General features: G+C 38.0%; 13 protein-coding genes across 20 annotated transcripts in view; 6 read left to right on the forward strand and 7 right to left on the reverse strand.

Moving 5' to 3' along the window:
- The first annotated feature begins 67,222 nt into the window (after positions 1–67,222).
- Positions 67,223–78,365, forward strand: frg1 (FSHD region gene 1). Its single transcript, XM_079265198.1, has 9 exons — positions 67,223–67,323; positions 68,109–68,176; positions 68,865–68,987; positions 72,425–72,482; positions 72,716–72,830; positions 74,040–74,144; positions 74,336–74,427; positions 76,657–76,767; positions 78,223–78,365. The coding sequence occupies exons 1-9, from the start codon at positions 67,265–67,267 to the stop codon at positions 78,257–78,259; spliced, it is 768 nt and encodes a 255-aa protein (XP_079121324.1). The 5' UTR covers positions 67,223–67,264; the 3' UTR covers positions 78,260–78,365.
- A 1,953-nt stretch (positions 78,366–80,318) lies between these two features.
- Positions 80,319–85,275, forward strand: asah1b (N-acylsphingosine amidohydrolase (acid ceramidase) 1b). Its single transcript, XM_079238397.1, has 14 exons — positions 80,319–80,458; positions 80,591–80,637; positions 82,361–82,451; positions 82,533–82,619; positions 82,707–82,785; positions 82,922–82,996; positions 83,093–83,138; positions 83,220–83,364; positions 83,497–83,551; positions 83,643–83,724; positions 83,944–84,075; positions 84,383–84,506; positions 84,658–84,714; positions 84,801–85,275. Exons 1-14 carry the CDS (start codon positions 80,390–80,392, stop codon positions 84,888–84,890), a joined length of 1,179 nt encoding a protein of 392 aa, XP_079094523.1. The 5' UTR covers positions 80,319–80,389; the 3' UTR covers positions 84,891–85,275.
- Positions 85,276–85,516: 241 nt separating this feature from the next.
- Positions 85,517–105,430, reverse strand: LOC306774971 (pericentriolar material 1 protein-like). Of its 3 annotated transcripts, none has more exons than XM_079265170.1 (40): positions 105,265–105,430; positions 104,084–104,195; positions 103,623–103,871; positions 102,544–102,870; positions 101,365–101,535; positions 100,517–100,636; positions 100,024–100,210; positions 99,590–99,699; positions 99,056–99,329; positions 98,807–98,957; positions 98,291–98,506; positions 97,932–98,098; positions 96,974–97,200; positions 95,647–95,789; positions 95,358–95,487; positions 94,899–95,069; positions 94,598–94,776; positions 94,194–94,415; positions 93,835–94,099; positions 93,273–93,418; positions 92,987–93,183; positions 92,602–92,782; positions 92,212–92,516; positions 91,896–92,033; positions 91,606–91,662; positions 91,240–91,412; positions 90,609–90,740; positions 89,837–89,966; positions 89,271–89,438; positions 89,058–89,152; positions 88,593–88,727; positions 88,286–88,498; positions 88,114–88,173; positions 87,880–88,024; positions 87,223–87,371; positions 87,015–87,078; positions 86,698–86,903; positions 86,486–86,578; positions 86,214–86,337; positions 85,517–86,090 (listed from the first exon to the last, which is right to left on the reverse strand). In XM_079265170.1, the coding sequence occupies exons 2-40, from the start codon at positions 104,177–104,179 to the stop codon at positions 86,065–86,067; spliced, it is 6,342 nt and encodes a 2,113-aa protein (XP_079121296.1). In that variant the 5' UTR covers positions 104,180–104,195; positions 105,265–105,430; the 3' UTR covers positions 85,517–86,064. The 3 variants fall into 3 exon arrangements, with proteins under 3 accessions (XP_079121296.1, XP_079121295.1, XP_079121297.1); XM_079265169.1 differs by having other exon boundaries at positions 89,058–89,155; XM_079265171.1 differs by lacking the exon at positions 91,606–91,662 and having other exon boundaries at positions 89,058–89,155.
- Positions 105,431–105,530: 100 nt separating this feature from the next.
- sart1 (spliceosome associated factor 1, recruiter of U4/U6.U5 tri-snRNP) lies at positions 105,531–108,436 on the forward strand. The gene has a single exon (XM_079265144.1). It carries the CDS (start codon positions 105,843–105,845, stop codon positions 108,156–108,158), a length of 2,316 nt encoding a protein of 771 aa, XP_079121270.1. The 5' UTR covers positions 105,531–105,842; the 3' UTR covers positions 108,159–108,436.
- Positions 108,437–109,394: 958 nt separating this feature from the next.
- Positions 109,395–119,586, forward strand: osbp (oxysterol binding protein). Of its 4 annotated transcripts, XM_079238132.1 has the most exons (19): positions 109,641–109,739; positions 110,263–110,445; positions 111,260–111,468; positions 111,614–111,776; positions 111,898–112,009; positions 112,088–112,286; positions 112,412–112,526; positions 112,640–112,697; positions 112,799–112,966; positions 113,118–113,363; positions 113,779–113,899; positions 114,089–114,192; positions 114,347–114,442; positions 115,174–115,358; positions 115,459–115,688; positions 115,830–115,868; positions 116,033–116,080; positions 117,442–117,624; positions 117,718–119,586. In XM_079238132.1, the coding sequence occupies exons 2-18, from the start codon at positions 110,300–110,302 to the stop codon at positions 117,582–117,584; spliced, it is 2,382 nt and encodes a 793-aa protein (XP_079094258.1). In that variant the 5' UTR covers positions 109,641–109,739; positions 110,263–110,299; the 3' UTR covers positions 117,585–117,624; positions 117,718–119,586. The 4 variants fall into 4 exon arrangements, with proteins under 4 accessions (XP_079094257.1, XP_079094258.1, XP_079094256.1 ...); XM_079238131.1 differs by lacking the exon at positions 109,641–109,739 and adding an exon at positions 109,395–109,473 and having other exon boundaries at positions 117,442–119,586; XM_079238130.1 differs by having other exon boundaries at positions 117,442–119,586.
- Positions 119,587–120,057: 471 nt separating this feature from the next.
- casp3a (caspase 3, apoptosis-related cysteine peptidase a) lies at positions 120,058–126,066 on the forward strand. The gene is made up of 6 exons (XM_079264328.1): positions 120,058–120,230; positions 120,497–120,636; positions 123,404–123,532; positions 123,665–123,840; positions 123,926–124,037; positions 124,134–126,066. Exons 1-6 carry the CDS (start codon positions 120,172–120,174, stop codon positions 124,361–124,363), a joined length of 846 nt encoding a protein of 281 aa, XP_079120454.1. The 5' UTR covers positions 120,058–120,171; the 3' UTR covers positions 124,364–126,066.
- Positions 126,067–128,996: 2,930 nt separating this feature from the next.
- stox2a (storkhead box 2a) lies at positions 128,997–149,459 on the forward strand (the record flags this gene model as incomplete). 2 transcript variants are annotated; one of them, XM_079264787.1, is made up of 4 exons in its annotated part: positions 128,997–129,345; positions 140,324–140,476; positions 143,541–146,058; positions 148,946–149,459. In XM_079264787.1, the coding sequence occupies 4 exons, from the start codon at positions 129,003–129,005 to the stop codon at positions 149,145–149,147; spliced, it is 3,216 nt and encodes a 1,071-aa protein (XP_079120913.1). In that variant the 3' UTR covers positions 149,148–149,459. The 2 variants fall into 2 exon arrangements, with proteins under 2 accessions (XP_079120913.1, XP_079120912.1); XM_079264786.1 differs by lacking the exon at positions 128,997–129,345 and adding an exon at positions 138,572–138,746.
- A 7,458-nt stretch (positions 149,460–156,917) lies between these two features.
- tll1 (tolloid-like 1) lies at positions 156,918–216,405 on the reverse strand (the record flags this gene model as incomplete). The annotated part of the gene is made up of 21 exons (XM_079264384.1): positions 156,918–157,052; positions 157,592–157,842; positions 158,136–158,349; positions 163,608–163,735; positions 167,528–167,653; positions 171,725–171,905; positions 172,204–172,364; positions 174,887–175,012; positions 175,147–175,342; positions 176,714–176,859; positions 177,122–177,238; positions 178,072–178,174; positions 178,404–178,519; positions 180,257–180,381; positions 181,433–181,538; positions 181,980–182,158; positions 184,981–185,098; positions 185,200–185,373; positions 185,754–185,831; positions 185,998–186,120; positions 216,225–216,405. The coding sequence occupies 21 exons, from the start codon at positions 216,403–216,405 to the stop codon at positions 156,918–156,920; spliced, it is 3,084 nt and encodes a 1,027-aa protein (XP_079120510.1).
- Positions 216,406–235,234: 18,829 nt separating this feature from the next.
- On the reverse strand, positions 235,235–253,595 carry cpe (carboxypeptidase E). Of its 2 annotated transcripts, none has more exons than XM_079238238.1 (9): positions 253,228–253,595; positions 243,073–243,269; positions 242,815–242,982; positions 242,144–242,261; positions 241,603–241,785; positions 240,422–240,561; positions 238,260–238,359; positions 237,867–237,985; positions 235,235–236,364 (listed from the first exon to the last, which is right to left on the reverse strand). In XM_079238238.1, exons 1-9 carry the CDS (start codon positions 253,466–253,468, stop codon positions 236,266–236,268), a joined length of 1,365 nt encoding a protein of 454 aa, XP_079094364.1. In that variant the 5' UTR covers positions 253,469–253,595; the 3' UTR covers positions 235,235–236,265. The 2 variants fall into 2 exon arrangements, with proteins under 2 accessions (XP_079094364.1, XP_079094363.1); XM_079238237.1 differs by having other exon boundaries at positions 242,132–242,261.
- A 2,186-nt stretch (positions 253,596–255,781) lies between these two features.
- On the reverse strand, positions 255,782–262,003 carry msmo1 (methylsterol monooxygenase 1; the record flags this gene model as incomplete). Its single annotated transcript, XM_079261896.1, has 5 exons — positions 261,743–262,003; positions 261,515–261,663; positions 258,665–258,791; positions 258,364–258,518; positions 255,782–255,971 (listed from the first exon to the last, which is right to left on the reverse strand). The coding sequence occupies exons 1-5, from the start codon at positions 261,995–261,997 to the stop codon at positions 255,782–255,784; spliced, it is 876 nt and encodes a 291-aa protein (XP_079118022.1). The 5' UTR covers positions 261,998–262,003.
- A 3,070-nt stretch (positions 262,004–265,073) lies between these two features.
- On the reverse strand, positions 265,074–274,566 carry klhl2 (kelch-like family member 2). Its single transcript, XM_079238267.1, has 13 exons — positions 274,460–274,566; positions 274,219–274,340; positions 273,765–273,927; positions 273,472–273,581; positions 273,265–273,381; positions 270,824–270,973; positions 270,588–270,705; positions 268,758–268,955; positions 268,540–268,641; positions 268,262–268,390; positions 268,035–268,175; positions 267,815–267,958; positions 265,074–266,278 (listed from the first exon to the last, which is right to left on the reverse strand). Exons 1-13 carry the CDS (start codon positions 274,467–274,469, stop codon positions 266,250–266,252), a joined length of 1,533 nt encoding a protein of 510 aa, XP_079094393.1. The 5' UTR covers positions 274,470–274,566; the 3' UTR covers positions 265,074–266,249.
- A 7,390-nt stretch (positions 274,567–281,956) lies between these two features.
- On the reverse strand, positions 281,957–285,068 carry med28 (mediator complex subunit 28; the record flags this gene model as incomplete). The annotated part of the gene is made up of 4 exons (XM_079264480.1): positions 281,957–282,557; positions 282,664–282,776; positions 282,859–282,925; positions 284,910–285,068. The coding sequence occupies 4 exons, from the start codon at positions 285,066–285,068 to the stop codon at positions 282,354–282,356; spliced, it is 543 nt and encodes a 180-aa protein (XP_079120606.1). The 3' UTR covers positions 281,957–282,353.
- A 400-nt stretch (positions 285,069–285,468) lies between these two features.
- lap3 (leucine aminopeptidase 3) overlaps positions 285,469–288,358 on the reverse strand; it is a 4,580-nt gene continuing 1,690 nt past the window's right edge. The window contains exons 7-13 of the mRNA XM_079264345.1: positions 288,148–288,306; positions 287,906–288,030; positions 287,397–287,485; positions 287,199–287,301; positions 286,902–286,981; positions 286,708–286,820; positions 285,469–286,578 (exon numbers count right to left, since the gene is read on the reverse strand). Coding sequence (XP_079120471.1) covers positions 286,392–286,578; positions 286,708–286,820; positions 286,902–286,981; positions 287,199–287,301; positions 287,397–287,485; positions 287,906–288,030; positions 288,148–288,306 — 856 coding nt within the window. The 3' untranslated portion in view covers positions 285,469–286,391. The remainder of the gene's footprint in view (positions 286,579–286,707; positions 286,821–286,901; positions 286,982–287,198; positions 287,302–287,396; positions 287,486–287,905; positions 288,031–288,147; positions 288,307–288,358) is intronic.

Genomic DNA, 288,358 nt, shown 5'->3' on the forward strand with positions numbered 1-288,358 from the left:
GGGGTGGGGGGTGTGAGTGAGTGTGTGCATGAAAATAAATATGAGGGCTACATATCAGAGATTAGTTTTGTTGAGTGAGAATGCAAATGCAACCATACCCACTCTGAGAGTGAGAAGCAGACAGTGAGACCCCCAAACACTGAACAACAATCAGCCCACCACAGAGAGGACCACGCACCCACCCAGAAGGAGGCAGAGGAAGCCTGCAGTCAGAGCACACACAGCAATGGAGTATAGGCCCCAGAGGACAAGTGACAGAAGCCCTCTTTGTCCGTTTAGGGACAAACCTGTGGATGGTCACTGACAGTGATAAGATGGATATGAGCTTCTAATAAACTGCTCATCCTTGATCTGCTAACTAAGAAGTGATCTGTTTTAAAGTATGAATGGTGTGCTGATGAGGAAAAAGTTGCATTCTTCAAGAGTGGAATAGGAGCATTTCAAAGACCAATATCTATATCTATACATTTTTTAACAACTTCTGAACTGCCAGTTATTTACTGTTGTACTTGGCCTGTCCATTCCTGAATCTAGTGCCATGTACAGGAACAAAATTCTATGTCACTCCAGGATCCACTTTGGGAAATCGGTCATCGACACTGAAATCTGTCCCTCCCAGCTCACTCTCTTGGCTTTTCACCTGCTCCTTTTGCTTGAAACTGATACATTTTGATATAGTCTCAGTCAAGTCTTTTTACCCCCAAGTAGACGACTCCGCAAAAGGAGATGTGTTAGGTGACTATGAATGAAGACCTTGTGTCCTCACAGGATCCTCTTCAGCTTATTCTGGAATCCCGACAAGCAGCAAGTTTTCTCACATCCTATATGCCTGGAGATCACTAATTCTTTGATCTTTTTATTTTGTTAAGAGTTGAGTCAGCCCCTCGAGGGATTTGACCAACTCTCTGAGGCCTGCATTTTCTACCACCAGAATTTTCCCTAGTTTCTGGCTAAATTGCTGCCGTATTGTCTTTAACTGGAGATAGGCGATACCAGCATTTTTCCTGTCGATGCGATGTCATGAGTTACTGGTTTGATGAGTCAAGAAGATACATCTTACCCCTTAAGGGGAAATGACTCTCAAGAGCATAAATGCTTGAAATAAATTATTTAAATGACATTAAATGATATGGATGAGTAAATAAAACAAAAATAAGATCAAATAAAACCTATTAAAAGAATAAAGTAATTGAAACTTGGATTTATATAAGATTATTCTTAATTATTCAATGAAAGTGACAAATATGATATGAAATAGTAATATGATAAATATAATAAAACATAATGTATAACATCTTGCATTAAACTAGTACAACATCTAAACACAACCTTATCATCACAAGCATCATATTCATGGCATTAGGACATCTGACAGGCTACCATAATCATGTGACACAGACGAAACACACTGTTACTGTGCTTCACACATAATTATATTGCCTAAACTCTTTAGAAGTGAAAACATTTTTTATATCCTCAGAGTGGTATCTCCATATTTTGAATGGCAGATATTGAAGAATCTACTCCAAAGTGTTGATATGCCCATCCCTACCTTAAACTCTGTATGGACAACATCTAGCAGACAAAAGGGCATCGAGGCGCCTTAATTTCATATCTATAGATATAAGAATGTCTGGTGAGTTATTTTCATAGCTTATAAAACCCTGTAAACTACTACCCCTTAAATGTGAGACCTGTGAATACTTAATTAGATATTGCTCTTAAAACCATCAAAGTCAAGCATGGCAGACTTTCTCAGTTGAGGTACTGTACTCCCTAATAACAGCCGATGTGGCATCAACCATTCTGTCTCTCCACCGACCTCTTCAGCCAGCACAGGTCAGTCCAGTAGTAACTCCCTTCTCTCTCCCATTTCAGAATCAGAATCAGTTTTATTTGTCTTTGAGCCAGCATCCCTGCTCAACTAAATTATTCCAGTTCAACCCGTCCAAGATTTAGACAAAAACAATATACATGTGACATAAACAGGATCAGGCAGACTGAGGCAGCAGTCACGAAAGCTCCACACCTTTTTATGCAGAAGAAGGAAAAAATTACATGAGGGAGGATGGTTGGGTGTTAAAAAGAAGAAGTATCTCTACACTTTGCCTAAAAGGGGGGAAAATAAAGATGTGACCGAGAAAACACACCTCTAAACAAAAAAAAGCACATATTCAGACAGTTAGAAGAAAGGGAACAAATTGGGGGGACTAGGGTGGGATCTCTCAGCAGCCAACCAGCGTGTCCCTGCAACTCGCCATCCGTGCATGGAGGGAGGGGCAAGGTCGGGAGAAGGCGGTGAAGACAGGAGAGTGTGTCTGTAACAGTGAGTGTGAGTGTGCGTGAGTATGTGCGTTCAGTGAGTGAGTTCCTCCCTTCCTCTGATAATGTCCTCTTCCTGTTTTGTTTTGGGGGTTTTTTGCCTGTTTTTTTAATGAATCAACCATGGTGCTTGCTCAAAGTGGACAGTGTGTTCAACACAAGTTAAGCAGCAACCTGGGGAAAAAAAAAAAGCTTCGTACTGGAGTTTTCTAAGCTTCAGAACACTGCTGGGCAACGGCAGCTCCCGGAACAGGCATTAAAAATGTCACTGTGCCATAAACACAAGTCACAAACCCACATTTCTAAGGTCAAAGAGGTACTTTAAGTAGTACTACTTTAAGAAAATAAAATCCTCCTAAAAAGGTTGGCAATGAGGATTAGATCAAAAGAGGTTATTCACGTTCATTCCGTTAACACAGCAACATTTCACTAAATCTATTCTTGGTATCGCCCTGGTGATGAAGGTGTAAGAACAAACAAGAAAACAACAATCCCAACATGATTTGGGAGAAACTACATTCTTTTTTACTATGACTGTCACCCTTATGGATGCCATTTGGCTAGTTTCCTTGGTCACATGTAAACATAACACATTATATCAAAACATCAAACATTTGTAGTTGTTCACAAGCTCCCGATATTACTATGACAGCTTGTGTGTTCTTTGAACACAATTAAGGCCATTTTGGCCCAAATGATAAAATGGCACAGGGAGTCATGTGTAACAGGAAAAACATTTCCACCTCCACATCAGAGAAATCATATGTCTTACTCTACTTTTTTTTTTTTTTTTAAATGATAAAAGAGGTAATGCAAATAAACACATGCAGGAAAGAAATTAATGAAAATCAGTCAGTGGATGTCGTGTTTACCCTCAAGTTGGTTTGGCTTTGTTACAAGCTCTGCCCCTGTTCAGAGCCTCCAGCTGGAAAGTGCTGTGATGTCTGCAGTAAAAGCTGAAGTTAGTGGTTCTAAATGGGCCCCACTGCAGGCCATGAAGCACAGACCTGTGACCATGTTAGTCAATAGCTGCTTGTCTTCTGATGTCTACGTAATGTTTCCCCACAAGGTTCTACATTTGGGACTTCCAGTGAAAGAAAGGAAATGTCTGACTGAAAATTTGAAGAAAAACAAAGGACACTCTTGATGTCTGTATCCTTCTGTGCAGTGAAATGGATGTAGCCCATTAAATTCAGGCACATCTGGAAGGTGATTGTAAGCAGGAAATTAGACATTTAATGTGTTTTCAGATACTGAGCTCTTGCTGCATCTGCTACTCAACATAGTTGTTCTTTATTTTGAATACAGCAACGGAAGTTTACTGGCCATTGAAACCAGTCGTATCAGATACAGCTGATCATGGGAGATTTTTTTTTTTTTTTTATCACTAAACAAAGGGGTATTTTGTTTTCAAAGCTGGTTGTTAGCACACAAAATAACCAGTCTGCATTTTTGACAACTTCTACATAATTGACAACAATCTGCGCATTGTTCATAACCTCCACTGACTGTGTTTGTTGACTTGCCATTTGAACTCATAAGTCTGCTTGTTGTCAAATGGACCTTTGGACACATTGAGAATTTGCTGTTCTATTGTATCTTAATGAAGTTACATGCAAGTACAAGACAGGTCATAATACTTTACATAAAAATTCCATTAAAAAGGTATTACAAAGTACCAACAAAACAGGAGCTTTGCAAAGAGAGATATTACTTGGAAAATAAAACAAAATAACAACACTTTCTTTTTCTGCTTCAAGTAACATTTAGTTTACCATTATCTTTCAATCTCTGCTCTGAGCAGAGCAAGGATGCTTCCTTATACAATTCATCGTGTTGTCACAGGTGTACTTTGATACTTACATGCACTATACATTATTTGTAGTGATCGGAACTGCTTAAAAATATATTTTCTAGATCAAATACAGTGTCTTTGCATCAATATTTCAGACAACTGGCAACATGGCATGCTGCCAACTGATGAGTTTTATGACACCCCTCCATCATTTTAATTATGAACAGAAGATAATTACTGCCAGCCATTCAGCAGAACTATAAACCAAAAGGGGGGGAGGCATGTTACCTCTTTCACCTTATCTGATGGTGTGGCTGCTGTGTGATGCTATGCATAATAATGCCAGTAGGTGTTGTTATCCAAGTCATCATGAACCCAGTCAGTCTTTGCCATGTCAGAGTAAACATACATAATCAGCAGACAACACAACAAAATCTATTAAAATTTAGCAGAAAAACTTTGCCAAGACAAAATCCCAACAGAGTGCAGCACAAAGAGAAATCCTGCTGCCAAACATTTGCTGTTGCTGTGATTGCTTGGACTAGCTCCTTACACAATGCAGTCCCCTTTTTTTCTATTTGTAATAAACAGCTGCTGTAAAACTACCAATGTGGAGAAGAAAACTCAGGGATTTGCCAGCTTAGTCTGGTGGGTGGTGCATTACACAGTCCACAGTGACTGAAGGCTAATGATGCAAGTAGCAGCATTATTGACCCATGATTATGCCTCAAATCTTGGGCAGACTAAGCATGCCAAGTGGTTTAGAGGTTTATGAGTGAATGCAGAGACATAAAACAAATGAATGTTGGTTAGCTTTGAGGCTTTGTCAAGCTTTGTCAGACTATATTAGCACTGGCTATCATCCTTAATTATCAGCAGCAGTGGTAAAAGCCTTATTGGTTGAAGAAAAAACACTAGTACTCAGTGGAAAAGTTAGAACTCAGTATTCAGTCCCACACCAAATAACTGTGCAGTTATTACAGCTGTTGAGTGGCTCCAACTCCATTGTTCATTGTTGTCCATTTGTTCGTTTTTTCGTTTTTTTGTTCATTCGTTCATTATACATGCTTAACCAGGTTCAGGATTGTGAATTGCTGGATCCCATGCAAACAGGTCTTTGTCATTGTAAAATAAAAGCATCAAAACAGAGGATCTGGGATTGGACAATGCTCAGAGATTCTCCACTTATCGCTGTAAAGATAAGAGGAATCTTTTGTTCAAAGCTTCGAAAGTCATGGCGTGTTCACTCAAGATGAGTGCTTTGCCAAAGATGTTAACAAAACAGAAGTTTTTCCCACCAAACTTAACGTACAACTTGTTTAATGTCTATCAATCTGTGACAGCTGTCATGCAGACTGTTCTCTCACTTGTCATAAAAATAGAAGTATCTTCTGGTGATACAACCTTTTTTCTCATCTAGTTGTGAAAAGCATACCAGTGTCATTGCTTCTTTCTCTTAAACCTGTTATATCATAAAACATGACTGGCTTCCCCAGCATACAACATCATTTTCTTGACTTTTCTATGTCCACTGTGATTTTTTCACCATGCCCTTTATCATGCTGTTGTTTTGGTTGTTGTTTTTGCTTTTTCTGACCATTGTAACATCCAACACTTAACACTACACACACACTACAATGGTCAGTGTGAGCAACTTTAAATATGTGGTGGGTTTTTGTCTTGGCTTATTTTGACATTTTGCAGACTAAACAATTTATACAAAACTATTTGATCAATTAGCAATTTAAAAAAATCATTACTTGCTGCAAAGTGGTGCACTAAACCAACAGAAACTACCTTGAAGCTGAGTTAAAAAAAAAAAAAAAAAAATCGGAGAAAACCCTTGTTTTAAGAAAAGTGCCTCTGAGAAAACTGTTTAGCAGTCATGAACTGGCGCACAAAGCTGACAGCAGAGAAAGGGCAGGGATGAGAGCCTTGGCAGGGCACAACCTGTGTCGTAATAATTTGAATAGAGCACTGACCCAGTGTACTTCCATGGGGCTTGGACATTATGACCTTACTTATAAACTGACTCAAATGTGAAATAGAGAAACTTTGAAACAGAAAAGCTGCTTTGAAAGGATATTTCCCCATAGAACAACCTCGAGTCCAATGAAGTTGGGATGTGTGTAAAATATAAATACAAACAAAATACAATGATTTGCAAATATTAATACATCTATAATCAATTGAATACAGTACAAAGACAAGATGTTTAATGTTTAAACTGATACTCATTGAGGCGTTTTTTGCAAATATCTTATTTTGATTTTGGTGCAGCACATTCAAAAAAGCTGGCACAGGGTAAACAAAAGACTGGGAAAGTTGATGAATAAACAGGTTAACTGGAAACAGGTAAGTGTCATGATTGGGTATAAAATGGGACATTCCAGAAAGGTTCTGTTGTTCACAAGCAAGAATGGGGAAGGTTCATCACTTTGTGAACAACTGTATGAGTGAAAAGTCTGACAGTTAAGATCAAAGTATATAAATGTACAATTTAGGGATTTCATCAGCTAGTCCATAATATCATCATAAGATTTAGAGATTCCAGGGAAATATTTGTCTCAGCGGCAAGGCCAAAAGCCAACACTGAATGCCCATGACCTTCAATCCCTCAGTGTGTTAAAAACTGACATCATTGTGTCAAAAGGTATTTCCAAGTGGGTTCAGGAACATTTCAGAACACCTTTCGGTTTACAGTTTGTTGCTACATCAACAAGTGCAAGTTAAAACTCTACTATGCAAAGCCAAAGGCATATATCAACAGCACACAGAAACACTGCAAGCTTGCCAGCTTGCCAGCATCTGTGGGCCTGAGCTCATCTGGGATGGACTGACACAAAGCAGAAAAGTGTGCTGTGGTCTGATGAGTCCACATTTAAAATTGTTGTTGGAAATCATAGATGTCACGCTCTGTAGCGCATAAAGTAAAAGTCAAATTCCAATTGTTATCAGTGCAAAGTACAAAAGCCAGCATCTGTTATGACATGGGGTTGTATTAGAGCTAAAGCATGGATAATTTGTGCATTAATGCTAAAAGGCACATATAGGATTTGGAGTAACACATACTGCATAAAAGCAACATCTTTTTCAGGGGCATCCCTGCTTATTTTAGCAAGACAATGCCAAGTCACATTTTGCACGTGTTACAACAGTGTGGTTTTGCAGTACAAGAGTGCAGGTACTTGACTGGCCTTCCTGCAGTCCAGACCTGTCTCCCACTGAGAATATATACATCGCCTAACAATGGGAAAGAATTCCACCTATAAACAATTTAACATTTAGTGTCCTCGGTTCCCACTTATTAAATGTTGTTAACACTCTGGGGACACCGGCATCGTCAGCGATGCCAGGGACCATGTTGTGTTTAATTGAGCATAGCTTTCGAACTATAAAAGATAGAAACTTACTTTTTTCTCCTCTTAATCGGGAGACTCCAGGCTTTCAGACGGTAGTTTCGGCATCACTGTAGCCCATTCATAGTTGTTTTGTCAAAATAGGTGTTCCAATCAGAGCCTTTGTCTTTGGCGCATGACACGTGTTTTTGTCCAATCAGAGCCAATGATGCCTCAGGAAACGCCTCCAAACAGTGTCAATCACTATGCTTCCGTGTCATTAGCAGTCGGATAGCTGCCTTCTGTATTTACAAGGCCAATAAATTATGAAAACAACAGCTTTTACGCACGCATACCATGTGTAATTGCTCAAACAAACATTTGCATTACCAAGTAGTTTATTTCAACATAAACGACACAACGGCGTTGTAACAGATGTATAACTTGGTAACAGATACAGTGTGTACAGCTGACAGTGATTTCAGTAAGCTGTGGTGCTTCAGTCCCCTTCAGTACTTTTAGTCATGCTTCAAAATTATGATACTCTTTATTTCAAGCAAAGGAGCCTCATTTACATAGCAGTTTATGATATTTCAATTAAAGAAAAAAACAAAAACAATTTTTAAAAAAAATAACAAGGTATAGGACATTATGGGGCATTGAAAGGTGGTGTTTATTAGCATTTAAACTAAAAAAAAAAAAGTCAGGCGAGGTTTATTTCTCTAAAAAACCCTTGGTCCCAAGAGGGTTAAAAGGAAAGGTGATGTAAGACAGTGGTAAACATATACCTGTCCCAGCTTTTATTAGAATGAGTTACAGGCATCAAATTCAAATTGAGTGAATATACTGTGTTCAGAATTTCCTCTTTTTCATTCACAAACACACTCACTACAGTTTAAAGTATTTACTATGTCTGCTGTCAGTAGTGGCTTGGACTGAAGAGCTGATAATGCATTTTAAATTCTTCTTAAAGGAGGACTTCATGTGCTGTATAAGCACAGTTGCGTGTCATTAAGAGCAAACACTGACAAGATATGTGCATACCAAATCAGAAGGAACAGACAGCACAATGTGGGTTTTTTTGCATGAGAACATGTTGTAATTTACACATGTCAATCCCAAGCTGACGAAATGCACTATGACACTGATAAACTGACTGCTTTTAATTGCACTGTATTCACCCACTGAAGCATTCCCATTATTATTAGTCTGTGTGTGTTTGGCCGAAAGCCATAAAAAACAACTAAATATGTAAAACTATATTAGTATAAAAGTTTAGTGCGTATAATAGATATAATGTCCTCTGTATTGTAGCTCACATGCACATATTCAAATATAATGAAGTCCTGCATCTCAGGCAGTAAACGAAAAAGGCCAATAGATGGTTGAGAGATGTGATAAGTACTATTTTCTAACAAGGCACTCTTAATAGACATAAAAACAGCTGCCACCAGCCAATTCTGTTCTGTCTCTAGCATCACAGGGTAATGCATGATGGTCCACATCATTTGAACTTTTTTGTGCATCACATTACAGAAACATAATGCAGTCAACAGCAATAGCAGGTGATGGGTGTTTAAGCATTGCTAAAACTCTTCAATCTAATATTACAGCATCTCAGCATTTGCATTAGCAACTGGCAAAAAACTCAATTTTAAGGGACTAAATGAACCTAGTAGGTAATTGGACAAAAACAGATATTTTTTATGGGTTTTGCAGGTTGTGTTTATGGCAAAAGGGATAGCTTAATGGTGCACCTTACAAAATGGTAAAAAGTTGCCATGGCTTTGCTTTTAATGCATATGTTTTAAACTCAGTAGTCACATTTGTAACATCCCACATGCAACTCCATTAGGAAGTCAGAAGGGCCTAATCTGCTGTATGCAGTTATTATTTTATCTGATTCAAGGCTCCAAACCACTTTTATTGAGTTTCCTAATTTTTCTTTGTAGTATTCAATAAATGCGAAGATGGGGAACATGTTTTCCAGGTTCCCAGTACTTGGTGTACAAAGTGAAGGAATATAATGATATTTCTGAGAGCCTCCAGTCACATAAAGCAAGTTGTTTTCTGTTCTGTTGGCTATGCTCTGCAGCACATAGAATCTAAAATTAAATTAGGGCTATGAGCATGAGTGCTGACTTTCAAGTTTAATCTGAAGGATTTTGAAGGACTTCGCATTTATGTGAAAATTTGTCACTGCCCTGCAAATAATTGAGGGTGGTGGGTAAATGGCACTTTGTTATATGGTAGTGGAAGAACAAAAACACTCACTGCATTATAGATGATGATGTATAAAGTATAGTTAATTTTTTTTTTCTTCACATCTTGCAATTGCAGTGAAATCTCGCTCCAGCACAGGTTTGGACAAGGGCATCTCCTAATCTTTTTCTCTTTTTTTCCCAACCTTTTTCTCCCTATGTGGAACAAATGTACTAAATTCAACCAATTTTCCCTCAATAAACTGTATAAGACAGATGGAGTGCTTTCACCCAGTCAGCAAATCATGTTGGGCAAGATTGATGTTCTCTCGCTTTTTCTCTCTCACACAAACACTCGCTGCCTCTCCCCTGTCGAATCATTTTGTGTACGTATGTGTTCATATGGTCAGCAGCTGCTGTTCTAAATTGGCAATCCTGTGAGAGCTCCTCCACTCCTCTCCATTCCCCTAATCATTACTTTAAGACACAAAAAACAAATATTGATAAAATAAACTTCTAGATTCTGTTGCGTTGTCGGCTTTTCTTTGTGTGCCTTCTGACATTCCTTATCTTATTTTAGCTGTAAATATTACTGTCAGTGCTGATTATTGTTTTGAAAAAATAGAAAAAAAACACTTGATCTTTTAAAGTGTGAGTTACATTAGCTTTTGATTTGATCAGTGTTTAGATATTGCAGGATTGATATGATACTTAAATTGATTAAATTTTTACATAACTAAAATAAAACTTCCTGCACTGTATAGTACACAAGAAATTGGTGTAAAATCCCTCCATTGTATTTTGATGACAGCTTGTTAATGACCCCCAAATTTTCATACTTTAGCAGTACATATTTACAAGATACACTGGTGTTTTGCAATGCAAGTTAAACTGAAAAAATTCTGCTGAAGCAAAAAGAAAAAGGTACAAATAAAATAAAACCTCGCTCAGAATTGTACTGCTTTCTGTTGAATACAATCATGGCTAAAAGTAAATGTAAATATTTGCCTTGGTTGGATTAACCCAGATTTATGAATAAATATACTGTCAGGTGTAGAATATGAGAAACCACATGAAATATGTTGAACTGTATTATGTCATGAAAGTCACCATGGCAACGTATGATATCTACAAAATAAGCATCAAAGACATGAGAATACTACAATCTGAAACTGAAAAAAGAAACTTGGCTCGCTCCCTGAGGGAGGCAATTAGCAGAAGCCTGATCCTCCGCTTTATCTCAGATGAATCTTTACTTAATCTCAGTTCTCTCACCTTGTTCCTCTGTGGTGGCTTAATTCAGATTCTGAGCACTGACGATTTATCACTGTCTGACTTTCTTTTAAAATTCAGTATGAATTTGAGTTTTTTAGTTTCTGCACTTTGTCATCTAAGGTCATCTGGAGGTTGGATCACAAGGTATTGATATATATATATATACATATATATATATATATATATATATATATATACACATATACGTATATATATATATATATATATATATATATATATATATATATATATATACATATACGTATATGTATATATATATATACATATACGTATATATAAATATATATATATATATATATATATATATATATATATATATATATATATATATATATATATATATATATATAAATATATATATATATATATATATATATATATATATATATAAATACACACACACACATACGGCTAAGCGCAAACATAAAGCAAGTGGAGGTCTGCCTTGATAACCTCATATAATCCAATGCAGTATCATTACTAACACTTTATTTTCTCCAAATTTATCTGACCCATCAAGGCTTTGCATAGAATTGGGTCTTGATTTAGACTAATCCCTGGACAGAAAAACCAATACTTATTTGATCTGAAGTCCTAAAAAGAAAGATTGCCAATAGTCTCTGGAGAGGCTTGCAAGCATAGCACAAAACCTAAACTTAAAAAAGGACTATGAAAGAGTGCAAATGACGCTAGTGTCATGCTGCAAAAAGCACTAGTGCTCCATTCCCCCAAGCTTAGCAGAAACAGATAAAACCAGTGAAAAGGCTTTATGTCAAGCTCTATTAATCCATGGCTATGCTTAAGAGCTGGCTGTTAAATCATCTGTGAGTGTGCAGTAAGGTAGCTTAGTGCTGATGTTGCACCTCATTCCACATATGGGAAAACACACTGAAACCCCAGAAGTGAGGTTTTACTTCCCAACTGAAGTCTCAGAGACTCTGGTTTTCTTTTTTCCCTGTTTTTTCATACTCTGACTTCAGTAACTAAATCTCAGCCAGTTTCTTCCAGTTTCCAAAAATGCCGACTCCCTACTAATTCTGTCATGTTTGATCAGTGTGCCATCAAAGTGAAAACAAGGATGAAGAGGATACTAGAGCTTTCAGTGTCTTCATGTAAACAAGGATATATACAAAGACAAAACCTTACTGATTAACCATTTGAATTTAATGTTGAACACAACTCCCCCTGTAGTATACCATGAGGTCTCTGTCCCACTTTCAACCACATACTGTTGCATGCACAATGCCAGAAGAAACACTACAAGTGGTCCTTCAGGTCTTAATTGTTGAGTTTTATTAATATCAGCATTACATAAGCAAACCATTTTCTACATTCCTTTTCACAACAATTATTTTGCAGCACATCCTGGTGTGCCTCACTAGGTTTTACATAGTTTTTCTTTTCACCTCACTATTTATCAACTTGGTATTTATTTTATTGTAATTTGGATTTTCGCTTGGTGTAAATGTATTTGTTTAGATACTTCCTTATTTAAAATGTATTTACTTTCGTATATTTTTACACTGTTGATTTGTGTATTATCTATCTATCTAGCTAGCAATCTATCTATAACAAAGGACATGCATTTCTTTGCAAAGTATATTTCACCTGGCCAGTTTTCTTCATAAAATTGTGCTCTCAAAATTGCACAAAACCATCCCAGCGTGCGCACTACAGCTCATTCCATGTTTACTCTGATATATTTTAACCCTGAACAGAAAAAAGGAAGTATGTCTAATGGATGGGTGGATCAAGTCCATGGGCACTAAATGACAGAAGATGACATGCAAAAAGCTTAAAATGTGTGGCATGACAAGCAAATTGCCTTTAAGGTGGTGTGCTATTTATATATAATTGCATAGACTGTGCCTGGGCACCATCTCAGCGAGCAGCTAACGTAACCATTTGGTCTTGTGCCAGTAGTCGTCAAACAAAGTGTAAAAACCAAAAGCAATCAAGAATTGCTGTTAATGACAGTTTGTCTGTAGCTAAAACCTTTCACTTCATCACAGTCCTATTGTGGTCTCAAAACTGTTGAAACACACATTTGAAAACACCCATGTTGCTGTTGGGTAACAAGTTTCTGCGTAATGTGAGCAGTGTTTGCTTATTAAAAGCAATGAGGGTAAACTTTTCAATGCCTCACAATATCCAAGATTCAATGTAGAAAAGAGCAAATGAGTAAAGCAGCTGACTCTCCAATAAGTACATCTTCCTTTAGGAGCATTCAGGGCAGTTAAATCACTTCTGTCACACATTTACTTTTTTAAAAATATTGCATGAATGATTGTTAAAAGACAAAAGTGCTTCCAAACCCAACAGTGAGCCTCTGTGCAAAGATGGAGTGGATAGAATTAGAATTTATAACCACTTTTCACTTCGATCCTCTCATTTGAATAAAGATAAATGTATTTCAAAATCAATGCAGTGCAAATCTCTCTAAAAAGGTATCTTTTCTGGCCCCCAGAATCTATGAATATGTCACTGGAAACGAACTTGCTCCGAATTTCGAAGATGAATGAGTTGTGTTCTACATTATGTGTGTGGTTTGAGAAAAGAATCTGTCCATATTAGTGTGTCTCTATTTTAAACTTGGTATGAAAGTATGAATTATTCATGACTTAAACAATAAAATATTGCTCCACGAGGATTCATTTTTTGCTGCAGTTATCTCACGCAGCTTAATAATAGGCAAATAAATTAAAATATAATTCTGCTAAATATAATACATGAATGCATTTTATATGAATACACACAAAAAAAAGTTTATGTAACACAATCCAGATTCTATTCAACTGAAATAGCTGCAAACCAGTTTGCCTGTCACTTCTTATGCTCCGCATTTCTGTTTTTCCTGCAACAGCAAAAATACAGTATATTACTACCTGGATTTTTAATGTGATGTGCAGAAGTTAAGTCAAATATGACATTGGATAAAAGAAAAAGTGAAAGAAAGAAAAAAAAAGGGGGTTCCATTTAAGCAGACCAGTGCATCCAGAAATAAGCCTGTGTTGCAGGCAGAGCAAAGCAAAAATTAAACTTAAATAAACATTTAAAGCAGCATAAAATAATTTCCAAAAAGCATCATCACAGCAAAGAAACAATCCAGATTCACAACTGTCCTCACTTTATGTGTAAAGTTTATATTTATCTGTAAAGTTAAGACATTACTATTACTAAAAGGTATTGCATTGCTCCTGATAATGGTGAAAAGCAGTTTGGACGGCAAAGTAAATGTTAAAACATGCCAACACACAACAGACTCATGAATTGCTTAGTGCTGTATGTTAAATTAGCCTTTTTTGACTACATCAATGTCACTGTATTTGTCCCTCTGGCAGAGCTACTCAATTCGGTCTGCAGTCCAGACGGTTTTTGATGTTTCGCTGCTCCAACAGACCTGACTCATGCAGGTGGCTGAAAAATATTTTTAAAGAACATTTCATAGATAATGTGACAGCCTAGTGTGAGAATGATGTCTAATTGTTATAGTGGTTGCAGAGCTTGACTGTTTTTATTGGCTAATTGGCACTTTTCAATCTGATCTGGAACATCTGGACTTATGTGGTATAAAGGCTCAAGCAGGGTAAGCTGCTCTCCTTTTACCATCAATTTTACAGGCAAGTTCAGTTTGTGTCGCACAGCATTCTGTTTAAAACAGTAAGTGGATGTAAACTGTAATTTCCTTTCACCCCCATGTGGGCTGTTTTGTGAATAATTTTCCATTTCCAATAATCAGCTGTACAACATCTGTCATTAAAACATTGCAAATTAGAAATACAATTTTTGAATATATTTACAGAGAATAAAAACTGAATAAATTCCTTAAATAAAAGTCTATTCCTTTGAATTTTCAGAGGCATTTCTTCCTTGAACCCACAGGGGTTCACTGCTGCCAAGATGTACCCCACCTCCTAATGACCAATTCTGGTTTATATCCAGCCAGAGGGAGTGTCTGACTTCATCAGTTTAGACATTTACTGCCTGCTGTTAGCATCCTGGATTCAGTCCTCGGCAAGCATCTGAGCAGCTGAGGGCAGACCACCTTTGCACTGACTCAATACTTATCAAGTATTCACGAGAGTGTAGATGAAACATGTCTTGTGCAGTATCAATCAAAGTCGCTGCTGATGTTGAGATCCTAGTTGCAGAGTATTCTTGGTGACACATGAAAGCACACAATTATTTCCGTGAACGACCCACAGGTCACAGCAAGGTAAACACATTAATACCGATGAGCTAACACTTATTTTAAGCTGCTAACCTCTTGACTGCCAATACACGTGTGCTCCACGTACTGTATCATCCAAAGCATGACTGATTAGCTAATTACAGCCTCATGTTTCACACTCTTATTGATTGCTTGCCTTCTGTCATTCATCAGACATTCACCTGTAGTTTGTCTTGTACGTCGAAGCTCGGGCTTATGAAAGAAGACACGCAGTAAGCCAAGGGCAGGTCATATCATTTAATGTTTATGTTGTGTGTCCCGGGAGTATGCTCAGAAAAGGTAAGTAAAACACACAAATCTGAGGCAGCTGATGTTTTGATGGTGTGACAAAAAAATGTATGAATGGCAGTACTGTTCAGAACTTTTTTTTTTGTCATTATTATTGATATTATTTGTACCATTGACCGAATGATCAAAAGCTGTATAAGCTAGTTATTTATAGTTCCATGTTAGGAATTTTTTGAACTATAAGTGAAGGCATAAAATTAGAACCACTAAATGTAGAATTCATATGAAGATGAACAATACATGACCGTTTCCTCTCACTGTGTAAAAGCAATTCCAAAAATACCCCACCTTCCCCAACCACCTTTTTGTGAGATCGGGAATAAGACTTATAAATATTATATCATGCATTTCCCATGTCTACAACCACAAGCAACATCAAATTAACAATTGTATTTGGTTTACAGCCAAAACATCTACTTTTAGCTCATGCAGTCTGTATATGTACAATGTGATGGCAGCTAGCTGCAAAGACTACTTCTGTATTACTAGTGCACAGACTGTGTTTGAATGGACAGCTGCAGCCTTTCCTTCTAACTGCGCAGTGCTTTTGTGAACTGCCTTATGTGATAACATCTAAATAGAAAGTTAAAAACTAAACGGAAATCATTTTCACCAAATGGATACTACTAGTCTGAGTGAAATTTGGGCAAAGTAGAATTACAACCATATTGCTGTATGCTTCCCAAACCATGAAAGCTATTTTTTAAAGGAAAAATAATTATAGTTTTTACCTGCAGGTTTTATATACTTTCTAGGAAAAAAAACCAAGTAAATAGGCTCAAATATACCATAAAAGTTTGAAGGAATCTTCCATTACATGTGTTCACAGTAGTACTTGTATTGATTGATTGATTGATTGATTGATTGATTGATTGATTGATTGATTGATTGATTGATTGACAATTGCAGTTGGAAACAAGAACCTCTTATCAAACTTGTACATACCAAAAGTCATGTGTTCTGGAGTTTGAGATTAGTTTTCCACTTTCAAACATGGCATGTTCAGTTTGGTTTGAATGTCAAATTTGGTACCATGAGTGAAGTGGATGTACACCCACTTCCTCTAATGCATCACTGGGAAAAATAATTCAGTTACAGATTTTATAACTTTTAACATTTATAACTAATTCAAGCAAATACATTAATTTGGTTCCTCTTTTCAGTGTGGTAGAACTCTATCAGTATAACGGGGCTATAAAAAGATAGAATTTTCTGTTGTTAGATTAATAGACATGTTTGTGAATACAACAGGGCATATACCGGGGAAGTATAAAAATGTTGGGAAAGATAACGATGAAATGTCTAAGTAATATTCTGTCAGGACATGCTCTGTTATTTTTACAGACATTTTTCTTAGAGTACATGACATGCCAGAAATTTATCATTTTATCCCTCGTCTCATCTTGTCTTCGTGCCGCTTATCCGGGGTCGGGTCGCGGGGGCAGCAGCCTAAGCAGGGAAGCCCAGACTTCCCTCTCCCCAGCCACATTTGCCAACTCTGCAGGGGGGATCCCGAGGCGTTCCCAGGCCAGCCAAGAGATATAATCCCTCCAGCGTGTCCTGGGTCTTCCCCGGGGTCTCCTCCCAGAGGGATGTGCCTGGAACACCTCACCAGGGAGGTGTCCAGGAGGCATCCTAACCAGATGCCCGAGCCACCTCAACTGGTTCCTCTCGATGCGGTGGAGCAGCAGCTCTACTCTGAGCCCCGCCCGGATGACCGAGCTCCTCACCCTATCTGTAAGGGAGAGCCCAGCCACCCTGCGGAGGAAACTAATTTCAGCCGCCTGTATACGAGATCTCGTTCTTTCGGTCATGACCCACAGCTCATGACCATAGGTGAGGGTAGGAATGTAGATCGACTGGTAAATCGAGAGCTTCGTCTTCTGGCTCAGCTCCCTCTTCACCACGACAGACTGGCGCAGAATCCGCATCACTGCAGATGCTGCACCGATCCGTCTGTCGATCTCACGCTCCATCCTTCCCTCACTCGTGAACAAGACCCTGAGATATTTAAACTCCTCCACTTGAGGCAGGTCCTGACTCCCGACCCAGAGAGGGAAAACCACCCTATTCCGGCTGAGGACCATGGCCTCAGATTTGGAGGTGCTGATTCCCATCCCAGCCGCTATACACTCGGCAGCGAATCGCTCAAGTGAGAGCTGGAGATCACGACCAGATGAAGCCAACAAGACCACGTCATCTGCAGAAAGCAGGGACCCAATCCTGAGGCCACCAAGCCGGATCCCCTCAACACCTCGGCTGCGCCTGGAAATTCTGTCCATATAAGTTATGAACAGAATCGGTTATAAAGGGCAGCCTTGGCGGAGTCCAACCCTCACCGGAAACGAATCCGACTTACTACCAGCAATGCAGACCAAGCTCTGACACCTGTCGTACAGGGATCGGACAGCTCGCACATGGGGGTCCGGTACCCCATACTCCCGGAGTACCCCCACAGGAGCCCCCGGGGGACACGGTTGAACGCCTTCTCCAGGTCCACAAAGCACATGTAGACTGGTTGGGCAAACTCCCATGCCCCCTCCAGGACCCCAAAGAGGGTATAGAGCTGGTCCACTGCTCCGCGACCAGGACTCCGCAAAACCGCACTGCTCCTCCTCAATCCGAGATTCGATTATCTGGTGGACCCTACTCTCCAGGACCCCTGAATAGACCTTACCAGGGAGGCTGAGGAGTGTGATTCCCCTGTAAGTGGAACACACCCTCCGGTCCCCCTTCTTAAAAAGGGGGACCACCACCCCAGTCTGCCAATCCAGTGGCACTGCCCCCGATGTCCACGCGATGCTGTAAGCCAGAACAGCCCCACAGCATCCAGATCCGCCCGGAGCCTTAAGGAACTCCAGGCGGATCTCGTCCACCCCTAGGGCCTTGCCGCCAAGGAGCTTTTGACCACCTCAGCGACTTCAGCCCCAGAGATAGGAGAGTCCACCCCTGAGTCCCCCAGCTCTGCTTCCTCATCGGAAGACGTGTTGGTAGGATTGAGGAAGACTTCGAAGTACTCCCTCCACCGACCCACAACATCCCGAGTTGAGGTCAGCAGCTCCCCACCTCCACTGTACACAGTGTTGATGGAGCACTGCTTCCCTCCTCCCGAGCCGCTGGATGGTGGACCAGAATCGCCTCGAAGCCGTCCGGAAGTCTTTCTCCATGGCCTCGCCAAACTCCTCCCATGCCCAAGTTTTTGCCTTGGCGACTGCCGAAGCCGCATTCCACTTAGCCTGTCGGTACCTATCAACTGCCTCCAGAGTCCCACAGGCCAAAAAGGCCCAATAGGACTCCTTCTTCAGCTTGACGGCATCCCTCACTGCTGGTGTCCACCAACGAGTCCTGGGATTACCGCCACGACAGGCACCAACAACCTAACGGCCACAGCTCCAGCTGGCCGCCTCATCAATAGAGGCACAGAACACAGCCCATTCGGAATCAATGTCCCCCGCCTCACTCGGGACATGGTTGAAGCTCTGCTGAAAGTGGGAGTTGAAGCTTGCTCTGACAGGGGACTCAGCCAGACATTCCCAGCAGACCTTCATAACCTAGACACCTGTTTGCCATGGGTGACCCTACCAGGGGCATAACGCCCCCAACAACATAGCGGCTAGGATCTTCGGGACGTACAAACCCCTCCACCACGATAAGGTGACGGCTCAGGGAGGATTTGGATGAAATTGTCTGCAATATTTTGCTAACAACATGACAGCAGAATATTACATTTTCCTATAATTGTAAAATATGTCAGTTTTAAATTACTTGCTACACTGGTCCTTTTGTAATAGTTATTGTCCAGAATAAACAATTACGACTCACTCTGAGTTATATTCTGTTTATTTGGACTTTAATAACTAATAAAATCAAATTACACTGGACAAAAGGCAGAAAAAAGAGGTTTGAAATGACCTTTTTTTAATATATATATATATATATGTATATATATATATATATATATATATATATATATATATATATATATATATATATATATATATATATATATATATATATATATATATGTGTGTGTGTGTGTGTGTGTGTGTGTGTGTGTGTGTGTCAATTTAGATCTAAACCTTTAAAAAAAAAAAAAAAAAAAAAACTCACAAAATTGCCTCAAACGTTCTCAAGTCAAGAAAGATGGCATGCACACATTTTTGGTCTAAGTACAATGGAACGATGCAAAAATGTAACTCAGTCTTGAAAGTATGTCATAATTTTACAAAGGGTTGTTACACTGCTATCATGACAACAATAGGTGGTCATTTTCTAATTAGCCAATTGAGGAAAATTACTTCCATTAATGTCACTTGAGTGGTATGGAAATGTATAATTGCATAGAAAATAAAAAATGTGAGGCTTTTTGTCAGGAGAATGATCTGTAACTATAACTTTGTGGTATCTTTTTAAGGCCCTTTAAAACTAAATCATTGTTACTGTCATTTCTGAAGCTTGGACTGAAAATGCTGGCACAGTTATTGTAAGTCGCATACACACCCCTCCCATTTCCAAATGAGATTGCACTTGCTCGCTCACTTCCTGTTGTGATTATTCAGAATAGCGTGAGTAAGGGGATAGCCATGATGACCTAATTAACAGAATGAATAAACAGATGGCACAAAAGTTGACATTCAGAGTTTATACAGTGGCAGATATGATTCCCAGGTGTTACTAAAAGAAAAAAAAAAAAAAGACCTTCACTGACTGCAGGAGTTTACTCTATTTAGAGTAAAACAGCAATAACAACCTGGAGATGAGCTCCTATGATTGAGGAGAAGGAAGCAGCAAGCAGTTTCTACACAGATAATTCAAGTTTAATCTGAGCTGTGCAGGTGTACACACCACTGCAGATTTACTCCCAGTAGTCTAATGTTATCAAGTCATTGCAAACAAACACACACAGGTCTGAGAATTCCGTATGTTACCTGAATTACACTGATTGCTGAAGACACAATCTCTGATAAGGAAGGCATTGCAGGAGAATTGTGCTTACATGCTGCAGGCTGATATAATAATCACCAAAGCATGATAATCACTTTATAATCACCAAAGCATGATATGAATCATACTGAGCTGCTACTTTTGAAAAAAGTTCTCAGAGTTTAGGAAAGTGAAAAATGGCAACATTTATTCACAAAAGAATTAAGTGATTGTTACCATGGAGACAATGATCTATGTGACACATAACTCAGTGATTAAGTATCAAATCTATGCACATGTTTGTAATTGATATATACAGTGCATCCAGAAGGTATTCACAGCGCTACTCTTTTTCCCTATTTTGTGATGTTACAGCCTTATTCCATATTGTATTAAATTAATCTCGTTCCTCAAAATTTTACACACAATACCCCAATTTGACAAAGTGAAAAAGTCATATTTTCAGATTTGCACAAATCTTTTTTTTTTTTTTTTTAAAGAAACTAAGAAATCACATGTACATAAATATTCACAACCTTTGCCATAACACTCACAACTGAGCTCAAGTGCATCCTGTTTTCACTGTTCATTCTTGAGATGTTTCTACAACTTAATTGGAGTCCATCTGTGGTGAATTCAGTTGATTGGATATCATTTGGAAAGGCACACACCTGTCTATATAAAGGCTCACAGTAGACAGTGGATGTCAGAGCAGAGACACACACCATGAAGTCAAAGGAATTGCCTGTAGACCTCCAAGACATGATCGTCTCGAGGCACGAATCTGGAGAAGGTTACCGGAAACTTTCTGCTGCTTTGAAGTTCCAATGAGCACAGTGTCCTCTGTCATTTGTAAATGAAAGAAGTTTGTAACCACCAGAACTCTTCCTAGAGCTGGTCGGTCATCTAAACTGAGTCATCAGGGGAGGCACGCCTTAGTGAGGGAGGTGACCAAGACCCCAATGGTCACTCTGTCAGAGCTCCAGCATTCCTCTGTGGAGAGACAAGAAGCTTGTAGAAGGACAACCATCTCTGCAGCAATCCACCAATCAGGCCTGTATGGTAGAGTGGCCAGATGAAACCCCTTCCTTCGTAAAAGGCGCATGGTATCCTGTATGGACTTTGCCAAAAGGCGCCTGAAGGGTTCTCAAGCCATGGGAAACAAAATTTACTGGTCTGAGACAAAGATCAAGCTCTTCAGTTTGAGTGTAAGGCATCATGTTTGGAGGTAACCAGGTATCGCTCATCACCAGGTCAATACCATCCCTACAGTGAAGCATGGTGTTGGCAGCATTATGCTATGAGGATGTTTTTTAGCAGCATAAACTGGCATACAAGTCTGCATAAAAGGAAAGATGAATGGAGACATGAATGCAAACTGCCTAAAAATAGGTGTGCCAAGCTTGTGTCATCTTATTCAAAAAAGGCTTGAGGCAGTAATTGCTGCAAAAGGTGGATCAACAAAGTATTGAGTAACGGCTGTGAAAACTTATGGATATGTGGTTTCTTCAAATTAGTATTTAATAAATTTGTGCAAATCTCAAAGGTTTTTCACTTTGTCATATTGGGGTATTGTGTGTAGAATTGTGAGGAACAAGATTAATTTAATAATAAGGTTGGCTGTAACATCACATAATTGTCAATTGTAGACGAAGTAAAATTGCAGGACTTACAATAAATATGAAAAACATAAGTCAATTAAAAAAACAGCTTGTTATTCCCAAGGGGTAATATGCTGCAGATTAAATTCTGTATCCATCCATTAATCCATCCATCCATTCATCCTTTTCTACTGCTCATCCAGGGCCAGGTCACAGGGGCAGTTGCCTAAGTAGGAAAGTCAAGACTTTCCTCTTCCAAGCTACATTCGCTAGCTCATCTTGGGGGATCCCAAGGTGTCCCCAGGCGAGCTGAGAGATGTGATCTATCCAGCATGTCCTGGAACCTCCCCAGGGTCTCCTCTAGGATGGACTTGCTCAAAATGCCTTATCGGGGAGGAATCTGGGAGGTATCCTGACACCACCTATTGGTCCTCTTGAGGAACAGAGATTCTGCTTCAGTCTTCCAATCCCCTCAATGTCCCCCACCTCAATTGGGACATGGTGAAGGCTTTCTCTGACAGGGGCAGTTCACCAAACATTCCCAATAGACCTTTACAACACATTTGGGCCTGCCAGATAAGGTGTTGGCTCAGGGAAGGGTGAAGTCTGTATTTTTCTTTCGTCTTTGAAAATGCTTTGTTTTCTTTTCTTATTGATGTTAGATCTCATCAGCAGCTACAATACTTGATGCCATGAGCAAAAGTAGCTTTATTAACAGTGACAAAAAATCCCATAGGAGAACTGAGTGATAGTGGTGGAGCAAGTTGCAAGATTTTTAGTCTGAGACCCAGGAGAGTTTCCATAAAGGACTGGTGTTTTTCCAAAATAGCATTGCCAAGGATAAGGGTGCCCAATTATGGTCCTGAGTCATTTGTTTTAGATGTGTTGGAGGAAAGATGCATCCCTTCTCTGGGGACTTGAGACTTTAAAGAATGTCCTGAGCAACGCAGGAGAGACTTTTCTCAACACTCGAAATACAGTAGACATGATCGTATGGCATTTGTGATTATGTGCTCTTAAACCTAAACGTTCTGGCCATTTTTAATGTGCTACTTCAAACTTGCAAATGTTTATCAAAGTTATACCAGTGTTTACATATTCTTCTTTTCTATTTTTTCTCTGATTACCACCAGAGACATCTGTCCACTTTTCACCAACATTCACTGGCTTGTTTTGGCCATAGGGGAGTAATACCTCACCAAGGTGCTTTGACTGATATGTATGTTCACCACTGAAATGAGCAGCAACCTTTAAATGTCAGTGTGTCTCTCAGAATGAAGACTCTGAACTACACTGTATCCCCAGATTCCTTTCAGCTATCATGTGTTAATTGTTGGATGCTCTTCCAGCCGATGTTAGCTTGTTTGCCCTTGGGTAAAGGAAAGTTTTTTATCAATGGCTGCTGATGTACCTTGAGTTATGCCCTGGTGAGCTGATGTGTCACATTTGGCAAGATGAATGATCACAGCAATATATTCAGCCTTACTGTTGCCATCCATCAACATTGCCATGAGAGCGATGCTCGCTGCATGGGCTGCAGCTTGCCTCTTGCAAGTTCTTTGAAGAAATTTTGAAAAAGATGAAATCAGAACGTTGTACACGTTTACGTAGTGCAGTGCAAATAAGCTGTAAACAACACGACAGCTGACTGGCACAGAGCACCCATTGGATTCAGTCAAGCAAAAGTTTGAATTCAAAGGTAAAGTGAATTGATGCACAGAAAAAAAACAGCCTGTCATGCCATGGATTACCATACTCGTGGCCATCTGCTCGGAACCTATTAAATACCTTAAAAGATACGTTTTAAATAATCTGTTTCTGTGTCTTCCCACGACAAATCTAAGGGTGCAGCATTTCAATCAGCCATGTTGTGTTGAAACTCCCAACAAACCACTCTAGTCTCCACTCAGCTGCTACTTCACATTCTTTCACTTTTGCTGCCATTTGTTCCTGAAAATTGGCTTCAGGCAGCGTAAAGTGGTGGGAGAGTATTGAAACAAACAGCAAGGGGCATATTTCCTTAGTTAAAAGAGTGAGAAGCAGTGCAATCTTTTACAGGAAATAAGCACAAAACTTTAAAGTCAAGCATTGTGGAAGAGTCACTGTTTACAGCATTTGATGTGAAGTAGGCTGACCATATCACTGCAAAGAAGCTGATCTGTATGGAGTCATCCAGAAAAAAGTCACATAATACACTAAGTGAATTGGAGCTCATTTAGCTTGTGGTAAGAAAGTCATTTCTTATTGTGATGGGAAAAGTTAATAAGGTAAAATAAATGATGCACTGCATTTTGCTGCATTGAACGATATACCAGAGGGATGAAATAATAGCAGATTATTTCAAGTCATTTATAGACACTGAATTATTCAAGTGTGATGTTGAGCTGTGATAATGGGTGTTTCGCACCACATTCAATACAGAGCCTTTCTGTGCTGGCTGTATTTATATTTCCTAAAGCAATGCAAATGTTTAAGAGTCCAATTTCTCCCAACAGTAAAATGATATAGCCATCAGCAACATTTCAGATCTGAGTTAAGTTGAGTAGCCTCTGTTACACCTCAGTGATGAATTTGAGTGCAGGACTAATAGCTGCATAAAATTTCCTTTTCATAATGAGAAGTTATGAACTAAACTGCCTTGAAGTTTGCAAGTTATATGATTAGATTAATTCTCCATTTTTACTCCTGACTAAGCAAGAATAAATTCCCATTTTTAATATAGGTGAAAACATCAAATAGGGAAGAAAAAGAGCTTCATGACATAATTAGATATTGCCTTAAATGGATAACTTATGAGCAGCTGATGTAGGGCCAAAAAGCTTTTTTAGCACAATATCATTCAAAGTTTACCTGGTAACTCTGTGACTTTTATTCTTTGTGTAAAATATGTATTGAATATTTATCCACCTACTATCAGAGTCCAATTCGTTGAGTGGTTCTTGCAGTAGCTTTGCTGTTTGGCTCTGCAGTGAACACCTGTACATGATTGTGCATTGTTGTTTACATTCATAGTATTTGAACTTTCAGATTGTAATGACAATAAAACAAAGACAGAAGAAAGACACAGTCATTTATGTTTTAGATCTTAGTATGGTTTTAGCTTAAATTTGGTTATTATTTTTGTGTAGCAGGGAGACTGTATAAGGTTGTAACATAGGTTGGCAAAATGTGATGCATTTTTCTGTTTCTGATGTCAAACCACCATGTCATAGTGCATCACGTGAGGACCCAATTACAGAACAACAAGACAGGAGGCAGGCAGAATGTCAAAAGACAGTCTTAATAACAAGAACAGACCTTATTTAGACAAACGCTGGGTAAACACAACAGATGATCTGACAAAGACTGACTGACAACAAGGGTATGTAAATGGAGGGTTAACTAATAGGAAGAAAGTTAACAATCAGAAGCAGTTGAGGTAATGGACAAGAAATAACAAGTAAAACATAAGGGAAGAAATACAACCTAAAACTAGAAAGGGAACTCAAAATGACAAGACTAACAAACCCAACCAAATCCTTATAGAACATGATACTGATTTAACTAGCTTAACAGGAGTGTTATAACTATCACCTCACATGAAACTAATAATCAGTTCTTGATTTTCTTTTGTTACTTACCAAGAAGGTCTAAGCAATGAGGAAAAACAGAGAAAAATCTGCCTGTGGAAAATCTTAGAAACCAAAATGTTCTCCGTTGTTTTAGATAGTTGTTTTATTACAGTACACATGATGTTTAAGCCTATTCTAAGCTGTAGCCTTTTTTTTCTGCTTTTTCATCTGTTACAACTCTCCCCTATTATATGTTACATCCAACCCAGTAGTAGGGTCGGTTGTAACAAAAGACCCTTTTTGTATTGATCATTACCGCTTGAAATCTGTGATATAGTTGCAGTCTTGAATTGGTTCCATTTTTAGCCAACAAATGTGGTTATCTTATATAAACATTTGAGAACTGTAACAGTAATGTTTAGCGGGTTACAGGTGCTGAAGCAAAGAGTGTTACAACCATAACCGTCTTCTATTTTTATTGTGTCATCTCTTTAAACTGAGAACAATAGGAATCAATTAGTTTTCTCTTTGACAGGCAAGTTTTACAGTCAGGCAACAACATTTTCAAGGCAATACTCATTCTTGCAACAAGGAGCTTTATGAATCTAAACGGAGCAAAGAGGAGGTCCTGATCAACAACAGTGTGCAAAAAGAAGATGCAGGTTTAATTCTAAAGAGATCTGAGTGTTTGCCAAGTGGTATTTAAGAGTATCAAAAATCTTTGTGGAACGTTGAAAATGTATTATTTGTATTAGTTTAAAATGTCTTAAATCCAATGACAGGAGGCTCAGAGAGCACTGTCAGGAGGTTTATTTCTTCCAAGTGCAGATGATCACTTCATGGCTCATAGTGTGAAACTGCAGTGTTAGTTCTCCTTGGTATGACTTAAAGAAACAAATAGAAAATGTCTCAAATACACATTTTACTTCTACAGAAAAACAAAAATTATGTCCTTGGAAGTTTTTCCTTGTCTGCAAGAAAGATCAACTGAATAATTTACCATCATATATCGAAGGATATCAATTTTTAGACTTTTTGAGAATGTAATAACGATAGGTATGCATTCTTTTATTCATTCCTAAATCTGTTCAATTAAACGAAGGCATAAATAAAAAAGGATAGGAAAATAATAACATTAATAAACTATTAACATTACATATATGAATATAAAAATCAGTGTATAAGGACAGCGTTTACTCTCCTTTTCATCTAACTGAAATATGAAGTAGCAAATGTTAAACAAAGAAACACTGCCGTGTTTTGGATATATTTATTCCCATCCTGTCAGCTTATCTTTTGTTTTGTTTTGTTTTTAAGCTTTTAAGAGATCAGCACAGAAAGTGCACAACATTTATTTCAGTTAAAAAGATATAAATGAAACACGGCTAAAGCTGAAAAGACCCTAATGCTCTGTTGGAAAATGTGATTATACAACTTGCAGATAAAGACACTGATATAGACAGCTGAATCACAAACAAAGAAGTCTGGATTCATCTTTCAGTGGCAGCCCCCAGTTCTTAGAGAGAATTTTGTTGTGGTTTGCAAAGATTATCGGTCCCTGTGAGTCTGTGCATGTCTGATATTTTGCAATTTACTGTGTCCTTTGCTGCACCAAAGTCATAGAAAGAGTGTCACGTTGGCTCTGTCAGGAACAAAAAGTGCTGCTCTTTTAAACAGAAGGATTATCATTGTCTGATCTTATTCCACCACCTGCACAGACCGGGTCGAGGATGCATTAAGGTGGCATATTTTCATGAATTTAAATGATGTAGTTCTGAACTGAACCTTCACAAAATATTTATAAAACAGTTGTTCATATTTTTTTTTACGTTTTCTTTGGTTTACAATAAACAAACACAACATTTTCATTTTGATTTTCATTTATTTGCCATTAACAATTGCTACTCAAAGCTCAAAGCAAATGAACACACCACTCTGACTGACAATATTCTCTTTAGGTAACTCAACTGTTCCAAATTTTTCTTACAGTTACTTGAGCCATATTTAATCAGAAAATATTTAATAGATTTGTTCACAGCAATATCTAATATATAGGGTGTTTCTCAATTCAGGGTCTGCACACTTCTAAGTGTGAATTTGTCAGCTGCATATGTCATAGTGGCGTGCCAAGTGCTGTCCCAATTCAAAGGCTCTTTCGAGTCGACCCTTCAAATCCGCCCTTTGTTTGGCTCCAGATTAGCTTAAAACGAAGGGTATAAGAGATGTCTCCTAAGCGCCCTCTCCTAACCCAGAATTAATTTAGCTCCTGATAGAAAAGAATGAGCAGTAGAGCGCCAGTGTACACCAGCTAGATCGTTTATTTGTTTACTTATTTTTAAGTATATATACACACACATATTTGTCCCAGCAGACAAGCTTGGAGGACAGCGGTATTGTGTCCAATAACCACAAATGAATTTCATTACAGTCGTCCTCAGATGTCTTCGTCCCTTTTTATTAAAGAAAAGGCTGAATTTATTATAGTCACTCAGATAACTGGAGACTGAAATAAGGAACAATAATTAAAAATGTGCTAAATTATAATTTAGTGATATAAGATATTGTCATTTAATTGAGTTAAAGAAAAAACAAACACAAATGGGTCCTGGTCAAATTAGAGCATTTTTCTGATGAACAGCGGGACAAAATACCTGTCAACAGGTGCAGAAGTCTGACTGGAAAGAAAAGAAAACATCTGACTGGAGTGGAAACAGCAAAGGATTTTTTTTCAAATATTAGTTTATGAGTGATGTAACATATGTTATTTTATCATAATGGTTTGCTTTTTAAAAAAATCTTTCCTTTGAACCAAAATTTGAAAAAGAATTTTATGAGTTTCATTAAACTTTTATTTATTTAAACTTTTGTCAATTTCAGCTTATTTCCCAGGCAACTGTTTTTCTCCTTCCCTAATGGGAGAGTATGAATACATATTAGGATGACTGTATATGTGTCTAACAAGGATTATTTTTTACTGAAATTATCATCAGCTTGACAGGATGAGCTGTCAGCCAGAGGAGAGCTCATCTAAACCGCCTCCTCCACGTTTGTAATTTAATCACAAAGGAAAATTCGATAAATCAAAGTTAAATTACTGGCACCATTTTCTGTCATTTTAAAAATATGTTTGTGTTTTTTGTGGAAGAATGGGATCAGTAATTAGATAAACTTGGCACATGTAGTTGCTAGGCAACAGAGGACTGGAGCACTATGGGTAATTCTCGTACATTAGATAGGCAGTCTCATTTTACTGAAAGTTGGCGCACTTCATTGTGTGCAGATGATGTAGAACACTTCATTGCCCACCCAGTCTGCACACTTCAGTCTGCCATGCTATTATAATCCATGAGTCACAGTTGTTAGATAGGTTCACATCCCAAGTTGTGTAGATGACATAATGGAAGCCACAATCTACCAAAAGTAATATGTTTAAACTTAAATCGCATAGATTAAACTAACCTAAATTATGTTTGTAATTCCTGACACTTAGTGCTGGTAATTGAGATCAAGTTATTAAAGAGAAAGAACTGAAAAATAAAAGATCTGTTCACCAAATCCACTGTATCAAATGTCTTCGTCATGTTACATCTGACTAAAAATGCGCAAAACGTTATTGTGACACTGCAAAAATTCAGAATCCAATCTTACAACACTCTCAATGGGCATGGGCGAAAGCCCATAAAATGTTAGGACTCTCTCCATATAAACAGACTTACTCTTCTGTCTGGAATAACCCTCTAGTGCGTATTGGAAAGTCTCCTATTTTGTGGCGGAAATGGCTTGAACTAGGGGTGCATAAAATAGGTCATCTGTATAGAGATAATGACTTTATGTCATTTAGTATGTTAAAAGAAACGTTTAATTTGACTGACAAGGGAGACTTTTGGAAATACTTGCAGGTTAGAAGTAGTGTGGGCTCAGTTGTTAGCCTAAATCAATTACGGACAGAGAGTACATTACAAGAATGGTTGAATAAGCCAGGTAATGTTCAGTCGGCATCAGTGTTTTATAAAAATCTTTTGAGTAGTAAAGCCACAATATGTGATGGTCTAAGATTAACATGGCAAAAAGATTTACATACTGAAATTAGTGAAGAGGTGTGGAGCAACATTATTTCAAATTTGGGTTGGGCAACTAGAGACGCTAGAAGCAGATTTATTCACTACAAAACTATTCATCGCTATTATTTTACTCCATCAAAGCTTTTTAAAATGGGACTAGTACAGAGTGATACATGTTGGAAATGTGGAACTGATGTTGGGACATACCTTCATTGTTTCTGGGAATGTCCTCTGGTCTTTCCATTTTGGATGGAAGTTATCAGCAATTTGAAAAAATGGACTGGCTTGCCTATCCCAGCAGTGCCACAGTTGTGCTTGCTGGGAGACAAGACAATTATGCCATCTACATTTACAAAGGAAATGTTTGGATTTGTGGTGGCTGCATTTGTAGTGGCGCTCAGATTGATTCTACGGATTTGGAAGAGTCCTCATAGACCAAAAATTGAGGGTTGGATCAAACTGATGACTGAGACTGCTGCATATGAGATCTTTATTTCTAAGGTACATAACATCCAGGACAAAGCTAACAAAACATGGACTTTTTTCATGTCATTCCTTAAAAATCAAGACTTTGCTGTGATTACAATACCATGATTGTGCCATTACTTTTATTTTATTTCATTTTATTTTTTATTATTTACTGTTGTTATCATTGTTTGGTTTGTTGATTGAGAAATTGAAAACACTTAATAAAAACCTAAATAACAAGACACTGCAAAAATTAACATGATGCCCACTATTACATGGCCTGTCTTAAGTTTGTGCTGGTGATCAGTGTTTTTGATCTTAGAGCAACTGCAACACACATTTCCTTTGGACAGTTCTTTATATCCCCCATGAAGGCAATTTATCTTTCAGTGGAGGTTTTTTATATTTAGTCACTTCAAGAATGTTCTTATTATCACAAAATATGTGTTATTTCACAATGTATAAGTCAGTGTTTTGTTTGGCAAACAAGTCTTCTAACCACTTATAGAATAAAAACAATGTTGACTAACAAGGAGCCAGTTGAGCAATTATATGCTTCCCTAAATCCTGTTCAAGAGTGTGTCCAGTAATGAAAGTCAAACAATATCTTGCACATTTATATTATGTTTTTGAGAGTTGCCTCTATGCTTTGTACTTTGCCTCATTTAATATTTTCCAGGGAAAAAAAGAGACTATTTCTCTACTCCATACAAATATTCTTATGAATCTATCGAGTATGTTTTTTCGCTGTCTGCACACACTGTTGTGCAATAAACACATACATTTCCATGTCTTTTATCATTTTGTTTGTGGCTAATCCATTCTTCCATGTTGCAACACTACAGCTAACTGTGTAACATTTGTATCATCTGACAAATGGTTTTAAAATACAATTTATTGCCTTGAGATTTCCAGCCTCTTTATCATTAATCAACAAGTTGTGACCAAAGCAAGCTGAGAAAGAAATTTTTATTTTCTCACAAAACCACATTTTTGTTGTTCCTTTTAACCACTCAGAATTAGCTTATAAATGAGTTTGGTAAATGTTTGTATAATTACATGCATAATATTCCCAGTGTGATCATCACAGTGGACAAAATATATGAACTATATTAACTGTTCAAAGCCACCTGGTTGCCATATGTAGTGTCTGAAAACAGAAGATTATATTTAAATATAACCAACGCTAATAGAGCTAAGACATTGTTTTTACCATTGTCTCTGGAGGTAACTAATTCCAGTTTGGAGTTATTAAGGAAATATGGAACATTTAACTGCCTATAAGATAAATCTCCCTGAAGTAAAGCCCATTCTTCACATCCCATGGTGACTGGTATTGGACATCAAAGCAAAATCCAATTAAGAACTGCCGCCTGAATCAAATACCAACGCTCTCATTCCCCTGCCCCCCCCCCGTTAATTCATACCTCTTCAGGCCTGTTTTTGAAGCCGCTCTCTTTTGCTATGCTTAACTTCCAGATTAGCTTAAGTTGAACAGCAGGCTGAAGTTTTGCAAGTTGTTCTTTGATGCATGTGACTTTGAGAGGACTTTGGTATTGCTAAAGTTCACTTGGTAACTTCTTAAAAAACTTTAACCAGCAGTGCCACAAGGTGCAAAATGGTTCATGGTTTGTTATACCTTCCAAGTATTTTGCAATGTTGTATACCTGGCAAAAACATCTAAATGAGGTCATTATGCAAACTCAACAAGCAACTCAAAAATGTAAGAACACAGCGTTTCGAAGTTGGTGGTTTTTGAATAGATAAACTGTTTGGTTATCATCTTGAAGAACATGCCAAACCCCAGTCCAATCCATTCATATATCCATCCGAATTTCTGTTTTAATTTGTCTATTGTTTAAAGCTAATGTAGTGTGTTCCTAAATATTTACAAAGCAGAATCCAAATATTTATTTTGAGTTTACTCCTTATTATCAAATAAAAATATTAAATTTAGATCACGATGTTAGCATTGGATGCCATCGTCACAAGAAAAACATCAGAATATATTCAACCATGTGTCCAAGATTTTTGGAATCAATATCATTATGGCTATCACAACAATTTGACCAAGGAAAACTTTTTAATTCAAGATATTTTAAATCCAAAACATTATATAAAACCTGTTTTTCAATTTTAAGTTGTCCAGATGAAGGTTATAAATATCTTCCAAGTCGTTATGAATAGTCATTATGCATGACATATCATATGCTGGAGTTCCCACTGATGAACAGAAAAGCATTTTCACAATGTAATGCCTCATCAACAACACATTCAATTCTCAATTTTCTGTTTGAAACCCACATTAAGGCAGAGTGCATCAGTTAACACTGAATATGCGGATCACCTCATAATGGTTAAGGAAAAATATGTACGGAAAGGCAGGAGCAGCACATCCTCTCTTTCATCCACCATATGGGAGGACTTGATTCAGTTAATGGGGAACAAGTGAAAGCTACAACAGCTACAAAGAGAAGAAGAGATGACTAGATGGGAAGTCAAGTGACAGATGAGAGAAAGATGATAACAGGTGTGTGTTAAAGAAAGGACACAGGTAAAGGGAAGAGAATAATAAATAGATATTCATAGACATGGAGACAGACAATGAAGAGTGGAAAATAAAAGAATAAAAAACAGAAGGAAACACGAGATAGATAGATAGATAGATAGATGGATGGATGGATGGATGGATGGATGGATGGATGGATGGATGGATGGATGGATGGATAGATAGATAGATAGATAGATAGATAGATAGATAGATAGATAGATAGATAGATAGATAGATTCAGTCCTGTTAATCTTATTTGACAAACTGTTCTTGTTTTTAATGCATAATTCCATATGAAATATTTATTACCATACCTGTAATGAAATTATCTGAGCACTTTTTCGTGTTTAATTGGCTCGAAATCTTTGCAGTTGGCATTCAGTCTGCTCAGCTCTACAGCCCACCTACTTGTGGTCAAGCTTATAACTGGAACTGACAGGAATTTTTGGTGTATATCAACGGTGGAACAACTGCTTCATCTATTTATCTGTGAACCATTGTTTATGTTAAGCACAAACTGACTACAACAATGTGCTATCCACTTGCCATCACTGTCATGGACTATCAACAAAAAAACAACAGGCACTGTGATGACATCATGTGACATCAATCTATTCAGATATGTCCCAGATCGGGTTCAGTGGTAAGTGCGAGTGTCATTTCCTCTGTCCTATGGCTCTGCTCTTCCTGTTTTCCTTCTCCTTCTCCCTAGTGTAGAGTTATACAGTTTAATGGCATGGAGGGACAAAGGAGCTTTTCGGTCTCTTTGTGTTACTCTTGGGGAGCAACAGCCAACCACTGAACAGGCTATTCTGGTTGCTGATTACAGAGTGCAGAGGATGGCTGAGAGTCAAGCATCATGCTGATCACAAAGCCAACCCGCCTGGTCTTCTGAAGCCAGGAAGAGTCTCTCTTTGACATGCTGCTTCCCCAGCATACTATGGTGTAATAATAATAATAATGCATTTAATTATTTAAACAAATTGTAAAACAATCTCAAAGTGCTACAAGAAAATCAGATAAAATGATTATATAAACAAATAAAATTACATTAATACACAGGCAATAAAACAATTTAAGAATTAAATTTGGTCTTGGAAAGGAAGGTTCTGAGTCCCTTCACATTCCAGAGTCTGTGGACCCCTCAGGTTGTCAGGGAGACTGTTCCACAAGTGAGGAGCAGCAGAGCAAAAAAGCCAGTCTTCGATAATATGAATCTTCGCCCTGGAGGGGAGGAGATAGGGTGTGTTTGAACAGTGGAGGGATTGCACTGTGGTGTATAGGGTGAGGAATTCTGCCAGATATTGAGGGACATTGCCACAGATGCAGTCTAAGGTGGGGAGGCAGATCTTAAATTCAATCCGAGTGGAGATGGAGGGCCAGTGTAGTAGGTGGAGGATGGCTGTGACATGCTCACAGTTTAGCATACGCATCAGGATCCAAGCAGCACTTTTATTGTACTTTATGAGGATCTCAACTGTTAGTGCATGACTATAGTCCAGCCCTGAGGAGACAAAAGCGTGGACAAGTCCCACTGCATCAGGGAGGGTAAGAGTAGGGCAGAGTCTGGAGATGTTTCATAGGTGTTAAAAAGGGAATGTCTTCATTTTGTGGCTATGTGGCTATAATAACTTTGGCTGCATGTGGGCAGAGTTGCAGCCATTGCAAGGCATCATCCAACAAGAGACACAAACCTTTGGTACCTGTCTTTGAGTTTCCATCTCTTTAGACGACAAACTTTATAAAATCTGGAAACCTGAACACTCCAATAACATTCAGATAAAAAATTCCAGTTGAACTCTTTGCAGAGAGTTAAAGACCTCAACATCCAATGGACAGGTGACAAAAAGACCAAACAAGGCATAACCAAACAGCCCTGGGGACTGTTTCATCTGGACAGCCTCCAGTTGGAGAACCTGATCATGATTCATTTGTGACTGCAGTTGGCAGTACTGACAATATGTCTGTTGCAGTCCAGATTCTCCAGCAATGCTTTGTGGACAACCAGTTACAGAGCAGTCTGTACAAACTGCAACCAAACCGAATCAGAGAGTCAAAACATCTGTTTCACAAGAAGTTAATCGAGGAGCGTAGTCTAACATAACCACAAAGTTGTTGGTTTTTTTTTGTTTGTTTTTTTTTTAAAAAAACAGCGCAAGAAATGCAAGAAAAGTCAACCAGAGCCTGTCCAAGATTGGCAATTAGAATCCATTCACAAAAACTGTGAGGACTACATTGAGGAATTTCCCCAGTTACCAAAGTTGGTTGAAGAGCCATCAAATGTGCCGGACAAAGGCAAGTCATGCTCTGGTACATTGTTGAACACTCTGCAGTCACCATCTAAAGATCAGAGCAACAAAACCATCCCTGATGTTTGCAAGAGTTTTTTAATGAGTATGGGAGCTCAAGGAGGAGATTGGTGCATTTTTGAAGTGACTGGAGAAGGCCGACGAATTTCCTGAGCTGAGCAACAAGAACTGGCTTTGTGACTTTGCCTTTGCTGTGAAAATATTTTCACACATGAATGAGCTGAACGTGAAGCTACATGGGAAGGATCAGTTTGTGCAGGACATGTACATAAATGTGAAAGCCTTCAAGTCCAAACTGGTTTTATTCTCCAGGTAAATTTCAAATTAGTCGTTCCCTCATTTTCCCACACTTCGCCACACTAAAAGAGGAAATGTGAAGAAATACAGCGAGTCACTGGTATTACGGCCGGTGGCCTGAAATCTCATCAACTCCATCACCACCATCAGGATTGGCTACACCTGGATTCCCTCTTGACGCCGCCCTCAGAGTAAATTGCTGGTTGGTGATTGGTTGTCCCCCCCCTCATGCCACAGCTTGCCACTCTGGCTCTGCCTGTGACAGAGTTTTGACGTTTGGAGTGTTGTGACCTACTGTGTTCAGTAACTGTTGTTGGGTTTTGCTTCCTTTGGTGAATTCTCTGGTTTATGTTTTTATTGGTTGTTTGTTAAAACACCAAGAGTGCCTGGCCTTACTCTTGGTTGCTTGTTGTGACCTGTGGGTCTAAAAATAAATCTTCTTTTGTTTGCTAACTGAGTTTCTTCTTAATGAAATGCACTGCACGGAGAATTCTGCCGTTGCTTTTCTGATTTTGAAAAAATTGACAAGTTGCTCAAGTTGTTGGCCTGTCCCCTGTCACAAGACCCTGAAACAGCACTGGAGGAGCGGCAGCTGGAACTAATCAACCCTCAGTCTGACTCCATCTTAAAAGAGAAGTTCAACTCTTGTAAACTGAATGACTTTTATGCTTCACTTAATGAAGCTGTGTTTCCAAACCTCCGGAGGACGGCACAGAAGATGCTTGCATTGTTCGGCTCGACCTACGTGTGTGAACAGGCGTTCAGTATCATGAACATCAACAAAGGCAGTCACAGATCCAAGTTAACTGACCAACACTTCAGATCGATCCTGAGAATTGCCACAACAAAACTAACTCCAGACTTTGGCGCACTGGTTAAAAAGCTAGACCAACAACACTGACATTAAGAGTGAGGTTCCCTGTTGTGTTGTGTAAAAAATGCATTTGAAAGTAAGTTGTTCAGTGAGCCCATGCTATAATTTCTGTTAAGCAGTGCACATAAGTGGTGCGCAGGTGCACCTTCATTCTCAAAATAAACAATATGCACACTGGTGCGCTAACACTGCTCTGTGACTGTGCTGGTCTTGGAGTTTTGGCTCTGGGGACATTTGGCACGTTGAATAGAAGGAGCAGTACAAGTAGAGATGATTCTCCTTTCGTTTCTAAAATAAAGGGTTAGGAGGAGAGTGATGATGTTAATAGCCTGAAGGATAGCAGGACTATCAGTGCTTTAAAATAGTAAGTTTGAGAAATAGGAAAAGCTGCATTTTGTTCATTTAATTTCTGTGTTTTCAGAGTCATTTCAATAAATGGCTAAATACATGGGACTTGAAAGACATTTTGTTGTTGTGCTTTTGTTAATTTTCAGTTCAGATTTAATTTCTACATATCCCATGTTATTTTTTCTCTTATGAGGTGGATTATCAAAACACTACATCCATCTGCTCCTGGTCTCTGTCAAATTTTAGAACCCTTTGTGCCCGCGAGTCAAAAAGTTTGCCCACCCCTGGTCTATTGTATTAGAGATGATGACAAGTCTGTGCTAACATTCAGAGTGCAAATCAGTTTATTTTCTACTAAAAATCTATGTCTAATGCTCAGTGGGTCTTTCTTCTTCCTTCACTCATAACCCTTTGCCCTCACCTCTTGTCTCTCTTTCCTCATTTCCTGTCCCTTCTAAATGAAAAGAAATATATAAAATTATAGTAATAATAAAAAAATAATCCAAAACAAGTATATGGTTTATGTTCTTTTTTTTTTACTTATTTTTTTTAGTCTTTAAATGTATAACATGACATGAAAACACTGAAACAGCATGAACAAAATTAAAAATAAACTTAAAAATGAATTATTATTATAATAATGAGAATAAAAAATCATGAATAAAATAAAATTAGTGCATTGTTAAGAAGGTAAAGGCATGGTCTGTTTAACAGGCTAACCAAATTACTAAAATGACCAAATAGGCTAACCAAAAACGTGATTTACTCACACATTGTTGCTAAAAGTGGTGCAGGTTAGAGATTTAGTAACTTGACTCCAGTGTGTATCGGTGTATAGATGTCTGTATATATAAGTGGGTGTGTATGTAGGTCGTTCTCTTTCTCATTATTTCTATCTCTCCTTCTCTCTTTCTCTCTCTCTTTTTCTCTCTAAGAGGTGTATTTCTGTTTTCTCTTCTTTCCGATTCTCTTTCTGTCCCTCTTCTGTCCTCTCCTGTCCGATCCAGCAGTACAAACCTTGTAATGCAAACAATCATGCAAAATAAATAGAAAAATAAAATAAGAATCCAGAATATCAGGGGGAGCATTATATCTATGATGCTTCCCTTGGCAAAGTAAATTTGCCCAGCAGAACACAGCATCCAGAAAATCATTTTGCCTGCTTAAAAGCTGGACAAGACAAAAAGAAAAGAAAAGAAAAGAGATTTAATAACTTTAATGAAAGGAATGAAAGATGAGCCTTCATCAGCACAACATTAAAACAATCATTATCTGATACTGTTATCTTTACATATTAAAAAAGCTAAACACAAAACAATTACATAACAAAAGATAAATAAAAATAAACAAAATAACAAAGCATCATCCGAGAAGTAAAGTTTACCTATCTGTTGCCTGTTACCATGGTAACTGACTCAGTTAGGTCGGCATGCTTGAACTTCTCTAGTCATACACATCAAGTTCTGTCCTTTGCTTTGTCATACTTGAAAAAAAATGACAATTTGACCTTTCTTTATAACACTGGCACCACAGAACATTCTGGAAGTACAGAAAAAGAAGCTTCCATTTGCAAGTGTGTATAAATATTGGATTCTGTAGCAATGGAAGGTCATATGATCTGGGTCCAGCATCAGGCAAGAAGCGAGGCAGATGGAGTAATGCAGCCATCATGCCCGATCTCCTCCATTTGCACACCCCTTTGCATCCCAGTTTCTACCTTGTCCTGCCAGTTTGTCTGCTGGTTCTTCAGGACTAATCTACGATGACCTTCTTCTGATGGGTGAAGCATCAGATTTAAATGAGTTCTCACCGCTGATGCCTATGGAGATGGCATGTAAGGCAGCTGCCACTTCTGATCTGTCGATAGCGGATGTTAGACTCTGCAGGGACTAAGAGTAGCAGAAAATCCAAGCATGACCAGAATCTTTCCTCCAGAAAAACAAAGAGAAGCAAAGAATCAGACATAATCTAGGTAGGCTATTTGTACTCAGATACCTCTGAGTTTCTCTGCTTACATCATTATATTCTGTTTGTGAGCTGTAGCAAGAACAAAACAATTCAGAAAACTTATCTCACTAAGGCTCCATCACATTATGGAAACAGAACAGACTGGAAATCTATACTCTTACTAACGTCAGCTGGGATGCATTTCGTTCCAGTTTACATATGAACATGTCATCATACTGGAGCTGCAGCTTATATGAGACTTCCAATCCCCTTTATCTTGGGACACAAAACACTCTTTATGCCTCTAACCTAAAGGCATAAAGAGACAAAAGGACCCAATCACACCCATAGTGGAGGGGTATTCGTTACTTTAAAAAAAAAAAAAACACGTGTAATTTAAAGCTGTTGCAGTGCATTTGCAGTAATGAAAATGTGTTCTTCCGGGATGCAGAAATTGGAAAAGTGAAAAAAAATTTCTTGGCAAGCTTCAGTTGTGTAAAGAGCTGCATATATTTTATCAAAGGAGAATCTACAGTCTACAGTCCAGTCAGGCACATGGACTCCATCTTTCAGTTTCTGCATGATGCTCAGTTTAAAACAAATCAAAAGGCTGCGTGATGTAGTCAAATAATGTCCAGATAAACAAAGCAGAAAACTAGTGACTTTTCCGATGCCCTTCTTCTGACATGTTTGAGATGAGTTTATGGTAACGTTCTGTGTTGAGGATGCCTGAATTACAGCTCATCTGGTCTGGTGAACTTTTTACCCATATAGGTTACGTCAGAGCTGTTAGAGACAAGGCTCTATAAGCTAAAGTTAGAATGCGAAGGCATTTGGAAACATGCTCACTGTTTCAGTCTCAGACTTTGGCCTCTTGTTTGTATTTGGTAACAAACCTGAGCAGATGTCCTCAGGAAGTCCAGCCAGTAGTGTGTTTGTGTATATCTGAATTACTTGAGACCAAATATACCAACACCATGGCTTTTGGTTGGAGATTGAATTCCTAATGTTTAATTTGTGAAAATAACTACAGTGGATTTTTGCAAGCATTTTTACTTGTGCTATCAGGGGTTTCAATTCTGACAGGTCTGCACAATTCCCCTGAGAATCTCATGAATATATTAGAACTATTAAACCATTTTTGAAAAGCTATTTTGCATGCATACAATCTAATCATTACAATGCAAATGAGACCGGTGGGATGGTAAATAAGGTGTGAGTGAGAAAATGGAAAGTGGATAAGGAAAGCCACTTGGATGCACATCTCTTGGGGCAGCCATGTTAGTTTCAATACCCATTTGTGTCAATCTTTATTTGTGGTTTTGGTATTTTAGGTATGAAACCACATATAGTTTAGAAGCTCTCACTTTAATTTTCCATAATTATAATACAATTTTCCTGAATATGAATTGGTTATACACACTGAAAACAGCTGTCTGCAGTTCCTGGAAAGATGTCTCTAATAGCTTTATTTGAATCAGTTACTTAGATGTATCCCACTGGTTTCATTTACAAAACCAACTGTGGAAATGAATAACATCCTGTGAGACATCCGAGGCACCAGTTTTCACTGCAGTAGCCTCTGATAGCAATCTGCTAGGAGGTAAGATGGGTTTGTGAAGCGAAACCTTAGCCCTTCATCCTTATAAACCTTCAGGGGTCTTGGCACACAACCTACACACTCAGCCAAAGACAAACAGTTGTGAGCAAATCTTGTCACCCTGTGGATTTTACAACATGCACGTGGGGGGAGCAGAGCGAATATTAAGTGCAGTTTAAAAGTTATCCTGTTCATGTTTTATGTGTGCATATAAAAATAGATTAAAATTATAGACCAATAAAACTTACAAGAAAACATTATGCAAAACACGTCGACAATAAAGACCAGAGGGCTTTAAGTTATTTCTGCATCCTCTTGTCGGAGGTGACTAAGATGCACAATGTGGAGCTGAAATGCATTTGGCTCAAATCCAAACTGAGCTATAGTTACTATGAAAGCAATGAGGATTCGCCTGGGAGTTAGGTGGCTTTAGCAACCTAAGGGAAAGTCGAGACTGCAAAAATTTGGTGAATATTTGACACTGCACGTCTGGAGAACTGAGACACCCATGACCAACTGTATTACATGCTTGATACGTTAGTGTTTACTAGAAATGATCAGTTCCTAAAGAATCTAAAGAAAGTCAATATAAATACAAGATAAAACAATGGAACTTCTTCATCACTGCTGTCCTTCAGCTTCCATCAACAAAGACCCTGTATTAAAGTAGTGTTTCAGGTCATCACGGACCACTGCCCAGTTTTTTTTAGTCTTCTCCAACTCCAGCACACCTGATTCAGATCAACTCAAATGCTCATCAAGTTCTTTGCAAGCCTGCTAATAAGCCATTCATTCGAGCCAGGTGTGGTAAAATATGGAAATCTCTAAAAAGAAAAAGGGAAGTGCTCCCCAGGATTGAGAAACACTGGGTCGGAGGAATCTCCTTCATGCTAGTAGCCATAGCAACTGCACAAATGGTAGTGATTGCCATTAATTAGAGACTCCTTGCACTGATTTATTCTCACTTAGTCTCTGTGGATAATAGCAAATCTCATTAGAAGTACTGAAAAGTCCAAGGAACCTTTTTTTTTCACTCATTGTCTTCATCACAATGAGTAGCAGCTTCACAGTGACAAAGTGACAGCTTCACTAAATACTACAAAGGTGTGGAGTTCTTATTTAATTTAATACCTGTCCCCTTGTCAGCAGTTGAAATCATGTTATGTTAAATCAAACCCAGGTGCTTGGATAATATCTTCCCTTATTAATAGAAATTATAGACAGTTCCTCCATTTGCTTGAAAGTTTTCTTCTTTTTGAAATACACATACAATCTTTGTTCTGATCCTGCAAGCTTTATCAATTATTTTTGTTTCTTTTTAAAGTTTATTTTAGTGACTACAAAGACTCCACTAGTAGCCTTCACAACCTTCCAAACAAAGTTCAGGTTTGTGGGGTGGATCCGAAGGAGCCTTCTAAATGGGACAATCCTTGGCACGCAATTATGATATGCAGCCACCGAATCTGCACTTCAAAGTATGTAGACCCTGAATTGGGACACAGCTGTGGTCTTCACTTGAGTTATTAACAATTTTCCTAATGTTAGTTCATCTATCCATCCATTCATTCATTCATTCATTCATTCATCCATTTTCTTAACAGCTTAGTCCAATTAAAGTGGCTCTAATATGCACATTTCAGTCTAATTTTAATATGCAAGTCCAGAAGGGCAAAGAATATTCAAGCATTTTTCCACAAACCCCTTTATTCATTTTGTACTGATCCTCTAAGATCAGCCTCTGCCAGAAACAGGCTCCACCCTATATCCTGCCTGTGGGCTGTGTTGGTCAGTTGCTAGGAGTAGTTTTACTGAGCAGTGAAGGTGGGTGTGGTTTTCTTTTCGTAAACGTGCACAACCTAGAGAAGATGACCAATCCTTCCCCCTCCTCCGGGACGTCAATAAAATTTTGAAGTAACGGAAAGCTGGACAAACCTATGTCGAGTTTGTGCGTGATTTGTCGTCGCATTTCAAACGCTGGTTATCAGCATCTGACGTAACCACTTTTGACAGTTTATGCGACTTAATTGTGATGGAGCAGTTTCAGAGCGTTCTGCCTGAGCGTGTAGCTACATATATTAAAGAGAATAAACCCGTCACTGTTGAAAATGCGGCGGTTTCCGCAGATGAGTTCACGCTCATCCATAAGACCAGGTTTGGGAGGCGGGGGTCTCCGCCTATGCGCCGTGTTTTAACGAGTTGTGACAGACCCGCGAGAGTGGAGACATTTTTCCCCGGTACACCACATTCTACTGTAACAGGTGTAAATCGGAGCAGCAAATGTCATTATTGTCATGGGATGGGTCACTGGAAAGGTGAGTGTCCTGTGTTAAAAGCGAGACGTAAGACCGAACAGACTAATGTTAAGCCGGCTGCGCTAGCAGCGTCTGTTTCGGATGAGCGTGTCACCATTATGGGGGAACCCTCAGTGTGCGGTTCTGATGTGTCTGCTGCTTATGCTCCCTTCATCAGGAACGGATTTGTGTCGCTGGTGGGTAATGACACCAAAGTTCCCATTAAGATCTTGAGGGATACTGGTGCGTTTGATTCGTATCTGTTGGACTCGGTATTACGGTTGAATGCGGATTCTGATACCGGGGAGCGCATTTTGTGTCGGGGCATGGGTTTAACAATTTTACCTATTCCCGTGCACAAAGTCTGTTTAGATTGTGACCTTGTTCGGGGTAATGTCTCTGTCGGGGTTCGTCCCGGGTTACCTGTGGACGGCATACATCTTATTCTGGGCAACGGATTGGCGGGTGGCCGTGTCTGGACTGATGTATCTTCAGAAGTGCGCGATGGGACTAAGACGGACGTCGATGTGTCTGTCAGCTGGGCGTCCTGTGCACCTGTTGTTTCCATTTTTCCATCCAATCAGGATACTAGCTCTCCTGCTTGTGCAGTCACCCGAGCAGCCAGCAGGGCTGCAAAGATGTCTGCTTTAACTTCCCAGGGTGATGCGTGTGAGACCAGTTTAAACTTGTCCGATTTCCCCATATCTGTGTCTGGGGATGATTTGCGACGTGAGCAGAGCAATGATGTGACGTTAAAAGGTTTCTTTGCCAGCGCAATGTCACCATCTGAGATAAGAAGTGCCGCATGTGGTTATTTTGTGCGTGACAATCTGTTGTTTAGGAAGTGGGTTCCTTTAGGCGACAAGGCTGTGGGGACCCCGGTTTTTCAGTTGCTGGTCCCCAGGGTATTTCGCCCTTTGGTGATGAAAACTGCGCATGATGAAAGTGGTCATTTTGGTGTAAGAAAGACGCATCACAGCATTCTTAGGCACTATTTTTGGCCTCGCATGAAGCATGATATATCTGAATATATTAGAACATGCCACGTGTGTCAGATGACTGGTAAACCTAGCCAAAATGAACATGTTGCCCCTTTACGTCCTATCCCTGCTGTAAGCAACCCTTTTGAACACCTCATGGTTGATTGTGTTGGTCCGTTGCCAAGCTCTAAGTCTGGGTGTAAGTATCTGCTAACGGTGATGTGCCTCAGCACGCGTTATCCTGCCGCATATCCCTTGCGGTCAATAACCACTAAGTCCGTGGTTAAGGCTTTAACCCAGTTCATCTCTATCTTTGGTATTCCTCAAATCATTCAGACCGATCAAGGAACTAATTTCTCTGCTCACATGTTCGCACAGGTGTTGAAGCTGCTGCGTGTTGATCACCGCAGGTCGGCTGCCTACCACCCTCAAAGCCAGGGGGCCCTAGAGCGGTTCCATCAGACGTTGAAGTCTCTTCTGCGTGCATATTGCACTGAGTTGGACGGTGACTGGGAGGAAGGACTGCCATGGCTACTGTTGGCTGCAAGGGGGGTGGTGCAGGAAAGCACAGGTTTCAGTCCTAATGACCTTGTGTTTGGGCATTCTGTTCGAGGTCCCTTAGGTGTTTTGAAAGACACCTGGGTGCCGGGGGATCCTCCGAAGAACTTGGTGGATTATGTGAACGGGTTTAAACAAAGGCTGATTGTGGCGTGCAATTTAGCAAAAGAGCGATTGGACATGGCTCAGGATATAATGAAACGCCTGTATGACCGTAAAGCTGAGCATCGGGAGTTTGAGCCAGGTGATCAGGTGCTGGCTTTGCTGCCTGTTGTTGGTTCCCCTTTTCAGGCGAGGTACACAGGTCCTTTTGTGGTGGCAGAAAAAGTGTCAGACTTGAATTACGTGATTGAGACTCGTGGGCGCAGAAAATCCAGGAAGTTGTGTCACATTAATTTTTTGAAGCCTTATTATCAACGTGAGACTGGGTTTCACCCGAATGGATTTAGTCCTGCTGTTGCTATTTGTCGAGACACCGAGGATGACGGGGTGCCTGAACCTGAGGATGGATTACTTGTTGGTCGCCTGAGGAACTCTGCGGCACTTCAGAATCAAATCTGCCAGGCAGAGAGAAGATGCTGAGGCACAGGGGGAGGAAGGTCAGCTTTAGCACTCAACAGTTGTGACTTGGGTTACATCATAAATGGAAATTTCATAATATTGCACATTAAAGTTTTTAATTGGTGCTGCACAGTGGTGTGGAGGCATCATGGCCTCACAGCAAGAAGGTCACCGGTTTGAGCCATAGCTGGGGAGGGAGGTTTGAACACTGGCTTTTCTAAATGGAGTTTGCATGTTCTCCCTGTGCATGGATTCTCTCCAGGTACTCCTGCTTCCTCCAGCCTTCCAAAGACATACATGATGCTGATTGATCACTCTGAAGTCTCCCTAGGAACGAGAGAGTATGAATGGTTGTTTGTCTTTCTCCTAACTGCTGGGATAGACTCCAGCTTCCCAGCGACAGTTAATTGGATTAAGCATTTCAGAAAATGGATGGAAGTTTTTAGAGACAATATTAATGTGAAACAAATATGCCTACAGATGTCTTCAACGCACAAAATTACAGCAAACATTACATAAAATAAGCCTCAACTAAGAGAAAAGCAAAGCAAGTCTTATTGTCATTCCCAGAATATTTTTCATTAGATCCTTCTGCTTGCCCAGATGTTCCATCAACTGAGTTACACAATACTGCAAATAAACATTTATTCTAAGTGCAATGAATTCTTGTTTTCCAGGGGTCCCTTGGGCTGCTTTTATGTTCTTATCAATGTCAAAATCAAACCTACGCCCTTGGCGACAGACTAAGCTACACACTTCTTGATGCAAAAACAGCAATTCTGGTACATCAACAGCGCTCCTGCAGTGTTTTTGCTCAGTGCTATAGCATTTCCAGAAAGTGACTTCAAACAGACTCAAGCACAGGATACATCATTTCAAAAAACAATTTCCTTGTCAGCTCTTCTGTAATTTAGTAATATCTTAAACTTATATTTGTCTCCTCGTAAACTTATATTTGTCTACTCTAACATGAAACAGAGCTTTTTTAATTGGAAAGTTTATTAAATAATACAAATATTGTGACATGCTGGTCAAATACTGCCTTTTTGTTTATAAAGTGTGTCCTCTTCCACAAGCTTGTCTACCAAGAGTCACTCCACAAACCCTCACTGTAAAAAGTCTTTCCCTTTTTATGCTCATTTTGTGGCCCCTGTGTGTTCCACACCATAGGCTCTAAATATCATTTCTATTTTCAAAGTAAACATAAATTTAATGAAACGCTACCAATGCCCTGAAACCAAGCAGGAACAACAATAGTTGGGACAAGTCAGTGTTTCAGCACAATGCTGCATAGCACAAAACACTACATCCTTATTACTACTTACTCTGATTGTCCTGAATTAAATGGTAAATATTGATATAATTTATGAGAAAAAATACTTCTTTGTGGAGATATTAGCCACTAGACTCCACTAATCTTTTCCATCAATCTTACTCTGGAGTTATTACACTGTTTTGGTCCATTCGTTGTGATCCTATTACAACTGTTTACAAGTGTTTGACTTTAATTCTGAACTGCATAGAAATGTTTTCTGTTCAAATTTTTTCTTTTATCTATATCAGATCTAATAACTACAGTATGTGCACTTTATGAGTACTTCTCTACCCCATTCATAAACCACTTCTTTCAAAATATTTGAATCGTGTAAAATAAAGTTTATAAATATCTGTGTGTGTATATATATTTTTTAATATAATATATATATATATATATATATATATATATATATATATATATATATATATATATATATATATATATATATATATATATACATATATATATATAAATACATATATATATATATATATATATATATATATATATATATATATATATATATATATATATATATATATATATTTTTTTTTTTTTTTTTTTTTTTTTTTTTTTTTTTTTTCCCCTGAGTCTTTTGATTTAGTCTGTGTCACCACACCAGGTTCGGATACACTGCTGACTTACAGCACGTCCATTATGTAATGCATCCAAGTCCCAGTATGGTAGACAGAAAGGGTAGAATAAAACCAGCTGAAATAATCAGTGCTAGTTTGTAAGTGTGGAAACCATTTTACTTAGTAAGGTATACTCGTATGTAAGATTGTATGCAAATAGTTCTAATTGAACTGCATTTCCCAGTAGTATTTAACACTGAGTCCTTTTTTTCTTTTTTTAATTTTTTTATTGAGTGGGGCAAAGACCTGTAAAAAAAATTCTTCCAGTTCAGTTATTACAGACAAAGGCAAAACATTTAAATAAACCAAGTCGTTAACATTTAAATGACCTGATACTGTGAGAAAGAACACATATTTCTGAAATTGAAGTATTTTCTGTATCAGTGATTTACGGCAAAAAGGTTGTGGATGATTATTTTGCTAATATTCACCACATCTACACAGCATGAACAGATGGGCTGAATGATCAAATAATGAGCTGTAATGGAACTTTTATTCATTTATTTAGACTGTTTTTAAATATATTTAATTTACTTATTTTTAGATTTCATTAGAAAAGCCCTAGTTCCTTGTGTGCAAGCATCCCGTTGGCCTATATTAACATTGTGTTAGAAAAACTACAAACCCTGCAATGAATATTCCCTCATTACCACCTATAACTGCCAAGATGCCATACTCGCCTTCATCACCTTCTCGGTCCTTCCTCTCTCGCTCTGACAAATGATGCCTCGTCACTCCTTCAGGTTTTGACCTGTTTTGCACGCCCTCATATCCGCCTAAGCAAAGGTTGTGAGATGATTCTGCCTTAACAAAGAGTTCAAATTATTCACTGTGCGTCTGTAGGATTGTTTTGCTTACTAGATTCACAGCATGATTACGTTTTCCACCTCCACACTCACTTTGTTTCTAATGTCACTCACACCTCACCAGAGCAACACTGTCATAGTCTGTTAGCCAGCTCGATATTACCCCCACTGGCATTCTCTCTTCTGACTAAACACAGTCTGCAAGAGATAAAACAAGTCTGGGAATATTTTTCTTGTTAAGTTCAACCAACAGGGAAGAAACACCATAAAGTTTTGGTTTTTTGATAAAATTACTGAGTGTTCTTTTTCTGTAGGGACTGAAGTTTTATCGAATTTCAATTCCAGTCGTCACATTACAGTGTGCTACCATTGTAAATTGTTAGTAATAATCACTTATGTTTCATCTCCCAACAACACTGGAGGCCTGTTTACCCTCATGGGAACATTCAAAATGAAGTGCTTGTTCAGTTTGTGTTGTTTCTTAATGAGTACCTGCAGCATACAGTTTTCTGTCTGACTGTGTTCAATAGTGTGTGTGTGTGTGTGTGTGTGTGTGTGTGTGTGTGTGTGTGTGTGTGTGTGTGTGTGTGTGTGTGTGTGTGTGTGTGTTAGTATGGGAGGTGGTAATTTATCACTATCTCAGTAATTCAGAAAGGGAAAGATTCATTCAAACATAAGCTAAAGATGAAATTCATAGTTTGTTTGCCTGGTCACTTTGTCCATCCTCGGTCTATTAGCAATAAGCTGCATAGTAAATAACTTACTTGTCAAAAATGTGGAAACACAAATGTTTGTGTTAAATTGACAAATTTTCACAGAAATTTACCATGCTGTATTTGTTAATTTTCTTGACCCACTTGTGTCAAACATCCCTGCTGTCTGTCGACTCAGAGAGTCTGAGAGTTTCAGCCCTCATGTAGGTTAAGTCTTCTTCATTTTTTAAAAATTACAGTTTCACCTTGATTTCTAAGGAAAGTCCATTAAGCTATTCAAAGGCAAAAACACTCAGCTGCAGGTCCTGCAGGAACACCTCAGTACTTTGCCAGCATTAACTTTGGTGTTTAAATTACCCAATGAAGATGAGAGGAAGACTTTATAGTATATACACACAAAGATCAGTGAGTCTGCCAGAAAATGCAAAAGTTAGAAGATGTTCCACACCATTCTGTTCTGACTTTGCTGCCTGATTTTTTTATTTATTTATTTTTTTGTATTCGAAATTAAATAAATCATTTATAATGTTAAGCGTTGATTGGCAGTCAGTTTATCTTGACTTTTGTTTAGCCCATGCTGATTTGTTGCTGTTACATTTTTGTCATTTAATAAGATAATAAAAAATATGGATTCATGTTTATATTTTTAGGGTGTAAGTAGACTTAATTAATTGCCGGCCATTTGATACTTATTTTCAGCATGTTGTTTTTATAAATGTGTTTGCTCAATTAGGAGTCTGCTTTGGGACTGGCATCCTGCAGGACTAAACCAGAGATCTTATAGTAATGGTCAAAAATCCAATCAGGCCATTGAGGAGTAAGATTAAGATAACAGTCCCATGCAGGGTTCTTTTGTATATGTTTCAATTTTTCAGGTTGCCATCCACATAACTTATGATAGATTCATCTGTTCTATCGCAGTGGAAACAGAAAAGCCAGAAAACAATAAGGTTAAACAAAGAGAAAAAAACCGAGAGAGGTCAGAGAATTAAAAAGCTCAACATTTAGTTACATTTTGTTGAAAGAAAAAAAAAAGAAGTGAAAGTAAAATGGTAATCCAACTGCACACAGATGCCTACATTTGAAGGGTTGTATTGAACAAAGTGGATCTAATTTGGCTTTGACACATTTCATAAAAAAAGCACAGAAACTTGTTTACATTCAAAGCTTTCTGAGTGGACACAGTGAAAGTTTTCTTTGTACTCCCCTGGCCCTCTTTGGTTTGCACCCACATCTTCAAAGTGAAGGTGCAGCACTGTGTTCTGTTGATAAAACAGCGGCTGCAAGTCTAACTGGCGCTTTGAAGGATAATACCAAGCAATGGAGGAGGCAGGGGAAATAATTCATCCACACATGAGCGCACAGACTCCTACACCTTTACTTACTTATGTTAAACTTTCTTCTCGTCTTATACATACCTCTGGGTCTCAGTAATTTCTGTCCCCAGCCATCTTTCTCTTGTGCTTTACTACAAACACATTTATGTTTTATCTCTGTCCTCTTTACTTATTCTCACGGTCACTGTTCCGTCCCCCTCTTGCTTCGCTCTCTCTCTCTCTCTCTCTCTCTCTCTCTCTCTCTCTCCTTTCTCATCTGTGTCCATCTAATGCCTTGCCAATCAGAGCAGCACCATCGGCATACTTAGAAGGAAGACAGGAGAGACAAGACAAGTCAGATCCAGGGAGACATTGAAGACGTGGGCAGGCAGAGGACATCTGCCATCTGTGCTAATTCATTCACGAATGATAAATGAGCCATTTTGCACATGCTAATGGGGGGGAGGTGATACAAACAATAAATGGATTTACTAAATAGAGTTTTGGAGATGGAGGAAAACTTATTTGAAAATAAGTCTGTGATTGAAGTAAAAATCCCTCATACCTGCATCTGTAAAACTAACAAATACGCTACATCTAATTTGTATAATCCCTTCACAGATGCTATTCCAGTTCATGAGTGCTTACAGGGATAAGGTAGCCATGGCAGTGGAATTAGTTGGTTTTAGTTTTGAAAATTTAAAAATTTTTAATAACTCAGTTCGTTTCAGAAAGTACTCATTTTGATGGCAAAAGAGCCAGATGAGGTGTTTCCCTTCCCCTTCCAGTTTATCCAGTCAACCTTTATGAAGCAATAGTTCTTGCCAAAAAAGAAGATGAGCTCAATGTTGCTGTTCATGACTAAAATAAGGTACAAGTTAGTTTAATATAAACAGTTTAACCTGTGTTATCTAAAACTCACGAACCAAACCAGTACCCTACTTCATTGTTTACATGCAGCCAGCACTTCACATCTTATGTACAAGACAATACCAAATGGTTTATATGCAGGGCGGCTGTAGCTCAGGTGATTCCAACTGGAAGGTTGTGAATTGTTTGCAGGCCTCCTTTGACTACGGTACATGCCAAAGTGTCCTTGGGTAAGTCACCAACATTGCCCCCTGATGTGCCTATTGAGGTATGAGTGTGTGTGAATGGGTGAATGTGACATGCAGTGTAAAGTGCTTAAGGGTTGTCAGCATGACTGGAGAAGCACTATAAGTACAAGTCTATTTACCATTTCCCTAAAACGTTAAAAGCATTACAGATGGTGCAAAAAAAAAGCATTAGTAAAAAGCTGTCAAAGGCACCAACTAATAGTAAAAATCATAAATTAAAGTGATTAAAGTAAGATAGTTCAAAGTTACCATGCAGATTTCATGCATAGGTGCATAAGAAAAATGTTTTTAACCTGGATTTAAACGTGTCTACGTTTGGTTAAAATTTAATCTCCGCTGTTGGGTTGAGATTAAGCTACAACAAAAGTATTTCAGTGTGTCTATATTTTTACCCTGCTAGGTCTCCATCATAAAGTCTGTGTGATGCTGTGTTGAGCTTGTGTGCTTACAGAGGAAAGACTTTACCATAAAATACATTTATATTAAATGTGTGTGTCTTAATGCCATGTCTCGCAAGATAAACAAAACTGAATTAATGCAATAGCAAATTTGTTTTGTTGTCCAACAAAAATGTTCAAACAAAACACTGCAACCCATTCTCACTCAATGCACAGATTAACCCAATGACATCATTTCTGTACATTTAAAGCAGATGGTGATACCAATGTCACAGGACTTTATGGCAATTTATATAAAATGTAGTAGTTTTCACCTATAAAATATTGTTTTTAAAACATCACCATGATGTTTCTTAGACTCTGAATTTCAATTTCTAGTCTATTTTAATGTCTTTTAATGTGTGCGGTTGTGGATCCAGTCACCAGCTGTTGGCTGATGTCTATATGTGTAAGGATACTAAAGTGTTTACAAAGATTTATACTGTAAGCTAGGATTAGTCCACGACATCCACTTGACACACAACAAACATGGCATCAGTAGAACTGAAACATTGCCATTTAACTTTTGCTGCTTCACATAAAAAAGAAAAGATTTTTTAAACCTTATCCATAAATGTTATAGACGCAGATGTGTCATGACCGGCAAAGTATCGACTTCTAGTGAAATAATGAAAAAGATCCATGTGAAAGAGGTTCTAGTAATACACTTAATACAACCAAAAAGTACATTGATCCACCTTTCACTGACACCTATATAGTCCCCTCCAGTAGCCCAATGAACGCTGTGTTATTTATTAATAAACGCCTACAGAAGGATAGCCTTTGCCATGTATCTTTTAAGGGTTTATAACTGTTGCAGCTAGCACATCAGTTGAGAACAGGGGATACCTGGCAAGATGCTGTTCTAAAACACTTCCCTGTGCATTGAAAATGTTCTGGTGTGGAGCATCCGGTGCATTGAAAACTGATGCTAAGGGCTCCTGAGCAAGGATTTGTGTGTGACAAGCCGGTAGTGAAAAAGATGTGTTAAAGATGAAAACTCAGAACTTTATTTGGTGAGTGTCAATTTGGAAACAGTCAGATTTAAACAACTGCAAGAAACTTGACTGTTTTTTGTTTGTTTTTTTTATTTATTTATATACTTTTTGCTTCAAGTCTTGCCTCCTGTACTCCCCACATAAGCACTAAACCATGTCTCGACCAAACAGAACATTTGAAACAACATGAATACAGCTGGGAAAGATCAAAATGGTGCTGGATGATTTATAGACAACTAAAGCAGAGCTACAGGAACTACTTCTTCTTGTCTAGGTCAGGGCACATTTTGGGTGGGATGTAGAGGAAAAAAAAAAAACTGAACGATTTTTACCTCTTACGTAATTTCTTTATACAAGAAATAAGGCTGTTAGTTGAATATCAAATTATTCCTTAACATTTCACTGTCAGGCATGCTGTTATTCTAAAATCATATACGTTCTATTTTGTCTCCTCATATCACCGCAGAACTGATAGAATTAAATATGTATTTTCAAATTACTCAACCAGCACAATAAAGAACATTTCCCTGTTTAACCTTTTTCACGTGGATACATGCTTTGCAACATTTCTGAATAAAGAAGCAGTTGTTATAGTAGAAGGAGTGTAAGAAATGAGCAGCAGAGCTGTGCCCCTGTGTCATTTTGTCTTGCCTTAGCGGATGGTAATGAAAAATACGACCTGCATCATAATAGCCAGTGACCCTCATGCTAAGGCTTGATTGGCTACTCTGTGGCCTCTGTGATGGGGTGTCCTCTGTGGAAGGTCCTGACCATCCACTAGTTCAGACCTGATGAGAATATTCATGAACGTGTGTGTGTGTGTGTGTGTTTGTAAACTGGGAAATTTACACCCATTTGTCTGAAAGAACACACAGTTCTGCTGCAAAGGGAAACAGGCAGGATGACAAACAAATTTCTCTGTCTGTGTTTAAATATATTGAAGGATTTCAAAATTCCTTTGTCAACATGTTGATAAACTGTTGTGAGCTGGATTTGTTTTACTAACCAATACTGTGCTCATGGTTCAACACAATAAGTTTAAAATGAGTTATTTTTCAGTCTGAGCTGGAAATATCATCTTCGAAAACACTATATTTGAGGCACCACAACAAAACCAGTAACCCAGCATTTTAGACAACACATTCAGAAAACAAAGAACACTAAAACATAGAAATGTATTTTTCATACACCAAGGAGCCATAAAGTATTCCATCTGAGAACAATACTTTTTATTCATAGCTATCGATAAGATGATGTCGTTCATTTAAGTGCTGTTCCTACAGGTGTTGTGAGGGGAAAAAAATGAATTAAAGAAAATAATAGAATTATGTACTGTAAATATATATATATATATATATATATATATATATATATATATATATATATATATATATATATATATATATATATATATATATATATATATACAGTACATAATGCTATTAATTTCTTTAATTCATTTTTTTTTTCCTCAGGTTCAGTCCTCCATTGTCAACCTTGTGTTTTAATCTGGACCTTGAGACAATTAGAAGCATCTGATGAGTCAATCTTAAGACTCTGGAGGAGCTGTGCACTGCTAAAGTTTAAGTTCTGAAGATAAGAAGTAGCTAGCTCATTTAAACACTTTAAAGCAAGGAATAAAATCCTAAAATCCATTTTAAACAGTCTGGAAGCATGTAAATGCATTACTCTTTCAAGAAACTAACTCGATTAGTCGATGATGTGTTTGTCCATAACTAGCTAAATGAATACATTTTGGTCAGCACCTGTGTGCTTCTTCTGTTACTAACGGTGATGCACCACAATGTGGGCAGTGTTGCTAAATCCACTGGTTGGCTTTTTTTTTTTTTGGCTTGTAAATATTATCAGTCACAGGTTTTTGGGCCTGTTTTCTGAAGTATAGTTGCTTACTTGGGCTTTCCTACACACTCTCTGTGAAGCCCCCCAGATTCTCTCACAGCTGCCCACACAGAGTAATAACCCCTGGATGCAGAATGGGAAACGTGTCTTTAGAGCCGCTGTAGGAGCTGACACCTCCCCACACACACACAGGCGCACAACTTCACTTGACAGCGAGACTGTTTATTTCTCATCAGGGATGACTTTAATGCATCTCACATTTTCTAATCCAGTTCAACACTTACATGCTCAGGTCAGACAGCGATTTTTTTTTTCTTTAAAAATGTGTGTTTGCTGGTTTCCAAAAGCTGTAAGATTTTCCAAAATCCTGGTTAACAAACCTCCAGACTGATGGAGATATTGATGTGAGTTTACTGATGATCATGACAGAAATGATGTGTGGTCTTTTATATTTAATCTTGTAATAATCTAAAAATCTATCGATCCTGCAGTGATTTATGAATTGTCAATCTACATAATTTTTCAACATATCCACTGTTTTCAGTTATATGATAACCCAACTGCTCGACTCATTACCAGGTCTAAAATCACGCCATATCGCTCCATTTTAAATATCGCATTGATTTTAAAATTTCATCGCTTTCTTTTAACGCTTTAAACTTCCTTGGTCCTAAATACCTCTACGATTTAGTGACCTTGAATTTGTTCACAGAATGAGATCCACATGGAAAAAAAAAGGACAGAGTCTTTACATGATGGAGCTGTCAGCATTATGACCAAAAACATCATACATCTCCAGCTTTTTTCTTTTTTTTTTTTCAAATCTCATGTTTATTTATATCTAATTTTTAATCTTTTTTTTTTTTTTTTTTACTCTCCTTTCTCTACTCTTTTTTACCACTTTATTGGCAATGTGTACTCTCATTTTGCTTTTAGTATTTTGCCACTCTGTTGAAATTGTTCTTAAAATGCCTTTGCTGCATTATCCAGCATCATCAGTTATTTATATTTATATTTATCACCGTTGCTCTAAAGATCAGCACATGAACATCTGTTTTGCCACTTTACCTCCCTCAAGGAATTCATGCTCACCAGCACAAAAGCACTTTCAATGACGTGTTTAATCATTCATTCATTTTCTATACCGCTCAGTTCATTTCAGGGTGGTGGGGAAGCTGGAGTCTATCCCAGCAATTAACAGGCGAGAGGTAGGGTATACCCTGGATGGATCGCCAGTCCATCACAGGACATGTTCATTTTAATAGGAAGTTACTATGAAAGCCTTTGGTAATCACAGTTATTCCACATTAACCTAAATCAACAGTGAAGTTGTACTTAGATCCATGATGAATAATTTGGCTTCTTATTTATTATCTGCAAGTTTGTTGACATGGTTCAGGAAACCCGACCGACAAAAAAAAACGTAGCCTTTGACCATTGTGGAAATGAAAGGAGTTAGTGGAGCAAATATGAAGCATTTGGAAACTATCACTAATAGATACTGACGTTCTGGAGCAGAGATGGGCAACTCCAGTCCTCAAGGGCTGCAAGTGTTAGGAGTTTCCCTGCTGCAACACACCTGACTCTAATCAATTAATTAGCAGAGTTTAATGTCAAGCTCTGCATCGGTCTGCTAATTAAATATGATGTGTGTCAGGTATGTTGCATCAGGGAATCTCCGAACACTTGCAGGACTGTGGCCCACGAGGACTGGAGCCCCTCATAACCTTCTTGTTCTGGAGCATGTGTGATGAGTAAATATACCGAACCAACTTTACCAAAATATTCTATGAACGTGGCTGAAATCTTTGGTCAAATCTTAATTTCTTTGTTAAAAGATTGTTCACTTATAAATAGCTGTTACTGCTGTTTCACAACACTGACTGTTCACCATCCACACTTTATATTTCCCATTGTTGCATCAAGTGTCAAGTTTGACATCACAATGTACAGGCAGGTAAAATAAACTGGAAAAGCTCATTAAAAAGAATATCCTAAAAAAAAAAAAAACAATGTAAAATCTCCACTAGCAGAGGGTGGATTAATATAACCTATTTTCTAACTGATAACCTTATAAGACTGAATACATTGTCAATAAAAGTTACGGCAAATCTGTGGAAAGAACAGGCACATGGTGGGATTCTCTGTTTATGAGATGAGGGGGAAAAAAATCAAAATCCACATTAAAGAAAAGACATTAATGAGAAATCTTGTACCTTTCCTTTTAATGTTACTGATCTCTGTGAGTTTTACAAGCTCACAGCTGCAGCTTCCAGTGAGCGAGCAAAATGTCTTTAAACGATAAACGGCAACACAGAGTCCTGGAGGACACCTGACTTACTTCTCACAACCGCAAAGTTCTGGTACTTTAACATGGAGGTTGGGATTAGCATCATGATTTGTATTTTCCTCCACATATACATGTAAATTGTGTTTCAGATGTATTGAAATCTAGCTGGGTGCCACTAAAGGATACAGGCATACAGAATACCATGCTCCGCTCACTCAATTTTCTCAACGCCTCAGATGCAAATGAGTGCATTTGATCTAGTGGCTGTTGTTCAGAAGACATTGTAGAGGCAAGGAGATTGGTTACTAAGGTTGATAATTAAAGAGGGAGAGACTCATTCCTCTGTTCCCTCTGTTTATAAGCAACAGAACAAAATTCTCCTCAGAAATTATCTGAGCTAGCAGGCAGAAAGAAGAGTTATGCCTGATAGTTTAAAGAGCAAAGCAGCCATGCACTGGTTTAATATGTGTCAAAACATGGGGGTAGCTTTCTGAAAGCCCCATTACAAGGCTTTACTAATCCAAACATGCAAATCTGTGTCTAAAAAGTGTTTTTTGTGCCTATGCCTAATACAATTTTTATGGTTTTAAGATTAGGCAAGAAGAATACGACCGTTTGCCAATAAAGTGTAAGTTAGTTCTGTATTTAATCATGCTATAACACACATCTAAACACACTGTGGTAGAGAACACAGGAGAAAACACAGTTAAAGTGACCACCTCATCTGCTGAAAGAAGAAAATGGTGGTTAATAGGTTCATGAAATCTGCAAGGAATGCATTGATTTTCCACTTCAACTGTGTGAATGTGGCGGACAGTTTTCTTAAATGAGTGTTTGATTGCAAATAACAAGATCACATTGTCCCCTTTTAATACGACATCATCAGTCTTTTATTTTTCAATCATTAACAGTCACAAACAAGGAAATTGTCTTTAAAATAAAGCGAGGAAAGTTCATTCTATAGGATATATACAATTTTTTAGTGACTTACAAAACATGTTAAAAACCCCAAACACAACTAGCAGATGCAATCAGTTGTTGCAATCAGGTGAACTACTCATGACGTGCCCACAGCACCATTTAAGCATCAAATGCTCCCGAATCCTTCTTTCAATGAGCGACTGAATCACTCTCTTGGTATTGTAACCCAAAAATCACATTAAAATTAATCAAATTTTGCAACTTCACCTGACATTGTCCTTTAACATTCTGGATGTTGCTATTAAGCAAGAATCCATAATTGTTATGTAAGGTAGCACCTCTGAATCTTTACTCCATTCCCACTCTGTATCATATACACATTGCATATTGAAGCTTTTCTATGTGAAGCTGAATGTGCATTTTCATCTATATTCACAGTGACATTTTCAAAGAGAGAGTAAGATGACAACAGCGCCATGCCCTTTTGTGTATGTGTGTGTATGTGTGTGTTTCAAATCAGCATGTGATTCAGGTAGATTTGTTGAAATAATAATCTACTGCCCGGAGAGCAAGATAGGGAAGATTTATGTGTGTGAGTGTATGTGTGCTGCAGAGCGCAAATGTCACTACGATATGAACAGACCCTTTACAATATGTTAGGGAGAATACCTTGCAGAGAGCGCAACAAAGAGCAGTTCATTACAGCATGATTACCATATGCTTGTGAGACTGAGGGGTTCAAAGCTGGTTCAGATCCAGCTGGTAATTCATGTCCTATCTTGTTCCATACTCTCCCGCTCCACCATATGCTTTAAACAGCGCAGTTCATAACAATCTGAGGTGTTTTCAATTGCAGAGACATTAAATCTTTAAACGTCGTAAATAGTTTAAGAGGAAATATCAGGAATTAAATGTTTTCTCGATACTGGTCATTTTTTGGAGCAGACTCAAAGCTGGAGGTGGAGTCCTGCCAGCTTGTAGCAGGTGATGTCAAATCGAGTAACTCTTCACTGTTACAGAGAAGCGAGAGGGAAGCAGGGCCATCTGTGCTTGTGGAAATTTAGAAGGAAATGAGCAAAGGCTTACAAATCTCAGTCATGCATCCAATGTGAACGCGTGTGGGTCTCTTTTGAAGATGCAAAGAAATCATCCTTTGATGACTGTTTAAGGATGAGTTGAGAATCAGAGAAGTGATAGTTATGGTTATAGAGTTAAATTATGGAAGCAGGACTCTGACTCTGTTTTACTGCCTCTTCATTTACCAACCTTCACATGAAAAACTGGTTTCCTGTATCCTATATGAGAGCAGAAAACCAGCTCATTATGCTGTAAATCAGGATACTGATTGACTGTCAGTCATTGCATTGTCTTCTGAAGTCATGGAAACAAGACTCGGCGTGTGTATACAACCATTAGAGCATCCCGTGTATTTGTCAGCTGGCAGCAATTCCCCGCTAAAAGCCTACAGAGTTGTGCAGAGAATAAAAGATTAACAGCGTGTCAGTGTCATATGATTCAAATTTCACTGCATTATAAATGTAAGGATGAGTTTAAAAATATACAAGACGGTGAATTATTTAGCTGCTACCCTCACACACTCAGATGCTTTTTGACTTGATGTTGCACAGACCCATCATGTGAGTAATGTGGAGACCATCAGGTTTTCTGAAATGCTTAGTGTAAAAATAGTATTTATGTTGTTAGCGCAACAAACACATTTTAATTCAAAATGGATAAAGAAGTGCAATTAGTTTATTAAGAGCAGTTGAATAATTTGAAGGAGATGATGTACCACCCATGGAGTGCGTAAATAAGGCAATTTATCTACAACCATGCAGCTGCGCGCTTGCGCGCTAAACTCTCAGTATCACAGTTTTAAAAGGCAGCAAGTGATGGAATTGGTTAATAAAGAAAACTCTGTCATATTCGCCTTTGTACCCTCTATAAATGAATCAATTCTGCTTTAGAGTAATATTTTTAATCCTTCCTTTTCATCTCTTTTATGTAAAGATGAAGCCATATTCTTTGAAGAACATTTTAAAAATTACAGAATATCATCTCTGTTCATTGGAAGCATACACATTTGCATGACTCAAAAATATCTCATCTTGATTCATCGGATGGATCCTGCCTTAAATTCATGTTCGCGAGTAGCAATCAGTGGGGAGCTTAATGACAAGAACTTGACTTGCTGTATAGAGCCATGTGTGTATACTGCCACCCAGTGAAGTTGTACAAAACTACAAGGTTGTATGAGTCATCCATGCCACCCGACCACCTGCCGTCTTCATCCTTGCTGCAGAGGGACCCGAGTTGGGTCATAAATTAGTCTCTTTTAACATTCACAGCTGATGGAGGGCTGTGTCCAGGTCTGTGAAGATGGGGGTTGAAAGGACTGTGTGTAGACAGCAAGCAAAGACTGGGAAAACAGGGGGCTGTGGGGGGGTAATGGAGGGAGTGAAGAGGGATTTGTGGTGTTTTGAAGCAGGAAGACAGCATGAGCCGGCAGAGCAAGATCACAGACTGCAAGCGGTAACCATGCAGAGCAAAAGAACAGCAAATGTCAGCGGACCAGCAAAAAATAAGGAGATGTTTTCAGGTCAACTTTTTTAGTTTTACACTCCTGCAACAGTGCTTCGATTTATTTGTGGAAAGGAAAAAAAAAATCTTTTTTTTTTTTTCGTGGCTTGCAAAATAACTTGTTTCTGGAAGTTTATAATTAGATGGAAGACTGCTTTCCTTTTTTAAAACCTGGCACTGTGCACAGTCCTCAAGGGCAGCCGACTGTAAAAGTTTCAACATCAACTATTTCCGTTATAACCTTGATGACTAGCATATGTTTGTAAGAGCACAAAGATGTCATGGGGATTTATGTTTTTAGACATTTTAAAGTGCAGTTTCATACATTTGATTACCGTCTGCATTATTTACTGCTCCACATTAAATTCATAGTAAATCTACTTTAAGGAAATGTGAACTAGATTCACGCCACATTTCACCTCTTTTTAAGCAAAGTATAATTATCTCTCACTGTGCAGCCAGGGTCTATTTAAACTGCATGTTTAAATAAACCCTATTTAAATAGACGAACACACTGCAAGGAGCAGTGTGTTCGTCATGGTAAGAGAGACAGGCATTCTTCCTGACAGAAAGCATTAAATGTCAACCAAAAAAGGAAAATGGAAAAGAAGGGCTGTGTGGAAAGTGTTACCTTGAACATTGTGCTAGGAGGAAATGTCACAGGTGTTTATCCATTCGTTGGACTCCTCTCTTCCATAACCTGCAGCAAAATTGCCATAAGACCTCTAAATGACTGTAGACTGTAGTCAATTTCCAGACTCAGAGCCCCATGAAGTCGAGTAATACCTCAGTCCAGTCCACCATGAAAAGTGTTAAGGCAGGCACTCAATTCATCTGAGGAAAAGTGGTTCTCCTTTTAATTGTGTGTCCATTGTTAATATATGTTCTTGTATCATTCGTTTAGTAATACAAGAGTAAGTGTGCATGTTAGGCACTTTCTTTTACAGAGACGTCCTTTTGTCTGTGTGCAGTCGCAACTTAAACAGCAATGTTCTATGAGCTAATTGCTATGTGACAGGTCATTTTAGTCATCTGGCGCCTGAATACATGAATACCTATTCAAAAGACTGACTTAAAGGGATGATAAATAAGGATAAATAGCTGCTATTAATTTTGTTGTGAGACACTGTCCTTGGTGCAATTTTCACCTGTGTTGTGATCACAATAAATGAATGACAGGATCACAATAAACTACTATTATTTACACTCATTAAACAGACCATGCATCTACATTCTTCACTGGTCCAACATCTCTCTCCTGGGTTGCTGTCAGGAAATTACATCATTACTTCGTTCCTAAAAAAAAAGGCAGCCTGAGGGCACCGAGCCACTCGATACATGCTTGTCTTTCTCCCTTTCTCAGATGTCGTCCACATCATAAAGTCTGTCAATCTGCACAAACACAAAGGCTAAAAGCCATGGAAACACATCGGGAAAGAGCCATGACATTGACAAAGTGAGAGTGCAGACAAAGTGCAATGTAACAGCACGCTGCCCCTTACTGAAACCCCCGCTATATACTGTCAGCAGCTTAACCTTTATCACCTACATCTGCAGTGGAGGATTAAATATGACAGATGCAGGACAAGACGGGGTTAGAAGACAAGGTGACAGGGGTGGAGCAGAGGATCAAGATGACAGGAGTGACTTCGGAAGCAAAAGTTTTTGATGAAAGATACAAAAGGGGGACACGACTGATAGAGGACATGGAGGTGTGAGAGAAGAGTTGACAAGCAAGTATACAGGAGACATCATTAGAAAAGGAGTAAGGACTGTGTGGAATTCATACACCTCATTAGTTTGAATTATATAACAACTTGTCAGGCCAATTTGATATTGCATTCCTTCCAGATAAGTCATGCTTTACTTATTAAACCTGCTACTGGTATCACGCGTGTCTTATTGTCTGAATGTATGAAGTTATGTGTCACTGTAAGTGCTGCATCAACCCAGTATTATTATATTACAAGAGAAGAAGTTGTGAAGCCTGCAAGACTTTTGAATATAATATGCACCAACATTTTTTCAGTTCTTGAAGAAGCTGGTAAAATATTGAAACTTTTTAGCATAAAATGGTCACAGTGTGCATTATGTTATGTTTTAGAGAACATAAAATAGGGAAAAGTAACAAGAAGGAAGAAGTTAATGGGAGAAAATATATAAAGACATCAAGATGTTTGCTGAGTTTTAAGTTGACCTGGGCTCTTGTCACAAATATATCTCACACTATTTACATGTTTTGCTTATGGAGGGATCTTGGTTGGTTGACTACTTCTGCACGAGGTAATAGTGGTCCTTTACTTCCTCGTTAGAATGTTTTTTTCCATCTGTGGAGTTTTCACTTTTGTAACCTTCTCCAAGCTGATGAGCATCTGCATCTCTTTTCTGAGGTTCTCAAAAATCCCCTTGTTACCATGATACACTTTCACACATAGAAGTTAATCAGACATATGTGTCTGAAAACACCTGGCCATAAATTCACCTTGAAACCCTACGTCCATTAAAGAGCCTCCCACACATAATTCTGCCACTTACAAATATGTAACAAGCCTGCTAAATCCTATTCCTCATTAAATAAAATGTTTAACGGCATTCCACTTTCAGGAGAGAACGCTAATTAATATCTGTTCGACTTTATCTTTTAAGATCTCGTTACAGGATTGTTTTTTATCAAACTGTAATTGAGGATACCTTATGGTGACCTTGAACAACTGCAATAGAGTTTATAAAATTCAATCAGGAATTGTCCAATAAACCAATGAACCAATGCTACCAGTTGATTTTTTAAAAATTCATTAAATTAAATGGGATCCATTTTTTTGGAGAACATGCAAAATTCTGCTGCCATATTTCACTTTTTGATGAAAGTGGTGTTGAGGCAGACTGACAGACCTTAAATAAAAGGTAAAGTAAGTTAATCCCTTGTTGGCAGTGTTGTGGGTTTTGTGCTGGGCATATAAAGGATGATAAATGTGCCTTTTCACAGTTGAAAGGCAGCTAATGGAGCAGGAAAACTTGTTAGACAAAAGGCCCTTTAACAAGGACATGAAAGACATGAAGGACATCGGACTGTTCCTGGATTAACTCATGCTTCACCAAGTGACAGACCAAACATTTAAACCCTGACATTTTGTCACAGCCTTTATTATCTGCATAAGTTGTATCATCCTACACATTGAAGACAGGGAGAGGATTTTTAATGACAGCAAAATTTACCATTGACATGTATCTTTAAAGTTATTAATATACTGCGTAGATTACAAGGGGACTGACTGATGGATCCTTTTCCTGATTTATTGTGTCATTATATCCATAATCTTGAAATTAGACTACCATCACACTACATCATGAAATCCAGGAGGAAGCTTCTAGTATGCATCATGTAAACATGTGTGATGTGTCAGTGTGAAAGAATGTATTGTAGTCCAAGTTGTACTTTTTTTTTTTTTAAATCTCAACCAAGTAGTTTTTTTCATTCCTAAACTTGACCAAAGCATTTTACCGTCTGCTTCAACCTAACCTAAGAAATGGTGAAAATAAAGTTTTTACCATTAGGTTTGACAATAACTGGTACGCCTTAGATTGTCACAAATATTTTTTCTTTAAATAAAGGGACTGTAAGAAATAAGAAATATACCATGAAGTATACATGATGCATAATAACATCTTGCATCTGTTTGGAGATTTGTTTGTGTATGTCTTCTGAAAATAGAACTTATAGGTAAGATTTAACATGGAGGTGACTGTTAAGAGTAGTAGTAGTAGTAGTAGTAGTAGTAGTAGTAGTAGTAGTAGTAGTAGTAGTAGTAGTAGTAGTAGTAGTAGGGACAAGCAAAATGTCTGAAGCCATTCCTATAAAACCCTTATCATCCATCTATGACAGTAGATCACATGGTAGGATGACCAGTGACATAAAAGGTCAAAGAGGTCTGCCAACATTTGAGTGCAGTCAGGTTGCAAGGTTGTGAAAATTTATTTTGTGTACAATGAGTCGCATAAAGTCAAATAGGTTTGATTATGGAAAGTCTGTGTGAGGTCGAGCAGGAAGAAGAGAGCTTCAGGAAATGGAAGGTTATTAACCACTGATCTAAAATAAAACCAGATGTCAAACACATTGATAGACTTTGTGGATTTTTTTTAATAAACATTTGTCTTTTTTGGATCCAGATATGTTCATGTGTGTCATATTTGAGGGTACTGACAACTGACCAATGATTATTTTAAATGTAATATTTGCTGTGTTCCTTTCTGCTGTTGTTCTGTGGCTGCTGTTTGGTTTGGCAGAAGTTACCCACACTAACCACAGAGACATCTTTTTGAGTGGTAATTACAGAGACAATGTACTAGGCATCTACTGAAAAACATGGTTTTTTTCTTCCCCAAATGACCAGCTCTACATTTCTAACTAAAATCGATTGATTTGTTGGCATAGAAGAAAATATGAATGTTTGAAACATTTCCAGACAGATCAACTCCAAACATGATAATCTGCATGAAAATATGCAAAAACCTGCCACCCAGTCATTTTATAAATAGATATTGAGAGATTTTTTTTTTTTCATGTTAACACTAAGTTACTGTTATTTCTCTACTGGATTAATAAATATTCTTAGAATTATACTAAAAGGAGCATCAGACCTTTTGTCAGTTGTGTGAACAGGGTGCTGGAAGAGATAGTCTTTTGCTTTTTCTTGTACTAAGGAAGACCTGAAGTATCAGGCATTGCATGCAACCATTTTACTTTGGTTGACAGTCTCTTCCTTCAGCTTACTTTAAGTACTTATGGGCTTAACCACTCAGCTCTCCTAGTACAAGTTATGATTGTTTAATCCCATCAACAACAGGGATTGCTGTCAAAGTATGCTTGAATGTGACAAATGACATAAGGGTACTATTGGGAATCTGCTCAGGATAAAATGTTGACTCACGGTTCTTGAAAACCCACCCTTGCCAACTTCCTTCAGGCTTACAAGATTTTTTCAAGCAAATAAATCCTCTGTATTCTGAGATGTTCCTCACAGCAATACAGCATCACCAGGAGTCTCACCACTGAATTACAGTTTTAGCTGGTATAGGATTATTAGCACTTCTCCAACTGTAGACACCTGCCTTCACTTTTTCCTTTTGCTGTTCCAGAGTGTGGACATTTTTCAAGATAGAGTTCTCATGTACATGTATTTACTGCAGCAGGCAGATAACACAAGTCACCGTCTAATTTATTTTACTTCTTGACAGTGTCCACAAATGATTTATTACCTCCTGTCACAGGCTCCCTATCGGGGCATTTCTGTTTAATGAGGCTACATTAGCATGAAAATTCATATGAGGATGTCATCCATGAGACCAGTCTCCCTCCTACCCATCATGATTGGTGTACTTTTGCATAAGAGAGAAGACAATCTGGATTTCTGTGTGTATGTAGCCAGATTTTATTATTATTATTAATTATTATTATTATTATTATTATTATATAAGGAGATGGTATGCATAAAAATATTACACCTGTACATTTCTATGACAATCTTGGTGGCATAAAAACTATTATATTATTAACATTTGAGTACAAAATTGTCTTAGTAATGTATTACAGTATAGGTCACCAGAATTTGCATTTTTGGACCACAAAGTGTAAGACAATCAGAACTATTAACAGTACCAATGCCAGGTAACAGTAACAAATAATTGTTGTGAACAGACCCTTTTATCAAGTGAAGTTTGAATTTATAAACACCCCATTGGATGAATAACTCAACATTACACTCATATCAAAGCAGATTAAATATAGAATCCTATAAACTATTTTACCAAACTATTTAACAACAACAAAAAATACTTTTCCAAACACTTAGCCTAAAATTGGATGCAGCCCATATCAGCTGCAGCCAACAGATATAACAGTCATAGTGTGTGTTTGGGCTTTTTGTGTTTGTGTGTCTTTATTTTACATGGTGTGGAGTGAGAAGTTTTGACAAGTGAAACAAAATCTACAAATTCAAGTTGTCATCAGCCGTCATCAGTAGTCTTAACACAAGGACAAAACCACTTAAGGTGTTTAAAAACACATTTCAAAGTGGATTTTTGTCTGTGTTATACAGCCCAGGCAGCAACCATCTTATTGTAAGGTATATGAAGGTAAGTGGGCTCACCAAGTGTATATTACATAAACAATTTAAATCAACTTGCTAGTTGGTCTAAAGTTCGCTGATGTCTTGTGCAATAAGGTCATGTTGGTTCCATTTAACATGTAAACCCTGTCATAGCTGAGTGGGGCCCATATCTTTTCAATTGATAGTTTGTTTATGTGTTTAAAATTAAATCCCATCATGGAGAACTGATTTAGTCTATCAGTATTGAGTTGGTTGGACTGTGTATTAAATTTAAAAAAAAAAAAAAAAAAAATCAAGAATTTAGAATTGATACATCATCTATATTTAGACCTTCAATAACCAATCTTTTGCCTGTAGCACTTTGCTGCATGTCATCCTCCATTCTCTCTGACTCACTTCCCTATCAACCTATTCTGGGAGCTGGATCTACTGAGATCCTGGTTTGCATGTAGTAATTTGTGTGCTCAATCTAGAATTTTGCACGTGGGGCTGAACCTCAGTTTGTGGTGGTATGAAGAGGTATAAAGACATCAGAAGGCAAACAGAAAAATTGGCATATAATTAAACATCTGCAAATAAAATAGGTGAGAGCGTAAGCTGAACAGGTTGTGTACTGTCACCTTAAAAAGGAGAAAACATGAATGACCTGACACAGTTTCTTAATTCTAATGTAGTCTAAATTTGTATTTCATAAACTGACCTGCCCACAACCCAGCTGTCTAAAAGTTGCCAGCTTGCAAACTGGAAAACAAAAAACTGTTTGCACTATTAGTAAATCAGTTTTTCCATTTTTCTGTGTGTGCAAAGTGATTGCAAACATTTTATGTGTTAGGTTTTTTGTTCAACCTGTCAGACTTCAACATGTGTTCATAAATTTGATATGAGCTTCTAACGATTTATAGTTTGTAAACTGATTTGCTGTGTAGGCATTCACGTCACAGACAACAGGCAAAAATGTCACCATTGCATCCTGTGATGGTTGCTATTAAGATGGATGTTATTGAGAGTGGCTTGGTTTTAATTAAAGGTCCACATTAATTATCATGCCAATTTTCTGGAGACTGCGTTCTTTGGCCTCCTTGGTTAAATGGAATATACTATTGCACTTGCCTCATTATGCTTTGGTGCTGCCATTCACTATTAACAGCAAAATCTGTTCATTCTAAAGAGAGCGTAAAGCAACAACCAACCAGCCGCTATCAGTAAGGAACAGGACATCACTTGCAACATCTTCAAGAAAACTGAACTGACGATCATCAAAGCCCCTTTTTTAAAAAAAAAAAAAGACAAGCAAGCTGGGGAAAAATAATTAATGTTAACAGCAAAACAGAAGCACCACAATGAAAAAAAGCATGAACATGAACATTTTTCACGCACTTTTAATGTGCCTCCGTGACTTCCGTACTTGGTGAATGGGTCTACTCAATTTATCATCCAGGGGACCAAACGGCTACTGCGCGGGCGGAGTTTTCACTATAACCAGGCGATGACCCACTCAGATCCAATTAAATGTTCGCTACAATGGAAATTATCACTTCGTTATTAACCCTTTATCATTTTATCAGCAACTTCCCTCCGAAAGATTGATGCTTCTTTTGTTTTGACTAAAGACACTTCGACCGCTAAATGCTTTTCCGTCTGTTTAAGAGTAAAACTCCTCCAAAGCTCGTAATCACTTTTCGCCGGTCCTCGCCTGGTTGATTAAAAAGGAGCGAACCGTTTTGTTTTGTGTTTTTTTTTTAACTTGACTTAACTGCTTACAATACCACAAGAAATGGCTGAATATTCTCGCGTAAAATCAACCAAATTAGTTTTAAAAGGTCTTAATAAAGGGTAAGCTGTTCTATTTATTCGTGTAATTACTGCATGCTAGATGAACTGTAATTTGTCAGTACCTATCTGTTTTTTTTTTTACCTCGCATTAGAAGAAAACCATGCTAAACAGAAGCTAAAACATGCTAGGCTAGCAAACCCTTTGCGAGAACTTCACACTAAAAAACTCAGCTCTGATTTGGTTTGTCAGATAGCTGTCATAACTAGTTGACTTTTAGTACAGAAAAACTAGTTTTAGGATCAGTCGGCTTTTTTAAAAATTTATTTATTTATTTTTAGCAAATTGCTAACATGTCAGTGTTTACCAGCTAACGTATTTCCTGTCAAGATATTCTTATCTTAACTGTATTTGTTCTGTAAAGACAAGTTAGCTTCATCGCACCTCATGTATTTTATAATGTAATTACGACTAAATTCATTTTATGCGAAGTTTACATGTCTCAGTTTCGCAAAACTATGTTTCCTTTTCTTGAATGTCTGTCTGGTGCCCAGTGCAAGTATGCACTGTAATAATACTATTCTATTTGAACCAAATTTGGTATTATTTTGCCTTCTTTCAACACAAAATAAAGGAAAAATAATTAGACTCAGTTGCTCCGAAAGGTTTAATTGTGTCCCAAAATGTAATTCTTATTTATTTATTTTTTTAATTAAATGTAATTTACTATATTTTAGTGATGCTTTTTTAACTTCCCAGCCTTTGAGTAATTCTTCCTAGTCTATCTCCACTTTGGTTTGCGATCACATAATTACAAAAGAAAAATGCTTTTAATATTAATTCACAGGAAAAAGAAGAAAAACAAAGATAAGAAGAGAAAAGCTGGCGATGAAGGGGAACAACCTGACATTATTGGTATTTGAATTTAACATGCCTGCATTTCTGAAGTACTGGCTGCAGGGTGTACCTGATAGCAGCTGGGATGGGTTCAAGCCCCCCATAACTGGGAATAGCAGTATGCAAGGATAACAGATGGATTTTTTTTAAGTGAAGCAGAGAAGAGAAGGAACTAAATAGATATTTTTATATTGAATGTTCAGTTAGGTTTGGAAATACTGTGTACAGTCTAAAACCATGTTGAAGCTTAATTTTGTTTATATTTGTATAATATGTGGAGTCTTAGCTTTTCTTTTTTTGTGGGGTATGTGGTTGTATTTAAATGCTGTTTATGAGATCACAGATTACCAACCAACATTGGTTGACTGTAGGCAGAAGGCCTCAGACATTAGTTCATTAGCAGGCTGGTAAAAAATCAGTATGCTTTATGTTGTAACATCTGGGATGGTCAGTGTGTGACAAGAACTGAAAACATCGTCACAATATAATTAGCTAATGTTACTGCTTGAATGTAGATGGCTCAGATCAAGTGGTTTGATTTAAAAAAAAAAAAAAACCCATAGATGTAGAAAATACAAACAGTATTAACATTCTGATTATGGTTGAGAAATACAGTAAAAGGCTGTCCCGCTGAATTGCTCCTGTAGTGAGCTAATGCCATGGGTTATTTTACCTCAGACTTTTTTTTTTTTTTTTTGCCTACTAGATGGTTGGTGGTCTGTTAAAAGGTTTGGAGAAATTACAGGAACAGTGGCCATAGAGATGCAGAACAACTCGTACGTTCATGCTATGGATACTGGGCTCTTCACACTTGGTGCACCACACAAAGGTAAGGTAATAGCCAAGAACTGGGACAAATGTTATCAAGTTAATACAAAATCCTGTGGTCTTTTCAAGGTTTTTAAGTTTTGTTTTATAAGCTGAGAAGAACAATACTACAGTAATTTACATCATGTTTTATTTATTTAAACAAAAATGAAAGCAGAAATAAAATATAAATATCAAAATATTATTTGAACCAGAATCAAATTAAGCTTAATTATACTCACAGGAAAGTCACTTTAGCACTCTGAAGTGCAATCAAAAACATTTTTTGAATGTGACTAACTTTTTCTTAGTTGCACCGGTGTGCCTGACATTCCTTAGGCCCAGGTTAAGGACTTTGATTATGTCTGAATGCATATCTACATTTTCTAAGTTTCCTACTTACCTGAGCTGTCACCATGACAATGGAAAAAAAGAGAAGGGGTGTCTCTAGTGCATAGTTGTGTCATGTTTTGGTTTGAAACTTTGACCGGCCACATTAGATCACCAGTACGATGAAGAATGACACAGACAAGAATTGCAGAAACCAGAAAAGGTTGTAAAATGTGCAATATGGGAAAAGTTGCTCATTTGTGATCATTATTTATTATTGTTACTAATTTAAGAGTTTTCCACCTACCTGAACAAAATGAAGCAGAAAAGTACTATGAGAGTTAAATGTATCCCACTTCTGCCTCCTGTCTGTATGACATCACCAGCACTGATCGGGATCAGGTTTCCTCCAGAAGTTCAGCTGTGGCTTGTTATTGAAAAAAACAGTCGCTGATAAACTTTGCCAGAAAATGCGAGCAGCCGCTATCAGATTCAGTCTGGAGGCGTCCTGGTCCAGGATAAGATCCTTAGGAAATAAATTGGCATGTTAATCCAGCTTGACATTAGGATGTTTCAGGATGTTTCTGGCTTTGTGAGCAGCCATAATACTGATGTACAATTAAACCAAGGAGGCGCTGCCTTTCACAAAATTCAAGTTCAAGTAGAGTAAGTAGTAATTATTTGCAAAAATATTAAATGTAGCATGGAGAGGGAAAATGTGCCAGAAACTGCTCAGCCTCACATGTCATTTAAGTTTGAAATGTTCAGCTACATGCAGTTCAATGAAGCTTCATTTTAAGTTGTTTTTTTTTTAAATGTAAATTTTTTTCCAAACCTCATTATTGTTCACAATAACTTAAATAACCTTTTAATGTCAATGTGTAACAATCTAAAAATGATCCTTAAAATGCATCTAAATGAACTGCTGAAAATATTAGCATAAACTTGGGGTGCACCTAAATTCTTTTTGTTGTGCACCAAAATGAAAAGTTTAAGTGAACCAGTGTGTGAAAGAACCACACCTGATCTCCATTCTGGATGAAAGTGCAAGCTCCGACCCCCCCGATCCAGGACTGGTTACTGTGGACACACCTTCGACAGCCCCTCTTCTTATTGGTTCACAGAGTGCCATTCCGGGAGCAAACCAGGAAATAAAAGGACACTGCTGCACTTCGGCTGGAGGGGGGAAGCAGCTGTCTGTTTCTGGTGGTTGTCCCCCTCAACTTGGGTTTTGTGTTGGACATTTTGCGGGATGTTTACTTTTATGGGATTCCTTTGAGACCTATGTCTGGGGTGAACTTTAATAACATTGTTTTGGTTTTCATAACAGGACATTCCTGTGTGTGAACCTTGTGAATTGATTTGGGATTCAGACTTCTGTGTTGTTTGTTTTCTTGTGGTGTTACCCTGGTTGGGTTCATCAGACCTAGAGTGTGCACTGGCAGTCCTTTTTTTTGTCTGTTCAACAACCAACTAGCATGTTGCTACATGCTTAGCTACATTGTGTTGGCTACCCAGGGGTATAAAATAAAATGCCTTCCTTTTGCATCCATGGTGTCCGCCGTACTTTGTTGCGCCAACCCTCATAATGGGTCGTAACACAGTGGAACCAGTGCTAAAAGGTAGTCTGGAGCCATGCACTTTGTAACAGTTATACAGATATTTGGGTGGTAATGTACAAGAATACAGAGAAGACAAGAGTGGATAAAAGTATCGTAAAGCTTTTAATCACTTGTAGCTCTGCAAAATTTTCATTTGGCTCAAACTGAAATGCTTGATTTTGTTCATCTATGCAAAGCTATGCTATTTTGCATCAATGCAGAATAGTATTTATGCAATGAAATAATTTTCCAAGTCTCACTCAAATTTATTCTTCCTTTTTCTAAAAGTCTAAATTCAGAACTTTTTCTGGGTAAACATCGGGATGAACACTCAATTCCTCAGTAGGGCTTTTAACTTGACCATATCATTGCCCACTAATTAACATACATGACCTAATATCTTTTCTTTTACTTCACTCCTGTCTCAATGCAGTAATCAGTACACGGAGGTATGGCAGAGCATAAGAAAGCAAGAGTCAAGTTAGTTTTTAATTCACAGGAGGGTTAGAGACAGGGAATCTGCACATGAAGCTGTGAAGTCTGCAGCTGCACAGTCTCATTCCAGATACCCAATGTTAAACTTCAGTTTACACTAAGTTAGGACTGCATGCATTTTAGGAAGGATATTTGGTTCTACCTTTGGTACAGAAGGTAAGACAGTCCATATTTAAGTTGTAAATTCAGACAGTAGTCCAACAGAAAGGGTGACCAGGGGTTGAGTTGAAGACAAGGCCAGAGCTTAGTTTGAGTTTTTAACTGGCTTCTGCCTTCAGGCGCTTCTGACATTGTGGTGCATATTGAAACAGTCTCCTCTGAAAGAAGAGGGATACTACTAACAATCAATTCAGCCCATGTTTAGTCAGAACCATTGAATATGGCTGGGAGACAGGAACATCCAATTCCCTTAGTGGGCTTTCATCTTCTGCATCCACATAAGCCTATTTCTAAGAGATGAAAGGGAACTCAAGCTAGCCGTATGGAAAGGCAGATTAGAGATTTTCCTCTCTTTTCTCCCCTTTACTCTTTTTTTTTTTTTTTTCCTTCACAGACACAAAACTGTGGATTTTAGTCTTTCTGAAAGCTGCAAAACTTTTTACACTCACTTTCAGGTCAGAGGAGTCTGACATGTTTAGAGGATAATCAGCCATATGAAAGCATATTTTGTGGCAGCATCTCTGTTGTTGATCTCTCAGACTTGCCATGACAGCTCTGTGACAGACTGCAAACTTTTAAAAGCTTTTATTAAATGGCAGGATGTTGTGTAATCACTGGCAGGTTATCAAATGAAGCTTTTAAATACAACACAACAGTTTCTTTTATGCGTTTAATAAATGTCTGGATGCTGAACTCAACCCAGATCACTGCACTGTGTACCAAAGTGGTCTACCTTATTGATAGTCGGCATTTATGAGTAAAATGAGTCATCTCCTAGGGGTACACTTGTATAGGAGTATACTAATAATAGAGTTATATAAGCGGAAATAAATAATATGAAGTCTTAAGGTAAAAGTTATTTGCTTTGTTTCAGATAATGAGGGTCCAGACCCACCAGAGCAGTTTACAGCCGTCAAGCTCTCAGACACACGGTGAGCACATGAACTGTTTATGCTGTTTTCATCCATCACCAGTGGATTTATCACTGTGTTTTTGGATATAATTAATCAGTCCTTGAAGTTGCATGATAAATAGTTATTCATCATGCAGTAGTTCGAGAAATTTGCCTCGGATTCATGCTTTCAAGTTATTAAATCTCATCATCAAAACAAACGTTCTCATTGGAAAGCAAACAGAACTTAATTTTGTGCTTTTTGTTGTTTAGGATTGCTTTAAAATCTGGATATGGGAAGTATTTGGGCATCAACTCTGACGGTTTGGTGGTGGGACGCTCTGATGCCATCGGTTCAAGGGAACAATGGGAACCAGTCTTCCAAGATGTGAGTCAATCTTTAGTTTTTATTGTCTTTATTAGTGTCTCTACCATTGTGTGAGTAATGCAGTTGGATGGCTTTGCAGGTAATGCGGTACAGCGAAAAATAAATAATTAATCCCACAGATGAATTTTTCTATTAGGATGTTAATTTTGACAGCCTTCATTAACTCTTGACGACTTTTTATACGGAGTGTTCATGTGATTTTACACATTTATAGTATTGTGAAACTTTTTAACGCAAAAGAATATTTGCCAGTCATCCCTGTTTCCTGATTTAAAAGAATCTTTTAAAAATCTTGTATCAAGGCAGTGATACGGATCACCCTCAAAATCTAATCACTTGTTCTTTTTGAGGTTTCATGAATTGAATCAAACTGCTCCTGTTACCTTTTGTTTTGCTGTTAACAGACAGACTGACAACCAGCGCCACCAAATGCATGGTCTCCGCAGAGGCGGTTATAAACTACCAAGAAAATCAGTAATGGTTACAATCTTAACTGCATATTGCATTAACCCAGTGTTTCTCAATTCCAGTCTTTATGTTTTAGACATGATCCTCCACTAAAGCACCTGAGTCAGATTATTGAAATTCCTCAAGTTCTTTGCAGCGTGTTAGCGAGCCCTTTATTTCATTTAGGTGTGTTAAAGTAGGGTTGCCTATAAAACATGCAGGGCGGGGGGGCCTGAGGACCAGAAATGAGAAACACTGCATTAACCAGATAGTGGAACCTCTTCATATATGTATTTGTCACATTACGGCAATGATAATAAACTTAGTAACTTGGGGGTTGTCGGTTGATAGATTTACTGATGGTTAACAAAAGAAAAATGAATGTACCATAAGAAAATCTGTGCAGATCGTATTTACCAGTATAATTGTCCATCTGGTAATGGTTGTCATGGTCACATGCTTGAATTACATATAGACATGTTTTGCAGTTATGGCACTGCAACTTTTATGCCGTTTTCTTCATAGCTAATGTTAAGCATGACAGATTAAATTGATCTGTGGTCAGATACAACTTACTCGCACAGAACGTGTCCAACATAACACATTAAGCACATTCATGTCTTAGTGAGACTATTAACCTGCAAACTAGACACTCATTTATGTCTAATATTAGACTGCCTTTCATGTCTTTTACAATAAGTTATTTTGTGGCAGTTTTGTTTCATTTTCAGCCCATTCTGTTTTGTTTCTGTCTTGTCTCAGGGAAAAATGGCTCTCATGGCAGGAAATAGCTGTTTCATCTCTTACAGCGACAATGGGGACATCGTGGCCAAGAGCAAGACAGCAGGGGAGGAAGAGATGCTGAAGGTGTGTAAATTGTTCTTCTTTAAGGTTGCATATTCATTCTTTGATTTTAAGTATTCAGTCTCTGCTGGTACTTAACTGGATGAAGGAAATGGGGAGAATGTTTGTGACCGCACGTGTTTGCGCCAGGGGAGTTTGATGTGTTGTGTACAAATTCTGTCTCTATTCATTTATCTCCTCTGAATGGTGAACAGATCCGGACAAGCATGGAGAGAGAGGTCAAACATAAAGATGACATTGCTGAAGAAGACAGAGGCAACGTGAAATCGTGCGAGGTCAATTATGTGTAAGTAACAAACATTACTGTTCATTTCATACAGAAGCAGCTTAAATAAAATAAAAAAATTAATATGCATGTTTTTGATGGATATAACTTTATATTGTCTTTTGTCTATTAAGTTTACAGGTTTTTGTGCAGCATTTACGGTCCATATTAAAAGCCAGTAGGGGCTTCTTTTAAGTAAAACACTCATTAAATCAATCTACAGAAGAGTTGCAGTTATAATTTATTGACATGAGTGTTGAATACCGTGACAAATGTGTTTAAATGTAATTACAATGTAGGAAGTACATCCCCTGTAACGTCCATGTTGACTTAAAATATATTATAAAATGTCATAGCGAATGTCACATAGAGAATGGACGGTTGCAGAAATGTTATGGGATAGAATTTAATAAAAATGTTCATCTTTTTCTTTTATTTTTTTCACTTCTAGTAATTTTAAGACTTTTATTTTGTAGTTCCAAGATTTTACATACAAATTACGGTACCAGTCTGGACACACTTTCCCGTTAACATTAGGGTTAGTTAAATATTAAAACCAATGGGTTTTTACATAGACATTCTGTCAGCATCCAGTATTTAACATAATCTGTGATACTTCTATGGCTTATTTCAGATACTTAAAACCATATTTACAGGTTCTCTTCCAAATAAAAATAAGTAGTAAATAATACAGCGTCTAAAGACAAGACTCTATATAATAAAGTATCTTCTTTGTGATATAAGTACTTGTTTCCCTATTGCTGGTCTCACTCTTTACTGCAGCAGTGTGGTGGCATAAGCACACACACTGCCTCATGTCAACGGTTACGAAAACAAAAAAGAACAAAGTCCAATTTTGGACTTTTTCTTTGTGTCCAAAGTTGGTCCTCCAGTTCTTGAATCAGGGGTCACCAATTCCAGTTGTCAAGGTCTACCATCCGTAGTGTTTCCCTGGTACAACTTGATTCAAATGAAAAAGTTCCTCAGCAACTTGTCATCTTCTGCACCTGCTTGGTGTTTTGTACCTGGGAAACACTAAAACCTGCAGGATGGTGGCCCTCGAGGACCGGAGTTGATCATCCCTGTGACTTGAATGTTTCCTGCTGTAGGACATCTAAATCAGATTTAACGGATTAACATGACTGAGTAGAACTTGACAACAAGCTGTGAAGGATAACCATTGAATTCGATTCAGGTGTGTTGGATCATGGAGACATTGAAAACTTGTAGAACTGCAGCCCTTGAGGACCAGAGCTGGAAACTCCTGAAGATGGAGGCTAACACAGAAATAATTTTTGTTTGCACTGAACTTATTTTTGGTTGCTCAAAGTAGCTTATTCAAAATGTTGTTGACATGATTGCAAAATGATTTGCCTGAACTCAGAACATCCCTCTGCTTGTTTAGGAATGTAACACAATAATAAGACCACATCTTTAAAGCTTCTATCAGTGGTGATGTCTGTATTTCACTTAGATGTTTTGTAATTTACGCAGGGACACCTTGTAATCTCCTTTTTAAATTAACACTAAAGCATTTTATTAAGATAAAAAGGAGGCAAAAAGTGATTTTCTTCCCATTATTCTTGCATTGTCAGTCTGCAGTGGCAAGATTTTGACAGTAAAATTGCATGCTTGAACAAGATCATGCTCTTTAAGTCTCTGCCTAACCAATCTCATGCCTCAAAGGTGCAATTGATGGTCTGCTGTGTGATGAGAAAGAGGGCTACATTGCATTTCAGCCTCTGATGTGTTTTATACACAGCCTGTCTGTGGCCTATTAAGTTGCAGGCAATATGTCTGAAACTCTTTTTGCTTGCCATGCGCTGCCTTGTGTTCCCACTCTGTTATTTGTTTTAGATGAATACTGGGGAAATGGACTCATCATGCTGACATGTTGATAATAGCTGCCCTTGAGCCTGTGTTGATGTAGTGTTTAGCTTCTGAAATGCCTTTCAGGATAGAGTGCATTCTGGGAATCATAAAACACAGGCTGAGTAAAGGCAAAGTATCAAAGGTTTCTGACAGGAAGCCCCACTTGTTTATTGCACCATTGTGAAAAAAGCTTCAGATAGCTTCAGAAGAACATTTTTTTTTTTTTTGCTGGTCACTTTTCTACTGATGATTAGATTAGACATCCTTTTGTCCGCAGAACTGCATTGATTCTTTGTGGCATCAATTCTACATTATGTTGGAAATGTTCCTCACTGATTTGTTGTTTGAGTTTTATTCATTTTAATATCCATTTTACAGGAAGAAATTTCAGAGTTTTCAAGATCGGCACCTCAGAGTGAATGAGGAAGATACTTCCACGCTAAAGAAAGCCAGAATGGATGGAAAATTTCATGAAACTTTGCTTGACAGGTATGAAAATGGGTGCTTTAATGGGTTCTTCCTTTAGTTTTGTTAGTTTTTGAGTAATTATGCTGGCAAGTAGACAAACACTAAAGAGAACCTGACAGTATCCACTTCAGCTTTTCTAAGAAGGAAAAGTGGATAATATGCTTACTGTCAAACGCTTTTTGTTTATGACGGGGTTTCTAAATGAAAAAGGCTTTTAAATAAAAACTTAAACTGAAGACATTTCAATCACAGTTCCTTCAAATATATACTTTTCTCAGGTAAAAGGCTGTTTCATCACAGTCTGTCTGACAAAAAGCCAGCAAAGGGTACATGGCATTTTTATTATATATAATATTATAAAGACACTTTCACAAAGTCAACTTCCAAGGCTGAAACGGAAACTCAGCTGACAAGTGGCTCAAAGCTTAGTTCCTTAAATGAGACCGAATTTTAGAGAAGTTCAATTCCTACCAAATCTTTATTTAAATGTTGAATTTTTCACCAGAAATGTTACATGTTTACAATTTACAGTATATTTAACTTTTAATACTTAAACATAGCTTTGTTCTAATCCCTGAGTGAAAGGTATATGCTGTGGCCTCTACCTGATGTTCTCAGATTTTTAATAAAATCCCCCAAAATCATGGGTAGTTCTAAAATGCAGAGAAGAGAAAATGCAAAAGTCAGTGTGTCAAATCGTTAATCCACAAACTAGACAATGAAAGGGTAACATTTTGCATTTTAAGTTAATTTTCTCCTCAAAAAAACTCTTTAGGATGATAAACAGAAATAAAAAGGACTGGAAAAAAATATTATATTTTATCTCATGTTCAGGTGTAATTTAACATTTACACTAAGCGCTCTTTAAAGGCAGAGTATGTAAGATTTCAAGGCGATTCTTTCCACCACCAGGTGGCAAACACCAGGTCGTGAGCAAAACCACAAAACTGCTACCTCCACAAATGACCACAGGTTGGCAGTAATAAGCAAAACTCACCCCTCACCCCTCCTCCCTCCTCCTTGCCAGTTCCAATGAGGGCAGGATGTGATCTGTAGCTCAGAGCCGCTCTGCAATAAATGGGCTTATACTCACCCTACTGGTGGAAAAAAAGTACTTTTTTTTTTTACTGGTCAGAAAACATTCAAGAAGGGTCTTTGTCATTAATTAAACTTGTAATTTGATAACGCATCAAATATGGACAGACTGGAATCTACATGTTTAAAAAACTATCTAATTATGACTGTAGTTATTTTTTTAGTTAATTTATTTTGAAAATATTGAAAATCTTACATACTCTACCTTTAAAACATTTATTACTGTAATATTTTTAAATGTACAGAATTTAGTTAACCTGCTATGATATGTTGACATAATTAATGTGAACATGATATGTATATATGTTAAGTGACATATGTGTCCTTATTTGTGTTTCTGTAATAAATTCTGTAAATGTCTTTATTTATTTTTTGCTCCAGGAGAAGCAAAATGAAAGCAGACAGGTACTGCAAATGAAGACTTGATGGATCCCTCCCACGTCTTGTAAATGTCTTGAACTTTGTAAAAGCCGTCAATTGATGTGGTATTTGATCTTTTTAATAAACCTGCTGTGGTTAAATCAGCTTTGTGGCATGATTTTTCCTGACAGCACACCCCTCTTGTGTATCTGTTTCAAGGACTGTTGTAGTAATGAGATGACCCAGTGACCTTTGCAATATAAATAATCAACACTTGAATAATTGTGAAAACATCCAAATTACAGGATTTGTTGTGGATTTGGAATACCAATAACATAATGAAGGTGTGTGTTAACTGTGCTGCGATGTTAAATAAACTGCAGCTGAGTGGGTGGTATTCACAGAGCAGTCGGCTACAAACTGACCTGTAACCACTCTGTGGTGAGAGTTCAGCATGTGTAATTTATTTTCACTGATTAAATCAGTTTGACGTTAAACAGAATTGCAATGATTTCCATGAGGAACCGAGTTGTCAGAAACATGGGGTTAATTCAAGTCAAGTCAAAATGTGGGAAGTTGAAACAAAGGAAAGTTTACCCTCCATTGGGGTTACTTACCACTTTGACACATGGATAAATTATTTACGGTGTTTTATTTGGTGGAGCTCTTTGTCTTTCCCAAAAGAACTTTCCAAGAAGATACAAAAATTAATTTATGCATCATATTTTACACTGTTTTAATTAATGTGTTAGGGGGCGAAAAAGAAGGCCAGAAAACAGTGTTTGCATGTAACAGAGTGAAACAAAGTTTAGGCTGAGTTTAGCAGAGGAGTCTGATACATCTAAATACAAGTAAAACTGATGGATTAATGCTCAACATAGAGGTTTTTGACAAGAAATCTATTTTTTAGTGTTGAGTGTTAGTTGCATAATTTATGGTGTTTAAAATATCTGACTTTTTAAACGTCTCAACACTTCAAATATCTCTGGTTTCACATTTACTTTTATAAATATTGTATGCTTTTCATGCACAGTACAGTTTCTATACTTTCAAACACTATAAAGAATTAGTGTTTTGCTCTAGCACACTTCAGCATGTGAAGCTGGGGTTTGACTGGGGATTGACTGTTCTGTTGACGCTTTCAGATAGAATAATATTATCTGGTATTATCCATGGGATGGTACTCCTGTCACTCTAAGTCTCCATGTGACACACTGTGTGTGATAAGCATATCTTACAATGACTTGTGCTTAATCTTGCACACGGTGAAAAATAGTGTTTGCCCTGTGGTATTGTGTTTACGTCATTGCCCATCTGTTCTGGAATAAATAAGCAGAGTCAGTAAAATTTTATTCCTTTTATTAGTATATAGCTATATCACAGAACATTTCAGAAAAGGTAAACAAAACATTTTTTAAAAATAAAAAAATTTTACTAAGTCCAGGTGAATTTGGTCGAGTTTAATATATTTTAACGTCACTGAATGTAGATTGCACTCTTTTCCAGTAGAAAAATTCCAGATGTTTAAGTACTATTTATTTATTTATTTCGTTTCTTTCTTTCTTTTTTGCCCAGTGTTAAGAGTTTCCTTTTCAGGTTTGTAATCTGGCTCTGTTGAAGAGATGAGGGAGGGCTTCTTGTTTGTGCCTACCGTTTAACCAGTGACCATAAAGTAGTATACAAAGTACCGCTTAGCTGATATAAAACCACATGTAAAGATACTGACTGAGACAAAACTGTGGTTAACAAATATATTCAGACACAGTTTAAATATAAAAAGCAAGTGTCACGAGCACAGACTGTACATAAAGGTCACAAGAGGAAATGAATGCTATCAACCATGAGTGGTTTCATCGTTTACTTTTGGTTCCGTATGGATCAAACCACTAGCTTGTATTTGGGGGTGGTTTACTTGGCTTTCTAAGTCTTTGTTTCTCCAAGAATATAACTTTGGAGGCAAGAAAAGTAGAAAATAAAATACATATTTTATATATTTAAAAACGCGTGTGATTTTTTAAAATTACGTTTATTACTTTAGAATAAATTTTAAAGCTTGCTATTTTCCCTCTTGTAAAATAGGTCAGCTCGGTGTCACGAGGTAAACAGAAGCAACTTCCGCAAATAAGTTGACGTTATAATAAACTGATATAAGAAGGGTCTGTCAGTAGTTAAAGAAAACTCTACTGAAATGGGTCTCTGGAATTTGGTCATTTTAGCTGCTTTGGTGTCCGTCTCATCGACACAGTTTGTGCCACCGGTAAGCGACATTTCTGTTCTCTTACATCACAACACTGTTGAAGCTTAACTGGGTTATCTCACAATACTGAGTTGAACTGATGTTTTTAACCTGAAGTTGTCATTTACTGCTCTATTTGTAATTTATTTACAGTACACGGAAGAATGTCGGACAGGCATGTATCCACCAAATGGTCCCACGTAAGTTTCAGAAATAATTTTAAAAAACCAGCGCGTACAGTCACACAAATCACTCATGTTTTGCAAAATATTTGCTTCATACCTGCACTCTGTCGCCTTCAAGTGCAACTCGTAAATCTCGTTATCAAACTCTGCATATAATTGCAGTTACTTGGTGGTGTGTTTGGTTGGTAGTACATCTATCCATAGAGACTGTATGTTTTCCCTGTGCTGTAGCTGAAAAACGGAAATAAAAGGAGAAAAGAAAATACGTAGACTTTTCACAATGAGTGAAACAGTTTGACAGCTGAATGCCTTCTGTTATCTCGACATGTCTTCAGTGTTAACTGAGTAGACCGTGATCAGGTAATCAATACTAAACAATAGTGCAAAAATTCCTTTGTTTTCACTTTGACTTAAGCGGTCAATCTTTATCTGACTGTATCTCACTGCAACCTGTGCATATAACACACACACACACACACACACACACACACACACACACACACACACACACACACACACACACACACACACACACATATATATATATATATATATATATATATATATATATATATATATATAATTATTATTTGTAATTTTAACTTTTGTTTATGTATTAGAATAAATGTTAGAGACTTGTAAAATTAGTTTATGTTGCAAATAACTAATTCTAGCCTGTTGGCATTCAACACAACAGCCCACATTTTATTCTCTAACACTTAGTGCACAAAGTTTTAGAGGTATAGAAAAGTTTAGGATCTGTTCATCAGTAGTTTTGGTCCCATATCTTTTGCTTTATTGGCATTTTCCACTGAAGCAGCAGTGTGACAACTTTGGTAACCTTTAGTGATTAAATTGCTGATTGCAACCCACTGAATAAACTCACCACCTCACCCTCCCCTTCCAAGCAGGGTGGAGAAATGTATGGCTACAGAAAGCACAAAAACTGATTTAAAAAAAAAAAATAAAAATAAAAAAATCTTCAGCTCTAAACAAAAATTTGGATCTAAAATGTAGTGGTGAACATATTGGAGTTTACAATATAGGATTTGTATATATAAATGGTCATCTAAGAACATGATAACACAAAAATAATTGAAACAAAAATATAATATGACTAGTGTACTATGTCTTGGAATTAAATACCCAGAGTGTTAGACCGCATATGAAATCTATTACCCCATTAAATCTTACATTAAAGCTGATCTATTTTGGGTTTTTTTTATTTGTTTGTTTCTTTGTTTGTTTGAATCCACAATGATACATAAGTAAAGCAAACTTGACTGGTTCTGTGCAGTAAAACTCACTACTTTAAATTTAAGCATATTCAAATTTACAGTCTTGCTGAGAACTTGATTACTTCTTATTTGGCTTTTTATAAAGTGTATTAAAAAGACAATACTTTCTTTATTAAACTTTTCTACATTTCTAACAACTTATCACCATCATACTGTGTTGTTCTAACAATAATGTTTCAGTCAGTTTTTATAAATTCAGAATAGAATGAAGAAACATTGCTATTTTAATTCAGGATTCTTTTAAATGATCTTTGTGATTTATTCTAAAGTTTTAATCCATTTGAACACATTTCCCACTCACCTACCAGTTGACCTATTATTTCTACTGAAAATATTTACTAGTCTGATTAAATTAACAAATGATAAAGTTGTGAGTGGGATGTCATCATTCACAGCAGCAAACATCAGTATTATATTTACAGCTTGTCTTCTTTAAACAGGTTCAAAGGACCTGTCAGTTGGTACACCGTGGATCTGGACTTGCCACCCAGCAAGAGGTGGACGGCTGTGATCACTGACAAAAAAAAGGATGTAAGTAACATTGAGAAATCACTAAAACATCATATATTGTATGTCCCACCTAAATGTCACTTCTGTTCCTCTCGTTTTCAGCTTGCCAACATGATTCAAGCCATCAAAGACTTGGCTAATGCATTTGTGCCCAGTGGCAGGCTGATAGAGCTGGTTGACATCGCACTGGTGAGTGTCGGCTGTTTTACCAGCAATTAAATTCTGTATTTGTCACAAAAAGGTTTTATGATTGCATTGTGTTTTTATGTTCTTTAGCCTTTAATGGTGAACTCACTACCAAGTTCGTTTGGTGAAGAAATGAAAGGAATTGCAGCTGATTCAGGGGTTCATCTTGGTAAAAAAACAAAACAAAAAAAAAACACAAAAAAAACCCAATAGTAGCAGTAATTATAATAACAAAATAAATCAATTCTCTTGTTAGGAAGAAAAAAGTCACATTTGACTTTTGTCCATATTTCCTCCTTATTTAGGTGAAGTTGTCTTGTTTAACATCTTCTATGAGGTGTTCACTGTTTGCACATCTGTTGTTGCAGAAGATGATAAAGGTAAATTGACTGGATCCATTTTAGTCAAGAATTAGTAACATTAAAGTAAAATCTATGGGAAGTATTGAAATGCTTTGGGACTTTGTATTTCCTCAGGTAACCTCTATCATGGCAGAAACTTAGATTTTGGATTGTTTATGGGGTAAGAATGTTTCTATGATTTAAAACATTTTCAAGCAAAGTCTTAACTCTAATGGGTAAAAGAAATTCTGTTTCCTTACAGCTGGGATGTGAAAAACAAATCATGGATCATCAGTGAGAAGCTAAAGCCTCTAGTGGTCAACCTCGACTTCAAGAGAAACAATAAGACAGTCTTTAAGTCGACAAACTTTGCTGGATATGTTGGGATGCTCACAGGCATCAAACCTGTAAGGCATTTATTATCATGAATACTCAACATAAAAAAAACACAAACATCTGAAGACAAAATTGTTGAGTTGCAAAACATAGTTGTTTTTGCATTTAAGAATGATTAAAACCATTTTATTTCCCTCTCCAAGAACACCTTCACTCTGACCATGAACGAGCGCTTCAGTCTTGATGGCGGATACATCGGTGAGTTAACATTTTTTTTCTCAACTTTCACATATAACATAGATACCATTTGTTTTTGTGGCTCATTACCAAGATGCAAACCTGTCTGCAGGAATCCTGGAGTGGATCTTGGGACAAAGGGATGGGATGTGGATGAGCTTTCTCACACGATCTGTCCTAGAAAATGCACAGAGGTACTCTTGTTCTTTTTTTTTTTTTTGCTAACTAAAGACAAGTTATGCTGTTGAGAAACAGCATAAGAGCAAGATTATTTTCTTTAGAAATAAAGGGAAACAGATTTTTATATTGTGAATGCTAAGTGTTAACCATTAGGATAATTCAGTCTACCTTTAAAGAAATTAAAACAGTGTGAATACAAACTGAGCGCAAACAGTGCCATCCTGTTATACCAGCTATGAGGAAGCCAAAAGTCGACTGGCTCAGACTAAAATGCTTGCTCCAGCCTACTTCATCCTCGGAGGAAACCAAACTGGGCAGGGCTGCATCATCACCAGGTCCAGGCTGCTCAGTATTGATGTGTTGGAGTAAGTAATTAATCTTACTTTTGTGATAAACTATTGTGAACAATCTAGAATTTTCCCATTGTTAAGCAATGATACACAACTTTGCCTATCTGTGAATTTTGCCTTAAAGTCTGTATGATTCATCACCATCCAAATGAAATGTGATTGTAAAAGAAGTCAATCACAAGTCTTTAATGGTGTTTTATGTTGTGACACACTTACTCAACCAGCAGCTGACATCTGCACTTTCACATCACCTGACTTACACAATAGGTTTCTTTGTGGGCCACAGGTCACATACTGAGATTTTCATTAACTTGTATCTCAGAATTGACCTGAAGCAGGGCCGGTGGTATGTCCTGGAGACAAACTACGACCACTGGAAGGACCCTTTTTTCCTGGATGATCGCAGGACTCCTGCCATGAAGTGTATGAATCAGACTGCACAGACAGTGAGTAGCACAATGACAGTCCACACCGAAACAGGACTAGTTCTCTGACAGACTCTGTGTTGGGCTTGACATTTTCATTTTGAAGTTCAAATCTGATAAGTGAATTTCCCATTTTATCTAAGAACACTTTTTTGTCACTTTTTTTTCCCAGAACATTTCACTGAAGACGCTGTATGATGTGCTCTCAACCAAACCAGTGTTAAATAAGGTAAACTGCTTTACTGCACATTGCTCTTATCCAATTAAAGAACATTGGATTCATCGTAATTGTAAATATTCTCAATGTCTTTCCAGCTGACTACATACACGACTTTGATGCAAGTGTCCAAAGGTAAACTGGAGTCGTACATCCGGGACTGCCCGAGCCCATGCATGCCCTGGTGATCCTCCCAACACTGAATCCTAATCAGTTTTGATGCATATGTGCATCAACTCTGATCAACTCAGTCACTGGTTCTAACACTGTCATTTTCAGATTTCACTTTGCTGACTGGTAAACGCTGAGAGCACCAAATCTGTTTTTTTCGGTTATGAGGGAAAATAACACCAAAGTGAATCAAACCTGTAAATGTTGTTTTACTGTAATTATATTTGTACTATTTGCAAGAAAATCCAGTCAAGTGACATTGGAGATAGATCAATAATACTAATCTGTTTTTATCAAGTTTCTAATATGCAGACTGTTTAACAGTTACTGTCCATTGTACCAGCTAATACTGACAAATCAATTGATACTGAGCATTTTCTTTTAGATGATAATAAAAGGATTCCCAAAGTTGATGCTTTGATTGTGTTAGATTGTGCTCTGATTGGTCAACTGCAAGCAGTCACCTCTGGTTATTCTGGTCTGCTGAAAATCTGAATGAGTTGTTTTCTGGTTCAGCTGGTGGCATAGATGTATGACCAATGAGCATTAAATCTGATTAAGTGGGAACATGTTAGTGGCAACGTAGTGTATGTGATGCATTCTGAGAAAAACAAGCATAATGACAAAGCTGATTACTGTAATCAAGATTTTATTTAAATTCAACTCATACAGGGCTAACCGTGAACAACAAAACTGTATAAATTTGTGTTTTAAGTGATAAGTTTTTTAACTTTGAAGAAAAAACAATTAGCAGCTATGGCTAAACTTTCAGGAATCAGGTGCAGAAGAGATGAGCTGTACAGCTGTAAGGCCAGGCAGAGACGGAAACGTATAAAAGAAACATGTCAAACTGATCACAGAACCAAGAAGACTAAGGCAGGTTTAAACAGGGATTTTAGCACAACAAAAAATCAAACACAGGCTTAACTGTTGATCAGCAGCAAGAGCATCCCATCCCTAAAGATAAAAAAAAAACCTTCCTACATTAAACATTAAGAGATAAAATAAACTCAGTGTTGACAGTGTGTAGGAGTTTGATCTATTATGTGCATATTACTGTCACAGCGAAATTTCACTATTATGTAACTTTGCTCCTATAAAATATGACATAAGGAATCACAATCATCCAAGTCAGACTTTAGGTTCAGCTTCTGTTTCTAAAAATCACAATTTGAACATCTGTGTGATTCTTTACACATTCTGAGCACCAATGGTTTCTGAAAAAGAAGAAGAAATATATAAATTTACATTTTATTAATTGTTTATATACAGATAAATGTTCAGGCCTGTATAGATTTTTAGGCAACAGCACAGACAGGAACAAACGTGGTCAGCTGTACCTGGTTCCTTTAGTGCTTGCGCATTTCCCACCAGCCCGGTCAGCAGTTCAGTATTGCCATTGAGGATCTCCTCTGAGAGGTTGTTATTCTGTTGCTCCTCCACTATTCTTTTCTGAAGCTCTTCCTAATAATACAAACATGCAATGAAAAACATTTTTGCCAAGATTTCCTAGTTGGTCTTCCTTTGAGTGTCTGCAATGGGCTTGAACGTTTCTTACTAGCAAAGCAGGAATTCAGTAGAAAAACAGGGATTCATGTTTACAGTTACACACCTCACACATGACTGAAAGCTGCAGCGGTAAGTCATCCAGCTTGACAAAGTCCTCCTCATCTGACTTTTGGCTTGTGTTACCCGATCCAATCTCCTGCATTACAAAAATCAGAAAAAGAAGCAATAACAATGTTTGAGACCAATCATACAAAGACTGAATACGCACAAACATCCTGACAATATCCAGGGAAGCGTCTGCACATGTAGACTTACATCAGCACTGATGAGGACAGGTGAGTCTGTGTTAGGACTACTACTGGCTGTTGACTCCTTGGGGGCATCCTGACCCTGGGAGACTGCAGATTCCCCCTCAGTGACAGCAGCCACCCCAGCTTTACTCTGTTCCTCTGGGCTTTGGCACTCTACCATAGTATCTTCCTCAACTGTAGAACCCTCAGTCCCAGCTGACTTGTTAATATCTTCCAAACAAAAGTAGAAATGATTTATTAATAATTGAGAGAATGTAAAGAAATGATCAAATGCTCTTTTATGCATTTAGGCTCCAACTAAGAGCATCAAGTAGGCCTCACCATTATCACTCTCTAAACTCTTCTGTTCAGGTTTTATCTCCAGGATTTCATTTCCAGATGTTCCCTAAAGTGCAGCACAACCATATAAATCAGACAAAGAAATGGTTGAATGGTGGAATATTTGACACTTAAAATAACAAAAAAAAACAACAAAAAAAACTGGAATAATAAAATATTATTCTGCTTTACAGCAGACTGTGGCACTGACCTCCTGCTCCACTTGTCCATCACTAGAAACCTGCAAAGATGTTTGCACATCCACTGGTCCAGCTTCAAACTCCTCAATTTCCTCCTCGTCATTCTCATCCTCTCCACTGCCATAGTTAGTCAGGGCCTGAGTCTCTGCTTTAGACAGACCTGAAAAGTCATATCAACAAGAAAGATGTAGATGAGGGTCAAAGAGTCACAATTTGGCTGAAATTACAGCAATTTAGGAACATTTAACAACTAGAAAAGCTGTTATCACAAAAGCAGCACATTTTGCACTTTAGCTTTAACTCCTCAGAGTGAAGCAGCGTTCAAATGAAACTCACTGATCTCGTCTTGCTGTTAATGTTCCCCCTCATAAATACAGTTGAGGCTCAAGTTCCAAGATCACTATGATTTCCCCATGTTGCATTTTGACAGGAGCAAATTCAGGAAGTAGTAATGGAGTCAGAAGTCAATTTTATATTCTGAGTTGAACCAGTTTTTATAAAATCCGAAGTTTCTAGGGAAGGCGGGCTTTGGAAAGTAAAACCTTTTGCAAAAATATGAATTAGAATTCCATTTTCCAAACTTTGTACAACTAAAATTATTTATTCGAAGTTGGATTTTGATTTTTTTTTTTTTTTAAATATACAAAACAGGACTCTTTCACACTTACTGATAGACATAGGAACTCCTATCCCGAGTCCTTCATCCTCGTCCTCAACCTCTGAAGCTTCACTGCTCCTGTTATTCTTCATCTCGGTTTGCAGGTAAAGCTCTGAGACAGAGGGCGTTTTTTCTTGCTCTGCTTCATCTTGGTCCTGAAAACATTAGATACATTATTGTGGCACACATCTCTTGTGTTTTAAGTAGAGTGAATACTTTCTCAATCAGTATTTAAGTGACCTACCTTGTCTTCATCAACATATGCAGGAGAAACAGATTCTTCTCTCCCGCCTACTGCATTTTTCTAAAAAGAAGAATGGATTAAAAAAAAAAAAAAAAAAAAAAGGTCAAATTTAAGTAAATCAATTTAAAATGTTGAAGGGGGGGGGGGGGTGGGTGTAAATAAAATATCTTACATCATGTGTTACATCAGTGTTTTTAATTTTACTGGGTTCTTCAGGGCTTTTCTTATTTTTGTGCTTCGCTGCCAGAGCAATGCTGCTGCTGTTGTCCAAATCCTGCATGAGCTTAAAGAAGGCCAGTTCATTGAAAAGGATCTCCGATATCTCAACCAGGAGATCCTCCCCACAGTCCTTTAGAGTACGGCCAACAAATTTACTAAGAGAGTCCTGGACCAAAAATAAGAGATGGAATATCAGCACCCTTTTAAATCAATCTAATTTGACTTGTGCGGACTGCATTTGAGGATTGCACTGGACCTACCTGCAGTATGCCTCCCAGTTGTCTGTGGAAAAAGCGGACAAACTCCTTACTCTCATCATTTTGTTGGGTGAGGTTAAGAACCATGCGCCGCACAGACGTCAGCAGCTGATGGGAACAAACCTCGTCCATGTTCTCCTGATAAAAACATTAATGAACAAGGTGATTCCACTCAGAAGCATATTTCTGATAATGACCAATAATGGCACAAATTAATTCTTCAGTAACTTTATTTTACTAGTGACTCTAATCTGATTGATGTCCCAGTTTGGGATCAATAAAGTATAACCTTCCAGACCACTGAAAAAAAAACCCCACTGCATTCAAGCAAACTTAAACCTATGGGACAAAATCATTAAGCACACTACTTTTAACAAATCAAGACAAGCACATAAAATCAATACTTTAATTGTAGCAGAGCCTCTGATGACAACGCGAAGCCTACTCTACAGCTCTCTGCTATCTTACCTTAAGGAAGGGAATTACTTCCGTCATAATAGCTTTGATTTGACGGTCAAGCTGCTGGGTGTCTATCTGTGGGCAGTGCACATCCCCAGCTGCACCTGCTTGTAACACACAAACAACAATCTAATTCAAAATGAGCTCAAATGAAATGATCACAGCTACACATCTGTGCACATAGACGGCATCATAAAATAGGATAGGCTGTAGACAGGATACCTTCTATTGGTGCAGCAGGTTTAACAGATGTACGTTCAGCATTTGAGCCTTCAGAACTGCCTGCACCTGCAGCGCCTGTGTTGCAGGGGTTAAACTCAGCTTTTAGCTTCATGCGCTCATACTCCCTAATCCTTGCCAGAGCTTTGTCTAAATGAATCACCGTGTTTCCTGTCAGGGCAGCATAGAAAGGAAAGCAAGAGACAGAGAAAGAATATGAAGAGTTTGAACTTAACGAAGCGAGAGAATGTTATGGATATGTGTGCATTTGCAAACAGGTTTACACTACAAGACCAAAAAAGACAGGAAACCCAGCTTCAGTCTTAACCCATTATACTGTAGGTCTATTAATCAACAGTATTAAGCTTTTTTTTTGGCCATGTAAAGTTTAAACTGCTTGGTTTACTAGAATAAAACTTGAGAAATCTTGTTGAGAAAAGATGGAAGGAGGTATAGAATTTTCTGTAGTTCAAGGCAGTGAGCAAAGCTTTGGCGCTGCACACAAGGGTGTGGACAAACAGATTTCTTGTTTTTATAGTCACAAGATAAACACATGCATATAACTATACCCAAGTCATCATTAGCAAAAGGTTCCAGGTTGGAGGAAGTTGACATGTTGCTGTCATTATCCACAGATTCTGCATCATGCCTCCTCTTTGTTATGTCCTGTGCATGTCTCAAATTCTTCTCTACCACTTCCTGCAAAAGATAAGCAAATTTATGAGTCTGCACACATAAAAAAAAATTTTCCCTTAAGTTCACCCTAAATAACCTGATTGTTAGAGAGTAGACTAGTCAACACAGATCCACTTTTCAAACACATAATATTAATATTAAACACTGCAGTGGGCCTTCTACAGCCATTTTGTCAAACCTGAAAGAGTTGACATTTCACTTGTCATTCTTCAATAAAGGCAATATTTAAATAGACAAAAGACCTGGCTCCCAATTAGTACAACTCTGGGGACATTGGAGCAGAACAAAGAACACATGTCTAATCTAGCAAAAGAGACATGGACAGATGAGGGTCATTCTTTACTGAAAAGGTTTTTGAAGCTTCGCTGTCAAATTAAATTTAAAAGACAGTAACGACGTGGGGAGTGAAAATTAAAAGCAGAAAACAAAGAAAGATGGAAAGATGACAGGACAAGGAGAGATGACAAGATGCCAGGTCAAAAGAAACATAAATCTAAGATGTGTTTAATTGTAGAAAAGAAAAGGCATAAAAAGCCATGGGAATACAAAATATCTAGGAACAGATTAAGGGGACAAAAAACAAGAAGTGAAAAATGAAATTGGTGGAAACAAGTGGGAAAGTCATATGCAGGGTAGAAAGCTTACTTCATCGCTGGTAGTCAGACTCTGACTGGGGGTGAACTCAGACTGAGAGCCTGCAGGCCACACTACAGGACCAAGAGGAGGCAACTGGTCCTCAGCAGAGTTCCTTGCTGTCAGGTGGTTGGTCACAATGTCCTGTGATAATCACAGAATGAAAGTTTTATCAACTGTAGTTTTAATTATACAAGGAAATATGCTCTCTGATCATTTTCAGATTTGAATAATTGTGATTTTTTTGTTTTTTAAGATCGTGTCACACTATTAAAAGATACATCGGAAACTTCTCCAGAAATGCACATTAATTACAGCCATCCTCTCCAAACAAAACAATGATTTTCAAGTCAAAAGACTGCATGTGACTATGATTAAATCTGTAAACAAAATAATCACATCAAATAGAAAGTTTTAAAATGATCAACAAAGCTGCATTTTATGTCTGAATCAGAATCTGAGATCTGCATCTTCTTTGTAAAAAACATATTTACATGTATTTAGTGCAATATTTCATCCCAGATTCACCCGCCACACTCTTTAGGCACAGTAAAAGTAAAAAGAATGATCCTAGATAGCTCATAATTTCAACGCTGATTAATATATATTTGAGTTGTAATCACTTGAATGTGTGTGTACTTACCTGCAGGGAATAGAGTGCCCGTTGACGTAAGTAGTCTGTGTTGAGTAGCTGCAGTTCATGAAAGAGTTCAATGAGGAAGTGGGGCCGCGACTCATTCTGGGATATTAAAGTAGCCACCTCAGAGTAAATGGTCTCCCTCAGAGCTTCAAATAGTGAGAAGTCACTGCTTGCATCTGCAATGTCAAGATTTTATAAATAATAGTTAGGTGGACTTTTTTCTTTTAAACTAAAATACACATTTTCTGTGTCAAAACCTAGTTGCACACAAACTTGAAAGCCTTGGTTTGAGTTTAGTTAAATAAATGTCATGCATGATGGTTAGGTGAGATAAAAACAAAACAATGTTAAACGTCCATGCAACTTTACCTGGTGCTTCTGTACATGCAATTCTGTTAGAGAGGAAAGGTGTCCTCCAAGCATAAGCTGCGAGTAAAAATTAAAAATAAACCACTGTCATGGAAAAGGTGCAAAGAAAAGCAAATGATCAAAAAGAAATAAGATAATTATGGGGTAAAAATAAATGCTGTTGTAAAATCGTGATGGTGATGAGTAGCGGACATGAAATGTTTACTGTAAATGTGCAGGGAAAAAAACCCCAAAAACAATGAACAGGGGAAATAGTTGATAACTTTAGTCAGAGGAAGTTTAAGCCGTACCAGATAAGAGATCATTCCGTTTGTTCCCAAGTTTAGCCTTGCTGTCTAGTTTTTCTTGAGTCAGTTTGTCTAGCAGACTTTGATTCTGATCTCTGTGATGAGATGGGCCAGTGCTGCTAACACTGTCACTCTCATGACCTGAGAAGGAAAATGAGAAGATAACCAGTTGTACAATTAGCATGTTAATTACAAGTCTGATACCATGCATAAAGAGCACCACAAATAATGTAATGAAAACCACATGAAATAACTAATGAACTAAGTATTTTTAAATTTATGTTAAATTCTCAGTCCAGAGTTTATTCAGCTTTAATACCTTCAGAATTCTTGCTGTGCCCTTTGTTTCTTCTGCGTCGGTTCTTGGGAGTTTTGCTCCGAGAAGCCAGGTTAGCTTGTGCAGAGGCCTTGCGTCCGGCCTTGAAAGTCTTTGTGACTGTGGTGGGATCAACAGGATCATGCATACTGCTGAAGCTTTCCTGTGATTCCTTGTCAAACTCTTGCTGTTGTGAGTGGCATTTGGCAAAAGTGGGAGAAGGAAGAGGAGATTCTTGCAGCTGTGATTTAGATGCATTATGCTGTGTTATATTGTTTGTGTGGGAGGTATTAAGTCGGCCAGCCAGTCTAATGGAGAAAAGTAGAAAATAATGGCATGACTAACAATGTTCCACAAATATTACAAATAAATTCTCAGTCAAAAATGACATACCCTCTTTCTGTAGCAGTGTTAAGAGGAGAACGCTGCAGTGGAGGGGGGAAACTCATGTATTCTGTTTTAATGGATGTGTTGGGGTCCAACTTCAGGTTCTGATGTTCAGGAGTGGCTGGACCCACTGGACCTTGATGAAAGTCAACCGAGGAAGCAGGGAAGGTTGGATATAAGTTAAAGCCTTAGAGAGGAAAAAAAGAAAACAAAAATAATGTAAGGTATTGAGCTAATGCTTACGAAAAAAGCAATCAAGTCATGGCAGTAAGTCTGAAAATAAATCACATCAGCACAACTCAGTTATCTTTGTGCAGTTGAGGTGTAATTAAATAATTATAATAAAAAATAGTAATGTAAACCAAAAAGCTACAATGAATGCATGTCATACTGGGAGGAAATGGGGATAAGGCAGAAGAAGGCATGTTGTTAGCTGGAGGATGCAGGGTAGAGGAGAATGGAAAGACTCCAGGGGAAGCTGAGGGGCCAGAGCTGGATTCCTGAGCTGAGCCCTGCTTCTGAGTCTGCCAACCTGCTGCTAAAGAAGGCTGCTGCTGGCGAATGAGGTCATTCAGGACCTGTTTTAGTCTGAAAGAAAAGTTTTAAAAGATTACAAATTTAAAAACGTGCAACATCTGCTTCAAATTAATTCCAATTATTAAAGCTACTACTTTCACCTTTGTATATTGTTTTGCTGCCAAGCCAGCTGGGTATAGCACTGGTTTAGCTGATGCATGACAAGATGGACCTGTGGTGATGACAGGTTGTTTGGCAACAAGCTGTATTGTCCCGTCAGGAGAGTTTGCAGCATGTATGACAGTGTCTGTGAAAATAAACACCAAAAAATACTCTTACAGATTACCCAACCATTTCCTTACAGTGATCAGGCATAAAAAAGGACAGAGCCAAAATTAGACAGAAGGATTTTATGAAGGTCAATGTGATCCTGTTCGTATCCAGTGCCATCATGTGTCCTAATCATCTAATTGCAAGTGAACTGGTCTGTACAAAAACCTGAAGACTGCGAAAACATCCCACTTGAAAATCTCCTGGTTCCTTGGGAGGAATCGCAATTGTGTTTGCACTGCTATGAAAACATCATCACAAGTAATCACGTAATCAGGAACACTTGTGGATCTTCTGTGCATCCACACCTGTATATGCAACTGAATCATCTAGAAAACTTGGAAAAGCCAGGTCTGAATAGTATCTGTCCAAGCATTTCTTAAGGGCACCAACCTGCTGGTCCTGAAGAAGTGTCTGACACATGCTTGTACTGAAGTCCAGCTGCCTCTGAAGCTGGCTGACTTGTTCCTGCCAGTGGCATGTGCCCTCAGCCAGGGAGAGCTCAGAGGCCCAGCGAAGGTTCTCCTGTCGACGGATACCTCCATGCTGGCTTCCAGACTGATTTAAACTTGTAAAAGGCTGCTTGGTCTTGGTTTTATTATGAAGATGCCCACCACTTTCACCTGCAAAAGCTGCTGGGGGCTTCAGATTGCTGGAGCTAAAAACACAAACAAAAAAGAACCATATGAATTTACAAGACAAATGACTAAGAGCTCTAAAGTAACAACCTTTCTCTCGTCGGGTGGTCTGACCTTCCCTGATTCTTCCTGTTACTGAAGGAGCGCTGGTTCCTGCTTGTTGAATAGAGATGGATGTCTTCATCAGAGCTGCTCTCTGTGCATTGTTCTTGCTCCTCTTCTTCTTCTGCACCTATCTCTGAGTGATACTCATCTTCTTCTTCTTCATCATCATCATCATCATCATCATCATTGTCATCAAGGTGGCAGGGACTGGAACCCCAAGTAGCCATTGTCCTGATAAAAAAAAATTAAAATATGGGTAGAAAATATATTTTCTGTTGGAACAAAGGAGCAACTAATGTAGAAACAATGCTGACAGAAAACAGAGCAGCAGTAAATAATGTCTGAAGCAAGAAGAAAATCAAAAGATTATAAGACATTGATGAAACAGTCCCACTACACAACACGTCTTCTACCTTTCATCTCTACTGACAGGCTGTGAAGATGTAACATTATCCTCTTGATCTTCAATCGGGCAGGGTGAGTCACTGAGGCCACTACGCCTCTGCTGTTCGGCCATCAATGACTCCAGATGCTTTCTTCGCTGCCGCAGATCTTCCCGCAAAATCTGACGGCGACGCATTTCTGACCAAAGCTGTCGGCAGCACAAGAACAAAGGGCATCGGTAAACCGACTTGGTCTGACAGTAAAGTGGGGTCTTTTTTCTGACCGAAGATGAACGCAGAATTATAGGGCAAGAAAGTTGGGATCTATTACCTCATTGTCAGTGACTGAAGAAGTGGCTGCTTCTGGAGCAGTAGGTTTGAGCACAGCTAAATTAGTTTTGGGTCGAGAGGGTGAAGAAGTCTGGAGAGTAGCAGGAGTGGAAGCTGCTACTGGAACCTTTCTCAGCAAACCTTGTTGACTTGTTGTGCTGGATACTGATGACTGTTTGGACACCAGAAGAAATGGTTAATAAAAAAAAGAAACAAAAAAACAGAGGAACATAACCCGAAAAAACTAGCCAAAGAATGAAATTAATTAATGAGAATTTCAATCATATTTCATCCTAAAACCTTTCAATCTAAAGCATAACACCTAGTTGAGTATGCAAAGTCATTCTGTATTTGTTGTATAACTATAACATACTTTAATTTGGTAAACAGTCAAAACAAGTTTTTTGGCCACCCAAAATTTATACATGTAAATGTATTAGGGAATGCAGGCGTCAAGTACCTGAAGGTCAGGGCAAGCCCACTGGAGGTCTTGGATCTTGCCTTGGATTTCAATGAGTCTTTGACGTTCTTCATGGAGCTGCTTCAGCTCCTGCTTCTGCTGTCGCAGTTTCTCCTCATAAAGCTTCTCTCTGTAAAATGAGAAGAGCAGCTTTGATGCATTAAAAAATAAATCAAGATGCAGAGATGAGAAAAAATTAGGAGAACAAAACATTTAGCAAACAGTAACATTTTATTTAGAACTGTGCCAATACTGACACTGGGGTTTTTGATTTTTCAGTATATCACACCTGGCCTTGCTGGAGAGTGCGAGGTCTCTAGGACTCTGTTTAGATCCAGCCCCCAACGTCCCAGGCAGAGGACCTCTGGTATTATTTGGTTGTTGGTGTAAAGCCTCGTCCTCATTAGCTGTTGTTACATCTGTGTCATCACTCTGGATATAGACAGACCACAATATGGTTTCTTTACAGAATAATGTGTCACCCTTAATGCAACAAGACAGACACTTCTTGGATTCTACATCTGCTGAAGTCCTCTCCCAATATAAAAATTAAATTTACAATATTGTTCATGTCCACAAATTGAATTTCATCTACTATATGACATTAAAAAAATATATAAATCAGCCTTCAGTTCTGTGGCTGTGGATTCCTGGTTTCAATCTGCAGAGCACCACCTACAGTTTTACAAAGGCAAAGTCAGAAAGTGTATGTTCTACATAAAAAACTGAGTCCCTGAGTATAATAATTATTAGTCCTTTCAATCTTCACCCCAGACTGTTTGACTTAAAGCTGGGGTCGGTAATGTCGGGGAGCTAGCAAGACATGAAAGTGGCACCCTGTCTTGGCTCCTCCCCCTCTGTTTTTGCTCCTTGTGTGATCCAAGACTTTTCCTACCTCTGCCAAGGAGGTTATGTTTTACTGGCGTTTATCTGTTTGTGTTCAAGATAACTCAAAAGCTTATGGACGGATTTTAATTCTTTTTTCAGGAGTTGTTGAAAAAGTAAAAAAGAAGAACAGATTTAATTTTGGTGGTGATCCAGATCATTGTTTGGATCCAGGAATTTTTTGAAGGCCTTGGTGGAGGTTTGCGCTCTCCAAGTGCTTTTCTAGTTCGCAGCTTTTTCCACCAACGATTTTCTCTTTCTCGGCTGTTTAGCGGGAGAAGGCAAATGAACCGAGCCGGGTCGGGAAATCCTTCCTGCATTTTCTCAGCCATGAAGCAGCTTATTACGAAATATAAGAAATGAACAACTTCAATTTGGCCCGAATTTTTTGATTGGTCACAGTTTTTACAGATTTACAGAAAACTGATGGGTCTAACTATATTTTGTATTGTTTATGATTTAAAAATGTATAGACTACTATCAGGATGAGGAACCACTTCACCCAAAGTAAAAAAAAAAAATGTCTCTGAGCAAGGTTACTATCCCAGCTTTAATCTTTCAGATACTGTAGGTAGCGTCTTATAGATTCAAAACAGAAATCCCCAACTATGACGTGAAGGACATGTTAAACACACAAAAAAGAAAAACTTATGGACATTTGAACAAAGTTAGAAGCCGATTTTAATGGTAGAAGGATTTTTAAGTGTTGCAGCATCCCACTGTCTGCCCACCTGTACCATGGCCACCAGTTCCTGAAGCTGCCGGAGCTTTTGCTTTGCGGTCTGCCGATGAAGCTTCGAGACATAACTTTGATCATTCCCAAGGCTACTCCTTCGACTAGACTCTGATGCGCTCTCCTGGGCCACAGCCTGTGCCCCTTCCTCATTATCAATACAATCTTCATCCTCATCTTCATCCTTCATCTGATTATAGGGGATGTCTCTATTGTACTGGCATTCTAAATGAGAGAAAAGTAGAAATGTCATCAAACTGCGAGTAAAATCATCAGGTTCTTCCACCTGAAACCACAGTACTTTATCATTGGTACAAATCATCAGGCTAAAAGGTTATCTGTCATGTCAGATGTAGATAATAAACATTGAAATTTGCAGAATGGTTACACAATTCGCCATTCTAAAGTGTGATACAACGTAACTATAAGAAGAATGCCATATGACAAAAAATAGCTTCACAGCGATTTGTTTCAGATATTATGTAGCTTTCTTACTTTATGACCCGATTCCACGTTACTGCATAACTTGCTAGGGATGGGCAGTCGATTAAATTTAGTTAATCGATCATTGGGAGAATTACAGATTTAATTCATCATCAGTATTTATATATTAAAATTTAGCATTTAGAGCATGCAGTGAATGCAGTTTTTCCTGATTTAGATCTTTATTATACACTGGAAAATATGAGCCTAAATACCATTTCAACACCATTCTACAGATTCTTTAGTTTTATTAATTACAAAAAAAATTATGTCACTGATGAAATTTTTGATGATCTATTAATCAATTGCTCATTAATTAGACCCATCCCTATAACCTGCAGTACGATTTTTTATTGTCAAATTTGTGTTGTATCAAAAGCTGACTTAAAATAACACATAATAGTGCTACAGTACAAAATACTCAGGAGTAACATCAACGCCCAGGTTAATGGTGGTCAGTGTCACAAGCTAACCTATGGCTGTGGTGATGTTGAAACTGCAGAGGTTAGCTGCCGCCCTGTTGTTGATCTCACACTCAGTGTTGAGTCTGCCATCACGGTTGTTGGTTGCGCTGCTTCTGACACTGCGTCCATTTGTCAGGCTGTTTAAGTCGGCCCAGTTCCCACACCTCTGTGGGTTTCTACAGAGATCCATGCAAGCAACAGAATTACAGAACATAACTTAAAACTTAACAGTCTTTAATTAAGACAAAATCATTTACGAGAACAAGCTCATTGTATTTTTGTATTAATTTTCCAATTTTTATGAAAGATTAAAAATAACTGAAAACTGTTCACAAAAAACTGTTTCTCGATTAAAGCAATTCAGTTACCTGATATTTGTAACAGGCTGGCGGTTCTCCTGCTCAGAGTCAAACATGGTCTCAAACATGGACCCATCCTCTGTCTCATCTTCCTCCTCCTCATCCTCCTCATCCCCCTCTTTTACATTTTCATTGACTGCATCCACCATCATATCAGAAGTCTGCTCGTAGTACTGAACCAATTCCCGCAACTCATTCAGGCGCTTGTGGACTTCTTTTAGCTTCCTGTGAAATTACGTATGTTGATTCAATTATTTAAAAAGTTGTGGTACATGGCACAACAATTTCTTCTCAGTTTTCTCTTCTAAAGAACGAGTCAGAATACAGAGTCAGGCAGAAAAACAACCCCAGTAATTATGGAGCTTGGGAGTCTTGTTCAGAACAAAGAGACTGAAACTTAACAGTGGGAGAGCACGTAGAAGCTTCCACTGCTTGGTAATACTACACCACCCTATACTATACAACAACCTGCTGTTGATATCTGACCAACCTACTGCTTCAGCTTATACGTGGTATTGAATTTACCGCAGCTTGTCAGCAGAGTTGGAGCCATCCTGTTGTTGTGTAGGGGAAGGCTGAAAGGAGGTGGCAGCCGAGGCCCCATTAGAGCAGAGAGCAGATGGACAATCTGAAGATCCTCCCACACTTGGACTGCACTGTGCTGACAAGCCACGACCTGAAGGGATTTACATGCATTTAATTTAAATTCAGTAATACAAAGTGAGGATAAGATACACAACATGATTGCAAAAGGGGTCTTGAAAATATCCCTACGTGAGTTGTTGTTTAGTGTCTGGTCTCTAAGTGAGTGCAACTCTTGTAGGATCTTGTCCATGGTTTGTTTTTTGTCTTGGAGTTCTTGTAGTTTGGTGAGTTTGGCACTTGCAGCTGTTCCTCCAGTGTCTAGACCGGTGTGTGGTCCGGAGGCAGAGTGAAGAAGTGGCCTGTGTTGAGGAGGCCCAACAGCCTGGGGAGGCCTTGACCAGCAGACCTCTCTGGAGAGGGAAAGACTCTGTGCCTGACGGCGATTATCTGGCACTGCTTTAGTCTGTTGGAGACATTTTTTTAAGAGTTTATATATCTTAACAAATAAGTGAGAGATTAGGGCTGTTAATACCAGTAGTGTGGATTACAGTCTCTTCAAACTCAACATTAATGAATATATTCACTTAGTTACATTAACTCTGCAATGTTAAATTTATTTTCTTTAGTTGTCATTTAAAACTAAAGTTGGTAAAAAGATCAATTTCAAAATATTCTAGATGACATAATCTATTCAACCATTGAGTGCACATATTTCTACTGTACCTGAGAGTCATGTAGCTGGTTGTGGAACCGTTGGATTAATTCGTTTAACTCATCATTCAGTTCAGATGTGATACTGAGGCCAGAAACACTGCCTGTGGTTTCTGTGACAACTGAACATGACAAGTAAAAAAAAAACAAAAAAAACAAAAAACAAACATTTGCTTGTATTAATCATTTAATTTAATTTTACATTGTAAAAACTAAACATGTTTGATTAAAAATGCGAACACATGAATATAATTATGCAAAGAAATTTGTTCTGTCAATTAAATGCTAAATAAATAGTTGGAAATGCTGAGTCTCCATCTAAAAGAAAACTAAAATATACTTGTTTCTTCAAGTGCGGTGATTTTATTGGCTTTCCTCAACTCTATACAAAAGTAGTCCACACAAACATTGAACATAAGTGTCATCATGTCATGGTGTTATCTTACCAGTGTCTTCAATCACAGCAAGTGCCTGTTCTGCGCTGTGCTGCATGGCCATTAAAGCCTCCTGTCTGCCCTGCAGAGCCCTGAGCTGCTCCTGCTGCTCTAGCATCTTCTTCAGCAGCTCATGCTGCTTACGCAGATTCTCCAGTTCTTCCCTCTGGTCAGAGCGCATAGCTTCTGGTCTTTCACCCTTGTGATTCACATCCATATTATCAGTACAAACACTGACTAAACCAAAACATGTACCTATATATAAGCATTAAAGCATTGGTGCCTAGCAAAATGTTTATCAGGTAGGAACAGCAAGTAAAACCATCATAGCATGAAAAAGGCAATAAAAAGGGTAATTTTGCTTGGTGTCTGTCTTTATATCAGAATAAAATTCTGCTCAAGTTGAAGGTTTAACTGGTAGCTTTTGAAAATGAAAAAAATTTAAAGTAAAGCATTAGAAAAAGTAGCAGGTTTCATACAAACAGGCAGCAAAAAATTCACTCACTGCTCCATTTGAAACCTCTGAAGACTGAAGCTCGATGTTAAGAGAAGTGCTTTCTGCCAGTGAACCTGAGCCAACAGCAGAGTCCAGAGTCCCCCCTTCAGCCTCATCACTCTCCCGTGCCTGTTAAATTGTTGAAAAAAAACAACAAATCATACAAAAAAAGATGAGAATGAATGTGTACCACCTATCAACTGTTTATGTCAAGAAAGAGGTGAAGATGTTTGTGTGCATCACCTACTAAAAAGTGTAGGAATATGAAGAGTGAAAACATCAACAGTAAATTCATGTTTGCTTCTGTAATAAATGCTGAAATAAATTGGGACTGTATTGTGAGACTGGAAACAGTATGAAAAAGATTAACAAGATCAGGCTGTTTATTTTCTTCTACAAAGTATAATGTTAGGGGAAATCTGGCCTAAAGAGTTTAGCTACCGGTTGAATCTTGGAGTTAGTCAGTGAAGTCGTTCAACTTTGCTTCCTTGTTAAAAAACACAGAGCACTTAAATTTGGATTCCATGTAACAATCCTCCATCTCATGAAGGAAAATATGTCTGCATGAGCAATGAAGAGAAGTAGGAATTTAAAGATTGAATTGCAATATTGGTCAGAAAAATCACAATTACATTTTTTCCTCATATCGTTCCAGCCTACAGTACATGACCCCAACTGTGTTTCAGGTCAAAGAGAAAAATAGTGACGTGATGGATTTTTAAACGCACATGTGGCAGGCTGTCAGAGAACAACACACAGTATTCTAATGAACCAAGATACATCATTCACACAGGGTACAGCTTCTTGAAATCATTTAGTTTTTCCTGATAAAACTGGAGTAAAAGTAACACACTTACAAGAATTTTCTGCAAGAACCGTAAATAGGACTTCTCCTGCTCCTTGAGGTGCTCAATAAGATGAGAAAGACGCTCCACATTGGCAGGCACATCATTCTTTTCCACCAGATCATCCCTCATGGAGCTGGCCTTACTTATGTAGTCCCGAATCTGGACCAGTTTGCTCACCACCTGAGACCGAACAAAGAAAGGGGGGTAGTGTATGGGTATAGGTTTGAGTAGGACCATAAAGAGAAGACAGAGAAAGATATAAGAAAAGATAAGTGAGCATCTGTAGTGATGGCTCATACTAAGCTACACAAGGGCAGAAAGGGGGTTGGGCTCAAAACTCATTGGGCACCAAGGGTGTCATATTTAGAAATTGCCCTAAATACAGCCTTGTTTCAGCTGCACCGGCGCTCCCTCACTTTTATCCTAGTTTTGGCTTTTCCAAGTATTCTGGAGTGCAATGATGCACAGATAATGCCATGTACAGTAGATGTGAAGAAAGGCTTCTTATCTATCAGCCCAAATCAATCAAATGTGTCATAAATTAGTCTGATAATCCAGAATATCACAAAATAGTCAAATCTTAAAAAAAAAAAGAAAAAAAAAAAAGAACTGTACCTCTTTTACTTCATAAATTGGCATCATTTAATCAAATCACGTTTAATTATAAATCAATTTTCATACCAAATAGCAGCGCAAAATGGTTTACATAATAACAAAAGTGATTGAGTATAAAATTAGAATATCAACATCAAATTAAAAATTTGGCTTTATGTACCCCAGCACATAACCTAAACAAATTAAAAGTGCACACACCTAAACATTGATCTCTCACACACTCATATAGATAAAGCAACAAAAAGGTTCCCATACATCCCAAAAACTCTAATCTCTAATATCAGGTTTGATAATGCTGTCACAAAATGATATGTTGGGGATCCATCCACAATGAGTGTCACCCTGTCCATGACCACAGAAGGAGCCACACAAGAACCACCCCAATCATAGCTGGCCGAGTCCCACAATGCAACCTTTAGGCTGCAGTGCAGGAACCCAACAACCACCCAGAAAGAGCAGTCACTGCAGCAGCAACCCTGCAGATTGAGAAGCCATAACCCCATAGGATGCATAGAGCATCCCAGTGTGATAAATACTGGAAAAAAACTGATGTTGGTAACTATAAAATATTACCTGGCTGCTGTCTAATCTCAGCTGTCCTTGCCCACATTCTCTCTCTGCGAGGAGCCCTCTCTCTGTGCCATCGCGACGAAGCCTTGGAGATTCTTTGACAGCAGCCACAGGGGTTAACATTTCCCTGAGTCCTGGACTCTGCTTCTTAGGTTCCTTGGTGATGGCTGGGGTTGTTGGGGCAGATGCAGAGGGATGGAGCAGCTCCTTGCTCTTGTTAGTGTTTACGTGTAGTGGCACAAAGTTGTAGGGCTTTTTGTTTTCTCCAGCTATCTGGCGCTGGTTGTTTGCAGCTGTAACACGTCCCTGGGAGTCACTGCCAATGCTCCTCTGATAAAAACAAGTAAAAACAAAAAATCATTATAGGTTTTGACTTTTTTTTGTAACTGTCCATAGTATACATGTTCAGGTTTATGTGCAGTTTTTTCTGTCATCTGCAGTTTAACTGAACATCTGTTTGTACGTCAATGGCATCATATGTAAAGGTTACACACCAATGTGTAAATCAAAAACCAGTGTCAACAAGAAGGCCCTCATCCTTCAAGTCATAATTATCTCATAAGTCTTCAGTTTCTCCACTGCACGTGGCTACATAGCTGTGAAGTGTTGCTTGTTTTAGACAATTGAAAATGGCAGAAGAGCTTGTGTGTGGCATGGTGTATTTTCACACAATTTCTGAGTTGATATTTAGGCTATCACAAACAACTGAAATGGATTTTTTTTCTATCATGTTCAGTAAGCAGGATACAAATTCATTAGCACAAGCTTGACTGATTGCAGTGGTGTGAACAAACTCCATGCAGTGCCTTTAAAGTTCTTTTTAGTTCATTAAGATCAGAAAATGGTCAAAAACCTTCCAGTCGGATCTTTAACAAAGTACTGCATTAGCACAACAGTTGCTTGGGGGGAAAAAAGGAAATCTGCATCCAGAGCAAGTCAATACTGTTGACTTACCTGTTTGAGTATTCTTGAGACACCACTTAACAAGATAACACCCCCCCACCCGCCCCTCAAAAAAAGAAAAGAAAAAAAGAGAGAAAGACAGAGAAAGAGAGAAAACAGAAAGTCAAGCACCAACTTACCTCATCCAAGTCTGTGAAATTTATTCTCTGGCGAAGTTTGTCTAGCTCAGCCTGGTCTGGGACAGACATTTGGGTGGTGTACTTCATGTGGGGGAAGGAATGAGGAGTTCGAGCTCTTCTGCGACCAGCCCCTGGGGTGGACTCTGGCGAAATGTCATTCATCAAGCGACTGTCTACCACCGCAGCAGAAAGCTTTTTCTTGTTCTTTTCTGAAGATCTGTTGGCTTTCTTTTGCTGTATACCCCAATCCTTGAGCCGAAACAGAAACATCAGCACAGTTAATTACTGAGGGCATCTATTTTATCAGAGATGTGGTGGCAACAAAAAAATTGCAATAGAGCAATGTGTGCCATTGAGCGAGGATTCTTGGGATATTGGCTGTATATTAAAAACGAGTGTTGTTTGAGCCATTTTGTGTAACAATGTCTGTAAATTAAACAACAAAACAGTAAGACTTTTACCATGTTGTTAAGCCTATCTTCCAAACTACCATTGGTTACAGCCCAGTTGTGCAGCTCATCTGCACTGTCTTCAAAAGGAGTGCCTCCGGTTGCCATGCCTTATCACAGTTCTCTGAAATTATCAACAAAAGAAAATTATTTTTTACAAATATGCTGGTCATCGCACATAAATAACAGGGTAAAAATTTTTAACCAGTATACAAACATAAAAATAAACTACTTTTAATTGAACTCGTGAAAATGTCTAAGAGGGAAAAAAAAAACCCCCATCTCAATAAGAACGTAAAAAAAAAACAAAAAAAACAAAAAAAACCAACAAAAAAAAACTGCGGCTACGCACTTTAACGGTTGCTCTTTTTTCCCCCCAGTAACAGCCAACGCTAAAGGTTATGGTCATTAAATATTAATCTAAAACCAATTTTCCTATTGACGACTTGTGTGACAGCATTGGCAACTTAGCCTCATCGTGTACCTGCACTTTCCTTACTGTTACCCGTCAGTTAGCGTTAGCTGTCGTTTGGTTTCTGAGTGGCCCGCTTGGGTTCCCGGGGAAAGATGAACAACGTTTCTAACACAGGACTACAGTTCGCGCGAGCTCTTGGGTTTAAAAACAAAACAAAACACCACGACCATTTCTGCTGTTACTGAACAAGACACGCTTATTATCTTACAAGTTGTTTACTCTTATAAATACCAGTGCACAAGGCTTGGTGCACTGGTTTCTTAGTAGGGTTTGTTAGCTAAACATTTGTGACCTATTTCCGTCCTGAAGTCACCATGACAACACTCAATAACCCAACCGCTTATTATCACCTAATCTGCTGTTAAACATTAATCGTTACCTTCAAAAAAAGTGAAGCGTGATGTTAATGAGTTATGCTCGTGATGCTAAAGTTGTCGATTTTCCGATTTTAGTGCGCTAATACCACCTAGCTTGCTACCTACCGTCTAACAACGGAGTCAACTTAAGATGTCTTTAGTAAAAGTTGCATTAAGCAAGCATCTGCAGGACGTTTGCAAGACACAATTTAGAGATTAAATGAAGTTACTTGTCTTGTTTATTTAATGTTTACATACCAACTATACTACGCCAAGTTAGCAACAAACGATGTTGCCTTTATTCAGTGTTTTACTGCTCTTGCTAAGATAGCTAGCTCACGATTTAAGAAGAGGAGCGTTACCATTCAGATGTCGAAACAGAAGAAAATGTCGCCGTAGATAGTCTTCTGCGTTTACAGAAAGGCCTTACAGTTTCTTTCTGCATCCGATAAAACACATTTTACATGTAACTACGTTGTTTCGCTCCCAAATCGCAGGAACCAAGGAAAGTAGGAAAGTGATATTAGCCTGATTATTAACACAGCCACACAGCAGGGGGCAGTACACACGAGGTGTAAGTGACTGTTTGGTTTGACCACAGGAAGTGTATTTTCAGGAAATTACGTATTTGTCGTTCAATGTTCGTTCTTTGGACCATTAAACTTCGAAGAACGTGGGGTTGTAAATATAAAGTGAGAAAAATACAGCTGCGTAATCCTATCAGGATTGTACATGTCCTCAATTGAGGTTTGACTTCGATGGGAATAGTAGTTATTTTTGTAAATGAGTGAGCTGTGTCGTCGTCAATAACTTAGCATCCAAAGCTAACGTGAGCTAGTTAGCCAGAGAAAAGCTAACTGCAATTCTCAACAAGCAAGTGCGTCGTTTGGATATTTTTGGTTAATACTACTGTTAACAAAGGAGTGAAAAGATAAAGAAAATGGGCTCTTCCAAGAAACACAAGGAAAAGAGCCGCGACAAGGACGCAGAGGAGCGCCGTCGGGAGCATAAAAAACATCGCCATAAGGACCGAGACGCTTCAGATCGGGATGCGACACGGGACAAAGATAAACGAAAACGCTCCAGGTCCAGGGAAAAAAACAGACGGGAGAGCCGCAGCAAAGGTGAAAGAAGCAGCGACGAGCCACGTGTAAAGAAAGAAAAAGTAGATCTTGGATATGAGGAAACCAGTGCAGAGGTTCAGCCTCAGAGTTCAGGCGGTGATGCGTCTCTCAGCATCGAGGAAACAAACAAACTTCGAGCTAAGCTGGGTCTGAAGCCCCTGGAATTAAATGAGAACAAGAAAGAGCTTGGGACCAAAGAGGACCCAATGGTGGCTGAGACCATCAATCCTGTCCTTATCCAGCAGCAGAAGGAGATGAGAGAGAAACTCGCAGCTGCCAAAGAAAAACGTCTTCTCAACCAGAAACTGGGGAAAGTCAAAACTCTCGCTGATGACGACTGGTTAGATGACACAGCTGCTTGGGTTGAAAAAAGCAGAAAGCTGTCAAAAGAAAAAGAGATGGCAGAGAAGAGAGCCAAGCTTTTGGAAGAGATGGACCAAGAATTTGGTGTCAGCAGTCTTGTAGAGGAGGAGTTTGCTCAAAGTAAGCAGGGTGCATATACATCCCGCGATCTGAAGGGCCTCAAAGTGCAGCACGAAGTTGAATCCTTCAGTGAGGGCTCTACTGTAATCCTGACCTTACAAGATAAAGGTGTGCTTGAAGAGAAAGAAGATGTGCTTGTAAATGTAGGGCTTGTGGACAAGGAAAAAGCAGAAAAGAATGTGGAGTTGAGAAAGAAAAAGCCTGATTATAAGCCATATGAAGAAGAGGAGAGCGTGGATGACATGGTTACATTTAAATCTCGCTCTGTTCTTTCAAAGTATGATGAAGAAATTGAAGGGGAAAAGAAAAAGAGCTTCCGTTTGAGCACAGGGGGATTTGCTGATGGGGAGCGAGAAAAAGAGCTCCAGGCTATGAGAGAAATGCTACGAAATCAGGCCCAGACACTGGAAATGCCTGCTCTTGCCATTGCCTCTGAGTACTACACCCCTCAGGAAATGGTGGGCTTCAAAAAGACAAAACGACGTGTGAAGAAAATCAGGAAGAAGGAGAAGCAGACAGTTGCTGATGAACTTCTTGATGACACACGTAGCTCTGATTTTGGCTCCAGATCACGCGGTCGAGGCCGCAGACAGAAGGGTGATGATGATGGAGAGGAAGTTAAGGAAGAGGAAAGCAAATGGCCACATGAAATCCCCCAAATGTCTGATGACATCAGAATGGCAGAAATGGAAATGAGTGACGAGGAGGACTTTGCACCTCCCGAGCCAGCTATAATTGAAGAGGATGAAGCAGAGCAGGAGCTGCAGAAACAGCTGGAGAAGCAGAGAAAGCTGAGGCAAAAACAGCTTCTAAAAGACTCGGGGGAAAAAGTGGCAGAACAAATGAGAGGGAGGGTTAAAGGTGATGACGACAATGATCCTGAGAAGAAAAACAATATTGTCTTCAATGCAACCTCAGAGTTTTGCAGAACTCTAGGTGATATTCCAACTTACGGCCTGTCAGGCAACAGAGAGGACCAAGAAGACATTATGGACTTTGAACAGGAGGAAGAGAAAGATGATGGTGGAGATGCAGACTCTGAAATGGATGAGAATATTGGATGGAGCACAGTTAACCTGGATGAGGAGCAAAAACAGCCAGATTTTTCCACAGCTTCTGCCACCATTTTGGATGAAGAACCCATTGTCAACTCTGGCCTTGCAGCTGCTTTACTGCTGTGCAAAAATAAAGGATTGCTTGACACCCAGATGCAAAAAGTAGCTCGTGTCAAAGCCCCTAAGGGTACCCTGCCTAATGACAACTACTGCATTGAGGACAAGATGGGCTTCGATGACAAGTACAGTCGCAGAGAAGAATATAGAGGCTTCACCCAGGATTTCAAAGATAAGGATGGATACAAGCCAGATGTCAAGATTGAGTATGTAGATGAATCTGGGCGTAAACTCACTCCAAAAGAAGCTTTCCGACAGCTTTCACACAGATTCCATGGAAAGGGGTCCGGAAAGATGAAAACGGAGAGGAGAATGAAAAAGTTGGAAGAAGAGGCACTCCTGAAGAAGATGAGCAGCAGCGATACTCCTCTTGGGACTGTGGCTTTGCTTCAAGAGAAACAGAAATCTCAGAAAACACCATACATCGTGCTTAGTGGAAGTGGGAAGAGTATGAATGCAAACACCATTACTAAATAAGTACTTGGGGGAAATTATTACTGTGTGTAATATAAAAACAAAGACATACGTAGCTATAGAAATGTCTAAACTTCTTTTAAGATAACTGCTTACATTTTCTGTCCTAGTTGATACGCGTTTCACCGTTGTCAAGAATTCTTCAATAAAAAACTGTGCAAGTGTAAAATTTTTATTTCTTGTACTTTTTTTTAAAATTAATACCAAGTGCGCTTGATTTTTAAGCTTTTTTTTGTTGCTACAAAACTTGATTCAGTGGCATTAGAAATTACATTCAGTGGCAAATTTCTGATGTGTGCAAGAACAGCAAATCATGTCAAATGGACGCTTGCAGGACACTGAGCCATAGTTTGGTGTGTAGGTGATTTCTGTATTCATTTTTTAAAAAAATTATTTTATTGTCTTTGCTGGGGATGTTATCAATGAGTTTTAATTCTAGTGTTACATATAGAGTTTGTTTATTAAACAGTTTTATCAGTTGATTTGTTCTATACTACAGATATTCGTACCATTTGCAGTTAATCATCTCTGAAATTACCCAGGTTAAAATTAGATGTTTACTTCTTCTAGGTGACTTTTTCTTTTTCTTTGCTTAAAAGCATAGTTAGATTATTACATATTTAGTCACAATTAAATTACAGATTAGATGTTTGAAAAAGCGTGTAAGAAAAAAAAGCAATACATTAAATGTTAACCAGTTTTCAGCACAGTAACTGCTATTATGTCGGTAGATTTATTTTAAACACTTTTTTTTTTTTTTAATTTTTTAATTTTTAATTTAATTTTTTTAGTTGAATAGGTGGAGCTCCCGGATTATAAATGCAAAGTTTCTCAATGTCTTAATTGATAAAAGACATACAAGAAACACAAAAAAGCATAACATATCATATTGGTATTTATGAAATGAAATGAAAAATACTTTATTAATCCCCAAATGGAAATTCAATATTGTAGTATATAATAATTAATTTGGGGAGGTCTTGTTCCGGAGGCAGATGGCTGCTGGCAGGAATGATCTTCTGTATCTTTCAGTCTTGCATCTTATTATGTATGTAATCTAGAATTATTCAAGATTTATTAGAATTTTTTTAGAAAACATAATTATGTTAATGTAAAATATTCTATGCTATGAATGTTAAACAACTAAGGACTGAGGACTCCTGGTTTACATGAGTCGCTGGCCGTCAGCGGAACTGAAGTGGGCGATTGAACGATTGGCCGAACCTTATTCCGGTACACAACCTGTAGCAAAGTAGTTAGCAAAGCTAACACTAGCAATCTAACGGTGCTTCTTTCTGGAGGAAATGCACTCTGACAGGTAAGGGATACACGGTAGTACGCAACGCAGAGTGTTAATAAATACTTTGGATAAATAAAACGTTAAACACGCGACACATAAAATAGTTTGCATCGCTTGCGATGACGCGTAAGCTGTGTCCTTTTTAGGAAAAGTCAGCTTCCTGTTTAGCTAGCAGTGAGCTTAGAGGCGAACAGAGTTTTAAGTAGCTTTGATGTGTAGAGCTGGCATTTCGTCCCACGGTGTAACCAACCTCCCCGTGTCTATGCGATGTTTACTTGACACTCGTAAGCCATCCTAGCAGATAATCGTGGGTTTGGCCGACTGTTGTTTATAGTGTGCGATGTTTTCTCCGAGAGTTGTCGGTAAAACGCAGTAAACTATATTTGAAGAGATTATTTAGTTATGTCGAAACTCCTCAGTCACTTTATTACAATTCGAGGATTTCGTGTGAACTCTAAGCCAAACTGGGAACTGTCATCGAGATTATAGCCTTCTCTATATGAGCTAATTGAGTTATCGTTCTGCAATACATATTTTGACTTTTTTTTTTTTTTTAAATTAGCTTTACTTAATGCTTGTAGATATTCTAACAATAACATTTGTGATGTATAGAATGAGCCGTTTGTGAATATTTAGGCAGCGTAGCAGAAATGTGATTCATTGCCTCCACGTTTAAGCAGTTACTCAGCATTTTATGTCATTTAAGATGGAATATTTTCTTAAAGACTTTTACCCAGCGGTTATTTGTTAACATGCACAATTCTGCTGTTGTTGCTTTAGCTCAGTTATTTCCCATCAATTCCACAGGCTTTAACTTCACTTAGTGAAAACGCAGGCTGTTGTGATGTCGGAGCTCAAACCCCCTACCCCAACACCAACCCCAGCCCCTGGTGACACATACAAGGGTTGGCTTTTCAAATGGACTAATTACATAAAAGGTTACCAGAGGCGATGGTTTGTTCTCAGCAATGGACTGCTGTCTTACTACAGGTAAGTTATTTGTGCTTCATACAAAATGCATTCATGTTACAGGCCTGTACATACTTGTTCAATAAAAAGACAATATAACAAGCACAAAGCAGGACAGGAGTATTTCCTAAATTGTTACAGGTGTTAATGCATTAAATTGGAAAAAAATCAATCCCAATAAACAGATAAAAACCAATAATTTAATTAAAAATAATAATAATTAAAATAAATTAATTAATTAAAAAATAAAAAGACACAGAGGACCACACAACTCATGTGGTGTTAAAAGCCAGAGAATAAAAGTGAGACTTGAAACACTCCAGGGTGGGGGCTGTTTTGACATGGAGGGTCAGGGCATTCCACAGTTTAGGTCAGGCCTCAGAAAAGGCCATGCCCCCCCGAGTTTTAAGCCTCATTTTCAGGACCACAAGCTGGAGCTGACCCTCTGACCTCAGAGCACGGGGTGGAGTATAAATTTGGATGAGGTCAGAAGTGTATTTAGGGGCCTGTCCATTCAATGCCTTAAAAACATACCATTATAGAGGGTTTATTATATTATAGAGTTTATTGAGGGCTATAAGTATGTCTTTACTTTGTTTGCAGAGCAAAATGTTTTAAAGCCAGCAGTAATTCTAAAGTCATCAAACCAAAATAATGAAAGGTAGATACGTGTATCATATAAAAAAATATTTATTTAAACGTTTTTGCTCTGTTTTTAGGATCACCTACTATACATCTAAGATAAAACTGGTGGGATAGTACACGTTGCTTCATAAAACTTCTTTTTTATTTTGCAAACTTCAATGTCAATAGTTCTCATTCTGTCTTTCTCCAGGACCCAGGCAGAGATGGGCCACACATGCAGAGGTACAATCAACTTGGCCACCGCCAACATTGTTGTGGAGGACTCATGCAATTTTGTCATTTCCAACGGAGGGGCACAGATGTATCACTTGAAGGCCAGCTCTGAAGTAGAGCGACAGCGATGGATCACTGCTATGGAGCTTGCCAAAGCAAAGGCTGTCGACATGCAGGCTGGATCTGGTGAGAGGGAGGCAAAAGTGACTTTAAAATGAAAGAAGGCTGATTATTGTAGTTTATATAGTTGTTGTTGTTTTTAGAATAGCCAGAAACAAATGTGTGTTTGTCTGGTTGTGGTGAGTAATGATTCTCTCTGTCTCCTCTTTAGATGACTCTGGTGATGATTGTCCTGGAGTTTCTCCTACCTCAAGACAGGGCGGAGGCTGCCGTAACTCTGAAATCCAATCCACATTACGTACCCTGAGCAGCAAGGTTGAGGACCTTACCACCTGCAATGATCTCATTGTCAAACATGGATCTGCCCTCCAAAGGTACTGGTTATCTCAACTATATCATCCACAATGCTGTTAGTTATATTTGTTTGTTGAATTAGTTCTTATTTTTGATTTAATCGGTTTTCTTTTTTATTTTGTTTTTATTTCACAAACTCAGGTCTCTATCAGAACTGGAAGGACTTCGTGTTGGAGGGGACATGGGGGAGAAGATCAGACAAGTCACAGAGAGAGCCACACTATTCCGAATCACCTCTAATGCCATGATCAACGTACGTGTTACTCACAGGAGAGCAAGCAGAACTTCGGATGTGTCTCTTGCTGACATGTTGTTTTTGTGCTCTCTAAAGGCTTGCAGAGACTTCCTCTCTCTGGCCCAGAGCCACGGTAAGCGCTGGCAGAAGGCCTTGCAGGCTGAAAGAGAGCAAAGGATACGTCTGGAGGAGACTTTGGAGCAGCTAGCCAAACAGCACAACCACTTGGAAAGAGCTTTCAGAGGAGCTACAGTTCTTCCCCCTTCGCTCAGTAACCTGGCTTTAGCTAACAAAGGTAAGCTGCTCATTCTTGACTAAACATCTGGGTTTGGATGTTGATATTACTCTGGATGCGGATGTCACACCACGTACTTCTGTCAGTCCGCTGCTGAGTTAGCCATGCCCTCTGGTCATTCATAGGTGGTGTTGCAGGAAAAGGTGATGCCAGTGATGAGGATGATGACAATGAGTTTTTTGATGCTATGGAAGACCCAGCAGAATTTATTACTGTCCCTGCTGACCCTAAATATCACAGGTCATTAACCATTTTTATTTTGCTGTTGTTATTTTGTTCTTTTTTAACTTTTCTTTTACTTTTCCTTCAGTTTTGTTTCAAATGTGATGTTTCTCCTTTTCTTTGTATTTCAGGAGATCGGGCAGCAACATCAGTGGAATCAGCAGTGAGACTGGAATGGATGATCAGTCGGTAAACAATCGGTTTCTTTATTTGCTCTGGGTTGCATCAATCTTGTCAACCTTTCAAATATCACATTACCTTTTTTTGGATGTTCTTCTTTTCTTTATTAGTTTGATGAACTGTCTTTGGCCTCCAATCCGGAGTCCCCACAGCCTCTTGAACTCGAGCCAGTTAGACAAAGACGAACTCGTATCCCTGACAAACCCAACTATTACCTCAATTTGTGGAGCATCATGAAGAACTGTATTGGAAAAGAGCTCTCAAAGATACCAATGCCTGTAAGAAATCTACTTCTTTGTTGATACCTTCTCTTCTCTTCTCTTCTCTTCTCTTCTCTTCTCTTCTCTTCTCTTCTCTTCTCTTCTCTTCTCTTCTCTTCTCTCTGCTAAAATTAAGTAATGAAACTTGCATTTGTTTTTGTGTTTATAGGTAAATTTCAACGAGCCCTTGTCAATGCTGCAACGTCTGTCTGAAGATCTAGAGTACTACGAACTTTTGGATAAGGCTGCTAAATGTCATAACTCTTTGGAGCAGATGTGTTATGTGGCAGCCTTCACGGTATCTTCCTACTCCACCACTGTCCACCGCACAGGAAAACCCTTTAATCCTCTGCTGGGAGAAACTTTTGAACTTGATCGACTCAGAGAGTGTGGTTATCGCTCTCTTTGTGAACAAGTATGCAGACAATTTATGCGCCTACCTGAGCCATTCATTCCAACTTTTTCCAGATTATAGCTCAGGGATTACCAACTCTGTTCCACTGGAGCTGGTGTCCTGCAGGTATTGAATGTTCCCCTACTGCAACACACTTTATTAAAAAAAAAAAAAAAAAAGATCTTTAACAGTTTATTGGGAGATTTTGCACAAGTCTGTTAATGATGCTTTAATTTGAATCGGATGTGTTGCTGCAAGGAAACATCTAATACTTGCAGGACACTGGCCTTTGAGGATGCAGTTGGTGATTCCTGTTATAGTTGTTTCTATTTAACCTCACATAGTTGTAAGTTAAATGAATAGAATCACACTTAAGTTACTAATGCAAACCTTTTTTCTAAAAAAAACAAATCTACTTGTCTTCACCTCTTTTTAGGTGAGCCACCACCCACCTGCTGCTGCACACCATGCCTTCTCTGAAAAGGGCTGGACCCTCAGACAGGAGATCGCATTAGCTAGCAAGTTTAGAGGAAAATATCTCTCTATAATGCCATTAGGTAGGTGTTAGAATAATCACAACCTTGGCTGCTTATTTGTGAGTGATTGTTGTTGGCAAACCTATTTTTAGCCAGTGCTCTCTGTTAGAAAGGACACTCTAAAGGGATTCCTTATTCCAAGTCAGCATCTCATTTTTATTTGAACCTAAGAAACCTGTCGAAAACACATTATTTCCTCTCTGTCTCCAGGTTCTATCCAGTGTATATTTGATAAAAGCAACGATCACTACTCCTGGAAAAAAGTTACCACAACTGTACACAACATCATTGTTGGGAAATTATGGATTGATCAGGTAAATTTAAAGCTGATACTTATTGGTCAACCTAGTATAAATGTCAGTTTTATACAATAAACAACACAAATGACTTGCAATGGTGTCAGTGTAATTTTAAGTCAACTGTATTTATGGTTTATTAACACTCTCAATGTATGTTATCTTATGGCAGTCAGGGGAGATAGATGTGGTGAACCACAGAACAGGAGATCGTTGCCATCTCAAGTTTGCTCCCTACAGTTACTTCTCCAGGGATGTACCAAGAAAGGTGAGCACTTTCCTTTGTGTTTTCATTGAATTAAATGTTACCTTGTTTCCTGAGGTTTTATATAAAACTTTTGCTGAATAGGAGCTGTGTTACCACAGGCTCTCAGAGCCGAAATAATAGTTTAAAGTCACAGAGCCGAAATAATAGTTTAAAGTCACAGATAAGGGGAAAATGTGTGTACTTGAGGTTACATGTATGTATGTGGTGAAATTGGCCACTTTGTACCCTCTTTGATGCATTACATTTTAATCAGTCACACATACTCATTTCTTTCTATTTTCCAGAATATTCTATATGCAGCCACAATATGCCTAATTACGATAATAGAAAATGCATTTTTTGGTATTAAATTAGTCCCAGAGCAGACATATCTGAGGGAACATCTGAACTACGCCAGTGACTTTAATTAAGAATAGTTTGATCAACTTGCACTGTAATCTACACTGCTGTAAAGATCTTACCTTATTTTTATACATCCAAATTTCATTTTTCTTTAATCACTTTTGTTCTGTAAAGCCTTGATAAGAATGTTTCAGTTCATAAAATAAAGAAGCCCTGTGGCACATTTATCAAAATGCAGTTCTTTACTTTTTTCTTCTTTGACACATTCTTGTGTTTTATATTAATAGATTTGTTTAATTAATTTATTGAACAGGAACCATGAACAGTGGCATTGATCACAAAGGAAAATATGCTTTGTACCGAATGAAAGCTTTGTGTGTTTCTCTCAGGTGACCGGAGTTGTGACAGATAAGGATGGAAAGGCCCATTATGTGCTGTCAGGGACGTGGGATGACAAGATGGAATTTTCCAGAATAATGCAGAGCAGTAAAGGCGAAAATGGCACTGAAGGCAAACAGAGGACTGTTTATCAGACCCTCAAAGCCAAAGAAATCTGGAGAAAGAACCCTTTACCGTAAGTGTTTGTTCAACAGAAGATTGATCATCTTAATAAAGTGCAGTTCGAATGCAGTGTCGTTTTGAGCTTGTCATCTTTTATGGTGATGACTTTCCAGAGAGGGAGCAGAGAACATGTACTACTTCTCCTCACTTGCCTTGACTCTTAATGAACATGAAGAAGGAGTGGCACCTACAGACAGCCGGCGGCGCCCCGACCAGCGGCTAATGGAGGAAGGTCATTGGGATGAAGCCAACGCAGAGAAGCAGAGGCTTGAAGAAAAACAGCGAACCGCCCGTAGAGAACGGGAAAGGGAAGCTGTAAAAGCAGCTAGCTCACCCGAAGAAGGTAGGAAACAAACTAAAATCCCTTTTGTTCAGGTTTTTTTTCATCTCATTTGTCTCTCCAGTGTCTCTCTCTCCAATCACTTTTTGTCCACTTGACCTGTCTTGGTATTTCATATCTGTTTGTCTCTGTCTTAAACCAAAGCTATCACTGAGGATTCAATCAATGAATCACCTTTGAAAAGCAAGTACTCATCTCTTAGTCTTTTTGTAACTCTTCATCTACATTTTGCATTGTCTTTTAACAAAACAAACCTATTACATGTTTATGTGTATTATCTTATAGATTATCTTAATAACACCTTATCACCTTTTCAATTTTTCCTCATCCACCTTTGTTCCATTCAGCTAATGCACAAGAAACTGGAACCACAACAAGTGAAGTTTCCGATGAAAGCAAGTATCAGATCAGTGAAACGTTTAAAGAGTCCTATTAAAAGTGCTTTGTGTTGCATCTGGACTGAGGAATGAATAAGAAATGACTCGGTGCATCTATGGGGTTCAGATAAGCTTTTTTCTCCAAGCTAAGCACTTCAAATCACCTCAAACAAGCTTTTAATGGTTAATGATGTCCTAGCCGGCAGCACAACGTTTTAACCTGTTATATGACAGGATTGATGAGAGGAACTTCCAACATGAAAATATGTTTGATTCAACTCATGGCACTTTTAAAATGGAAACAGCAAAGGTGTGAATTGAGTTGTGGATTTAATGGGTTTGTCTTTTTTTTCTGGGTTTTTATTTATTTTTTTATTTTACTCTATTTTTTTTTATTGGGGTTTCCTCAGCTGACCCAGAGGACTCGCCCCCCCACACACCTGTTGCATGCAAGTAGCCCCTTACATTTTCTGCCACAGTTCTTTATAACAGCATGTTCACATCATTCCTTGATGCTATAATTTCCAGAACATCATCCTTCATTTTTTTTTAACAGCCCCTTATGGACCATCACTCCTCCCAAACTTAAGCAAGTATTCTCATAATTTAACATATACAGTAAAATTATCCCACATTTTCTAGTATTTTATTGGAATCTAGATTAGAAAACAACAAAAAAAAAACTGTTTAGCCAATTTCCTCTTTGCATCCTTTACAACTTGCTCTCATAGTGGAAGGCAAGGAAGGTCCTCATGGAGCCACGGCTAAAAGCAAGTAACATTTGTCTTGGTGTCTATTGTCACCTGTGTCTTTTAGATACATTGATGGAAGACTAGCAGTAGATGACAGTAGAATCGCCACTGTAACCCTTGTTCGGCCTCTAGAGCACAGGTGTCGAACTCCAGTCCTTGAGGGCCAGTATCCTGAAGGTTTTTGTTGTCTCCATGCTCCAACACTCCTGACCAAAACTTAAAAATAGGTTGACAAGAGGCTGCTGGATGCATTTGATTCTAATCAGCCGCGTTGGTAGAGAGAAACAACAAAAACCTGCTGGAGACCGGCCCTCGAGGACTGGAGTTTGACACTCCTGCTCTAGAGTGACTGCCCAGCCTCCTATGCTGTCTTGCACTGCTGTAGTTGTGAGCTTGGCTTTCATTGTATTTTTTTTGCACTGTTTTCTTAATGATTTAATGAATACGTTTCATTTTGTTTAAGGTGCACATGGAGACGAAGCGACTTATTTATCTCTCTGTCGACTGTCTTTAGATCGTTTCAGCTTAAATGAAGCGTGATATGCGGTCATGGCTCATTGGTCTCTTAATCCTTGCTTAACCCTCCTAAATCTTTCTCTTGATGAAAGAATGGATGTCTTCTTTCAGGTGTCCATCCAGACAGCTACCAAGCACTGTGGTTCGAGAAGGTGGATGACCCTGTATCTGGAGAGACGTTGCATGTCTACAAAGGGGGCTACTGGGAGGCGAAGGAGCAAGGGAGCTGGGACATGTGTCCAGACATCTTCTGATCCCAACAGAATTGGTTTGATGTGTGCAAATTAGAAGATAGTAAGTAGGGCTCTCCCCCTCTGTCATTGGAATTAAGCCCTGACATACGCCTAGCCTCAGTGTCTGTAGCTATCTGATCAACTTCTCCTGCAGGATCAGGAACATCTGGACTTCACTCTCAAAGTGGACTCATTGCTCATGTAGCATTGTAGTGGCATTGTAGCTAAATGACGCTCACACCTCCTTCACACTGCCACTCAAACACTGAAATTTGCTAGCTGCTGTTTCAGGGTTCTGTCGTCCAACTTCTGGGGTTAGATCGTGAGAACTGGTTATTCTGGAAACTGTGAATTAAGGGTACTGCACCACCACAGAGTTTAGTCAAGGGTTGGATTTTTTTTTTCTTTTTCTTAATTATTTTTGAGACACATTTGATGCAGCTTGCCTTTAAATTTCTGGTGATGTGTGGTGCTTATCCATTTCAACACTAGAAATGTACTTTATCTAAATATTAGCCTTTTTTTCTAGAAATATTTCTAATTATCTCATCAGATTTAATCCCTTTGTTTCATCCTAAACTTGTGAAACCACATTTGGAAAATAATACTGTATGTTAATTATAAAAATGGCAAGTAGTTTATCATAATTTGGTTTTGTAATGTTTTGTTCTGTCATCTTTCAGATATTTAAGTATGAATCTTAAATGTATGCTTACTTTATTCCATATAGATGTTTGTTTGTTTGTTTTTAGTTTGAGAAAATAGTTTTTTGTTTGCTTTTATTTTTGTGTTGTGAAATGACATTTTGTGTGAAACACATTGATTTTCATGCTTTTTTTTTTTTTTTTTTTGTTCACTAAGTTATATTTATTATGGTTCAATCTAATGTCCTGAAGCAATGTTTCGAACAAATTTGTCTTGGAACCAATGAAAAATACTTATAGCACTATTGTCCGACATGGATAGTAATATATTGTCAACCCTCTCATTTAGATTGTTTTTCAGGAATTCTCTTTAAAGAGTGCAGCTGTTTATGCTTGCCTAATCTCTAATCCAGGAGATTTGTGAGATTCAGTTGATTGATGCAATATATACAATTCAATATTATACCTTCAACAACAAAATATAAATGCAAACAGACTAATGATGTGTAATATCAGACATTTCAAGTAACATATACAGGCTATTCACATGAATGGATTATATAAATTATGAAGTGCGTGAGCTGTGCTCCAGTGTGGTTGTATGCAGATTATTCTGGGTTTGCAGATTTATTATGTGAAAAACAAATATGATGCAAAAGTATTTTTGCCTTTGATTGTTTTCAAACTTACTGATCACAGCTTTAATTTTGTTGAAGGTCATTCTTTTTGTGCTGCACATACAGATTTTTAGCAGAGAGCAATAAGAGTGCCTGGCACAAAATGAAATGTGAGGATGGGATGTAAGAACACCTAAGTTGCAAAAACTGAATTTTGTATTTGTGTTTGTCAACCACAGTCCTTCCTCTCATAACAAACAGTGACAAAGACCCAAAAGTTTTTTGTTTTTTTTTCACATTTAAGTGTACTTAAAAACAGAACTCTGAAAATAAAGATGACATAGTATAACACTATTTTTTCTGTGAATATATTTGATGTATATGAATTAGCAGCAGTGACCGATAAATTCAAGGCGGATAAGCACTTTCAAGTTTTTTGTTTACTTTAAGTTTCCCTGTATGAGATTTATTTTCTTCAACTAGTACAGCTTTCTACCTTAAATGGCATCAAATGACCCACACTAAGGTGTTCCTTGTTCCATTTATCTGTTTCTTATACAACAGATTCTCTGCATCTCTTTTCAAATTACTGAATTAGCAGGTTTCTGACTGTCCTGCGTTTACAAGATATATTAATATTTACTTATTTTTGTTTTAGTCTTTAGTTTTAATTGTGCAGCTCCTGCATTCTGTAAACTTCTTCCATACCTTCGTTCCCACCCATGATTTTTACTGTGCACTGCAAAATATGTCACTGCCCACTAAGCAACAACTTCCTAAATTTTGTCAAAGGAAATGAAAAGTGTTCTTGCACTTTAGCACAGGAGTGATGAAAGATTTCATGTGTCTAAGAAACTGATGTTGGCTTCTTAGGAGTTTTGTGGAAATCTTCCTGACTGTGTTAAGTAACTGTAAACATGTACTGACTTTCTAATGTTAACATATATTTAACCTTTTCTGTCCCTTTTAATGCAGTTATTTTTGTCAGGATTGTGCTAGGGGATAATGGTAGTAAAGTTTGAATGGAGATAAAGTTTTTGTTTGTGTTTCTGGTTTTCTCCACACATAAGACCGCAGTTTGCTTAATGCAATATTAAAAACGGACATCCTTTTCTAATTGCGGCACACAGCAAACTATACTTCTAACAACAACGCCGCCACCTCGGGACACCCAGGTAGAGAAAACGAACGCAACTTTGTATGACATCAGCACCTTTGTTTATAAACCGGGTGCAGCTGCTAATGTTACGCGACACTTTGGTATATCGTGTATTTTCCAAGATACGGTTCATCTCACAGGCCTGAATTTCACTTTTGGGTTAATATTTAGTTAATTGTTTGAAAGATATGTCCGCAGAAGGACCCGGAGGAGACGCTACAGATGCGAGGCGGGACGACAAACAGCCGTGAGTTAATTTAGCCAGTTAGCGACCTTTTACCCCAAGAAAACTGGTTTTGTTACTTTATGTTTCAAGTCAGCACGAGAAAACCATTCATCTTACGACTACGTATTTACCGAAGAAATAAACATGTTCTTTAATCTGCAGACAGTTTTTACATGGAGTTGCTCCGTTATCGTTATCTTTGAGCGCTTCCTCGTTCAGACGTTTAACCCTCTGTTGTGCAGTCCTTGCTGCTGATGTGAACCATGCTTTGGTGTGTTGTCTTGCAGGGTAGCGGGGTCTTTGTCTGCCTCTTTTCCCATGGACGTTGATGCCAAGCCCTCCTCTCACAGTTTCAGATACAGTCTGAATTTTCCCTCCATCGGCCAGTGCATCATCATAAACAACAAGAACTTTGATAGAAACACAGGTGATTTTTTTTTTTTTTAATTATTATTATCTGTTTAAGATAGTAGAATATAATCAGCTGACGCGTTATCACTGATAAAGGCTTAGGGAATGAGCTCAGAAGCTTATTTAATACACATTAGGATTAATAATTGCGTTGGGTGTTATCTGCGCCTGTAAAACAAGCCTATAGCGTTAATAATAAAAGAAAAAATCCACTCAAATTGATACTTCCTCATGGGAAGCCTGGTTTTCTTCACCACATTGTTGGCAATTTTACTGTAGAAATGAAAGATCAGGCACATCTGGTTTTCCACAAATAGATTGCTGTTAAGATACAAACTGAAAGAGCATGTCAGGAAACTCCCCTCTTGTACATTATGCTAAATATGTTAAAGCTGCCTCAACTGAGCAAATCATTCATGCAGATATTTAAATATCATAGCAATTTGTACACAGTACTTTCTAATTATTATTTCTCAACCAACATGTATGTCTTTGCACATGTGTCTGTGGTTCAAATCTACAGAGTGTACTAGTCTTTAGTAAGACTGCACTGCTGAAGTTTTACAAATGTGTGTGTGTGTGTGAAACCAAAGTTATTTTATATAAGGTTTTTATGGATAAATGAAGCCATAGCTGACTAGCTAAGAGTTTATGAGTTGCTTAGTGATAAAATCATTTACTCATGTCATGTGCGTGTAATTTTCTTGTACTTATATCAGGTTGGACCATGCAGGTTTTGGCCTTGTACCTCAGTTTTTGGTGGTTTAATTTGACTCTCAGTTGGATTTTAAAATTACTTGTAAAATCGACTGCAAGTCTGTCTGTAATTAGTTGTAGGTTCAGACCAAAAGATTCTTTGATGGTTGGTTGGGTTGACTGATCTTATTACTTCAGCATTGGTTGAAACAATGTGATCCGACTTGTGATTCTGCATATATGCTGTCATGTGCGGACAGTGATAAACCTCAACTCACACATATCTGCTTGCTGTTTTCAGTGTAATTTACTCTGAAAGCTGAGAGGAACTGTTTTTTTAACATCTTAACCCTCTCTGGTCTGTGGTCTGCTTGCAGTCACATTTCTTCTTCCTTATATGTGTCAGAGCCATATTAATTTGTTCTTTGTATACTTTAGCTACCAGGTTTGAACAACATGGTCATTATTTAATTTTTTAACATGTTTATTATCTTTAATGAGAAAGAAAGGGGTCTGAATCATCAACAATATGGCTGAATTTTTGGCAGTTTCTCCGGTTAGGCTAATCTTTGTTTTTTACTCCATAATAGCAAGTTGTCATCAGTTTGTAGAGGTTTTTGCTACTTTTATTTATTTATTATGCTTCTGTATTATAATATACATGGAAACGGCATTAACTGAATACAGATAGGACAGACTCTTGCCTTTTACAGTCATTTGTTGCCCTTGACTCTTATTTCATTGTGACGTAAAGCAGCAGGTTAGTCCTCTTACATCTACTCTTTAACACGGTCAAAGTGTGCCCTGGGGCCCGCTTTACTGATATTGCTGCAGCTACCATTTTACTGGCTGCCATGCCAGTTAATTGTTCAGAGGTGAGCTCTGTTGTAGTCACCATGTTGGGAGGTAGGAGAATAAGAAGTATTCATCCATGTTTTCAGTGAGGAATAAAGTGAGTTAGTGACGAAAGGTAAGGAACCCGCATGACTTCCAGTGTAATCCCACACACACCACACAGGTATACTTGCATTTTTGTTTCATTTTATTTAATAACAACTGTTCAGAGTTACAGTAGGTGTGTCTGAAGTTTTGACTCTCATGTATTTTTATCAGAACTGTACTTATTGTGCAGTATTTGATTGCTGACATAAACTCAAACTTGCTGTTTTTTTCTTGCTTTAGATTAAGACAGACTTTAAACTATTATCACATTTAATTTAATTTAATTTAATAATGCCTTTCAGGAAGCAGAAGCTTTATGTCTAGTCTGAGATACTTTATTAAACCATAGCCGCCTTCAGTGCTGCTTGCTCTACAGTGCAAGTTTGAAAAGCCGATGAGCAGTTTTTCCTATTATTGCGAGAAAGTCCTAAATCCATCTGAGAAGACCTTGGGTATCAGTAAAAGTAAGTACAGCTTCAGTTTGCTGTCATAGTCTCCTCTAATATTCAGATTGTAAGATCAGTGTTTTTGAAAACCTGTCCAGCAAAACTAAAAGTGCACACATGACTGCATGAGTAAGCAGTCCTGTGTGCTCATGTCATATGAGTTTAGTTAACATCAGCTGTGGTAAATTCCGTTTTGCCTACTTTATTTGACATTCATCAGCCTTTATTACTTTGAAATGCACGACACCTGCCAGTCTTTCTCTTTTATTAATCCCAAGTCTTATACATTGCAACTTTGAAGAAGCTGACTTTTCAAGTCATTACAGCAGTGTTTAAAGTGGGGTGAAAGTAGGTTCTATTGGTTATTCTATTGCAAAGAATCAGCATAGTTGTCATTGTGGGAAACAGGTGGTACCAGAACATCAACATCTCTTGTCAAGTGTCCCAATAAGTTGTGGCAGTTTGATGTTTATAGAAATTCAGCCTTCGCTTATTTATTTCCATCTGCATTGACGTTTAACATTTTGACAGCCTAATTAGATTTCTGTTCAAGCTGAAAATAGGTGGAGTTTACATTCAGCTCCAAAGAAATCATTTAAGGAAGATGGTTTTTATGAAGTACAGAAAACTACACATCCATGATATTGCATACCACACTTCAGTGTTTTATCTAAATTATTTGCATTTTTGTTTTGTTAGGTATGAACCAGCGAAACGGCACAGATGTCGATGCAGGCAATGCAATGAAAGTCTTTTCCAAGTTGGGTTATAAAGTGCAGGTTTATAATGACCAGTCAGTGGATCAGATGATAAAGATTTTAACTGCTGGTAAGTATAATGGGAAAAACTGGTATTCAAAAACACTTTAATTCATCCTGAAATGTTCACATACAGTACAAGCTTTCAGAAATATCAAATATTTAACTTGGTTCCTGTCTTCATACATGTCTCTGTTTTCAGCCTCGAAGGAAGATCACAGCAACTCGGCCTCGTTTGTCTGTGTTCTCCTGAGTCACGGAGATGAAGGTGTGTTCTTTGGCACTGATGGCTCCGTCGAGCTCAAGTACCTGACCTCACTTTTCCGAGGTGATCGCTGTAAATCACTGGTGGGAAAGCCCAAGCTCTTCTTCATCCAGGTATTGTATCACCTTTCCATTTGTTTACAACGACTTCGATCAAGTACATAACATTCAACTACATTTTGTGTGGGTGTGTGTATAGGCTTGCAGAGGCACTGACCTGGATGGAGGCATTGAAACAGACAGCCCAGAAGATGGTACAACCAAAATCCCTGTGGAAGCAGACTTCCTCTATGCCTTTTCCACAGCTCCAGGTTACTGCTGATACACTGTTTAGTATGCCTATTTTTTTTTTTTTTTTTTAAACCTGAATTAATCAAGCTTATTTTCTATTGCTCATGCATCCACAGGTTATTATTCATGGAGGAATACGATGACTGGATCGTGGTTCATCCAGTCACTTTGTGACATGATCAACAGATATGGAAAAGAATTAGAGCTCCAGCACATCATGACACGAGTAAACCACAAGGTGGCAGTAGAGTTTGAGTCTATCTCCAATTCACCAGGTTTTCATGCAAAGAAACAAATCCCCTGCATTGTGTCAATGCTGACCAAAGAGATGTATTTTTTCTCCTGATGTTGCCTTGACATGCGAAAAGTTGAGCCTGGTGGTGGCAGGATTTGGGATCGTGTTCTTTTACTCTGCTGTTTCATGTTGAATATCTCTATAAGAAAATGTCATATTTCTTTAAACTAGGTTTGACGCAATGTTGCAATCTCATATAGCTGGAATGGCATTATAAGGTTTTCACTGTAGGAAGTGTATAGCTGATATGCATGGATTTAAACAATTATTGTTTTTATTTATTTGTTTTTAGTAGTCTGTTTTTTCACACGCAAACCCTAAAGCAATTTCCTATTTCACAATCTACCATCTGTAACTGTGGGAGTTCAGGCTCACAGTGTTTTCTAGAAGATGGATCCTTGTTTACATTATCCACATTTCAGGGAATGATATGGAAACCACTTTTGTGAATAACTAGGAGCTTTTTTATTTTTCTGATCATGTTTATCCCCTCCTTTCCTTTTGGTGGGGAGTGACTTTTTCAAAGCCTTGGTAGGTCTCCATTGCTCTTTGTGTACTTACATCTGATATGAAATTCGTGTGATGAAAATATAATCAGCCATATACTTAACGAGCATTCAATGAGTTATGTGGGGCATAAATAAATACACACGAACTTACTTGGAAAATGAGTGTGTAGTAAAGTCAGAATCAACCTGTCAGCTGTCTTATGATGAGTAGCTTATAAAGCTTGAAATATAATTACTTTCATAGTCTTTTGATATTCTGGATGTTGATTTCTTTTTTTAGGCTGTCTGCTGTGAATATCTCAGATGAACGAGAACACAAATTTGATATAATCCACAACTAAAGCCAGACTGTTGACAGCAGATTCTGTCAAACTTGAACTGAACTTATTTCTCATTTTTTAGCAGTACAACATGGGAAATATAAAGGCTGTTTAACATATTTTACCCCACGTACAAATATAGCTCAAATAAAGATTGTGTATGGTAGTAATTCTATCACTGGTAAAACAACGTATGTTTATGGCTTTCAACTATTTACATTTTTTCACTTTATCAGCAAAAATTCATTAGATAACAACTCAAAATTTTCAAATATATCTGAATGTTTTGGGGTTTCTTTTTGTTTTTGTTGGGTTTTTTGTGCGATTAAAAACAAGTCAGTCTATATATAGAAAATAGTGCCTTTTTTAAATAAACATCTGGCCATACAACTTTTTTGAAAATTTAAATTAAATAGAGATTAAAAACATTTTGATTGCAGCATTGTCCCACTTTTGGGTTTGAATAATTGTGTCCTGCCCTAAATGGTTACATTAATAATATGACAATTGCCATTTGAAAGAAAAGCACAAATGAGTAAAATCTATGCCCTCATTCCAAAGTCAGATGATGAAGAGTAGTGCTTTAGTAGGAGACACGTCAGTTTTTCTACACCAGGACCTCTTTGAGCTTAAACTTTTATATGTTGACATCTGTCAGTTTGATTATGCACCAATGTTGGTTGTAGTCATTTCTATAAATGGAACACTTGCATTAATTACAGTAAACTATACAGTGTCTTTCAGCTGTTTTTGAAATGTTTAAATCAATGCTGAACAATCATGTTTATTAGTTGATAGTACACAACAGTTTGATGTGAACAACATTTGGGGAGTTTTTGTAGTATGTTGCAAGCAGCTATATTGTGAGCTTGGTAGAATGTTTTTCTTTAAAAAAGTAAATAAATAAAGATGTCTTTCACTTGTTTATTGTGAAGCACCATGGCCTCTTTTCTTTCTTCTTCTTTTTTGGTAACTTGTGACGGCATCAAACACAAAATATTTGGCTGCAAAAGGCACTTCGGGAAAATCTTTCCAATCTTGTATCTCCTACAGAAGATAACATCCTCAGCAGTGAGAGATCTATTTGTGTACAGTGTAAACAGGCAGGATTACTGCAGATTTGGCATGGCCTGAGGTGACAAGAACTGGGCCACCAGATCTTGAGGCTCGGTGCCAAATAAAACTGGGCCTCTGATTCTGTCACTACCAGCACAGATGCACTTCACCTAAACCTGCCTTCAGAAGCAACAGACCAGATGCAATATGCTCGAAAGCCAAAAGTTATTCAAAAAGATCAACAGATAAGGTAGAATTTGATTAAAATGCTACATCTTGGCATCTGACCTTAACACCAATAGTATAAATGCAAATACTAGTGTTCATAATAGTGGTGTATAAAGTCTGAAATAAAGAGAAAGAAAAAATATAAATGAACCTTTGCAATGATGCAATTATTTGTATCTTTCATGAACCCATAATTTTTTTCCAATGGAACATAAAAACATGCCAGATCAATCCAGTTTTATCTAAAAACAATGCTATTCACCAAGATGCTGTAGACAGTAAAGGTAAAACAGTTTTAAAACCATTCCATAAAAGCTGTTGAAACTGAGATATTTTACCATTTTATAAAAAATATTAGTGCATTTTGAATTTCATGACTGCAACATATCTTTAAAAAAAAGTTGCAACAATAGGCAAAATATACTACTTGGCACAAAGCAAAAAAAAAACAACTGAATGAGCATTTGAAAACCAGTTATTCTCACTTACGACAAGTTAGCAACATGACTGGGTTTAAAAGAGAGACAAAGTCTCTGATGCAAAGAGGGAGACATCCACCAATCTGCGACAAACTACCAGTAAATCTCTGTTTGTTACATAATTTCAGAAAATAAATATAACAAGCATAAACGTTTACAATCTCACCATCAGTAGGATGTAATATCACTGAATGATTCAAAGAAATGGATCATCTTTGCACATGAAATGATGCCAAAGCCACAAACTGGATGCTGATGAGACCATACCATACTATTTTTTATTTTTTAAAGCACTTTTTAAAAGAATAAACAGCAGACAAAAGTGCTGTACAGTCACAGCAAGTGAATAGAAAGAGCAAAAGTAAATAAAATAGCAATAAAATGATCATCTTCAGGCGCTCAGCAATACTGTATTAACTCAGGGGCTCTTTGTAAATGAGAAATTGTTCACAGCCTACTTCTCTGGTTGAATAAAGGTTTACACATCGACTCAGGAACACTTCCAGAAATCATTGTCTGTGAGTACAGCTCACCATGCAGGTTAATGCAGGTTCACACTTTAAACCCCCACCCATGGCAAAAATGGTAATAAAAGTCCATTTTTAATATGAGGTCTCAATTTGTTCTTTAACAACTGTTTAAAAAAGTGACACTATTTTTTAGGGATATTTGCTATTTGTTACTACGTTATATGTCTATAGTTTAATCTTCTGCTTTCTGATATCCATTAAGAGGCAGATTGCAAGTATCAGATTATGTTCAACAGAATTTTGAACAAAGTTTTTAGCATAATGCCAAATATCTAAGAAACTATATGTATCATAAATCATACTGGACTCTTATGGGTCAAATCTTTAGCATGCACAGATATTTCCCAGAGGCAAAGTGGAAAATTATTCTGTGGTCACATTAACTCAAAATTGATGTTCTTTTTGGAAACCACATTGACACTACATCCGTCAGATGAAAGTGGAGGGGAGCTCTCGAGTTTGTAATCAGCAGACATTTCAAAATCTGATGGTATGGGCTTACAGTGCCCATGGTCAGCTAACATCTGTGAAGTAACCATCAATACTGAAAAGTACATAGAGGCCCCAGACACTGTTTCAACATATTCCAACAAGATAATGCTAAACTACATGCAGTATTTATTACAACAAAATGGCTCACATGAAAGGTTTCTGTGTGCTGAACTACTGTGTGAAGTTCCTTTTACCAGTACAAAACATTTGCTGCATCTTGAAATGAAAAACCCAGCAATCCAGGACTATTAAACACCTGCTGTCTTGCCTCAGACAAAAATGGAAATATTCCAGCAAAAGTAATTCAAGCAAAAGATGATCTAAAATTTTCAATGAAAGTTCAAAATGTTTCACTTTAAAACATCTGATATGTTATTTATATTTTACTGGAAATATAATGTAGATTTAGGAGATTTGCAGCTCATTGCTCTATTATTATTATTATTATTATTATTATTATTATTATTTATTTATTTAGTTTTACACAGTGTTCCAGGTATTTGTACCTTTTTGTTTCTACATTTAGTTTTAACTAGGAGAATTTTCTTTAAATCTTTGGCTAAATTTGCATTTGAATTGCATCATAGAGATGTTGCTATTATTTGGTTTCTTTGTCGTTTATATCAGTGATGAATCTGAACATCTGTTGCTGTTTAACTGTATCGTTCACAATAACATCGCCACGTGTTAGATTAACCAAACCATTTCTAAGAAAAACGCAGACTTACAGCCTTTTAAAGCGAAAGGTTGTAATTTTTCGAGGTGCAATTGAATGCAGCACAAGTCCTCGCCTCTTGTGGTTGAAAATAGACCATAATGCTCTCTGACAGTTACAGTTGGCAGAGGTGGCGGCCGTGGACGGCGTATCAGGTTGCTGATTCCCACTTTTCCATGGAGCACCTGTGTTCAACATATAGCATCAAGCTGCTCACTCAGGATCAGCTTTATTTACACAATATTTTCAAACATGAAAAAACTGGTTCACATGAAGTTTTTAGACTCAACAAAAAAGCTGCGTGGACTCGGCAATGTGCACCCGATGCGCCGCTAGTTTTCTCCGAGTGACTGCAGATAGGATGGAGAAGTTCCTCCACATAACTCCGCACTCTCTGGCTTTGGTGTTGTCTCGGGTGTACAGGGATGATGAGGAGGCTTCACCATCATCACCGACTGTGCTTTCTCAAAAAAAGTTAGAGCATCGCACCGGCTACGAGGTCTTCGCAAGTTTCAAAGCCGTCAACATGGAGCATTTCTGGAACAAGGCGCTGACGCACGCTCTCTCCGAGATCTTCTTCCTCGGATGGATAGATGAGCGTGTGCTGCTGATCCAGGGGAGCGAGGTGAACCTTCAGGTGCTTCGGAATACATGGACAAGAAGAACGCTGAGACCTCCACAAGGCTTCCACATCAAAAGTATAGGTGGGTAAACTGCACCAGAAAGTCTATGTCTACAAAGTCACACAGAAAGGTTGCCACTTTCACTCCACATAAGCCTGTTTTTTTATATGAAGGAAGGTGCTTGGGTTACTGAAACAAGAGTACTATGGCTCAAGAGATTTTAAATGGGTTTGGAGGGATTTTTTTTTTTTTTTTCCTCTTGTTGTGGTTTTAGTGTTCAGGTGTAAAATTTGACTAAAAGAGTAACTATGATGCTAAAATAACCAGTAAAGCAGGATGAAAGAATTGAGTTAGTGGTAAGTATTGCATAAAATAAAGAACTTGATTAGTTGTCCTAATAATATCTGTGCAGAGATTGAATAAATAGTCCTCTAGACCACTTTCATACATGACAAATGACGTTGTTGACTGGTTTCATACTAAAAAACGATCCTCTTGTTTGCAGCTGTGAGTTAAAAGACTGATCAGGTGGTATTTTGAGTTTATGAGTCAAACAAGAAATGTACGAAACCAGTCGCAGCTAGTCTGAGCGAAATGGGAGTTTAGGCATCATCTCGCCTTGGAACCTGCTGCTTCATGTGATGTTGGCTTACTCATTCAGATAGAGGAGCAAGGGACTGAAGACCAGTTCTGCTCCAGCTTAACATTCACACAATCATACTTATCCTCTGTCATGGCCATAACTCATATATGTGCTGAGACAGGTTGGGGCAACTCAAGGTTTTGTCGACAAGCCTAACCACTGCATCTAAAATACCACCTTCACATAGCACATCAGAGACAATCTCATATAGTTGAGTTTCAGAAAGGTGCGTTAGTTTGGAGTCCCTGCAGCAGTGAGAATACAACATACTGCTTTAATTGGATTTAGAGATTGAACATTTCCCACAGTTTCTGGGGGTAAAAGTCATAGTGGATTAGTTTATGAAGTTTGTGGTGAAAGAAAGCTGCGAAGATAATTAGAAACAAAAAGAAAGTAGTCAATAGTTTTTTCAATAGTCAATAGTTTTACATTTGCACTAAGAGTGATCTATCCTCAGATGTTACCTTTCTCTGGAGTCCCAGTCAAGAGTTGTGCAGCATGTACACAGATGAGTGGTCCCAAACCTGGGTCCTTGATCCCCTCACGCTTTTGACTGTACATAGCCTGCACTGAAAGAGATGACAGGATTATCATCTTAAATTTTTTTTTATCATTTGGACATTTCGTCCACATGAAACCGGCATTTCAGGAGCCTGAAAACATTAACTTATTAAACCAGGTCCCAGAGTAAATAAGTAGTGTTTACTTTGGTTTCATCAAAGGGCAGCACAGGACTCAGTCAGAAGGCATAAGTTGTGTTGATAAGCTGGCAAATGAAAGTATAAAACCAGGTATGTTTCAGCAAAGCAGGAGATCCAAGGATTTTTGTCAGTCGCATGATGCCTTTGTGGTAAATTTTAGGCAAACACACATGGGAGGTAATTAAAATGTATAGCGGCTAAACAGCCACATATTTCTCTCAGACGTCTTTGTCAAAGCAAATGAAAGAGCAAAACTCCTCTTAATTTGAAACTTTAGTTCAGAGTCCTATTTTCAGACATTTAATAAGAGGTGAGTGCCCCCTTGCAAAGGTTAAAAGAACATCATTTGATTATCCTAAACACAAACCACTGGTTATCAGTGAGTTGTCCAAAAAAAGCGGAAACAAGAGTCTGTGGAATAAGATGCGTTTAACCTAAAAATAGTCAATTTAAATGACATCACATGAAACTTGTTGGTCCATACCTAAATATGTGTAAATTCAGTTTATTGCAGTTCCAGAGTGTTGGGCTTCCCACTGAGAGAAAAAAAACAACTTTTCCTGGGGAAAATCTGTAGTGTATCCTCTGCTTGCAAAAAACTGAGCATCCTCTAAAATGTTTTTTTTCTAACGCAACACAACTCATTCTGCAAACACACAGTACCAATTAGACACTTCACTTTTATAAATTGATTCTAAATTTTAATGCATTTAATGTTTTTTTTTTCCTTTCAGTGACACTGAGTATGTGGTCACACATCTGTAGTGACCTGTTAGTAATCATATCACACTTCATTCTTTTGTGACAGTCTACAGATAGATTGTCTGTGTTGCTAGTGTGCTTTCCCATCTAAGTATTAGATGAAGTCTCACAGTTTCACTGATAAGCTGTGGAATGTTTGCCTTATAGCTAATAACTCACTAAACTCTGTAATGTCAAAGCTAACAGACTATATGTACAAAATGAGATATAAAGTTTTCATGCAATGTAGATTTGGATAACTAAAGTCCCAATTTAGGACCAGTTGTGAATAAGCTCAAAACTGGATCCAGCAATTGGATTTACATTGGTCTTTTGAATATGTTGCATGATGTATTGGATTTTTCGTCATTTTTTGACATCTTAATCCATCTCTCATTCAACCGTTCGACCTAAGAGAGTATAACCAATACTTAAATTTCAACTATTGCGCTAAAATTTCCTGAAACAAGTCAGACATAGAAGAGTAAAGCTTCAAGATTTCTGCAATTGTTGTGTCATCTTTACAATGCTATTAATTGTGCCATAAATGTCATAAAGCACACATTTTAAAGTTCCCGTGACTCATTTTTAGCAGGTGTCAAGATGTTAGTGTGTTAAACACATTCAAACAACATTCAAGCAATTTCTTTTAACTATTTATAAGTAATTTATTAACTACGCATGCTAAAGTGAGCTCAGGGTTTGACATAATGGGCATGTGTTGTGAACAATAATACATACATTTATTAAATCAGTTTGGCTTTAAATAAATACATAAAGGCCTTCAAACCCTACAGTTATTGTAGTTCTATAATATAAATAGTCAGCATACTTAAACTAATGCAATAGTTTCTCATGGTTCAGATAATCCCCCAAACTGTCTGAGAATGTTTGATTTGGGCTGAGAGCCAAATAGCAGCTGGATTAACACATCCAGGCAAAAGTTGTGGGTTTCACTTGTATGAAAACAGTGTTTTTTAATAGACAATTCAATCTGATTAGGCGCGGCTAAACAATGAGCAGGGTGGAGTGTGTGCTTATTAGGAAGGAAAAGTGCTGCTTTTGTTCAGGAACTGAACCCAACTGTATTTCCCTGCTAAGGCACAGGCCTCAAATGGAAGGAAAGGGAGGGTTTCCAGAGAGAATGGGGGGAAACGTTTGACGCAATAAAGTTGGTACTCGTTTATCTTGGTGTCAGATCAGGATGTGTTGTGATACTTTTGGGGACAAATATCTGTCTGCCTCTTAATTCACTAGAGTTTCTTTTCAGCATTGTGCTGGAGTAGATGTGCCACTGGAGGGCAGACCACTGGCACCAAAGTTTCTCTTTGTAAGAAAGTCTGGTGAGAGTGAAACAAGTCATAAATTTCATTATAAACATCGGAAAGCTCATATGGGCCATTGTTACATGTACTGTACCTGTTTAACGTGGAGGGTTTTTTTTGCAGTCAGTTTCTTTTCCTCTCTTTGTATTAAAAAGAAACTCAGTTCTCAGTACTATGTGCAATGGACAAGCAAAACAGCACTTTATGCAAATTGGGGAAACACAGTGTACTTTATGATGTGAAACTTTGTATCTTCATAATGTTAAGTTATGTAATAATAAGTCTGAAGTTTTTCTAGGGATGGCAGTGCTGGTTTGTTGATCAAATGGTACATCTTTTTGGTATGGCTCCATGTTTGACTATTGGATTAACACCTTGGTGTTTGGTAAATTCTTGGTCTCCAGAGCAGAACTTCTAGTCCTAAAAGTTACAAGATTATTGCATGTTAACACTAGAAACCCTAATAGACCATTGTTAACATATTTAACTCATTGCTTCATAGAAATTTGTCCCTTTGGTGCAAATAAAGTGATTTGAATTTAGTTGGAATTGATATAGAAACCAGAATTTAAATAATGTAGAGCTCTCATCTAGGCGTGGTTCAGCATTTGCCATACGGTCAAACTTTTGACAACTTTGCCTCGTCTCATTTTGTCCTCTTTACAATGACATTGTTATGGTTTTCCCATTGTTATTCAAACTCGCTTGGAGTCTGCTCAAACCTATGCAACCCAGACTATTAGCTTCTTTTGGAGGTTTACAGACAAATCCAGCTGTGTTGCCTGTATAGCCAAGAGTTTTGTTTCTGTATAGGTTGAGCTCGACACAGATGGATAGCTTCATGTACATGCTACCCTTACACACCACAGAAATGTAGCAGCAGCTCACTGGTCCTGCTGCTGCTTCTCACCAATGCTGGCTGGGCAGGGTGGAAGTTGAGACAGATATTCTTTTAGCTGAAGAGAGACCATGTTCTTGTGAGGCAATACATCCATCCATCCATCCATCCATCCATCCATCTTCTGCCGCTTATCCGGGGTCGGGTCGCGGGGGCAGCAGCCTAAGCAGGGAAGCCCAGACTTCCCTCTCCCCAGCCACATTTGCCAACTCTGCGGGGGGGATCCCGAGGCGTTCCCAGGCCAGCCGAGAGACTCCAGCGTGTCCTGGGTCTTCCCCAGGGTCTCCTCCCAGAGGGACGTGCCTGGAACACCTCACCAAGGAGGCATCCTGACCAGATGCCCGAGCCACCTCAACTGGTTCCTCTCGATGCGGAGGAGCAGCGGCTCTACTCTGAGCCCCTCCCCGATGACCGAGCTCCTCACCCTATCTCTAAGGGTGAGCCCGGCCACCCTGCGGAGGAAACCCATTTCAGCCGCCTGTATACGAGATCTCGTTCTTTCGGTCACGACCCACAGCTCATGACCATAGGTGAGGGTAGGAACGTAGATCGACTGGTAAATCGAGAGCTTCGCCTTCTGGCTCAGCTCCTTCTTCACCACGACAGACCGGCGCAGAGCCCGCATTACTGCAGACGCCGCACCGATCCGTCTGTCGATCTCGCGCTCCATCCTTCCCTCACTCGTGAACAAGACCCCGAGATATTTAAACTCCTCCACTTGAGGCAGGATCTCACTCCCGACCCGGAGAGGGCAATCCACCCTATTCCGGCTGAGGACCATGGTCTCAGATTTGGAGGTGCTGATTCTCATCCCAGCCGCTTCACACTCGCGAATCGCTCAAGCGAGAGCTGGAGATCACGACCAGATGAAGCCAACAGGACCACGTCATCTGCAAAAAGCAGGGACCCAATCCTGAGGCCACCAAGTCGGATCCCCTCAACACCTAGGCTGCACCTAGAAATTCTGTCCATATAAGTTATGAACAGAATCGGTGATAAAGGGCAGCCTTGGCGGAGTCCAACCCTCACCGGAAACGGATCCGACTTACTACCGGCAATGCAGACCAAGCTCTGACACCTGTCATACAGGTGTCAGAGCTTGGTACCCCATACCCCCGGTACCCCATACTCCCGGAGTACCCCCCACAGGAGCCCCCGGGGACACGGTCGAATGCCTTCTCCAGGTCCACAAAACACATGTAAACTGGTTGGGCAAACTCCAGGACCCCAAAGAGGGTATAGAGCTGGTCCACTGTTCCGTGACCAGGACGAAAACCACACTGCTCCTCCTCAATCCGGGATTCGACTATCCGGCGGACCCTCCTCTCCAGGACCCCTGAATAGACCTTACCAGGGAGGCTGAGGAGTGTGATTCCCTTGTAATTGGAACACACCCTCCGGTCCCCCTTCTTAAAAAGGGGGACCACCACCCCAGTCTGCCAATCCAGCAGTACTGCCCCCGATGTCCACGTAATGCTGCAGAGGCGTGTCAGCCAGGACAGCCCCACAGCATCCAGAGCCTTAAGGAACTCCAGGCGGATCTCATCCACCACCGGGGCCTTGCCGCCAAGGAGCTTTTTGACCACCTCAGCGACTTCAGCCCCAGAGATAGGAGAGTCCACCCCTGAGTCCCCCAGCTCTGCTTCCTCATCGGAAGACGTGTTGGTAGGATTGAGGAGGTCTTCGAAGTATTCCTTCCACCGACCCACTACGTCCCGAGTTGAGGTCAGCAGCTCCCCACCTCCACTGTACACAGTATTGATGGAGCACTGCTTCCCCCTCCTGAGCCGCCGGATGGTGGACCAGAATCTCCTCGAAGCCGTCCGGAAGTCTTTCTCCATGGCCTCGCCGAACTCCTCCCATGCCCGAGTTTTTGCCTCGGCAACAGTCGAAGCCGCATGCCTCCAGAGTCCCACAGGCCAAGAAGGCCCGATAGGACTCCTTCTTCAGCTTGACGGCATCCCTCACTGTTGGTGTCCACCAACGAGTCCTGGGATTACCGCCACGACAGTTACCAACGACCTTACAGCCACAGCTCCGGCCGGCCGCCTCAGCAATAGAGGCACGGAACACAGCCCATTCGGACTCAATGTCCCCCGCCTCATTCTCTGTATTGCCCCTGAGGCAATACAGAGAATGTTTAATATGTGAGTACTTAGAATTGTCATCAGACACTAGTCAAAGTTCCAGTGGTCCAAAATGGCAAAATCTAGATTCAAAGTGTTTTGTTAGCAAGGATGAATCCTTCTGAGAAGGAGGAATGGATCCTAAGATGTTTGTACAAACTTCTCATTTCTGCCAAGCTAGGTTTCAAGGATGACACTCAGCTCTATTGGGCTGCTTCTGACACAAAAAAGACCAACATTATAATGACTGAATGCTGAACTCAAGGCTTAAAAGCTCACAAACCAGTGGGTGATGTCATGAGGCTACATCCATTTCTGTTCAGTCAGGCTGAACTAGGGGCACTCATTGCACTGTTGTCATTGTGTTCCCAGAATGATGTAAACATTAGTGTGCTAGCCTTAGCAGGAGCTCTGAGAGTAGCATGCTGAATTTAAAAACAGGTTTAGATAAATTTCTTTTAGGAAGTCTGTTGTAGTTTAATAAGTAGTAGTTTAATTTTATATGAATACAAGCTAAAAATAATAATAATAATAAAAAAAAAACTATCCAATGGTATTTAGCTAGTTGTCACAAATAAAAATCACCACATTCTGACATTTGAAGTACTACAACCAACAAGTACTAATTTATTTATTTGTGAGCCACATAATCAACTTTTTTATACTTTTAAATGTAACTCAGTTTTTGAGACGCTCTGTTCCAGAAGTGACTGTATCTAAATAAACACTTCTAAGTTCTGAAGGATCTTGTTTTAGTCATGTTTTTAGTATCTTTCTAAGTTGTAGACACTCTTTCCTTGTGTGTGTGCTGCCTGTCAGCTTTCCATCCTGAGTAACTGGCTCTTTAAGGGAACAGCACTCAAAGGTAACAGCTATGAGATCATCGGCTTGCGTCGTCATGGCAACAAAGGCTGTTGCAGCACTACTGAGAAAGAAAATGGCTGGCGTGGTGTCGCTCTCCCCCCTCCTTCTTCTCCCCTTCCCTTCCTCTCCTCTTTCTTTTTGGTATCAGTGAACTGGAGCAGATTGGTTGTGACACCGTCCTCCCTCCGCCCATGCCCCATCCTGCCCTCTCACTTTGCCTCTTATTTTGTCCCTCCAACCGTCCATTCACACTCCACACGTGAGTCAGCAGGAGTCTGTTGGAAGCTTTGGATTTTCTTTTTGACTTGCAGCTCCACATAGTTTAGTTACTGAATCAACTGGTGGAAGTCACTGATGACAAAGACTCAAGCCAGCAGCCTTAAAATAATTCCTGTTGGTTGTGGGTTTTGTCTTACAGTCAGGTGAGGCACAAAAAGAGGAAGGATGGAGGTTTAAGGGGCCCTCATCCTTCAAGAGTGCAGCCAGTGGTACAGAGAAGGTGAGGTAACAAGAAGAGGGAAGAGAGTGAGGATGGCGATTTAGCCAAAGATCCAAAGTTCTTGCCTTTCCCTGGACATCATCTGAGGTCTGAATTTTTTTTCTTCCTTTTTTTTTCTTGTGTGTATGTGTGTGAGTGCATGTCTGTGTGTGTTTCGATCTGTTGATATTTGCTCTCTGCCTTATGTATGTCCTCGATCTCTCTCCCTTGCAGCCTCTCCTCCCCTCCCCTCAGCCTCAATCACCCAGACACAGACGCATGCATGCTCACGCAGAATCGCGCGCAGCAGGCGGATGCACACATACACACTCTCTCCCTCTCTCCCTCACACACACATACACACACACATACACACACATACTCACACACCCTTCCTGGAGGTGCTGGGAGCAGCTGCAGCATTAGCGTTGAAAGAGATTTGCCGTTGACTGGAGTTTGCATCCCCCCCCCCCTCCTCCCCTCCGCCCCCCTTCTTTAATGAATGGATGCTATGGCGATCAGCTTGGGAGCTTCTTCTGTTGGATTGAGGGAAACGGTGGATATCTATTCTTGAATTTATTTATTTATTTCTATGCTCTCCATTTTTTTCTCCCCACCCTCTGCTGGTGTGGTGTTGTCGAAAGGACGATGGGGTCTTGTGCTTGATCGGATAAAGATGGAGGTGAACGTAGCGTCTCCAGTGCTTGGCATACTATTGAGGTTTCACTGCCCCTCGGGGTGAATGGAGCTTTTATTTCTGTTTCTTTTTTAAGCGGGCTCTTTTGTTTTACGGGGCTCGGCCGATCACTCCTGTGGTGAATTGAGCTATTGTCGAAGACTGGGCCTCTAAAGCTTTGAATCTGTGGCCAACCATCCATCTCCTCCTTTCCTCCCCCCTGTTACCTTCTATTGAAAAGGAACAAGCAGATCCCAAAAGCTCCACTGAAATCTTTTCTCACCGTCCTCCTTGCTTCCAATGCCCCATTTCCCTCATCTCTACCCCTGCCCCCCCACCTCTCTCCCGCTCCCTCCTCCCACATCAGAGTGGCTACGTAATGTGCCTCCCTACGCATGCAAATGGGGATGCTACAAATGGTGGCTGGGACTGATGTCGATGAAAGGGTGATGCCTCGCGCAATCACCTGCACCTCTGTCGCCACTGCCACCGCTCCAGATCAGCCTGGGAGAGCCCAGCCGCCGATGACAACCACCCACAGTGCGAAGACAGCCGTTTGTAGTTTGCTCGTGGATGTAAATGAGACGTGTGAATGTGTGTGAAGGTGCACACTGGTTCCTGCCATGTCTGGTGTGTGATTGCTCTAGCGGGACGTTCTCACTGATGCGGGGGAGGCACTGAGCCTGAGGTTGGTCGACCTCCCCCTTCCCCACTTCCCTCTTTCCTCCCCCCCCCCCCCCCCCCCCCCCCACTCCCCATTCCACCAATCCCCCCCCTCTCCAACTTCTCCCCAAACCCCATCACCTTATCCCAGAGGCCCCCGGGGAGTGAAGGCCACCTAATAAAGAGGTCATGATGAAGAAGAACCGCAGCAGCAATCTGCGGCGGGCCTGGCCCAGCTCAGAGCTTCCTGAACGCCCGTTGGAGCACAATCTGTCCCGTAGTGAGAAAGACATCCGTGTGCAGAAGCAGCACCTTCCTCCTCCTCCTCCGCATTTCTCTCCATCCCCGCCAAGTTATCGTGCGCCAGGTAAGTCTGACACCCCCCCCAAACCCCCCACCCTGTCAGAAGCTCCACCCTCTTTACGCAAGGTTGCTCAGAGTAAGGAAAGACCTGGTCTGATTTGGAGTTCAGTGTGAACAAAATCTTGATTGCAGTCTTTTTCTTTTCCCTGACACATTCAATGTGTGGAGTGAAGCCAAACAGAAATGAAGTACCGTGAGAAAGATTTGCCATAAAACTCAAATTTTGGACACTCGGTTGTGAAACCTTCGAAATCTGTCTTATTCAATACAAATGTCTACATGTTCTTTACGTTCTGTCATTTTGTACTATTTCATTTACCTGCACTGACCTACATTTTAAAATGCAGATAAAACTAGTTGTAGAACATTATGGGGAAAAAGTACATTCATCATTTGTCTACTTTTTATATTTAAATTATGTTTGGAAATGAAATTGTGTGTTGGGTAATACAATAGGATTGTATCGCCTGTGGGTCAAATATTGTGACTAACTCATTTTTGGTGTTCATGTTATATAAATTCCTGTTCATTAAATCAAGAAGTAATGTCTTCACCAAGTCAACCACATTAAATTTATCCAGGACTTTTTACTGTTAATTTGTTTTCTCTACCCTCTGTTAGACTCAAGTTATCACTGTGAGATACTATTGAAAATGCAAAAGCCAAGCTGGCCTTTTCTATTTTCTGTACTGATTTACCAAACAGATTTAGCTTTTTTCTGTTTAATATATACCAAGTAAAGCCCTGCACAGCCACATAAAGCTTAAGGGGCTGGAGGATACTAAGCAGAGATAACGTCATCGTTGTGCTAAACTGACCATTCAGCTGAGTATGCTGAAGAGGCAAAGCCGCGCACACATTTTAGCTACAGCAAAATAAGTGCTGATGTCAAATTCTAATGAAACTAGAGGCTGATCAATAAGGCTGAGTTTGTTGGATAACTGTGAAGATGAGGCAGTTTGATGTCAGGTTAGAAATAAAATGTAAAGGCTGTGATAATACAGTTTCTGCATGGTCTCGTGTGATTCTCAGATGTAGGTCAGAGGACAGGGTCACTACAGCACAGATGCTGCAGCGGTGCATTCAGTGTGTTGCTTTACAACCTTCCAGCAGGACAGATGTTTGCTTTCGGAGGGCCTTGAAGCTCAGCCTTCTGGTTGTAGGATGATTTCATCATTCATTATTGCTGACAGCAAAGCCAGCTTATGGTAGCTGTGCATTTCTGTATGCTAGCTCTCAATCTGGCACCAAAATTAATTTTATATTTAGCTGAATTTTAATATATGTTGCTCTTGAAGGACTGCTTTAACTCCTCTGCACGTAACATAAATCAGATGAGCAGGTTGGAAAGATTCAGGTGATCTCATACTCTGCTTATGGTTGCTGCAGCAGATGCCTCGCTTTGCTAACCCACGAGAAACGGCAGCAGCGAGAGGCTAAGGAAGCACAGATAGGAGGGGAGGAGCCTTTCCAGGCAGCATGCACACTGCTGCTGCTGTTTGACCATTACATCATAGCTTCACACACTGCGCCTGCTGTTCATTCATGATCTCACAATTGTGCTTGTGCTTCCTCCTGCAGGTGATGTGTCTCCGATCAGTATGTCACCTATCAGCCAGTCTCAATTCATCCCGCTGGGGGAGATCTTGTGCTTGGCCATATCTGCTATGAACTCTGCCCACAAGCCTGTCAACCAGGAGGCGTTGGTGGAGCACCTCACTGCCAGCTTCCCAGGTACACTCTCACCAATTTCCGAAAATGAGACTGAAGTACACTACCAGTCAAAAGTTTGGACTCATTTTTCCATTAAATCCAATGGGAAAGTGTGTCAAAACTTTTGACCGGTACTGTAAAATCATACAGGAATGTTTGCGCAAGGAAATCTTTGAAAATGTAATGTGAAATGTAATGTCTCAGTGACAGAAAAGTGACTTTGCTGAAAAATTACACTGAGACATATTTATAGATCAAATTTTGGTTTGTCATATATTAAATAGCTCTATTTTTTGTAAACTGGTGACAACCAAAATATGTCTACTTGATCCATTTCTTCATCTTATGTAGTTAAGGAATAAATGTATTTGGATCTTAGGGTATAAACATAAGGCGTCATTTGTGTGGTATCTGAGATGCTCTAATAGACATTTTGCATTTATTTCTACCATTTTAAAATTTAAAACACCCTTTATATAATATTTACCTTGCTGCTCAAAATGAGTGATTTTCATAGCTTTCTATATTTTTGCACAAATATAACCTAAAACAGGACCATAACAAAATAAGAAAATAACATTATCATCTGTCATTTATTTATTGAGGGAAATCCTTAAATGATTCAGGGCAAGAAGAGCTTTCCATTGAGAAAAAGTAATTTAAAAGTGAGGTCACAAAGTAATCCAGTGCAACTTTTTAACCTTCAAAGCCTAAATTTTGGGATGCCAGACTCTCTTGTATTTGTGTCTTTGTTAAACCACTCCTGACAGTGACTATCTGTTGCCTTATATTATTGTAAGCAGGATAATCCCAAGATTCAGTCTGTCTCGTTCAATGCCAAACCAATCAGGTCACAAAAGTGGGACTAGGTATCAACAACCATTGTCATTTGTTTCAGCAACTAAACAAATAATTTTTCAGGAAAATGGCTACATCTCCAGTCCTCAGCATAGAGGCTCTGAATGTCCAAATGTAGGCAAAACAATAAAAACTAAAAAAAAAAAAAAAAAAAAAAGCTTTGTCTGAATTTTTAAAGTGTCTTGAAAGTATTTGTGGTTCAAAAAGTGTTAAAAAGCTGTTGCAATATTAGCAGTAGACTGTAAAATAAGATTTTGAAGATTAAGGAGCCAAAGGCTTTCCCCACATGTTCACAAGTCCATCATCAAAGGAACAGCTAAAGCAGTGTTGTAAAATAGCAGAACTGCAAATAAAAAGTCTTTGCTTGCTAGAAAAACAATTTCTACTTCTCTTCAATGTGCTAATGATCAGGTGGCCAGGCCTGAAGGCTGTTAGCAAAATGTTTTATGGACGAATATCCCAAAACAAAGTTTTATTGTCAGAAGCATATTGCATGAAGGGAGAATAATACTGCATGTCCAGCCTGAGGAATATGGTGGTGGTAGTGTTATAGTTTGTGCTTGTAATACTGTATCTCATCCAATGTGGCTTATCATCATCAAAGGAGACTCAAAATTTCAGAGTTGAAATGGATCCAGCAGCAAGACAACCACGAGTCATTCTACACTAGAAGGAGAATTTCATAGCGTAATATTGAAATGATCTTGTCAGAGTCCTTAAATTGCTAGAAATTTTGTACAGTGGTCTTAGGTGTGCAGATCATGTTGGGACACCTAGATATGAAACTGTTTCCTGTTAAAGAGTGGAGCATAAATTCATCCAAACTGAGGTGCATGGCTGAAATATTCTCAGCAGAAATGTTGGCACTTTTGCTGCAAAGTAAATTCAGACCAATTGCTGAAAGGAAAAACTGGTGTGCAGCCACTCACACAAATGTTTTATTGGATAATATTCTTCCCTAAACAAATGACCAAGTGTAGAACTTGAATTTTTATACTTTGGACTTTTTTTTCACTTTGGATTGTGTGGAAATTTGTTGTTATTTTTGCTGACTTTTAATGAGAAACAGCATATTTGAAAGTATGAACACACATTATAAACACCACTGAACATAATCTCTAATAACAGTCTCTGTGTCAGATAGTACTGGACAAATATGCCCGATAAGACCATTTTTATGGTTTTCCCCCTCTCTTCACATTGAAACTAATGCTCTGTAATTAAATGTTTACATGTAAAGCTGAAATATTTGTTCTAGTTCTAGAGTGAGGTTGTAGATTGAGCTTTAAGTACTCTAACACACTGCTCGTTTTAGGTTTGAAGTTTCAGTTAATGATCCTGTTTCTTTTGATCCTAAAATAATTGTTACCATAAAAATATTTAATCTTTTAGGCAACTACTGCTGTGTTTTGTGCTGATTAGATACTGTAGATGCGTTATTTTCTGCAAAGTGGAGGGACTGATTTGTTTAGAAAAGAAATATTTAGAATTAGAGTTTTATGATTTTCAGATTGTCCCCACAAGATTGTGGACAAGATAGTAAGGGACGATTTTTATACTATATACTAACATCAGTACTAGTATATTTTCACTCATCTGACATTATTACAAAACAGGCAGGAAATAACCCTCAACCATTGGCATCCTTTTATGTTACTAACCAATAAAGACCCAACCCATGAAAAAATACTAAGATAATTCAAATTGTTTGAATATGAGGTCTTTATTTGTCCTTTTAACATAATGTAAAATAATTAAACTACCAACATTTTTAGGGATATTTACCATTTATTATCATATGAAATGCTAATGTTTTTTTTTATAGTGTACACTACAGGTCAAAAGTTTGAACACACTTTTCCATTAAATCCAGTGGTAATGTGTGTCCAAACTTTTGACTGGTACTGTAATTTTATGCTTCCTGGTTTCCATTAAGTGGCAGAAGAGAAAAATCTGATGGGTTAAAGGAAATAAGTTTAGGCTTTTGCCCTGCGATGGACTGGTGAGCTGTCCAGGGTGTATCCTGCCTTTCACCCTAAGATGGCTGGGATAAGCTCCAGCTTCCCTGCGACCCTTCATTGGACTAAGTGGACTAAGGATAATGAATGAATGAAGTTCAGCCTTTTATAATGATTGAAGTAAATTTTGTTGTATTACATCAGCCTACATCTGAATCAATATAAATATTTAAAACAAGCATATGAATTTGCCTTTGTGTTTACTACAGGTGTGCCTACACCCAGCTCAGAAGTTCTGCGACACACCCTGAACATGCTGGTGCGAGAGAGGAAGATATACCCAACACCAGAGGGCTACTTCATTGTCACTCCGCAGACCTATTTTATCACTCCCTCCCTCATCAGAACAAACAATAAGTGGTATCACCTGGAGGATCGGCCGCCCGAGCGTCAGCAGCAGCAACAACAGCAGCAGCAACCTCAACATTGCACCTCACCTCAGTCTGGCAATGTCACTCCATCCACACCTGGCTGTCTGAGGGAAAGACCTCCTCGCAAGACTCCCAATGACTCATACAATTCCTATCGTGAAGACCCATCCAGACAGCATGCTCCTTTGCTCCAAAGTAAGTCACCAAAGGAGCACAAAGTTGATTCCCATCCAAGTAAGCCAACCAAGGATCACAATGGTGGGGAGCCCCTACCAAGCACGTCAGCCAAGGAGCATCGAGGTGAGCCACCGTCATACCCCTATCCCCCAGCTCCCACTTCCCCTCCTATCCAGCAATCGCTGTCCCAAGATCCAGCTGATAAGAACAAAAGCATCACTTCCTTTCCTTATAAAACTGACACTCTGACCAAAAAGAAAGAAGGAAGTAGTGGTGGCGGGAGTGGCGAGAAGCAATCCAAAAGGTTTGGACTCAGACTTTTCAGACTGAGTTTCAAAAAGGACAAAATGAGGCAGCTGGCCACCTTCTCAGCCCAGTTCCCCCCTGAGGAATGGCCCCTTCGTGATGAGGATGTGCCAACTACGCTCATTCCCCGTGAGGTGGAGATGGAGATCATTCGCAGAATTAACCCTGACTTAACAGTGGAGAATGTTGCCAGGCATACAGCTGTGATGAAGAGGCTAGAGGAAGAGCGGACACAGAAGAACAAAGCAGGGTCTGCCCAGCATAGTGCACGCAGCAGGAGAGGCAGGGGCCACAGGAGAGCTCCACATGGTAAGTCCCGCTCTCATAGCAAACCTCGAACGTCCAGAGGAGACCCATCTGAAGGTTCAAATTGGGATCTTGTGTTTATGGAAAGGGATTACCGCTTCTTTAGCCACTCATTAGTTCGCTCACCTCGGGAAGCTATGTACACATTGGAGTGCAGGCGAAGTGGAGGAGCAACATACTTGGTCCATAGCAACCCCAATATTACTGAATCGTATTGCCCTGTTACCCCTGAGTGGGATGTGTCTGGGGGGCTAGCCAAAAGAGGGACAGAGATGCCCTTTCCTGAGCCTTCACGTGGAACATGCCAGTCCAGAGTACAAAGAAGTCACAGTCACAATCAGGACAGGAAGTCACGTCATGAAAGGTCAGATCAAGCTAAGGAACGATCTCGGTCCATGGACAACTCTCTCAAAGGTCCATCATTGGGCGCACCAGAAGACTTTGAACCCAGTTTGGAGGAACGTAGTCATTACTACACTGATGATGGCACCCTGCGGGCCACACAAAAGTCCTCCCATTACTCAAGGATCATGTTCTCTGCTGCTAAGTTCCACTCTGATTTTAATGTGCCTGATTTGGGGAAGGGGAGTTTGGACGAGTCAAGGATTCGCAGTACGATGGAGAGGAACAAAAGCAGAGACAGCTTGCCGACATACAATGAGCTGATGGGACTTTCTCCTAAGCCCTCAACAGATGAGTACTTCCAGTGCAATACATCAAATGAAACAATCCTTACTGCCCCTTCGCCTCAGGCAAAATCAGAATATGACACATTAACCTCATCAGGGGGACTCCGAAAGGGCTCTCCAGCTGACCGACAAACGCCTCACCTCACCTCTCCGCATACAATGGAATACAAAGAGGACTTGTCGGCAGTAAAGGGACAGAGCGGCTCAGCGCGTCTGACGCCAAGCCAGACACCGGAGCCGGCACAAAATGCCCGTTTGACGCCACATCAACACAATGTAGATCCTGGAGGGGGAGGGGGCAGTATAGTGATTAAGAGGAAAGAGATCTTCAGCAAAGACACTTTGTTCAAACCTCCACATAATGCCTTGTCTACTGGCTACGTGGACAGCAGCTACACCAAGTCCGGCACATTGCGGAAAGCCTCACATGCCAAATCAACAGAGGCCCTTGACAATCCTGAGCCCCAGCAGCCTTCCAATTCAGCCACTTCCTCAGCGTCACCTGCAGTTTTACAGAGCTGCTTAGAGCCAACAGTCCCCTCTGCCTCCTTTGACTATTATAATGTATCGGACGACGAGGAGGAGGAAGAGGCAGAGGAGGACTCGCACAAAGAGTTGGCGATGGCAGAGGACAGCAAAGACCATGGGGATGGGGGTGGAAATGGTGGAGGCAATGGTGGTGGTGGGGAGGGAACCATGCAGTGGCTCCTTGAACGGGAAAAGGATCACGATTTGCAGCGGAAACTGGAGACCAATCTGACCTTACTCAGCCCCAAGGAGACGGAGAACAGCAGCAGCCAGAAGTCAGCCCACTCTGCCCGTCTGGACAGCATGGACAGCAGCAGTGTCACAGTGGACAGCGGGTTCAATTCCCCCAGGTATGAGCTAAAATGAGCTGTATATTGTAGCAAACTGAGAAGTTAGAGTTTGAATGAAGTACCAAGTATTGATTTTTTCATAAGCCTTGTGAAGCACATGCATAGCATCTCAAAGTGAATTGAAATAAACTAATTCTACTTTCACCCAAAATTACATTAAAAGGCTTGACTATGAACACTCTAGGGTAGTTTTTCTTTTTAATTCCTCACATTTAGTTTTAATATTTTATTTACCTGCTACACTGCCTTCTCATAGCTTTTGATGGTGATGCTCCCAGAGTCCGATGACTTCTCCAACAATAAGAAAAGAAGATTTTTCTACATGTGCTGCATGTTATAATGCCCCCCTCTATGTCTGCACATGGTTTTCCATCTATGTTAATAATATAGCTTTGGTTGTGAAAGCAAATTGCATCAAAACACTAATTTTTGGCTTTATACTTGTTTTTAGTTGTTGTTTTATTTTCTTTTTTAAGTCACATCCTCAAGCTTGACAACAGTGAAAATTGGCAGTTTATATTTAAAGGTTTTGCTCATGTTATTTGTGCAACTGAATCTTGCCTTTAGAAAGATGGATTGCCACAAATTAATTGCCCAGTCCTCCGCTAGAATATTTTTATGCAAAACAAAATAACGTATCTGTATACAAACAGATATTTAGACAAATTTGGTGAACTGGTCTCACTGGAACGACAAGGCAGATTTTTTTCATAATGCGCTCCAAGTATATCACCTTCATCTCTGACACACAAGAATCATTGTTTTATGATTCAAATGCCTAATTTCACCTTAAGGCGTGACTTTTAAGCCTTAAGTCTGATTAATTAAGTAATTTGAAGTTGTTGTTTTTGAATTCTTGTAAAACACACAATGTCAGGTGCAACTTTAAGATAACTCATCCAGTTGAGAGCAAACTGGGGTGATTACACCAGCTGTTACAAGACCTATGTTACACACAGTATTCTCTGCCTCTGGAAAAGAGCAGATAGTTAAAAAGTTTGTCTTTTTAAAGACATTCTTAAACTGTTTTAAGGTGTTTAAAATTCACTTCCCTGCATAGGTTATTGTAGTTTATCTTGCCAGCTTTATGCTTTTTATGCATGAAGAGGCCAAAGATTGGATTGAAGCGAGGACCCCTCATTCTGTCAGGTGACAGTGATAACTTTGCAGCACCATGCAACCTAAATATTTCTCTAAATTTAACTGTAGTTAAAAAGTTATTATGAAATCAGAGTTATTTATTCAAGAATAGCAGCTTATCAATAAACATATTCTTTCAGACTAATATGTGGCTTTGCTTTAACAGCATTATTATGTTTGGTTGTAAGTGATTTTATTTGTGATATAGAAATGTTAGCATGGGATTAATGGTATTTTCAGGGCTTAAAATTTCCACCCTTGATGGTAAAAATGTTCATTGACTACTTAGAATCAACATGCCATGATTGCGTTATGTGTAATACCATTATTGCTAATATAATTTAATTTAACCTTGACCCTCCAAAAGTTGTGGCTGTCAGAAAAAAAATCAACAGCAAAATAGCACTGACTGACTGATTCACCCCATCATGTATGGCCCAGTATGGGTCAAGCTTCAGAAAAAAATTGTTCTGTACATTTCTATAATGTACTGCAGTAGAAGCCTCAAGCTCTTGATTTTCCTTGGCTTTTTATTTAGAACCAGCATTTGAATGTGAATTTGAATTTATTTATTTCAAACATGTAAAGGCACATAATAGTTATTCAGTACTGACAGACAACAAACAGACAAAATAGTAGTGCTTGGATAAAGCAAACATAACTGACATAATTGACAACTACATATTCTCTTCACATCTCCGAAAAAGGAGTGGGAGGAAGTAAAAACTTATATTACTCCCATCCTTTCATTCATTCATTCATTTTCCAAACCGCTTATTCCAATTCAGGGTCGCGGGGAAGCCGGAGCCCATCCCAGCCGGCCCCGGGCGACAGGCAGGGCACACCCCGGACAGCTCGCCAGTCCATCGCAGGGCTACTCCCATCCTTATCAGTCAATAATAATATATCTCCTATCTTCCTATCTATAGCATGATATTTGTAAAGATATTATCTGTAGCATTAACAACAATATTCTATAACATTATAGCTATAACACATACATAACTGACGATAACACCAAAGTACCTTAATAACAAAACTTATTAGTAACACCCAGTAATAATCAAACACCCTCCTCATTTATGTACCTCGTAAAAATAATTTCTTAAATTCTTTTTTAAACTGAGCTATTTTTAGAGATTCCCTGAGCGTCCCCTTCAAGCTATTCCACAATTTAACCCCTCAAATTGAAATACAAAGAGTTCTTTTCCCGATGAATAACTTTTGAATATGTTCTGGAAGGAAATTATTTTGTATAAGATTTCATTAGAGTCCATTCTCAGACTTTTACATCTGTATTTACAGTTTGATTTTCACGTGTTACCATCAAATAAGTATTCTTAAAATTAGGCATATGTTGGGGCCTGGCAAGGTAATTTTACCTTGAATTAAAATATATGATACAATAATAAGGAATACAAAAATTTTGTATTAACTCAGCATGTCCAATTGTTTATCAAATTTTACATTTTCAACTTTGACCTAGAAAGTATTTTATCTTATTAATGGACAGTTTTTTATGTATTTAGGTTATATTTTGTTATAGATGTATAGATTGCTTAGCATTGTCTTATTCTGCAAGGAATTTGTTATTTTTCTTCTTTTTAAAAAAAATTACTTTTAAAATTGAACATAAAAGTGGTCATTTTAATTTTTTTTTTTTTTTTTGGGTAGGATGTCACAGGCAGTGTTGCCTGGTGCATTTTTTTTTTTTTTTAAGTAACAACTACTTTTCTGTGGTTTTCAGAACACGTGAAAGCCTTGCATCCAACACATCCAGCATTGTGGAAAGCAATAGACGGCAGAATCCGGCGCTGAGCCCAGGCCACATTGGCACCAGCAGTATTGGACTGCCATTCAGCTTTCGCGCCATCCCGGAGCCGCCCACCACACAGCCTGAGAAACTCCAGAAGTCATCAAACTGCCTGGCCTCCATCACCAGCGTCTGATAGGCAGCGCAGACCGAGATGGTGAAGGTGGTGGAGGAGAGAGGAAGCAAGGTGTCTCATCCTTCGCTTTCCCCAGCCAACACATACATGAACACCTATTTTCTCTCACACAGACACGTGCACACACACACTCATGCTCACTCTCAGTCTTCAGACTCCTGAGGATCCATTTACTGGGACTGTTATAAAAACAGGCATGGCTTCAAGAGACTGTTCCTACAGCATCAAGAACTTCACTGCAAAAAAGAGAAGAACAGAATATCAAGGCCACAGTGGGTGCAGAAACCCACGTGAAGTACTTTGATTTTGGTGACATGGACTCTAGTTTGGCTTATATCAAGATTCTTGATTACTGGTATTGGAAAGTAGTAGACTATAGGATTCAAGTTACATTTGGAAATATCAAAAAACTTTTTATATTGCTTAACAGTACATGTCCAATTAAATGTTCTCCTTCCTGAAATAGCGTTGAGTTCTTCAGGACAATTAACTGTATCAGCACAATGTCAAGATAATAAAAATTGATCCTGAGAACAATGAATGAAAGATATAAAACATAAATCAGCTCAGATTTGTGTACTGCAATGCAAATTATGTATGTATACTCGATACTTTTGATATCCTAATTATTATAATGGTGGTATTAAAGATGCTATGTGACCAAAATGATGTTTGGGTGAAATGAGCTGCGCATCATTATATGCATGGACAGAACACAGGATCTGTAAGTCATCTGATTGGAAGATTTTGGACATATCAGATCACTTTCTCTTTATCTGAGATGCTTTAAGAACTTCATCTCCACATAGGCCAAAAAGATGAGGTTTAGAGTTTGTTGGTGAGCAAACTCCATCATGATAGCAGTAATTTTGGAGCTTTTGATCTTCCTCAGTAGATGCAGAAAGAATGTACAGTACAATGTCAGCTGGTATCTTAAACAAATATCACATATCAAGTTGCTCAGTTAAAAACCATGTGCACATTTATAATCTCTTAGTTGCAGCAAATCATAGATTTAATGGAAGAAATCTTCCAACAAATATATCTTTAATCAAGTATGCATAAATGTAAGAGTTTTTTTTTTTGTTTGTTGTTTTTTTTTTTTAAATTTGTGACAAAATTCTTTCTCAGGTAATATGATCAACAAAAGTGACCGTCTTCTTTTTGAGGTGAAAGCAATTATTGATTATAAATTTTACAATTTTATAAATTTTGTGGTAATGGAAGTGTGATTGCTAAACTGAGCTGTCCCTTTAACAAAGTGAGCGACAGTCTGGCTGCAGTTCCCTGCATGAACTGTAGATGGAGACATACGGTGAACTGGTGGAGGTTTAAAATAATGTTGCAACAACGTTGCAACATTGTGAAATCACCATGCCAGGACACAACGATTTGACCCAGTCTTGCACTATATCATTTAAGTTCCTCCTGAGAGTGCACAGTGCAAAACATCTTAAACAATGCTAACACCACAAGGCTTCATCCTCAATACAAAGCCTAAATTAAAAGGATTATTTTACCTTTCAAATACATATTTGAATTTGTCAGATGCTACCTTTAATCAATATTCTTCTAATTATTACTTCTTTCCAAGGAGAAAATCATTTATTCATTTATTGAATCATTTAAAGACACTGTCCCAGTGAAAAAAATCTAAAACATTGATGAGCAATCGGCTTTGAAAAGCTTAGACCTTGCGCCCTCTTGTGGTTACCATGAGGTATAACAGCAGCAGCAACCAGCACCGTGACAAGTGAAGCTCAACAAACGGACACTATCAAGGTAAGTAGCTTTTTTTTTTTTTTTCTTTTTACCAATTTTAAAAATAGGCCATATAAAACATAATCAGATATAACACTGCTCATAAGAAAGCAATGTGTTTCAAAAGGAATTATACATGAATTATGATAATTTACACTGTCAGTGGAACAACAAAGAGTTCTGATTGGACAGCTGTTCCACAGTGGAGAGATCAGTGGCAGGATTTATATGTGGTGACCGGATATTACACTGTGACCCAAATCGAAAATAGCTATGCTTGAACTGAGAGCTGAAAAGTAATGTTAGAGCTGGGCACCAAACAATAATGAGAAGCGGTAACAAGACATAATAGGAAAATAAGGGAACTAAAAACCTTAAAAATAACAAAAAAAAATTTACGTAGGAAAATAAACTAATGGCACTGAGAGATATGAAGTAGATTCTAAAGTTTGTGCTACTGTTGTCAAAGGTCAACAATGTGGCATAAAAAGGCAGACAAGGTATCATTCCTGGACCTTTTTTCTTTGTATGGAAAATACTGCACGTAAATATGTTATTGAAACAATGAATTGTGTTTTCTGACAGGGGGTTTGCAGAGATTTGTCCATGCAATGATTTCCGCTGTAGGATCTGGCCTGTTTCTAGTCCTGTGCTATCTGAGGAGCTGAAGAAAACAACCATTCAGTATTGGTTTTATCGATGTCATGAGCGATTTCCTGTCAATTTGCCAAATATTTAATGATACTAAAACTTTCTGATTAACAACAGTATTGTTGTTGAATGACATGTAGTTTTTTTTACAGTAATTTTTTTCATTATCTTAAAAAAAGCAGTTTACAGTTTACTGTCTTTGTGCTTTCATTATGCTATTCAAATAATTTGCAAATCACTGAATTACTTCTCTGTGGTTGACACCTATTTACAAGCTTTTTTCTTGCATATTCATTGATTGAATGAGGATGGTATTTTTGTAAAAAATAAAAAAACACTTCAGTGGATGTTAGTGAGTCATCTCATTAGTTTCCACTCACTGGAGAATAAATAAATATGTGATATAATTTAATATAATGTAATTGCACAAGTTTGCCTTAGGAAAAGAAAATGATACAGCTATATTTTATAGAAAATTTACATAATATAATTATGATTATATATTATTTTATAAATATTTTATAGAATACATCGAAATTGAGCAGAAATGGCAAGTTCTAAATATCACTAATAAACAAAAAAGTATAATTGTATATGTCTGCAGAGATAAAATACTAAATTTAAAAAATGTTACATAGTTTTTTTTATTAATTCATGCATGAAAGGGTTCATTTGACTTCAGTATATTATTGATATTATGAACATGAAGATATTTCATGTTTTGTTTCATAAACTTTCATTAGAATTTTGCACTTCAGGCTTAAATCCCATTCCCCCAAAAGTTAGCACAACTAAATATTTACCAATTTGTAATGTTATTCCGGCTGACTGCATCTAACATTTAAAAGATGTTCCAGTATCAAAAATACAAATGATGAAATATTTCTGTTTATATTTTGTCCTATTTCTTTTATCCAAACATTTACACTTTACAGATTTGCATCTTTTGCACTACTATCTTGCACAGATTCTGTGTTGGGTACATGCCTGAACTGCTGGCCGGCCAGTCTTGCTCTTCCTCATGCATGCATTTGCAATGCAGAATATGGTCAGTGGGAAATACAAAGATGTCAATGAAAAAGATCTCAATTAACTTTTGAAAAATTATGTCACCACAAAACTGAGAATTAGTTTTGCAAAGGGCACTGATACAACCATACACCTGCACAGAGCCTGACTTTTCAGACTTCTTAGGAGACATTTTTTGTATTTTGGTCCAGACAATAGTTTCCATTATTCCTAAAACATTTATTGTGTACTGACAGGGCTGACCATTATACATTTTTCCATTATGGGATTATGGGATGGTCCACTTCAGTTGTCTCCAAGCTCAGAGAAGTTGACAAGGTTAACATAAAGCTTGTTAGCGCAACACAGTTTTAAGTGGTATTGTGAATGTAACTTTAACTTTAGTTACAGTTTCATACAGGAATGCATTGCCCATGCAGAATGATGGTTAATAATGCAGTGCTGTGTGAAATATCTGATATAACACCAAAAAGTGAACTTTCTCACTGTTGCTTGTAATTTGATTTCCTACATTTTAATGCATCTAACAAAAGAGCTGTGACATGAGAGAATTTTCTGTGGCACCATTTGTAACTCTCCTGAGGTTTCATCTAAATGAGCAAAATAAATATAATGTTAAGAAATATTTAGACATGATCACACAGATTAAAAAGTACTTTTGCTTCACTGTAACAAGACTAGAGATTTAAATATGATCAATCTGCATGTGTTTGTAGCTTATAAGATTAACTTCAAGTTAAAGGGACTTGAAATAGTATATTGGTTTAGCCATTAAGACTAGCAGTATGATGTAATGCTTTTAACATATGCATTGTAATGCTGAATTTTCACTCGGGAGTTGTTCTTGGGAATATAAAGTAAAGACTGGTAATGAAGCTGGGGGAGCAAGCAAAAAAGACCTGTAAAACAAAGAGAGCAAAAACTATATGAGTACTCATGTCAACAAATTGAAGAATCTTGTAATGATAGAAAATAATTATTTTCTTTAAGAACAACCTGCCACACCTGTCTATCGCTGCCCCAGTCTTCAAATAAGATGCAGCTTTATGATTGAAAATACAAAAAGTTTACCAGAAATGCCAGAATAAATTTTGCCAGATAAAAATTTAGATATAATAAAAATAAAGGAGTGAAACATGAGTGTTGTAAAAACTGGTACAGCTGTGAACTTATGTTGCAGTCGTCAAGCTGAGACCATCACTTTCTGTTGGTTGTCACAGAAAATTATGTTTCATTACTGATTTTCTGCCTATACAAATAAAGTCAGACTGATTTAATGCTAAAAGTATTTGATGAGTACACAATTAGGCCTCTCATGGATAATAGCAGTAGTTGTATGGGGTGGCCAGAGAACTGCAGACTTAGTGGATGGTAGGTATAAAGCACCCCAGGTCTCTCCACAGCTTCACATCAGACCAAGGGGATATTATACAACAATTACAGAGTGAAAAGTATGTAGAATAGTGAAGGAAATTCTTGAAATCAAAAGCCCACTGCATTATCAGGCAAACACAATGGAAACGATGTGATGACATGCAAGTGTATAGCTGCCATTGAAACCAGATAATGTGATTGCTGACATAGATAGGTAGATGAAAGTTAAATTTAGCTTTAAAGTAATAGTCATGCCATGTTTTTTTTATCTACTTGTGCATTTAGAACAAGTCTTTCTCTAACAGGCTCATCTACCTTGCAGTAGAGCAGAGATAATTAAATTCAGCTGTTTTAGTGATTGGTTGGAACAGCTGACGGACAGGAATTTTACTTTATGGCACCTGGATTATACACCTCTGGTCATATGAGACCCTTGGGTCCTTCAACAGTATCTAATGGGACATTTTCTATTGAACTGTCCCATTACATTGTCAGTATTTTGTCGAATCTGAGATGCGGTTTATATTTTTGAAATTCTGTGATCTCTTTATGTGACAAAATAAAGACCTGCTTAAAGGCAGTGAATCACTCTACTTACACCCAGCATGTATTTAACTTACTGTAAAAAAAAAACTTTTTATGCATGTTTACTAGAAAAAAAGAGATCTTTTTAGGCATAAAACTATATATACAGACATCAATTTGTTTCAGATAGTTTTCTAAATTTGTCATTTTTTAACAGTTAATGGTGCAGCGGTGATGCGCTGAACTTGCCTCAAATCCATTCTGATCAGAAGGTGTTAAGAGGAATATATATATATATATATATATATATATATATATATATATATATATATATATATATATATATACATATATATATATATATATATATATACATATATATATATATATATATATATATACATATATATATATATATATATATACATATATATATATATATATATATATATATATATATATATATATATATATATATATATATATATTTTCCTCTTTTTTTTACAGTAAGTTAAATACATATATATATATATATATATATATATATATATATATATATATATATATATATATATACATATATACATATATATATAACAATCAAAGCAATTCATATACCCAACTGTACACATATAAATAAACACAAAGCATAACAATGGATGGAAATAAACATCTTGCTCAACCTGGCACATTTACATTGTATTCATTAATATGCACTGTCCCATTCAGACAAACAGTGAGCACACGAGTGGTTTGAACCTGTGTGGATTTTAATGAGTGATGCAGAGGATGTAGTGTCTGTTTCTGAACTACAGACACACAAGTGGAGTGACAAAACAAAAAACTAGACTGGATCAGAGTCACCTGGAGCTTGGCACATACAGCAATAAAAGATTCAACTTAAGCACAACTTATAGACATACACGCATATTTCTCTATATTTAACTAACTAAACGATGCAGCTGATAGTCCTTAAATTTCTTCATTTCTTCCTCATCATGCTCCAAATATACAGAGAGGAAACGTTCAAATATGGTCTGGTAAATACACAAAAACTACGAGGAGGCTGTGTAAGTGTGTGTGCATTTATCTCTGTGAGCAGCTACAAAAATGACACATACACACATGCACTGTAGACACTATCTCACACACATACTACAATTCCCAAGTATTGTTTTTTAACATAAAACCATTCCGTATCTTCAAAAAAAAAAACAAAGGAAATATGTAGCCAAAAAACCTTGAAAACACTCCACTGATACAAGAAGTCACCTGTGCACAAGCATAGGCGCGACCTGTGATAGCATACATTTGGTTCTAAGGCAATATTGTAGTTCCACAGGACTAGAGCTTTGACGCAGTGTGCTGTTTGCACACTGGTTTTCTTTCCATTTGAAAACCTTCATTTAGTTTTATTTTAGCACCATGGGAGTCACTCACTTCCAAAGAGACAGCTGTGAAAAATATTCCCTTCTGACATCCACTTTACAAAAAAAAAAAAAAAAAAGAGTAAAAGAGAGGGAACTTGAAACATCAAAGAAACATGTTTGTTACCGGATGGTGCAAACTAAAACATACAACATAATGCAAGGCTTAACATCAACATCACAGTTCATTTAGTTTTCATTTCTTTTTTCTGATCCACGTAAGCTTTAAGCAAAAAAGGGCGAAGGACAGGCTTGAGCCTTTTGTTTTTTCTTTACTCTGCGCACACGCACGCACGCATACACATCCATACAGTAAACACAGCGGGTTTTACAATACAAAGAAATAAAATAATCTGCAGCCGTTCTGAGCTGGGCTGAAGAAGCCAGTTCCCAGGCATCAAAGGCAATAGAAACATCCGTCAGCAGTTTCTTTTCAGTTATTGTGTGTATAAGCAGTCATCTGATAACAGTTAAGTCGCACAGTTCAAGGATCAAGGAGTCAGAAAAGGCTACAAACTCCCTTTTCGGATGTATTCTTTCGTTTTTTTCTTTCTTTTCTTCGTTTTCTTTTAGCATCCATAGTTTATAAGTATGAATATTATTTTAGTGTATGTGTATGCTTGTCATCTTTTGTTTGCATTTGTGCAACCATGAACATCTCCATAAACTGAATTGGATATTCCAAGACCGTCTCTCCACACTGACCCTTGATTTGAAACCATACAACCATCTCCTCCATGAACATGGCTCATGCATTGTCCTGTTAAATTTCCCCACACTTCTCATTGTCTCAATTGTCTCCTGTCGGAATGCAATGACCTGTGTGGAGCCACAAAGGAAGACAAATATTCACGTCGCAATCTTTCTTCTTTGCTGTCTGGCTCATGTTCACATCTCTCTGTGAATCACAGAAGATGGGAAGGTCTGTACTTTTCTTATTACCACGGTGACGGACAATGGCTGAGGCTGCACAGAGGTCAAAGGTCACAGGCTGAGTCTGAAGTCACTTCCTGGCATGAAGGTTCTCCTGAAACTTGGTGCTTGTGTAGCGGATGTGGAAGCCCTTCTTGCTGATTGTGTCATCACTATGGAAACGGATCAGCATAGCATCTCCAGGAGAGTAAATCCCCTCTCTGGGCTGTGAATGGGGAGAGACATAGAGACACTTTAATAACACACTTCAAATAACACACTTGACAAGTTTATGAGTTTTGGGGCAGGTTTCCTGACCATAAGTTGGAATATAAAGTCAGAACAACTTCATTGGGTATTCCTATGGTCCTCAACAGCCAAATCAAGATTAATATTAACTACATCGTGATCTTTGGTGATTGGTAAATGTATTTTTTCCTTGTCCCATTTAACCAAGTCTGTGTAGGTCTTGAGGCACATTCAAGCACCTCAGAGGATAGTGAGGAAGTTTTTGCCACTATTATACTCAGAATACCTGGTCATGATACATATTTGACAGTACAATCCACGTGTCTGAGAAGGTGGAAACAAATTTAAAAGAAACTAATAGTTGGAAGAAGGATTACACAGATAAAAAAAAAAGCTGGTTAAATGAAACACAAATTAATATAACATGGTTAAAATAAAGACAACATTCTGTATTTCTTGAGGAATTTCATTAAGTTTACATTATCTATAGATTGAAATAAGCTCATGATGGCTTACCCCTGAACCACAGAAGCGACCCAACCGGTGTGCATTAGCATCATATCCATTATACAGCTCAATGTAATCATAACCACAGTCAGCTTCCTCCTCCACTTCAAAGGTTATGAAGCTGAGCTCAATGCCGTAGCCCTGCTCAGCTGTCAGCAGCCACTCGCAGTCGGTGTGGCCTGGGTAATTGTTGTCTCCAAACTGAGCGTGGGAGTAGAGGTTCTTTTGACGTGCTTCAGCTTTCAGACGACCACCACACTCTGCAAAAGATACAGATGAGGGAAAAAATATTGTGATGTGGAATTTGATCTTCTGATGAGCTGGAGTAATTGGAACAATGATTTCCATGCTGCCCTTGCAGTGACAGACCACTAGAGGGGGATATTACTCCTAAAACTATTTCACTCACTTCGGACGTCTAATTTGACTATGACTGTGAATGATGCCCTTTGCAAACACACAAATTACTACAGAACTGCACAGGCAGACTTTAAAAATGTGCTAATGAATATATATGGACACTGAAATACACTTCCAACACTGACACACACACCTGTGGAGTGTGTGGCCTGGAAACCCTTCCTTTGTACTGAGGCATCAGAAATGAAGCGGAGGTACATCTTGTTGCTGGTAGAGACCAGGGGCTCTGGGGTCTTACTGCCACACAGTCGACTCAGGATGGCTGCCGTGTCACTGTCGCCATCAAAAGCTTCTAGGTGGTCGTAAGCACATTCCTGATGCTGTTCGATCTCAAACTCAATGAAACTCTGCAGAAGTGAAAGCAGATTTATTTATCAGACATCTTGTTTGTTTCATTGATTTCCCTTTTTTAATATCTATTTTGAACAGATAAAAGTTTTTCATTAACAAGCAGCACATTGCAGCATTGTAGCCTCAGCTAATCTGCAGTGTCCCAGATCAAGCTTTCAGTTAAAGAAAACAATTAAAGACATAATGGTCCATTCAAAATAAAGCTAGAAGCCCTCAGAGAGCACAGACCCCACCAAGCCACAGGGCCACTCATCTGAGAAAAACCTCAAGGCCCACCCAGTTACAAACCCCAAGCCAACACTCCTATGTACACTTCAAGTTAATATTGCTATATATTTCCATCCTCAAGAAAAATGCAACATATTATGTAGAATCATTGATCCTGGAATAATATTCTTGGACACAAAGATGAAGAAAATGTCTATAATAGTCTTGAAGTTATTGAAGAAACTGCATTTTCTCTTATAGCCACATTCTGGGTTAGTTGTACTTAACATCTACCATGGTGTCGTCTTGTTTTGCGGGTTTCATTGCCAGTGAATCTGGGCATGATCTGTTGACTTAAAAAATATTATCATTATGCTAAAATGATCCCTATCTTCCTATAGTAAAACAAAAACCTTTGAAAAATTCCTGGATCCAGATGGTAATCCTGATAACTTCCAAAATCGAATCACTTGTTCCTTATTTCATTTCTGATATTTCCTTAGAAAATGTAATTAAAATTCATCCAGTTATGTTGGCGACAGATACACTGAGAAACAAACACTGCTAAAAACATAATAAACACATTAAAACAAGAAATGCATGTACAGCAAGAGCTCCATTCAATACATGAGACAGGAGACAAATACTTCATAATACAGACAGAGCGAATGTTAAGTAAAATATTGTATCTTCATCTCAACCATATTTATATATTTACCACTTCCACTATTCCAAAATATCATTTAAAGACCCTCACTAAAAGTTTACAAAATCAAAAACAGAGTTACTGGCATCTAGGAATAAAGTTTAATTTATTTTATGTGAAACACAATTTGACGTAAGGATGGTGGCCAAAATTCTTCCAGGCATTAACATTTGTGAGCAGATCCAGTGACTGCAAGTGAATCAATGACTGCACTACAGGTAACTACGGTACTTCAAAATTGTGAAACACCAATAGAAATAATGATTAATAACATTTTCAGTTTTTCAACGTCTGTACTGAATCATATCAGGACAACTTTTCTGTTTTTTTAAATATGGATCAAAAAAATACTTCTAGTGAATTTATTTCAACTGCCTGGCATTTTCAGCTGCTTTCTAAAACAATATAACCAAAAATGTAAAAATAATGCAGTGTCTGTGAAAATCAAGACACTTAAATGGAATGATTAAGATTATTTGAAGAAAATATACTTTACATTTTAGCAGAATGTATTTTGAAAAAGCATTCAGTCTCCCAACTTTGTCTTTCTGAGCTACATTTGTTGAGGAAAAAAAAGGTTATTTAAGTGGATTTTTCATCTGACTTCTTAATCCAGCATCTGCATTTTTGCTTTATCAACAAATCCACTTTTGTACAGGAAGGCAAGTCTAGACATGGTGTACAAGCAGGAGGTACGGTACACACCATCAGGCTTGTACACAACTTGTTCTCAAAGATAATAAAAAAAGCAAGGTATTAGTGTATTAAGTAAGTTCTGAGATATACGAAAACCATAAAACAACTCAAAGTTGAGCGTGTTCATTGTAAAGCATATATAGGTAAAAAAGAAATAAAGATATCTATTTAGATATTTTATCTTTACTATATTATCTCCTATGACTACGAGTAATTTTCTTCATAACACAGCTCTGTCTTGGCATCTAATTAATCAAAACCACAAACCCAGTGAGTCAAAGACTCCAGCTTTAAAATGTAGTGCAGCTTTAAAAAATCTGACTGTCCCTGAAGAAGAATGCTCTGCAGTTTAACAGATTTATACTGGTACATCTGGCACTTTTAAAAGAAGAAAATGTAATTTTTTCCTTAAAAATGGCTTTCTGACTGCTAAATTGTATATTTAAAAAAATAATCATTACAGTCTCTAAGGCTTAAAGATGTTTCCAGTCTCGGTGGTTTTGCTGGTTATGTAAAAAAAAAAATCTTCCACTCACTTCATCAGAACTGAAAGCAAATGTTGGAAATGAAACCCAGTGCAGTACATTATTTGGAAGAATAAAAACCTTCTGTGAAGCACACCAACTACTCATAGAAACCAAGAAATGTCCGGCACAAGCGAAACAAAAAGTAAGAAGGATCCAGTTAAAACCTATTTTTAGTCAGTTGTCATTGTCAATTTAAGGTCACTGATGAACACAATCAGCAAGCCTGAAGAACTAACAAGGAGACAAGAGAAACATAGGGTGGGAAGTTGCCTATGTTGTCTGTCAGAAGGACATAACTGCAGAAACATATTCCCAGTCTGCACAATTCAAACCGCTGTCAGACAATACAGGCAGAGAGAGTGGCAAGAGTAAAGGAGGAGGGATTAGAGCGCTTGTTAACGGGAGATGGTGTTATTCTGGTTATGCTACTGAGAAGGAGCTAAGCTGCTGGCTGTGTTTCCATCCCCATTGTTTACTGAACGAGTTCACCTGTGTTATCTGTCATACTGTATGTCTCTCTGCTATGGAATTACCTTTGCTACGATGTATTTTGTAGCTTTGATGGAAGATACGTTTATAAATGAATTTTAACTGGTTTTTATATGAAACAGGCATTTTTTGTTTTTAAAATATGCATTTTAAAAAAAACTTTAAGTATTTTGTAAAAAAGTTTGTGTTTTAAAAACAGAAATATTTTTAAACATTTCTTAAACAAAACAAAAAGAAAAAAACTTTTCAAAATATTTTGGACTTCAAAATCAGCTGTCACCTCTTCTCTGCCTCCACACTGCCTGCTTGCTGATATTCATTTGCAATGTCCCACGGTTCATAATCCTATCTAGTGAAAAGAAGGTGAGACAGAACACCTTGCAGGCCTCCTTCTCTCACATAGCTCTCTGTAACATCACGGTGCAATGCTTCCAGATGTATCAAAGGCTTTGGTAAGACACATTTTAGTTGGTGTTCCTGTTTACTACATCAAAAAACGAGTATGTGTATGTGTGTGTGTGTGTGTGTGTATGTGTAATAGCAAGGGAATCAGCAATAAGATAATGACCTTCACGTCTGTGCACAGAATACTGGTTTTGAATTAATCCTGCTGTGATGCCATGGCTGCCCCTACTTAACTCATACACACAGATATATTGCTATGTTTGTGAGGACTGTTTTTGACATGCATTCCAGAGCACCATCATAACTGATGATCTTGTCTTTATGATTGCTGTAACCTAAATCTGAAAGTAGCCTGAACCCTACAACCAAGTCAAATTTAGCTTTTAGAGTATATTTTAATTTTTCAAAAATAACATCACATATAAAAGTCAAAAACGAAAATTGTAATGCCTAAATTGGTGGGTACATCATGCGGACTCACACAATCAGAACAGGTGCAAAAACTTGCAAAAATGCGATCCCAGCTGATGACGTAATGTGTGCTTAGTTACATAAGCAGTGTCAGGAGATTATAAAAACTAAATGACAGTTTATGTTAATTTGATAGCATGCAGTAAGCCTGGTATGTTGCTCCAGAGTGGATGCAAGGTGAGAACTCTATAGTCTTGGAATGTGTGTTTACTGTAAAGACTGTATGTGTGAGTACATTATGTGTCATAGTAATAAAATATGATGGGATTTTCGCAAGATTATTTGAAGTGAATGTGAGCCTGTGTGTTTGTGACACCCATGCTCAAATTCTTTACCTAATTTTTTACTATATGCGGCCAATTATTCAAGTGCAGTCACTGTAAAATGATTACATTGTGTCTCAATTCTAAGGTTTTATCTATAACTACATCAGTCCAGCTGATCTTTACTCTGACTGCCTGTGTGTCACAGCATAGGATGTTTTAAGATTATCTTGCAAGTCTATAAAGCTCTGAATATTTTAGGACCAAAATACATCAGTGACCTCTTGACCCAGTATAAACCTCGCAGAGGCAGAACCAGACATGGAGAGGCTGCATTCAGCGTCTATGGTAAAATTCCCAGAAAGCCTTGGATCAGCTTTATTTAAATCAAGGCTAATTCTCAGCTACCATTAAGATGTGCTATATAAATAAACATGCCTTGCCTGTATAATGAAAAAAAAAAACAGATCTGTTTTGTCCTCAAATTAAGTAAGGAGAACTCAGGTTTCTCCAGAGTTTATGTGCCTAATCTTTCCATTATACTAAACAGCAGTAATCGAGTTCCTCAAAAACTCTTTCAGGTTAAAGTATTGATACTTTAGGTTGGTATGTGGTCTAATTTCAGGATCATAACAGCTGGATTTCTTACTCTGAGCTTATATATTATTATATTTAATATTTATCTTTTTATCAACAGTTTCACAAAATTCTGTTCAGTAGTTTCCATGAAATCTTGCAGACAAATAGAAGAGCAAAGAGCAATGCTTGTCATGGCAGTCATCTGCCTCGCCTGCCCTAGCAGAGGAGTTGAAGTTGAATGTGGTTAAGATGATTTAGGTTAGACATAAGGAAGATAATCTTCCAATAAGTTTCTTACAATGTTACAGATGTCTGGACCACTGTATCACCTAAAAACCTGAAGATGCTAACTGCACTAATCATCTCCTGTGAACACACAGGAGAATCTCCCTCCTTTTTATCAAAGCTAACTCTTAGCCAAACACCATCTGTCTGGGTTAATTTGCTCTCACATTACTCTTCACATCATATACATCAGAGTTTTCCCACAGCAGAAACAAAACTAAAAGCCAAAAAGTTACTGAACCTAGATGCTGTTTTCAATAACACAGTTTATTAATCATTTCATGCATTATTTTCAGCTTAAAAAATTCAGAACTATTTATGCGTGTGTGCATGGAGGACACAGATGGCCACTGCCCAAGGCCTTTTACGCATGAGCACATGCTTGCAGTTAACCTGAAAGTTCAAACGTGCCCTCATCCATCCACCCACCAACCCATCTATTCAAATTTGGCTTTATATGTTAAAAAATGAAAGAAAGAAAAAAAGAGAGATGTTCCTATAAAATAGGGGGAGATCTGCCTGAGGCCCTTTTAAGCAGTCTACCCTGCAGACAGAACACTCCATTGTTACAAGGGAGGGCAACATGCCAGCCATGTGCAACATGCTCCATTTGATTGCACACTTACAATCTTGACTCTGTGTCCCGGCGTTGCAGTGATGTCCCAGGTGCACTCCTTACGGCTGGGGTATTTGTCCGGCCAGTTAGGGCTGCTCAGGCTTCCACTGGGGCTGTGGATCTTATGCTCACACTCAGCTGGACACACACACAGAAGCACACACACAGGAAGGAAGTTAATATCGTGGCTGTACAGGAAAAGGTCAGAGGAAATGGAAAGGGAACAGGAAGAAGAGAAACAAGAGAACCAAATGAGAGAGAAACGATTTCAAAGCAAGGCATCCTGGTCACAAGTTCAGTGTAAATCTCACATGAAAGCATGCACACATTTGCAGCATAACCACCGTGCTGCAGTAGGACGTTTGTACAGTATATTCTCTTGCTACGATTCTGTTGTCATAAGGTACACGTACAAATAAATAAATAAATTAACTTTTTTCAGTTCTTGCAATAATGTTTTCTTATATGAGCACAAAGATATTTAATTCATCTGAAAACAGTGTCGAAAAGAAAATATCTTTCGGACTGAACAAAATACTTTGAAGGCACCAGAAAAATTATGTTCAGTTTTTAAAGAAGTATTGAAATACACAGATTTTTGAGTAATTACAAATATTTCATGTACCTCATTTGTCCAAAAATCTCATGAAATGATAAATAGCAATCCTAAATTATTTATCATAGACAAATATTACTTATAAATAAAATATAGACATATAAAGTCTTGTGGGCTGCAGCACTCTAACAGCAGCGACGGAGGGACAGAAATATGTGAAATGCATTATTCCATCAATATAATACATAATATACCGCACACTGTAGAATGGACAGCTGACAGCATTTGGGAGTGTTGTACCTGTTTTACCTTCATAAACAGGACAAAAACTAATTTAAAAGTGAATTTGCCAGATAGCAGTTCAATAATTAACAGATCATGCACTCAGCAGTATGATTCGGCTTCTCCCTGCAAGGTCCACCTTTTTTCCACCTATTATCCATCTTTTTAATTCTACACTATATCTATACTAATCTATACTAACAAGTAACAGGGGTAATGAGAGAACATTCGTAACAAGATGGCCCTCCTGTTCCAGCATGGAAAATGTTCAGAAAGAACTTTTTATTTTCTGTCTAAACAAAAACTGCTTAACTTTCTCACCTTAGAACTCTTGCTTGCTTCTGTTGACACACTTACATTAATTATGTCCATTGTTGGAGCCATCATTGCCCTGCACCATGCCAGGCTGAGAAAAAGCTTTTTCTTCCAGCCTCGAGCATCATTTAACAGCTGTGTTTTGCTTTACAGCCCAGTGTAACATGCCAGCAACTGGATGTTAACATACTGTACTGAATGTGCACAAAGCTAAAAGTTGTGAAAACCTGCACCAACAGAGTCAAATACAGCCTCTGTACTTTTATATTTGCGCAGTAATCTAAATATTGATTAATTAATTAATTAATTGATTAATTAATTTATTTATTTATATACATGTGCCTGTTTGTTTGTATATATGTACAGATGCACAATATGTGGCTGCTGCTGGAGATTACTACTAAACAAAGTTTCTCTGTACCCCACTGTGCACTGCTAATAATTATTCTATTCTATTCTATTCTATTCTATTCCATTCTATATAAGGGCGCATTATTGGAAGAAGTGAAGAAAAGAAAAACAAGGTATAAGAATACTAGATTAGCCTTAGTCAGGGGGCGCCAAAGGGCCAAAATCTTTAAAAAATAGTAGTGCTGCTTTAAAGAAATAAGGTAGGGTTTTAAAAAAAAACTTTCCTAATCTCATGACTTTGGCAGCCTAACTTCCCTCTTATGTTACAGACTCAGCAATAAAAAATCTCATGAAGCATACTGGTGTACACAAAATTTCAAAAGAAAAATAATGGTACCATAATCTCAGGAAGATTTTTACAGCAACTTTACATCATTCAATTCTTTCTTAACCTTATATTTAGCCACTCACATGCCCTGAAATTACTGATGGGTTATCTCACTTCTTAACTTACTCTGAGTTAAGAACAGCTACTTAGTTCTGCCTGTCTTCCTGTCTTTTACAGGTAACTTCTATGAATACAGAAAATCTTTTCCTGGTTGAAGTTGGAGTCTCATTAATGCCTTTGAAAGTTTGCCTCAGTTAAAAGGCAAGCTCAAAAGCACCTATGGCAATTATATATGGCACTTGGGCACATATGGTGCAAGTTAGATGAATGCCATGGCTTTGTAAAGGTGTTGGGTAGCAGTGGGTTTACTCAAGACAATGGTTAATGTGTATGAGAGTGACAGTTTTCTTTTTTTTTTTTTAACAAATCAAACCAACAGAGTAGAATTGAAATGGAGCATGCACAAATGTAAAGGAAGGTTATTAAAAAGGCTTCAAAGAGCAGAAAAGATACTGATTCACTCCTTTTTCTCTTTCACAATGAGTATCTTATGATACTACATGCTACTTTTACCTAAATGGCATGATTAATGGACAGTTAAACATGATATGTCAAAACTCTCACACACATTCTGTATATGTGTACATAACAACACAGACACCGGCCTTGTCAGGGGAATTTGGATTTGCATGATTCTACAGGGTTACTGGGTCAAACTAGTCTCATGCACATATAAACACACACATATACACACAGGAAGACAGCGATACATGCAAAGCTTTTAAGCTCCCAGATGTTTGAAACATGAGTCTTTTTATGAGCAACACGGGGAGCCTTTAGGGAAGTGTTTGTTAAAAAGCTCAACTTCAAAGAGCTTGGTATACCCTGTCAATTCAAAAGTTGCGTATATGTCTTTGTGTATGGAAATGGACATGTTTTTAATGAATCATGTTTTCTATCAACCTGAAACCTTTTTAGCTCTTTGTGCATCTGCTTCTAACACACACACAGCAAGCAGTTTTAGAGACCTCCAGGCTTTTGTTATGTATTTTGAGAGGAGACAGGTTTAAATGGAGTTTCGACTTATTTAAGACAAGATCAAGACAAACAGCATGCCAGACAAAGTTCCTGGATTTAATGTGCTATATGCCAGTGTTCCCCATTGACCAAGCCACAACCCAGAGCATTTGGTATTGTCTGTGAATCGTCTGATAAAAAGAAAAAAAACAAAAGAAAAGATAATAATAAAAAGTAATCCACCAACAACACCACGATGAAACCAGCCTGCTTTGTGGTTCATGATAAAATTCAAAGTGATAATCCTGCGGTAATTTAACCTATTCCTTTCTAAGCTGCACTTTACTTCTTTAAGTAAATTCTTCAATTCAGGCAAAACATTTTTGGGCACAGAAACCAAACATTTTGGAAAACACCTTTTAAGGTAAACATTTTAACTCACACACTTCAACGTTTTGAGTGGAAAGCAAGAGGTTTTAGGGAAGAGCGTTGGTGCTAAGGCTGCTAAAAAAGAAATTAAAGGTCTTTAAATGACCACCACACTTTGACCATCAAAGGAAGTGGCTTACAATCTTTCAGTGCAAAAAGAGGAAGAAAAACTGTAACTGGGAGTCCCAGAGACTGATAGTACTTTATATATTGGTCACTGATACGTCAAAATGAACATCAGGACAATTTACTGAATTGTCATGTTTACATCATTGTGCTTGCTAGGATCTTCATGAAGAATAACATAAACTGAATAAAAAATATAAACCGAACTTCAACAGTCAACAGTTATGATTGCAACACTCAAGTGTAGAAATACATTAAAAAAAAAAAAAAAAAAAAAAAAAAAGCTTCCTTTAAACCTACCAGTCTGTTGTCATTTTGATGTGAGTGGATGGGTATGGACTGTACAGTAGACCAGACCTGTTTTGTGATTCAGTACATGCTTGTGTGAATGTGTCACAAAGTGCATGTGCTCTCTGGTGCATTATTCAAAGTGAGAAAGTAGGATGTGAATGCACGTGGAACCCACCTTCCTTACAGTCATGTTTGTTTTCATGCAGTACAAAGCCATGGCGACATTGACAAACGTAAGAGCCCACTGTGTTGATGCACTCGTGCTGGCAGCCGCCGTTGTCCTTGCTGCACTCATCTTTGTCTGTGAGAGATACACATGCAACACATCACTCATGTGGAAACAACGGAGATGAGGTGGTGGGAAGTGATAGAAAGAAGATAGACAGTGGGGAGAAGCCCACAGGAGGGGGAAAAGATGAGAAGAAAATTAAACTAGGGAGGTCAAAGAAAGTAACAGTAACAGAGGTAGTGAACATATTAGCATGCCTAAAGAAAAACATTTTTCAACTGTCAAGTTTTAATTTACAAAGCAGGCTTAAAGATGAAAAAAATGGACAGCCCAGCTTTAAACACTGTCTGCAGTCCTATATATTATCAGCGAAATGTCTAAATAATTCTAAAAGAAATATTACAGATAAGGATACTAAATTTAAGGTAAATAGCGTATTAGTCTGTGGAACATTGGTGATGTTGGCTGTTTGACGTCAAAGTCGTAGCTGCTATGTTGCCACACTCAACCCTGACACTGAAGCATCTCCATCTACGGCACTGCAAATGTCCCTTTGAGATCAGCTGTGTTTTCCTCAGCTTGAGATGTGTAATAAGCCAGCTGAGGAGAAACAATGAAATCTGATGAAAGCTTTATTCCTCATGTCTGTGATTCAGAAAAAAAAACCAAATGGAAAACGCGTCCTCCTTATTATGTTGTAAGATACATTACATGAAATATTAATTATGCGTTTCAGCTTAAACATATCCGTCTTAACACACAAAAACAAGACATCAGAAAGTCCTCAACAGAACAAACTCACTTATAACAACAATTTGGTGCTTTTCTAATGCAAATTACTCAAAATTTCAGATCCACTGGTGAGTTTCAGACTCAGTGACATGTTTCATTTAACTTCTATTATTCAAGTCATTATAAGTATAGTGGGCAGTCAAGACAGTGGTATTAATGGTGTTTATGATCTAAAAGATTGATGTTGAATTTGAACATTTTGTGAGAATTACTTCTATATCTGGCATCTTCAAAAATCTTTAGATTGATTCAGCAGTAGACTTTATTCTACAACATAACTTAAAGACAAAAGTGTTTGTTTTTCTATTCTCACGTTCTCTCTCCCTCATCCTTTAAGTTTCTTCTAACCACTTGGCTTCATGTCTGGGTGGCTGGCCGACGACCAGGCCATTTAGAGAGGCTGGATGTTGCTGCACCAGCAGAGCAGATGACAGGGTGGAGGTGGAAGGATCAGGAAGGACTCACTCGATGTGGCGCTGCCACGTTGAGAGAGGCGGAAGAGGTGGGGATGGACCGATGACCGCACAAAAAAGCAGATAATGCAAAGCGGAGAGTGTGGGAGACAGAGCACAGTGTTGTTTGTGCCTGGGAGGGAGGAACAGATTCCTATAAAGAGGTGTGAGATTAGACACAGACGCTGACTCTCACGTCAACTCAGCTAGATCTGATTTTAATGAAACCACCAAATCCTCGTCTCTCTCTTCATCTATGTGTGTGTTTGTGTGTCTGTGTCTGATGTGGTATTATGGTGCTATTGTAGGCTCAGTCTCACCCTATCACTGGCTAAGAAGCTTTACAGTCGATACTGCACAGCATTCATTGTAACTGTCTTCAGGTCAAGCACAAACTGTCCACACGCACTCACAGGCGCATGCATGCACTCACATGGATTAGTAGTATGTGGGAAGCTGAAGGGACCTCCCTAAAGCTGTTGGCTTTTTGCCAACCAAAAGCTATCCCTGGAAGCTTCTGTCAACAGTTGAGCCACACAGCAACTTTAACCATGTAAAAATGAGAACATAATCAGCATCTTGAGTGATTTCTGTTAAACTACGCTGCAGGTAGCTGAGGTTTGGCAATCTCATCCAATTAACAAGTTAACTTTTTTTGCAGAAGAGAATAGAGTTACTCTAATAATAAATTTAAGTTAAGCTTCTTTCCACTGTTATAATTTTGCTCAAAGCTTTCTTTGCAATGTTAGAACAAGTTAGCTAGCTGGCCTGTTTGCTAGCTTGCTTGCTAGCTTGCTAGATAGATAGATAGATAGATAGATAGATAGATAGATAGATAGATAGATAGATAGATAGATAGATAGATAGATAAAAGATTGGGATTTTGTTTTTCTGACCAAGATTTTGCTTGTTTTTTTTCTCGTCTGTTTAAATCAGTGATAACAATCTCAGACAGATTTGATAATTAGTTTCCTAGGTGATGTGTATTAAAGGAACCTATTTAAGGAGGTTGCTTCACATTATTAAGTCATATTTTTCATGCATCTTAAGAAGAAGAAGGATCATTGTGTTGTATTGTGGGGAAAAAAAAACTGTTTCACAACACACCATAACACAAAAAGAAAATTGAGTAAGTTTTAAGCTGAAGTTATGGAATCATTCATTTAAACCAGTGATTTCCAGCTCCGGTCCTCAAGGGCCACAATCCTTCAATCCTGTATCACTGTATACAATCCTGCATCCCTTTTCCAACACAATGGACTCAAATTAATCAGTCATTGTGCAGAACTTCCTTGGCTGTTGGATCAAATTAAGGTGAGCCAGGTGTGTCGGAAAAGGGTTACATGGAAAACCTGCAGGACATCGGCTCGCAAGGACTGACTTTGGACACCCCTGATTTAAACTATTCAAATGTCTTAAATGACTCCATGGTTTACATCACATCATCCTGATGTGATTCCAAAAACAAACAACAAAAAAAAGCTTTTGAGTTGTAGACCTGACTTGACTGATGTTTAGTTATAAAAAGTAGAAAACTGGGCCACAGTGTGGGCCTGTCTAGAGGAGAATGCATTGAAGAGTGATCCATATCACTACTATAGGATCAATCCATTCCCTCATATCAGACAGTGGACCAGAGCCAATCGGACATCCCGATTGTGAGGTCATGTTACCTCTGACCTTTGACGAGGCTGCCAGCCTGTTGTTGACACGAACACGAGTTGAGGTACGGCCATGCTTTATATCCTGGCATGACTCAAACACAAACATACGCTCCTGACACAGTGCCAGTCTGTCTGAAGGGTGAGAGGGAAGAGCAGTGGGTCTTTGCAGGAGGCCTTAGTCCAAGTGGAGACTCAGCAGACAATATGCCAGAGAAGACATACAAATAGCAACACATATGCATAGATAAGGACTTAGTCTGCCAGCCTCAGATGAGCATATAGTAGGGGTGGACAAAGGACATGAAATCAGAAATCACCATGTTGTGGTTTGAAGGAATGGTAATGCCATTTATTCTGATGTTGAAAACCCTTACTTTTACAATTACGATCCAAAGAAATGTTTACCTTGCTGAGATATGTATTTAACCATGTCTTATTTATCTGTCAACTCTCCTGTTTTGGCCGGGAAACTTTATTTACCCGTCTTTCCTGCACCTTTACTGCATTATCATTTTTCTGGAAAGCTCCCAGATTATGATACAGGGATAAAATAATCCAACATAAGGAGACAAACCCCCCACCTCTGAGAAGAAAAAACATATGGCAACCATATAACTTCCATCACACTAACCGCCCCCACAGTGACCATCTTGGCGATTGCCAGAGAATATCCTTCATTTTAAAATTCAAAAGTTGACAGGTATACTCTTATGAAACACATTGTTGTGGTCTATTATTCATATCAAATACAATGCTTAAGTCAAGTTGATTAAGTTGATAAAAGTGCATAAATTTAACATGCCTGAAATATAGCAAAACACAAATCTTATCCTTTGAGTTAGATGACAAGATATTGTTCATTATTCCAATAAAATACATTTAAAGACTGGTTTATCCTAGACATCAAAGGCAGTGGAAGGTCAGTTATTTCTTCCTGGTTATGCATCTTATATTAAGAGCAATACTCTAAAAAAAAAAAAAAAAAGTGCCTGATAACTAAAAACATTTAAACGCCTCTGAGCTTCTAAATTTACAGTGTCTAAAGGAGGACAGGCGCTGAGCTAGGCTTGTAGGTCTGGCAGTTTCAGTGGATTCCAGTGGTGTCAAGCATCACAAACCACTCCTGCACCATATTTCACTGCTCTGTATACTTTGGGTTTTCTAAACACTCATTTTGGTTAAAAACCACTTCAGTACACTACTGTGACAAAAACACACATGCACATGAATCTTACCTGAGAAGAAGTGAGCTTTGAAGCCTTTTTTAGAAACAGTGTTGTCTGACTTGAACTCGATCCTTATGTTGTTGTATTGAGAGGTGATGACCTCAGGGACTTCAGTGCCACAGTATTTACCATGCAGCTTAGAGTCAGATGAGAGGCCGCTCCGCACCTCAACATAATCGTATTTACACACCTAAACACACAAATACTGTAAGACTCTATCAACATACATCCAGAAGGTAGCTGCCATGTTAGGCAAGAGGCAGTCAGGTGATCTGTATACATAGCAATATTCTAATAGCAATCACTAATGCAGGCATTGCTTAGTCCATGAAATGTTTTTTTTTATTCATTATGCTCTGTAACTTGCAATCATGAACATGCATGTGATACAATAGCAACTTATATGAACATCATACTCAACAAAATGGCTTTCTTAAACAAAGATCAGTAGTCAGAATATTAAGGTACACATATTTGCTGATGCTCACCTCATTACCCTCCAGCTCGAAGGCCTCAAACTGCATGGAGATGCGGTATTGGTTGGGAGCCACCACCTGCCACACGCAGTTCTTGTTGGGTGGATATTCCTTTGGCCAGCCAGGAGTACTAATTGTCCCATTTAACTTAGAAAGGAGACCACCACATGCCGCTGCCAACACACAGATACAATTAAATCAGACCCACACAAAAAAAGGATATTTGAAAAGTTAAACTAAACTACAAATAAATAGGTTAGAATGAGTTTCCGCATTGAAAACTCACAACATTTTGTGGCCAAGCATGCGTTACCTCCTCATTAGTTAGTCATTACTGGAACAAGTAAGTCACATAAGACTGAATGATCAGACTTACGCAGCTCTAGACAAAAAAAATATGTACTAGTCTGCTAATCACCCATTAATTTGAGTCAGAAGTGTAATGCCTAAATTTATTTGCAATCATATTAAACAAATAAATAAGTAGAAAAGAATCTGGAAGACATAAAAACGCTGCAATAAGAGGAAGCACAATTTAATATTGAATAAATCACTGACCATTAATATAAAAGATAATAATAAATCAATTATTAAAATAAATGAATAATTATGACTGAATAAAATGAAATAAATAAATTCAATCAATTTCTTTGGATAAAAAGAAATAAAATGAACACAGATCAGGAATCAAGGAGTTATCTCATTCAGACAGCATGTTTCCTACTCATGCGGCGCATAAATCCCAATCACTCATTAACGGCTGGATTTTGAAGGTAAAGAATTTAATACGGCAAAAGAGAAACCTTTTCTTAGGTATTGATCATCGGTTTCATGGTTCAGTCAATTATTTCCTGTAAAAAACTCTTTACAAAGTATGTAAAACACTATTCAGCCTGTTTTGATGAGTGACAAGCTGCTCGGGATGGGTGTCAGCTCCTCCACTGTCTCCTGGATTGCTGACTACCTGTCTGGCAGGCCTCAGTATGTGCGGCTGGGGAACACCCTGTCTGATACTGTGGTCAGTAATGTAGGAGCTCCGCAGGGCACTGTCCTGTCTCCTTTCCTGTTCACTCTGTACACCTCTGATTTCCAGTACAGCTCCGGGTCCTGCCACCTGCAGAAGTTCTCTGATGACTCTGCGGTGGTGGGGTGTATCGGGGATGGACAGGAGATGGAGTACAGGACACTGATTGCAGACTTTGTGAAGTGGTCCCAGGCTAACCATCTGCTCCTGAATGTGGACAAGACAAAGGAGCTGGTCATCGACTTCAGGAGAAAGAGGACACCAGTGGAGCCCATCACCATCCAGGGCTCAGAGGTGGAGATAGTGGACTGCTACAAATATCTCGGAGTCCATGTGAACAGCAGACTAGACTGGAGGGACCACTGTAATGCTGTTTACAAGAAGGGCATGAGCAGACTGTACTTCCTGAGGAAGCTCAGGTCTTTCAATGTGTGCAGTAAACTGCTGGAGATCTTTTACCAGTCTGTGGTCTCCAGCGCCCTGTACTTCGCTGTGGCTTGCTGGGGCAGCAGTACATCCAAAAGGGACATCTCTCGGATTGACAAACTGATCCGCAAAGCTGGACAGGTGGTTGGCTGTCAACTGGAGACATTTGTGACAGTGAGGGACAGGGGGACTCTGGACAAACTGCTCTCTATTATGGACAATCCTGCTCATCCACTCCACCGGACTGTAGAGGGGCAAAGGAGCTCCTTCTCCAATAGACTTTTACAGCTGCGCTGTCACAGTGAGCGCTACAAGAACACATTCTTACCATTCTCTATACAGATGTACAATAACTCCCCACTTTGTGACAGATAACTAACATTCATTTCAAAGCCTCTGTGTAAACTGGCACTGCATTTAGTCACATGTTGTATATATTGTAAATTTCTAAATTTCCATATTCTATATTGCCAATTTTACTTGATAGTTTTATTTATCTTTGTAAAAGTGTACATATTCCAGATTGCTTTATGGATAGTACCTATTCTATTTTATTATTATTATTTACTTTTTTTTCTCTTACCTACTATTGCTGTTTCTATTTCTTCCTCTATTGCTGTTCTGAGCTACTGTGACAACAGAATTTCCCTTGTGGATGAATAAAGTCTGTCTAAGTCTAAGTCTAAGTCTAAAATGTTCACATTTAATGTACAATAATCTACATCTTTATTACAAAGGACTCACAAAGGAAAGAATTTGCATTTGTATTCTGTAACTGATTATTTATTATTTACAAAATGCCCATTACTCACAAAAAATAGCCATGTAAGCTTCTACACATATTTTGAACAATAAAGGACTAACTTTATGTAGACTTGTATGTATTTCTGTAGAATTCCAGTCCTATAAAGAAAATCCTTTCATCAGCACTTCTGCTTTTCTCTTTTCCTCAGAATTGGTTTGTTTGATTGTTTCAGTATGTGGGTTATTTCATATAGTTAATCTGTTTGTTGGATTAAAGGACCTTCATGGCATGTGTGACATTGGAGCATGAAGTCATGTGGGTCTATTTTTTCCTGTTGATGAAGGCCGTTTGGATGTTTCTCCTTTTTATGACCAGACAGACTCACATCCAACAGACACAAACTACCACATTCAACACATACAATGCACATGCAAGCTTTAATTCCACAAACCTTTGACACCCTCAAATATTCACACATACACGACCTCACATTTCGTTACCTTCACAGCTTTTCTTGTCAGGAGCGAGTTCATAACCAGGGTCACAGGCACACTTGAAGCTGCCGAGAGTGTTTACACACCTCTGCTCACATCCACCATTGTCTGGCTTGGCACACTCATCTTCCTCTGAAAAACACAAGAGTCCAAACAAATAACAAATGCTTTGCTAAATATCCATGTGAGACAACAATAAAAATAATAATAATCTCTCTCACACACAATAACACACAAACACAGCATATCGAAATCTGCAAACTCACCTTTGAAAAAGTTAGCAGCAAAGCCGGCCTTGTTCACGGTCCCATCTGAGACAAACTTCATCCAAAGAGTGTGTGACGTAGAACGCACATCCTCAGGTTTGTCATAGCCACAGAATCGACCAATGAGAGGGCTCGTTTCAAGTGGTCCATCCCGGACTTCGAGGTAGTCATAGGCACAGCTGTCATGCCTCTCGATCTACACCACAATAAGCACATCCAAATGCACATTAAAAATACATAAAACTTTGATTAATTTCAAAATAATTCTTTACACCCTCAAATGTGTCAGTGCTGTGGCACATTTAGCCTTATATGAAGTTTTAACGGGCTTACTGCTTTTCTGTAACACTGAAACTTTGCTGAGTCAACAGGCCACTTTTCCTCTGTTTGGATAAGCTTTGGGGAATTTTTCCTCACCACAGTCACCAAGTGCAACCTTTAAAATAAATAGTCTGTATAACAGATCGATTTTGTAGGTCAGGAATCACCAATCCTGGTCCTCGAGGGCTGGTGTCCTGCAGGTTTTCCTAGTGTCCCCGCTGCAACACCTCTGATTCAAATCAATGTGTGCTTGTCTGAGTCTGAAAAACTCGCAAACTCGACTCTGCTGAGTTTTCCAGCAGGGTCGCTTGGAAAACCTGCAGGACACCAGCTCTCGAAGACCAGGATTGGTGATCCCTGGTGTAGGTCTTCAAGTTACGATGTAAGCTCAGATAGATGAAATAGTACAGGTTATAAAACTAAAATGATACGTTCAAAGTGGTATTTTTCCCACAAACAAGCCTAGAGTTAGTTCACATAATTGCTTAAACTTAAGCTTCGATTATTTAAACATTAAGGCTACTTTAGTGATTGACTTTTGTTAATACAATACTGATGTATTTTGAAGTGGTATTTAAATGTTTAAATCAAAATAACTTGATCTGTAACCCATTTTTAATGTCAGTTTACTAATGCATACAAATCAGGCTCAACTTGCACACGTGGCACTGCTCCACTGTTGTGAATTTTGGACAATCAATTTGCTGGATTGGCTGAAATGTAAAAATTTTTTTTATTTTTCCCCTCCCATGATGTCTAAATTAACAAAACACATGAGCAGAATTCTAAGGATGTTTGGATAAAAAAAAGAACTAGCACCAACACTGTAGTTTATCACAGGCACAAGCATCATTGACACTGTCAGAAATCCTGCATCATTTCCCCACACAATGACCAAAGAAAGTCCAGTTATATATTGTTTTTTCTTACATCATGTTCTGAAGTGAGTATGCACTGTTTGACAGCATGCTGGTCCTGACTAATAGAAGAGGTGTGAGATCCTGGGTTATTTAGCAATCTGACATTTTACATTATAACTATGGAAATAATCCTTAAATGCCTGCTTTGTGCCTCTGTGCACTCACAGAAACCACACGGACACGCACAAACACGCACCACCACCTTTATTAATTCCCGAGCAGTTATACAAGCGTGAAATTTGACCCAGACATTCCTATGCACAGGCACAAAGGGGGGAGAGGTTCCACACACACACACATCCACAGAGAAAAAGGGAATGGATCACCTCGAAGGCCTGGAAGCTGAGTCCAACGTTGTATCCCTCGGACACAGTTATCCTCCACACACACTCTTTGGAAGGTCTGTAGTCGTCAGGATAGTTAGGAGACTGAATCTGGCCTGAGTCCTTGGTAATTTCCCCTCCACAGATCGCTGCACAAATTAAGACAGAGTGAAAAACCACACAGAGACAAGATGAATTAGCATCAAATGTGCTGACCGCCGACACCTGAAACACATTCTGTGTTCATTATGAGCAATGGAAGTGGCATGAAAACTGCACTAAAGTCACAAGGTCATCAAAGTCAAAGCATCGACTAATTTAATGAAATAGTGACTACAGTTTCTGGATTCAGGTATATTTTTGCTTCGCATCGTTCATTAGTTTGATTGATTGACTGATTGAAGGCGTTACCTTCGTAAACAGCTGCAAAGCCTTTTCCCACCCAGTTGCTGCTGCTGCGGAACTCGATCCACATTCTGCTATCGGTTGAAATCAAAACATCAGGAATTTTGTCTCCACAAAATCTGCCTGTAAAACGCACACAACCAAAGAAAAGCCAATAAATCATGCCATCCAATCATCCAGTGATTGCTGTGGAAATATAGTTACCACAACTCAATGTGACATAACTTAAGTGGGACAACACTACTTCACGTTTGGACTGATGATGTAAAAATGGAACCTTTTTTTTTTTTATAATATCTCTTTTTAAAAGCAAAGTATTCTGGCAGCATTTGCAGCACATACTGCTGAAATAAACACAAACATCTGCGGTATGTAGAAATTGTTTTTGATAATTCCACTGTTTATCACAGGCTGAGTATATTTCAGCTGAAGCAATTATCAAGAAATATAAAATCTCCCTCAATGGAGCACAAACAGCTGTGGAGCATCTTGGCATCTCATCAGCCTTCACCTGCATTTGCTGGCTTAGGCTTAATCTTCTCACTGACCTTTGTAGCACCACAATTGTGTCAGTGCAGCTTATTGTGCTTTTTTGTTATAGATACTTTACAGAGCAACTATTAATCTTAGCACATCCCTACTTTCATTGCTGTTCCACTATTTCAAGTTAATTTAAAGTAATTCATCACTATCATATGTAGGACTCGCATATCAACTTGGGCTGTGTGGTGTATAATTAATGTATTGAGAATGAGCACTCTTTTTCTTTCATTTAAATCATACTTAAAATAGTAATAAAACGTTATGTTCAACAGGTTAAACATCTGCTCTAGTTCAGATTTTAGATGCTCAGTTCAAAAGGGGAATAATGCTAAACAGTAGACATAAGTGAGCTGTATCAGGTAAGCGTATTGCATTTACTGCAGTCCGTCTGCTTCAGGTTGTCTTAAACTTACCAAGCAGTGGCGCTTTCCTCCAGTAACCATCACGGACCTCAATGTAGTCATACCAGCACAGACTGCTTTTATACAGATCCATGGTAGTAAAGTTGAGAACAATCTGAAAATAAATAAATAGAATCAAACAATTAATGGTTTATCAAAAGGTTTTCGCTTAGTACTTTGGGAAGTCAGAGTTGAGGAAGAGGATGGTATTTGTGAGGTTTGTGAAGATTTTGTCAACACAAAGTAACTGTCAGCAGTCTCAGTTATTTTTACTGCCTATACATGCACATCGCAGAGGGCTGCTAGGCGTATGTGTGTGTGTGTGAGTGTGTGTGCATGCATACCTTTTCTCCAGGTGTAACTGATACTCTCCAGACACAGTGAGTATACGAAGGGTACCCATTGGGATAACCAGGAGATGAAAAGTTGCCAATTGAGTCTTGGAGTGTCTCTCCACATGCTGCAATACATACAAAAATCACACACAGATGGAGTTATGTTTCTGTGGCAGGTCCTGCTGTTGTCTACAGTCCTTTCAGCTGTGTAATAATGATTCGTGATTGCTACATTAGTAATGAACACATGTGTCTCATATTTATTATTATTTTTTAACTTGGAACAAAAGTCATTTAAGCAATATGAAATGTTTTAGAGACTCTTATCAAAACAACTAAATTTACTTTTTTTGTGAAAACGTTTTTGTCCATATTATTTAATGTTTCCATATGGAAGATGTTAAAACCTTTACAGAAAGCAATAAAGGAATTAAAATTAGCCTTCCAAGTAAACTTGTGCTTCATGTTGCCTTTGGCATCTTTTACTATTACACGATAAAGCCATACTTATGCAAGTTTATTTTCCTGTATATCTCCTGCAGCAGTTTAGCAGAACCCAACATTCCCCAGTAGGAAAGTAATTTACTATTAATGCAAAAAAGTGTCAGACTTCTAATTCATTACTCTGAAAAGATCAAACAAAACTAAAACAGCTGAATGGTTGTTCACTAAATATCAAATAATATTACTGTTATTATTGGGATTAGTTTAATGCTGTCATTTTCTTTCAAAAGGAGGTGAGCCAAATGTGCCCCTTCTATCCCCTCATGCATGCAGTTTTCCCCCCACAATGCCCTGGGGTTCTGCTCATCTGTCAGAGAATATGGTATTACTTAAATATTATGTTTTACAGTTGAACCTGTATCTATTTTTAGCTTGACTCACTAATGTAATCTTGGTTTTAGTCAAGAAAAATTAAACATGTACGAAGAGAGAGATACTGAATAATATTGTTTTCAGGAAACTGAGCAGAAATATTAATAAATAAAATTATTCATCAAAGTTTTGCTAGAAAAGCAGTAGCCAAAACTAACAAATATACCATAAAAAAAAAAAAAAACATCTCTGTATTGGCCCCTACATTTGAAACATGAGTTATTAACAGTGTCACATTTATTTTTCACATAAAAAAATTACTTCTACATACAGTGATGCTTTTCTTTTTTTAGGCCTCAATTTATTTTATGTATTCTACAGATGTATTTCAATGTTAGAATAGAATAGAATAGAATAGAATAGAATAGAAGAAATGTATAACTATAATTTTATTGTGCTATTTATAACTGAATCAAACTTTATAACCACATTATATGTAGAATTATTAATTCTATGATATATCTGTTTATTCTTCAGTAAGTGGCAGTGTTTTGGATGAGTCACTAAGGTTCACTGAAGTTGCTAATTTGCCAATATACATTCCACACCCATTCATATACTAGACTATGCATAAAAGGGTTAATATGCATGTGTCATGCAGTCTTATTATCTTTGGGATGTAACATTGTGTGTCTGTCTGGGAGCCAGCACCATTTGCCATCATAAACCTTCATGACAATGCATCACAGTTAAGCAGGAGTAGATCCAGATCACGTCAGAAAGACTCGCCTGGGACCAGAGCAACACCAGATCAACATGGGTGTGCACAAGAACTGTACATAGGACACTGTCTGTGTGTGTGAAAGTCTAAGACTTAGAGGGAACAACACATAGAAAAACAAATGACTTAACTTCATCTCTGTGCCTTTGAGAAGGGATAGACCAATATTATGCGAAAGCAGATAAACAGAGGTCATTTATTGTTTCCTAGCATGCACACATTTACATCCACACACACAGTGGCACCGTAGTAAATATATCAGTACCTGGACATCTATACAGCTTCCTTGCCTGTGCAATGTCTCCTTTGCTGAGTCTAGTGCGCTGACCAATAGCAGGCCGGATCCCATTTTCATCTCTGGATGGCAGGATAGTGTCGAGGAACATCCCACTTCAGGGGTAAAAGCAAATGTTTAATATGGCATTACAACACAAATTGTGTCATTAGAAAAACTAAATTATATTTATTTTTGAATAAAAGACTCGATTTTTAAAGAGTGACCCCTATGTAAATACAAATCACCCCATTAATATGCTGTTTTCTCCAACATGAGCTTTGGATCTGACTGTGCCAAAGCTTAATAAAAAAAGGCATGGTACAGATTAGAAAGTCAGTGCCATCAACCAATGCCAGACTTGCTTTTTTACACAGTGAGATAAAAAAAATTATCCTTAGAAGAAGACTCAAGAAGTGTCAACAGGGCATCACAAGCATAAAAGGATGTATATCTACAGTAAGCCGGGGAGTCCCTAAACAGTGCACACCCTCCTTTACAATATGCTGGGTTTGATTTGAAACCCAGACCCTTTGTTACATGACTCCACTCGTTTCCCACTTCCCTATCTGCCAAAATATCATTATCAGATAATTTTGCAGTGTGACAAGTGCTCAGCATTTCTCATATTCCCTGTTGTCAAGTATTTTATATATTCATTCATGTATTCATTGGCTATACGACTTAGTCCAATTTAGGGCCTGGTATTTATTTGTCTGAAAAGTAAATGCACAATCTGCCACGTCTAGAGATGTCATTAGTTTATTTGTCTGCTGTGGGGTGGGGACCTGTTGTCTCTTGGCAAAAGTACCCATTTTGTTTCCCACTACAGCTCATGTAACTCTGTAAAAGTAGAAGTGTTTAAATGAGTAAATGTTTTCAGTTTACTGTAACTGGACCCACCTGACACAAATATTTTTGCTTTAAAGAGACAGATTGCCAAAGTTTTGTTTAATTGGGCTTCAACGTGAAGGTTAAAATGTGTGATAATAGTTAGACATGGCAATAGCCAACGGTTCTAACTACAACAGATAAATGAGTATTTCAGTACAGAAGAATCAGTATCCCAGCACTGAAGAACAGATGAAGAGAATTATGTTGAGAAAAATCACTCTGAGCACATAATAATCTTGAAAGTTCAGCAGCAACTATGTAGCCCCAGGTTACCGTGAGAAGGTGTTCCTGGCGTAATGCATGATGCTGTCAAAATCATATGGTTCCCCGAGTGAGTTCACCTCCCCTGGCTCCATCTTGAGAAAGTTGTACTCCTGGCCTGGATACCAAAGCATTGTAGGAACACACATACATTTTTACTCAAACTGATGCAGCAGCAGATATTACAAATCAACACAGTGTGGTTATAATCTGTGTTTTTTTAAAGTGCACACGATAATTTGTATGATATTTAAGTCTGAATAGAAAAAATGCTTCGATATTAACCATGGCTCCTCTCTGACATACTGCAGTGTAATCTGATATCACACCAAACTGCTCTGTGGCACAGAGGGCTGTGGTTGAGGAGAAGTGACATGCAGTGTTTAGGTAGCTTCACAGTTATTAAAAGTCTCATTCACACTTACTCAAACCCAACCATGAGTGAGAAATTGAAAGTGTACACACAATCTCTGTGAATGTGGACACCTGTCTTTAGACAGAAAGAAACCTGAATGACTCTTAACAGACATCCAGGTCTCTCCTGGGTAATGACTCTGACCTGGTTGGATGTTATCCCGGATTATGGTCACATGATCATCACGGTCAGGTCGCGTGTGTTCATGCCAGAAGCCTATGACGTGGCCCAGTTCATGAACCACAATGCCAAACTTGTCACAGTTCTTCCCTATGGAGATGGCCTGGGGTCCGTTGCCACGACGACCCACATAGGAACAACACCTGGTGAGAATAAGTAAAACGGTGATGAAAGGGAGATAAGTGGATATTGGACGGACATATACTACAGACTTGGCAGACGGGATATAATAGAAGTAACACCAGTGTGCATCTGATGTACAATTAACACACACACACACATACATGAATACACACACAGCCTTTCCAGGATTTCCTGCCCTCTACTACATCCACCAGAGGAACAGGGTTTGGATTTGTTTACATACATTTCTACGATAATACTGCGGTTTCATAACCCAACATGAATAAGCAGTGAGAATTCACATATCACACTGTACACACACAAACACACACAGACACACGCATTCATTCTCTTTTCTGGTTAGCAGAGACATCAGTGCCAGGCTAACAAATCTGATTAAAGTTGTCTAGAGAGCTGGTTGCATGGAAAGGATCAAGAGTCAATGAACTAAAAGGAGTCTTTTCTTGCAGAATTTGCTACATCAGCTTGATTAACTCGCCCCCTCTCTCTCTCTCTCTCTCTCTCTCTTTCTCTCTCCCCATCTCCACCACACCCATTTACACAATCTATGCATGCATTTTCTGTCCCATTTAGTAATTTTCCTTAAGATACAGTGCATATTCATATTGTAATACAACCAGTCTATCACAGCTCATTAGACTACTGACATCACTAGTTAACATAATGATCTCTGAATACCTACAAGGCTTGCAATATTAGCTTTAAAAAAAATTAAACTATTTCAAAGTTAGCTTGTTTATACTCAGAGATGTAAATTAGGCAAATATTTGAGCAAAGATTGAGTGAAAGGTCCTGAAACCAGTAACATGTCAGAAGTTCAGCTCCATAACCCTTATAACGCTCATTTACAAGGTCATTTCTTTTTGGATGTCGTCTTCTTTTTGAAACACTTAACTTTTGTTCCATAATATCCTTGCTTAACATTTGTCACTATTGAAAGGCCAAATCTGCTATGACTGATAAGCTGATTGTTCAAACAGAGCACAGTGTATGGCAAAGGTTTATATCTCATTTGAGGAGGAGTTATTGATGCCAAGTTTGCAATTTGGCAGGCATCAGGCCTCACACGGTGAAGACTAAAGGCAAAAAAGCCACAGCCACAAATAAGACATCTCTATCTCTTCAAGCCCACATTCATCTGTGGGAAAGAATAACTCTTTGCTTCTGTAGCCATGGTTTATTTAGGTTCACAATAAATATAAATATCTCATCAATAAAACTCATTTGAAATATTCTTCTACTTGCAATGATTTGAGGCAGCACTGGAGATACCAAAGCTAAACCTTATTCTCTAAAATGAGAACTATTTAACATCAGGTTTAGCTATTTTTGGCTCAAGAAAGTATTGACACATTAAATTTCTTAAGTGTGAGAAAGTAATGTCAACATCAAGTTATTAGTTTATTACACGTATTAAAGCTGTGAAGAAATTTGACTTCCTAGCTGCAATTTATCAAATCATTAAAATCGATGGCACACAAAAAAATCTTAATTTAATTCTCTAATCTATCAAAAGACTTTTTAAAACACAAATTTGTCCATACAAATCTACTATCTGATTCTTTCCCTTTAAGATGGTGTTATCTGCATAACCTGCTTGTAGCAAGAAACATCCGGAGTCCCCAGCACAGCAAATAAGAGAAAATACATTAGGACACAGTTGGTAAAATGACTCTTTATCACCCATTAATTATTGCCACAGGTGTTTAAATAACTCTTCAGTGTCCTTTATTGTCTTTAGAGTCACAAACATTTATAGAGATTTAGAGAGACTACTGTCCTTCTGTCGCTCTTCATCTCTGTAGCTTTGATCCAAACAATAAATAAAAGCTATCACCAATAAGTCAGGCTGCATGAAAGACATCATTTTACAGCCATCATCGGTATCAGGTAAACACTATTTTCTCTAGCTATTTTTCACCGTGTCTGTCACATCTTTTCATCACATCAAGACCATCCATAAAAGCTGATTTTGAACAATTGGTAAGAGTTTGTGTGAAACCATAGACATGTTGCATGCAGTACAGTGATGTATCTTTTTAATTAGTGTGGAGTGAAATTTTTATTTTTTATGTGAAATTAGGACAGTGCTATGTTGTCTTATAAAATATGATTACATTATCTGAAAGTCTTATCATTGCATCATGCCCGATGCATGCGGACACATCAAGTCTTAGATTATGTAGAAATGAAAATAGTGTCCATTTCAAACTCCTGGTAAAAGCTTGAATGTTTGGTTTCGTAGATCAAAAAAAAAAAAAAAAATACTACAAACTCTTGGAGTTATTATTATTCTAATTAATTTCTAAATGTTTTTACTACAACAAAACACTGGAACTAGAGAGTAAATTCTATATCTGCTTCACATTAATTCTGTTCAGCTAACCTTTAAGTGCAACATAAACACATAAAACTCACATATAGCTGGATATCTTATCCTTTCACACATCTGCGTGGCATTGTCTCAGGGCGATAAACCTTAACGTCCTGATCTCAGTCACTCTAAAGCCTCGCAACTTAGAACATCCAGTGAGTTAAGTGTCATCACTGTAAAAACACACTCTGACCCCACCGTGCTGCCACTCGACAGAACAATGCACTTCTGCAGAGTATGAACAAAAGAACTGCATGAACATACAAACACTTAAACTGAACAGTGTGATTGGTGGGATGGGGAAACAGGAGCAGGACAGGAAGGAAAGTGGAGCCATTGTTGAGTGACCGTATCGTCTCTCACTGTGACAAGGTCACTAGTGAATTTTAGGTGCACACACAATCACGCACACAATCCAACATATACAAAGAAATCTGCCGCACTTACCCACAGGGTCTGTAGGTGAACACTATGTAGCTCTCTTCATCCGTCTTCTCAATGAAAGTCACACATGTTTGTTTTTCCCAGTGACGCATGGCTTGCTTGAACATGGCCCTCTGACTACCTGAAACAAACACAGGGAACATCCTACTTTTACACAATCACACATTAGTGTGTATTTTACTGCTGCATGGTGAGGGGCACCAGTCCTGTGGAGCTTCTTACCAGTGAAGTTTCCTCCAATGACGTAAGGAATTACTCCCCCAGGCCATATTCTCTCAGCTCGAGATGTGGCTGCTCGAGGAATACGAGTCTTCCCTGTCTTAACGGCATTCCCACTTCTCCTAGGTGGGTTCTTTGGACTGATTGCTCCCTTACTTTCATTCTTTGGGTTATAGTCTGAGTGGTTAGAAAAACAACAGTAAACTGTAACAGAAATGACTGCATCAACTCATAGACACGTCTCTACATTACTGAATAACACTGCATCCTATTCCATGTCACCTTTTATACTTTGTTATAAAGCCTAAACAGAAATGTCTGCGCTGGTGGAGTATACTGTTTTATCAAATATGTAATTCAAGTAAGTTTATAACATAAACTGAATGATACAAAAGGTGTAAAAAGAGTTGTATTTGTGTGCAGTAACTTTGCCAACTAGCAAGGAACATTAAGGGAAAGCAGTCTTTAACTATTAAAACAGTACTCACAAAATGTACAAAATGTTTTTTTTTCTTTTTTAAACACAAGTCAAAAAGAGATCCTTTTTAGATGCTTACCAAAGCCAAATCTGCGTATTCTCTCCAACAGTAGGTATAATGATCCTTTCTTCACAGTTTCATGTTCCCCCACACCACCTGATATAAAATAGAGCCAAAACATTAAACACAATGTCTGATAAATTCTGGTAGATTTCTGTCTACTTTCTTCTTATTGAAGCTGTTTTGCTGTAGATGAGAAGAAAAAAACAAGAGAAAAAGAAAGACTTGTAAAAAGTGTGAGGGACTTGTTGAGTTCACCTACCTGATGTGTGCCCCTGTCGAGAGTGTGCATGCATATGTGCATGTTGTCTCAGGTCTATTGTTTTGTCAATCTGGAACATGCTCAGGTCTTCTTCATCTAAAGCAATGTCACCCCAAAATACAGCTAGAAGTAAACAAAAAAAGATTAACACTATTTAGTATCTGTGGCATTACATTGTTTTTAAGACAACATAATTATTACTATAAAAGCCAAAACATAGTGTCCAGTTGAGGAAATCACTGGGAAAAGCTTGGCATGAGAGATTTTGATTTGTGTGATCTGTATTCAGTTCACAGAGAATGATTTGAGCCACTCTTTTATTCATACATTTAGTTATTTTATAAGTTTCAGGTAACCTGATGCATTAGGTTGCTTTCTATTCTATTCTACTGTCATTTGGAAGATGCTTTTATCCAAAGTGACTTATATGTGATTGGTTATCAATTAACCGTAGCCATTAGCCTAACATGCATGTCTTGCGGCAGAAAGAAGCCGCAGTAAAACCCATCCAAACATACACAGGGAGAACATGAAAACTCTGCATAGAAAGTTCAGTCAGTGAACTCCTCACCAACTGGTTAGAACAGAAAAAAATGCCCTGGATGAGGAGCGAAACAATCTTGAGAACCAAGAAATAAAGTCTAGTTAACTTTATTTAGGCTGAGTCCAAGAATAAGAGCTGCCATTGCTGACTGTGACACACCTAAAACCTGTCTGCAGCTTTCATCAACTGATCCAAACACTTGTGTTTTGGCCACAAACTAGATATTCATTTTTTGTAAATCTCATAAGAGTTTAGATGTATTGCACAATATGGTAAGCATGGATCCTGGAAAACCTCCTGTGATTAGACAAAGGCTGTTTTAAACACTTTGGCAGATGTTTATGACAGTGAAACAAAAATCACCAACATGCTTGATACAGTTATGAAGCTTCACAGCTGTGTAGCTGGGATCCAACATGAAAGTGGATTCAGAAATATGTCTTGTCTTGACACATGTTATATGCAGTGTTATTGAGTCACTGCATATACTTCATATACTGTCAACGCTTTAAAAATACTTTGAGTGACCTTAAAACGGGGCTGCAAAGTTAGCTCAGGGGTTCTGGTGTTGTGTAAGCCTAAATTTAGAGCATAATTAAGAGTAAAATCTTAAATTTAACAAATTCAGGATAAATAAATTTCATGATTGAAAATTCTCTATAGTTTATTTCTTTATTTTACTTTTTGTTAAAAATAACAAACATTTATTCTTTCAGTCATTTTTATATACTTGATCTGAAACAACTTGTTCCTAAGTTGAAAATATCGCTGAAAAAAATTGAGGTAACTTATGTTCACAAGGTACCTCACCTTAATTGTTTTTTTATCTCACAGAACTGGGATACATTTTCCCTAATTTGAACCCTTTTTGCCCTCAATGTAAAGATCAACAGGCAGATTATGTACATGCTTTGGTCCTGCCCCAAATTAAGATAATTTTGGGCCAATAATTTAATGCCGATACAAAATCTAAAAAAAAAACAAAAAAAGAAAAAGAGGTATCTCCAGATCAATGTGTGAAGTATTTGGATTATTCCTGAATCTCACACTCTTAATGGTAAAATTGGTGAAGTTATAGCAAACACTTCCCTCATTGTTAGACGTCTCATATTCCTCTCCTGGAAAAAATACACATTAGCCAACTTTCTAAGCTGAATTCAAGCCTGAAATCATTCTCTGAAAGATTAGATACACCCTTAATCATTCTTTGCAAAAAGTTTTTTGTTTTGTTTTTGTTTCCTCATAACTTTTATTTCAGTGACACATTGGGATGGCTAACGGCAGTTATAATAAATATTTAGACATATATGGGACAAATGACAAGTAAGGATGGTTGGGGAGGGTAGTGGTGTTATGGCAAGAGGGCTATTCTATCATGTTAAAATGTTATTGGCAGTTTGTTTGTTTTGTTTTTTCTTTCGCTTTGCTCCAAACACTTACTTTCAGGTACTGAGAAATGTAAGGATTCTTTCTTCCTCTCATTTTCACAGTAAAAATAATCAAAAAAAAAAAAAAAAGGACAAATCATGCAGCCGCACAACCATGACATGGAAGTCCGTTGAGCTTGTGCTTCTTGCAGGTTAAGGAACTATGTGGCAAGTCCAAGATTATCTGAAAGACATCCCCGTCACTCAGAGATTCTGCTTCCATTTGTGAACACGGACAAGACATGCCTTGAGTTACACAAAAATTTCACTCTGAAGGCCATTGTCAAATCTGCAGTTTTATCCAACCAAAGCTCTTTAACTTGAACTTTTCTGTTTAACTGTCTCAGCGATGTGGTGTGAACAGGGCTTTACTTGCCCAGATAATTAGTCTGCAAATGCTCCAGCTATGAGTTTCAGTCCGTTTCTGAAAAAATTTTTTTAAAAAAAATTCTGAAAGGTTAAAAAAACCAAAAAAACATTTAGTGTTGGATTTAGGAACTAATTTGACCCAATAAAGCCTCTCGTGTAAATGTTTCATCCCATTAGGTAAATGTAATGTGCTTTTGTATGGTGGGGCGCAGCATACAGAATGTGTAGAATGTACCAGAAAGTAGCTAAAATAATCATATGGTTATGAAGTTACCACCTTCACTGATTCTTGTATAGTTAATTTGCTGACTCACAGCAACATTGTAATTGTAGCTGGGAAGTCTGCATTAAAGAATCCAAAACCCCCTTGAGATTATCTTATCTAATAATATTACATCAAACTGAACAATAGATAAACCTTTGTTTGATACTAACCACTGCTTCTCTTTGATAGGCATTCACAGATCCCCAGCCCTCTTTGGTCTTACAATGGTCCGACATCAGACTATAAGCAAGCATTTAAAGAAAAAAACAAAACTCCCACTGAGGCTTCATGAAATTCAGGCCTTTGAAGTGTCCCAACAGAATTTTGATGGAAAGCTGAACTATGTGAATGTGTACAAAAAGACTAATAAACTGATTTAAAAAAAATATATATACTCTTGATTACATATGGTATTATACCTTTATAAAAAAAATTTATGCAACATTTTTTTCACATAAAGTCTCCCTCATACTAAATTTGTGGAAACTTTAAGAGACTACTAAAGCTGCATGAAGGATGGTGTTCAAGCTCTATGAATCCAATCAGCGTACAAGTCTGCACAGTCAAAACAAACTTCAGAGAACATGATCAGCCACATACCTTTACACACAAATACACAAACAGTCTAGGTACACGACCAAGAAAAGTTAACACAAACATGGTGCATACCCAGTCCAAAGCAGAACAATACCCCTGGAGTTTTCTGTGTTTAGAGATCACCTGTAATCCAACTTCATTAATTATCCCATTTGTAACCAAAGATAACAAAAAGGGAAAATCAGGTGTGTTTCTTTTAGATAGTGCTATCTATGCTCTCTTTAAAGCCTTTGAAAAAACTCTTAGTTATCAGAAGTTGTAGTTGCCAGTCCTGATTCCTTAAAGTAGCTCTATTATGCACATTTCAGTCTAATTTATTTTAATATGCAAGTCCAGGAGAGCAATAAATATTCAAGCATCTGATTGGTCAACTGCTAGGAGTAGTTATACTGAGCAGTGAAGGTGGGTGTGGCTTTCTTCTCGTGAACGTGCACAACCGAGAGAATATGACCAATCACTGAGTCCCTCCCCCGAGGCGTCACTGAAGTATCGAAGTAGAAAAAAACTCTAAAACCAATTGTTTCCATCGCCATTGAAACCGAATGTAGAGAGTGCTGGAAAACTCAAACATGCGTTTAGGTGATAGAAAAAAACGACGACGCTCATATGTCTGATGAGTATTCAACACTAAAATACTTAGAAAGCTTAGAAACCTACAAATAGCAAAATAGAGCCTCTTTAACCTGTTTGTACGTTGCTCCTTTGATATGCTGCCTAAATTTTCAGTATATGCAACATCAATGTTTCTACAACCAGCAATTCCTTTTATGCAAGAAGAAAAAGTCATTGCAGTCAGTTCATTGCAGTTTTGAAAAAAACAAACAAAAAAAAGCTCATGTGATTTTTGTGTTGTACCTGCAATTAGTCTGCAAACAATCATGGGTAGAAAATAATGTCAGTGTTAGTAAAATGATCCTCTTCCTATGGGATTTCAAGGTGTTATTGAGATATAAACTATCCAATGTGTTCTGGGTCTACCTTTAGCATTTCTATTTAGTTTCTTTTACTTGGCGAGTTGCCTTAGGATGCACCCTGACCAGATAAATAAATTTCCTTTACTGGCTCCATTCAGCTTTAAAAGGCAGCCCATCTGTGCTGAAGCTGACCCAGCAAGTCAGATTTTGTAACAATCGTAAGTAAAATCCTTGAATGTTAAAGCTGTCATGCTTGGGTGAGTATTTACTTTTGTACAAGATAATAACCAAAAAATTGCTCCCTAACACAGACAGGACGTTGCAGAAAAGAAGTCAGTTGAAGTTTATACCTGAAAACTTTACAGCCTCTCCTGAGAAATATCTTAAAAAGGTCTGTGCACCAAACTGCTGAGCTTGAACAAATCAAACAAGAACGGAAAAATGTTTGCCAAGCTTGTATAATCATTTTTAAGAAGGCTTAAAGGCGCCGTTGCTGACAAGGGCCCTTTGAAGTATGGGATTCGAATGCTCAAGTTCATGAAGGATTCTGGGATGTTTTTATTTCAGCAGAGGTTGACAAAGCAGTCCAAAAATCTGTTTGTATGTCGTCACTTTTTGGGAACTGTACAAGTGCTCAAAGTAAAACTTCTGAAAGTACCAGCTGATTAAGAGTTTTGGTCACTCAGACCAGAAGCCAAAAAGGAAACAATGCATTCATTGTGTACGGGGAAAGTGGGCTTCAGATTTCTCAATTTAAATGTCAGGTCTACGGGACAGCTGTAAAATGTCATGTTGGTGGAATGCTACAAGAAATGGACTTTACCATAAAAGATGCTTCTCCTCCTCAATTTGATCATCAAACGTAATAAGAATGAACTGAATTTGTGACTCAGACATTACAAAACTACTATTTGTAACCTGTATGTTTCTATCACACATAACATCAGACAAAGCACTCCTTTGTCCTCATTCGCTCAGCTGTTTGTTTCCATCTCTGCATCTACAGTCTTGCATATCTTCAGCTTCTAACAATGAACAACGTAACAATAACCAATCGCTAGATGATTAGCTGAGCACAGTTATTGCTCTCCACAGGGATTCAAGACACTAATACATTAACAATGGCATAGGAGACGCTTGTCATTTAGCTAATCAGGATTGCCACTAGAGGAAATGGGGGTCAGGGGGCCATTGTGTTTAACTCCATGCTATTGTTAGAGACAGGAGCAAATCACAGTGACCACTGATTTATACATAACACCAGACACATAATGGGAGTGTGTGCTGTGTGTGGTGGTGTGTGATGTGCTGGTTACACAACTCTATAGAGAATATTTGAAACACTAACGTATCATTAATGATGTGTGTTAGATCCTATTGTACATCTATGTGTTTGTCTTGGTATCAAGCATAAAAATAAACAGGAATAAACAAACAAAAGTAAAAGTGATCCCACTTAGTCTGAGACAATTGCCAGAAAGGGATAGCATGAGCTCTGCATATAGATTCAAAGAAAAAAGTTGTTTGGGAACATGCTATACGTATAAAGCACTTAAATAAACCTTGTGGGAAAAGTGGGCTTTAGAGTTGCTGTTGGGCAGATTTTGTCATGTTTACACAAACCCAGGTGGGTTGTATTCTTGTTAAAGCCTACTCCAATTGAATGAAGCCGGTAGCATCAGGCTTTCCAAATATTATGCCACTTGTTCTTTTAAAAAAGAAACTGAATAAGCAAACTCTTTCTTTGCCAGAGATCAAAGCAGGACATTCCTGCAGCTTGTTTTCTGCAGCTAACAGAGTAACCTTTCAAAACATTTGGTCTGCAAGATTTGAAACCTTATAACTCAGAGCCTGAAACTTTGCTTCACAAATTTCAACATTATTGTTGCTATAATTATTCCAGTGAATTTTTCCCACACTTTGCAAGTCCAAAACCATCAGCCAGACATGCAGGAACGAAACTTGGTTTAATAGAATTGTGCTGATAAGCGTCCTGGAAATCACCAACAGGTTCTGTGTCATCACATGAGAAGGAACAACAGAAAAAAAGTTTGGACAAAGATAAACCACATTTCTTAGGTAAAGTTATGATTAGCAATCGGCAGAGCAAGATTTTAGTTGCTTTAAGACTGATCAGCAACTGGAAGTGTTATTTAGACAACAATGAACAAACTGTATTATAATAAACTGCATATACCTTCTGTGTTTTATTACTTCAGATATATAAAATAGGGTGAGTGAATTGAAGCAGCTGCTTGTCAAAATGTTCAAACAAGTAAAAAAAAGTTGACATAAAAGAGGTTTATTTGATTATGAAAAGTTTGATGTGGGTGTGACCGAACTATTAAATAACAGAAATAACACTGTTACACAAGCTTTTATTTTAAGATGTGGTCTGAAGCCGGTTTCAGCTGTTATTTCTCACACCAAAATTGTACTGTGTGCGACACACTGACACTTGTCTTTAATGTGTCCTCCGCCAGGGCAAAATAAAAAAGCTGCCATGGCACATGGCATGTGGTGGGTCACGTTTCTGAGGAAGACTGAAGTTACAGTCGAAACGACCAAAAATCATCTTCTTTGTAAAAATAGTCTTTGTCTGGAAAAAAACAAACTGTATATCTAAATTGTCAGAGTGGTAATGATTAATTTAATCACGTGATTACTGAGGAATTCATGATAAAGTCTTCATAAATTAATGCATTAGTTCATAATGAGTTACACATTACTTCAATATATTATTTGTACCATTATGATAAAGTGTTATCCATAGATTGTATCACCTTGTACTTCTACTGAAAAGATAGAATTCCCCTTTCTTCTCTTTCCATTTGTGTGAAACAAAAAGCAGCACAGAGAGAACATTACATTACATTTAAATATATTTCTGGGCAACAAAGGGAAATAATAAATCCCAAAATTTTTTCAAGGAAAATTAGCTGACACAAGCAGATATGTAAAAAAAGGAGAGATGGGGAGTACAGTGAAAGTAAGGTTTGCCCATTGATTGGGGTCTTTTTAATCCACAGGAATACCATAAATAGCATAAAGTCAAGCCAAGGTGTAAGGAGGGGTGAGGTAAGTGAGGCAGGAAGATGCAGTGGAAACATATTGATCTAAAACCCCCAAGATGCCCCAGGAGACCTACATCATGCTGACCAGGGCCTTACTGTTCAACCTTCAGCAGGGGCACTGCAGCAAACACACAAACATACACGCACACACACTTCAGATATGTGACCAAGAAAATGCACCAAACAAAAACTGGGACTCACACAGGTCAGAGGACAGTCCAGTTTGTGTTGTATTATTTGTGTTGATGAATATTCAGACATGACAATGTTTGTTTTTTCTGCAGGTTTACAGAATCTGTCATTGGCATCTAACCGTGGCTCCGTTTGTGTAAAACATGTGAATGTTGTATGAAAATGTGCATCTTTTCTACTAACCTTCAATCAAAACTCTTCACTAAATCTATTTGTGTGGAAATTTCTCCATTGTAAGATGTATCCCAGTGCAGACATGAATGATTCTACATTTATGAAGTGAAATGACGTAATGGAGTGTTTGATGCCTGTAAAAAATGCGAAATTTTGAGAATTTTGTTGCAGAAGAACAATAAAGAAACAGAAGTAGTTAAATTAATGGATTTAAAATTAGGTATGATTTCACTCTAAAAAACATCTTAAACTTTAAAAGTAGGGTTGAAGATCCTAAAAATGGTTTGAGCGAGCAATATTTTAAAAATACACAGTTCAAAAGTACAAACCCCTTTCCTCAGACTTCCCCATAAGCCACGCCTCAAATACACAGAAATGTGCAACGCTTGTCCTTAAGAGTTCGCAAGCATGTGTACCGTATTTTGATGTAATATAACTATGCAAAGATAGCTAGCCAAGCTCTGGCTCTCGCTTCATTGCCTTTACAAGTGCTCTAAGCCTCTGAGCGTGAGATTAGGTTGAGTGTGTGTGTTTGTGTGTGTGTGTGTGGAGGAGGAAGGTTTTGGACAGCTTGACAAACAAATCCCAATTCAATTGTTTTGTACGGGCTGGTTAAAATGACTGGATGATGTATTTTCAGTCCTCTCTGTTCCACAGGTGACTAATCTTTTTTTTTATTTCTGTGTTAGAGCATTTAACTCATTGGCTACAATCAGGATGAAGAGGATTTTAAGCAATACAGTAAAAAAAAAATGCTCCAGGAAAATATTCCCTCCCTTCCTTTACTGAGAACAGCTGGTCAGACTAATAAGCCTCTAATTAATTGGGTTCTGTTAGCTTTGGGCTCAACATCACAGAGAACACAGATTCACCAAATCTGTGGCATTTCTGAAAGCTGAGGATCTACGAACTTATTCATTACAGAGAACCCTAGGTTTCATCTGCCGTTAACAACCAGGAAGCTCTCCTCATCTCATTCCAAACTTACCTTTATAAAACTGAATATCTCTGTAACCTGCTGCCAAACTAAAGCCCAGGTAAAAGACCTCACTAAATCTTTCCCCGTGGCCATATTACAAGAGTTGATTTGTGGAATTTAGACACAACTGACTCATAATGTGACACTGCAATATGTAAAATACAGAAGGGTCACTCAGACCCTGTTACTAAAAAGACGGCTTTTTATACGAAGGGAATACAAGGAAAACTAAACTGTAAAATTTAATGCTAAGTTGTATTGTATTTGGAATATTTCCTTTTGTGTAATAAGGAGATGTTGAATAAAAAGAAGAGAATACAAACTGATCTGCCTGACTGCATTTATAAAGTAAAGGAAGTCAAATATTAGTATCAAGCAAATGTTTTTGTGAATATTAAGTGCATCTTCAAATTGAGTAAACTTTATACAAACTAATTAACTAAACCAAACCAATAAAGACTCAGAGTTCCTAACTGCAAAATGCAATCTGTACTTTTTAATTTTATTACTTGGCTCACTATATTTAGTGGTTTTCTCATTAGAAATATAAATATATTGTTATTTTATGTGTGTTAAGCTGATGAGCGCCTCTGAAGCTGAACAACTCAGTTGCTACAGAATATATTGCAACTTTCATTTTTACAAAAACAATATCTGTTGAATTTATCCTCTTATATATAACTGTTGTCTCATTAATGTAGTAGTTTTATCTTTTCTTTCTGACATTTTACAAACTAAAGTACATTGCAGTAAAGAATTATGCACCAATGCATTATGCACTCAGGCTGTACTCACTGGGGTGCATCTAACACAAACACACATACTCACAGGGAATACACACAAATGCATCAGTAAGCTCCTCATTAAGCAAATATGAGGTCACGTTGTAGGTGGGCTAATGTGTGAATGCAAGTGTGTGAAGTTGCACACATGTGCCCTTCCACTTGTGTGAAATTCTCACATTGTATGTAAGTGTGGCCGTGAGCATACTGTACTATCAAAAGGAGATATTTCAGCTCGTTTTGAGGATTTTCTCCAAAAAAAATGACTGTGCTAGACTGTCCTAGAACTATGTAGACCCTCCGGGAGCAGCATCGGGTGGTGAAGTCAGAGCTTAGCATTTACAGATAGTGTTAAAAACAGTAGTGATGAGACAAGGTTCCAAATATGTAGGCCCTGAAATTATATTTTACAGCATGTTTTCCAGCTGAATGGGCCATTAAGTTAATGCTCCACCCAAGAATCTTTTCACCATGAAACGCTCAGAACCAACACATGGAAAAAGCATGTGGTTTACACAGAATAAAGGCTGTGGTCAACTTGGATTCACAGCTTATGCATAAATTTTGGAAACTGAGAATAACAACAGACATTAAAGCTTCTCCTGCATTAGCAATGTGCTTCAAACATGATTTTTTTTTTTACACAGTTGGGTTAAACATACCGTCTCCTCAATACTTATCCGTGTCAGGTGTATAAACACTCTTTTCCAAGTAGTCAGATTTTTTCATTCACTTCGTGTTTGTGGTATGTTTATGTTATATTTTTTCCAAGTCTGATTAACATTCTTTCAATATTTTCTTGCTCCTATATCACTTCAGTTAGCCGTTCCCAGGAATATAAAACAAACCTCCATCTACTCTAACAAATAAAACCTTGACATAACCTTGGTAATAATGTCCCACCTGGCTTGCAATTCCTTTACATCTTTTTATATCTAATACACGTGTGAGGTTAAACTCGTAGCAGATGTCGGCTCATTTTATAAAACAGGAAACTGTAGGACCAGGCCAATGAAAGAGCAAGAATACGGCAGGGTTCAGGGTGTATGAGGATTCAGATGGAAATAATTTATATTGCCTTTCTAAAACACTAAAATTACAAAAAACTGAGCAGGATGAAAAATCGTATATTTAAATAGACAACAACCTTGATTGGAAAGAAATAGTAAAATGACTAATCTCTTTCATCACTATCTCACCTTCATATAAAAATCGTAGTCATACTTGAGTATATTTGCCTATAAGTTACGCAGCTACATTTGGCTGAGGATGGAAAGTGTTTATCACACTTCACACACAATAAAATTAAATACACAATAAAAAGCTTAGTGTTTATTGCTGTTCTGTGACTGTGTGTTATTTTCACTCTGACAAAAAAATTACATGTAATTTACAGGCAGCTGTCCACAACTACAATTGTGATACAGTAAATTGTAATAAACTGAAACACTAAAGTGGATGTTTTATTATCACAAGCACCCAAAAAAAATTACTGCAAAGCCAAACTGTCTCCTTTCACAAGTACACTGTGGCGCAAACTGAAACTTTGAGCAGCACTTAAACTGAGATGGCCGTTTTCAGTTGTCTCTGGGACTACTTCGGATGGAATAAAGATGAGCTACTTCACTTTGAAAGATGTTGGAATGTGAAGAGATGGTGGGATCTGTATCGTCACTGGTCAAAAATGTGCTTTGGTCTGAGTGTAAAAAGTTTCCCACTCCCACATTGCAGGCATTTTTGTAAAAAAAAAAAAAAAAAAAAAAAAAAAAAGCAGACAGAGACAAGGAAATAATCCACAGATCTGTGATATAAAATATGATTACACACATATCACGGGTCCTTGTGTAGAGTACTCAGCTGAAACCAGGATAACAAAGAAAAACAAACTAGTAAACACAGTCAAGCTGAGATTAGAAACTTTGATATTACAATCCCACACAAAACACGCACCCTGTTTATTTTTATAGACTTAAATGCAGTCCCAGACACTGACGAAGACCCACACACCTCTCCACTGACCCACTACATCGTGTGTGTGCATGGGTGTGTTCGTCTACGGACTGGAATAGGCACAGTTTCTTCATGCATGAACACATGGGAAAAAAAACAGATGGTAGAACTGCAGGCACACAACTGGAGATGTGAAATGACCCGGAAACAGAGCTTTGACTTATTATAAACATATCCATTTTACAGAAGTGCTGTCAAGTTTTTATTTTTTCTTGTATTTATTCATTCTGAATTAAGCAGACAGGCTGTATGAACCAATGATAATGAGCAAGGGACCAGGCATAATTTGGACATCCAATGTAAGAAATCAACAATACTTTTTAATAAAATGCGCAAAAAATGAAAAGGTTTCAATCATTTTGCATGATGACCTCTAGACCATAATAAATGCATTTAAATATTGAGATTTTAATATTTAGGGCAAAGCAGAAGAAAACCTTGTGACCTTAAAAGAACTTAAAACATAAAGAGAGCTGCAACTCATAAAGTGAAATGATAACAGACAAAGAAATGTCTAGTATGAGGCAGAATAACCAAATATCATATGACACAACCACAAACTGATGCAACCTTGTAATCATTCTAGTGCGACACTGAGATTTTTCTCCAGCATGTCATAGCTTTGACCAGACATGATGAGAAATGATTGCAGTTCAGTCTACCAACAGCGTGTAGTGTGTAGCTGTATACCCAGCAGAGCACTATGCAAACTGATATGTACATGAGGGTTATATTACAGTGAATAGTTATTTTAGTTGGGTTTGTGGACTGTCACGCTGATTGCAACAAATAATAATCTTACTTTGCTCTCAATCCACTGTATCATGGCATTAGTAGGAGATGACAGTGAATAAATCCTGCAAAAGCATGAAAGCTGTTTTTGCTACAAGTGTTAAATCGAGCATTCTTTTCATGTGATTCCTTTTTTGAGTCAGTAGTTTGCTTTCATTCACATTAACACTGTCACAGGGAAAATCTTTTTCATGTCATGTCTCCCACAAAGTTATGGCATTGTGACAGTGAGCCAGCAAGACCAAAAATTTAAGCCACTACTTGTGAATCAAATGTTATTCAATGTAAACCTTAATTTTATGACTGAAATGCTGGAGCTTGGACCACAACTATTTTCTGTTCTCATTTTTCTTTGTTTGCATGGAGAGGAAGCTTCATTTTGCCACACATACCAGTAATTACATGGAAAACTATACAAATGGTGGTAAAAGAAAAAACTGAACTAAATCTGGATACAAGTAAATTTCAATATTTGCTAAATAGACCAATTTCCTGACCCAATAAAATGATAAAATACACAACGCCATGAGTTTTAATCTATCAAAAAGAAGTTTCTAACACTGCAAAAAACTTACTTTGGAAATTCGTTTATACTTTAAGGGTGCATTCACATTAGGATAATCTGCTAGACTAGGTCCGATAGGGGACTCGGCTCAGTTATATGGGGGTTTAACCATGCAGACCAAGATCGCGTTCACGTTGCACTTTGGTCAAATGAGCCAAACCCAACCATCCATCCATTATCCTCACCGCTTAATCCAATGAAGGGTCGCGGGGAGCAGTCTTTGGGCAAAAGGCAGGGTACACCCTGATTCCCACCAAAGGTGGCACTGCACTGGTATTTGGCAACGGAGAGGAGGAGACCCTCAAAAAGAAGAAAACTCAGTTTCCTCCACATACGAGATACACATATGCTACATTTATATGGGAGTTTTAATTAATCTTTAATTCTGAATAAAATTTAATTCCACTTGAAACTGACAAAAAATGACTATGTAAACACCTAATTCCTAATGCAAAAGTCTACTGGGAATTAAACTTAATTCTGAAGTAAGTGGCTGGTTTATTCGCATTTTAATTCTGAACTATTTCATTCCTCTGTCAACTAAACCTTTATTCCGCTCTAAATTTATTCCGGTCCCTCTGCGCATGCTCGTTACCTTGTCCTGTCCCGATGAGGCGCGTTGTACTGCCTCCCGTCTTTGGTAGTCTATTTTCCTTCTCCTTCTCAGTTGCTGCAAAGAGTGAAGTGGCATGCTCGTGTCGATCTGGTACTTCAAAATCATAATAAAAATAGTGGCGAAACTGGTACTTGTTATGTAGTTTTTACAAGTTACAACTCAAAAGATAATTGTATTTACCCACAATGCAATGTTACACCAAATACAAGAAATGACTTGTTTTGTAGTCTGCTAGAAACGGACAAAGACCGATGTTTGTAGGCGGACCCAGTCCGCTTCTTTGATTCGAATCAGAATTTGTTTGCTGCATTCACATTTCCCCGAACAAAGCAGACTTTCCGAGCAAACAAACGAGGATTCGAATCAAAAAGGCTAATTTGAACATAGCCTAGGTTGTTATGAATCATCTGGTTAGTATTGGAACGAACTGTACCGTTACAAAAGGCATACATCAAGTTTTATATGCTGTCAAAAGTTGTGTGACAATAATGGTCTGAGAGGATGTGCAGAATCTCTAAATTACTTTCCTGGAGGGAAAACAAAACGCCTACACCGAACATGCCAACCACTAACCATCTTCCAGTCATATGCTGCTCCCACTAGTTCAAATCTTTATGGAAAAATGTTTTTAGTGCTGCAAGATATTATAACCAAACACACCTTTAAGACTGGCAAGAACTGAAACGAGTATGAAATAGTACACCAAACATACTTCCTCATAAGCAGACTAAAATGTTCTCCTTGCATGTGTCATAAAATATTTTAAGCTGTTTCTTCAATATTCAGAACACTTTTAAAACCAGGCGTTTGACTGGAGCGAGAAGGTGGGTCTTTCTCAGCCTTTAATGGGTTTATGTGAATGAATTGTTGCTTCTAAAAATAGCACCCGGAAAGGCTAGATGACAAAAGCACCTACATACTTAATAATTGAGCAATGCGTGGCAGGTAGGTGGAGGACTGGACATGCTGACTCATGGTTTCTGCACCTCAGGAACAATGACGTTCCAGAACAAACGGAGGGCTCACAACACAGCTGCAGCTTTTATGCTAAGGTGGGAATCCTGAGGAGGACTTTGGAAGCTCAGTGGCAAGAGCACTCTGCCCGGGAAAATCCTGTTTAATATAATATGAGTGAGACCACTTGCTCCCTGAATAACACAAACACACACAAACACATCTTAGTCACACTGTCAAAAACACACATACACATTGCTCTAGTTTCCTTGAAGCATGGGGGAGGGGTTGAACAGCAGCCACAGTTCCATGTTGCAGCTTAAAGCTTTGAAGAAAACATAGTGTAAAAAAAAAAGAAAAGTAGTCTGAACTTTGTCAGTTTCATGGTGGGTTGAAGATATGTGTATAACCTTAAGATTTTCTGAGTATTTCAAAACTGTGGTTTTTCTTAATAAAAGGAGAACAGAGGAAAAAAGTAAATGATAATATAAATGCTCTGTGAAAAAAACATGTTGCATGCATAAATGTATGCGGTAAAGGAACTGTCAAGTAAGATGTGTGTATACAAGTAAACATCTAAAGTTGCACCTAATAAAAAAGCAAAGTCTTGATGAGCAAAATCATTTATAAAACGGTTTGTGTATTTCATCTGTCAGGGTACTAATATAAAATGGATTTAACTTTTAAAAATGCAGCACAGGGTCACAGGCATTATTGATGGAGTACAAAATAAATCTATTCCACAAAATGCACATGTGTAAAGTCATTTCAACACCTTGACAAAAAAGTTTTCGTTTAAAACTTTACCGATTACTGACAAAATAAAAGAGGTCATCGATTTCATAAAATCTTTCGGCTTATATAAAAAAATATATAGACTCCATAGGATGAAAATAGCAGGGCTGTATGGTTGACAGTGAGAGGCAGTACTGCATGATGCAGTGCCTGGACTCCCAAAAGGAAAAGAACAGCAACACAGAGAACATAATTCTGACATGGAAAAAGATCAGGTATCAAACGGTATCTGTATTCAAACTTGCTATGCCCTGATCTTCCTACAATGTTAGCTTTGGGAGTCTGATAAATATACATATAAAGGTAAGCACTCACAAAGTGCATTTGTTTTATGGTGTTAAAAATAAACCAACTAAACAGATTTGGAACACATTCACAAGATTGTGGTTCCCAATCAAGGGCCCTGACACACCCTAAGGGGGTCTCTAAAGAGCAAAATGGGGTTCATCCAAACCTGCTATACAAAAATGTTTTAAAACACATATCCTTAGTAAAAAAAAAAAACTAAAAAAAAAGTAAATAATAAATAAATAAAAACTTATTTAGTTCAACACTTTATTTATCCCGAAGGGGGCAATTTAAAAGGCACAAGGAACAGCATCACTGAAAGAACAAAAAGAATATCAGACAACATTTGGCCATATACAGTGCAAAGAACTTATGGAAAAACCAAATGTCAGAACACAACCAGTCCAGGAGTTTTGACCTTTGAGTTGTCTACAGATTTCTGTCGTGCATTAATTTGATAAATGAGAGCCACTGTCCTTAAATGAAGCCACGCTTCCTTAGGGTCTCCTCTGTATTTGTGGAAAACCTCAGAAGGCTATAAAGGACTTTACCCAAAAATCTGTTCTCCCTCACCATCCGACAGGTTCCCCATGAATGGTGGTAGTAACAGTCTCTGCTTGCATGACAATGTCACAGTCACCTCTTTAGTCTTAGTTTAATCCAACTGAAGACAGGTGCCCTCACACCATGTGTGAAAGTCCTGTAGAATGGAACCATGTAGTCGGTTGGGAGTGTGCAAGATGTAAAACAGGGGCAACAGGACACGGTCCTACGGGGGAGCTGGAAGTTAGGAACATCTCCTGAGGTCTTTTCAATCAAATGGTCACATCTGTGACCATTAAAAAGTTACTAATCCATAAGGTGAGTTGGTGATCCAGACTAAGACTAGTTTTTAACTTCTCAGCAAGAATATGAGGCTGGCGATGCCTGGCTTTAATGTTTGGGGGGTCTCCAAAGGTGTGTAGATGGTCTCCATGGTGGGCCTCAGGTCCTTTATTGCTTTAGTATGGCTTTTCACCCTGTGCAACCCATCAATTTTTGTCCATGCATGTTGTGGTTGACTAGGGCCAATGAGCTAATAGAACTACAGTAGTGGAGTAGTTGGTAATTCTGATTTTCTAGTTTAAAGTAAGGAGTAAGTAAAAGTAAGCAAATGTTTATTTATATAGCACCTTTCAAGATAAAAATCACAAAGTGCTTTACAATAAAACAAAAAAAACAACACAAGAAACAATAAGTCCTCAAAGTAAATAGGTTAGGCACCCCAGCTCTAGATTGCTGTTTCTCTATCACTGCCTTGGTGATCCACTGCCCTGCAAGTTTCAGAACACATAGTTTAAACTAATGGGTCATTGAAAGGCTTCTACAGACCTTGATGACAAGCTTCAGGATTAATCCATCACAGTATGTTTGAACAGGGAAATAAACCGTGCAGGGCAGTTCACTATTGAGTTGTCAATAAAAACATACTTCATTTCAGTATCCTGAAATGTTATAGGAAGATCAGATTATGACAAAAAATAAAAAATAAACTATGCAACAGATACATACAGATGACTCAACTGTTTAATGCCATGACTTTATTCTGAGGCAGAATTTCTTTTTCTTTTCTTTCCTTCAACAAAGGCTGCATTCTAGGAGCAAGACACACACATTCAAGACAACCTGCTGGTTATTACCGGTACTGATCCAGTCAACGATAAACTAGCAGTGGTAACATAGCAGCCAGCTCTGGCAAATGTAAAGACATCTACTCACTGAACCTGGGCAGTAACTTACATATGATATAATTACCATGTAATTTATAAAGAAAGTATTGTTCCTTTCAACTCCACCATAGGTCCTGTGAGTTGTATATTTTGAAAGCAAGAAAATAGCATGAGTACTCTATCGCTTTAGGTTGTACTGTATGACACTGTGGCAACAAAGGTAACTGATTTAATGTCTTGAATGTGTGTGTGTAGTTTTCAGTTACTTTACTCTGACACTCACACAGCTGTCCCAGTGTATCTTTTGAAGATCACTTCCAGGATATGCAGCAGTTAGAGGCTACAAAAATATCTGCCCTCCGAACAATTTGACATATAATTAAGTTGTCATTAATCATTCTGATGACGTATAAAGACATGAAAGAGACTTCTACTAATAACTATACAGTCAGAGACTGTGGGAACTTTCAGGACTAAGTTTTCTGCTTTGTATGTGTGAACAGACAATGACACAACCGCCTCTACTTTCATTGTGTCTTTGTGTAGCTTCACTTTTTTCCACAAATGCATATTTTCTTAAACTTCTTAAACTTAAATTCTTTAATACATAACAGACATATAGATTTAGTTCATAGTGTTACGAAGCTTGATACAACTACTAATTCCAAAGTCCTTTGTATTATTTTAGAAGCTACAAGTTTATTGACAAACAAGTTGATGAAAACTGTGATCTAGCTATTCATACTTTCTGTTCATCAAGTTCTTTAACTCAAACTTGATTTGTATTTTTTCTTGATCTTTACATCTTGTTGATATGAGTTGTTAATGCCTCTAACTAAAGCTTTGTAAGATTTATATAATCAAAATAAAAAAATACCTTATTATACCAGTTTGTAACTATGCATTTTTAAACAATTACTTCATCTAATTGTTGTAACAAATGAGGATAAAACTTGGAAGTCAATTGCTACAACACCTGAACTAAGAAATTTGTGTCAATCAAAAAGTTTGCGAATGGTTATGTAATTACCTTTAAAGTTTTCCTTTCTACTTAGACAATTATAGGTTAACATTTTGTGCATTTAAATCAGCATTTGGATTTGCTGAGCACTGTTTGGTCACTAGCTTAGAGTCTTAAATGCTTATAACCTGTGGGATAAAAGTGGGAAATTAAAACTCCTCTGCTCTTACTTTTTGCTGTGCATCAAAAACAGCAAAACACAAAGATTTCATTACTCGTTATGTAGCTCACTTAACCTCAGAAATAAATAACCTTGCAATACTTCACCCAAACTGTCTCTTTGATTAAACCAACAATGTAAATTTAAAGCAGTGTTTTTCAGCCACTGTGCCGTGGCACACTAGTGTGCCGTGAGAGATTATCAGGTGTGCCCTGAGAAATTACCCAGTTTCACCTTATTGGTCTAAAAAAGCAGCTCTGTGTTAATCCAAACAGGCCCCAGTGAAAGATAATAAAATTCCATCTTCTTGCGTTTATCTGATTTCTGTTCAAGAAGCTTTGACGAGATGGACTTTATGTTAATAATATGCACTTTTTTTTTTAAAAAAAAAACATTTTGGTTTGTGGTGTGCCTTGTGATTTTTCAGTGAGAAAAAGTGTGTCTTGGCTCAAAAATAGTTGAAAAAGACTGATTTAAAGGAATTATAAATAATTTTATTGCATGCTGAAGAATTTCAAGGTGACGTTTTTGGAGTTTTTTGTATGTGTGTGTACCCACTCCCCAGGTGGCTATCACTTATTTCAGCATTCCTGTCTGTAATTTGATTAATCACCGTTGACCAATTTAAAGCATGACTGCAATAAGCAAGATTGTGCCCAAAACAAAGACGAGTAACACCAGTTTAAACTGTAACTAAATAGGGGATAAGGGAAATTAAGTATTTTAGAAAAAAACTGCCAACCAAGTTTTTATATGAGTTTGCTTTGTGCACCGCAGGTGTTAGATCACAGGATAGGTGTACTCACTATCATACCTACTATTATACTTACTCTCTTATTTGTTAAATACATGCTCTTAAGTGCAATGTGTTCTAATTTTATATCTGCATCAAAGCACATCTGACACACACCTGGTGGGAAAGGATGTTGAGTTTAAAGGGGTGGTTCTCTCCACCCAGTCAAACTGGAGCAGAAGGGTAAAGAGTGTAAGAGTGCTGTGATACTGTGGTTTTGTGCCAAAACATATCACAGTCATATCATCATGACCTCAGGAGATGTTCCTAACTTCAGATGGTGCATGCTCTGTCGTTTCATACTACAGTGATGCACCACCACTGGTTTTCTTTAAAAAAGAAAATTAAAAGAAGGGTACTTGTTCTCCTGAAGAAATGACTCACATCATTTTAACACTTGCGTTTGTTTACCTTCCCTCTGTGTGTGTAAGAATTTTATGAGAACAGTGATTTGGAAGGAAGCATGAATGACTCTTGAGTGAACGTAGGAGTATGTGCATGTGTGTAAGTGTGTGTGTGTGTGCACGCATGTGTGTCATCTCCAGCTGAGCAGCAGGATGCAGACAACCAGGAAGAGATAAGCGGGGGTGAATGGAGGGAGCTTTGCATGTGTGTGTGTAAAGTGTGTGAGTAGGCATGCGTTTGTGTGTTCGCGTGGGGAAATCACTTCACAAAGGCCTGGAAGTGTGTGTTCCCCTGTCTGCCAGTACGGGACTCAAAGGAGATAAGCAGACAGCCAAATATTCCCCGTGTGTTTTCCCAGCAAAAACAGGAGGCGGAATACCAGCCACTCAGACCAATGCCACAGGGTCAGGCCTGGAATGAGTCGTGCTTCCAGGTCTTACAAGCTGCACATAGAAAGGCACAACAACCAGCTCCTCACACACAAACAAAATAAAACAATAATGTTGATAAATCTATCTATTCCAACTTGTGTGTAATCAAGAAATCAGCAAATCGAGAAATCTTACGTTCATGTAAGAATTTGTGTGTGTCTGAATGGCCAGACTCTTCTTATCTGTGGAACCTTTATAAATGCACAATGCTTGCATTTGGTTATGTTCTATACATGTATGTGTTGGATGCTCATATGGCAGAAAAAATAGTTCCTGGTCATATGAGAACAGCTATCTTTTATTCAAATTGTGAGGATGAGAATAATGTTTTAATAAGAAAATGACAAGTTAAAAAATGGCTAATTTGTTGTAACGTAATTATTCATACGTATTTAGTCAGATTACCTGCATCAACATCTAAAGCAACAACCCAAATACATCAGAAGCAAAAACATATATATCTATAACAAATTCCAAAACAAATATGTGAGACTGATCAGCTTTTGTTTCACGTGATTGCTTCATGAAATCATTTATAGTTCATTTTAAATTTGTTAAAGCAATGTGTTTCACATCTCAAGTTGGAAATTTGGTATAAAATGACCTTAAATTGATGCAAAATTCAGCAGTAAGCGCTATGACAAGAACAAAAATATTTCCCTGTTTCAACCTCAATGGATTGGCTACCAGCAGTGTTGTAAGCTGATTTTGAAATCTTTTTTCCTATTTTGAAATCACTGAGCTGCCCCTCTGGTCTCCTACGCTCCTGCTCGTAGATCTGCTGACCAGCTTTTGCTCGGGGCAAGCCTGAAGACAGAGGGCAGTAGAGCATTTGCACTAAGAGCTTTGCAACTGTGAAATAAACCTAATTGGTCATACAAATCTGTGTTTGTCCTTTAAAAATAACTTTTAACATAGCTTCTAATTACAAGACTGTTCCTTTTTTGTTTTGCTTTTACTTACGGTTGACATTACTATTTTCTGACTTCAGATTCTAATTTTACTCCACCCATCTATTAATCCATTTTCTTAACCCGAGTCCAATTCAGGGTTGCGGGAAGCTGGAGCCTATCCCAGTAATCATTGGGCGAGAGACAAGGTACATGCTGGACAGGTCGCCAGTCCATCGCAGCTCCATGTATTATGTAGTCATATTTGTGTTTACAAATAATCGTCTTTATTCATTTATGTGTGGACGAGAACTGTGTAATATCAGCATAATTTCCAGATCATCCAGTTGATCAAACCTTGGTTAAACAACATTTTGTGCCCAAAAGATGAAACCAGCTGGATATTTGAATAATATGTATGAGCAGGATTCTCCATCATGATTTTTTTCCCTCCTAGATGGCATCGGCATATTCCTAGATTACAATGCCAGGATTCATTGGGCTCAAATTGTGACCTAGGTTCAGCGAGCATGAGAAATTATTTTCACACATGAATTGATCACTACAGAATCCAGACCTTGACTCCATTGAAAAATTTGGAGTTGTGCTAGAAAAGACTTTATGCATGTCCGATTCCTGCATCATCAATACAACATCTTGGCAACAACACTGAAAGCTCTGAGTTGCACAATCTCATCAAAACACTGTCACTGCAAATGCATGTTGTAATCAAATCTAAGGCTGTTCCAGTAAATTTTAATAACTTGGAGTTTTGTTGCTGCTTTACTTTTTGCTTTTTACTCTGTGTGAGGGCAGCATGAGCTGCCACACAGTAAAGGTCTGGTAACTTTCTTTCTTTTTCTTATGTAAACACTTTAAAGATACTTTATCATTTTTCATATTTTTTATTAGCTGGGTTGACAGGGGGTTGACTAACTGGGTGCACACACTTAGTTAACTTATATTGTCACCTTGTTAATTTGGTTTATTTTGTCACCTTATCAATTTGCTTTGCTTTCAGTTAATAAACTTTCCTTTTGAGTTGCCAGTTCCTTGGAGTTCCCAAGCCTGCTAAAGAAGAGCCCTGGCTGCACTGGAGCTCCTTAAATCAGGCTGAGGCCTAATTGGGCAGAACTATCTTTTGTTTTATATGAGGGAGGTATATGAGGGGTTTAGGTTTTTCTATTGATTGTTTGTCAGTTGGTTTGCATTATTTAGGCATTTCAGATTGTTTAGTTTATTGTCTTAACTGATTATATGTAACACTTTTTGATAAGTTTGTTACAGTTGGTATATAGTATTGTATTTGTCTCCCCCCCTTTTGTGTCAAAATGAACTGATCAGCAAGTATATCTGTGTCCCTTGTGTGTCAGTTAGGTAGGTCAGTTAGTGTTTGAGTTCCTTATGTTAATGCCTAGGTTGACATTTGCTTTCTTTGACCTCTTTTATGGGCCCAAAGTTATTGCACTAAAAAGATTTATTTTGTTATTTTTGTTAAATAAATGTAGACATTATATTTTTCTAAAAACATTCCCTGTGCTTCTCTGGTTTTTCGGCTCGGTCCCTCACACTCTGTAATGTATGTTGTCATAACAGAACATCAAAGGAAATGTATGAAGTGGGTATTTTGTGAGTCCTGAAGGTCGAGTGTACAGCAGCACATAAACATATAGATGATTGATCCAAGTGAACAGAAACATGAGAAGAGCACAGAGAGGGTACAGACCTCCACCAATATGCAAATTCAACTCTTTTATGATGCACAAAACCCCCAAACCTATTGGAAATGTCTATTTAATTTCTTCCAAAACTATCTGAATCTGCATAAAACTGTGATTGGTTCTTTCTTTGCTTGTGAGCAGTCTTTTCAGTAAACAGTAACTAACTATTTACAGTTTTCCTAAGGTAAGCTTGTGTTCTTTGACAAAAGGTCTGCCATATTTCATGGTAGTAATAAATTCCTAATTACTACCAAAACTCAGAAAACATACTGTTGCATGTTTTCTGAGTTTTGGTACTGTGTTGGCAGCAGCATACAACTCTGCTACAATCACATCCTATATTCAGACTTTAAAAAGGAAGTTTCACAGGAAAAAGTATCTGTTAGACGATTATTACCATTGTTACATCATTATTACTATTATTAGCAACGTAACTTAAAAGATTAGGATCAGACTTTGATCATATTTTCAGGAAATCTCAGAAATGGACCGCCTAGATCCAGGATTTTTTTTAAGGATTCTTTACTACACAGAGATAGACCTAATTATAAAATTTTTCCTAACAACTTAAAAATAACATAGACAATCATTGGAAAATATTACAACAGTTTGGCAGAAATCTGTGCTCTCTGAGTACTTCTAGTCTCTGAATGTACTTAAGCAGTTGCAAGCTGAAGCAGAGAGGTGGAAACTGGTGAACTTTTCACCTCACTATAGATGGGTCTCTGTACAAAATCATCACAGCGTTGCATGCATGGAAGAAAGCGTCTAGCAGAGACGAGTCCCTAAACCGAGGTGATATGGCAGCTAAAGGAATAATTCCTCTTAAATTTCAGGATGATCATAATTTTTTCTGCTAAGAGAAGAAAAAGATCCATTGTTACCTTGTGGAATTACACAAATTCAGTAGTTTTTCAAATTAAGATACCTGGCCAATGAGCATTTCCAACAAATCAGCATGTAGAACATATAATATGTCAAGAATTTAGTTTGGACTTTGAATGGATTCATGTGATTCCTTTAATTTCATGGGGGAAACATGTATGGACATGTGAAATCTCTGTTTTGGGGCTTTGAAAATGTATGCCTATATTTTGTTGCATTTGGATGGCATTGAGGACAGTCTGTCTCAGAAATTCACTAAAAATAAAATAGACAGGGAACAAGTGCATAAACTTCATGTATGCAAACATTCAAAAATCACTGTGGTGGAGAATTGAGTTTGCTGACAGTGGTAATTGAAATGCAGAAGATTTTGGTGTGAAAATTACATGTTCATTAGCTTCTGCAGTACAAATGCAACACCTAAATCTGCCATTGTTGTCACGGCTGGTGGGGTTTGTGCATACAGGTTGCAGAAGAAGTGGCGCTGTAAGGTATCATTGTTTCAGAAAAGTGCATACAGGTTATAAACAGAAACTAATTAGCGGCAATATTTTAGTTTTTTTTCACTTTGGGACTTTCAAAAATGTGCATTTTCAGGCTCCAAAAAATGCTGGTTACACATGGGTACAAACTTTTAACACTTTAGACAAAGTTGCATAATCCATATTTTAAAACTGTGATAACAACATAAAATTTGGTCATGGTTTTATTTAGGGAAGGTTTAAGAGATAGTGTACCCTGGACCTATCCAGGGTACACTCCATCACAGGCCCAACACAAAGAGACAAACAAGCATTCCCGCTCACATTCATTCCTATTGAAATTATAGAGTGACCAATTAATCTAAAATATTTAACATATAATGTCTTTGGATAGTTGGAAGAAGCTGGAGTACCTGGAGAGAACCCATACATACACAGGGAGAACATGCAACTCCACACTGTTCAGCTGAGGATCGAACCAGCAACCTTCTTGCTGTGAAGCCGCAGTGCTAACTACTATGCCACTGCGCAGCCAATGACAATCAAGTAACCCATAACAAAGTGTACAACACTAACAATAACATTATACTCTTAATAAAAGAGTGAATGTTGTGTGGAATATTTTGTGAAGTAGGAGTCTCCAATGAGTTATATGTTGGATGTGAGTGCCATCTACTACATCACCTCCATCTTACCAAAAACAAAACTGAAGTTAGCAATCAGTCTTTATTTACATATAATAGTGATGCATTGCAGGGGAAGCCTATCATTGCGTAGCAACACATGGGTGTAGTTATCACACTGAGAGAATGTGGGCACATGTAGAATGTATACATCCTCGCCTAAGCTGCATCTCTGTAAACACAAAGTGAGAGGAGAAAGGAACTGTGGTAGAGGTGCAATTGGGGAGTTTTTATAATAGAACTGTTTCTGAAGGACAGGGAAAATGTAAGATCTGACTAAAAGTAAATGGTAGAAATCAGTTATTTGTTAATAGTGGATGAGGCGCCTTGTTGAGTGTTTCTGAGACTATGCAGAAACCACATCATACTGTTGAGTAAATGGAAAATCTACAGGCCAGCAGAAAATGATCATTTCCATTAATTCTCCAAAGGATTACCTGCACCATTTGCTAACAAATAGTTCATTTTTATGAAAAAAAAGAGGTACATCTTATTCCCAGCTTGTATTAGGGTATCTCTAAAAGAAGTACAGAGTAAATGTAATGAAAATAGGACTTTTAGATAAAACAGGTTTGAACATTTTCATAGCTGCAGAAATTAACACATTGTGTGTTTTTCAATTGGGATCATCTCAATAAAAACTGATTTTAAAGCTCAAATCAGTTGTGATGACATGAACCAAGCAACAAAAGAAAAAAATCTGTCTCATCTGGAGAAAGAAAAAGATAATTTTTTCCAAAGTACATAATGCTGTTAACATGAGAAAATGAAGTCTGTTGTCATAAGATTAGAAAAAAAGAAGACTCGTGACTCATCTCATGAAAGCATTATCATGAAATGTAGCCGGCATGCATGTGCATCTGATGTTACTAAACACACAGTTTTTCAACTCTGTGAAATATGATACTGGTGCATGTGCAAAAGGCTGCAATAAATCTTAACATGGTAGCATAGTACATTCATTATGAGCAGGCATATTTCCAGCAAATAAAAACATAGCATATGTTTTCATGCTCAGTTATTTTAACCTACAAAACTCACTCAGATAGTCAACCGTATGTAGACTGACTGTCTCCTTGTAACCTGCTGGGCTTCCATCCAAACACATGAACACACACAAACAGTACCTTTTTAGTATACCTAAAGCCACAACGTATCAATCTCCATAAAATCACCTTTATTAAACAGAGTCAGTGTAATTTGCACAAACACACATTTCAAACACACACATACATACTGGTCAGGTTTGTCAGGTTTGTGTATTTGGTATGTCAGGAATGCATGTTGGCCGGCTTGTGGACAGTCACAGGCAACATTATAAACGATTTAAACACATATAAATACCTGCAATAACGCACAAAGTCCAAAAGGGATGCAATCCAAACAAAAGTCTAGACATTAAAAGATATTTATTGTTTTTTTTAACCTGCCAACATGCCATTAAAATAGGAAATGACAAGAGGGGTTCATTTTAATTTGGAGGGACACTGAAACACTGGGGTTTGTCTGGAAAAGCAAATAGTAATCCAAATGTTACATATCAAATCCAAAAAATACGAAAGGCAGATACTTGCTCACATCAACTTGCAGAAATATACTGTCAGAAAAGTTCTCACAATCACAACATTTGCTTGATGATTAATTCTTCAACAAATCATTTTGATATTCAAGCAAACTGACTTTTCCCAGTCATTTTCTATCACAATCATATCACAAGCCTGGTAATAATTTATTAATACACATACAACCTAAAAGAAAAAGAGCCATTTATATGCAACAATTCCTTCAAGATGTGATGTTGCAACAAGGCTCTAGTTTGTCTTTTTTTAGAACGGACCAGTAATGACAAGGCTATGTGTTGACAAAAGAGATTCTTTTTTGGGTGAAATTTTAAGGACCCTCCAATGAGTAAACTACAATACAATTAGAAAAACTTTATTTTCTTAAACAGGTACAAATCTATTTATGAGTGACAGCAATTCTACTAAACAGAAAGTAAAGAGCTGATTTTACTGATATTACTGATAAGCCCACTTTACAGATAAACTGCCTTATTTAAACAATTTGCTAATATTTATTTAGCCATTTGAATCTTTTATTAACAAACGAAAGTAAACAGGAAATGGTTTTCAGTGTCTCTGCTAAGCATATGCTACTGTATTGTATTTACACAGTTTGAACAAGTTGGGACTTTCATGCCAACAAACACCCCAAAAAGTTGGCTATAGAGAAATGTTTACCACTCTGATACTTAATCCTTTTTTTTTTATTATTATTATTCATAATTTGGGAAATGAAAATATAAATTTATAGTTTTACAAGAGGCTGAGTACAAGATTTCAGCTGCTCAACAGTCCATCTTCATTATTGTGCACTTCTTCTCCTCATGAGGATACATGATCCCACACATGTTCAACTGGAGAAAAATCTTGACAATCTTGACACATGCACTGTTTCTATGAAGCCATTCACATGTTAGTCCCACAGAAAGACGTCCGATAGTTCCAATTTAAATAATCTGAAAAACTGATCTGGTCCCAGGAGCTTCACGATTATTTAAGTAGGAAATATCAGACGTCTACCTGTCCATGATTTTGGAACATTTTTGGAAAAAACTATTTGAAACCTGGATTCATCTAACCAAAGATCTGTCCTCTCTCTTTGTGGTAATTTGAGAAGAGTTTGTGCACAAACAATTTATAATTTAGTATTTCTGCATGCAGTTGATTTAGCTATGACTTCTGGCTGCATCAAATTTAAGAAATAACTCATTCAGAGACTGCAGATCTTGGCCAAATTTTTCATTTTTTTTCTTTACCAGTTACCGTGGGCGGCTGCACGGTGGCAAAGTGGTTGGCACTGTGGCCTCACAGCAAGAAGGTTGCTGGTTCAATCCTTGGCTGGTTTGGTCAGTGGCCTTTCTGTGTGGAGTTTGCATGTTCTCCCCGTGTATGCGTGGGTTCTCTCCAGGTACTCCGGCTTCCTCCCACCATCCAAAGACATGCATGATAGGTTAATTGGTCACTCTAAATTGCCCCTAGGAGTGAGTGTGAGCGTGAGTGTGGTTGTTCGTCTCTCTGTGTGTGGCCCTGCGATGGACTGGCGAGCTGTCCAGGGTGTACCCTGCCTGTCGCCCGGGGCTGGCTGGGATGGGCTCTAGCTTCCCCGCGACCCTGAATTGGAATAAGCGGTTCGGAAAATGAATGAATGAGTTACCGTGGGCATCATTTTTATTTAGAAGTTCTAATAGCCAAATTATTCCCATCTCCCATTAGTAAAGAGTCTGTAAAAAAAAATCCATGCCGCGATCTGGATCGCCTACAAAATCTAATCCAGGAGTGGGCAACTCCAGTCCTCAAGGGGTGCAGTCCTCCCGTGTTAGGACCTTTCCTGCTGCAACACATCTGACTCAAATCAATGGGTAATTAGCAAACCGGTGCAGTTTGATGTCAAGCTCTGCATAAGTCTGTTAATTAAGTCTGATGTGTGCAAGGCATGTTGCAGCAGGGTAACTCCTAAGACTTGCAGGAGTGCTGCCCTCGAGGATTGGAGGACTGGAGGACTGGAGGACTGGAGGACTCCTGATCTAATCACTTGTTCCTTATTCCATTTCTGAGACTCTGAAAATGTCATTTAAAAATGTCCATAACTATCTGAGTTATGTTGCTAACAGCCAGACCAACGCTACTGAATACATGACGTCCATCTTGGTTCAGGTTATTATGATAATTATGGCAAATCTGACATTTACAAGCACGAACCTCTGATGTCCGACTACATTCAATGCGGCTTGAAGCTACTTTGATTTGAAACTGTGATGAAGGACCCAGAAGAAGCAGCAAAGGAAAGGAAATAAGTAACTCTAAATAACTACATCCTATTAAGAAATGAAATGATAATAACAGCAGCTCAAATGTTAAGTCTGAAAGTTTGGTTTGTCTAGGAAGCTAATATGATTAAAAGTCTGTCAAGAAAACATGATAAGTTACTTAAAATAAATAAAGAGGAAACAAAGGAGAATCAGAGACTAAACAATGGAGAAAATGTGATGGAGGATATGAAGAGAAAGAAGAGCAAAAAATGGGACAGTGAGATCATGTTAGGCAAGGTGATGGGGGGACAGGAGGATGAGTGGTGGGAGGCTACAGTGATGAGAGTAATTGCAAGATGACTAAGAAGAAAGTGAAAGACAACATGAAGAGCTCTGACAGTGAAAGTCGAGTGTCTGATCCATCACCACACATCACCAGTCAAGCTGGCCCACATACTAAGTTATATCTGAATAAAAACTACAAAGTACAAAATCAGACATTTTCTTCTACAGCAAATTAAAAAAAAAAAAACACTGGTTAGCCCTCTTAAAGAATTTCCATTCATCTTATGATTACATTTGCTTTAATATGAATAACTGGGACACTTTGAGTGACAGGAAGAGAGTTTTAGTATTTTGTGTTTAATATTTTTTAGACTCAGGTTAAATTCCAAAATGAAACACATGTTCCCAAAACCTGCCTCTACAGGCCAAAATATATTATGATATATTATTACACAGCCACCATTTCAGTAATTGTTATATTGTATTATTAGTTCAGCTGTTAACTTGTATCTGCCCTCCTCTCCAACTTCTAGACATGTCCAAGAGAGGAGTTTCCTTCAGACCTTTCAGGGAGGACCCAGGAAAGCAGCTGGTACAAATCCGTGCTCCATAGCTGGAAGACTCGCTGACCACAAATTTCACATAAAAAATTAGGGATATTCTGCTTTTTGTATGATGTCAGAATGAACTTTAAATCCACTATAAACTTTACAAATCAGCTAATAACATTTTAATGAACTTCTGAATGCACATGAACAACTTTTCTATATCAAAGTATTTTTTGCAACAAAATTATTAACCAGGAAAAAAAAAGAAATCAAAGAAAAAAGCATCTGAACCACAATGACAGCTTGTCATCAGGGGGATGTGTCTGCGTATATGTGCAGAGAGACAGAGAGAAAACATCAGTGTCTGTGATGGTACACAGCACCCATAGACTGAAGCAAAGCACCCCTAAAAACCGATTTGTTTTTTTCTTTTAGTGTATGCGTTTTTTTAAATAATTGAAAAAAAAAAACACAAACTATAAAAGTGTAGAAACTATACACTACCTGGTTTAAAAAGTAATATTGTAACATCCCCCAAACGCACTCATACACACTCATTTATATATATATATATATATATATATATATGAACCTCTGATCCTAGAATCGCCCCTGGTGGTTGATTTCAGCGCTGTTTGCCTGTTCAAAAAGGTTATTCTTGGCGATCTCAACCAAACACTTGACTCCCAGGTGATGCACGCGCTGTATGTGCGTGCATTAAAAAGTGCATCTCAACGGGGAAACGCGGCTTAGCGGAACCGTCACCGGGCTGCACGTGGCATCCATCTGCGGGATCACCACGAACACTGACTTATCGGTAATGCAGGGTGGAGGAAAGAGGGGCATCTGGACTACAACACACGCACATTTACACATGTGCGCTGTCATCGCTCATACACACGTACACGTGCCTTATCAGAGGCAGATGCAGGAGTGGATCACTGAGACCACACACACACACACACACACACACACACACACACACACACAAAAGCTACTGTGACGATTTGAAACGTGGAAAGTTTAAAAAAAAATAAATAAATAAAAAATAAAAAAAAACACTCACCAGCTTTGCACGGGTCTTTGTAGTCGATGCTCTCTGCTTTCTCCTCTTCATAATAATCAAAGTCTGCCTCCTCGAAGTCGAAACAGTTAGAAATGGTAACTTTGCTCCAAAAAGTCAAGCCCGCAAGCACCAGCGTGATCCAGCGCATCTTAGCGGCCAGTGCCGAGGACACTCGGTCCATCTGAAGACTAAAACAAACAAATAAAGGCTTCTATGCTCGTCTCCTTTGCTGACAGGAGATGGTTCTCTTTTCTGTAAGAAGAAACGGTGGCAGGAATTTATCGGATCATCGTGGAGATCGCTGTCTTCGCTGACAGTCTGCGTGTGGATAGCTGCAGTGGACTGCGGTGAGTTACTCTGCCCAGTTCATGGTGTGAGTGCAATGAGGTGTCATCCGTGTCCGTCCTTTGGAGTCAGTCAGCAAAGTGTCCTCTGACAAGCTCCGCTGTCCTAGCAGGTGAGGCTGCTGTGGAACAAACAGGAGAGAGAGAGACTGTGTGGAGATCAGGACTGGGTGGTCTGAGCGTAAAGACGCACGATGGGGTCTCTGCTGCTCACACAAGAAACATCCGTCTTGCATATTTCCAACAAACACTGATGTCTCTCCCTCGCTCTCGTGTCCGGTAGTGGTGGCCTACTATCTCTATCTGCCCATGTCAGCGCACCGCCCTCACACACACAAACACACGGCTGCGCGCACACACTGAAACATACACTATCCAAGCGATGAATTACCAAAACGATCTTTCCTTTACTCCTCATTCTTTGTGCTCCTGTAGCCGCAAACAAATGTAAAAAAAAAAAAAAAACCTTCTCTGATCTTAGAACAGTGACAGCAGAGGAAGCGCACCGATTATTAGAGGTTAATGGGCCGTTATTCCCACAGATCCATGATAATCTGCATGAATAAAACCGGTAGCGATAAAAGTAACAGGATGACCACAAATTTGCCAGTGGGTTTCATGGCTGTTATTTGGTTATTTAGAGGCAAGTGCCAAGTAGGTGACACCTGAACCATAAATGCCCAGAGGGATATGCTGGAACCCTTTAAAGCCATAGCAGTCAGGGCAAGGCAGTCTTTTATAATGCCCCCTTTCCCATCCTTGTCATATAAAGAGAATAAAGAAGTCAGATTAGTTGTACAATTGAAACTATGGGTGCGCAATAAGTCCAAACATATCCTAACAGTGGTTGGGTTTTTTATAAAGGGAATTTTACAGCGAAAGGTGAGAGACATTGGAGCGAAATAATACATGTGATCATAGTTGAGCAAAATAATGTAAGCAAGGGTTTGGGAAATGTTTCTTGATTTTCTTTATAATTACACTTATATTAGTGAACAATGCAGTGTTTCATAGATAGATAGATAGATAGATAGATAGATAGATAGATAGATAGATAGATAGATAGATAGATAGATAGATAGATAGATAGATAGATTTTCTTTCAAATGTCATAAACTAAGTCGAACAACAAATGGCTTTCCAGGATCTTGTGATGCTCCCTCTATCCCAACACAAGTCCTGCTGAGTTGTCTTTACATGTGTGCATGAAGCTACAGCACTCATTGATAAAAGATTAAAGACAATGAATGCAAACATGAATTGACAATGAAATAATAGTGATTATTTACAGCAACTTTTCTTCGGCGTCTGTTCTCTAAGTTTGCACTGACTGAAAAGTTGACGACTGTCTCCCAGGTGCATCTCCCCCCCCCCCCCCCCCCCCCCCCCCCCCCACACACACACACACACACACACACACACACACACACACAACATGGACAGCAGTGGTAAAAATAATACAAGCAGTTGCTGACAGACGGCCAGTGCAGTCTGTGGACACCTTGCCAAGGTAAATCCTCCTGAGACAAGCTCACCCTTCGTCTCCTCAGCTTACCTGCTTCGTTTACCTGGCCGAGGGCGTCGAGTTGCTGCGGCGTCACGAAGCGACCCATCACGCTTTGAACGCTGGGTTTTATTTGGATTCTCAGGAGGCCTCCGGTGTCACACAGTACCGGCAGATCTGAACGTGCCCGTCTCCCCCATTTATTACCGGGAGATTACCGGAGCACCGTCTCTGTTTCTCCCGACTAATCCTGCCCTCGGAGAGAGGTAGCAGAGCGCTGACGTCACTATCAATCCAGCCGCAAGCTGTCCACTACACACGCCCCTGAGTATACACAAATCCCCTGGAGGCAACACACACACACACACACACACACACACACACACACACACACACACACACACACACACACACACACACACACTCACACATAGTTAATTTAGTGTAGGTCAACACACTTTTCATTTTTTGTTCCCAGATTAGGGGCGCACACCATGGAAAAAAAAGCAACAATCAGCTGGATCTCAGATTTCATACAATGAAGTGAGGGAAGTGGCCTACTGTAAGTCAACTCTTCAACAAGTGATGGTGCAAGGTTTGGAACGTGCAAGCAAAGTGTTGCTATCACAGTCTGTAATTTAAGAAGACAATCTTGAGTGTAACCATGAAAACCATCACCAGCAGAGTGTGCTGAAGCACTACTGCTTAGGTCAGCAAAACTGTTCAAAGTAAGCAAATAAAAGTTAAACAACACCAAATCAATGCCATCCTTTCAATTCCTTTTGAAGTTAGGTCAGTGTCTATGCAGTTATTTAAATTTTTGTGTATGTGTGTGTACATGTATTTGTAGTATGTATTTTAATAGAATACTAATAGTATTTAATATTGAATCTTGAATTTCCCCTCGGGGATAAATAAAGTATCTTTGATTTAATTTGATTTGATATTGCATGGATCTGTATCCTGACAGCGAACTCAAATTTGTACTACATTCTTGTGAATTGACAATAAAGTTGTGTAATCGCAATTGTAAGTCAGCTTTTCTGGATGTCAGCCCATTGGTTGTGTTCCGCTTTTCTCATTAAATGGTACTGCACTGTAATAACCCACTTAAAAAAGAAAGCACTGTCTGAATATTTATATTGTCGATAAATAAAGCAAGTGTGGAGCACTGTACAACCACTTACACTATCATAGTGTAGGTACCATACAGGCAATTTATTCAGCAAAATGCTTTCTTTCTTAAATAGGATCCAACTATTAAAGTAAGCGCTGTGCAGTGGTATTTGTGTCCCTATTTAAAGCATTTATTGATTAGCTAGTCTCCAAAAGTATATAAAAGTACCAAGCCAGCATTCTGTACCAGCACACCAACCGCCACCACTCCTCCCTGAAACCACAGTCTTATTTTTTAAACACACACACAAACATACAAGCATAACGAGGAACCCACAAACTGAGCAGCAGCCTCTTGAGATTTCAAGTGCTGTACTCTGCAAGTATTGGAGTGTATTATTAGCTTTATTTCACACAATTCCCCCTCAAATCTACATGCAGCAGCCTTTAACTTTACAAAGGTTGCACTGTACTTAAACTTTTAAGATCAGCTTTAAAGCCCAGTTAATTGAGTTATCAAAGTGTAAGTTCTAATATCTCATGACAAGCAAGAGTTGATCCCTAAAATTAAAGGGAAAAAGAAGATGTGGCTTAAATAATAAAAAGTCAAGGAACTAGGATGCATCTATTATTATGTTACTTGTTAATTAAAATAATTTGGGGTAAAATGGTAAACTGTTTCTAAATATGTTTTGCAATGGATTCAGTTATTCTGCTGCCGTAGGTGTTAGGTGCTTTACATCAGGTTAGTACAAAATATGGAGTGCCTTGTTTGGGTGAACATACAGCCAAATTCATGTTGGAACATTTTACACAAACATATAAGAATTTTATTTTCAAATCTTCCCCCTGACAGAATTAAAGCACACTGATAAACAGCCTCATAGTACTTGTTGCGATAGTCTCATGAATTTTTCTACTGAGTAATAAACATTGATTATTTTTCCAAAATAAACCATTTGACTCAATTTCATGGCTTTTCTACAGTAGAAGACATTGGCTATTCTGGGCTTTTCTTGACCAAGGAAACCCTGGACCTAACATGAAACCATCAGCTTTTTTTTGTTTTGTTACTTTCATACAAAAATTGTTCAGGTACGACAGGCAGCTTTTTTGGTATTTGCTTCTTTTGTTTGTGTGTCTATTTGTTTTAATTCAACATCAATCAAACTGGCGCAGTGGCGGTTATAAATCAGAGCAGTGGTGGTATAAATAGTGGATTTCAGCAAGTAAAAAAACAAATATGCAATGTTTATATTAGAAGGGTGATAGCTATAATAGATATGGCAATTAAACATTGCTTTTCAGAGTGTTACTATAAATATTGTGGTAAATGGACTCTTGTTATAGTACTTTTCGAGTCATATATTGACCTTTCAAAGTGCTTTTACATCTCACATTTACCCATTCATTGACACATTTATGCAGCACTTCTATGATCGTATATGTGTTTTTGACTTATTACACCCATTCATACCCTGATAGATGAATCAGGAGGTAATGTGTCTCAGTCTGCCTGGTCCTGCTTATATCATATGTATGTTGTTCTGTCTGTTCTTGAGACGGGTTGTACTGGAATTAATTTAATTGTGCCAGGACGTAGACTCATTGACAAGAAATCTGAATCTGATTCTGATTCTGATTCTTGCCCTTAGTTTTACAGATAGGTGAATACATATACACATACTTAAATTTATTGTTTTGAAACATGCATTTATTTAATAAATAAATCATTCAATTAAGGTAGCAAAAGAAAGCAGCCCTGGAACAGAAAAACATTGTGTTGTTTTAATAGCCTACATTCAGAGAAATGGAACAATGTCAATGACTTCCATATGAGGACTTAATTCAGACTTGGAAACATTAAACACGAGACAGGACTTGTTTTCAACGACAGCTGGCATCAAACATGGACAGAGTAACAAATATATAAAAACCTCATACTGGTGACAGCTGGTTACAGTTCAGCTCAAGGACGTCAAATATAATAAAATAATGATGCAACAGCTTGTTGAAGCTTTTTTACAACAGATCAGCATCATAAGTGGGGAGAAAAATAACATGTTACAGAATAAGACTTTCTTCTTGCTGGTCAGATGTTCAGCAGGCTGCAAGGGAGCATTTCTGCAAGCTGTGGCAGAATTGTAATATAATGGTTCCCAATGTAAATCTGCAACAACGTTGACTACTCCATCATCTGCAGTGGAACCTGGAAACTTTTCAGACAAGAGTGGGATATTTTACTCCTCTCCTCAGTTCCAGATGTTTACAGACTGTTGTTGAAAAAGTAAAGCTGTTACATGTTTGTGATTAGTAATTTTTTTCATCTGTTATGTTTTTTTTTTACATTCTCTGTTGGTTTATAGTCTTTGCAAATTACAGAAATGTGTATTTATTGCATTTTATACAAAATTGGGTAATCATTGGTAATTGGATATGTACAAAAAAACTGTAAAGTTCATTACCAAAAAAAAAAAAAATTCTTGCACAGCTGATGAAAGGCAGATAGTAAAAACTAAGAAGAAGCAAAGGAAAGAAAAGGAAGACAGCTGAGATGATAAGTTTACCAAAGGTAAGAAAAATAAACATGTTTTTCATGAGTCTGCTGACTGCGATAGTGTCTTAAGTGTTCCCCTAGAGGGAGCAAATATGTGGCCTTAGACATCCATCACCTTTTGGCTGAAATACCACAGGAAGACAGTCTGCTGACACCACAACAGAGCAAAATGGAAGATGATAATTCTTGAATATTGTTCAGTAGATCTAAAAAAATGTCCATACTGTTTCATTTTCTCATCCATTTTGCCACTTAAATGTGATTGTATCCATTAGAGTGTAAGGAGAAAAGAAAAGTCATCGCTGAAGGGGATATTGAAAATTTCAGGCATTCACTGAAAACACCCCCAAAAAAATCAGGATCCAGTGGGTTTGGGTTAGGGTTAGTGGCAACTTTGATATTTTAACTTTTAAGTTGGACTGTAATGTTAGTGATTGTCATTACTGAAGCAAACACTCATCCAAACTCACAAGATACACATTAAGCTATGAGAAGTAGTCTCTCCTTCTGTAAACAGAAAGAGCGGAGGGAAGAAACAGAGAGGAAATCCTCTGTTTAAATGCCAAGCTGTTAGTGCCATTCTTTCCCTTCTGTTCTTATTTCCTCATGTGTGCACCTCTCACGCTTCTGATTCTGCTCCTTCATCTCTCCACTGCTGCCTTTAGTGTGTATGTGGGCGTACAGTAAATGTGTGGGTGCACACATGCCACATTGTGACAATTACTGGCCGTGCATTAGGAAAGATTACATGGAGTGCTTTTGTCTTTGTGCCAGAAGAATTTACCAACAGGGGAAAAACAACAAGGAAAACAAGATGCATCTTTTGTTTTGTTTTTTCTGCTGTTGTTGTGTTTAAAGACAGCAATGGCAGGAAATAGGTTAGGATTGAAAATTCTTGGCATCCCTATGTAACAGTATACCAAATATGTTGCTCTATATCACTAAATCAAATAAGTGTCTTACTATTAAAGTTTTTTTTCTCTAAGTGGATGTTTTCCAGAACCTTTGGCAGTTTGTCTCCTCATCTGTGCCATATTTTCTTTAGTACTGATATTATCACTATGTTAGTTTGAGCTTTGGCTCAACAGTGAACAGAATAGTTGATACAAACAAAGTAAATAAGTGTCAATGAACAAACAGCGGTAAATGAAGGAGAACTCCTTCAGGAAAATGCACAAATGAATATGTTAGGATGAGAGGATGAGCTAAGAAAACAAGGTTCTTCCAACACAAGTTCATTCTTTGGATCAGAATAAAATATAGCTGACTTACTGCCAAGAAACCTGTAAACATAAAGATGAAGAAATTCAAGAAAAAACTCAGCTCATCATATATGTTCTATAAGAAAAAGCAGCAGTGCAATCATGAAGCGGATAAAGAAAATGATTCCTCTGGAAAATAATTAAGGATGAGAAGAAAATGTGTGCCAGTGAACAAAGAGCTGGTGGTAAAGATAGTCATTCAGGGAAAAAAACATAAATTTTAAAGGCTCAGAAAGAGTTCAGAATATCTGATGGTAAACTTGGGGGGGGGGGGGGGGGGGGGTCCCTCAAGACATAAGCTCAGTTGCTGGACCAGACTAAAAGGCAACTGAAACTGGACAGAAGAACAAGAAATCAAGACAATTCAAGTACTCCAATATCCATGGGAAAAGGCAAGCCAGCAGCGCAACTGTAATTAAATGGACAAAGAAAAAGAGTGACCATGCTAATGAAATCGGAGGCTGGACACGCCTGGCAAGAAACCAAGGAGCTCCAGAAGGTTTTGGAGCATCTTTAATACAAGACTCACAGAAGTGAAGAAAGAACTGGAAGAGTGGAGGAAAGTGAGCTGAAGAGTGTGAACTCATCAAAACAGCACCAAAGTAAAGCAGTGAAAAAATAATAAAACAGCAAAGTGTTTGGCTACAGACACCATGATACTGCTGCAGAAGTTTTAGTCATGTTATTACAAATAACAGTTTAACCCCAGAAATTATGAAAAAAACAAAGAAGAGAAGCATGAAGTGAAACATTTCTTTATACTTAAATTACAATAAATTTTCCATAGCTGTTGGAAAGATGATGTTCATCATGAAAGTGATGAGAATTGTGATAATGATAATCGTGATGATGGATAGATGATGGATAAATGATGAGGATTATTACTATAATTATTATTATAAATTGCATCCTGTGTCACAACAAACTACCACATTCTAAAATCTTAATACTGTGGATTAAAAAATACCTACAACACACATCCCACTCCCACACACTTATCTCACGGCCTCCCCTGGAAACCTTAAGTGATACTAAGGTTCCCAGTGGGGAAGCATCTCCCCTAACACCTATGAGAGGACCCCAGATAGGTGGGCACACAGACCATTTAACTATTAAGTACACTTCTGGCAACTTTTAACTTTCAGGACACATTTATTGTTTCCAACAATAGAAATCTTTGGAATGCTTCTCTCTTTCACAGCTGAAAGACAAAAATCAGGTGAATCATTACACTGTTATACCATCAATAGCAACAAATACATATTTTGTGTGCACATTTAAAGAGCAAAGATAATTGTTTTTATCATTTATTATCATGTGATAGGTCAAAATTATAGTAATCCTCGTCTTCCTGGTATCTATTAGAGGGCAGGAGTCAACTATCAGTTTGTGTGCAACAGGGTTTTAAGCAAAGTTATTGCCATAAAGTGATGCAAACGGTCTTAGAAACTGCATGTAACGCATATAATACGTTTGGCTTTGTGGAGTTAAACGTGAATGTGTTGGTAGATTTAATGTGAATTCATCATCTAATATTAATTGCTGGGATAAGTGATTGACAGATTGAGTTATCTGACAGTCATTTTTTTAATATTACAAGATTATTAAAAGTTTTACGTGCACACTATTTATTTGTTTGCTTGTTTTTCTAACATTTCCCCTGAAGTGTCTCCAAATACCCAAAGGGAGTATTTGTTGAATTCTTAACTAATTAAGACAAATTTGTTTAGTTTTTCTCAAATGAGTAAAAAAGAAGAAAAAAAAAGATATCTGTGGAGTTGTTGTGAAGAGATTTTATTTGAACAACTGTAAAGAAATCCAATCACAATCTCAGCTTTTCTAAGCACTGGTCAAAAGATGTATTTGTCAACCTTGACATTTTTCCATCACAGTAAATAGTGACAAAGAGTTGATTGAAAAAGTTATGATGCTGAGTTGAGCGATTTTGGTGACCTGAACAGTGACAGACAAAGAAATTCAAAACGCAGCTCCCATCCGCACAACCTCGCCACCTTGAAAGCTGAGGATGCTGAAAGTGTGTGTGTGTAAATGTAAATAGCAGAACATCTGCTGACATAACACTTCTCTAGAAACTTGGCATTGTGTTTGTATTCATGTGTGTGTGTGTTTGTGTTTGATAGAGCACATGAATGTGTGTACTTCCTTAAATCATATTTCCAAGGACAAAAATCTGTCAACAGTATAGTTGTGGGAACTCGTTTCTTTTAAAAATAAATGGGTAATCTCCATAAATTAGATAGATAAATCCTGGGTGAACTCTTGGTTTGGACTTAATATAATGTCAATTTTGAATTTTAAATGGTCAATTTTAAGTTAGGGTCAAGCTTACTCTCCACAAGTTCATGTAAGTCAGTTTAATGCCCCATAAAAATGATGAAAACAATGCTGTGGGTGTGCTTTGGCCTCTGCTACTTGCAGATATGCTTCCTTTAGGAAAGGCTGTACAAAAATGCAGTGAGTATTTTAGACCGTACGTGAGCATGTCTGCGAGTGTGTGTGTGTGTATGTTGTTGTTGTTGCTGTTGTTTTAACACACAACAAGATACAAAAAACTGACTGGACCCTGATTCAGCAGATTAAATGATGGTTTGAGGTTCTGTAGGGGGCTGGAGAATTTAATATTTAATTCCACTTATACAACTTCCCGGTGTTAGTTGTGCTGTTATCTGTCTATTGAGCTTAGCGGTGAAGACACGAGTAAACGCTAATTTACCTAATTAATTTACGATTTCAGAAGCTCGTGGATATTTTGACGAGGACAGCTCGTCATGTTACCAAGGTTAACATGACATACTGATACAGCTGATACAAGTTATTGTATTGAGAGGACGTTTGAACAATGAGAATATTACTGAGTTCAAGTTTGACTTGATAAGTACAATTTTAGATCAGGAATGCATTTGGTATATCTGTTAAAATGCTGCCATGCATGTCAGGAAAGAAATATGGAAGATGTCTGATCTGAGCATCAGGGGACGGCGCTGCCAGGAGAATCTGAAGGGGTGTCCAAAGTCTTTCCTAGATGGTCACTGTCCTTCAGGTTTTTATCAATTCAATTCAATTCAATTCAATTCAATTCAATTCAATTCAATTCAATTCAATTCAATTCAATTCAATTCAATTCAACTTTATTTATATAGCGTCAAATCACGGCAATGCCATCTCAAGACACTTTACAGACAGAGAAGAAAATATAATGAAAGCCAATTCATAATAGCCTATATAAGGAAACCAACAGATTGAGTTGGGTCCAACTCAATCTCCCATCCTGAGCAAGCACACTGGCAACAGTGGGAAGGAAAAAACTCCCTTTTAACAGGAAGGAAACTTTCGGCAGAACCCGGCTCAAGGACAGGCAGCCATCTGCCTGTCGTTTATCGTTTTCTGCTCCAGCACTCCAGGCCAAAACGAAATGATTCCAACAGCCCATGAAGTTCTGCACAATGACTCATTAATTTGAGTCAGGTGTGTTGGAAACATTGACAACATTCAGGATTGTGGCCCTAGCACACCAGAGCTTGGCTCACCTGATCTAAAGGTTGATCAGATTTCAGAAATCCCTGATGTGAACAGTTTCCAGCCAATCATGTTAGATTAGTCCATGCACTTTTTGTTAAGTGAGAAGCTTACAAAGGGGCAGCTCATATTGTCCCAATATGTGGCAGTCAGGAGAAGCCCAAGCACAAAACAACAGACTTGTGATATTTTCAATGAGGGCAACTTCATCATGGAAGGCGATTTAGTGTCAACGCTTTAAGAATGAAGCTTACAATGGTTATAGTCGAAATGGGTAGTCGTCCAATACTGAGCTGCATGATTGTGATAACCTTGATGCAGTTGCGACTAGGGGTAGATTCACAGCAGGGTAGTCCAGTGGGGGCCCAGTTCAGTTGGGGGGGTGTGCAATATTTTTCAAGATTGAGACAGTGTTCAACATGTCTGACTCAAACAAATCAGACATTCCTCTCATTGCATTGGTCGATCAGCTCGAGTTGATCAGATTTCAATCAGAAATTTTACCTAATTCTTCACCATCTGATTGCAAGCTATTTCTCTGGCCCATTGGCCCCCACACTCTTAGGTTTTGGTTGTGTTTGCCCACAATGCTATGCACTGAACCCCCAATGCATTTTATTTTGTAGTTCACTTCTAGTATTTGGTCTTCTTGAACCAGACTGAGACCTGCGTTTGTAGGCAATTGAGCCTGCTTACTTGATTTGAATTAGAATTCGTATGCACGCTCACAATACCCCCAACAAAGTGAGTTTCTAAGCAAAGGATTTTAATCAAAATGGCTGATGTGAATGAGCCTAAATGGAGGAAGAAAATACTTGTGATGAATCCATCCTTCAGCTGCCTTTTATCCCACTCATTTTTCACAGCGACATGCTCTCAATCCTACCAAACAAGCCCATTTTCTCCAACAGCTAGGAATGAAAAGCAACAAAGACATCTTCAAAAGCAGAGGATGGCTTTCTTAGAAAATGATACTAACTAAAGGGTCTCAAGAAACACCAAACCGGTTCTGCACAGTAGGAAGGAATGACTTCATGTTGCAGTTGTACTGCTACTACAGAAACCTCTTACTGAACATACTTTTTAAAGTGTGGCAGCTTTGAATATTCCATTGTCTACAGTGGATAATGTCATCAAAAAACTCTGAAACATCTGAGGATATCTGTATATGTAAGGGGCATGGCTGAAGGGTTGGGTTTTCAGGTGGCCCTGCTTTAAAAACAGGAATGGTTCAGTCATGGAAAATTAGTGCATTGGCTCAGAGACATTTCCAGAAAGCATTGTCTTTGAACAAAGCTGTCTGGGCTATCCACAAATGCAAGTTAAATCATGCAAAGAAGTCATATCTCAACATGATTCAGTAATACTGATATATTGGATCAAAATTTGTTTGAAATGAACTGGAATGAACTAGAAAAATCTTCTGTGGCCGGACAACTTGAAAATACTTTATTGGAAATCACCAGTGCTGTGCCCTTCATATTTTAGAGGTGAAGGAACATGTGGCTTGTTTTCGGGCCTCATCTCAGAATGCCTGTCTCAGATATATTTTCAGGTTTCAGACAACACATGCTCTCATTAACAAAACAATAATAGTGACATAAACTGTCAATACACTTTTAGCTTTTGTCAGTGGAAAAAGTCCAATTGATTTTGCGGTTGGCATTGTCCTTCATGATCTTAGTACAGGGTCTTGATCAGCTCTTACTCTGTACAATTGCATTTGCTCCAGAAAGTCAAACTTCCATGAACCCAAACTGACCTTATAAGAGTAAAAATGGTGTCAGTGAAGACAGCAGGACACATACCGTGGAGAAATTATACCAGTGTGAGAAGACTTTCAGAAGCCCAGGGGGTCTTTACCCATTTAAGGTCCTGGTTTAATGTATGTCTTTAAAAGATTTTGGAAATAAACCTGCTTGAGCTATGTCTACCAATTGGTTTGGGTATGTAAAACCCAAACTAAGGGTTTGTTATAACACTATTGTTTCAATTTTCAACCATTTTACGGTTGCAATGTTATTACTAAATCTGAAACTTTTGCAAAAACATTTATTCTGATTATTTTAGACAAAATCATGGAAAAAAGCAGAGAATCCTTTTCTTAGTGTGAACATTAAAGGGTTAAGTTTGTCAGCTTTTCCACTTTGGATAAAAGCCTTCCACGTGTCCATGGCGTGGGGGGGAGTTTCAGCTTTTCAGGGAATTCGTAAGTTCATTAGTGTTTACACACAGGAGAAAAGCTTTCCTCAGGTGACTAGAAAGAGTTTCAGGACCCAAAGCACTTTGAAAGTTCATTAGCATTTCCACACAGGAGATGGGCTGTTGTTCTTTCACTTTTGTGTGAAAAGTTTTAGGCAGCCATTATTGTCTTTTACACACCATCATGTTAAAAAATATAAAATCTTTTTTGGCACTGCATGAGTATATTCTAAAGCTAGTCTTAACATGTAAGCTTGCTCAGCAAAGTGATTATTTAGTTGGCAGCTACGATTGTGCAAAGAAAAAGTATCAAATTTTAGTCTTGATTTATGTCATGTTTTTCCATATTAATAAACTATTTGCAAATTTCAGGTTTAAAGTTTTAAAAACAAAATATTGGACAAGTGCAATTACTCATAGCTGCACAAAATCAAAATTTAAAAAGTTAAATGTCTCTGAAACAGTTATAAAAACTGGTTAACATTTGAGTTTGACACCCCTGGTTTAAAGAAATTTACATACAAAATCTAAATGTCATAAATAACACAAATGTCATCCAATGTGGCTGCAAGCAACTACATTAACTGGAGACGGAAATAAATCAGGAGATAAACAACAATGAATAGAAATAAAGGATATAATAAATATAATATAGTGATAAATATAGGAATAAATAAAGTTTTTAAAAATTCAACAATTAAATAAATCAAAAGATGTAATCATGAAGTAAAAAAATAAAAAGAGGTTTTGATACAATATCTCAATGATATCCACAGAAAGGTTTAAAAACAAAATAACCTTTATAATGGATTTTAATTAATGTCACCTCAGTTACATTAACCGGTAAAGACATTTGTTTTTAATATAATAGTCTTTCATTTATTCATTCATGCATGCAGTGAGTCCATCAGCACTGCTGATTTAAATTCATGTGTTTTTGGTTTTGGACTTGTCAGTGAAACCTTCCACTAGTACTAATATTAGTACTAGTTGCATAAAATCTTTAGATTCAGTCAAATTTAGAAGACTTTACAATACACCACAAATAGAATCAGCTGTTTTCTTTTTTCCCCTTTGTTTTGGCCTCTGACCTCCTTGAAAAAGCAAACACGATGGGGTCACATTCCAGACACCCATGGGTTGGTAATAGTTACATCAAGTATTGGTTTCCCCTCTAAGCTGGTCTTGTTTCAGCAAATGTTCAAAATCCCACTAAATAAAACAACAACAACAATAAAAGAAAGAGAAAAAGAAGGAAAGAAAATTTGTTAAATAGTCAGAATGAATATTTGGGAACTGAAGGAGCATTCCTTGTGGACAATTAGACCTTTTAACCAGTCAGGTGAAATAAAAGACTATTCTTACATGCCTGAGGACACTTCAACGCCAAGAAGGGCTGGAGACTGAACAACCAACAATTTTGATGGAGAACAAGTGAACTATGGCAACGCAATGACTCTAAGCTGTTACAAAGACAGAGGAGTACCATTTTGTTTGCATTTTGTTGAAAAATTTCAAATCACATGTTAATAAATGTTCTATTAAAGTGAAAAAAAACTAAAAGGAGAAAATATTCAACATCCTTAAAGAAAACTCAAGCAGAAGTTCATTAAAATAGTCTCACAAATGCTTTTGTGACCTTTCAGAAAATGCTGCAACCGCCTGCTTAGATGGATGACCCCAAAATAAATCACAAAGAATCTGACTGATGAGATGACAGACATTCTGTCAATAAAGAATATATGGATGCTAACATATTTGACTGCAGTTTAGAAAAACTAATTGGACTCTAATTTTTGACCAGCCTCTGTCTACACAACTTTCAGAGTCCAAGGTGAAGCAAGCTGCAAATAAAACTGAATCTCATAGGTTGTGCTTGTTACTGAAAATCACATTATGTGGTTCTGCTCATGCATAACGTAGTTCATGTCATCATACACTACAGACACTATGGAGCAAATTTTAATCGCTCCAAACTTGCGAAGGTGAGATGTGTGTAAATTCCTGTATTCATTTTTTTTATTTCTTTGCTTATTACCATCATATGAAAACAGTCACTAGACAAGGTTATTAGCTATATTCTGCACCTGTGGATGATTATGTTGTTGCCAGTCTTTCATGCAGTGAAGAGAGGTGCAACTACTGAATTTGACATAAGCACAATTTGTTTTCTCAGCGTTGTTTAATAAGCACAGGCACAACACATCTTCACTAAACTCTTTTAGCAGTGGTGACCTGTGTCAGCATTTCTTTCCATGCTCTTGTCACCAGGAGTTTTGCTAATTCTTCAGCAATGGTGAATGAGCAGTGTGTACGTAGGCATGATAGACACATGTGATGTTGCCTCACATAGACAAAGAAAGTCATGGCTACTGCATTTTTAGAATTCATACCTCCCTTAAGCAAAGCAAAGCATGAGCTTAGTTGGAGTTTTTTTTGTGTGTGTGGATGTGTATGAAAAATACATTTTAACAAAAAAATGTTCATTTTGAAATATTACCTGCAGCTTTAATAGCCTAGAAAGTACAAACAAAAGTATTGTCATAGAAGTCAGAAATAAATAAATCACTCACTCTAAATTAAGTCTGAATAAACTAACTGTAGGAGTCAATTGATTCAGCTGTCACATAACGGAAGTTGGAGTAGTGTTAGTTCTCATGAGCAATTAGAAATAGAAAAGAATTATAACAAAAACAAGATTAATTGTCTTACTTTTCAGTGATGTTTCACTGAAAGTGGATAAAGAACACAAACACAAAAAGTGAACAGTCTTTTAAACATCTTAATATTCACATAGCTGGTGACATTTCATGCAACTTTTAAAATGTCAGGTAAAAAAAGCTGATAATGCACTTACTGGTTTCAGCCACTTTGTGCTTCTGAATGTCAGTGGATTCTCTGAACCAGTTTCTTATGCGGGATATATAGTAGATATTCAAACTAAACTTGTGGGGGCCTCTTCCTGGGCCATCCAGTAATCATTCTAACAAACATCTGCTGAGACATCAATACAAGAAGCTAATATTCAATTTTGTTTATCAGGTCAACGGCACGCTACTGTCATCTGCAGGATTTAAGAAGTAATGGCAAATATGAACTGCTCAAAACACTGGACACTTGCCCTATGTGGTCAAAGAGCATTGTTACAGTTTGCTGTATTTATCTTGTGAAAAATGCCAAGCTAGCAGCAACTGGATGAACAGCAATATAGTTTTATTTAATAAATGTTTATGCAAACACGATTTGTTGTTTTCCCCAACATTGAAGTAAAAAATCAGAAATACATGCTGAAAATGAAACGTAAGCAAATTTACACAAATTTATATTAAAACTAAACACAAGAAACTATGGATGGTTCCCCATTCATGACAGATCTTTTACACTTAATTTAATTTGCAAAGTATTTTAAAATGTCGTTCTTATCCATTCATTCTCATCAATGCAGCATTCTTATTCTGTTAGTGAAACCCCTCTTTTCTGTCATACAGTCATGCACACACAGTAATGTGAACACTGTGGGTAATGCAAGGGTTCAGTAAATTGTCCAAAAACATGATGATACCTGAATAAGCTGGATATCCGATTGCCAACCTTCTACCTTCTGAAACTCTTAATCATGTACTTTTGAGAAGGAAACCTACAAAGAAAACTTACATATCATGCTGTTGGAAGGTTTGATATTAAGTGGTTTACATCTCAAGTTAAGTTTTAGAAATTAAAGCCAAGTTGTGTTGAAATTCACAATTTTCTAAGGTGATTTATCTTAAGGTGATTTACCCTTAAAATGTCATTTTTGCAAAGCACTGAAAACCACATTGCATTTAATGTGCTTATCAGTGTGTGAATGTGTGTTTGCAAAAGCAAATAGTTGCGCATGACTGTTGATGTAAAAAGGTGACTGAACAGACTGGATAAAACAGACCATATAAGTTTTATATATCCATTAATCCTTCATTTGTCTCATCAGACTGATGCAGAAGGGATTGTGTCGATCTCTAAATCTTCACCTATTTAAACAGAAGATTTGACTGATGTTGTCTGTCTGATCAGATTAATGCCCCCCACTCCCCACCGCCCTCCCTCACCCACCCTTCTCTCTCAGTAGGTCTCCTCTTGCAACCTGAGGCGGGAGCAACTTGATCAATGGTATTGATGAGAAGATGTTAATAGCAGATGCTAATAGGACCAGTATGAGTAATAGACCAAGGTGTTTATTGATCTGCAGAGTTAGCATCTAATGCTAAAACAGCTGATTCGACCACATAGTTTTTCCAAAAGTGCCACCCTTGCTCAGTTTGTTTGTGTGTGTGTATGTTTGTGTGTATGTGTGTGCTTGAACTGGGAATGATAAGTTTAGCAATAACATGTTTATGCTGAAATATAGAATACTCATATTAACGCATTAGCATCTGCACTCTGCATACCAGCCAAGCCTCATGTATCTGTAATGCTAGAATTGAAATTAGAAACAAGAGTCATACTTCCAAAGTTTTTCTGAAAATATGGATTGCAATTTTCAACCCTCATGACCGAAGGTATGAAAGAATGTGTCTGCATTTCTTTGATGAGACAAGTCTGAAAGATTTGGAAAATTGTCCTTGTCGTCTGTATACACTGGTGTAGCATTTAAGGAACATAAGGAGCACCTCTCTTCCTTCCAGTCCTTGTTTCTCATTTCTGTTTGCCTGAAAGTCAGTCAAAAACACAGATGTTTTCATTTACTTTATCTTATTAGATCTTAATTTAGTTCAGAGGAATGTTGGGAATTACTATAAGTATTTCTACTATGTATTAATGAGCATGATATATTTAAAACAAATGATGAATGAGTCCATTGCAATGTGCATGTATTAATGATGAGTATGTCCTGGAATTTTCTGCCTCAACATCAGATCTGATGGAGCTGTTCTCTGACATGACAGATTAAACTGGAACATAACAAAGGGTCAAATTTTACTTAAGAGTGTTGATCACAAAGTGTTAGTGAAGCATTTTTGGCCTTACTACAGCTGCATAGTGGTTAGTAAACACCTGCTTGACCAATTTCATTTTCTGATGAAGAAATCGTGAAAGTTATGAACAATTATCATAAATTTGTAACAACTTTTGTATTTACATGGTTTTTATTAGACAATTTATTGTTAAGTTTTGATTGCGCATGACTGAAGAGTTATTTGCTTTATCCTATTCGACATATATGTTGGCTCTCTGCTGGTTTTAGGGTCATGTCAATGGAGTTATCAAAAGTTCTCAAAACTTCAAGAGTGTCATTTTGTTGTTAGCAGGCAGGAATCGTCAAGTTTAACTAAAAATGACCTGACTCTGAGGCAGAGAGATGAGGCCCAAAATAAGAAGACCTTCCTCCCTTTTCTCTGTTTTTTTTATTTACATTTTAAAGATGCAGCAGTTGACAATAATATTATAATGTAATAATGTAAAAAGTACAGAACAGAATAGAATAGAATAGAATAGAACAGAACAGAACAGAATAGAATAGAATATCAGTCACATAAAACATATCATATCATGTCTGTCCAAAATCAGACGTTAGGTGTTTCCAAATGTTTATATTTCAAGCACTGTGACTGGTTATTAGTTTCTGAGATAGATTGGTCACATGTTCAGGGGGTACCTTTCCTCTCACCTGATAGGGGCTGATGAACCAAAATTTATTTAAATATGTGCATACTGAATATGGATGGAAACATTAGATAAAAGGTAAACCAGCTCATATTGGAAACTCCAGGGTCACCAATCCATTCTCTCTGCTTTTTATAAATGTTTCATTCAATCCATTCTCACATTTAACATTACTGCTTGGTTTGGCTCACTTACTCTTACTCATGGAATCATTTTAAATAAAATATCTAACTTTGCAGTAACATTATAGGCCAGCAACAGCAGTTGCATAAAGACGTCTTTATGCAACTGCTGTTGCATAAAGTCGACCTTTTCGACTCTAGAGTCTTGAGGAAAGGATCTCCACCCACTGAACTCTTACTAGTACTACCTGTTTCTTTCACTATGCAGGTACAGGTTCCTTTCACTGAGGACAAAGAGGACATCCTTTAGTTTCATCCCAACCTCTATCTGCTTGTAAAATAACTGATTTGGATTCTGTGGCTCTAATTTTACTTAATTTAGTCAATGTTTTTTGGGGGATGAAAAGTCTGAATGGATGTGTTATGCATACATATGTTAAGCTTTAATGTTTTCATTGTGTTTGTAGCAACATCTATGCAAATTAACAGATAGATCAATAAAATTAATTTGAATATCAATTCAGTTTTTATAACTCATTCCAAATGACAAATTATATCCAAATTTAGCAAAGGCTTTAAACAAAATTGTCTTCAATATTTTCCTATTCTTTAGCCTCAACAAGAGGTATAATACACTCATTAATGCTTGTATACGTAAGCTAATTTCAAAGTAAACAAGACTGCAGTTTGACAACATAATGAAGATAATTTTATTATTTAGGTCATTCTTTACATTTCACATCTGTTTCTACAGCTATACATTCAATAAAACCTTTGTGGTCTCAAACTGTATGAACTGCATCTACACAGACAGACAACTTTTAAGTCCACTCAGATGATTAGCTTTCCAATCATTTCTCCTTGAAAAACAAATCACTCTGTACTTCCTTATGTAGTAGAGTATTTCCCGTATAGTGCACATATAAAGGAATGGCTTTGGGTAGACCGACATGAAAAGAATCATAATTGTTAATGGCCTTATTTTCTTTATTTTTAGTAACAAAAAAAAACATACATGTTGCTATATCTAGTTCATAAATACAGTATATATTATAACCATACATTTTGTGCTAAAATCAAAGCTGTGCTGCAGTTTAAAAAACAAAATTTCAACATCTATAACATACAGGGAAATGAGCCCGCATCTGTAGATTGTTTATAATATGTTTACAGCAATTTTACAGTGTTTTTAATGTCCCTAGTTATCTCAGAATCATAGTGTTATAGTTTTTTTTATATTACAGAAGCAGAATGAACTCTCAACAGAATGTGTTTTACAGTTTTTACACTTCATATTTGCTGGGAATTAGAATAATATGAGTCTTTGTGCAATATTGTTGTGTGTTTGTGTATTTGTATTAAAGTCTGGAGGAACAGAGACATTTAAAACAGGAAAATATCATAAGTCATGTGATGATGTAAACAGCTCTTGTACTTACATAATTACGCAGTCATTCTTTAGTTATATAGGTGGGTGCCATCACGTCACGTACACAATAAAGAACACAATACTACGGAAATCATCACCAGTCTCACAGCCACCAAACTACCTGCAAATTCATCTTCTGTCTTTCATTGTGTGCAGGATTTTCAAACAATCTACAGGAGTTATGAGGCAAATAACATAATCAATTAAAAGAACTAATGAAAGTGAACCAAAAAAAGAGACAATATATTCTCCTTTGAGTGGATGGGCACACAGAATGAATATATTACATCAATGTGTAGACGATACAGTCATAATTAAGATAAACGCTTCAGAAGTTTAGTGTCTCTGACATCATCTTCCACCAGTCCATCAACTCTTCACGTTCCTCCTCCTTCCTCTCCAGCAGAGACTCTAACTCAAAGTCCACCTGGAATAAAGGCGACAAGATGAGAAAGGTAAGGAAAAAAGCTTCCAGTTTGTAAATGGACCAAAAAATTGTTTTCAGCATTAACATTTCTTTTTATTTTTGGGTTATATATATGTGTGTTAAAGTAAAGTAACTGGTAGATTTAAGAACATATAGTAGAATTTTCTACATTTCTAGGAGCTCACAAGGCTCTGTATCAGTCATAAGAATTGTCTGTGGTAAATGTGGCTCATTGGTTCAACCGTAACGTGTGATGAACATCATAACATCTGCCTCTACTTGAAAAGAAACTTCATAAGCTGTCTCATCTTTATCCAAAATTTATATCATTCCGATATGGCAGCGTAATTTTATGTATGCATAAAATAATGACTACATTCTCCACTAATTAATTAAAAGATAATATGGCAACATACAAGCCAAAACTGGTTTTAACAACTACAGTCATTTTCCAGGCAAATCTGCTATTCAAAGACTATTTTATGATATGAATTATCGATTAAAGTCTATAAAGTGTTTTTAATCAGGGTAGTTTTCGTTTTCTTTTTTGACATATTTTCTCGCATGAACACATTAACAGTGATGAGGATGATGTTGATGGCAGTGTTGATGAATGACAATGATAGTGATGTATTTGCCATTGACATCTTTTTGTATCATATGTAGCTCACTGTTTCTCCATCTATTGGAGCTTGTTCTGGTTCTAATTCATTTCTTTATTCTTTTTCATTTGTTTTAATTCTTATATTTAATGTATATTTCTCACCTCTTTGCAATGCTTTTAATGTTTATGTAAAGCACTTTGAGCTGCTTTGTACATAAAATGTGCTTTACAAGAAAACTTGCCTCGCCTTCCCTGGTGTGACTGTGATTTTTGAGCACATTTTTCGAATTGTCTTCTAAAAGCTGAATGGCTCGCATCTACATTGCTCCTTATACAATTTATCAGCAATAACCACATGTGTTTTTTACTCAAAACCATTTAAGTTTTCCTTTGAAAAAGGTAAAAGAGAGATACCATGCGTCTGTAACAAGACAACTTGTATGATGCAAGAAAAAAGCACTAAAGATAAAGCTATCCTACAAACAAGGTGTAGCAGGGCTGAAATAAGTTTCAGTCACGTAAAGCTTTCAGTGTCCTTCTATGCTCTTCTTTAAGAAGACATATTATACAGCATCTACTATATACTATAATATACTGTACTATATACTAAAATAGCATCTGCACTTAAAATAGAACCTCGTAAAATAGATCAATGTAACCATATAGCTTCCATGTAAGGTGAAAAAGATATAGTCTTTTGGGGTGAGCACCTAGCTTTTAAAGAGGTTTACCAGAATAAACCAGAAATAAATGAGAAATTAGAGTTTACTACTGACTAGCATATTGTCTTGTATATTCAGCAGCCCTCACTTCTCTACATTATTTACACTGACTAAAAGAGAGCCACACAGGGAGTGTGATGTAGAGCCTGGTTGGTTCACTTCATTGTGTGTCTTACCCTGGTTGCAGGACTGTAGGGAACAGCCACCTTCTTGATGACAGTCAGATATCCTGGGGCAGAAGCTGCCACTTTGTAGTTTCCTGGAGCCAGAAGGCGCCAGTAGTCTCCATCTTTGGCTACAAAATACAGGTTTTCTCTTCATTAAATATATACAACCAACACACAAAGCAGCCAGTTGATGATCAGCAATGAATTTAAAGACCTGACTGTCCTGTCTTCATCATGCAGTATTGCAAACAGTGAAGAGCATGTACACATAGAGAATGAGACTGTTCTTCAACAGAGTGTAGTACCCATTATGGCCACAGGATGGAGACACTGCATTTTGCCAACATTATATTTAACATGACTCAATTCTACAAGTAGTGAAGTTTCACTGAACAGTAATACCTGTGGTGATGTCATGGTCAATACCCTCCACAGAGATTGTGGCATTAGAGACGGGGTTGCCCTGCAAGTCACGGACAAAGCCCTTGACACCACGGTGAACCTGAAAAACAGATACGAACGCAAGATTCATTTATTCATTTTAACAGACAAACTACAATTCATTCGTAATCACTCCTTGGGAGATTTTAAAGTGAGTAATTAACCTAATATGCTTTTCTTTGGTCAGTAGGAGGAAGCCAGAGCATCCAGAGAGAACCCATGCATACACTGAAAGATCATTTAAACTCCACACAGAGATCTCCTACAGATCTCTCTACAGTCAAGGTACAGACTATGAACCTTCTAGCTGTGAGCCCATGGTGTTCATTTCAGCCTAAACCTTATCAAGTCACCAAACATCCACCTAAATATTTAACAATACACATGTCTTAAATTTCCTAAACTTAATTCAGATGTCTTTTTTTTTGTTTGTTTGTTTTCTTGCATGCCAGTATTTTGTCCTTATTCATATTCTTAAATTTCTAATATTTGTACAACATTTAAATTCAATGTTCAAAGATTTCCATGTTTTGACTCTGTAAAAAGAAACACTTTTTTATGTAGTGTGAGTGTAAACCATTTTAAAATGTTCGTCATCTGAGGCCAGAAACAAGAGAAAATAAAGTTTGTAGAAATTAAGGCAAAGCTATTTGTTTAGCTTTTCATATAAACAGAAAAATGTTGAAGTCAACTGGATCTTTAAGCTGTTGAGACTTGACAGACTGCTGTTTGTCAAGTCTCAGACTACAGAAGTGCTCTCTAACTCTTTTCTTTGTGATGATCCTCATTGCCTTAATTTGTAACAGAAATAAAGGTTCTATATAGAACAAGTGTTTCCACAGACCCCAGAATAAATGAGCAATACAGCATGCGCAATTAATTATAATCAGTTATTATACTTTATATTAAATCCAAAAGCTTTTTCTTACTTTACATTTTACACAGTTTGTGTGGGCTTTTCAATTGAACGTTTCTTTCAAAATAACATCCAAAGATTACACTTCACTGACTTTTTCTAGATCACTTCCATCTATAGATAATCGCACATTCTCATTCTTTTTTACCAAAAATCATATATTTTGGTTTTTCCCTATTTAGGAATAAATTATTTTTATTTACCAATTCCTTATTTTAACCCTTCCCTGTGCTATACCTCCAGATTGGAAAATGGCAGTGTCACCTGCAAACAGCAAACATTGTTAAAATGTGGATACTTCACAGAAGTAATTAATAAATAAAACAAAGAGTAATGGAGCAAAAACAGATCCTAGTTGAATGTCATTTAATACTTTTTTATATTCAAAATTTTGTAAATTAAAACACATAAACTGCTGTTAGTTTGTTAAATAGCCTGCGAACCGATGATGTGCTGTATCCCTGATTCCATTAAATTGTCATTTAATATGCTAAGAGGCCTGCAGAGGTCTGAGTTGTAGTGTTTGGAACTTTTTACTTCACCTGAGTCCTGAACAGTCTTTATATTATATTTGTATTAGTGAGGTAACTTCAGAAAGAATGGGTAATTTATTAGAACCTAATAAAATCTTACACAGTTATAACAGCAATAAAAACCATAGTCACAATAATGTTCACATAAACAGGTTTGGTATTGACAAATATTGGTATCGGCAGATATTCAAGTTTCAGATATTGATATTGGATCGGAATTCCCAAAAAGTGGATTGGTGCATCCCTACTTAGAACTGAAAGAAGCTGCAGTATTTCATATAACCGTAAGATGGCATATATCTAAAAGTAGCATTTATAGCTGGTTTTGATTGTGACAACATGACAGTGCAGCTTATGTCCAAAAACCTAATAATCAGTGCTACGTTCCTTTTATGTTCAAGATTGTTTTTCCTTTTAACCCCTCCAGGTGGTATTACTTATCCTGCCATAATCATTCTGAGATCACTAAATAGTTGTGGTAAAAAACAGAAGTCAGCGCAGCACTTAAAGACACTTAGCAATGAGAGCTGTTCTGCCATTTTCATCGTCTGTTCAGCATTAGCAATTATTCATGTCTGTGCATTAGATTTGTTTCTAAATTTGTGAATTACATACATCAGTGAGAACATAGAGCTTTATTTACTGTGTTGCCGTGTTTATGAAGTGCTGCTCACCTGCTCAATGTAGTTGACAAGGGAGTTGCGGTTCTGCTCCCAGTAGGTTTTAAGAGTATCCTCATTGGGGAATTTGTCACAGCTGAGCTCTAAAGTGATCTCAAAACAGTTGCTGCTGAGGTAGTTGAAATCCTGCATACCTGTAGGAGGTCATGAGACCATTAGAAAGCAATGGTTAGATTAGAAGAAGACGCACAAAGTGCCAGGTAAAGACACTTTTAGGATTTCACGATTTCACCTTTACTGAAAAGTAACTTTTTATGTAAACATGTGGATTGCATACAGTATATCTACCATTACAGGAGACTGATCATGACATCTGTTGGTCAGTAACTGCTTCTAGCTCATCACAATACACGCAGACATAGATAAAGAAGGGGGAAAAAGTAGGTATAGACTGAGAGGGATCTGCTTTCTGTCATTGTTTCACAGATCTAATAAAGACTCCTTTATGCCGACTTAAATTTTCCTCTGAGATAAATAAAGTATTTTTCCCATTTCATTTTCATTTCACTAGCATCGATTTTTTCACTATAAAACAAAGCTCAGACAGTACACACCCTTGCAATCTAATATAACAGCATGCTCTTAAATTTCAATTGTTATGCTTGATTTTCTATTTTTTGAATTTGCAGCACCAATAATCTGCTGAGCGAACGTGCAACTTGAGTCCACCATGAGGCTCGTGGGCCTGATGTGGTCGTGTCAAATATCCACACTTCTCAGTATTTAAAACTCAACATTTTTTCCTCGGAAATCAATTCAATATGCTGCACAGTGTAAAGCTTGTTACTCATCAGTGACAATGACGAAAAGGAAACTTAGAGCAGCAAGAGCACTTTTCAAAATTAGCGAAATCCTTAGGGGTTCTTGTTACATGCTACCAAGTAATCTCTAGGTCTTGCTTTGCCATGTTGCGTCACCATGTTGCCACAGCAGCCCAGAGTATAGCTTTAGGGAATGCTGCCATCTTTTCCGGCCTTGTGGTTTTTCTATCATACTTGAGAGGGAACAGTGAGGTGTGGGCTAGTTCATACCACTCTATATTTATCACTGCATCTAATGTTCTTTCTTCCGCCAAGATAAACTGTGAGCTGTATTTAACTTCAAAAGTAACTTTCACCACACGTCACCTGAGAGCTGTTAAAACATAATGCTAACTGAAAAAAGCTGTCTCTTACCTCCAGGAACACTGTACCAAGCTCCACCATTAGTAATGCCATCTTTAAAACTGGAGTCATCATCGTTCTTGCGGCAGGGGGGTCTGTGGGGGTCGGACATCACAGGGTTGTACACAGAGTAGGCTCTAGCCAGAGACTTGAACATCACATCATCTGGACTGGCACTGTATTCATGGGTGGATCCTTGGATGAGGAGGGATGACCAGCAAGAGAAGAAAGAAGTGCAAAATGTTTAGAAATTGCCTGTAAGAAAGTGTGAGCAGAACACCTCAATCTGCTTCACATTCACAGAGCTTTGTATTAATGATGACGCAGCGGTGAAACAAAACATTTTTCATCTGGATTGAATCAATTTAATGACGTTCAAGAGAAAAGCAAATAAACTCCTTGCTGTTTCAGTTGCAGCTCAAATAATTATATTTAAGTCATTAAATCCTCAAAAGTATGCTTATATAAAAGAACTGAACGGTTTACATGTAATTTCATGATTTTAATTAGAAAATAGAGATACGACAGGGTTCTTGTTTACTCGTGTTTATACCAGTGCGGGTCTCATCATAAGGATAGTTGGCCACAACATCTCCTCCATGCAGGTTAGCCGAGAGGACAAAGGGAATATCCATGATCCAGTGGATCACAGCCTTGGTTTCTGGTGCCAGCTGTAAAGACAAAAAAAACCTATTAAATCACAATCACTGACATAAAGAAAAAGAAAAACCTCAAGTAAAAAGATATACCATATTTGCACATAAGTCAAAAAGGTATATTTGCACCTAAAACACTCATTTTTTTCCATCAAAAATGTACAAGAACCTTTACTGAACACTAAATTGTAGCAGAGTGTTTTAGGAGAAATACTCTGCACAAGCTGTGAGTCATTACTCACTCAGTAGTTTGTAATTAATTTAATCACTGCAGGCTATAAATTGTTGCAGACCCAAGTCAACTCCACATACACCAAATTTCTGCTGTAAACAATCCACACCTGGAAATACTCTGAACAAAAAAGTATTTACTCATTATTGAGTATTCATAATTATAAGAGACCTTCGACTGAAATGAATTAACTTCAAGTTAAGAAGCTCAAACTGAATAGAAACATAAGTTGCTAAGGCTTTAGTGACAGAGGGATGTTTGTTTTGGTCTTTTTGTGACATGTAAAAATTGGAATCAGCATCAGCCGTGTCTGTTAACAACTGTCTGTTAGCTTACCTTGGTGTTTTCATCCACAGCCTTCTTCATATTCTGCAGCAGGTGGTTGTTGGCTCCACCCTCCCGCTCATTAATATAGATGATGCGGTCCAAATCAGGAAAGTTACGGTTCAGATCCACCCCCTGCGCATTACTGCGGCCTACAAACCAGTCCTTGATCTCTCCGAGCTGCACAAGAAATCAACATGTTTACACAGAAACGCAGGAAGAGACATTAATAGGTTAGTTGCATATTTTTGTCATTATGCGTGTGATAACCTGTGAAGCAGCTTTCTCAAAACCATCTGGATTCATGGAGGGCATGATGTGGATGCGGGTGTTGTGGATGAGGTCAATGATGGTCTCGTTGCCCTGCTGATACTGGTTACAAAGGTACTGAGCCAGGTAGATGAGCAGCTCTCTGCCCACCGCTTCGTTGCCGTGCATGTTGGCAATGTATTTAAACTCAGGCTCACCTGCAGGGACACAAAAAGCAGTTGTTAACGTCACAGGCAGTGCTGTAATTGCAAGTGTTAAATTTTGCTCTGAGAAGTATGTTAATGTAAATATCATACAGAGGGAAGCAGAAAAGAACTGGAATGAGAAAGACCATTATTTTACATCTTCAAATGTTCACGGACTCATAAATGTGGAAACAATATGACACATCATCCTGATTGTTTCAAAAAGGGAAAAAGTAGATAAAAGAACATATATAGTAGTCATGGAAACAATGTGTTATCCCCATCTCCACAAAAGGTCATTACCAAAGCCTTAAAAAGGGATGCAGCAGTGATGGAAGCACTGAGTCATCAGCTGAAAGGTTAAACACAACAGAAAGCAAGCCCAGGTAGAGCCTCACCGTGACAGGGATGATGGAGAGATGGTGGATTAAGGAGAGACACTCACTGATTGTTTAGCCTGATATTTGGTTCAAAGCAGCCAGCTAATGACAGATCTGAAATTAGATTCACTGAGTTTTAAACTTGCTAAAGATCAAATCATTAATGTAAAGAGCAGGCCAATGTTGTACGAAGAGACAGATTTTAGAAGTGAAACAGTCTCTAATCTTTACATGCAGAGACGATACTGATAGTTTGAATGGTTCAAATGATAAAAATGTTGATGCTGTATAAAATCATAAATAAAGTGTGAGTTTTTAACTCGTAAAGTAAAACAATATTTGATCAGCAATGTATAAAAAATAAATTCTCAGCCTAGTTCCATTTTTCCCATATCTCAGCAACATGATGTGTACTATGCATCCATTCAGACATCAGAATACTAAATTTGTAGTTTTGTTTTGTTTCTTTTTAAACTGTTACAACCTCACAGCTGTAGGACAGAAACTGGAAATAAGTTCCTGGTTTTTATTCTGGTGGTAACATCATATCATGGTTTAAGAAACATGAATATGTCATCTGAGAAAAAAAAAAACCATTTGTCCAGATTATAACAGATTTTTTTCAGTATTTAGTTTTGTTTTGCAGAAATTAACATTTGAGATGCCGTTTGCTGGCCTAACTCTGAAACTGGGATGTAACATCTTATTTGGGTTTCTGAAGGTTGCATCTAATTTCATATTGTGTGAAATTAGGAACAACTGTGGAAAAACGATAAGTAACTATACTGACCATTTGAGATATGAATGATTAGATATTTGTGGGCATTATCCTTTTAGAAGTTATGAAACGTCTTTATCAAAGCTTCTGCTCATTATCTAGTCTGAAATATTCAAGAATAAAGACGCAATGGCAGAGAACTAGACATTGATATCAGATTTACACACAGTAAGGTGTATCTGAATGTGATATTAATAATATTATTATGAGCGATAAACTACAAAACAGAATTCAAATGTAAATCTGCAACATTTCACTACTGATTTCCAACCACTGTGCTATACTTTTGTCAGATAAGACCAAGATCTATCACCTATTTTTTTTTAGATTTATATTCTTTAATGTATTATGTGCAACACATTGACATCAGCATTTTATTAGAATTAAAATTACTTTATCCTTTGGTCTGTTTAGGTTTTAAAGCTACATGCTGTCTTAAACATTTATTGAATGCCTTTTGTCTGCAGAGCAGACATAAACATAAATAGTGCATGTAAATCTTCATAACTGAGAAAAAAAATCTTCCTTTTTGTTTTAAACATGGCATTTTTGTTACTTTTATCAGTCTATCAACTAAATGCTCTGCTTAATTTTTACCCTTTAAAGTGATTAAAGTGAACTTCAAATACAAATTTTTGTCTTAAATCTATCAAAAACATCCAGTTTATAGTCTGATAAAGTGGATAATCTCATATTAAACATGGATGCAATAAAACTGCTTTCCTGTTTCTTTCCATTATTGCATGATTGTATGTTTACATTTAGGAGCTATTTCTGTCTGTGTACTCAGTAAACTTATGTTGTAATGACTCCTGCACCCGCCATCTGTTTTATATGCAAATCAGCCCTTCACTAATTGCTCTACGTCTCTTCATCTTTTCTAAAATAGATAAAAACCCACATATCTGACAAGGAGAAAAACTCTTTGGAACCAAACGAAATGCAGCACATTGTGCAGATGCTTTTGATTAACTAAAAACTAAGATGAATGGTTGGTTGTCACTGTTGTGAGAACAAAGGAACATGAGCACTGATGGAAAAAACAGTCTTTTCTGCAGCTCAGTTACAAGTTATGAAATGTAGCTCGACATCGACAGATGGTAAAAACAGTGTGCGTAGGTTTGTTCGTGTGGTGACTCTGTTGGGATCCTGCATTTAACAAAAGCCTTTGTGAGTGTTTTTATTGTTGGCTCAGATTTGGAATTTCCAGGTCTTATTTTTACTTGATTAATATCAATCTCACCTAATTAAAAATAAAGTTTTCTCGGAGTAAGTGTGGATTTACTTGTATCAGGATTTTCCTCCTTTGCAATTTACTTTAGCTCATTTCTGGGAATTTCTGATGTATTTGCAGAGTAATGCCAGTGCCTTTTTGAGTGAATAGCAGACACACACGCGAATACACACCACCCAGCACACATCTGGAAGTCAGGTTATTTTTAAATGCTCTGATCTGGTTTCTCTCTCTCTCTAAGTTGCAACTAATGATTTCAAGCCTACAATTAACTCTTTCTCTCCTGAAATGGGAGAATGGATTTTACAGGCTTCAGAGGCCCGACAGTGCTGTCAAATACACACTTAAACTTACTCACACACATTTATACATTTTGAAGTTGGATTCTGCCAAAAAAAGACTTGCTGAGATTCAAGCTATTACACAGATGTTCAGTACCTAGAGACTTTCTTTTCTACCTTAAGATACGTGTTTTCATGCTGCTGATAGTCATGCTAGTGTGTGACAGACTGCAGAGCAGGAAATGGTTTCTACATGTAGGACATGTACAAGAATCAAAAAGGGCCAATTCAAACTACTTTTATTGTAAGATGTGCTGAGAAATTCTGATCATTTACTGCTTGAATTCAAAACTGCTACTTGTATTCATATGTTGCCATTTTTATGCGTTCGCTCCTTCATAACCTGTGTTTTTTATTTATTTTCTCTGATATAGGAATGCCACAAGACTTTTTGCACCCAATAACATAGCAGGTCCTTTAAAACTATGTGATGGTCTCTAATATCAACTGTAAAGACGCATTAACACAGCAGATTTTAATGCACAGTTTTTGCTGAAATCCATTTCTTTTCATATGGTTGTTGTCATTATAATGTCTACAGTCATTCACATGTACAGAAGAAGACGTGATGTCATACACTGCATGTTGCTTTTACAGAAGTAACTATGGATACTGCAAATGTCAGCATGTGACTATGAAGCCTCAAGTTTTTAAATAATCAGACATAATCATTATATGACATTGATTCTTCATTGTTAAAGGGGTGCTATTATGGTATTTGGAGTTTTCTGAGCTTTCTACAGTGTTACAGTGTTGAATCCTCATCAGACACGTGAACGGCACTGTTTTTTTTTTATCACCTAAATGCATGTTTGAGTTTGAGTTTGAGTTCCAACACGCTCTCCGTTCGGTTTCCATGGCGACGAAAAACCCATCGTTTTAGAGAGTTTTTTCTACTTGGAAATCCTTGTGACGTAAGGTCCGGTGATTGGTTACCTTCTACTGGTTAACAAGGCCATGTACAAATACATCAGGCGGGTGGAAAACATCAGATAAAGTTATTTCCAACGATGGCTGGTGAGTTTACCAAAGAGAGACATCCTGCTGCATTCGTTGCTGTGGGTTGCTGTTTTCCACTTTGTTTTCAGGGTCTGATTCAGGTTCCAACATGTAGGGCTGTATGCTATGTGTTGACATTGTATTTTGTTTTTTTATTGAGTTCATATGAGCCTAATCCTTCTGTTTATGAGACGTTACAATGACGGCGAAAGCAGGTGCGGTGCGTGCTCCCGATGTAGTGCAGTGGCAGGAGGCGGGGCTTAATGCGGAAGAGTCTCAATCCACTCATTTTGCCCACAGGCTGATCTGACAGCCTACGGAGAGGGTCAGTCTGAAGTAAATAAAGCGATTTGTGACAATAACTCGATCAATCCCAGCCCTTCTGGTCTCAGAAATAACAATAAATTAGCCTGAAATGCACATAATAGTTACACTTTAACAGTTATGCTCGCCATGTCCCAACTTGTCTCGCACAGAAATCTGACGTATGCCTCACTGCAATGACATAAAAGTGTCTGTTCAGATAGATCTCTTTGACAAACATAATTTAGGAGAATATTTACAAGTTGCATGTCTTCAATTTGAAAAACATCAGGTTTGAACTGTTCAGACTGTAATAAAACAATTAGATCTCGTCCACAAGAAAGCAAAAAGAATCTGATTTGTCAACAGTGTAGATGTAGTCTTAGAAACAATGATCCAAAATATGAACTGATTAAAGTAATTTACACATAAAATGTCATAACAAATTTTCTGTATGACAAATTATGTTGGTGCATTTCACACATCTGGTAGTAAGTTCCACACATATTTAGTGTGAGGAAGCTTTGGATTTTCCTTGTTTTTCATGTTTTACATGTGGCCGCAGAAATTGTGCATTCTTTGTAAGAGATAAATACAAATTTCACAGATTTTGCCTTTAACTCTACTTGATTTCCACTTTAAAAAGGACAAAAAGCCACAGCTGTTCCAGTGGGGGAAAAAAAAGAAAAAAGACCCTCAGGTTCTCTCAGGTTATCTGACAGGTGATCAATATAGTTTCCGAGGTGACCGCGTAATGACGACTCCAGTTTCGTCATTCGTGAAGCAGCACATTAGAGCGCTCTAAGTTGTCGTGGCAACCCTGACAGGAGCAGGTGCTTAGGAAGACAAATCAACCACAAGATTGAGTAAACACACTCACTCCATGTCTGTCTGCCTGTTTCATTTGAGTAAACTCACTATGACACTCATTCACACACAGTTTGTTAAGTCTGAGTGATTTCCATCTCCTGTTACAGGCTCACATTGTGGAATTGGAGCCATATTGTGCTCTTTTGGACTATTTGGATCCTTAAATAGCCCTCTTCATCACAATGTTCACATAGAGACTTCATCAGACCAAGATGTACCAAACACATGACAAGTTACGGACACACTGTTATTTTATGTTGTGGTAGACCCACCACTGTTAGAACTACAAAATTGCCACAATATGATTCTTCTTACACCACCAAGTACTGTATGTCCAACATTCATGAGATAAAGTCAGTTTAGAAGCAACTTTTTCTATTTTCCATATTTGCACCTGAAAGTTAGATATCCCCAACTTTTTGTGAGTTGCGTGTGCTACTTTTTTTTAAGCTGAAATAACAGGTGCAACAAACAGCTACCTAGTCACAAAATTCTGAATTCTGACTTTTATCTAAGAATTCAGACTTATTTTCTGAATGTAAAATATATTCAGGGAATTTTTTCAGACCTTTAAATGTCAGAATTGTGACTTTTTCCCCCAAAACCTAAACCAAAAATATTTTTAGGGAGGATTTTTTACTTTTAAAAAAAGCCCAAATTCTAACTTTATTCACAGAATTCCAACTATTTAACGGCATGTTTTCAGCCAACCTAATCTCATAATAAAACATAATATATAACTCACAAGCCAACTATCTCGTAAAATGTGTCATTTTTCCATCATGTGAATGTTAAGTTACTTTAACTTTACAGATATTACAACACACAAATTTTCCCTTTGTGTACAGTCTCATGGAAATAAATATCAATCTTTTGCTTTCTTTAGAATGAACCATGAACCATTTACATAATTTATTCACTCTACAAATGCAATGACCCCTCCTGCACAGAACCACCATGTTGCATTCATGTTTTCACAGTAGAGCAACCTCTGATTTTCACCGGTTCCACGTGTTGTTTTGTGTTTTTATTCCATGGATGGTGAAGTGAGGGGGACTCATTTGGTTGCAAACCATCACATTATTGCTAGACATCACTGAAATCTTACAAAATAATTTAAACAAATTATTCGGGTAAGGCTATGCTAGGCTACACTAGGCTAGGTTAGGTTGAGAAAGTGATCAAGATTTGGGTTCATAATTATGTCATATTGTTAACCACTTGTTTAAGAAACCTCTGTTTTTAATTCAGTGAAAATCTATTGGAGTATTTCATCTTAATGGTGCTGTAAAATTGATGTTTTTTTCACTATAAACCAGTCTAGACTAAAGTGCTATTAGACACTGAAACACTGTTTCAAAACAAAGAAAAATCCTCAGCTACAACCTCACACATCATGTTGACAGGCCGTGAGTAAAGAACGCAGACCACGGAAGCAAAATTGTTGAGGGGCAGTATAAAAACGAAGAGAATAACACGAACTGAGAGCAGAGATAGAAAATGTCAGATCATGTTTGAATGCGTGACAGAGATGAGCAGAAATAACAGAAAGAAGAAGTAGTCAAAGCAGACTGCATGTAGAGACGGGGAAGGGGGAAACGTGGGTGTTTGATGTATAATAGATGACTTGTGGCTGATGCCTTGCCCTTTCTCTCATCCTCTTTCCATTTCTCCCACTTCTTCTTTCCCTCTGCATTCTTTTGTTGATACCTCTTTTTTTCCCTCATCACACTTACACTTGTGTGGCATTTGCATTTTTCTCAATCATCATTCCTCACTTTTTTTTTATCTCTCTTTTCCATCAGCTCCTCCTCCATCTCAACAGGAAGAGGCTCCCTGTCCTCAAAGGGAAAATGTCCAAAAACATACAGAAATTTGAGTGCATATACTTTGTCCTCCTCCACTCCAGGGCCTTTTTATAGAAGCTTGTTTCACTTAAAATCAACTTTACGTGACATATATCATATGTCACCTGATATGACATATTCAGCAGTGTCTAGTCTGTAACTGTGTGTGTGTGTCCACGCTCTGTGGGGATTCCATTCTTCCATCTGATAAAATACTTTAATGAAGACTGCAGGAGTACAGGAGACAGTCTGCACAATATAAGATGGAAAATAACTTTAGATCATATCGACTGATTTATCAGTTTATCAAATGATTATCTTTTATCACCTTCAGACAAAGGTGATGTCTGAATTGTAGTTTTTATGTAAAAAAAAAAAAAAAAAAAAAAAAAAAAAACTACAATTGGTTCCAGAGTTAAAAGAGCCTTTTCAGGGAAAGGATACTCCTTTTTAACTCTTACAGTAGAAGTAAAAACATAGCACTTAGCAATGGAAGTTTCCAGATTGTTTCTTTGGAAAAGAACTATCTATGATCACCATCTAAATGTTTGATATGTTTAAAGATTTTAAGTTAAATAAATGTATAAATAACTATCCAAAATAAGGTGACAAATAAGGTTGTGTATGTCCATACCAACAGATGAAGTGCACACTGCAAAGCTCACAATAGTCCCTGTGTACTGTGGGATTGTAGAGACTGGAACTAGCAAGAAAAAATACACAAGTACATTAAAAAAAAAAAAAAAAATTATTTCTTTTTATTCTTTTTTTGGGGCAGAGCTGGAAGAGAGCGTTGGTACCACTTGGGAAGTAAATTATTAACAAACTATCAATTTCAAACTGATATATTAAACAATTGCTTACATATATTTAGTCCAACAGTCATATTATAATTTTTTTGGTCTGCAGTAGCTCCTGAGGGAGAAGCTTACTATAGTGGATGCGTTGTTAGGACTTATTCCTTACAGCACATGTTGAGAGCATGAAAAAATGTTGACCTATTTGCATAAAATGTCATGAGTTGGCAAAAACTTAAATCCTGGAGAAAGTCCAGTTTTTTTTTTTCTAGAAACAAAAATACCAAAAGAAGCAACAAAAAGTAGAAAAAAAAAATTAAAAAACAGCATAAAAAAAACTTAATCAATTTTCTTTGAGTAACTATAGAACCAGTGTCTTTATTGTCTATGTCCCACAACATATACAGCTGCTAAATATCAATAAGTAACTGGTGTTTACACTCTTGTCTATCTGCAGTTCCTGTGCTGCACTGTCTGACAGATGGCTGTTTACCGACAGATGCATCAGCTCAGGACCATCGTCAGCCGGCCAACCACGAGCAACCAGTCAGCTCAGTGCACTAAGCCGATCTGTTGCCCTGGAAACCGCTATTTCAGCTCCACCTTCTTTTGAATATGCTGCAGAGTCAGAGATAATATCAGGGGGGCACTTAAGAAAAAAATTAGATTGCTGGTTTTAAGCTTTCAAAAAACAAGAAACTCATCTGCAGATCGCTCTCTTTCTCATGCCTGATCAGTCTCTGGAGCACTTCTCCCTCTTTCCTTTCCTGCCTCATCTTGTCCTTTCTCATCATGGATGTTTTGCTCAGAAGAGAGAGAGAAGAGGGAAGAGGAGGCGCTACAAAGCTGTGGCTTGGAAACTCATCTGGTAGTAATAAAAGCTCCAATGCTACCATGACTCATGCCTGCGCACGCCCACTGGGCTATTACAGGCTTATTTAGCATGTACGATCATTAGTCTGTGTGACCATGTGAGCTGAGTTGCACACCAAACCTGTGGTGCACCACGCAGACCACATAAACACACCCATAGAAGAAAATGCACCTTTCCAATAATTCTGCATGAAACATGTAGTTAAAATCCAACCAAATGTGCTCTGTAGGCTTCAGCTTTAACCAGCAATTGTGGAGTTCTTTCTTTTGAAAGCTCTGTCTCAGGATTACCTAGAAGAAAATAATCACTTCCTGTTGTTTGTCACAGTTACAGATCCTGTAGCAGATTGGGTCAGGAATCAACAAATCACTACTGAATGGCCATTACAGGATAAAAGTAATACAGATTAATACATTATTGTTCTTGTCCGAACAAGTCCCCCACACTGTATTCATGCTTTAAAAGATTTTCTGTCAGGCCCCGAGTCTTGAACAGAGGGGTTGAAATGCCAAAAGGAGCCAATTCTGTTCAGTTTAATGTTGGAAAATGTGTAAAATACATCATTCCAAACTTCAGTCAGGAAGTTATGAGCAAAATCCATCCAGACTCAGCTTCACTGAAGAATATACAAGTTGATGTTACATCCTTAAAGTTAGAAAACTGGCTCATACTGATAAAGTCACAGCCTCCCTGCCAGATACGAAACACAATATCTTTATTGTGGAATTTTCCAGGCCAAGATCAGTTTTTAATTTTGGGCTTATGACGTAAAGCTATATTCACTGTTTTTCTTCTCCAGCTTGTAACCATATGGTTATTAACATGAAGCTACAGGCCTAAACTGAGCTATGCTCCAGTTTTGCAGGATATCAAGAAATTGCATTTAATCTAGAACATCTTACATTTAAGGCTGAGGCTGTGGCTTATGATAAAATGATTCCTTCCAGCCTCAAATCAAATGCAATGACAATGGTGACAATATTCAGGAATGGAGCCTCAAAGAATCACCATTAAACCTGCTCGTGACTTGTGGATTCATTTAATATTCAGTTCATCTTTTGAAGGCTGAGCACCTTTAAGTGTTGAGGCCAAATCATTGAGATTTGGCCAACTCCTGATTTCAGCTGAAAGGTTTAATTAAAACTCAAGCTTACTGAGCTTGACGTGATCCAAAGGCTTGAAGGTGTTTTCACGACTCAATACGAGCATGAAAAGATCCTTATCAACCAGCAAAATGGCGGCTTTGCTTTGCTGATACCACAATCTATCATCTAGATTCATGTGAGATGCTGCAGGAGGCCGTGTGGCTGCTGCTTAAACGCACAGCACCACACACCTGCGCTCCACTTCTATGCAGGTCATTTCTACAAAACCTTCTCACAAAAATGGGGATCACATCAAGCTGCTTTGCGCCAAAGTGCGTGATGTGCGTGTGTCATCACAGCGGGTGGTGACGCTTTCCAACCACGAAAGAAAAGCAGAGACAATGGATTGTGGTGTGGGTTCACCGCAATGTGAAGCAGACCTAATGTTTGCGTAAAACTGACCAGGCTCGTGCGTCCCAGGGTTGTCGGACATCTCCAATACCAGCAGCTCGCGGCCCTCGAAGCTCTCCCCAATGGTGTAGATGCGGGTGATGGTCGGGCACTGCAGCCAAACGGACACCAGCGCTTTCCGAAGCTCCTCATAACGATGGTACTCGAAGGAGATCTCACTGTCGGTGCCGGCTGCGCTGGCCAGGGCTACCACCGCGGCCCCAAACAAAACTACCGAAAGAACAGGTTTCATTTTGACGCGTCCTCGTTTCCCTAAGCCCCGTGTGCCTGTCTGCCTGCGGCTTGCTCCCAAGCCTTATCTCTGTGCTGCAGCCTCGCTCTAGGCTATAAATATCACTCGCTCTGCCTCTCTCTATCTCTGCTTCCTTCAGCTTGTGATGCGCTACTGTACCTGAGCAGAGTGCAGACGCTCAAACTCCTGTAAAGTCAAACTGTAGATTCACATTTCCGGTCACACCATTCAAAGTAAAGGCTTTACAAATATTTTCATGACTAAAGCAGCCTGCCGATTGTTAGAGAAGTTTTTTTTCAGCTTATATTAAAGCTCCAACATGGAAAAGGACTTTCCTTGAATAAATAACAGACAGCCAAGCGTATGGCTGCATTTCTCAAACAATTACAATATCTAAGCTGTTTGTGGAGCATAATTTAGCAAATAATTTGAGTTAGATGGACTAACCTGAGAATACGGGGAAAAAAACTGTAAGCCCCAGGCTGACATTTACAACTTTAAGCAAAAGCTGTAAATGTTAGTGTCCAAAAGAGCATCAGAAAGTGAAGTAAAGGGTGAAGTGAGGGGACACACTGTTGTAAAGAAGCTTTATTTTTCCCTGAAAATGGAAAATATAAAAGCATTTTAAGAATCTCTTTAGGACATCTTTCGTGTAATTTTCACTTTCTTTGGGTGAAGTTTACTTACCGGTATATTAATTGAAAAACTTAATAAAGCAAACCTCCACATTCTACATCAGTTTTATCTGCTGTCCGGTCACAAAGAGGCTGTGCCAGGTCAACGGCTTGAGCTAGATTCTATTCTATTCTATTCTATTCTATACTATTCTATTCATTAATTTATTTATTCATTCATTATACTAACCACAAAGGCAGGGTACACCCTTGACAGCTCGCCAGTCCATTGCATTCTATTCTATTCTAATTATCTAGCAGACGCTTTTATCCAAAACGACTTACATATGAGAGTGAGAACAACACAAGCATGAAATCAAACATTATTGGAAGGTGCTCGTGGACTTGTGTTGACATGTTGTGCTACAGTTTTTTTTGTTGTTGTTGCTGGTTTTTGTTATTGTTGTTTTTCTTCCTACCTCACAATATTCCCTATGTTAAATAACAAAGAAAGAATACCATATTATTTGTTTCAAAGAACAAATATTCTCTGTGGTTCTCCTTGGGCTAAGTTCATGTTATAGGTTTTAGGCCTAAAATATAAAACAAAAAATAAATAAAACAGATTCTAGATGTTCAAAACACAATATCGATGATGGAAAATAAATAATTAAAGAGGGGTTTATATCCTAGAAATGATTTTATCATTTAAAAAAAACAATCATTGTTAAATTCTAAGCACTCAAAACGTCCAACCTTTAATAAAAGCATGCATCACTTCCTGTGTGGTGCGAGCTGCTGCTGGCTGCCTTGACATGGCTGTGTGCTGAAGTTCTAAGGGTGTGTTCACTGCGCAGTAGTGAGATATACACTATATTCTCTTAATTCAACCTGCTTCTGTCAGCCTCCTCTGTACTGTACCCACTGCAAAAATAACAAAAATAATCAGTCACTCTTTTACATCACCCCCAAGCTGCAGTGATCCCTTCCTCCACAAAAATACCAGTTGCAACTAACAGAAAATACCTTTTTAATTCCTTTAAACACATCAGGATCCAATGTGACCACATTCAAAGTGCTGTAAAACCAAACTTCTAATTACAGTTTTATCACATTTTATCTCATTGATAAACACATAAGAAACAAAACATTTTTCCTCCAAACTAAAACAGCATTTGATTATTTCTTATAATCATAACAAAAGAAGAGTTTAACAACCTGCAAGAGCCACACGAGCCAATTTTCTTTTAATCCAAAACTTACATTACTTTGTATCAAACATAGTTAACTTCTTTAGAAATATTGCACAAATTTAAACAATTTCCACATCCCTGCAGCCTCGACTGCAGCAAGCTAGGCCAACTCATGAGGAAGTGCTAAAGTGCTGAAACATTCAGATGTGAACAGATGCATTTCACAAGCAGTATGGTGTGTATTTTCCCCCTTTTTTCATTTAATGAGAAGTAAAGAAAAAACTACGATGTTGATGGGTTTTATTGAGCCAGGAGCTGTTAACAAAGGCAGACAAACTTGTCTTAAAGGCACAAAAAGTGGACTGAATTCAAACTGCAGTGCAGTAATACATTTGTATCATATATTTTTTGCACCCTTTTCTCTAAATGAAATAAGAGAAGAAAAGAAGAGAAGAAAAGCAGTGCTGTTGGTGTCTTCCCTCTGGCTGTGACGAGTCTCAGGTGGTTTATTGCTCCTTCTTGTCGCCTTGTTTCTCCAAGTACTTGTTGTACTGATTGTCAGTGTTCAGGAGCTTGTCCCACCAGGTGAAGGTGGATGCGTAGTTCCCAACAAAGTTCATGTGGTGGAAGTCGTGGAAACGGGCACCGGCATAGAACGGGATTAAGTGGAGCGGGTTCAGAGGAATGTCGTAACCACTGACAGGGAATAAATGGGGATAATATAGGTCATGTTTTCATACAATTGTCAAATATCTTAACATCTTCAAGAAAAACAATAATATATTCTGATTATTACGAGGATGGGCTATGGTGAAAGGAATAAATGATTAATTTGGTTTGGTATGTACTATTAATTTTCTGTTATAACAAATGCAGTTTCCAGCTTATTTCAGATCCAGAAACAGGGCCACACCTCAACCACACTTCTACTGGTCAGTCTTATTACATTTGGTTCACTTTCTACATTGTTTGTCATGTTCTCTTGACCATATATCATTCATACAGCCTTCCCTTTATTGATCATCCACCCTCCTCATCCTTCATCCCCTCTCCTCTCCATCATTCTTACATTTGCACTCCTGTCTGCTGTTTGCCTGTCTTATTCTTTTTCTTTTACAGCAACTTTACCTCTCCCATTCCTCACGATGCCACTGATAAATTTGTCGCTCCTATTACCTCACTTTTCTAAGTAGCATCGGGAAGTCCTACCAGCCAGCGTTACACTACTCTCTGACATGGCACACCCTTCTATCGGTAGTTTTATTTGAAGCCGCAGTTGATCGTGATGGGACACCCATCCACATGTTTCGCCTTTAACCCGATCAACCACTTCCTGCATATAAATCACTAAAAACACTGTTGTGACATAGTTGTGAAAAAAAACATTTGAAGCTGGTGATCTTGACCTTTTTTGTGAAATGCTGTGTCAATTTCTTTAGTTTTTATAGCAAGACAGAGAAGTTAGACTTTTTGCACAATTGTTATCATCAGCCACAACAGAATAGCATTAATAGCATTAATTTCACCTCCTGAGTGTGTTTCTATTAGCGTGTATCATCATAGTCTAATAAAGCTGCCAAGACATCTAGTGTAACAAGATAATAAATGTGCTTTTGAACAGTTTAGCACATTTTTATATGTCTGCAAGTCTGTTAGATGACTAATTTTGCAAATGTGTCTTTCGTTAACTGTATAAATCAATTCAATTTAAGGATCAGAATATTCTTTTATGAATCATACAAATTACTGACATCTGTGTAATTTTGCTTCAGCAAACATGCTACACTATAACTATGAATGAAACACTGTTACTTTTAAGGATTTTCACAGGTAAATTGGGGAGTAACTATCATTATAAAATATATCTATTTAATTAAAACAGATGTCTTTTTAAGATACTGTCATCTTTAAAAGTATAAATAATTTGTGAATTTTACCATAATTTATTATAGCAGACTGCATTAAGACAAGGAATGGGAAATGAGCACTGTTTCCATTTTAAGAATTGTTTTATAATTTCTAAAACATCAGAATCATATGCCTCTGTAATGTCACACACACTTGGGTTCTTGTGTTTCACACAGTTTAAGACTTGAAACTTTTTTTTTTTTAACATATAGTTACATCACTGTAACATTAAATCCACTGGGAAAAAATGTAAAACTCATTACGACGAGTTTTAAATTTAAAGAGGAGAAGAAATAAGAATTTCTAGCATTTCCAACTAGCAATTTACATCTCCCCAGTCAGGAATACCTTTATATACAATGTTGCTTAGTAACAATTTATAGCACCAGATGTAGTTTAAGACAGGTCTTTAGAGATTGACCATTTTGGTTGAAAATGAGACCACAGAATTCTTTAGAGTGATTAACTACTTTACTTGGTGGCACTGGAGTACCTGATATTTCTTTGGCCTAGGTGAAGGACTGTAAATATCTATTTGAATGCCCTCTTGCGTATTCTGAGCTTCCTCCTTACCCAATCTGTCATCTTGATATAAAAGCCCAGAGAAGGGGTGGGTCTGATCAATAGATGTATGGTGTAATGTGTTTTAGTTTGAAATTGAGATAGGCACTCATGTGCAATGATCAAAAGACAATCCATAAAATGTGTTAAAATGAACTGCTGGAAGAAATGCAAAAAACTGAGGTGCACTTAGGTTTTTTTGTTGGTGCACTCAAATGCAATGCTAAAAATCTGGAGCCCTGCCAGAGGTTGGGCACTGTGACAGAAAACTGAGACATTTTATGGATTCTAACTTTCTGTATATGACATCATAGCAATCACCAGTATTGATATTACAATGGTATCAATAAAAGCTCATCAATTCCAGTCCCAAAGTATGATCAGGCAAATGAGCTTAACTTTAATATTTGCTGTTCTCTGTGGCCCTCTGGTGGCAAGTCTCTCAAATTACAGACAGGGCTAGCATAACTGGGAAACAACCAGTTTCACACTGTATCGCCTGCTAATCTAGTTTTGACAGGGTATATTTCAAATCAAGTATTTTTGTTTTACAGGGTAAACGAAAGGTCCTTATGCAGTGTGTGTGCGCATGTACACTGAAACTGTTACTGTGTCCTACCTGTGGACATCAATGGTTTCCAGCAGACGGAAGGCTACCCAGGCCCAGAGGAAAAACACGTGGTTACAGAAGATCATGATGCCAATAAAGAAACCAGCACCCAGGATGATTGTCTCAGCAGGATGAGCGTATTCTGCCTGCATGCCAAATGGAGCCTGAGGGGACAGCACAGATACTTGTGAGTGTGCTCATTTTTTCAAACTAATGTAAGCTACACCATGATTAATAAGTAACTCTTCTGTAAAGAGACCAACCAGAAAGCAGTGTGTTTATTTACTTATCACTCGTGGGTTTTACTCACAGTAAACTCATGGTGGACTTTGTGGATGTATTTGTAGATGCGTCTGTGATGCAGCAGGCGATGGAGGAAGTAATGCCATGCATCCTCAACAACAGCACAGCCAAAGCACTGAGCCATGAGGTACGGCCTTGAGGAGAGGACACCATTGTTAGAAAAAGCACGACCAACATATCTAACTGAAGGTGCCCAGAAAAACCAGTGCCCATCCATTTACTGAATTTTTTTATTACACAACCAATGACTTGTGAGAGATAATTAGATAATATAATAATTAAAGAGTGAGTTATCTATTTTAAAAAATTACATAAATGTAATTTAATGATTATTTTCTGTGTTGCAAAACCTACTGATGTTGGAAAATTATTTAACTAATAAAATATAAATTCATCCCTACAGGCTAAAATAAATAAAATAGTTGACTGTTTTAATCAATATCCGTTTATACAATAGCCAGCAAAACTTTGGGCACCTTTATTTAAATCTTGTCACTGTGAATAGTTACATGAGTAAAAGATTCACTTTCCAAAAGGTATAAAGTTAAACATGAAACAATATTTTCAGACATTTAAATCAATATAGAAGTATTATTCTGTGGTTTAGATCTTTGTGCTGCTTGCTGATGCAGACTCTTTATTGCACCTAGCGTCCGACTTTCTGCTGAGTTTCCTTTTTTTTCCTGATGAGTGTTGTAGCAGCAAATTCTGCATACTTATAAATCATGAGGACAAAACTATTGCTTTGTAGAAACAGCAACATTTTTTGTTATTTTTACAAACTCAGTGCTTCACGAGTGTGCTCTTCATCTTGCAAAAGCTTGATTTACAGCTTGCTTATTTTGAAACTGGATTTTGATTTTTAGGTTATTCCATTTTTTTTACAGAAAAACTCAGCTAGGCGTGTCACTCTAAAAAGACATCTTTAAATCACAATAATTTGAAACAATTATATTTGTAGCATATTTGTTGATTCATCCACATGTTTTAAAAAAGATGTATAAATTTGACAAAAATGAAAATTGATGTTGTTCATTAGTCTTCAGTCAATATCTGTTATTCTGCATCAGCGTTAGTATACTAGTGTAATAAATAATGATAAATAATCATCTACTAAAATGTCATAATTGCAACAACCCTGACTGCAATTCTGTAAAGGTTAAAGGTGAACTTGTGGGTAAAACCTTTTTTTTTTTTTTTTTAAATTGAATTAGACAAACACAAGATAATGCAGTTAATAAACAGGATTACCATGAAACAGGATAACAATGCATCAGATAATCTATAACTGGCAGTCCTCTTTGAAACTCTTTTGGAGTAAAACCAAAAGTAAATCTGGCAGCGTATAGTGATAAAAAGTCTAGCCAGAATTTCCATCTGGGTAGAACAACTTCTCAACTCTGGTTTCTGTACAGCTGAGTTTTACAAACATTGGCACCAACCAAGTGTAACAAAAGAGAACAGATTTGCTTTACTCATACACGATTCTGAATTCTTGCCCAAAAACCTGGGAGACCGTTTCTCCTGTGACCTTCAGAATGCGAGATTCCCTTTGGCCAGACCACCTGATATCACCAAATTATTTAGTGATATAAGATTTAGCTCATTTTCTAGTTATAGTTCTTTTTTCAGTCTCCAATTATTGTGTAATTGTTGTAAATTCAGCCTTTTCTTTAATGAAAGGTTAAGAATAAATTTGAGGATGACTATAGTTATTTGTGGTGATTTTAACTTTGTTGATTATTCCATAAGACACCACAAAGAAAACAAGCTGTTGCTCTTCATAATTTTGGAGTATTTCAGCATCTTGGAGTCAACTCATAACCAAGGATACAACATGGATATAATGATCTCAAAGGACATACAAATCTCTAAGGTTGTAATGACTTATTTCCCCACATCTCCTTCCTAAATGTTTGGTGTTTCTCAGCATCTAAAGCCCTTTTAGGAATGTTTTACAGTTGCTCACATCAGATCTCCAAAATATGATCACATAATTAAAACAACAATTCGGGCCTTTTACAAACTGACAATAATAGGCTAATACTAAAAATTCATTTTTTGTTAAATCAGAGAAGACGATGTTCTCAACCAACTATTAACCCACAAAATTATTTAATATTTTCAATGCAGGATTTGGTGCACACCAAACACTGAGACTGTTCTTGTTCAGGTTATAAAGGACACCTACCTAAACAAAGACATTGCTATGTTTCTGTTTTAGAGGGGTTCTGCAATAGCACTAGCATCATGTCAATCCCATTTAATAGGCAACAATTTTTTATGTCTATAGTTATTTCAACAAACATCTCAAGGGGCATACTATATATCAATATGCCTCATTATCAGAATCTGCAAAGCAATGAAATATGATGACAAAGCAATGTGGATAATCCAGAACGTTACTTCATCATACTGGCAAGCCATTATAGTACCTTACTTACATTTAATAACTGCCTCGACAAAAAATAGACAATTAGATGTTCCAGAGAAGCCGTGCATGCAAGATTGTCCAAGAGTATTAAAAACTACATGCCCCTTGTAGAAAGAATAAATATAGATATTAATAACTTATATAAAGAAATATTTTTATTTATATGGCATACTATAGCTGATTGATGTGAGTATAATGGGGAAAACTACCAATATCATTAATTCATTAATCACATTTATACCAGATAGGAATTTATCTTATTTTTAGTCAATTCAATTTGATAATTTACTGAAAACAAAATGATTAACTACTTAATTTATAATATTCACATTTTTTAAGTTAACGTTTAACTATTTTATCTCTAGGATTTGTTTCTTTGACATTCTCCTGCTGTTTTATGTGTTTCACTGTTATTGTTCTTACCAGCGTGGCATAGAGGCCCAGTCGTACGGGATGCTGAAGTATTCAGTGAAGTAGTATGTGCCACAGATCAAAGGCAGTTGGATGCAGAAATGGTTGAAAAGCAGCATCTTAAAGCATCTCCACTGTTTCTCCCAGGTCTCTGGCTTGTCCTGCACATGCACACATATTAACCATCAATCTCATAATTAAACAAATGATCATATCCAGCACATTAAAGATCACACAAACCTGCTGAATCTTGTATTTCTGCATAAAAGGTATGAACTGGAAGAGGAAACCGGGCAGGCAAAACAGGAAGTAGATGAACTCATGGACAATGAGGGACCCCCATGTGGCAATCTGGAACTTGGTGTAGTTATCCAGCATGTAGTTCCAGGCATGTTTTAGGGAGGGTTGGAAGGGGTTTTCTGGTAGCACAGCATCTACATACTCCACCGCAAGATAGGCAGAGCTCAGTATGTGCGCTGTGCCATTCACGGCCATGATGGAGGATGCAAAATGTCTTCTGGCCTGGATTGAAAACTGAGAACAAAAATTATGTATTAAATGTGTGGTAATTAGACAATTCCCTTTGTTCATCTGTAGGAACTAATAAAAAAATAAAAAAAAAGATGGTTTCAGTACAATAATGTTGCTTCACTGTGCTTTGCGGGAAAACAAACAGTACATCATAGATATAAAAACTAAACAAAAACTGTTAAATGATATCAGTTTATTAAATGATAAGTGGAAAGAGGAAATAATATGCAACTGCTCATCATATTGGTTGTTTTCACACCATGTTATTACACGTTTTCACAGCATGTCATATATGTTATCATATATCCTGTAGCAAATATCGTGAAAAATCATTCAGGACCAACAGCATAGTGTTTGCTTTCCATACCTTGAAATTTGATTAAAGTATCACAGCTTCCCCGCGACCCTTCATTTGATTAAGCGGTTTCAGAAAATGAATGAATGAAATTTAGGCCACAAAACAACACAAACCCAAATGTCTCATCAAATGTTAGGAAACGTTAAGAAACTATTAGACTATTTTAAAGACACTATGATTTCTTAAACATTAAAATGCAAAATAGGGCCAGGATTGTGATCTAAAACTGGTTTTACAGGTCTCAGATTGTGTTTAGGAGTCATTACCGCCTGTTTTTTTTTTTTGTTGTTGTTGTTGTTGTTGTTGTTGGGTTTTTTTTTTTTGTCTAAACCTGGCCAGTCTGAGTATTGTAGGTTTTCAACTGGATTTGGCCTTTACAGATCTAAGCAAAATGACTAATTTTCAAAAAGAGAATATAGATTTGACGAATTTCCAGCTATGTTTAAAATAATCTTTCCTCTCTAAACAATCAATTCCAGATTAAATATTGTGATTTTAGATCTAAACCAGCTCTAAGTGGGTCTAGATGGCAAAATACCGTGAAATACCCATTTCCTTGCTTCCCTCTCCACTGAGGAAGTAAACTTCAGCGTAATCACATATAATGCATCAAAACGGGTCACCATTGTCACCGTACTTTTTACAGCCCATATGAACTCAATCTGATCATTATGGTTTGCCCATTGAAGAAATTTAAATGCTAAATAATAGATAACAGATGACATACAAATCGTGTCTCTAGTAATCTGACTGAACAAAACAGCTGCTGTTTACTGTACAGACTACAGTAGATACAAGTCGTAACAGTCAAAACATCCTTGTTTAAGTCATGCAATATTTCTAACACTGAGTAGTTCACTTTACGCACACGGCTAATAGTAGCCTACTTATTAATCAAGACACGGTTTGTCACAAAAGCTACTTATAGATATAAAGGGGGAAAAGGGCGTGTTTTAAAGTCAAATAAGCTGCCCTTACAATTTCTTTTGGTTCGCAGTTCATACACCTACATAACACACCTGTAAGTTCAACTTACAGACTCGTCTGCAGCCGATAAAAACACACAACTCTCACCTTTCCGCAGTGCGTCCCGTCTACCTGCGAGAGGAGGCCGAGAGGTGAAGTGCAGTAATATTGGTAAATTTGATTGGCCGACAGGAAAGGGGAGTGACGTAAGGAGGCCAAACGACCTCGCTGATTGGTTTGCGCAATGGAGTGATGATAGTGAGACTGGAGGTTTCCACGGGCACGACCAATCAGAGATGAGCTCTGTTTTCAGAAGTTTAGCACGCTGTATGAGCAAAGAAATGGGGTGGTGGGGATGTCTTAACTGATGATAACTTATTCATTGACTTTTATGTGTTATGTGATCTTGGCCCGAAGTGATGTGTATGTTGATCCGTGTATGTAAAGTGCCCTGTTACAACATTGTTGTGAAGTGGCGCTATACAAATAAAGTTGAATTGAGTTAAAGTTGAATTGAATCTAACCTCCGGTTTATCTTTGAAAATGATTAGGAAAACTCGACCTAAATTAGACTCATTCAATGGTTATGAGATGCTTGAGTGATTGGGCCCTCTATTAACAGAAAAACACATACCGTTTTTGTTTTTTTTTTACTTTGTATTAATTTTATACTGTAAGGGACCTCAATAATCTCAGTAATGTGTTGACGCTGGATTCCAGACACAACAGCATGGCACATTCTCATACTTTGCACCAGCCTGGTCACGCTTTGCTGTGGGATGGCACCACATTCCTCAGCCGGGAGTTGAAGTCAACTGACATGGATGTGTATGTCATTCGATGATGTACAGTATGACTAACTTCATCCCAAAAGAATTCATTCGGGCTGAGGCCTGGATTTATTGCTGGACTTCCCACCCTCTCAACTTCTGCACCTAACAACACTGAGGGGGAGAGTATTCTCATCATGGTGGATGGAGTTAGATGGCAGAAAATATGGGGACATCAGTGGCTCAGCAATCTCCTTCCAATGTGTCTATTATTTAGGAACCAATCAGGAGTCATAAATCTGACACAAACAGCACTTGAACCCGAAAACAAGTAAATACTAAATAATAATAGAATAGTGATAAGATAATGATGGATTCTGGCACATTTTTTGTGGCACATTAACACATATTTAGCTGTTAGTCTTCCCAGAGAAGTGTGTTTTTTTTACAAGTTATACCTGGTTATAAAACCAACTAATCAGGTTTTCAAACAATGTATAATACATGCAAACTGGTATTATTAAAGGGGAGAAATAAACTAATCAACCAAATACAAATCCCTAACTTTTCTGATAATTGTATCTATGCAAACAGCAAGAAAAGGTGTTTTGTTTTTTTTTTGTTTGTTTATTTGCTTTGTCTTTTTCTTTAAGATTGCACTAGTAAAATATTGATGTAAAATACCCAAAGTGATTGTAAACTATAACATTAAATGACCACACAAAGAAAAATGCATTTTGAGGTTTTAGTGATTTGGCAAAGTTCTAAAAACAGATTATATCATTTCACATCTTTAAATACAAGAAGCATATTTAATAATGATAATATAAAACAAATAATGGAACATTTTTAAAGTTATAAGTCTACATGACATTCTTCAATACACTGACAAGAAACAGCAATACCAGTTACTTTTATAGCAGATTTGTATATAGCAGGAGAGGCGAGAAAAAAAGACTGAAGAAAAAGAAACGAAAGAGGAGGCTTGGTCACTTTCCAAAAAGAGAGAAAAGATTAGTAACAGATTTATAAAGAGAGACAGAAAAAGAGGAGACATATTAAAATTGGCACATTCATAGTACGTCAGGGTGTGCAGTAGTTAATAGGATTGTAACACCGAAGGAGAGGAGGGAACTGTTAAAGATAACAAGTTAAAGACAGGGACCATGCAGAGAGTTCAGGCTGCTGCTGTCATTAGTGGTTATAACCACAGTAAATATGGCTGCCAGGTGACAATAAAGCACAGATACATCCAACTGTTGTCACTTCAAACAGTTTCTCCTTCTTCCACCGTGTTTGGCAACATGAATGAGGCTTCCTTCTGACCAGAGGAGTTAATATTTCGACTGAAAGTCTGTTGCCTCTACAAAAAACATGTAGTGACCCAAACAAAATAGCAGCTGAGTCCAGCTGTACTCTCTCCAGTAACAGTACTCAAGGCTAAACAGAGGAAAGAAGATGTACATTCAGGCACTCTCAAACAGGCTCACTGCAACACTGTAATAGGTCAGAAGTTAGACAGAGTGTGCTCATGCAGCTTTGAACCAGGCATCATCACACACACATAGATTCAGATGCACATAAACACACATGCTCACATCTGCAAGCAATGGAGCACCTTCATATGCTAGCACACACACAAACACACTTCTCAGAAGAATAAAAATGAAGGAGAAATGAACTTTAGACCAGAAATGGTCCGTCTCCGCTTTGCTCTCCCATAGATGAGATGAGTGGTCTTTCTCAGAGCTGGTTCATGTTAACATTACTAATGTTAAAGTAACATTGCAGTTGTAGCAGCTTCGCATCAGTAGCGTTTCAATGGCACTGCAGTGGTACAGTGGTGCTTCAAACTGGGTTGTCCAGTCACTGTTGCAGTCTAGCCAGGAGCCAGGTAAAACATAGGTTTGATTCCTTTGTTTGTTACAGCTCCCCTCCCCATTCAGGTAAGTGCAAAAATCTTCATCATCCTCAAAAATAACAATCTTGTTGTTTACTTCATCTTCATCAGTGCCTGTGCTAATGCTGCCTAACAGTGAAGCATTGGCATCGTAGACAGATCCTAGATCAGTATTCAGCAGAACACATTCTGCTCTGAATCAGCAGCAAGTGTTGAAAGCAGTCATAAAGGCTTGTCAATCACGGTCACTCCTGCAGTGGAGAAAAAATATATCACAAGTTTGATATCATTACATTTCATTTGCAGATGAGCCTAAATTTTCAAACCCACCTAAATCTGCAATTTCTACTGAAAGAGCTATCACAGTCATGAAAACAATCAGAACTTTGGAAGATTTAAAGACTTAACGTATGTAAAGATGTTAAATAAATACTTAAGCTTTTGCAGTAGGTCAAATATCAAATTTAGACATTATTGTTGATTTTGCACTAAAATCTAAATTTCTGCAGTCTGTATGCCTTTAACTGCAGCATGCATGTCACACAATAGATTTAAATTTGTTAAGGCAAATTGACTTGCAGCCATTCTTCATGTGTGATAGGAATGGCTGTGCATCAAGTTTCCTGTAGAATATATTAGGAAGCTTGAAATCTAGCTGCATAAACAATCAGTCAGTGACACAAACTGCACACATCACCAGAAGATAAATAAAGTTCAATTCCAATCCATACACTTTGTCTACATCTTACATTTGCACTTGAACAAATGCACTTGTAGATGAATACTCAACAATCAACATGGCCTGACTGTAAGAGAAGTTGCACCTGTTGAGGCTGATTTATTTATTAGTTCATATAGCTTAATGTGTTTTACTTCAATATGAAGATTTCTCACTTTTACTTAGGCTAATGAATAACCAGCCGGCTGATGTAATTACTGATTGTGTGTATGCAGAGACCATCATCTCTCTGTGCTATAAATGATGTAACAGTAAAGATTCTTCAAGCTGAACTGGCTTCTATCATATACCCTCCATGATTGATCTGTTTATTAATACACAGAAAAGCTATAGTTTGGTTTGTGCCTCATTCACTAACTCTTTATTTATTTAGATAAGAACACCTATTTTCATTCACTCACCTTACCCAATGCTAATGAAGGGAAAGCTTCTCTGAATTTGGACCAAATCCAAACACTGGGATGATTTAACACCAGTATTTCACCATGGATCATAGGAATAAAAGTCTGACTGTTTCAGAACTTAGTGGTGAGTTGCTGCACAGTATAAAACCTCTTTATGAGGCTAAATGAAGTTCTAAGAAGCTTACCTGAATTTAAAGTGAGTATAGACTTTGTATACTGATGCTACACTGATTTGTAAAATAAGCTCTAGGTTGGTGTTGGTACCATTTTTAAAATACAGCTGTACATGTACATGTAGTTAGAATAAAAATTAAAATAACCCTCTACCATCAAATCTATCATCTCGGATTATCCAAACATGTTTTCACTCAAACAGGTAACTAGATGTTTTGTTTATTTATTTAAATTTGTTCTGTGTTTTATCAGGGACTGAGTTTAAAAGTCTGATCTGTGTGGGTGTCCAGGCTTGATGTAATAAATCCTGCTCACAGGTGCGCACACATTTAACACTTAAATTGGCAGAGCTCCCAGATATTTTCCATTTCCAACAGTCATATCACAAACCCTCAAGCTTCAGACTCTGACAGTACACATCCCTCTGTAAAATACAAGTCAAATACAAGTACATGCAGCTGAACACTGACCTGCATAGCTGCGGCCTGTGCTCATGCAAGTCGGCAGTAGCGTCCACTTGTCAGAATTTGGATTATAGAACTCCACCGAGGCCAAATTGCAGCTGCCATCGTCTCCCCCCACAACATACAGGAAGTTGTTCACAGCACACACACCTGACAACACAAATACAATAATTAAGGAGGAACACCCCACATGTGAGGATATGTGGTGGACACACTTTCTACTTACCTGCGTTACGTCTACACATGTTCATGTCAGCTACTTGTCGCCAGCTGTTGGCGGCTGGATCGTAAACTTCACAGCTTTTCCTGACCAATGGACCATCATGCCCCCCCACAGCATAGAGTAAACCTTTTAATACCCCTACACCTGAGAAAGATACAAGCTATTAATTATAGCAAGAGTAGGTCAACACAAGTTTTTTTAAATTGGTCTGCTAAGACCACTTGTATTACCTGCTCCACTTCGCCTTGTGCCCATTTCTGCAATATAGCCCCATGTGTTGCTTTTAGGATTGTAAGCTTCTACCGTACTTAAACATTGTCTCGTTGCTCCATCATAACCTCCAACAGCATACAGGATCCCTGAAAAATCACAGATGGAGGGCATTTTATAAATAAATTTCCAATTTTAAAACAAAATACTGTTGAGAAAGTTATTGACTTTTTGTCTCAGATGCATTTACTGCAAGAATATTTACTCGACTTTAAAAGTAACTAAGAGCTGTATTTACCATTAACAACGCCCACGCCTACACTGCTGCGTCGGGTACTCATAGGCAGCACATGGAACCACTCATCTGTTTTGGCATTGTATGCCTCAATTGTGGACAGACCTGCAACACTCAAAAAGCATGTATCAACAACCCCAAGAATTATGCTTACACACTCATTACCGCAGATAAACACACTTGCGATATCTATTCTAAATACAAAAAGAATAGAGCAGTACCTGTGCTGCCATCAAATCCTCCAACAGCGTAGAGGAGTCCGTTGAGAACAGCGGCCCCTAGTGTTGATCGCCGGTCCTGCATACTGCTCACACTTGTCCAGCGGTCCACCGTCGGGTCATAGCAGTCGACCGTGCGCACACGTAAAGAGCCGTTAAAACCACCAACTGCATACACACATCCACTCATGTACACCACACCTGAAAAAGAAAAACAGATTTAAAAAAAAAGGGTATAAACAGAAGAGATACAAAAAGATGCAACGCACAATCTGTTTTACTTCATTTGATACAAAGATTCATTATTATTAAAAAATTTTCCTGATTTATTTTTGGTAACATTCGGTGACACATGGCAGCTCACATCTTAAAAATCACACTGGGTTTGATTTTTCTTGAAAAGTATTAGGTCCACCTCTCTGGGGAAAAAGTCTATAGAGCCTTGCTGATGTCACAAACTCAAAATAGATTAATGAATTGGTTCTCTTTCACAAGTGTCTTTAAATCATTTGACAAATGCACTCCAGTTTTATTATTTTACAGACATTTTCTCTAGTGGGTTGCCGAACACCAATAACCCAACAGACGGACCACAGCTTCTGCAGACTTCACCCAGACAGGTACTATAAAGTCTGGAAAGAGTCTTTATTAGTCTATGACTAAATAGAGCAGTTAGGCTCATTATTTTTTTAAATCTTTACAAGTTTTTGTGCAACAGTACTGACAATATAAATTATATGTTTGAATAAATGTGGTGTAGATAGAAATGTAGGTAGTGTTATCTGCCATCATTTTACAAATGTGTGTTGCGTTGTAATTGGCACATGCCACTTTTTCACAGAGACTGTAATCTGAGCCTCCAGAAACTCTTCATTTGTTCATGAGTCAAACTGCTTCAATGAAGCTATTTGATAGATCTGATTGCAGTTATTTAGAGACATGCCAGCGGGTGGTCTGCCAAATGAACAATTCTGCCTTTAAAAGCCAAACAGGAATACAATCTATGCTGCTTCACATTAAATGAAAACACATATGGCTGATATCCACCAGGTTACCACTGTATTTCACATAGCAATAGGCCGACACAATCTAGTCCATCCTGACAGCCTCCTGAGAAATAAGCCCACGTTTTATCTGATTATGAGGATGTAACCAGATTAAGAATGCTCAAACTCTGTATCACATAACTATAGTATGCAAATGAGACATCACTATCTGAAGGGGCTAAGCCAATACTATAAGCCACAAGAATGTTTACAATCCAAAAGAGTTGGTAATTCACATTTACCTAGTATGATTAAATTAAATGAAAAAGGCTTTATCAATCCCCAAAGGGAAATTCAAAAGAATAGATGGTGTTAATAAAATGTATCGTCGCTGTCAATTGGAGTTGAAAGACGATTTTGTTTCCCGGTTGTGTATTTTCCAATATGTTCACAAACAAACGGTATTCTGTGTGTTAACAGCGTATTCCAGGTAAAAGCTGTAAAAACTGATTTTTTTCCTCCCGGTCTAACACACACCCTTCACACACAATTTCCTGCCTTATATAGATTTACATCTATTAAGCTATCAACGATCAGCTAGTCAAACTGAAACTCAGTACAGGTAATCAATCAGACTGAGACACAAACTCTAAGAGTAAGTCCTTAAGTATTTATTCAAACTTTATTTGCCATTTTAGAGAAGTCCAGATAATAAATGTATGATTTATTATTTAGACATTGACGGTAGCCTGAATTCATTATTAGATTGGTGATTCCAAGTGATGCCCTTTTACTATTTTCTAGTCATCTAAATATAATGCAATGTGTGCTCATAAGTCATTCCTACCTGCTCTGCACCTCCGAGTTGGAAGTTCAGCCACCTGGTACCATCGCTGCTCCTCAAAGTCAAAACATTCAACACTCCGGATAGCCTTTGGCGCCTGACCTCCAACCACCACCATAACCTGAATAAATAAAAAACAGGGAGTGTTGTTAAGAGACAAGCTGTTGATCGTTAATTGTTAGTAACTGTAAGTGTTTGACTCCTCTCATTGTGAGACCCACAGTAAAGACTGATTGTACCTTAGGACAGCAAGCGGGAGTTCTCATGCGAGTACGAGCAGTCTTCATCAGAGCTCTTTGGTCAGCAGGCAGTAGGTGGTATTTCATGGCCTCTATCAGGTAGTCTTTACATGCACTGCTATTCTTTATCAACGACTCCTCCTCCACCCGCTGCGACAGAAAAACCAATTAGTCAGGAGCATTAATAAAATGCTTCATTATGTTTAGCCAACTTGATGCCATATTCATATAGAAAAACAGAGGAAATCAATGCCTCGGTTTTATATCAGCTGTATGAATCAACATAAATAAATAATAGCCAACTCTAAAAGAAAATAAACATCAATACTACATTTAATCCAGATCAACTGTCCTGTAAACAGTCATATCAACAACACACATGGAGATCTCTTTTTCATTATAACATTTTATAATCAATGAGAAGCAACTGCAGCAGCTTATATTCATCAACATATCAAAATGTTCTTGGAGCCAAAGCACAAAACTTACACTGCTTTTTTTATCAGTGTGTGAGCTACAGGGTTGATCCATAATCTTTTAAAATAAGGCTTCCAACATTATGATAAATTTGATGAGGTTTAACTTAGACTGTGTGCAACTCTAAATACAATCAAATCTAAAGCGGTATGTCTATTCCTGTTCCTTCTCTGCTTCATGCAGAGCCTTATGTGATACCAAATGTTCTCTTTGCTTGTTAACTGCTTCATGGTGAACACACTTTGTTTTTCCTCAGTTTTTAAACCTTTATTGTATTTTAGTTCTTTGGATTTTTCATTACAATTGGAAAAGTCAGAGATCTAAAAAAGATGGAGACTCCCAGGCTCCCAATGGGATGCACATATAGATTATCAATTACATAACTTTCTAGCAGTAACCCTTTACAATGTTCCTTTACTTCAGCTTTGCTAATAAGCTTATTGTGCTTGTTTGATTATCTATTACTTTTAACAATACCAACTAGTGAGTTCAAAAGCATGATTTGTGATTTTTTATGGTGAGGTATGTCAAGATTGGGCTTCTGTGTGATGAGTAACATTGCTAAGGTGTGGGTAGTGACCCCCAAACAGTGTGACAAAATTCCCTGTAATATTTACTTGTTAGTATTAACTCTCGTTTTGAGATATATATATATATATATATATATATATATTCCTGGAGCCCATTGCAAGCCCATATCTCCATCCTCCAGGATGACAACACTTTCCCCACTGAGTCAGTATCATTATAGTGCAACTCCAGAATTTGGGGATGGATATGATGAAAGGGTCGGCCAATAATTCAGAACATAGCCCAATTGAACCCTTTGTCGATCAGCTTAAGCATACTGTGAATGCCAGACTGACCAACACAACCATGCTTGTTGACCTTCAACAACTCCTGGTAGAGAAAGGGGATGCAATCCCACAGCAGAATGTGACCAAGGTGCTGAGCCGAATGATGAGTAAATGCCAAGCTGATGTGTTTGGATATAAAACTTCAGCATGCTTCTGTGGTCCTCACAAGTGTAAATTAAATGATGTTTAAAAATGGTCTATATGTGTGTTACTATGCCTTATAGCTCAGGATGAGAACAGTCATCTGATCCACCAAGAAACTCAAAACTAGGCACAATAGCTACGAGTTATACTTCATTGTGAGGTGACCAATCAGGCTTTCCAGGAATGTTTATTACAATACTCATCCACAGTATTAAAGGTGGGAAATAATCAACCAAACACTAATTTCCTTACATTTTGTGCAAAGTTTATATAAAATGTAAATTAAATTAACTGATCCACTTTTGAAAATACTTCTAATTTTCATTTCTCTCTAGTCCCTAGCCAGGTATTTTAAAAGCTACAAAACAGATGTGCAGAAATCTAGTTCAGCCATTATTCTAGCAACACTTGATTACTATACGCTCAGAGGGGGGCATGGATTTTTCTACAGTGAAACAAAAAAAGATCACTGCCAAACTGAGTTTTTTCCTCTTACTTTACTGTATTAACAGTAAAACTAGTTTATTTTAATACAAAAGACAGAAATTCAATGTTCACTGCTTGACCTCTTTCTGACAATCATGTCTATGTGGGTGATTTAGGAAACAGGCTAGCTACCACTCAAAAAAGAAAGTTACTTTGTTAGATTATTAAGTAGAGGGAACTGATGGTTAAAATTATTCTAAACCTGTCAGAAAATCTTTTTTGTTGTCAAATCATTCCTGTTTTATAAGTCAACATAAAACCAAAAAAAGAAAAATGACAAAACAAAATAAGGACTTGACACTAGAATGAAACCACTACAAAGTCATAAAAATGTGATATAATTACAAAATGAATACTAACAACATATGTCTCTCAGTGTTTTGTTATTTAAAATGTAAATAAATACTTTTGCAATTTATAAAAAGGTTACAAAATAGGTTAAGACCATCTACAACATCAAGATCCAGTCCAACATACCTGCACCAGATATTCTCTAGACAGGAGCGGCAGGCGAACATGCTCCATCAGGTGAGCCAAGTGTTCCTGGCGGACATCTTTGTCGTGGTTGACCCAAGCTATCACTGCTTCAAAAACCTAAGTAAAAGCCCAGACATGTAATGTAGTGCGATTCTTTAACTGTCCTCCCATGTCAGTGTGTGCGCTGAACAGCTTGTGAGTGTGTACCTTCTCTTCTGTGGGGATGGTGAGCTTGTCGCTGGCAATCAGGCTAGACACTTGCTCCATGCCCAAATTAAGAAACTCTTCACTTCCAACCACCTCAGTGAAATGTTGCTCTGTCAGCAGAAAGATAAAGTTGAACTACTTCTTTACAGCAACAACCAAAAGTTTTCCAGAACTGTTTCTTCATTAATAAAAACATGACCTCATTGTGTCTCCTCTTTTGTTCCAAATGCATTCTAATAAACCAGCAAGTCGCGTTGCCTCTCACAAGCACACACAGTTTCAAGGGCACAAACCTGCATAGCTGTTAGCCTGGGCAAGGAGTTGGGAGCAGGCGTGTAGGTCAGCGAAGGCTCGGATGCCCAGACAGTTGGACGGATGGAGCTGAGAGCTCAGGAACTCACAACATGCCTTTTTCACCTCGTTGAGCTGGAGCAGTCCCGCTGCAGGCAGCAGCGCCTGAGACACAGAAATACAGGATTTCATAGCAGGAGGAAGGTGTTGGACTTCACCATGCAATGTGACAACAAAAATAACACTGGACCAGTTGAAATATGATGCTGTCCTGCTCAGTTTGGTTATTAAGTAAAATACCAGATTTGCAACCTGATGGCTATTTTCTCCTCAATCTGGAGCTGAACAGTTTTTCATTTAATAAAACCAAAGATGTGCCATGAACCAGTTTCATACCATAACTTCTGCAAGTCTATTCAACCTGATAACATGCCATAATTATTTATGTGTGTTTACCTGAACATTATCTTCTGTGACTTGTATCTCTGCAGTGTAGATGTAATCCACCAGCAGACCTAAAGTCCAGCCGTCCATCTCCTTTATTCTCACCCGTTTCGCTCTGCTCTCTGCCATCTCCCCTTTTTGCACAAGTATAAATAATAATTTATGCAATTAAATCAAGAGTAACAACTGCACTGTGTGTCAGTCAGCTATTTTTTTAAAAGGTAAACACAGTTGAATGGAAAAAAATCCTTACCAGTGAACATGGCATGGAAATACGGGCTTCCAGCAGCCAGAACCACTCTGTGAGCTGCAATCTCCACATCCTCAGCTACTATAGTCACATCACACAACAGGCTCTGGCTGTAGCGAGGGCACAAAGACAGAAATAGAGACAGGGATTATAAAGGACACTTTTCAGAGTTACCATTCATTTGAAGGTACACAAAGAATTTAAGGAAAATAAGATGGTGGATAACTGAAAAAAAAAAAAAAAGAGTCAAACACCTGCGCAGCTCGTTCATGACTTTAAATGCCTTCCTCATATGCCGAGGGTTCAGAGTGACAGGACCCTGCTTCTCGGCTCCATCCTCTTTATCCGGAGAGTGTGGACAAAGTCTAGTGCACCTAAGAGAAACAATACAAATGTATAAATAAAAAAACAAACAAACAAGACATTAAACAAATCAATGCACATGCTAAGATGTATTATGATCAGTGTTTATTTCTAGGAGTGATATCCTACTTTCACTGCAGTCTTCCCCATAAGCTCAGTCCAAAAGCTGCATTTAATTTGTCCTCTGTGAGGGGTTTGTTTGTTTGTTTATGTATCCATTTATCTATCCATCTATCTACCTATCTATCTATGTAAAACTTGCTATAAGTTGAGGCTGCCCTATATACAGAGGCTACAGCTAGTCACAGGTTCAAATCCTGGCCTGGGGCCCTCTGAAGCATGTCATCCTTCTGTCTGACCTCTTTCTTGTTCAGCTACTTGCTCAATAAAGGCCACTGGAGCCCACTAAATCTTTTTAAAAATAATAAAATGTAAACCTTGGCTTGGTCTTAAAAGAACTGTTGAGTGGGTTTATTGCATTAACAAAAAAAGAACAGACTCAATGGTCACTTCAGTAAGTCAGATCTCACCTGAACTATAATTCAGCGGTTACACAGAAAACCTCTGCTATAATTTAAAAAAAAAATAATAATAGTGTTATTATCAAGCTATTTATAATATTTGACAGCTGTTTTCTTATTATTACTATAACCATGATTATTTAAATCTGAAATACGGCACTGTGCTCATGGCACCTTTTAGTCTTTGTGAAAGAACCTTCACTTCTGAGAATACCTTGTACAATCTGGCAACCATATAAACAGTATTTATTGTTAGCCTTTAAAACACACCAACACACCTAACTTACACTTTGCACTTCTTCTGTGATCATCCTAGTTTTACTGTGTCCTTTTAGATTGTTTCATGCTTACACCACAGTTTCCTACAGTAATACTGAGACAAAATTGATGTGAAGTGGCGCTATACAAATAAAGCTGAATCGAAAAGCTAAATTAATGAAGATTGAACTGTTGTCCTCATTTTGTAAGTTAATTTTGAATTGAAAGAAATGTAACTGTTGCTATAAATGCATAATGTATGCAAAGAATTTATGCCATTTAGATAATAGGCTCTTGTATGTGAATTCATAGAACTATATTTTTATTATTTCAGTAAATTGACTATTACAAGGCAAACTGTATATATCTACTTTTTTATTTAAACAAAATTTCCTAAATGTAATTTGTAAAGTATAATTTAATGTAAAATCTTTTAAAATAATGGGTGTGATTGCAAACTCAAATAAGAGTTAAATAAAAGTAAATTAGCTGCTTTTGAGCTGCACTGGGGAGGAAGTATTGAAGTGAATATACTTCATTCATATGAGCAACCTCTGGTTTCCTCTCATCAATAATAAAACATCCAACAACATATCATTTATGCTGCTCGTGGCAAAATCACGTCGTCCCAGTTTTCTGTCACAAACACTCCCACCCACACAAACACACACGGCTGTGTAGCGGTTCGCACTCATTCTCTCTGCCACAAACAAAACACCTCCGTATTCGCAGCATTTCAACACCAGCACCGACCCTGCAGCCTCACGTTGAGGTTCGGTGTCAGTCCGCGGGATTCAGTCCCCCCACTGCCCGCGTTCAGCCTCCCCGGCTGGCCGCTGTCTCTGTCAATGCGGCACCATCCGTCAAGCAGCCACCGGGAAACGTCAACACAATTACACTCTCACACACACACACACACACACACACACACACACACACACACATTGGCCATATATTCCCAGCACTTACAGCGGATGACTGTCCATGATTTCGGTGTTTTTCAGAGGCTGAAAACTTGGCCCAGCGGCATGCACCATTCCATATCCACAATGTCGTCTTTGATGGGTCTGAATTCAGGCGTGAATCACGGCCCGGAGTCCAGAGGCGGAGATGAGGGCTGACGGCAGCCCCATTAAAGCTCTCTACTTCACATAAACACACAGCTCCACTGCGGGGACACTACAGCCACGTTGCGACTCAGCCCGGCTGCTGTGCCCAGCGGATTGTCCTGCTCTATCGGCACCAAAGCACGCAAGAAAGGAGCCCCCAACGTGTCAAACTGGGTTTATTTTGGCTCTTTTTCCCCCTCTCGCTTCACTCTTGGGTGTAACTGGGTGCGAGAGGCGGACGGACAAGGATACCTGCTATTTTCCAATAGCTGATTAAAATGCTCAAACAAGGACATGTCTGCAAAGACGGTCCTGAAAGCGGCCAAGACGTCCCAGAAGAAAGAGCTGTCTCCCTCTAGCTGTGGAAGACTGACCAGAGAAACTACCAGAGGAAGTCCAGTGAAACCAGATCAGCACGTTTTATGATGGCACAATGTTTTATCACTATTAACTATCAATTAAGAAAAAGAAAAACATTTGATTTACTCTACTAATGATTTCGTAGTGTTTTTATAAAACAGTTTTATCTTTAGATTCCATGATTTATTAGTTAATCATATTCACGCATGAGTTTTGATTTTTAAGCGTTTCTGATTTGATCCCCCAATATTTTTAAAAGTAGGCCTACTTTCTAAATCTATACCTTAAAGCAGCTGTAATTTTGACTTATCTTTTTTGTTCACTTTAAAATAAAAGGCATCTTCTTGACTCATGATGTTATAATTTTGTAAGAATTTGGCTCATTTTCTTTTAATTCTGACCTTAAATCTGATATTTTTTAAACTCATCATTCACATTTGTTTTTTTTTTTTTTTGTTTTTTTTTTTTTTGTTTTTTTTTGTTTTTTTTTTTTATGGATATCACTTCAGTGACAAATATCTCAAAATTAAATTTCATTTTACGCTTTAAGTGTTTGTATATTCTGCAGCCGGGATTGATTTTATAGTGTGAAACAATATTATAATTCTGATATTATTTCATATTCTGAGACAATGAGGAAGCAAATAAATGTAGACCTATGCATTAAATGTCTTAAAGAATTTAAAGAAAAATACTGACTCCTGCAATTCACTTGAAAAAATTGGGAACTAAAATAAAATGGTTGCAGAGATGTACCCAGTCTTAAACTAAAACTTTATTGGAGCAGAATTGACTTGGAGTACAATGTTCAGTCTTATTATGTAACAGTCTACCAATATGGCACATCTTGGCTTGGTAATATTGGCTCACTCTTCTTTGCAAATGCTCTCCAAATCTGGCTGACTGTGATGACATCTCTTCAGGTCACGCCACACATTTTTTGTTGGATTTTGTTCTGAACACTTGCTCGACCATTCAAATACTTCATGTATTAGATTTTTTTGTGGCAGTTTTTGGCTGAAGATTTTATGCCAAATATGACTGATATGTGGAACTGTAAAAAATTAAATGGACCTTGACTAAAGCCCTCCAGTCCTGGAAAAATAGGATCCTGTTAGCTATATGATTCTTCACTGTGGTTTTTTTGTTTTTTTTTTTAATTTGCAAAATGTAATTTTTTTTTTTTTTTTATAGTCTGTTTGTTTGTTGACCAAACTAACTATGTTTTGAGTATGTAAAAACAAATGTAAAACCACATCAACATGATATAGCTCTGTGTCTGTGCAGGGCAACAACAGTCTATCTCCCTGCAGGGAACCAAATGTTCATTTTGTTATTGTGGCCAAAACGTATACTCTTGGACTCCTGCAGCCACAAATATCTGACCTGCACTGTTCCATCTTAATATCTTTAATTGTATTCTTATAGAATAACTACAAAGAACTTGAAGTCGCTGTAGGCTTGTTTTTCTGTTGTTTGACCTTAAAGCATGTTCTTTACTTCACACAAACATCTTCACTCCATTTCTACATAAATCTAACATCATCAGGTAAACTGTTTGCAAAGATATTATGGCATTACCTATTGTCCATTGTTCTGTGATATAATACACAAAGATATTTACTTTATGATTTACACATTTACACTGAAATTTCCCAAATCCAAGAGAAGTTTCTCCCAAAAGGAAACTAATCCATCCCGCTTGGCAATATGCCATCTCTTGACCAGCTAAATATGTTGAATATGAATTTGGCTTAATAACAATAACCTTTCATCAGCAGACTGACCTATGAGGTGCATAATATGCTAACTAAGAAGATATTAATTGGATCATGTGATGCCAGGGAAGGAAAAAAGGGGAAATTGTTAACTTAATAATGAATTGATAATGCAGTTGCAGTTCTACATTGAGACTAAAGACTTCTGCTTTTCTAGAAAAGCTTGTCCTCTGAGCCCATCTGTGAGCATTTTTGTTTGGCTTTGCTGTCAGAGAACAGGCAGGAGCTGTGAAACTGAGCAGAACAAGTCTGTTGTGGTGTGAAGACACTGAATAAATCAGAGAAAACAGGCTGTTAAGAAGCTCAGTCTCACTTATCAGTCTCATCACTGTCATGATTTAATGCAGAAGTGATGTGAAATAAAGCAGAAACATAAGATAATAACATTTTTGCAAACTGTTATTATAATGCCAGTGTTCTATTATGTTGAATAAGGTGTGTCCCATCACTGGGCATTTTAACTTGGCAGTATTTGCCCACAATACATTTTAAATCAGTCAGAAATAGTTAGATTGTGATATCTCCATATTTAGTTTTGGATATCTTTTCTTTTCTTTTTTTTTTTTTTTTTTTGGTCCATATTTGGGTTTTTTTTGTTTTTTTTGTTTTTTTTTTATAAGGGGGGGGGGTTCAAGAGATTGTTGTCATTTTCATTAACATGATGTTACATTACCATGAATATCCATGGCAGTGGTAACTTAGTTATGTCTAGATCATCAATAGATTAGTTTTTAAGAGAGTGTGTGAGACTATGCCTTATCCAAAATTCAAAGGGCCTAACTTAGTTAATCAATGTTTTCACATTGGAGCTAAAAATAAAATGTATTGAATGCCTAAAGCGTAACTCAATATCCAAGTTGGTGCTGACTAAACTAGAGCTACGTGATCCAGGTTCAGTGAAACAGAAGATTAGGCTGCTTGCTGATTCTAAAGTAAACCACTGCATAAAAATGATGATAAATAAAGCCTGTAACCAATCCGATTTGGAAAACATAAAAATATAGTGAAAGGTTGATATTTCTGACCTTTTTGTACAAATATTTCCAGTTGGTAATCCCGCTTATTAATGTCAAAATGTTTTATTTTTCATTTATTCTAATGTGATCACAGTTATCACAGCAGCATGAGTGTGTGTGTGCTAAAGACAGTAACATAATAATTTCTTTTCTTAGTATATGGAAACCCTTGATAAAGTATTGCCCACAAATTCTGCTCCATGAAGACCAGTGTCCTGCAAGTTTTTAGAGGTTTCCGTGTACTCTGCACAAGTCTGCTAATTATATATTGATATGTCAGGTATGTTGCAGCAAGGAGTCTTTTGTAGCTCAGGTGGGCGAGCAGTCATCCTCAAACCGGAAGACAGAACTAAAAAGACTTCTGTACCCACCTAAATACAACTTAATTTTACAAGTTAAATGTCTCAGTATAGGTTGGATCTTTTTTTTTTTTTTTTTTTTTTAAAAAAGATCTGTCTTTGTCCCATTTTCTAACATCACAAAAACCTGGACCCTCCTGTTGACTCACCACCCACAGGAGGGGGGTGCATTGTCAGCAGGCCGATAGCCCACATTAAGGACCCTAATGGTGTAATCCCTAGTGGCTGACTTCAACTTGGAACATTGTTGGTAGGTCCAAGTAATACTTCAGAGACCTTCTCAATCCCACCAACATGTCTTCCAATGAGGAAGTAGAGCTGGGCTATCAGGGGCGGGCTCTCATATCTCTGGGGCTGAGGTCACTGAGGTGCATTGGGGATGGATAAAATCTGCCCAGTTACAAATGGCTCTGGATACTGTGAGGCTACTCTGGTTGACTTGCCTCTGCAGTACTGCATGGACGTCGGGGACAATGTCTCTGGAGTTGATACCAGACCCCCCTTGCATGAGCTGTCTGGTCCCTGTGCGACAGAGCTTGGCCTGCATTGCCTAAGTTGATTTTGTATCCAGTGAGGGTTAGACTCTGTCAAGGCTGCACTTTATCACAGATTCTGTACATGACTTCTATGGACAGAATTTCTAGGGGCAGCCGAGGTGTTGAGAAGACTGGGATTGGTGCTTCAGGATTGGCTTTCTTTGTTTTGCCAATAATGTGGTTCTGTTGGCTTTATTGGGTCATGATCTCCAGGTCTTGCTCAAGCAATTCACAGCCAAGTGTGAAGTGTTTGAAATGAGAATCAGCACTTCCAAATCTGAGATGATGTTCATCAGTCAGAAAAGCATGGAGTGTCTTCTCTAGGTCACAAATTAGGTCCCCAAGAAAAAATAGCCGAACCAAAAGGTGAAGCTTTTGATTTACTGGTCAACTTACGTTCCTACATTTACCTATGGTCAAGAGCTGTGGGTAGTGACGGAAAGAACTAGATCACAAATACAAGTAGCTGAAATGAGTTTCCTCTGCAGGTTGGCAGTGCTCTCCCTTAGAAATAGGATGAGAAACTCAGTCATCCAGTGGACAATCAGAATAAAGCTGCTGCTGGTTTTGGCATCTGGTCAGGATGCTTCCTTGGTGAAGTGTTTTAGGCACGTCCCTCTAGAAGACCCTGGGGATGGCCCCCCGCAATAAGTGGTGGAAAACGGACAGACAAAATCCTTACATAACATTGGTGTTCACTTTTTACATACAGTGTAGTAATTAAACAGTGGTTTAAAAATAAATTTTAAAAAAAATCTACTGCTAGTGATATTATTGCCAAGTGTTGATAAATTAAGATGATTCATTGGCCCATTATACAATATCTTGAAAGCATCATTTAAAGCCTTTCAGTTTGGTAATGCCTCATTTGATGTCAATGGGCCCAACTTTTTAAAAGCCAAGTTAACATTGACATGAAGTGACACAATTTTACATTAGGATTTCAGCATCCCTTTACAATTACAAAGCTGTTTTTGTAGCATTATTCCTTGATGAGTGGATTCCTTGATTTCTTAATGTACAGTCTGCATTTGTCTTTTTTTTCAGAAAATGAAGGAGGAAATATGAGTCTTCAGCAAATTAAAAACATTTTATTTTTACAGTAAAAAGTCAGTAATGGAAATATTTTAATCCATCAAAATAGAATACAAAAAAAACACCAGTCAATATAAAAATGTGCCCTCATGTCAGGAGGGACAGCACAGGTAGCTTCACTTGAAACACAGGATGACAAAAGCAAACATGAGAAAAAAAAAAAAAATAAAATAAAAAAAATTCGATCTCCTCAGATACAATTATATTTCATTTTCATCTCTCAATTTTTCTCTTCTAACTTCAAAACAAAGCCAACATGACAGATCAATGCAGGCATGTGTATCTTCTGTTTCAGCACCATCTCCAGCCAGCTGTGGCACTCTCTCAGGTCAGTAAACATTTTGGAGAGGTCATTGCTCTGGCGTATTCCAATCCACTGCTCAATGCAACATTGCTCTATAAGACATCATGATATTTCTTTCTCAGACTATTGACAGGTTTTGTGACTCTCACTGGATGCATGGTATTTTGAATGTGAGGCAGTTTTTTTTTTTTAATTTATTTAGCTTGGCTTTAAAGGAGCAGGTGGCAGATTTGCAGAGGCCTGCTCCAGAAAGGCCAATGGTCCGGGAGGGGGGAGGTCTGTGGGTTTACGATGCTGACCACTAACATCCTCAAGCACCTGTTGCCAGTGATGCAGTTTGGTCAAATGCTTCTGAACCAGCAATTCTTTCCGCTGAAGCTCATTACGCAACTCTGACACATCCTGAAGTGAGAAAAAATACATGTACTTGAGAAAAATGAGGTCATATTAACTAACAGAGAGGAATGCATAAATCAAATATCAAATACAAGTCAGTATCACGGATTACCTCTTTCACCACCTGTTCTGGTTTCTGCACAGACAGCTGGAGCCTCTTCTGTAAAAAGAAACACTCTGTCTGCCGAGCCACATCCAGGAACTTTTGTATGCACTGGTCCACACCTACAAATACCAGAAGCATTTGCTTTATCATGAGGATTCTAGTGAGAGATAAATGTATGCAGAAATACAGGACTACACTGACCAGTCCGAATTTCCTCCTGGTCTGTCCCGTTGACATAATCTTGACTTACAAGGGATGCAAAACAGGCCTATGGGAAAAACAGAACATCAATATATATATATTTTTTTTTAAATAAAAACAGTAAGTAGCTTATCCTAGGTTTGAGTACATGTGTCTTACTCGCTCTGTTGGCCATGAATGAATGAACGAACGACATAGGATAAAGAACAGTCACGTGTGTTTTTGGAAATGATAGTCTAATTTTCTGGATTTGAAAATAGTTTTTACCTTAAGTCCCAGTTGCTAAATGAGTTCCCTGTGACTAAAAAGGCCACTTTGTCTGGAATGTGTTCAAATGTTTTGTAGCATAGTGCAAATATGGTCATTCCTGAACAAAAATATAAACCGACCCTCAACTTTTAAGTAACACTGAACCACACATTAAGTTAATAAAAAGGTGCAGTCAACATAATCTGTTTTAAGATGCTATAGTATACTTCATTTATCTAATAAGACTATTGCCTGCAAATATTTACAAACAAGGGAGCATATAAATATGTGGAAAGAAAAAAAAAGACAGCCTCTAGCACTACACAGCAGCACCTGTGTCCAGCTAGACTCAGAGCAGTCTGACTACCACTTAATTATAATGCCCTGTACTGTTTGATTTCTTGCTTGTGTGATTCTTGCTCTCAGGTCTAAGTCCCTTTGGAGAAAATCATCTGCTAATTGACTATAGTAGTAACACTGGACACATATGGTGGACAATTATGTTTACTTTTGCAAACAATTCAGAATGGATATGTGAGTTTTTTTTTTTTACTTCACTCTTCAGTTTGTGTCAACTTGACTTCAGTAGCTTTTCAGATAAATATTTAATTCATGACAAGTTATCTGTGGGGCTGCACGGTGGCCTCACAGCAAGAAGGTCGCTGGTTCGATCCTTGGCTGGTTTGGTCAGTGGCCTTTCTGTGTGGAGTTTGCATGTTCTCCCCGTGTATGCGTGGGTTCTCTCCGGGTACTCCGGCTTCCTCCCACCATCCAAAGACATGCATGTTAGGTTAATTGGTCACTCTAAATTGCCCCTAGGAGTGAGTGTGAGCATGAATGTGGTTGTTTGTCTCTCTGTGTGTGGCCCTGCGATGGACTGGCGAGCTGTCCAGGGTGTACCCTGCCTGTCGCCCAAAGCCGGCTGGGATAGGCTCCAGCTTCCCCGCGACCCTGAACTGGAATAAGCGGTTCGGAAAATGAATGAATGAATGAAAAGTTATCTGTGTTGATCACTTAATACAGGGATTGCCAAGACCGTTTCATTCAGCAATGGCAGCTGACATTTGACATTAACATCTGTTAAGTTTACCATTTACAGATGAAAGAAAGCTCTGTGGTTTTTGTTTTTATTTCATTTACTTAAAAGAAAAAAAAAGACTGAATGTTTGTGCAATGATGGCAGAACCTGGTCTCCAGCCTGTCTCAGCAAATGATAGCCAACACAAGGGGTGAAAGTGGGGCTAAGCTGCATCAACATGCTACTTAACCCTGTAATGCCATATGTATCAAGTCTGATACACACCGTTTCTGAGACGTTTTGCATAATTTTATGGCAAAACCTTTGTTGAAAAACCCTAAATATCTACCATCCGATACCTCTGCCCCCTGGTGGACACAATAATTAAACAATGAACTACAATCATTTAGACGCATCACATGGTGGTAAAGGATACATATACAATAAATATTTCCCCCTTTTTTTTTTTATATTTAAAAGAGACAGATAAATACTTCAGGTTTTAATAATGAGATATTTCTTCCCACTTTGTCTGGAGACAGACTTTAGAGGATTGTGTGATTTTAGCGTCTAGATTTTGCAGAACCATTTCTTAGAAAAAGCCGCCGTGAGAATAAACATGCTTTTCGCAGTAACTTGACAACATCTTGCATTGTAACTACACTATAAACCTTAAAAATGTATTTGTAGTTACGATACCAACTTAAATGTTCTATCACTTCCTTCGCTAATAAAGCTAACAACAATTAGCACTCGCAGCTAACGGAGAATATCAACCTCCTACCTCAAAGGAAGCCTCCAGTTCATCCACAAGCGTGTTATTTCCTTGTGTCCTGGGTGCAGTACCGGGAAAGCCCGACTGACCCGGTCCACCGGGTCCACCTACAGGATGTGCACCTGGCGGCTGCTGGCCGGGAAACATGCCACTCATAGACGAAGCCATCTTGCTCCTAGAGTTGTCGACTCCTCGATGTGCACATGCGCACAAAACCGTGTGGCTTACAGGTTTTATGGTGAACTGAGCTTCAGACCATTAAGCAGTCAGGGACACAGGTGTTATCTTAAACTTAAAATATAATATGAAATATTAAAGCAAAACATGCTAATATATTAAAAAGCAATTTATCTGACCAAAATACAAACACAAAGTGGATAGAAAAATTAAACAAGAGGAAAGTTTAAAACTGATGCAAAAAAAACAGATTTCAAATGACCCCAGACAGACACAAAAAAACTTAAAAACAGAAAAGAAAAATGTAAAAATAAATAAACAAATCATGTAAAAAGTATTACTATAATAAAGAAATGTTTTTGTTAACCATAAAGGAACAGAATGAGAGGAAAGAGATGCGAAAGAACCAAAATGACAAGAATGAAGTATAAACTGCATTTGACTGGATGCTTAAGTGAGAAAATTGAGACAAAAAACAAACTTGAAGTGAAATTGCATATACAATCAAATACAAAACAGGCCATCGAATTAGTCACATGTCACCAAAATGGTGAAAAATGAGCAAAGCAAGACAAAGCAATTACAGACTCAAAAATAATACAAATTGAGCATTAACACAACTGCAATGCCAGATTTTGACCACAAAATTTTTGTACAAGATCATAAATTAAACAGCTAATAATTGTACAAATTTTGTGCTTTAACATTTTTATCCCCTTGTAAACTATTTTAATTTAAATATATAGAAGCACTTGATTAGTAAGCAGAAAACAAATTTTAAAGTTTGAAAGTTCAAGTAATATCCTAATGTGATGATTTTGCGACAACTGGCTGAAAAGATCTGTGATGGATGGGCAACCTGTCCAGGATGTACCCTGCCTCTAGCTCAATGATTGCTGGGATAAGCTCCAGTTTCCATGTGACCCTTAGACAAAGTGGTTAAGAAAATGGATGGATGGATGGAGTTAAATAGATCACTTTTATATATTTGATTTTCAGATACTTTTGACCAGAAAGTATAAATCCATCTCCCGATATCACAACCACAATATCAAACACTTGTGTTAAAAAAATTTAATTAGATTTCTTTATTTAACAATTTGTTTACAGCATAAATGACAAATTATCAGAAACAGGGTTTGAAAAAATTGCATTAAATAATGCCTAAAAAACTTCAGTACTTCCATAAAATTATAACTCTGTGTGGGCTTTGATCCTAGTCCAAATGGGTACACTGATATTAAGTCTTGCAAGAAAACTGAGAAAAAAAAAAAGAAATAATATCTTCTCTATAATGAAATCTGTTTCCATCTTTCAGCCACTGTGGGCCAGTCCAGCAGCAAACTCCACCAGTGTACGTGTTGGTCTTCCAGACATGCCTTTTCTCAGGTAGGGAATTTCATCTTTGTTACTCATCACACCAGCAATGTCCAGATGCGCCCAGTGAGGAGCTGTGACAAACTCTTTCAGAAAAGCAGCTGCTGTGCACGCACCACCAGAACTTGAAATAAACCAGCAAACACACGAATTAAATGCAGGGAAGCAGAACCACAAAGGGATACTTCTGCTACACCAATGCTACTGGCAGAAACTGAATAGGAACAACTTAGAGCAGAAGTCAGATACATACCGGCTGTACTTGCCAATGTTGTTGAGGTCTGCCAGCTGGCTGTCAGTCACCTGCCTGGTGTAGTGTTGGAACAGAGGCATCCGCCACACTCTGTCACCTGTCACAATACTAGCCTACACACATTCACATCATTTATCAACAGAGGAGCTAAGAGACTGACACATTGCATTTGTGTTCATTGTGTATCTGTGTACCTTGTGCAGCTGCTCCCAGAGCCAGTCAGAATTAGTAAATACTCCTGTTGCTGCTGAGCCAAGAGCCACATCCATAGCACCTTAGAGAAGAAGCCACATTTTGATCACTGATCATCACAACATATCTTCTAATGATCCATATTTTCAGCAGGTAATTATATTTCAAATATAAAAAATAAAAAAAAACAGCACATGTGTTCACAGCTCTACCAGTTTGTCCTAAATTCGAGCAAAACCAGTGACTTAAATGTTTTAAAACATAAAGGTAAAGTTTGTATCACTGTGTAAAAATCCAACCTGTTAGTGTAGCAACATTGACAATAGCTCTGGGGTTGAAAGTGTGTCCATAACAGAGCGCATCAGCGAGGATAAGTCTGCCCTCTGCATCTGTGTTATCAACCTGAACATGATAAAAAAAACAGTTTATCAGTGGACAGACATTTACCAGTGCACAATATTGCAACTGTTTAAACCTGTAATTTTTGCTCCATCCACCTGGATTGTTTTCCCATTCTTGGCTATGACAACATCGCCTGGTTTAGTTGCCTTTCCACTGGGCATGTTCTCACATAGCGGACCCAGACCTGATTTGATTCAGAGCAAAGAGCATTTTAGATGTGATTGACAGTTGCATTTTCATTGCAAAAACTTTTATAAGGTACTTTTGAGATACTCAGGCACGGCAAATTTCTAGGGAAATTAATTTACCCTCCCACATAGCCCATGTCTGTAAAACTCTGGAGCAGGGGTATATATTACTAAATGTTTTGCTTGGATTGGCTCATTCCAGCCAATCCCCTCCCTTGTATGGTAGTCACAGTGAGAGTTTCTAACAGCTACTGAACTGTACAGTCCCATAAATAAAAGATAAATGAGAAGAACATATGATAGTAGACAAACTTGCCTTTTACATCATGCATCTTTGGACTGTTTTGGAAACACAGACACTTGACAATCATGTCAGTTTCTTGAAAAAAAAGTTCCATGGTGGAAATTTGGCTCACCAATAATATTGACAGGTAGTTTAAGTGTTGCTGCTGTGACGATTGATGCACATACAGTGGCAGCTCCACCCATATCAGCTCTCATTGCATCCATAGAGGGCGATGGCTTCAGAGAAATACCACCACTACACACACAAACAAGAAACAAATAGACACAAATACAATAGACAGCTTGGTGTAAATGAGGCAAGATGCTCTCAAACAGATACAGCAGTGAGTGGGTCTCTATTGTTTTGGTTTACCTGTCAAATGTGATGCCTTTTCCCACTAGGAGCAGTGGTGGCTGCTTATTATCAGGTGAACCATTGTAATGTAACTCCAAGAAGACAGGAGGTTCCTCTGAACCTTTTGACACACTGAGGAAGGAACCCATCTGCTGCTCCTGGATCCAAGCCTGGGATCTTGAGAAAAATAAATTTTATGTATATATATATATATATATATATATTATAT

The sequence above is a fragment of the Telmatherina bonti genome, assembly GCF_933228915.1.
Source record: "Telmatherina bonti genome assembly, chromosome: 3".
Taxonomy (NCBI): domain Eukaryota; kingdom Metazoa; phylum Chordata; class Actinopteri; order Atheriniformes; family Telmatherinidae; genus Telmatherina; species Telmatherina bonti.

Bases quoted from the DNA above. Each gene is read 5' to 3' on its own strand.
- frg1 (XM_079265198.1), top strand. From the start codon at position 67,265: ATGGCTGAATATTCTCGCGTAAAATCAACCAAATTAGTTTTAAAAGGT. The intron at 74,145-74,335 runs GTGTGTAAATTG...AATGGTGAACAG, and splicing joins GGGAGGAAGAGATGCTGAAG to ATCCGGACAAGCATGGAGAG. The intron at 76,768-78,222 runs GTATGAAAATGG...TTTTTGCTCCAG, and splicing joins CATGAAACTTTGCTTGACAG to GAGAAGCAAAATGAAAGCAG.
- asah1b (XM_079238397.1), top strand. From the start codon at position 80,390: ATGGGTCTCTGGAATTTGGTCATTTTAGCTGCTTTGGTGTCCGTCTCA. The intron at 80,459-80,590 runs GTAAGCGACATT...ATTTATTTACAG, and splicing joins CGACACAGTTTGTGCCACCG to TACACGGAAGAATGTCGGAC. The intron at 84,076-84,382 runs GTAAGTAATTAA...CTTGTATCTCAG, and splicing joins CTCAGTATTGATGTGTTGGA to AATTGACCTGAAGCAGGGCC.
- LOC306774971 (XM_079265169.1), bottom strand. From the start codon at position 104,179: ATGGCAACCGGAGGCACTCCTTTTGAAGACAGTGCAGATGAGCTGCAC. The intron at 92,517-92,601 runs GTATGTCATTTT...TTTCTCCATTAG, and splicing joins AACACTGCTACAGAAAGAGG to ACTGGCTGGCCGACTTAATA. The intron at 88,174-88,285 runs GTAAGATATTTT...TCTTCTTTTTAG, and splicing joins ACACTGATGTAACACATGAT to AAAAATGCAGTAGGCGGGAG.
- sart1 (XM_079265144.1), top strand. From the start codon at position 105,843: ATGGGCTCTTCCAAGAAACACAAGGAAAAGAGCCGCGACAAGGACGCA.
- osbp (XM_079238131.1), top strand. From the start codon at position 110,300: ATGTCGGAGCTCAAACCCCCTACCCCAACACCAACCCCAGCCCCTGGT. The intron at 112,698-112,798 runs GTAAACAATCGG...TTTCTTTATTAG, and splicing joins CTGGAATGGATGATCAGTCG to TTTGATGAACTGTCTTTGGC. The intron at 114,443-115,173 runs GTGAGCACTTTC...TGTTTCTCTCAG, and splicing joins CCAGGGATGTACCAAGAAAG to GTGACCGGAGTTGTGACAGA.
- casp3a (XM_079264328.1), top strand. From the start codon at position 120,172: ATGTCCGCAGAAGGACCCGGAGGAGACGCTACAGATGCGAGGCGGGAC. The intron at 123,533-123,664 runs GTAAGTATAATG...CTCTGTTTTCAG, and splicing joins GATAAAGATTTTAACTGCTG to CCTCGAAGGAAGATCACAGC. The intron at 124,038-124,133 runs GTTACTGCTGAT...ATGCATCCACAG, and splicing joins TGCCTTTTCCACAGCTCCAG to GTTATTATTCATGGAGGAAT.
- cpe (XM_079238237.1), bottom strand. From the start codon at position 253,468: ATGAAACCTGTTCTTTCGGTAGTTTTGTTTGGGGCCGCGGTGGTAGCC. The intron at 241,786-242,131 runs GTAAACAAGAAC...TCCTCATCCAAG, and splicing joins CCGCACTGGTATAAACACGA to GATCCACCCATGAATACAGT. The intron at 238,360-240,421 runs GTGAGCAGCACT...TCTGTTTTTCAG, and splicing joins TTGTCAACTACATTGAGCAG to GTTCACCGTGGTGTCAAGGG.
- klhl2 (XM_079238267.1), bottom strand. The intron at 268,391-268,539 runs GTAAATACAGCT...GTGATTTTTCAG, and splicing joins AGGCGTGGGCGTTGTTAATG to GGATCCTGTATGCTGTTGGA. The intron at 268,176-268,261 runs GTAATACAAGTG...TATCTTTCTCAG, and splicing joins CACAAGGCGAAGTGGAGCAG to GTGTAGGGGTATTAAAAGGT.